The 288,358-nt window shown below is 45.8% G+C and overlaps 1 protein-coding gene across 1 annotated transcript; it reads left to right on the top strand.

Moving 5' to 3' along the window:
• The first annotated feature begins 164,754 nt into the window (after positions 1-164,754).
• IBTK (inhibitor of Bruton tyrosine kinase) lies at positions 164,755-282,978 on the top strand. The gene is made up of 29 exons (XM_044289176.1): positions 164,755-164,910; positions 167,195-167,821; positions 174,619-174,715; positions 175,968-176,092; positions 177,366-177,476; positions 179,901-180,071; positions 197,045-197,162; positions 197,248-197,428; positions 197,524-197,647; positions 198,681-198,858; positions 201,205-201,358; positions 204,124-204,732; positions 207,001-207,087; positions 216,790-216,872; positions 216,961-216,998; positions 218,684-218,780; positions 219,354-219,455; positions 230,641-230,758; positions 238,749-238,809; positions 240,239-240,366; positions 248,842-248,954; positions 249,460-249,608; positions 250,864-251,027; positions 251,382-251,474; positions 254,872-254,997; positions 267,189-267,332; positions 273,663-273,725; positions 275,260-275,392; positions 282,543-282,978. Exons 2-29 carry the CDS (start codon positions 167,501-167,503, stop codon positions 282,666-282,668), a joined length of 4,014 nt encoding a protein of 1,337 aa, XP_044145111.1. The 5' UTR covers positions 164,755-164,910; positions 167,195-167,500; the 3' UTR covers positions 282,669-282,978.
• The last annotated feature ends 5,380 nt before the right edge of the window (positions 282,979-288,358 follow it).

Below are 288,358 nucleotides of genomic sequence, written 5' to 3'. Positions count from 1 at the left end.
TATTGGGAGCAGCCAAAGAGCAGGGTGGGTGGCTGTTCCCCACGGTTCCAGTCCGGGTTTTGGCTGGAATATAAAAAACCCAGCCAGCATGTTCAGGTGGTGAATTATCCTCCATGACAGAGGAGCTGAGGAGTCTGTGGTTTGAGACACTGAGGGATCTGTTTGTGTGAGCCATAGGCTGGGGAAACAGGCCACTAAAGACTGCTGCGGACTCTGGGTGAAAATCATCTGCTGACCAGGTGACGTCTTTTTGCACTGTGAACTTTGTGTGGTGTGAACAGGCACCAAAACTGAACACTTTCTTTTGGCTTGTTTTCTGGCTATGTGTGAATAAACACTGAACTTTGATTTAAACCTTGTTTTTTGCCTCTGTACTGCGTCCGCTTACCCTGCCTACCAAAGCGAATCCCCACAATCTGTCTTTGCCTTCCGATCGTAGCCCCCGCAGTGAAGTCACGGGGCTCCAATCGGTTACCATGACAGCCTGGGCCATGGTAAACTTTCTGCTAAGCTGTGCACTAGGCACAACTCAGCAGGGAGCGTGTCAGAATGCCATTCACCCTAAAAGATCTCTGTTAGAGTGAATGAGACAAGTGTGACCACGGCATCTGCGCAGACCGGAAACGTAAGTCACACGCTTCCGGTCCGTTAACAGCTTTCCCCGGCTGAGATCGGGGAACTTGCTACCTTGTGCTAATTGACCGAAGCCACAAGCAGGCTTCAGATTCAATTAGATTTATATATCAATACAGGCCACTAGGTGGCAGCCTTGTATTGATATAGTGCAAATAAAGTCTTCAATGATGGCTATTTAATCGAATGATTGCCAGTTATTGTCACCCAAGGTGACTTAAAAAAAAGTAAAGAAAAAAGTTAAAAAAGTTTACAGTGTAAAAAAAAAAAACCTTTATCAGATTTGCGTTTTTTCCCAATTCTACCCCATTTGGAATTTTTTTCCCGCTCCCTACTACCATAAATGGTGCCATTAGAAAGTACAACTTGTCCCACAAAAAATAAGCCCTAATAAGGCTATGTGAATGCAAAAATAAAAAAGTTAAGACTATGGAAAGGCTCAGAGTGAAAAACGCAAAAATGGAAAATCCCAGGGTCCTTAAGGGGTTAAGACCTAAGAAGAATATGTTGAAATTAGGTTCCATAGAGAGTGTTGTCACCAGTCCACTGCACCATGTGTTATGCCATAAAACACAAAACTACTTCTATAGGGCATCTCCACACGAAACATGAAAATGTCTATGTTTTAGTAAATCAGAAGTGAGAACGACAGCCAAAGTTCATTATATGTAGTTACTGACAGTAGCTTCTCAGCAGCTGACAAGTAAGTGTTCATTTCTCAGCTTGTGTTCTCAGCACCCTATTGCTTGCAGAAATCACACTGGTTTTCCAAGGCAGGAAGCAGTGTCATTTATTGTATAGGGAAAGCACTTCTGTGGGAGGGAGATGGAACCTCTACAGGGGACATGAAGCGGCCCAGAGGATGACAGTAACGACAGCAGATTATACAGGATGGTTTCTAATTTACAGCATTGTCATTTTCTATCCTTCTGCTTTTTTAAAGAATATCTCCACCCAAAACAGCTATACGTTTTTTGGACATAATAATATTTATTTTGCTCTTACAACAGGTAATGCATGCTGAAATAAAATGAGAGGTATCTGTAGAGTGGGTGATCATAATTTAATTTAATTTTACTCACTTACAGTTGCAAGAAAAAGTATGTGAACCCTTAGGAATGATATGGATTTCTGCACAAATTGGTCACAGAATGTGATCTGATCTTTATCTAAGTCACAACAATAGACAGTCACAGTCTGCTCACAAAGAATTAAATGTTACCATGTTTTTATTGAACACACCATGTAAACATTCACAATGCAGGTGGAAAAAGTATGTGAACCCCTAAACTAATGATATCTCCAAGAGCTAATTGGAGTGAGGTGTCAGCCAATCAATGAGATGAGATTGGAGGTGCTGGTTACAGCTGCCCTGCCCTATAAAAAACACACCAGTTCTGGGTTTGCTTTTCACAAGAAGCATTGCCTGATGTGAATGATGCCTTGCACAAAAGAGCTCTCAGAAGACCTACGATTAAGAACTGCATAATGCTGGAAAGGGTTATAAAAGTATCTCCATAAGCCTTGCTGTTCATCAGTCCACGGTAAGACAAATTGTCTATAAATGTAGAAAGTTTAGCACTGCTGCTACTCTCCCTAGGAGTGGCCGTCCTGTAAAGATGACTGCAAGAGCACAGCGCAGACTGCTCAATGAGGTGAAGAAAAATCCTAGAGTGTCAGCTAAAGACTTACAAAAGTCTCTGGCATATGCTAACATCCCTGTTAGTGAATCTACGATACGTAAAACACTAAACAAGAATGGATTTCATGGGAGGTTACAAAAGAGGAAGCCACTGCTGTCCAAAAAAACATTGCTACATGTTTACAACTTGCACAAGAGCACCTGGATGTTCCGCAGCAGTACTGGCAAAATATTCTGTGGACAGATGAAACCAAAGTTGAGTTGTTTGGAAGAAACACACAACACTATGTGTGGAGAAAAAGAGGCACAGCACACCAACATCAAAACCTCTTCCCAACTGTGAAGTATGGTGGTGGGGGCATCATGTTTTGGGGCTGCTTTGCTGCATCAGGGCCTGGACGGATTTCTATCATCGAAAGAAAAATGAATTCCCAAGTTTATCAAGACATTTTGCAGGAGAACCTAAGGCCATCTGTCCACCAACTGAAGTTCAACAGAAGATGGGTGTTGCAACAGGACAACAACCCAAAGCATAGAAGTAAATCAACAACAGAATGGCTTTAAACAGAAGAAAATACACCTTCTAGAGTGGCCCAGTCAGAGTCCTGACCTAAACCCGATTGAGATGCTGTGGCATGACCTCAAGAAAGTGATTCACACCAGACATCCCAAGAATATTGGTGAACTGAAACAGTTCTGTAAAGAGGAATGGTCAAGAATTACTCCTGACCGTTGTGCATGTCTGATCTGCAACTACAGGAAACGTTTGGTTGAAGTTATTGCTGCCAAAGGAGGTTTAACCAGTTATTAAATCCATGGGTTCACATACTTTTTCCACCTGCACTGTGAATGTTTACATGGTGTGTTCAATAAAAACATGGTAACATTTAATTATTTGCGTGTTATTAGTTTAAGCAGACTGTGATTGTCTATTGTTGTGACTTAGATGAAGATCAGATCACATTTTATGACCAATTTGTGCAGAAAGACATAGGGTTCACATACCATGGTGAAGCACTTCAAATACAGGTAAAAAAACTTGTGGTTTATTATACTCACAAAGGTTTCGCACTCAAGCTTCATCAGTGGGCTTATAGCACGGTGGAAAAAATTCTTTGTTTAGGCAGTGCGGTTCTTCACTTTAACGCATTGGAAACTCCATGCAGATGTTGTCCTTGATCAGATTCAAACCCGTGGTCCTAGTACCGCAAGGCAATAGTGCTAACCACTGAGCCACTGTACCGCCCATAATTATTGATGTATTGCTGTAGACCAAAACTTAACAAAATTGTCTCTGCACTATCTACCATGAAACTGCCACCAGCATCAGACTTCAAGCGCTACCACACCGCCCTATTATGGATCGCACTTATCACCATAATATGTCTCGATCAAGCCTACACAGGCTCTTAAGTCCGTTAGGTCCGTATTCCTATCTTTTCCCAAACTCTGAAGTCCAGGGGGACAGTTTCAAATGATGTCGGAAGCATGCCCCAGCTGGCAGCACTCCCTCTTTTCAAAGCTTGCGCTCCATTCAGAGCACCTGTGACGTCACCTACGCTACGGCTATGTGAGCTCACAGAGGTAAAAACCTAAACTTATTTGCTTGATGACAAATGATGGTCATTCTGGTCATAAGCTGCAGGCTGTAGCTGCATCATGCTGAGCATACTATTGTGCCTGTGCGATCAGTGGGGAAACTCTTAGTTGGCCTTACACGTAAGTTGGCCTTACACATTAGATTATGTCGAGTGAACCAGACGATTTTGGCAAAGCTTCTCAGTTCTCCACCCGACAGCAGAGCAGGTACGTTGCTAGGGTCTCGGGGCCCAATGCATAAGTGTCAAATTTTTGATCTAACACCCCCCCTAGCCCCAGTGCTAAAGGCATATTTGGATGGACATTACATCCAGTACTATCACACATACGGGAAAATACAACATAACATGCCTGATACATCCAGTGACATCTCCTCTAATGTAGACGTTCCCTTTCTTCATCTTCTCCATTTGGCCTAGACTGCCATAATGACTTCTTTCAACCATGTTTCATCTCTGCAGAGTTTGCCATACAGACATCTTAGGTTTCCTACTATTCTATCATCCTCCTCTTCCTAGTTCCCCAACAGCGTTATCCTGCTGCTGCAACCCCTAATAGTGTGCCCACTTAGTTCCAAAATGCCCTTGAATACTATAGTTATGAAATAGCAGTGCCATAAAGATAGTCTCCACGAAATGGATACACGGATGTGGACAGCACACAGTGGCTCTCTGCAACGTTTAGGGCCCTTTTGAAATGAATGGGTCCACATCCAATTTGCACAACTGCGGAACAGATTCGGACAGAAAAATTAGTCATTTAGGTGCTTTTTTGCAAATTCCAGACAGGCTTTTATGCGTCTTTTTCTGTGAGGAGAAGATTGTGGCCAATCTGCCATGAAGCTGAGATTGGTGAAGTACTGCAGCGCTGATTGCCATTTTGGAAGTTTCTCCCATCTGCACACAGGATCTTTGGGGTTCAACTACAGTGACCTTTGTGTTCTTGGTCACTTCTCTTACCAAGGCCCTTTCCCCCTGATTATTTCGTTTGGTGGGCCGGCCAGCTCTAGGAAGAGTCCTGGTTGTTCCAAATTTCTTCCATTAAGAATTATGGAGGCCACTATGCTATTGAGAACTTTCAGTGCAGCAGACATTTTTTGTATCCTTCACCATATCTGTCCTTCCACTCAATCCAGTTTCTGAGCCCTACATGCAGTTTTCCTCCTCATAGCCTGGTTTTTACTCTGATATGCATTGTCAGCTTAAGACTTTATTTAGGCAGGGCTGTGTCGTTCCAAATTATGTCGAATCAACTGAATTTACCACAAGTAGACTCCAAGAATCAAGGTATAGAAGATGATCAAGAAGATGATCAAGAGAAAAGGGAGTCCCCCAGAGCTAAATTTCTAGTGTCATAGCAAATGGTTTGAATGCCTATTACTTAATACCTAGTAGTAATAATAGTGCCCTTACAGTGTCCCCAATAGTAATAATGTCCCCATTGTGACCCAGAAGTAATAATGATCCCATAGTGGCCATAATAGTAATCATGTTCCCCATAGTCCCCCAGTAGTAATAAAGCTCACCATAATGCCCCCCAGTAGTAATAATTCTCCTTATAATGTGTGATAGTAGGAAAATGCTGCATTATTATGTGAGCCAGTACAAAAAATGCCCTCTTATAATGTGTGCCAGTGAAAGAAAAGCTCCCTTATAATGTGTGCCAGTACAAAAAATGCCCCTGTTGTGTGCCAGTAGAACAAAAACACACACTCTTAGTGCCCCCAGTAGAGCCAAAATCCCCATAGTGCTCCCATAATGTGTCATTTTAAAGTACCCCTATATAGTGCCCCCAGTAGATGCCCCCCCATAGTGCTCTTCTCCACTTTTTCCCCATAGTCCCCCCCATGATGTGTGCCATTTTAAAATGCCAATTTATAGTGCCCCCAGTAGAAGTCCCTATGGTGCTCCTCTCCTCTCTTCCCCATAGTGCCCTTATAATGTGTGTCGGTATATAATGCCTCCATAATATATGCTGTATATAATTCCCCTATATAGTGCCCACAGTAAAAGCCCCCATAGTGCTCCTTTCCCCCTTCCCCATATTGGCCAACAGCATGTAGTCAAATGGAAAAAAGAAACACATTCACTTACTTCCATGCAGCTGTCAGTGCTGCGGTCTCGCGCCCGTATGCAGCCAGTCTCAGGCGGAACAATGATGATGAAGCCTCAAACCTATCAGAGGCAACAGCAGGGCAGGGAGACGTCGCTCCTATGCCCTGCTGTAGCATCCAACTGTATCACCGTCCCAAGAATGGCAATACAGTTGAATATAGTGATATGAGCACTTCCACAATGGAAGCGCTCATTTCCCTCGACCCTGCCACTGCCCCCCACTGCCTGAAGCGATCACTTTGCCTACTTGGCAGTGAGGCGCTGAGCGGCTGGGAGTAACTAAGCTTACATTAGCTCTAGAGGGGCAAAGGCATCATACTGCCAACTAGGAATACATTTATGTGCGACAGCATAGGGTCTGTTCCAAAGCCTTGTGTGCATGAGCCCTAAAGAATAGAAAGGTTCGAACTGTTTATTGAGGTACCTGGAAGGATGAATCTATTTTGTCAGTTGAGGATGCAATTACATAGTGTTTCAGCCCTCCGCAGGACATTCTGTTATACATCTTGAATGCCTGAAAACAGTATGGATATATTCATACATATCCCACAACAGAGACATTGACTTGAATGAAACTTAGCTGAAATTAGCTAAGCCTCTAGGTGGCAACACCCCCTTTGCTCCTAGAGGCACATATGAACATGGGACCAACACAGATGCCTTCAGCTGCCAACTGCACATGTAACAGGCCTGCTAGTGTCATAGGTACAAATCTGCGGACAGATGCCCTTTAATCTATTCATCTTTTTACTCTGTTTGACCTGTTTTCTGCTCCTTTTTGGCATTTTCACCAGGAAGAATAGTCTACCACTCTATTGTGTAACGCAAAATGCCAGAAGAGAACAGAAAACAGTTCAGATAGAGTTTAAGGAGGAATCCTTTGAACTCCGCTTCTCCCATAAAAGTCAATGTACATGTCATGATATATGTATACCTCAGCAGAAAGGATGAATGCAGTATGAGAAAGTAAACTCAAAGGAGTTGTCCTACGAAAAATATTCTAAATTTTTCAAAGCAACATCAGGATCTGAATACTTTAGCAATTGCAGTTAATAAAAAATATAGCATAGCCACAGAGTTATTCAGCGGAATCAATAAGGTAAAAGAGGAGAGAATATTTAAAAGAAGAAAAACGGCTACAAGAGGACATAGTTTTAAATTAGAGGGGCAAAGGGTTAAAAGTAATATCAGGAAGTATTACTTTACTGAGAGAGTAGTGGATGCATGGAATAGCCTTCCTGCAGAAGTGGTAGCGGCAAATACAGTGAAGGAGTTTAGGCATGCATGGGATAGGCATAAGGCCATCCTTCATATAAGATAGGGCCAGGGGCTATCCATAGTGTTCAGTATATTGGGCAGACTAGATGGGCCAAATGGTTCTTATCTGCCGACGCAGTCTATGTTTCTATATCTATCTGTATAGCGTCACCTGCTGTTTGTTCTTTTTCTGTCCGTCTAACTGAAGTGGATGTACATGCGCAGTTCTATTTAACTACGAGCTGCAGCAAAAATGACATGCCCCTGAGCTTCCAGCTTGAAATAAATCTAGCAGAGCAATTGGAGCAAAGAATTGCAGGGGTAGGCAACCTCCGGCTCCCAGCTGTTGTGAAACTACAACTTGCTCTGCTCTTCTAAAAACTCTCATAGAAATTAATGGAGCATCCTGGGAATTGTAGTTTCACAACAGCTGGGAGCCGGAGGTTGCCTACCCCTGGGTTAGACCTCTGGATCCATGTGAGGAACAGAGCAGGTTCTAGCTTTGTCATGTACTATATGATATCTGATTAATTTTTTTTATCTTAGCTGGGTAACAGTTCAGGAATAGAGGGAAGAGTGCCAGAGAGGCTAGCCCTGATGGTGGCTAACCCCAACAAGTTTGCATGGTTGGCAGATTGGGGGATGTCAGTTCAGGGAGAGCACTGCTGAAGCCGTACCCTTCATTTGCCAGTCAGGGGAATGTCAGCTCCAGTAAGCAGGGGACCAGGAGAGCAGGGCAGGCCAGACAGGTGCTGGTAGTAGGAGACTCAATTATTAGGGGTACAGATAGGGCAATCTCACAAAGACCGGGATCATCGAACGGTGTGTTGTCTTCCTGGTGCTCAAGTTCGACACATCGCGGATCGGGCAATTGACAGATTGCTGGGAGGGGCTGGAGAAGATCCAGTGGTCATGGTCCATATCGGAACCAATGACAAAGTTAGAGGTAGGTGGAGCGTCCTTAAAAATGATTTTAGGGATTTAGGTCACAAGCTTAGGGCAAGGACCTCAAAGGTAGCATTTTCCAAAATACTACTGGTACCACGAGCCACACAAGAAAGGCAGCGGGAGATTGGGGAGGTTAACAAGTGGCTCAAGAACTGGTGTAGGAAGGAGGGGTTTGGGTTCCTGGAGAACTGGGCCGACTTCTCTGTTGGCTACATAGTAGGGATGGGCTGCACCTCAATGGGGAAGGGGAAGCTGTGTTAGGGGAGAAGATGGCTAGAAGGTTGGAGGAGTGTTTAAACTAGGGACTGGGGGGAGAGTAATTATGTTATAGATTGACAGAATGACAACTAATAGGTTCCGCAGTGTTCAACCTTCGAAAGAGGGTGCAGCATGTATTGCCATCTGTTTTTTGGCATGCGCGTTCTCCAGAGGGAGACCGTTAAGATGGTTCACCCTTCACAACGCGGTGAGTGGCTTTTTCCCCGCCATTCTGTTATATCGTTGTCTGTGTTGGTGCCCCCTCGTCCCTCTCTATGTTCCTATCTCTGGTCGTCTGCTGGCAGCATTCCATTGGTGTTTTGGCGGTGTGCTGGTTGGGGAGTGGCTGCTGGCAGCGCCCTGGAGCGGGAGCGTTTTCTGAATCGGATGCGGTTTTCAGTATGTTCTTCAAACTGCTTAGGTGGCTGGCTGCCAGGGACCTAAGTGATGGTCCTAACTGCAAAGAAAAAGGGGGTCAGTCAGCACATCCCAAAGCGCAGGGGCACGTTGCTATGGCTGAGAACAACACTGTAAAACAAAGCATGCAATGCAACAGCTCTCTGCAAACCAAATAAAGTACAAAAATGCATAATAATTGATAGTGCTATACTTATAAATTAGAGATGCTTGGCAAATCATTTTGTACAAAATTATTTGAGCCCGTCTGCCGCACGTCAAGGCGTTCTCTGTAAGACGGGTTCCTAACACTAAATTCTACCTGTTATGTGCCATGACAGCTACCATACAATTCAGGGAGTGTAGGTTCCACATGCATGCTGGGCATGCTTTAATTTCTGTCATCTTTGGTGCCAAAATGGCCTCCATTATATCCAAGGAATGCAGGTACCAACATGCATGCCGGGCCCACTCCACACCTCTCCTGGTGCCAAATGGCCACCAAAGAATGCAATGAGAGTCCACAACTATATCTCTCCAGGTGCCAAATGGCTTCCAGTGAGTGAGAGAGAGCAGGCCAAGCTATATACTCACACTAATTAAAATCAGCCTATGGGGCAGACGAGCTGGTCAGGAGTGCACGACTGAGGTGTCAGCCACACCTCCAGTACAAACTGCAAAGAAAAAGGGGGGGTCAAGGTAGAGACCAGGGGCAAGGTAATGGGACTGGGGGACAAATGGAAAGAGGGAATAGAACAGCTCAGAAGGAAAAGTGTAGGGTACTAAATATACATAAACCTCTTAAATGTATGTATACTAATGCCAGAAGCCTGACTAATAAAACTGGTGAACTGGAATTAGTGATGTGTGAGGAGAACTATGACATAGTGGGAATAACTGAGACATGGCTGGATGATAGCTAGGACTGGGCAGTTAATGTACAGGGTTAGTCTGTTTAGAAAGAATCGCCAAAACCAGACAGGGGGAGGGATCTGCCTTTATGTAAAGTCCTGTCTAAAGCCCACACTCCAGGAAGATATAAGTGAGGGACATAAACATATGGAGCCACTGTGGGTAGAAATACATGGAGGCAAAAACAATAATAAATGACTAATAGGAGTTTATTATAAACCACCTAATATACCAGAGTCCACAGAAAATCTGCTACTAAACGAGATAGACGAGGCGGCAAATCATAATGAGGTGGTTATTATGCAGGACTTCAACTACCCAGATATAGACTGGGAAACTAAAACTTGTATATCTCATAAAGGAAACAGGTTCCTGGCAATAACCAAAGACAATTACCTTTCCCAACTGGTTCAGGACCCGACTAGAGGGACGTCCATACTAGACTCAGTATTAACCAATAGACCTGACAGAACAACAGATGTGCAGGTCGGGGGACACATGGGAAATAGTGACCATAAAGTAATAACCTTCCAATTATCATTCAAAAGAGTGTTTCTTACAGGGAGGAAACAAAAATACCAAACTTCAAAAAAGCTAAATTTAGAAAACTAAGAGAGGCCATAGGCATAACTAACTGGGACAAAGTCCTCAAAAATAAAAATACAGCCACAAAATTGGATATTTTTTAAAAGCATCCTAAAATCTAATTGTGAGAGGTATATACCTTATGCGAAAAAAAGGTTAAGGAACAAGAAACAAACTATGTAGATAAGTGCAAAGAAAGCAATAAATGACAAAAAGAAAGCATTTAAATCACTAAAACAGGAGGGTAGCAAGGAAGCACTGAAAAACTATAAGGAAAAAAAATAGAATATGTAAAAAACTAATAAAAGAAGCCAAACTAGAGATCGAGAGATTAATTGCCAAAGAGAGCCAAACTAACCCTAAATTATATAAATGGTAAAAAGTATAAATCTGAAGGTGTCAGCCCTCTACAGAGTAATGAGGGGGGAGTTGCAGAGAGTGATGAGGAGAAAATAAACTGTCAGATAAAATGCAGAATGTAAAAGTCAATTCCCCATTAAAAGTGCCCTGTTTCAGCCAGGATGAAGTACAGCGGCGTCTTAAAAAGATTAAAATAGACAAATCACCAGGACCAGATGGCATACTTCCCCGTATCCTAAGAGAATTAAGTAATATCATAGCCAGACCCTTATTTCTGATATTTAAGGACTCTATACTGACAGGGAGTGTTCCATGGGATTGGCGCATAGCAAATGTAGTGACAATATTCAAAAAGGGTCCAAAAACAGAGCCCGGAAACTATAGGCCATTAAGTATAAAACATCTGTCGTGGGTAAACCGTTTGAAGGTTTTCTAAGAGATGCTATCTTGGAGTACCTCAATGAAAATAAGCAAATAATGCCATATCAGTATGGCTTTATAAGGGATCGGTCATGTCAAACTAATTTTATCAGTTTCTATGAGGAGGTAAGTTCTAGACTTGACAGCGGTGAATCAATGGATGTTGTATATCTGGACTTCTCCAAAGCATTTGACACTGTACCATATGAAAGGTTAGTATATAGAATGAGAATGCTTGGACTGGGAGAAAATGTCTGTATGTAGGTAAGTAACTGGCTCAGTAATAGAAAACAGAGGGTGGTTAATAACGGTACACACTCAGATTGGGTGACTGTCACTAGTGGAGTACCTCAGGGGTCAGTATTGGGCCCTATTCCCTTCAATATATGTATTAATGATCTTGTAGAAGGCTTGCACAGTAAAATATAATTTTTTGCAGATGACACTAAACTGTGAAAAGTAATTGACACGGAAGAGGACAGTATACTACTGAAGTGGGATCTGGATAGATTGGAGGCTTGGGCAGAGAAGTAGTAGATGAGGTTTAACACTGACAAATGTAAGGTTATGCACATGGGAAGGAATAATGCAAGTCACCCATACATACTAAATGGTAAAACACTGGGTAACACTGACAAGGAAAAGGAATTTTAGTGAACAGCAAACTAAGCTGCTGCCAAGGCCAATAAGATAATGGGTTGCATCAAAAGGGGCATAGATGCCCGTGATGAGAACATAGTCCTGCCACTTTACAAATCACTAGTTAGACCAGCAAATGGGGTACTGTGTACAGTTCTGGGCTCCTGTGAACAAAGCAGGCATAGCAGAGCTGGAAAGGGTACAGAGAAGGGCAACTAAAGTAATAACTGGAATGGGGGGACTACAGTACCCTGAAAGATTATCAACATTAGGGTTATTCACTTTAGAATAAAGGGAAGATCTAATTACTATGTATAAATATATCAGGGGTCAGTACAGAGATCTCTCCCATCATCTATTTATCCCCAGGACTGTGACTGTGACAAGGGGACATCCTCTGCGTCTGGAGGAAAGAAGGTTTGTACACAAACATAGAAAAGGATTCTCTACGGTAAGAGCAGTGAGACTATGGAACTCTCTGCCTGAGGAGGTGGTGATGGTGAGTTCACTAAAAGAGTTCAAGAGGGGCCTGGATGTATTTCTGGAATGTAATAATATTACAGGCTATAGCTACTAGAGATGGGCCATTGATCCAGGGGGTTATTCTGATTGGAGTTGGGAAAATTGGCTTCTACCTCACATTTTTTTTTTTGCCTTCCTCTGGATCAACTTGCAGGATAACAGGCCGAACTGGATGGACAAATGTCTTTTTTTGGCCTTATATATGATGTTACTATGTTACCTGCCTGCAGTTCCATTGCTGGTCCGATCCTAGCTGCTTCTGTTCCTCACGGGACTAGGAAGTGGCTGGATTCCATGTCTGCTACAGCCAGTCACTTTCCTCAGCAGTGACATCAGATTGAACATTATGTCACAGCTATGGTTTACCATTAAAGCCAATATGGTCTCTAAGGCCTTTCTTAGGCCACAGTAGTCCCCAGCTGCTTCCTGGTTCCATGGGGACTGGAAGCCGCCGGGAATGGAGTAGCAGCAGGACCATGGGCAGTTGAGTCTGCATTTTCATGTTCAGGGGCACAGGTCCAGACAATAAAGGTTGTCATCTCCAAGGGGAGAAAACTTCATATATTGATTGTAGTTCTTTCAGTTGCTTGTGTAAGTTTTTTCTTGCTGGGGAAAAGTAATACTGTACATGCTATAGTTCATCTTTGCCTTGAAATATTTTATTTCTCATTGCTTGTATTTTGTATAGCACCAAAATATTCCACACTTCAGTACACAGATTGCCACCTTTTACATCACATTAGTAATGTACTGTAGCTCTCTGTATACACTGCAAGTAATTGAGTGGAGACTAAAGAAGTGCATATATTTTTTTCAAATACCATAAAAAGGAAAAATAAAAACTATATAAAAAGCTGAGACAAATAGCAGAACATTAATAGACTGAAGAGTCATAAGTAACACTTGCAGCTCCTGAGACCCAATTACTAAACCTCTGAAGAGCTGGATGTGGAATCTGCAGAACTACAGTATTGATACCCAATGTGGTCAGATATAAACTCTGTCAAGACCATTTACAGGTTATGGTGTATATCACCAGGTTGCTTCTAGGTACTGCATTTTTGTTATCAATGTACTGTGAAAACAGGAATTTTCCTCTCAGCATGTGCTGCTGGGCTTATTTACAGCCAGGTAAGGTCAAATACCAGACAGGATTTTAAATGCCGTTACGGGTTTTGGCAGCACCTGGCTGTCATTAAATAGGCAGCTGGGCTCAGAAGCCTGGTCTCTGTGTTGGGATTTGTGAGCCTTGTGTCTGGATGAAGGCTTTCTACCTGTTTGGCGTGAAAACAGGTTGGTGCTGCTATGAGCAAGGACTCTTTGAGGCAGAATTGCTGCATGGTGTGAATTACCACCACCAGCACCGCAAGGTGACTTTTTGTTTGAATATGACTGCTTGTTTTGTCACTTGCCTAAAGTATGAATAAAATACTGAACTGTTTGAGCCAAAGAACTTGTTGTTGCCTCTATACTGCGGCCGCTAATCCTGTCTACCAGAGCGAAACCCCACAGTACACGGATATGTAACATATATGTACAGTCGTGGCCAAAAGTTTTGAGAATGACACAAATATTAGTTTTCACTAAGTTTGATGCTAAACTGCTTTTAGATCTTTGTTTCAGTTGTTTCTGTGATGTAGTGAAATATAATTACACGCACTTCATACGTTTCAAAGGCTTTTATCGACAATTACATGACATTTATGCAAAGAGTCAGTATTTGCCGTGTTGGCCCTTCTTTTTCAGGACCTCTGCAATTCGACTAAGAATGTTCTCAATCAACTTCTGGGCCAATTCCTGACTGATAGCAACCCATTCTTTCATAATCACTTCTTGGAGTTTGTCAGAATTAGTGGGTTTTTGTTTGTCCACCCGCCTCTTGAGGATTGACCACAAGTTTTCAATGGGATTAAGATCTGGGGAGTTTCCAGGCCTTGGACCCAAAATGTCAACGTTTTGATCCCCGAGCCACTTAGTTATCACTTTTGCCTTATGGCACAGTGCTCCATCATGCTGGAAAATGCATTGTTCTTCACGAAACTGTTGTAGGAATGTTAGAAAAAGTTGCTGTTGGAGGGTGTTTTGGTACCATTCTTTATTCATGGCTGTGTTTTTGGGCAAAATTGTGAGTGAGCCCACTCCCTTGGATGAGAAGCAACCCCACACATGAATGGTCTCAGGATGATTTACTGTTGGCATGACACAGGACTGATGGTAGCGCTCAGCTTTTCTTCTCCGGACAAGCCTTTTTCCTGATGCTCCAAACAATCGGAAAGAGGCTTCATCGGAGAATATGCCCCAGTCCTCAGCAGTCCATTCACCATATTTTCTGCAGATGATCAATCTGTCCCTGATGTTTTTTTTGGAGAGAAGTGGCTTCTTTGCTGCCCTTCTTGACACCAGGCCATCTTCCAAAAGTCTTCGCCTCACTGTGCGTGCAGTTGCGCTCACACCTGCCTGCTGCCATTCCTGAGCAAGCTCTGCACTGGTGGCACTCCGATCCCGCAGCTGAATCCTCTTTAGGAGATGATCCTGGCGTTTCTTGGACTTTCTTGGGCACCCTGAAGCCTTCTTAACAAGAATTGAACCTCTTTCCTTGAAGTTCTTGATGATCCTATACATTTTTGATTGAGTTGCAATCTTAGTAGCCACAATATCCTTGCCTGTGAAGCCATTTTTATGCAACGCAATGATGGCTGCATGCGTTTCTTTGCAGGTCAATGGAAGAACAATGATTTCAAGCATCACCCTCCTTTTAACAGGTCAAGTCTGCCATTTTAACCCAATCAGCCTGACATAGTGATCTCCAGCCTTGTGCTCGTCAACATTCTCACCAGAGTTAACAAGACGATTACTGAAATGATCTCAGCAGGTCCTTTAATGAAAGCAATGAAATGCAGTGGAACGTTTTTGGGGGGGGATTAAGTACATTTTCATGGCAAAGAAGGACTATGCAATTCATCTGATCACTCTTCATAACATTCTGGAGGATATGCAAATTGCTATTATAAAAACGTAAGCAGCAACTTTTCCCATTTCCAATATTTATGTAATTCTCAAAACTTTTGGCCACAACTGTAGATTATAAGGACTAAGGTAACCTCTGACATGGGGAATAAGGGTGACGATCACACAGTGCAGTCATGTCACGTGGCTGAAAGGGCTGCAATGGGCACTAATTACACTAATGAAGACTGCATTGTCCGTGCAGCCATTAACACTGTTCTCCATTTCCTCAGGTTTCCGTATCTTTTTAAGTGCAGGGGAGTTTAAATTGCTATTTTTGCTGTAAAAAATGTAAACCTGACAGAAAGCTAATGTAGTCATGAAATGTTGATGGGGCCCATTAGGATTAGCTTGACTGCAGTATAAAATGGATCCACCAAAGCTGTCATGGTTTAGTTAAGCATGGAAGCCATTAGGGTGTTGTGAACAGAGCCGTAATTGCAAAGCCATTACCTTTAACCTGTCATAAGGAGCTGATCACGAGGAGCTGCACAGGTCAGTTCCCTGTCACAAAGTACAGATGTTAATATTTTTGTTGTCCTAGCGGTATTGCATTTTTTATATACGGCTCACAGTGAGTAAAAAAAAAAAAAAAGAAGCCATACTCAGCTTCACCATTCCTGATCCAAGCTCAACATGCTAAAAATGCCAGGAAAGGCCAGATCATCGGGTCTGGTGTTGGCTTATTTCAATCTCCTCAGTAAGAACACAGGCATACTTGACTGAGCTAAGCATGTATGTGCATGTGGGTCAGGAGGAATGGCTGACAGACAAACCAGAGTTTGGCCAACTACTACAGTATTTCATGTGTATGGTCTCTTTAACTCCTCTAGCTATTAATGGCAAAAAGCCTTTGCATACATTGAGGCAGATTGATGAAAACTCTCTAAAAGAAAACTCTTGTATTTTTCTATAGCAGAATACAAAATAAAAGCTGCATGGCACTGGCTGCTATGGGCAAGAAACAGGTTTTGGTTTTAGACAGGTCCATGAATCTGCCGCAATTGTGTCATGCCTAGTAGTGATGAACGAACATCGGCGCGCGTTCGCGGTGGGCCCCATTCACTTTAATGGCAGGCGAACCTGAAAAACCTTCAGGTCATATTTGCAGCCAGCAAACACTTACTAGAAGTATACAAATAGTCCCACAATATGTACAGTGATATACAAAATGGGGATCATTGGCAAAAATTCCCACAAAAATATGTATTTTAATCAGGGGCCATTTGTATGCGTCTTAAAGGGAAACTCTTAAAAATGTGCCCTACTGGAGCCTAGAAATGTTTTATTTCCTATCAGTTTGATGTCTACAAATGTGCAGCACTCCACGTTTTGTCCATTAAAAAAATGCATACGTTAACGTAATTTTTTTCTTCTACCATGGAACTGTATGGTGAATGGACGCCTCTGTACCGCATCAGTCTGAGGCATCTATTAACGCATACATTTTTGGTATACATTAAATCGATGGCAAAAATAGGATGTGAACCCAGCCCTAGTGTCAGAATAAGCACCAGTAAGCCAACCCAAAAACAGAACCAATAACCCCAAAGAAAAGTGGGAGACACACATATAAAATATAGGTAATTTATTAAGACATGATCACATAACAAACAATATATGAGACATAAGGCACAAGTGTACAGGAGGGGGGGAGATCTTATGTAAGGAGGTCAGATACAACCTCTCTCCCAAACACCCAACTGGTAGGGAAAAAATGTCATAGCCCTAGGTATACATCAGCATGAAAATTGTGAGAACTGTAGGTTCACTCAAAGTAACATGTACTGGAATGTATGTTGCATGCACAGAAAGATAAATGAAAAAATGTACAAATAGCACAAGGCAAACTAGCCCACCCAAAAACCTGGGATGGCCGCATAAGGTATGCACATAGCCATTGAACTGTACAATACAGACAGAGGCAAGTGTGCCAAGTGCAGGTGGTAATAGAGATATAAAAAGAAATGTAACAAGTTACAACTAACTGAGCAAAACAACAAAACATGTATTACCCATGATATGCTGGACCCAGAGCGTGTGACCAAAAGCTGCACCTCAGCGTACGTTTCACCTGAATAAGCACCAGTACACAGCAGAGCAGCGTGGCGGAGAGGGGAGGCCGCCATGTACTGACAGAGCGCTACTTGGTCCTGGTGGTCAGGGATGAGGACTGTGCTTCCCAAGGATCATTTTCTACTGGAAAATACAGGGAAGAGTATAATACACTAGAATCTATATACTATAAAGATATTAGACCTACCCCCGAATAATAATACAATTAGATGGTCATTTATTATATAGAAATACGTCTATGTTAGGTGTATTTCTGACACAGATTGGGGCGCAAAGGTCCTTAGCAACGCAATCTGCATATTTTTCCCGCTCATGCCAGGTCTAAAAAAGGATGGCGTGGGCAGGGAAAGGGATACAGTTATGGCCATCCGGTTATTGGATACCACAGCCATACATTGACCAGAAAAAACCTCTGTACAGTGACTGGATAACACCGCTATACCGTGACCGGATAAAAGGATACAAGAGGGCACAGTACAGGGTGGGGGGCACAGTCACAGTCTCCATTTGAATCCGAGACCATTCCTTTTTCAAATTCCACACAGTCACATGACTCTGTGACATTAGAAGGTCCCTATGGTGAATGCAGAGGCAGAGAAGTGAGACAGGGGTGTGAATTTGTGGCTAGAGATAGAAAAAATTAAATGTCGGCAAGTACAGGCCCCAAAAATTAGGCAATAGGCAGTCACTTGACAGCAAAGAACTTTGGATTCTGTGGCTGGAGGTACAGTAGGCAGTCACAGGATAAAAATGTAACTGTCGGCCAGTACAGGCTCCAAAAATAGCCAATAGGCATTCACCTGACAGCAAAGAACTTTGGATTCTGTGGCTGGAGGTACATTAGGCAGTCACAGGATAAAAATGTAACGGTCGGCCAGTACAGCCCCAAAAATGAGCCAATAGACATTCACCTGACAGCAAAGAACTTTGGATTCTGTGGCTGGAGGTACATTAGGTGGTCACAGGATAAAAATGTAACTGTCGGCCAGTACAGGCCTAAAAAGTTAGCCAATACGCATTCACCTGACAGAAAAGAACTTTGGATTCTGTGGCTGGAGGTACATTAGGTGGTCACAGGATAAATATATAACTGTCGGCCAGTACAGGCCCCAAAAATGAGCCAATAGGCATTCACCTGACAGCAAAGAACTTTGGATTCTGTGGCTGGAGGTACATTAGGCGGTCACAGGATAAATATATAACTGTCAGCCAGTACAGGCCCTACAAATGAGCCAATTGGCATTCATCTGACAGCAAAGAATCTTGGATTCTGTGGCTGGAGGTACATTAGGCGGTCACAGGATAAAAATGTAACTGTCGGCCAGTACAGGCCCCAAAAATTAGGCAATAGGCATTCACCTGACAGAAAAGAACTTTGGATTCTGTGGCTGGAGGTACATTAGGTGGTCACAGGATAAAAATGTAACTGTCGGCCAGTACAGGCCTAAAAAGTTAGCCAATACGCATTCACCTGACAGAAAAGAACTTTGGATTCTGTGGCTGGAGGTACATTAGGTGGTCACAGGATAAATATATAACTGTCGGCCAGTACAGGCCCCAAAAATGAGCCAATAGGCATTCACCTGACAGCAAAGAACTTTGGATTCTGTGGCTGGAAGTACATTAGGCGGTCCCAAAAATTAGGCAATAGGCATTCACCTGACCGCAAAGAACTTTGGATTTTGTGGCTGGAGGTAAATTAGGTGGTCACAGGATTAATATATAACTGTCGGCCAGTAAAGGACCCAAAAATTAGCCAATAGGTATTCACCTGACAGCAAAGAACTTTGGATTCTGTGGCTGGAGGTACATTAGGCGGTCACAGAATAAATATGTAACTGTCGGCCAGTATAGGCCCCAAAAATTAGGCATTCATCTGACATAAAAGGCCTTTTATACCGCTGTATATACATAAGTCAAGGACCATTCTTTGTTCTTTGTGGTGGCGGATATGTGTGGGCTGGCATGCAGAAATTCAATTACACGTGGTCATCACAGGTGTTGAATTCCTCTGAGATCCGTGCCTCATTCATAAAAAAAAAATGTGAGGTAGTCCACACTGTAGTGAGCTAGGTGAGTGCGCTTATCGGTCATGATCCCCCCTGCTGCACTTAACATCCTTTCGGACAGGACACTCGATGAGTAGCAAGCCAAGAGTTCCATGGCAAATTGTGCCAGCTCTGGCCACAGGTCAAGCCTGCACACCCAGTAGTAAAGTGGTTCCTCGCTTCTCAGAGCATCCACATTGGCCGTTAACCCAATGTAGTCAGACACCTATCACTCTGAGCATTCACTGAGGTTGGACCCAGAGGGCGGCTGTCGATGGATTGGCTGCAAGAATGATCTCATATCTGAAGTGACCAACACATCTTCAAACCGCCCTCTTTTTGCAGGTGCGGTAGGATTGGTACCTGTTTCGTTGTGGGTGTAAATTCCTCTGCCAGTCCCCGCAACAGCAGAATGCAGCATCTCTCGCAGCAAGGTCTGGAAATGCTGCATTCTGACAGCCCTCTGTGATGCTGGTAAAATGTCCGTGTTTGTACTGGGGCTCTAAGTATGTTGCCACCCAGTACAAGTCCTTGACTTTTATGTTTTTTATAAGGGGGTCCCTCTTCAAACACTGGAGCACGAAGGCCCCCATTTGCACTAAATTGGACATGGTGGAGCGCCCTGGCTCCTGCTCATCGCCCAGGAGAATGTCGTCCTCGGTCTCATCCCCCCAGCCACAGACAACACCAGGGATCCACGAAAAGTTTAAAGCCTGCTCTTCTTGCTCCTCCCCCTCCCCCCAGCCACCATCCTCCTCTGACTCCTCTTCAGAATCCTGCTGACTTGTCTCAGATGCAGTAGCTCCCCTGGGAATTAATCTAGCATTGCGACTTCCTCATCTTCCAGCTCCTGCTCCTTGACGGCTTGATCAATGACACGACACAATGCATGCTCCAGAAAGAAGGCATAAGGTTCGATATCACTGATGGCACCCTGGCTGTGACTGACCAGTTTGGTGATCTCATCACCTGAGCAGCCACTGGTGCGATCAAAAAAAAAAAAAGCTCCCCAGAACCTGTCCTGCCGCAGAGTTCGTACAGGTAGTCAGATTTCTGCTGAAGCAGCCTATCAAACATATACAAGGCGGAGTTTCAGCGCATCGGGCAGTCACAAATCAGACGTCTTACGGGCAAGTGGTGTCGCTTCTGAACATCAGAAAGGCGAGCCATGGCTGTGTAAGATCTTCTAAAATGGCTAGGCTTTTCCTGGCCTGCCGTAAGACGCTCTGGACCCGGGGAATTTGGCAACGAATCGCTGCACGAAGTTCAGCGCGCTCAGCAGATTGGCACCGTTGTCGCACACCACTTTACCAACTGTCAAATTGAACAGGGTTAGCCACTGATCGACATGTGACCGCAGAGCTGAAAGTAATGCAGGACCGGTGTGGCTCTTGGATTCCAGGCACAACAGCCGCAGCACAGCATGGCAACGTCTCACCTGGCACGTCGAATAGGTTCTGGGGAGCTTCAGGGGTGCAGCGGAAGAGGTGGTAGCAGTGGAAAAGGAGGAGTTAGCCGAGGAGGAGACAGAGGATGGAGTAGGAGGAGGAGAAGAAGAAGCCGGCCTACATGCAATGCGTGGCGGTAACACCAAATCCACACGGGTGCCACAAGTTACATGCTTGATGGCCGTCAGAAGATTCACCCAGTGGGCAGTAAAAGTTATTTACCTTCCCTGTCCGTGTTTGCTAGACCACGTATCTGTGGTCAGATGTATCTTGTCACCGACACTGTGTGCCAGAGATATATTAACTTGCCGCTGAACATGGCCATATAGTTCAGGGATGCTCTTCTTGGAGAAATATTTCCTTCCAGGGACCTCCCATTGCGATGTGTCAATGGCCACAAATTTTCTAAAGGCCTCAGAGTCCACCAAATTATATGGCAGTAGTTGGCGGGCTAGCAGTTCCGACAAGCCAGCAGTCAGCCGTTGGGCAAGAGGATTATCCAGCGTCATCATTTTTTTTACGCTCGAACATTTGGGCCACGGAAGCCTGCCTTGTGCCAGATGAACACGACGATGGCACAGTGAAAGGTGGAGTGGAGGACAAATTGGAGGAGAGAGGAGAAGGAGAAGAGGCAGGACGTGGAGTGCCGGTAGTGTGGCTTTGTTGGTTCTGATGGCGTTGCTCCGACTGGGCTTGGTGATGGGAGGCCATGTGCCTTCTTAAGGCAGTCGTCCCTAGGTGAGTGTTGGGCTTACCGCGACTTATGTGTTGACAGCACAGGCTGCAGATGGCAACACTATTATCAGCAGCTGACACGTTAAAAAAAAGCCCATACTGTGGAGAAAGGGGCCGGCGTCCTAGGAGCACAAGATGTGACCGTGCATGGTGGATGACTCGTTCCAAATACATTTGCAGTCTGCTTTTTTCCTCCTCTGCACTGCGAGTTCTGCCTTCTTCTCCTCCCTATCTGCTGCTTCCGTCTCTCCTTCTGAACTCCCCTCCTTTTCCAATCTTGTGGGCACCCACATGACGTCCATTGACACGTCAACTCATCATCGTCACCTTCACCACCACTGACACTAGAGATCTTGGGGTGATCTGGGTACTGTTGCGGCCGTTGCTACCTCCTCTTTCTCATCCAATGCCAAGAATGGCTGCGCATCGGTAAGGTCCGGGAATGGATGGGAAAATAATTCCTCTGACTCGAGTGGAGGGGCTATGGTGGTGGTGGTGGTGTCTTTGGGGGTGCTCACAACAGAGAGTGAGGAGGGTGCAGATACAGTGGATGAAGAGGGTGCAGAAGCGGAAGGCTGAGTGAGCCACTCAACCAACTCTGGTACGCCCTTTGAAGTTATCGCACAAGCCGTCTCCAACTTCCCACTTAGGCTCCAGCCTGGCCACCCCTCAATCTGTATTTGGCGAAAACAGGTATATAGCACCCCTCAATCAGTATTTGGTGGAAACAGGTATATAACACCCCTCAATCAGGATTTTGTGGAAGAAGGTATATCGCAGTGCTCAAGCTGTTTTTTGGGGGGCAACAGGTATATCACACCCGTTGCAATTAGTTGCTCTAATAGCGTTTGTCCCTCTATCTAGCTGCAGTATCGCAGCAGAACCGCACACAACTGCTGCACAATACAAATACACTACAGGGAGTGCAGAATTATTAGGCAAGTTGTATTTTTGAGGATTAATTTTATTATTGAACAACAACCATGTTCTCAATGAACCCAAAAAACTCATTAATATCAAAGCTGAATATTTTTGGAAGTAGTTTTTAGTTTGTTTTTTAGTTTTAGCTATTTTAGGGGGATATCTGTGTGTGCAGGTGACTATTACTGTGCATAATTATTAGGCAACTTAACAAAAAACTAATATATACCCATTTCAATTATTTATTTTTACCAGTGAAACCAATATAACATCTCAACATTCACAAATATACATTTCTGACATTCAAAAACAAAACAAAAACAAATCAGTGACCAATATAGCCACCTTTCTTTGCAAGGACACTCAAAAGCCTGCCATCCATGGATTCTGTCAGTGTTTTGATCTGTTCACCATCAACATTGCGTGCAGCAGCAACCACAGCCTCCCAGACACTGTTCAGAGAGGTGTACTGTTTTCCCTCCTTGTAAATCTCACATTTGATGATGGACCACAGGTTCTCAATGGGGTTCAGATCAGGTGAACAAGGAGGCCATGTCATTAGATTTTCTTCTTTTATACCCTTTCTTGCCAGCCACGCTGTGGAGTACTTGGACGCATGTGATGGAGCATTGTCCTGCATGAAAATCATGTTTTTCTTGAAGGATGCAGACTTCTTCCTGTACCACTGCTTGAAGAAGGTGTCTTCCAGAAACTGGCAGTAGGACTGGGAGTTGAGCTTGACTCCATCCTCAACCCGAAAAGGCCCCACAAGCTCATCTTTGATGATACCAGCCCAAACCAGTACTCCACCTCCACCTTGCTGGTGTCTGAGTCGGACTGGAGCTCTCTGCCCTTTACCAATCCAGCCATGGGCCCATCCATCTGGACCATCAAGACTCACTCTCATTTCATCAGTCCATAAAACCTTAGAAAAATCAGTCTTGAGATATTTCTTGGCCCAGTCTTGACGTTTCAGCTTGTGTGTCTTGTTCAGTGGTGGTCGTCTTTCAGCCTTTCTTACCTTGGCCATGTCTCTGAGTATTGCACACCTTGTGCTTTTGGGCACTCCAGTGATGTTGCAGCTCTAAAATATGGCCAAACTGGTGGCAAGTGGCATCTTGGCAGCTGCACTCTTGACTTTTCTCAGTTCATGGGCAGTTATTTTGCGCCTTGGTTTTTCCACACGCTTCTTGCGACCCTGTTGACTATTTTGAATGAAACGCTTGATTGTTCGATGATCACGCTTCAGAAGCTTTGCAATTTTAAGAGTGCTGCATCCCTCTGCAAGATATCTCACTATTTTTGACTTTTCTGAGCCTGTCAAGTCCTTCTTTTGACCCATTTTGCCAAAGGAAAGGAAGTTGCCTAATAATTATGCACACCTGATATAGGGTGTTGATGTCATTAGACCACACCCCTTCTCATTACAGAGATGCACATCACCTAATATGCTTAATTGATAGTAGGCTTTCGAGCCTATACAGCTTGGAGTAAGACAACATGCATAAAGAGGATGATGTGGTCAAAATACTCATTTGCCTAATAATTCTGCACTCCCTGTATAATATAACTTCTATGTTAGAAAGTATATTATAAGTATATCACACCCATCTATATCACACCTATCGATAGCACACCTATACCAGTCCTTAAAAGGACTTTTGTGGCCCTAATAGCTAGCATTTGGTATCCCTAACTGTCCCTGCTCTAAAATGCAACCTCTCTCTACACTGGCAAAACACATAATCGGGTTCTGTTATAGGGTTGGGGGTGTGTCCATGTGCTGAAACGTCTTAATTGGCTGTCCTGTCCCACCGGATGGATGTGTCATGGGTCAAAGTTCGGCTCTATGCAAAAAAATAGGCGCGTGCGAATATCGCCATATGTTTGCATGTTCGGCGAATGAGCAAAGTGTGCCGCAAAACGACCGCCAGGTGAACCGCAAAGCCATCTCTAATGCCTAGTCATGGGTGTAGCTATAGGACTACAGTACCAGTCGGTACGTTGCACTGCAGCCTCAAGTAGGCCAAAGGGCCACTCTACCACATAAGCTTAAGACAGACATGTTAGACTTAAAAGGGTTGTGTCACTTCAGCAAATGGCATTTATCATGTACAGAAAGTTAATACAAGGTACTTTCTAATGTACTGTGATTGTCCATATTGCCTCCTTTGTTGGCTGGATTAATTTTTCCATCACATTATACACTGCTAGTTTCCAGGGATTACAGCCACCGCTGCAAGCCTATGTGCACTCCTGCAGTCCGAGCCACCATAGAGGGCGGCGCCTTTTCCTAGTGTGCAAGCACGTGCACTGCTGCTGGATTGCAGGCCGGTCATAACCATTGGAAACAAGCTCTGTATAATGTGATGAAAAAAATGAATCCAGCCAGCAAAGGAGACAATATGGATAATCACATTACATTAGTAAGTGGAGGGTGTGTATATCCCACCCAGATACCTCAGCTGGGTGAGAAAAGTAAAGTCCAGAAAAGCTGCACTCGCTTCAGCAAACATAGTTGGGCTGGATTTTATTTGGACTGTGAGGTAGGTTTGGCAGTGGGACCTCACAGTCCATACACTCTTCCACTGCACATATTCCCTTTAACCTGAGTTGATCGCAGGTGAGGCGGGTTGTGATATCAATGAGGTATAAAACAACCCTCTGTGTATGAGTCTGGGGGAGAGGAAGTGACCCTAGAGAGGGAAGCCTGAGATGCTTGTGTGGTCACAGCCAGGAGAACTGTTAGACTGTAGGCTTAGTGAAGCCAGATCTCTCCCCTGGTGTGAGACATATGCCTTGTGAAGCTGACCTGCTGAGTGTCAAAATCAGATACCCCGTGTGTGAACGGCGCTTTAGAGGTAAGATAGAAAGACCTTCGTATTAGGTAGAGCTCAGACGGGGCAGGTGTTTATTTTGCTGTGTTTGTGTTTTGGGGTGCAGGAACCTCACCTCAACCAGTGAGGATATAACTGGGTGATCATCTGTATTACTGAAGTGCCAAAATAAAGCACCATTTCAACCTTAACCCTGTTGTCTGAGGAGGAATCTGTCATTGCCTCCCTGCTTGAGAGAGCGATCCCTTACAGTTGTATTAACTTTCTCTACATGATAAATGCAATTTGCAAAAGTGAGATCATCCCTTTAATGAAGCCCTAAATTTAAATGAATTCCTCTTGATTCAGTTTTATGAAATTTTCAATTAGGCGAGGATTGGTCTGAAAGAATGTAGACCTTGGTAGACTTCTTCAGTGATGGCTTTAAATATTCACAATACCTGTTGCCAGGGCCGGCCTTTGGGGTGTGCGGGCTGTGCGGCCGCACAGGGCGCCATAGCAACAGGGGCGCCGGGCGGCCGACAGCCCGCAATGTAATATGGGCAGGCGAGGCGGCACTTATGTTTTCTCCCCCCCCCCCTCCTCCTATATTCAGCAGGGGGCGCCCGGCGCCCGTTGCGGTTTAAAAAAAAAAAAGTTGCTTATATAAGTTGGGGGCGGCTGGCGGCGCCCCTCATTCTGCGCCGCCTGAGTGGCTGAGGCTGAGCGCTTGCCGCTCTAGTCTAAAGAATCCTGCGCCTGTTAATGTAGCGTGGCCGAGCTCTGTTAGGTCCGCGGTACAGGAGCTTTTGTTTCCTGTACCCGGCCGGACTGACAGGAAGTGCTCACCTAGTGTGCACTTCCTGTCAGTCCGGCCGGGTACAGGAAACAAATGCTCCTGTACCGCGGACCTAACAGAGCTCGGCCACGCTACACTAGAGGTGGAGGTGGGAGTAGAAAGAGAGTGACAAGGGGGGAGGGGGGAGGAAAGAAAGAGAGTGACAAGGGGGAGGAAAGAAAGAGAGTGGGGAGGGGGGAGGAAAGAAAGAGAGTGGGGAGGGGGGAGGAAAGAAAGAGAGTGACATGGGGGGGGGGGAAAAATAATGAGAGTGATGGGGGGGGGGGGAATAATGAGAGTGATGGGGGGGGGGGAAATAATGAGAGTGATGGGGGGGGGGAAATAATGAGAGTGATGGGGGGGGGGAATAATGAGAGTGATGGGGGGGGAATAATGAGAGTGATGGGGGGGGGGAAATAATGAGAGTGATGGGGGGGGAAATAATGAGAGTGATGGGGGGGGGGAATAATGAGAGTGATGGGGGGGGGGAAATAATGAGCGTGACAAGGGAGGGCGGGGATAATGAGAGTGACAAGGGAAGGGGGGGGGGAAGAGAGTGACAATGGAGTCCCCAGAGCCAGACTGCAGCCAGAGTCCAGATCATCTAATTGTCCTGGCGGTAAGTAGACAATGCAATATGTTTATTATTTAATTGTTTAGTTATTAATACTACATTGGAAACGAATTTTCTCAGCTGGACACCGGCCGACACTGCGCATGCGCTGGGAGCCTCACCAGCGGTTAGGGTAGGGAAAAAGCACTGGCCCGTACGTAATTTTTCCCTTCCCTAACCGCTGGTGAGGCTCCCGATGCATGCGCAGTGTCGGCCGGTGTTCAGCTGAGAACATCCATCCGATCACTGCGCCTGCGCATTGGCCCATAGTTTTTCCCTACCCTAACCGCCGGCGAGGCTCCTGGCGCATGCGCACTCTGCTGTGAAATTTCCCTAACCTGTCGTTGTGCGCCTGCGCGGCACACCTCCTCACGTCATGTCCGGTGCGACCGGAAGTGACGAGGGTAGGGAAATCTCACGAACTAGGGAAGTATAACATTACACCGGCCTTTGGGGTGTGAGGGCTGGTAACTACTTGGTTGGATAGTCAGCCAGCCTATGCCATGATGCCAGCAACAAGCAGTGTTTTTTTTTTTTTGGGGGGGGGGGGGGGGCGCCACAAGGTTATCTCGCACAGGGCGCCTGAACACCTAAGGCCGGCCCTGCCTGTTGCTCAGCAGTGAATATGAGGCTATTCTGACAGCTCAGAAAAATGAATGCATATTTTGTAAAATACTTGGTCCAGAAACATAAAGATATGTTACTTCGATGACAGATTATCTTAAAGTGGTTGTCCGCCCTCTACTATTGATGTCTATTGAGGTCATCAATATCAGATCGGTGAGGGTCTGACTCCTAGCACCCCTGCCAATCAGCTGTTTGTCATACGAGCGCTGCCTTCTCTGCTCTGCCTACCTGCTCACAATTGCAGTGGTGAGTAGATGTAATTACAAGTAGGTCATCAATAGTAAACTCTGTAATTAACAAAACATTGGAAAATGAGAGCCTTGACTTTTTTAGTTACTGCCAGTACACCTTTTTACGGCAGCCTAGTCTAAGCTGCACGCACAACAATTGATTAAGGAGGGCACTTAACTAGCTGTTGTTACATGAAAATTTATTGTGATAAACAATGCCTAATAACCAAATAATTTTTTTTTTATATAAAAATAAAAATATAAAAATACAATGTATAAAAAGGACCTTATACTTGATGCACCAAAAATATAATAAATCCCACAGATATCATGATTATAACAATAAAGTGCATGTACAAATTCTTCTCATATAAAGATTAGAGATGAGCGAGTTTCTTAAGTTCGATTCGACTGATTAGCCCCAAAAAAAAAAAAATTTGCTTTGTGACGAAGCGCTTTTTTTGTAAGTAGCAGGTGCAATGACAAGGAGCTGCGATAGTGCCGCCCTCGTCATTGTACCCCTCAGATGCCGCGTTCATACATGATCGCTGCATCGGAGTATAAAATTAACAATAAAAAAAATTTAAATCAAACATACCGCCTCCATTTGCTCGCAACGGGCCAGCCGTCGCCATTTTGCTTGAAGATCTCGGCCGAAATCCTTTGCAGCGCGAGATTATGTCATCACGCCGGCTGACGTCATCATTCCGGCTGGCATGATGATGTAATGTCGCGCTGCACGGGATTTCGGCCGAGTTCTTCAAGCAAGATGGAGGCTGGCGGCCCGTCGCAAGCAAATGTTTGCATTTTTTAGTTTTTTATACTATTTCAGTTTAAATCGATTCGCTGACATGAAGCACGAGGAAATTCGGCTTCTAGGCGAATCAAATTTATCCTGAAATTCAGATCGAATTTCACTTTGTGGGATTCAATTCGCTCATCTTTAATAAAGATCATGATTGTGACAGTATAATTCATAAATAAAAATCTATAAACCATGATCACCTCATTGATAATTACCATAAAACACTTTTCATGATTATCAATAGTAAAAAGATGGTATTGTTATATGATAACTAGAAACCGTAATTCATCAATTGTATCACAAATTTAGAAAATGTGGATAATTGTTAAAAAAGGCTGATATTTCCATATATATCCTCACATCTTAGTTAGTACGATATTGTCCTTAAATCCATGTTTGGACCTGTTGGAATTAGAATATCAATAGTCCTTCAAAACCATAATGACCTGATGTCAAGTTTAAATGATATTATAGAGATGTTATCCTTAGAGATATCAATCCTCCAGATGTAGGTTAAAAATTATACGTATTTTGTCTTAAAGAGGCCTTATTGTATAAGAGAAACTGACGTCAGTATAATAATTTTTATATAATAGCGACAGTCTTAATTGCTATGTCTGAATCACCTTATGGGGTCAGTTACTGAGAATTCATATAGTATTCAAAGCGACATGATTACATTACCACTTCCAGATATCTCTGTTGCAGCTTGGCTGTACAATGTGGTTACACTTGCTAAGCGCCGCTGATTCCTTCGCTGCGACGTCCCATGTATCTGAGAAAGGCCAGTGTTTATTAGCTCTCTTTCTCCGAAAAAGGATAAAGGCCCCCAGGCCTGTTTGCAGTTGCCTATTAGCCCAGCCTGATACTGCCTGTCAGTATAGTACTGACAGTATAATAAACTGTATTGCATAAGCAGCATTGTGTATTATAGAAGCAATCAGAAGATCGCCTGTCAGAGTCCCCTTGTGGGAGTAGTATTTGGTTAAAAGAAAAGTCAAAGTTTATTAAAGGGGTTCTCCAGGTTTAACATATTTATGACCTATTCTCAGCCCATTCACTTGTAAGATGTACATGTAGGTCTTCAGTGTTCCTCAGTTAGATAGACACTGACTAATCAGGAGGTGGACCTAGGTCCATTTCCTGGCAACCTGACATGATCAGCCAAGACGTTATCCATAAATTGTCCATAACACCTAGTACCTCAAACCCGTATCTGCTGCAGACTTCACTCTTTGCAATGCAGATAGTGAAATCTGCAGCAAATCCGCAGTATTTCAGCACTGAAATCCACAACAGAATCTGTACAATATTTGAAAATCCACAGCACAGCCACTACTTGTGGTCTAAAGTACTTAGAAAATGTTGTGTACACAGAGGGAAAACCCTAGCTGGCCATAACTTGAACACAGGGCAGTAAGACTACACGAGGGCTGAGAGAAGCCAGGGTCTAACATATTTTCGAGTTCTCAGAGACTGAGAACTCTTTTTCATATGGGCTGGCTGGGGAGTTTAGGGTTATAAAGAAAAAAAATGATTCACCTGTCACCAGCACTCTGCTGCTAATGCCAAGCTCCCTTCTCCTTCACTTCTGGTCCAGTGTTTGCATGCATGTCACTGCTACTGGCCAGTCAGTGGCATCAGCAGTGGCAGCAGTTATATGCTATGCAATGGAGAAAAAGGGAGCTTGGCGTTGGAACTGGAGTACTGGTGACTAGTGATGAGCGGGAGGTGCCATATTCGATTTCGCAATATTTCGCGAATATTCAATTGAATATTCGTATTATGTTCGCTGAAATCGAATATTCGTAATTATTTCATTTATCGCGAATAAATATTATATTCAATTAATCGTGCGATTTTTTTTTTTCCTGTATAAGGCAACGTTCCTATGACTATGGCTAGGCTAATATGTGTAATTTACGAATATTCTTAATTTTGCTCTAACTTTGTCTTTTAGAATATTCGTAATATTCTAAAAGACGAAGTTAGAGCAATATTAAGAATATTTGTAAAATACACATATAGACTGCAATTTAGCTAATATAGTGCTATAATCTTTTTTTTTTTTAGTCGAATTTTTTTTGCCTCTTCTGAACTTCAGTTTTGGAAAATATATACACTATTAAAAAAATTACTATAGCACTATATTAGCTAAATTGCAGTCTATATGTGTATTTTACGAATTTTCGCAATATTGCTCTAACTTCGTCTTTTAGAATATTACGAATATTCTAAAAGACGAAGTTAGAGCAATATTACGAATATTCGTAAAATACACATATAGACTGTAATTTATGTGTACTGTTATTCCACTCTGGCATACTGCTCCCCGACAAGCGTCCCCGTAACCATAGGAACGCATGTGCGTTAGAATATACCATCAGATCTGAGCTTTCACGATCGCAGGGAAAACTCAGATCTGATGGTATTTTCTAACCCACAAGCGTTCCCATGGTGACGGGGACGCTTGTCGGGGAGGAGTATGCGAACAACTGTACAGATAGGAAAAAAATAATGCCAAAATTCTAAATAACGAATATATTCACTATATTGCTATGTATTCGTTTTTTAGAATATTGGGCATTTTATTTTCCATATGAAAACATGATTCCTTCCTGCTTAAGTTGCTTGTGGGTCAATGGCTTATTGACCCACAAGCAAGAAGCAGGGAGAAATCATATTTTCAGATGGAAAAAAAAAAGAATATTCGATTTCGCGAATATATAGAACTATATTCGAAATATTTGCAAAATCTCGAGAAAAAAATTCGCAATTCGAATATTCGCGCTCAACACTACTAGGAACAGGTGAGTCATTTTTTTTAAACTGCCTGTCGAAATGAATTTCGGAGAACCCCTTTAAAAGTCTAATTGAAACTTATAACTGGCCCATTATCAATAGCTCAAGATCCTTGGGCCCATCCTACATTTCTCCTGACTCACAGATCTCAAACTAAAGGAACATTGTAATGCTAAGCAATGATTACCCAGAAGCTGATTTGATTCTCTATAGTCAATGTGTGGTAGAATTGTCTATGGAGTCATGAAGTCTCCTCCTAAGTACTTTGGTTCATTCCATTTACTGCTACCATTTTATTTATTGTGTGTTCTTTAGTCTTTAGTTTCTCGTTTCTTCACCTATAACTATAGGTAGGTACATAACCCCATGTGGTATACATTATGGGAAGAAAGAATGCATACCGTTCAACTATGTGCTCTTTGAAGTTTAAGTTGTTTCAGTTTTGCTAGGGACAGCAATATACAATTCTCATATTTCACTTCACCGATGCCTTCCATTCTTTATCACGTGTCTGTATATTGCTAATATGTTCTTCCACTACATGAAAGCATTTACAGAAATTAAGCTGTTCACGTGTCTCACGTTCATTTGTTAAAGTCCCCATGGCTTACCTTGTATCATGTGCTCGTAAATGCATTTCTGTTTGTTTTTTAAGGTCTAATTATTTCTTTTCAAGCAGTTCTATCTTAAGCTGCCAGCTATATTATTTACTTTCTATTCCAAACCCCACAGAAGTGAAGCTATTTACTCCATCCTTCACTGATATTCACCATATTTTATAATCATGCAGTGGGAGAAAATAAATCATGCAGAATAATATATGCACTTTACATTTTAAAAAGCCTAGATTGTTTATTGTGGGGCTTAAGTGCTGGGGGCCCTGCTGATCACTAGAATAGGGGTCGGTGTTTCCCGTTTAAGTGGAGAGGCAGACAGTCACTCTATTCAACTCTAAGGTACTGCTGGAGGTAGCTGGATACAAGTTCTCGCCTATCTCTGGAAGCTCTATAGAGTGGAATGCATGCGTGTCTGCTGCTTAATTTCAATGGGAAACATATGCCCCTGTTCTAGTAAACAGCGGATGCCCCAGCAGTCAGACCCCCGCCAATCAGATACATCCGGATAGGGGATAAGTTGTTGTTATAGGACAAACCCTTTAAATGATAATCCTTGTGCGAATCCACTGGCACAGCCCTGTATTTTCTGCACTAGATTCTTTGAAAAAGTCAGATTTGCCTCATGCATGAATTTAGCTTTAGAGCTTCCTTTTATAAGCAGAAAATCACAGAAATAAGATAATAATGCACTTAGTAAAGTAGATGCAAGCATTATATATGGACAAATTCCTCACTCTGATATGATAATATATTTTGATTAAAACACATCTGAGCCCGCCTACCAAGCGCCAAGGTGGTCTCAGGTCAGGCGGGTCCTACGCTAAACCTACCTAAGTCATTGGGCTTCTATATTCAGGAGCGCAGACACCGCACATCCTTTTATAACCACACTAACTTTTACCTAGTGAAAAAGCAATAGATATGTTCCGCGATCCACTGGTGCCCCCATGGGTCCTCGTGGGGCTCGACCTGCGAGGGACCCCATTGGAATAGCAGGACAGGTCACGCATGTGCCTGGCGAATCTTCGGTTCTGACTCCTTTGCGGGCAGATGAAGTAGTGCGTCTGCATGGTCGCCGGAGGGGAAGACCACTGGGGTCTCGGAGGCAGATTGACCGGACTGGTGGCGGCACGCAGCGGCCGGTGCTGTCTCCGGTATCACCAGCAGGTTCCGTTCCGGCGTCCGTGCTGAAGCGATCGTGTATTCATGCTGGGCCGCTCGAGCGTATCTTATTTACTACGCCGGCCACTGATGGGGAAAATACCTGTACAGATTAGAGGGCAGGCATGGGTTAAGTGACTAAGGACCAGCCTAGGCTGCACAAGTGTCAGGGATTAGGATCATTATATGACCTATGAGGAATAGACACATGGCACTTTGTGATTGGCTAGTAGGTACTTAATCGGTGATCTCCCTGGCTGGTCAGTGCCCACTGTTGTTTTGACAACCCGGGTGTATTTAGCGGTTCATATTCTCCCAGACTTACCTGTGCATGACCTCTGCCTTCCTCGATTTATCTCTAGAGACTGCCTCTGGATACCTCATCTGTGCTGAACAGTTTGTCAGGTGTATGACCTTGGATCAGACCCTGGAAATCCTGACGTCTCATCCCTAGGTACCACGTTACACGGACTAATACTGCGCATAGGAATGTTGGCCTGGTCACTGGCTGTCCCCTTGCTGTTTCCCCGCACAGGTTATTATTTGAGTCGGTTACCTGTTTATGCTTACTGGTTTAGACTGTACTGACGTTTATTTAATAAATCCACTATTATTTAAACCTCTGTCTGGTTGCTTTGGGTTCTGCACCATTACAGATAAACAGTAAACATGCGCCAATGAGCAAAAGTCAGATATACTTAGAAAAAAATGCATAAAAGATGGGCTAAAATATATTAGTTTAATACACAGATATCTTACGCTTGAAGCTCCACACTACGAAATTACCTAGGTAAACAATGAATATGTTGTCTTCCCCCTTTAATCCCTTGGATGTCTTTTATCCAGACTCAAAAATGTTTAATAAAGCAGACCTAAATTCTCCCTTTATAGGAGCAGTATCAAAGAAGAAAGGCTTCAGGATTAAATGAAAGTGTTGTAAAAAATAAAAAGTCAGCAAAATAAAAAATACCAAAGCTTGGTAAACTGTGAATTTCTTAAAAAGTACATGGAAATTTCTGAGAGCAAAGTTAAAAAGAAGGCATCCACAGAAAAATGACCTATTTTTTAAATGAGGTGTTGTCATTAACATTTTGAAACATTTTTGGTGTTTTTTATATAAAATAAATTGTATAAAACAAAATGTTGTAATGTATCAGTTTTCTCAATGTCCACTAGAGCAGACACAGCTGATTTTTTTCAAGTTTTCTGCAGCTCATTTTCAGCTGTACAGTGTAGACTGGAACAAGTCAGCGGGGGGCAGACAGTTTGTTGACAGCACTGTTTTACTGCTGGACATCTCCCCTGTCACTCTGTGGTCTCTGTGCTCTGCCATTTCCTGGAGACTGCAATCATTTGTGACATTTCTTTGTCATTTAATTCCAATTAAAGTGTTGTCTCACTTCAGCAAATGGCCTTTATCATGTGGCCAATGTTAACACAAGCCACTTACTAATGTATTGTGATTGTCCATATTGCTTCCTTTGCTGGCTTGAGTCATTTTTCCATCACATTATACACTGCTCGTTTCCATTGGTTACGACCACCCTGCAATCCAGCAGCAGGGGTCATTGTTGCACACTACAGGAAAAGGTCCATCCGCTCTGATTGCCTGGACAGGTGGAGAGCGCATAGGCACACATGCCCAACAGATCCCATCCCAGCCACCTCATATCTACACTGCAGCATTGGCATTAACCCCCGAATACGAGCTGTGTATACTGTGATGGGAAAATTAATGTAGCCAGCAAAGGAGGCAAAATGGACAATCGCATTACATGAGTAAGTGCCTTGTATTACCTTTCTCTGCATGATAAATGCTGAAGTGAGACAACCTCTTTGGTTGCAGGTTACATAGTTACAAAGTTACATAGTTGTTAAGGTTGGTCCATCAAGTCCAACCTGTAATCCTGCTATATTGATCCACGGAACAAATCCCTGGATCAATGTCCATCTTCCTTTTAAAAAATGGTTGGGCAGGGTGGGTAGAACATGATTTCTATACATTGTCATAAGCCTCAATGTTATTTTGAACTAAAAAGTCATCTAAACCTTTGATAAAGTACCTAAACCCTGATGCACTGTCTATACAGTTAACACAGAAAGAAGGTGTGCGCCTCCAATTCGGCCGCCCCAAGGAAACTTTTTCAAGATTTCAGAGCTGCGATTTGTGATGATTTGTGAAAAAAAAAAAATCACAGAGTCACAAATAGTGCATAGTGCTACCTATTGGAAAGGAGCAGGGGGACATTGCTGGCAAGGCGGGCACCCAGGTAAGCGCTCCCTCTGAGAGGGAAATGGCACTGAGTGATAGGGTCAGAAAGCCAGCTTGTAGATGGTCAAGAAATGAGTGGGATGAAAGGTGGTAGGATAAATTCAAGGTGGACATGTTTTGGTGATAATCTTTTTATTAAATTTTTCTAAATAAAGAATGACATATATAGTTATCCTATACAGTAGGTACACTCCATTTCAATAGTATGACATATAATACAGTTGCATCACTGTGTACATATGGTTCTTGGTTAATATGGATTATCTTGTACATGATCACATAAAATTATGAATATAGAAAAGGTATAAGGAAGGTGAAAAAGGCATTAGATAGTAGTATTCTACAGTTATTTCTGTGTTCTTATTTATTACATATGTTTTTGGGCAACGATACAGAATGATTCCGTCGAAATCTTTGCGTGTTTTTACATTGTATCAGTAGTTAATTATCCCATATAATGAATATAGATTATTTCAATTCACAAGAATCGATTTTTTATTAAATGTATATAAAGTGGACATGTTTTGATGCAAGCAGGAGTAGTAAGAAGGATAATAGTAGATAAAGAGGATGGGTCAAAGGAAGGCTTCTTGAGGATGGTTTTGATGGCTGTATGTTAAAAAGAAGTGAAGACACTAGTAAGTAGGTAGAACAGATTGGTTAGGACTTGGGATAAGAATAGTAATAAGGTGAGGGATGACGTGGGCTGGGATTGGGCCGAGAACAAAAGTTTTGAGGTTTCATTTTGAGACTAGAGCAGGGTGAAAAGCTTTTCCTTAGAGATAGTGGAGGCAGGTTATGGCAGAATATCACTGAGTGGTTGTGTGGAGGGGTTGTGGGACTGTTGGTTGAAACTTCCTCTGATGTTGTTAATGTTTCAAACATGAGGCAAAGTCCTTAAATAAGATAAGCAGTGTAGGAAATGGCGCCTGAGAACAGGGCAAGAGCAGAGAAAGTATTTAAAAATGTTCGGGTTTGTTAGAGAGAAAACATATGAGTACTAAAGTTGTCCTGTTTTGAAAACGCGATTGCAGACTTAAAACCAAGAACTGGTTGTTTGTATGTACAGTCATATAAAAACAACACCCTATGTCAATTATTTGAATGAAATTGTGAATGATATTATGCAATGTCACCTGTTCAAGCTGTGGAACCATAAACATTGCAAAAAAGCAGGAACTCATGGTTTTCAGCTGCCTGCCACACTACTACTAAGTGTATTGTAACCGTTAAAGCTCAGCCACTAAGGAAAAACTGCATATAGATGTTTTTGCTAGATTTTCCAAACAGTAAAAACTGGAAAATCTCACTACATAAGCTTTGCAATGCTAACCATTGTTTGGTTTCTGATGAATTCTGTGATGACTTCAGGATGGAGGTTGGGTATGGGTCTGGAAATTGATTTTAAAAAGATCACCATATGCCCTCTATAGACTGCATTCAAAGAACAATCCTGTATATCGGTAGGTTTCTGGACAGGATCGCAGAGTTGAATAGTGAGACAAGTCAGTAAGTCAGATCTGTGTGTAATGGTAGAAATGTAATAGCTAATGCAGCAAACAATTCCTAGAGATGTTATTGGGTTGGCACTGGCTAACCTGATTTAAAGACTTTAAAGTGTCCTCCCTGTTTTCCTCCCTTTTTTCACACACGTGGGTGTGGACTCTACCAGTCAAACATCTAGAATAGATCTCAATAGAGAACCAGTTTGGGTCAGATTTTGCTACAAAGAAACATAAGACAGTCAAGAGGTCAGACTAGGGTCTGTAGACACCTCAGCCGTGTTAGCCCCCCCATATCAAAATTTTTGAACAAAATATGTGCAGTTGGTTAGATCTTTGTTAGATCAGGTTAGATCAATTGTTCTTTGCGTTAGATCTCATACAGAAGAAGAGATATTAACAGTTATTTGCAGGGGGGGCTAACCCGTCATCAGCCCCCCCTTATCAAAAAATTGACCAAACAATTAGCTATTTTGGAAGATATTTGTTAGATCAGGTATGATCAACTAGTTGTTTTGTTAGATCTCACATAATTGCAGACTTATTAAGTGATTAATGAGGGGGGGCTAGCCCCCCCACATGCAATTTTCAGGTAAAATTTGATGCATACTAATAGGCCTTCGTTAGATCCGGTAAGATCAAGTGGTTTCAACGTTAGATCTCATTTAATTACAGAGATATTTCACATAAAAATACAGATATTAGGTAGTATTAAATAGGGGGGCTAGCCCCCCCACATGCAATTTTCTGGTAAAATTTGATGCATACTAATAGGTCTTCGTTAGATCCGGTAAGATCAAGTGGTTTCAACGTTAGATCTCATATAATTTCAGAGATATTATGGATATTTGGTATTACGTCAGGGGGGGCTAGCCCCCCCACATGCAATTTTCTGGTAAAATTTGATGCAGACTAATAGGCCTTCGTTAGATCCGGTAAGATCAAGTGGTTTCAACGTTAGATCTCATTTAATTACAGAGATATTTCACATAAAAACACAGATATTAGGTAGTATTAAATAGGGGGGCCAACCCCCCCCCCCCCCCCTCCCCACATGCAATTTAATGGTAAAATTTGATTTAGGCTAATAGGCCTTTGTTAGATCCGGTAAGATCAAGTGGTTTTAATGTTAGATCTCATATGATTACAGAAATATTATGGATATTAGGAATTACATAAGGGGGAGCTAGCCCACCTATTTAATACTTCCTAATATCTGTGTTTTCATTTGAAAAATCTCTGTAATTATTAATTATCTCTGTAAAGATCTAACGTTGAAACCACTTGATCTAACCGGATCTAACGAAGGCCTATTAGCGTGAATGAAATTTTACCAGAAAATTGTATGTGGGGGGCCAGCCCCCCTTATGTAATACCAAATATTTATAATATCTCTGTAATTATATGAGATCTAACGTTGAAACTACTTGATCTTACCGGATCTAACAAAGGCCTATAAGCCTGAATCAAATTTTACCAGAAAAATGCATGTGGGGGGCTAGCCCCCCTATTTAATACTACCTCATATCTGTTTTTTTATGTGAAATATCTCTGTAATTAAATGAGATCTAACGTTGAAAACACTTGATCTTACCGGATCTAACGAAGGCCTATTACTCTGCATCAAATTTTACCAGAAAATTGCATTATGGGGGGCTAGCCCCCCTAACGTAATACCAAATATCCATTATATCTCTGTAATTATATGAGATCTAACGTTGAAACCACTTGATCTTAGCGGATCTAATGCAGATCTATTAGTCTGAATCAAATTTTACCAGAAAATTGCATGTGGGGAGGGGTTAGCCCCCTATTTAATACTGCCTAATATCTGTGTTTTCATGTAAAATATATCTGTAATTATATGAGATCTAACATTGAAACTACTTGATCTTATCGGATCTAACGAAGGCCTATTAGCCTGAATGAAATCTTACCAGAAAATTGCATGTGGGGGGGGGGGGGGCACGCCCCCCTTATGTAATAACAAAATCCATTATATCTCTATAATTATATGAGATCTAACGTTGAAACCACTTGATCTTACCGGATCTAACGAAGGCCTATTAGTATGCATCAAATTTTACCAGAAAATTGCATGTGGGGGGCTAGCCCCCCTATTTAATACTACCTAATATCTGTGTTTTTATGTGAAATATCTCTATAATTATATGAGATCTAACGTTAAAACCACTTAATCTTACCGGATCTAACGAAGGCCTATTAGTCTGCATCAAATTTTACCTGAAAATCGCATATGGGGGGGCTAGCCCCCCCTGACGTAAAATACCAAATATTCATAATATCTCTGTAATTAAATGAGATCTAACGTTGAAACCACTTGATCTTACCGGATCTAACGAAGGCCTATTAGTCTGCATCAAATTTTACCAGAAAATTGCATGTGGGGGGGCTAGCCCCCCTGACGTAATACCAAATATCCATGATATCTCTGTAATTATATGAGATCTAACGTTGAAACCACTTGATCTTACCGGATCTAACGAAGGCCTATTAGTCTGCATCAAATTCTACCAGAAAATTACATGTGGGGGGGCTAGCCCCCCCTGATATAATACCAAATATCCATAATATCTCTGAAATTATATGAGATCTAACGTTGAAACCACTTGATCTTACCGGATCTAATGAAGGCCTATTAGTCTGCATCAAATTTTACCTGAAAATTGCATGTGGGGGGGCTAGCCCCCCCTGACATAATACCAAATATCCATAATATCTCTGAAATTATATGAGATCTAACGTTGAAACCACTTGATCTTACCGGATCTAATGAAGGCCTATTAGTCTGCATCAAATTTTACCAGAAAATTGCATGTGGGGGGGCTAGCCCCCCTATTTAATACTACCTAATATCTGTATTTTTATGTGAAATATCTCTGTAATTATATGAGATCTAACGTTGAAACCACTTGATCTTACCGGATCTAACGAAGGCCTATTAGTCTGCATCAAATTTTACCTGAAAATTGCATGTGGGGGGGCTAGCCCCCCCTGACGTAATACCAAATATCCATGATATCTCTGTAATTATATGAGATCTAACGTTGAAACCACTTGATCTTACCGGATCTAACGAAGGCCTATTAGTATGCATCAAATTTTACCAGAAAATTACATGTGGGGGGGCTAGCCCCCCTATTTAATACTACCTAATATCTGTATTTTTATGTGAAATATCTCTGTAATTAAATGAGATCTAACGTTGAAACCACTTGATCTTACCGGATCTAACGAAGGCCTATTAGTATGCATCAAATTTTACCTGAAATTTGCATGTGGGGGGGCTAGCCCCCCCTGACGTAATTCCAAATATCCATAATATCTCTGAAATTATATGAGATCTAACGTTGAAACCACTTGATCTTACCGGATCTAACGAAGGCCTATTAGTATGCATCAAATTTTACCAGAAAATTGCATGTGGGGGGGGGGCTAGCCCCCCCTGACGTAATACCAAATATCCATGATATCTCTGTAATTATATGAGATCTAACGTTGAAACCACTTGATCTTACCGGATCTAACGAAGGCCTATTAGTATGCATCAAATTTTACCAGAAAATTACATGTGGGGGGGCTAGCCCCCCTATTTAATACTACCTAATATCTGTATTTTTATGTGAAATATCTCTGTAATTAAATGAGATCTAACGTTGAAACCACTTGATCTTACCGGATCTAACGAAGGCCTATTAGTCTGCATCAAATTTTACCAGAAAATTGCATGTGGGGGGGCTAGCCCCCCCTCATTAATCACTTAATAAGTCTGCAATTATGTGAGATCTAACAAAACAACTAGTTGATCATACCTGATCTAACAAATATCTTCCAAAATAGCTAATTGTTTGGTCAATTTTTTGATAAGGGGGGGCTGATGACGGGTTAGCCCCCCCTGCAAATAACTGTTAATATCTCTACTTCTGTATGAGATCTAACGCAAAGAACAATTGATCTAACCTGATCTAACAAAGATCTAACCAACTGCACATATTTTGTTCAAAAATTTTGATATGGGGGGGCTAACACGGCTGAGGTTCTGTAGACAGTTACTCAAAATCAGTCACAGTCAGGCAAATCAGATCAAAGACAGAAAATCCACAGAAGGCAAACAGCAAGAGTTACAGGACTGGTTCTACTTCAAGGTCCTGGAAGCTGATGCCACACATAAAACTGGTTCTTGCTCCACTGTGCAACTCATGAAGCCATGGTGTTGCCCTGTCAAGGGGACAGCACAGCTTGCATTGTTTATTGCTGATTAAACATCACAGCAGCATGTGTGGGCACAAGCGCCTAACATGGGCATCAATGATTTCACTGCCCACAAGAGTGGAAAAGATTTTAAACAATTGCTATTTTACCAAAACAAGGAAATTTCAGCCTGAGAGCACACATGATGTTGAAAGAATAAGAATTTCATTATTGGATCTACTGATTGTGTCACGGTGGGGAGTGGGGGAAACCCCCCACCGTACAATGTCAGGTATAAAGGGGAAGCAGCTAGGCCAGGATGCTGGGATGAGGGAGCAGGTCACCCTCTAAAGCATGCCTAATTCTCGCCCTAACTCCTCATCATATGAGTGGATCTGGATGGTAGGACAGCTCATACCCAGGATACCTTTAACCCTGAGTCGCCCTGATAATCCCTTTCATAGGAGCAGGGGAGAGACGACCTGTTCTTCCAAGACACAGAAGAACAGGAGTTTCAAATGGCCTAGTTGCAAGGAAAAATAGGCAACTGTATACAGTAACAAAATCGTCAGGTTAGTAAACAGAAACACACTTACCTGCCAAAGCCACCATAACTGGAACCCGTGTATAAGTACAGGAGCCCACACAACAAACAGGACACCGTGCCAACAGCACCCACACACAGGTATTCAGCACACCAGATACTGCCTGGACCCAATGCCGCAAGGTGCACGGCAGCCCCAGGTAGCGCTGCATACAGGTTTATGGTTCACCCCTCCGGGAAACCAGCCCCCTTCCGGAGGATCACAACACAGGAACAAGTCTAACAAACATGCTGGACTAGAAACACCAAGGGACCAGACATGTAACAACCACACATACATAAACATCACCACACGTATGCAAGGGTAGTGTAGGGAGGACAGAGGGATGACAATGGAGAGACATAAGGAAGGCATCACTGGAGACATAGATGTCTCATTAGGTGGCCCTCAAGGACTGGGCAGACGGAACACCCTGGACTGGAGCAGAGCTCCAGCACCAACGACGGCTGGAGTACAATTGACTCCAGCCAGGGAGCCACAGTCAATAAAACCAAAGTGACCATACCCAGCCAGGGAGTTAAGACAGAGGAGGAACCAGGAGAAGGGGAGCAAAGAACACACATGCAGACAGCAATGTGTTGCCCTTGGCAACTGGCATGTACGGCAAAGGTGTCACAGCGTACAACACCGAGACTGACAGATTGCTCTTGCTGGCAAATTCATGAGTCTATCATTAGAAAAAGACTGCACAAATTACATCTACTTGGGAGGTATTTTCCTGTAGGAAATCTTTGCTATTCAATTTTTGCTAATTTGGAGAGATGATGTAGCTGCCATACCCCTTTTGTAAATTATCTGAATGATAATCATTATAATTTGCGTTTTGTCCATTCTTATAATACAGCCACAATTAATTTTCTGGACCTGAACCTTACAGGTGTCAGGAACCAAAATATATGAATACAGACTTATCACAAATCTACTGCAGGTAACACCATTCTAAGAGCTTATAGCCACTATCCCTTGCACACTTTGAAGGCAATCCCTGTAGGAGAATTCTCTGCAGCACTTACGTATGTGCATATGCTATAGAACGAGTTTACACTCCATCTCGAGGAGGTTATATTAAAAGGTTAATTGTACAAAGAGAAGCCTTTTGGATATTTAGATTGAAGACCAGATACCCAACTGCTTTGAATTTAAGAAAATAACTGATGCACATTTATTGAATGTATTATAACTGACCGTTCCATTTTTCTTTATTTCTGTAAATTTTTTCCATACTTCCTGCATATACCTTCATCGCCATGTGTACCTTTACTGCACTGCACGCTGTGATTATCAAATCAGTGCTGCTCTATATATTATAATTCATTATTCAGCACTGCTTTTCACATGCCTTTTCAGACGGTTGGCTTGCGGTTTGTGCAATAAGACTCAAGTTTGGAGTCTATAAACCGCAAAGGAGGTACATGGAGGTACATGAACCATTTTTGCTACTTATTTTTATCATTGAGCACACACAATGTGATATTTTTTCAATATGTGTTTTATGCACCATATATGTGTTTAGGATAGTCACAATAGTAACGCCCTAATTAATGAAGTTGGAGCTATGAACCTGTTTCTCCCTTTCTCCTCCCTACTTTTGGATTAAGGTAGAATCAGAAATAGTTCCCTATAAATTATAGGTATTTGGGCATTTCTGTAGTCGTGAGTAAGAACTTTTTTGTGCGAAACGCGTAGACTATTCCTGGAGTAAAAGGATTGATGCTGACGTTGTTACCATATATTTTATACGCCTTAATAAAGAAACAAGTAACTTAAGAAACTTCCGGTGCTGGATTCATTTTTGTTTCATTCTTGGAAATTTTTGCTATGGAAATCTTTGCTATTCTTTGGTATTCAGGTCTCACTGAAAAAGTTTGACCACGAACACCTATTCAAGCATCAGGACTGGAAAACTGAGGCAAAGATAAGAGTTATCTGGCCACAGTTCCAGAATATGTTTGATGACAACTAAAGACAACAATGCCAAAGCATGGTGGTGAAAATGTTATGGTTTGGGGATGATTTGCTGCAAGACCACAACATACTAGAATTCACCAGTATTTTTAATTGTTTACCAAAAGATGCCATTGAGATGCTGTGTCATATTCCATTCCATCTGTCATCCTATAATACATTAGGTAGATTAGTGGTATATAGGGGACAGATGGAACAGAATATGACTGCAGGATCAAACTATGCATGGTTTGTCATCTGTTACCATAGGCCTGCATGGAAACTGTAGGCAGAAATTTGTAGAATATCTTTAAGGGTCCATTCACATGTCTGTAGTTCCGGGTCCGCATCTGTTCCGCAATTTTGCGGAATGGGTGCGGACTAATTCATTTCAATGAGGCCGCAAAAGATGAGGACAGCACACGTAGTTCTGTTCTGCAAAAAAAAAGATCATCTCCTATTCTTGTCCGCAATCAAGAATAGGCATTTCTATCATAGGGCCGGCTATGTGCAGTCCGCAAAATGCAGATCGCACACGGCCGGTATCCGTGTTTTGCGGATCACAGATCGCAAAACACTTACAGATATGTGAATGGACCCTGATAGAGGAGTGCTGGAGGTGATCTGATTATCAGGAACGGGACAAGGAAAGTAGTTACTGTTTTATATTTTTTTATTTTATTAACACTGAGGGGCACAGAAAGGGCATTACTATTGTTATGGGGCACAGTAAGGGCATAATTACTGTGGGGGCACAATGGGGGCATAGCTGCTGTGAAGCAGCACAATGAGGGCATAACTACTGTGAAGGGGCATAACTGTTATGGGGGCACATTGAGGGCATAACTACTCTGAAGGGGACACAGACTGGGAATAATTACTGAGAGGGATCACTGCTATGAGGGGCCACAATGGGGGCATAACAACTGTGAGGGGGCACAATGTTTAAAATTTTGGGGGGTGCCATTGAAAGAACCTGCCCCGGGAGCCAAACACCTTAGGCACGCCACTGGTTCTGAGAACAGGTGACCAAATATGCATGCTGGGAGTTGTAGTTTTACAACAGCTGGAGTGTCCAGCTAAACTGAACATTTTCGACTTTTGTACTCCAGTGTACTCCTCCTGGGCAGACCTGCAAAGGTAAGCATACTTGTATCATGTCAATTGGTCACGTGACTCAAGGGGAGCATGTCACCACAGTAGCCAGCGATTGGCTGCAGTGGTTTCAAAGCAGATGTTGACAGTGGAGAGTCCAAGCAAGGCCGTAGAGCAAAGGAGCCAAGACCCAGCAGCGGGCAATAGGCAAGTATGCTTCCCTTTGCAGGTCTGTTCCGGAGGGGGGTTTGCCAAACCCCCTTCCCCCCACAAAAAAGAAACCAACCCTTTTAAGCCATGACAGCAAATACCTATACAAGAGCGCTCACTGCCCTGTACCAAAACTCTAGCTTTTCCTTGTACCCCTTCTAAGAAATCACATAGTGACAGTGCACATATAACAGCAAAGTTCACAGTGATAAGGACATTCGCAGTGATCTTAAACATATAAAGAAATGTATTTAAGTCATAACCTCAATTCCTGATGTAACTCTGTCATGTTTGGTCAGGGATATATTAGGCTACTTTCACACTAGCGTTTTTGCCTGATCCGGCAGGGTTCAGCAAAAACGCTTCCGTTACGGATAATACAACAGTCTGCATCTGTTATGAACGGATCCGATTGTATTATCTTTAACATGGCCAAGACGGATCTGTCATGTACTCCATTGAAAGTCAATGGGGGACTTATCCGTTTTCTATTGTGTCAGAAAAAAGGGATCCGTCCCCATTGACTTGCATTGTGGCTCATGACGGATCCATCTTGCTCCGCGTCTCAGGATGGAAAGCAGGCGGTATGAGAACGGAACAGAATGCATTTTGGAGTATTCCGTTCTGTTCAGTTACATTTTGTTCCCATTGACAATGAATGGGGAAAAACGGAAATGTTTTTTTCCATTATTGAGACCCTATGATGGATCTCATTACCGGAAAACATTAACGCTAGTGTAAAAGTAGCCTTAGGGTACTTTCACACTAGCGTTATTTTTTTCCGGCATTGAAATCCGGTAAAGGGTCTAAAAACCGGGGAAAAAAAACATCAGTTTTGTCCTAATGCATTCTGAATGGAAAGCAATCCGTTCAGTATGCATCAGGATGTCTTCCGTTTCTTCCCTTGTATGGTATTTGACCGGACAAAATACCGCTTGTTTTTTCCTGGCCAAAATCCCGGAACACTACCACACTTGCAGGTTGAAACTTGCAGCGTTTCCGGTTTTCCGGTCTGTGCCTGTGGCGGGACATAGGAGGACAATAATAATGAAGAAAACTCCAGCAGTTAAGATGCAAAAGGGTGAATTTTTATTGAAGTGCAGCCTTTACATACAGTGACGTTTCGGCCTGATATGGCCTTTATCAAACTGTTGCCGCTTAGAGAAGATAAGGCGGTATAGAAGATAGCTGTGCTCAAAAGACAGGGGTAGCGTGCAGTTGCATGGGTTAGTAGATGTGGGACATAGGAGGAGCTATTTTTGCTTTTGATCTTTGAAAAAAATAAAATACCGGATGCGATTTTCCAGATTATACCGGATGAGACGGATCCGATATATAACTATCGGAAAAAACGAAACTAACGGATCCGGAAAAAATTATTCCCGTTTGCATACAGTTTGCATGAACTGCCTGCCTTAGGCCTCTTTCACACGGGCAAGATTTCCGCGCGGGTGCAATGAGTGAGGTGAACGCATTGCACCCGCACTGAATTCGGACCCATTCATTTCTATGGGGCTGTGCACGAGCAGTGATTTTTCACGCATCCCTTGTGCGTTGCGTGAAAATCGCAAGCAAGTGCGGATGCGGTGCGATTTTTTACGCACGGTTGCTAGGAGACGATCGGGATGGGGACCCGATCATTATTATTTCCCCTTATAACATGGTTATAAGGGAAAATAATAGCATTCTGAATACAGAATGCAAAGTACAATAGGGCTGGAGGGGTTACAAAAATAAATAATAATTTAACTCACCTTAATCCACTTGTTCGCACAGCCCGGCTTCTCTTCTGTCTTCATCTTTGCTGTGCAGTAGGAAAAGGACCTGTGGTGACGTCACTGCGCTCACCACATGGTCCATCACCATGGTGACGGATCATGTGATGGACCATGTGATGAGCGCAGTGATATCATCAAAGGTACTTTACCCACGTCCTGAAGAAAAAAGAAGTGGATTAAGGTGAGTTATATTATTTATTTTTTAACCCCTCCAGCCCCATTGTACTATGCATTCTGTATTAAGAATGCTATTATTTTCCCTTATAACCTTGTTATAAGAGAAAATAATACAATCTACACAACACCTAACCCAAACCCGAACTTCTGTGAGGGAGTTCGGGTTTGGGTACCAAAGATGCCGATTTTTCTCATGTGCGTGCAAAACGCATTAAAATGTTTTGCAATCGCGCGGAAAAAATCGCGCATTTTCCTGAGATGCACCCGCATCTTATCCGGCCCAAGAACTTGACGCCCGTGTGAAAGAGGCCTTAGACTGTTCTCTTCCTTTCCATTAACTGCCCTTTTCATAAACCTTAACCAGTCTCCAGGTCATTTTATCCAAGTGTTTGATCCCTTTCCAAGGAGTACATGAATTCTGTCATGCGGCTCAGACCAGAGTGGGAGTAAAACACTATTCCTTGTCCATGTAAGAAAAGCCCACCTCTATGATTTGTGCAGCAGACACCAGCGTCCTTTGTCCTCCTTGCATTTTATACAATGACATTTTCCTGTACTTCACTCCCCTCTAGTGGAACAAATATGTGACAGAAATGTATTCAGAATGTACTTCTGCAGAATTCCTGCACTGATTAATAAGCCAGGCAGTCATATGGGTAAATCATGTGACCGTCGTTATCTTGGCCGCTATGGATGTGGCAGATGCCATCTCTAGTGTTTACACTTGGCACCTATAGGCAGCGCTGTCGAGACTTTACATACAGCTTTCTAAAATAAAAAATTACCAAATTTCCCTAATAAAATATATTACAAAAACACCCTCACTGTCCCTAATAAAATATATTACAAAAACACCCTTACTGTCCCTACATATTAAAATAAATGTTTCACTTTAATAATATTATTTAGTTCTATAACCTCAAATCTATGTTATTTTATTTCACCACAGTCCCTTGGTTTAAATTGCCAATTCAAATTTACATACAGTAAGAAAAAACTGGCCATAAGTATCATATGTATCATATGGACCCAAGATGTAGTTTTAACCTGCAACAGTATCTAAAGTTCTTGCTAGCTGCGGTTTCATGTCAAGTATTGTATGACTTTGCTTTCCATAACACAGTCTCTTCAAGAAACCTTGATCGGGGATCACCAGTGGTTCAGATACTGAATTTGATCAGGACTATTTGAGTGTTTATCTAAGGTTACCATAAATGAATAACGTGCAAATTATGTTTTACGTGTAGAAGAGTTTTGAGTAAAGTTGTATTTAGTTGCAGTGCCAAGTTCAAGCTCCTATCCTCAGAAGGAGACGTGGATGACAGCCTGGGCATCCATCCAAACAATACAACTGTCATGGTTTAGTCTTATTCGACAAGTCATGGATAGTGTCAAGACCAAATAACAAAGTGAAGGAGAGTTACTGCTTATCTTATGAGGAGTGGATGGTACTGTACTCAAAGGGCTCTCTCCATGTTCCACAGAGTGTGATATCTGTTAGATTGCTTAGAGACCCAACTCCTCACCAACAATTTGAGGAATAGCTGCGTAGAGTGGCGTGTGAACTTCTACACTGCCACTTCATATAACTCTACGTGACATACAGAAACAGGAAAGTGAGTTCCTCCAGCTGAGAATGTCTAACCTTTATTCTCTAAAGATTCCCAACATGGAACTGCAAAAATAAAATTCTCAGGATGCTACGATAGTTATAGGCTTGGAGTTGTAGTTTTGTACCAGTCAGAGAGTTACAAGTTGGAGACCACTGCTTTAAAGCAGTTCTTCTCACACTCTGTGGCAAGTCTCATTGGAGTATTGGCCACCAAATGATGTTAGGGCTCGACTGTGGAGCTACAGTTTTGACATGTGACCATAAGCTGCACAGGCCCTCTGGCTTCATCAATCTCTCATTGACTTATTGGATAATTGTTACACTGGATTCAGGAGGAAAAAAAAAAGATAAACTGAGGAACATTTTAATTATGTAAAGACTACAAACAGTGGTAAATCCTAGACTTCATCATATTATGGCATATTCCTGCTCTAACTGGAGGAATTCATAACTGCTCTCTTTGGCAGGATGTACTGTATATATTTACCCTAACATAGATCCTAATTTTCTCCACATTTGGTATGGTAATTTATGAATCCCTCATCATTACATTAACAAATACAAATACTAAATATACATATGACGTGCCATCAAGACAAAATTTACCTCTAACCAAAAGATTAATAGACTTTTCTTTCATTATTCAGATTGAGTGGTATGTTTATTTCTCTGCTTATATCCATTGTATTACTGTATTACAGTCCTCTACTTGTTCAATATTCAGCTTTTATAATCATATTTTTCATTTTCTTCTAATTTATTGGGTCACCTCATAATAGGCCAAAGATATAATAGCTTCAGTCTGGTCATTTGTGCTTGAAGTAAGAGGTCATGTCTGAAATGAAACATGTTTCTTTATCACATAACTGTAATTTCAACAATTACATGAGAAAAATTCAGACCCTGGAAAACTCTTATTCTTGTTCCTATAGAATGATTAGGACCTTTCACCGCTTCTGACATGCCAGTTTAGCTTCATGCATTCCCCATGTAATAACAATTCCAGAGCATATATTCTTATGGCTCTATGTTGTGCCATTCCTTTGTTATTTCTAAAAGAAGTTATAAATGCATTTCTAGCAGTCTGCAGTAAGGGTAAAGAGGGGTGGTAACCTGTTGGGGGCGTGTACCTGCACAGTCTGCCAATGGCAGCACTGATTGGATAGCGTGAGACTATGCATGTATACCCCCCCCCCCCCCAACAAGTTACCACCCCTCTGTACCCTTACTGCAGACTGCTAGCAATTCATTTATAACTTCTAGTAGAAATAGTAAAGGAATGGCACAACATAGAGTCATAAGAATAAATGCTCCGGAATTGTTATTACCAGGAGAATGCATGAAGCTATTAAAAAAAAGCATGAAGATTCCATTCTAGGTGTGTCCGCTTTCCACTTGCTGTCTGTATGGTATTTCTTGACTGCTAAATCCTTCATTCTTAAAAAATGTGCCAAGAAAGTTGTCTACTGCTTCACCATCAGGTCTAAAGTTAGATGTTTGATGTTGCCAAAAGCTTCTTTTAAGGCCGCAAACAGCGGGTCAACAATATACTGGCAGTGGCTGTTTGTGCATGTAGTGCGGAATGGAGGCACGGAATCCCACGGAAGGACTACGGAGTGCTTCTGTGGGTTTTCTGTCCGTGCCTCCGCACTGCAAAATGGTAGTGAATGCACTACTTTCTTGCGGTAAGGACATTCGGATGCAGATCACGGTAACCATTTAAGTGAATGGGTTCGCATACGGCGGGCACTTGGTCGGGAACGTGCCCAGCCAACAATAGCTGTGTCCATGAGGCCTTACTCTTTGGCCTCTTTCACACAAGTGTATTGAAATCTGTCTATATTCTGGCTCCAGAATATGCACAGATTCCAGATGTTATACCATCAAGATGGTCATCAGTATTGCTTCAGTAATTCATGTGGATTTACATGCGTATTCCTCCTTTCCTTTATTTTTGATGCACCCCGATAGACTATAATGGGCAAATTTGGAAGCAAAGACACAAAAAACAAGGGCATGCTGGACAATTCAAATATTAACGGAAATTATACACCCATGTGAACAGTCCTATTTATTAACATTAGCAGTGGAAATACGTACCATACAGTATATGGTTTGCAAATACACTTAGGTGAGAGACCTTTCTTCTAGTTTTCGTTATAAATTTTTCAACATTGGCATGACAAGGACTTATGTATTAGGCCTATAAAATTTGTATTAAAGGAATTGTTCAGCAGTATTACAGTACTTTATATGTCTCACAGTGAGTTAAAAATAAAAAAAGGAAGCCATCCTCACCGGAAGATGGCTGAACAGAACCAGGGAGCTAGAACAGAGTGGTTGGCAGCAGGATAATATGACTTTTTTAATAGGTACAACATGCTACTAGGGACAGTTCATAAAATCCCTAAACTCAGGATGCAGCAAATTTGGGACATTTCATGTTCATTTTTTCCTCCTCAAATTCTAAGGGCCCTACATTTTTTTTTTCTTTCCATTCACATACCCATATGAGGGCTTGTTTTTTGAGTAATGAGTTGTACTTTTTAATGACACCGTTCAATATTCCTTATAAATAATGTATTTTGAAACTGTAAAAAAATATTGGTGGGGTACAACATAAAAACATGCAGTGCTGCCATAGCTGTTTGGATTTATGGGGTCATTTATCAAACTGGTGTAAAGTAGAACTGGCTTAGTTGCCCATAGCAACCAATCAGCTTCCATCTTTCATTTTGGACAGCTCCTTTGGAAAATGAAAGGTGGAATCTGATTGGCGACTAAACCAGTTCTACTTTACACCAGTTTGATAAATGACCCCATTAGTTTTTACTGATCCCAGCCACTGAGGGCAGGTGTAAGCTATATAATACAGCTGATGCCTGCTGGGTTTGGAGCATACACAGCCCATGAGCCCACCTTGGGCATACAGTTTTGCCCAGGTACACAAGGGAGTTAAGCACCAAGCTAGGTGCCGTCTTTAAGTGTTTAAAGAACACCAGTCAGCTCTCCTGACGTCTGTTTTAGTAAACCCTTGTACTCTCCTAAATTTATAATTCTGGATCATGTTTTATGTTAAACTCTTTATTCTAGTATTCTGCTGTTATTCCTGATAGGAATTTATGAATAAATTAACATCTGGGTGATGTCAATTGTCAAATATCCGCATTCCTAGGAACCTATCTTCTTGGTAATTGCCCTGTCTACAGATGCCACCAGTCACCCAATGAACGAGCAAATACTCGGCCCTAGCTTTTTCATCATATTTATGCCAGAAACTAGTGTAAATAATGGCTGAACTCTACAGCCGCTCAGAGTTTGGCGCATGAAGAGCTGGAGGAGACATTGTGCTCCTCCGGCAGCACAGGCGTTATCAAACAGGGCCTTAGGGCCCTATTAGAATGATTTTCGAGCCAATTATCTGGAACAAGTGTTCATAGGAATGCTCATTCATGATAATTGCCCTGTATAATTGAGCTAGTGATCAGCTGATAAACCAGCAAAAACTTCTTTGTCGGCTGATTTGCATCTTTCATCAGAATAAAAGTTGTACGATTAACGGCAGAACATCTTCCTGTGTGATCAGAGATGTGCTCCTGATAGTCAATAGAACTGAATGAGGGAGGAACAACAGCAGTAGCAATAATTCCTCCCACATTCACTTTGCATCGACCTGTCTAATAGGTTAATTGCCCGCAAGCATCCTATCCTAAGGCCACATTCACACGACCGTATTTTTACTCTGCATCCGATCTACATTTTTGGTGGATAGGATGCAGACCCATTCATTTCAATGGGTCTGCAAAAAATGCGCACAGCACACCAACATGTTTATCATCCACTGGCTCTTGTCCTGCCCAAATATTGGGCAGTATAATAGGGCCCTTAGGGTGCATTCACACGACCACAAGTGTTTTGCGGTCCGCAAATTGCAAATCTGCAAAACACAGATACCAGCCGTGTGCGTTCCGCATTTTGCGGACCGCACAAGGCCAGCGCTATTCAGAGAATGCCTATTCTTGTCCGCAACTGCGGACAAGAATAAGACATGCTCTATATTTTTTGCGGCCGTGGAACAGAACAACGGATGCGGACAGCAGACGGTGTGCTGTCCACATCTTTTGCGCCCCATTGAAATGAATGGGTCTGCACCCATTCCGCAAAATTCTGGAACGGATGCAGATCCATTTATATGGTCGTGTGAATGCACCCTAAGACTGTGTTTGGACAACCCTCCAACTTTCAATTTATTGATGACCAGATAAATCGAAGTTCACAAAGTGGACTTTGATCCGAATTTCAGTGAAAATTCGATTTGCCACGAACCTGAATTTGCCCATGCTTCTTGGCAATGAATGCATTTTTCCTGAAATGGTGGTAAAAAAAAAAAAAAACATACTTACCTCGCGCAAACAGTCCGCTGCCACCATCTTGATTGAAGGCACTCACTGAGGCATGTAAAATGGCCAAGGGGAAGAAGGTGAACATCTACACACTCAAGGTATGCTTTTGGTATTGCACATGACTATGGACCTATTTGGAGGGCCAGGGACTTCCTAACATCTGCAGGCCAGCCTATAAAGAATAAAGAATCTGTACTAGAACGTATGAACTCTCTGTTGTTACCAGAGGAAGTTGCCATCATCAAGGTCAGGGCACACACCAGGCACAGCACGGTGGAGGCAAAAAGTAATGATCGAGCTGGCAAAGCGGCCAAACCAGCCGCACTACAGCCCGTGAAGACTGTCCCCACCCCAGTAAAAATCCTGAAGCCTGAAGACGTGTCTGCAAGTATGCTCCAGAAAATGACTGGTCAAGCCCCTCCTGAGAAAAAATAACTTTGGGCAAAGCACGGGGTCAAGGTTGATGAACAAGGAATCTGGAGAAACAAAGAAAGGACTTGTTTACCTCGTCCAATGTATCCTGCTATGGCACAATAGGCCCAAAGGGTGCTATGATAAGTGTTGTAAATGCTGGTTGGATTGCACCAAGGATTGCGCCGACTCCTTAATCACCTGCTCACATCCATTGGGCCTGATGAAGGGCTACATATAGCCTTCCCAGTAGCAAAAGCAAATGCAAAGATTACCGCCAAGAAATTGGTCAGTGAACTGATATGCAGGTACGGTGTTCCTGAAGTCATTGAGTCAGATAGGGGGTCCCATTTCACAAGAGAAGTAATAAGGTAGGTCATGCAGGCGCTAGTAGTCAGTCAAGCGTTTCACACGGCCTACCATCCCCAAAGCAGTGGCAGAGTTAAACGCCTCAACGGCACATTGAAGTTAAAGATACAGAAAGCCATGCAGGAAACCCAAAGACCTTGGCCAGAATGCCTGCCCCTTGCGCTATATTCTGTTAGGACCACTCCCAACCGAAAAACAGGACTGTCTCCTTTTGAGATTTTGTTTGGGTGCGCTCCCAGGCTTGGGTTGTACTCCCCCCAGCAGTTACAGATGAACAATGACAATCTCGCTGGGTATGTCCAGGCCCTCACAAAACGGCTTGAACATACTCATAAACAAGTGTTTGCTTCACTTCCAGATCCTGACTCAGTAGTAGGAACTCACAGCTTGCAGCCCGGAGACTGGGTGGTGATAAAGAGGCATGTGAGAAAAGGACTAGATCCAAGATTCGATGGTCCCTTTCAAGTACTGTTGACCACCCACACTGCTGTAAAGGTTGAAGAAAAACCAAACTGGATACACGCTTCTCACTGGAAGAAAGTCTTGGAACCACAGGATGGAGATCCTCCTGCTGACAGTGGCTCTGACCCTGAGCGTGTCAGCAGTGTTTCGGCCACTGAATGATGAATGGGACAGTGCTTTGATACAGCACCATCAGGTGCTGTTTGAAGGACTGAATGACATTGAAAAATTGAGGGACTGTTGAATCTGTACTCACAGTCCTGTGAGTTCAGCCAGTATGCCCTATTGCACCGTGCCCCTCAATTTTTCTGAATTGACTGAACTGGTCAACTCTACTATCTTTTTCTCAGGCATGAAGCAGGTTAAGTCTAAACCTAGAGACAGGGAAGCACCCTCACCCGTTGCAGGATGGGCTGAGCCCCCCTGGCTCATGGTAAACAGATCAGGGCCACCAGTTGATTATCGCTCTACCCCATGGAACAAGAACATATGGTGCAATGTATCATGCTTTCCAAGTAGGACACTCGCGCCTGCCGGCTCCGGCATCTTTCCGGAGCCCTGGCTAAGCACGCTTTACCCCTAGCTCACCCTACAGGTCTTGCTCCGCCCATTAAGCCTATTTAAGATGGCATCCTGCATCCCTTCAGGGGGATCTGTGGATGACACATACCGTATATAGCATTTTATGCCATGTGTCATCCACAGATGCCCCTCCATAACAGTGCCATCCACAGATCCCCTCCATAACAGTGCCATCCACAGATCCCCTCCATAACAGTGCCATCCACAGATCCCCCATAACAGTGTCATCCACAGATCCCCCCATAATAGTGTCATCCACAGATCCCCCCATAACAGTGTCATCCACAGATCCCCGCATAATAGTGTCATCCACAGAACACTGTTATGGAGGGGGATCTGTGTATGACATTGTCATGGGGTGGATCTGTGGATGACACATATAGCATAAGATGCTATATACGGTATGTATCATCCACAGATCCCCCTCCATAACGGTGCCATCCACAGATCCCCCTCCCTAACGGTGCCATCCACAGATCCCCCTCCATAACGGTGCCATCCACAGATCCCCCTCTATAACGGTGCCATCCACAGATCCCCCTCAATAACGGTGCCATCCACAGATCCCCCCCATAAGTGTCATCCACAGATCCCCCCATAATAGTGTCATCCACAGAACACTGTTATGGAGGGGGATCTGTGGATGACATTGTCATGGGGTGGATCTGTGGATGACACATATAGCATAAGATGCTATATACGGTATGTACCATCCACAGATCCCCCATAACAGTGGCATCCACAGACCCCCCTCCATAACAGTGGCATCCACAGATCCCCCTCCATAACAGTGGCATCCACAGATCCCCCTCCATAACAGTGCCATCCACAGATCCCCCTCCATAACAGTGCCATCCACAGATCCCCCCTAAAAGTGTCATCCACAGCCCCCCCATAACAGTGTCATCCACGGATCCCCCTCCCTATAACAGTGCCGTCATCCATAGATCCCCCTCCCCGCCACTCACAGTAGTATACATTTATAAATCGGTATCCTGCGGCTGCAGACAGTAACTTTAATTTTAAATCAGTGCTCATCTCTTTACTACCTTACATTCAGCTCCCTCCAGTAACAGCCAATGGGGGCGGCAGCGAGTGGGAGGAGCAGACGCGTGACGTCAGTGAGTGAGTGCTGCCCGCACTGCCTGCTGTTACCGGAGCTGAGTCAATGTAAGATAGTAAAGAGATGAGCGCTGATTTTAAAGTTAACACACTGACACAAAAAAATAATAATGGCTCGGGACAAGCCGGGCCCCCCCCGGAGTCTGGGCCCCTTACTGGGGTATCGGCTTTACCCCCCTGATGGCGGCCCTGCCTGTACCACCCAAGCCTCTGGTCTTGATTATGTCACTTCTATTCACTAATTTCTATTTATCTATTCAGCCTGTGTTTTAGCCACTCTTGCGGTTCTAGTATTTAGGGTGGTGGTAACCCCTAATTGCATATTACATACTTCTGCACCTACGGCATGCTTCATTGCCCGATTATGTATCTGTTATCATGTACTTTGATTTTCTGTATGAATATGAATTATTTACAATCATGTATTCTTGCAACTAATTGTAAATTATTATATTACAATAATGTATTTTTGCATTTGATTCAATCATGTACCACATTTAATTAATTGTAAATTATTATATTTTCTCATAGCCTGATGAAGGGGATATAGCCCGAAACGTTACCTGAATTTGTTATAACCATGTCCGGCTGAATAAAAATCACAGATTATTTCACCTGCAAGTCTGGAGTGCTGTCGATTTGTATATTTGCATTCCAAGTTGGACACACTATTATTGTTTGCAAATACAGTCGAAGGGTATGTCTTTTAGTCCTCATAACAAATTTGGCTGCAATGACTCTAACCCAAACAGCCTGGTGCAGTGTGTTGTTATAGATCCTGTAAAGGGTAAGAATCTGGCCTGCAACAACCGTACCTTAGTTGATTTAATTGCTGGATTCACCTCTTATTCCTCAGAGGGTCAGGAAAAGGAACCAAAACTTCAAAACTGGCAGAAGGTGTCCGACTGGCCAAATTGATGTCAGTTGTTTAATAGTACAGTAGTTGCAGTCCCAGAAGATATATTCCTGGTCTGTGGGCATAAGGCATACAAGTGGTTGCCCAGAAATGTCACTGATCTATGTACAATTGTCCTGCTTACTTCTGCAACTTTTATAATACCCCATTCCAACATAGATATAAACGCTGTACCTAAACATACTCTGTATCGAAGGGCCAAGGACAATACAACCAGACCAAATTGTAAACCTCATGTAGTAGAGATGAGCATCTCCAATAAGATTTTCAGTACCTTGCTCTTGTACCCCATGGTAATGCAGATGTGGGACAAGCTAGTGGTGGCAACTGATTATTTGGATGATCAGATATGGGAAGTGTTAAGACTCATGAACAGAACACCTCTAACATTGTCCAGAACCAGATAATCATTGTCACCAATCAACACAACCTTGGTTTTAGACTACCTGACAGCAAAGGAAGGCGGTATGTGTCAGGTTGTAGGACCTGCTTTTTGCCATTATATAGATCCCCAAGGTAACCTACAGGTAAACATAGAAACATAGAATGTGTCAGCAGATAAGAACCATTTGGCCCATCTAGTCTGCCCAATATACTGAATACTATGGATAGCCCCTGGCCCTATCTTATATGAAGGATGGCCTTATGCCTATCCCATGCATGCTTAAACTCCTTCACTGTATTTGCAGCTACCACTTCTGCAGGAAGGCTATTCCATGCATCCACTACTCTCTCAGTAAAGTAATACTTCACGATATTACTTTTAAACCTTTGCCCCTCTAATTTAAAACTATGTCCTCTTGTAGCTGGAATAGAAAAGGTGAAAGCCATGAGAGACAAATGGTTACAGGAAAATAGTGCAGACAAAGACTCATGGTGGGGAGGCACCTTTTCCTTCCTCAACCCTGCCAACTGGCTAAAAACTTTGGGAAGGTGGTTCATAGGAATTCTTCAAACAATTGTCCAAGTCGCCATAGTTATCCTCATAGCATATGTATTGCTTAGGCTACTGTTTATGTGCACAAACAAAGTATGTACCAAAAGAAGACATTATAGAGACTATTGAGAAAATCTTCTGTCCTGCGCCAGCTGCAGAACTGAAGATATCTCAAAATGGAGGATTTGTGTGAGATGGAGGTCAGTGAAAAGGTCAGCTCATGTGTGCACCCCCCCCCCCCCCCAGTTTCCTCCTTAGCAGAGGTATATGTCTGTGTCTCAGGAAGTGCGGGGGAGAGGGGGAGGAATGGAAACCTACATATGGTCTTATATGGTCTTGTATAGTCTTATGATCTATATCTTATAACCGCAAATGTCATGTTTGTCATGTGATAGGTTTTCTTTTTAGAACCTATATATTGTGAGTAGAGATGGCCAGTTCGCAGTGTTTGCCAGCGAACACATGCGATCTGCCATCTTAACTGACAAGTCCAGCGAGGCACAGGTAAGTCCTTACCTGTGCCTGTGCGCGAGTCAGTCTGAAATTAAATGCGGTCTTTAGGAGCAGGCAGTTCCGAGAACAGCCTCCGGGGGTCTTTCTCGGAACAGCCTGCTCCCGGAGACCGCATTTCATTTCAGACCGGCTCGCGCACAGGCACAGGTAAGGACTTACCTATGCCTCGTTGGACTTGTCAGTTAAGATGTCAGATCGCATGTATGTGTCAGTTTCCCCGAACCCTAGTATTTCTTTTAATTTGGATTCCAACAATTATAGGTGAAGGAGGGATATTTCCCTAACAACAGAGGAATTCGGTCAGGGACACATAGGATTATAAATCATTGACATGCCGTAAGGTCCAGTTATAAGAGCAGAGTTCAGGACGGGAGATGACACAGTCAACTCGATCATCTGAAACTTACCTAAGGCTCCATTCTGAACAGACCATAGTCCAGTGATGGCTAACCTCTGGCACTCCAGCTGTGGTGAAACTACGACTCCCAGCATGCTCCATTAATTTCTGTGTTCTGAGAATAGCCAAGCAAGTGGGAGTCATAGTTTTACCACAGCTAGAGTGCCGGAGGTTAGCCATCACAGCCATAGTCCAACAAAATAAGCAGCTATTAGGCCCCATTCAGACAACCATAGGCTGCAGTGCCTGTGCAGACCGCAAACCACAGGTTCGCAATACACGGGCACCGGCTGTGTGAACTCCATGCTCCAGTGCGGACCCATTGACTTGAATGTGTGCACGATCCACAACATATGACAAAGGATAGCACATATCCTATGTGGAGAGGCACATTATCCGAAGCCCACGGAAACACTCGGAAGCCTTTCTGTGAGATTCTGGGTCTGTGCCAAAAAGATAGGACATGCCTAGAACCTGTCCTATCTTTTGCTGTATGTTGTGGATTGCAGACCCATTCAAGTCAATGGGTCCGCAGTGCAGCGCAGAGTTCACATGGCCATCTGCGGTCCGCAATAAGGACATGGCGGACATACTGTTGTCTGAATGAGGCTGCCTTAATTAGTTATATCTGTGTGTGGTATCTGGGGCAGGGGTTGTATTCACAGTACAACTATGAATCCTCTATAAACTGGGCTGCCTATAATAAATATAATATTATAACCTACGTATATTAACTAGCTTTATAAAAACCTCACTTTAATTTCTGACCCTTACATAGCTGACTTTTCATACTATTTATCCCGCCATCACCTGTCTATACTGTTCACACAAATCATTTCTATAAATGCTCAGTCAGTAGTGTGCAGGAAATATCATGTAACTCACTTCAAAACAAACAAAGTTGAAAGGTCTTTTGTAAGCACAACCCTTGAATAAGAAAACTATCTGGAGGGTTGAATTACACTACTCAGGTACTGTGACGGCAATCGTATACTGCGCTTTTCACTTTCAAGCTTAACAAAGACTTGTGCTCCTCTGTTTTAATTAATAATTGCTCTATAGGTGTTGTCTGACGTAAACTTCACAACGATGTCAAAGTGATTCTGGTAATCTCATCAAAGTAGCAACCAAACCACATGGTGACAAACAATAAACATGACCGTATTCATGATGTTTCCCTGTGATACAATGACCTGCATAGGTGTAGTAAACCTAATAAAACAAATCATTTTACGGTGTTACAGACTGTTCAGAGCAGTGGAGGTCAACCTGTAATATTATTGGAGCCTCAAATATGGCCATTGACTCCATCAAAGAACAAAACCTCCTAACGCCCTCAAGACCAAGCCAGTTTTCACCATAACGAAGCCACACTTTGCAAATCTGACATGTTTCACTTTATGTAGTAATAACTCTGGAATGCTTTTACTTATCGAAGAGATTGTTTTCTTGTGACATATTCTATTTCATGTTAGTGGTAAATTTCAGTCAATATGTTTTACCTTAATTTGTTTAAAAAATCCCAAATTTATGGAAAATTTGGAAAAATTCACTATTTTCTAAATTTGAATTTCTCTGCTTTTAAGATGGATAGTGATACCTCATAATATAGTTATTATGTCAAAGTGTGGTTCTCTGTGACACGAGTTGCCTTCTTGCTCACTATTGTGCTCTGGCATACTGGCTACGGTGGATTCCGTGTAGGTTGGTTGCCAGGGCCAACGTGTAGTGGTGGCAACCTGTGTGTGTTCTGTCTCTTCTTTGCTTTCCCCTCCCTTTCTCCTGGTTTGTGTGGGGTTAATGTCTTGGTCTGAGTGTGGTCACTAGGTGCTTTATTTTCCTGTTTACTGTAGACCTGGGGGTCAGTCTGTCTACAGTTTTGTTGGGTGCTGGAGCTATACACCTGACCTGGGTTATTCCATCTGCCCTGTCTTTGTGGCCACCTAGTAAGACATCAAGGTCATCTTGTCTAGTTCCATGTCTGGTCTGTGACCGCCATATGTCGCTCCGCATGGGGTCCAGACTGCCTTTCTGTGCAGCTCTGCTTTTGACCTCCATGTGTCATTTCCGCATGGAGTCCAGGCATCTGCTTGTTGCTTCCGTGTCTTGTCTATGACCACCATGTGTCATTCTGCATGGGGTCCAGACTTCTGCCTGTCTGTGCCTTGTGTGACGCTCTGTCTGTTCGCCCATGGACTAACTCTGCATGGGGAACAGACATCTGCTAGTCTGTGTTTACGCCTTCGGTGAGAGGGCTCCTGGGTTCTCCTGAGGGAGGACATCTCTGTCTAATCTGCATTTGTTTAGTGTCTAGGTCTATGTTAGCCTGGCAGTGCTTAACTGCTTCTGATCTTGTCTTGTATGTTCGTCCTTTGAGTAGATGACTCCTGGGTTCTCCGAAGGGAGGACAACTAGTCTGTGGGCGGCTCTGCCTGTGACCGCCATGTGTCATTCCGCATGAGGCCCAGGCATCTGCTTGTCTGCCTGTTTGGGCAGCTCTGCGTGTGACCACCATGCATCCGTTGTACATGGGGTCCAGGCAGCTGCTTGTGTGCTGGTTCTCGTTTATCTTGTCTGTACTGTGTCCTGTGTGGTTTGTTGGGGTTCCAGTACGTGTGCCTGGGTTCCAGTCCTTGTTTGTGTGGACTGCTGCTACTTTCACCATCAGTCTCTGCAGGTAAGTGGCCGAGTGCATCGGGACCATCCTGAAGGTGCGACCAGTGATCTCTAGGCTAAGTTCCTCCCACCATCTGGGCTCTGTGAAGAACAGGGCTCACTGAGTCTCTGCCTTCTGGGTTTGGCCCTAAGTTAAACTGGTGCACTTGGTCCAGTGGTATTTCCTGCCACTGGTCCCTTACCTGCTGATCCAAATTTCTCCCATGTCTGTATCTTGTTAAAGGGAATCTGTCACCTGGTTTGAGCATATTCAGCTGTCACCATTGGCATGTGCAATAAACTACCTTATTTTCTGCAGTGGTCGTCTTTCTTCTTTTCATGGTTTCATTTTGATAAAAAAGCGCTTTTTGTGTTATGCAAATGAACCTCCAAGGTGTCCAGAGGGGCGTTATTCTTCATCTCTTGAGCCCAGTAACGCTCCCCTGTAGTGCCCATCCTGCCTTCATTTCGAGCCCAAGCACGACTACTCATTATAAAATATCGTCACACAGCCGAGGTGAACGGCACCGCCCCCTCTGCTATGTCAACTAATACATTCAAGCTACACCCCTGGCTTCTTTCGGCTGCCCGAAAAATCCTGCGCAGGTGCAGTACCGCCGACTGCCTGCGCCTGTGCGATCAAATAGCTCCTGACTCCTGAGGGCAACAGCTTCAAAAGTGTCACTAGGCTGCATGATTTTTTATCAAAATGAAACCATGAAAAGAAGAAAGAAGACTATTGTAGGAAATAAGGTAGTTTATTGTACATGCCAATGGTGACAGCTAAATATGCTCAAACCAGGTGACAGATTCCCTTTAATGAAGAATTAATTTTGGTCACTGTCAAGTCTTTGTCTCTGCTTGTTTTGGTGTGCTTGCCTGAGATGTTCTAGCGGTCGGTAGGCCCCTAGGTAGAGCATGACATTTAACTTTACAATCCCCATAAGTCTACTTTATGTTGGCATCATTTTGTAAATGTAATTTTATTTTTTGGGATGTTAGAAGACTTTGAATTTTAGAAGCAATTCAGTTATTAAGTCATTTTGAACTTAATGACTCATTTTTAACTTAAAGAGGACCTTTCACTGGTATACAAACTAAAAACTAACTCTATCTGTGGGCAGAGCGGCGCCCAGGGGTCCCCCTGCACTTACTAGTATGCCTGGGCGCCGCTCCGTTCGCCCGGTATAGGCTCCGGTGTCTCAGCTCAGTCTGTTGTACTGGACTGATTTTTTTGTAGGAGGCGTGTCCCTTGCTGCAGCACTGGCCAATCGCAGCGCACAGCTCATAGCCAGGCTATGAGATGTGCGCTGCGATTGGCCAGCACTGCAGCAAGGGACACACCTCCTACAAAAAAATCAGTCCAGTACAACAGACGGAACTGAGACACCGGAGCCTATACCGGGTGAACGGAGCGGCGCCCAGGCATACTAGTAAGTGCACAGATAGAGTTAGTTTTTAGTTTGCATACTAGTGAAAGGTCCTCTTTAATGACTCAATTTTAGAACTTAGTCCCCTCAAAGTATTCAAAACTGATTTTACAAAGTTTGTTAACCCTTTAGGTGTTCCACAAGAAAAAGCGAGGTGAAATTTCAAAATTTTTGAAAGATTTTTACCTGTAAAACCGCAAGGGTTAACAGCCAAACAAAACTCAATATTTATTACCCTGATTCTACAGTTTACAGGAACACCCCACATGTGGTTGTAAACTGCTGTATGGGCACACTGCAGTGCGCCGAAGGAAAGGAGCGCCTTATGGATTTTGGATGGCAGATTTCACTGGTATAATTTGAAGTTGCTATATCGTATTTGAAGACCCCTTGATGCCCCCTACAGTAGAAAGTTCCAAAAAGTAATCCCATTTTGCAAACTAAAGGATAAGGTGACATTTTTTATTGGTGCTATTTTGGGGTACATATGATTTTTGATCGCTCGATTGTGAGGCAAGTGAACCACAAAATGTAGCACTGTTTTTATATTTTAGTTTTTTATGGAGTTCTCCTGACAGGATAGATCATGTGTTGCTTTTATAGAGCGGGTTGCTACGGATGCGACAATACCAAATATGTGTTTTTGTCTTTTTTTCAGTTTTACATAATAAAGCATGTTTTTTGTCCCTCCATTTTCTGAAAGCTATATTTCTTTTATTTATTTTAATTTTTTGGGGGGCAAGATGACCAAAAAATGACTATTTTGACACAGGTTTTTTTTTTAACAGCATTCACTTAACGGGGTAGATCATGTGACATTTTTATAGAGACAGTTGTTATGGACACCATTTTCTGAAAGCCATATTTCTTATATTGTTATAGCGATTGTCTTATCTGGGGGCTTGTTTTTTGCAGGATGTGGTGATGGTTTCATTGTTACCATTTTGGGGTGCATATGTCTTTTTGATCGCTTGCTATTACTCTTTTTGTGAGTCAAGGTTACAAAAAATGGCACCGTTTTTTATTTTTATTGCGTTCATCTATCTGTGTAGATCATGTACATTTTTATTTATTTTTTAAACTTTGTTTTTTTTATTATTAAAAAACACTTTTTTTTACTTTTTATTTTTGTCCCACTGTGGGACTTGAACTTTTCAGGGTTTGATCCCTGTTTCAATGCAGTACAATACATGCCGGATCTCCTAGGCTTCTGTGGCTGGCAGACTCCGATGCCTGTATATGGCATCGGGGCTGCCATAGCAACCATTGTTCCCTGTCACCGCAGCGTGTGGGGGGGCGCGATAGAGTTAAAGGGAGCCGCCTCCCTCTGTAAACCCCGTTGACCATGGCATGTGAAGGGTTAATCTGCCGGTATCTGCGTTTTCAGCTCCTGCACCCGCCCGATCACATTGCGTACATGCACATGGGGATGCGGTCAGAGACATGTATGTGAAAATGTGCAAAGGGTTTAAGGAAGTTTTCAGAGTATTTTATACTATCCTCAGGATAGGTCATCAGTATCTGATTGGTGGAGTTCTGACTCCCAGCACTCCCAACGATCAACTGTTTGAAGAGATGAGCACTGCAGCCTCTTTCTACGACAGAGACATCATGTTCATTGGTCACATGGCCTAGGCGCAGCTCAGCCCCATAGAAGTGAATGGGCCTGGGCTGTGATACCAAGCACAGCCTCTATATAATCATCACAGCACCACAGCCTCTTCAAACAGCGGATTGGTTGGGGTGCCAGAAGCCTGACCGCTAATGATCACATACTAATGACTAATCTTGAGGATAGGTCATCAGTATAGAACACTTGAAAAACCCCTTTAATCCAGGTCTAAGACAAAAGCTTAGTCTGCATATGTACCTATGACTCATTTAAACAACCGGACTAGTAGTAGCTAGGGTCAAGAAAGCGTGCCTTGGTGGTTTACCCCTGGCACCTAGCACTAGAGACACGTTCTCCAACAGCCCCCTCCCCCAGCTACGACCCTAGCCATAATCATTGACTATATGTTCTCTTTATATTTTAATATTGTCAAAAGAAGTTTATTTTTCCCAGCAGAGAATAATATTTCTAAAACCAATCATTCAAGAACTATTTTTGTGTTTAGCAACATATACATGGTGGGAACCATGTGACCATAAAACAAGACCATATGAAAATACATGGGACTGAATTGATGCCACATTTCTTCTATAACGGGGAGTTGGCAGCTTCTCTGTCCTCTATGAGCAGAGCACTCTTCGAGTACAGGGGCTCTCCTGTTCAATAACTTTGGAAAAGTAACACACCCCATGATGACACAACCTTCGCATATGAGGGTTGCTAGCTGGGCAACGCTGGTTTGAAGGAAAGAGGGTTCAGAAATCACTGCCTAAGGAAACGCTTAAAGAACGATAACAAATAACTTTATTTCTACAAAGATATATATATAAAGGAGGGAGCCCCAACCACTGGGTAGACCGGATATGGATAGACAGATATTGGGTAGGACAGTGGACCAAAATGTATGTATGGATTATACTACACCCTTATGCTGATTATATGGGCGCGATACGGGGTGGGTGGAGAGGATGGTAACTGTTACTCCGATGATGGTACACTGTCACTCCCAATAAAGGATAAATACACACCACCAGTAGGGCACCACACTGTGTTGTGTGATGTAGTGACCCTTAGTAAGGTGGTATACCAGTGATCTAAGCTAAGGACACATGACATAGGCTGGGATGATTAATAAATCTCACCAGCTGACTGTCCCACTGATGGAGGGGAGAGGGAAATGGAGTAAGTAAACATGAAAAATATTCTACAGTTTTCAAATCAGCACCTGGATCTGAATACAGTGGTCCCCCAAGATACAATATTAGTTGGTTCCAGGATGACATTGTATGTTGAAACCATTGTAACTTGAGTAATTGGTTCCAAAGCCTTAAAATGCCATTCAAGATGAGAGAAAATTAAGATTTAAGAAAAATAAGCAGATAACTAAGACACATAAGACAAGTCCTTACATGTAAGGGCTCATTCAGACAGCCGTATGCTGTCCTAAAAAATGTGGACTTGTTTTTTGCAGATTAGATGCTGACCCATTCACATCTATGGGGCCCCTTTTCTTCCATTTCACGGCTTTGCAAAACAAATGAAACATGTCATATACTTGTCAGTGAAAATCAGGACATGGCCCAATTGAAGTCTATGGGTCTGCAAAATTGGAATGCACTGTCCGCAAAAAAACGGATCCGCATTTTTGCGGACAGCATACGGCCGTCTGAATGAGCCATAACAGTCGAGAGTAGTTGCTTACTAGCATCTAATACAGCTGTTTCACTGAGTCTGAGACATTGTATGTTGAGTCTAGTTTCAACTTATGATGGGTCAGAAAAGACCATTGTATGTTGAAAATATTGTATCCTAAGGCCATTGGATCTTGAGGGATCACTGTACTTTTCTAATTGCATGTAATTAAAAATGTAGCATTAAATTTTGTGCAACAGATCACTTCCAAGCTATCACATCAGGTGGCTTACTTGAAATTTGGCATTTTTCAAAATATCCTTTCTGGTCAAAGGTAGGAGTTTATTAACCACTACAATTTTACCCATACTAATTAGTTTTATCCTATCAAGTCCCAAAACAAATAACCAAGGACATAAGTTGAAGGGGTATTCTCATCTCAGACATTGAGTAGTATATGCCCTCAATGTCACATAGGAGCGGGTCCCTGAGATGGGAATACCCCTTTAAGATTAATATTTTGGATCTTATTAATTATATATATTACATTGTGCCAATAAATGTGTAGCTGATCAAATGTGTTCTGTGTTTGCAATAGTTTAACCCCTTCACGACTGCCATACGTGCTACACATTTCCCGTCAGCTATCACGTATATAAACGTTATGGCACCTGTCATGGTTTGAATCTCTGTGACAATGGCCACACCCATCTGCCTCCCAGCCAAGCTCTTGAACTAATCCCTGCTTACCTCATTTGCATAGCCAGTCAGAGGGGGTTTTACAATTTACTAATTGAAAGAGGTGTTCCAACTGTCAATATAAATATATGTGATGCATTCAATAAAGAAATTTGTCAGTTTGAACTCACATACAGCCTGACTGGTGTTAGTTCTGTGTGAATTGAAACGACACGAGCGGTCGTTTGAGGCCGGATCATCAACGGCGGAACTAGCAGATATTGTGGTCACATCAGGGAGTGCCATGAGAGCAGAATAGAGCGAGCAGGGGCTCGTTACATTGGTGGCAGCGGTGGGATTGGCTCTCCAGTTACTGGGACACTCCAAATCACAACTAGGAATGACCAGCTACGCAGCCTGCAGGAGAGACACGCTGAAAGATTTAGAGAGCCGAGGAGGGATCGCTGGGACAAAGAACAAAGCCACCTTGATCAGTGAGTTAGCTGAGATGGATCAGAGGGATGGTGATGCTGGACCTCGGTCCGTGGAAGACTTGTTTCAGCAACGAGTTAGAGAGCGGTTTGCATTATATGGTGCCAACCCATCCGAGACCGCCATACAGAATGCCATCAGAGACATCCAGCTGCAGGATGAGCGGCAAGAGAGAGAATTAGAGCGACAAGAGAGAGAATTGGAGCGACAACATGAGTGGAGAATGGCGGAAATACGGCGATCAGAGACAGCACCTACAGATACAGCACCTGTCCGTAAGTTGCCCTTTCGCGCATTCAAATTATTTAAGGAAGTAGAGGAGGAAATAGAAGAGTTCCTCCAGGACTTTGAGAGACTGTGCCAGATACATAAAGTGCCGTCCCAAGATCGGGTCGCCTTACTGGCGAGTAACCTAACTGGCAAAGCTGCGGATGCGTATCGGGCCATGGAGGATGAGGACGCCATGGATTATAACCAGGTAAAAGAAGCCCTGCTAGCCCGATTTGCCATTACCCCTGAAGCCAGCCGGATTAAGTTTCGAGAATCCCGGAAACAAGGCAACCTAACCTATGTGGAGTGGGCACATCGTCTGCAGCGGAACCTCAAGGGCTAGTTCCAGGGAAGCCATGATCATACCATAGAGGACATCACCCAGCTAGTTCTCTTAGAGCAGTTCTTTGACCACAACCCTCCGATAGTACGGGATTGGGTGCTAGATAAGCGGCCACAGACGGTACAGCAAGCAGCGACTTTGGCAGATGAATATCTGAACTCTTGGAGATCCATTGGAGGCCAGCGCTATCCACTACCATGGCCCAGTGTATCAACCTTGAGCCCAACTCCAGTATCTCAGTGGGCTGCCTCTATACCCTTAGCCCGATCAAAACCTTCTACCGGGCCTAAGTGCTATACATGTAATCAGACGGGTCATCTGCAGCGTTATTGCCCTAATCGATCCCCGAGTTACCAAGAGACTGCCCAGTTATCCAGGTCGGCGACTTATTGCCTCCAGAATGAGGCCAACCCTCTAGATGGTTTAGGAAGAGTTTGGTGAGCTGTTCGAGACTGATCCCGTCCAGGCTGCAGCTGAAGATAATCGGCAACACCATCGTCAGGCGGTATAGGTGAATGGACAGCCGGCCCAGGGACTTCGTGATTCCGGGGCTACGATTACCCTTATTCAGCCTCACATGGTTCCTTAGTCGGCCTGAACTGGCCAGACTGTGGCAGCCAGGGTAGCAGGGGGCAAGGTGCTGCGTTTAGCCACTGCCAGAGTTCACCTGGATTGGGGCTCAGGGAAGCGACAAGTGTGAGTAGGGATACTCCGTGAGTTACCCGTGGAAGTACTTTTGGGTAACGACTTGGGGCATTTGACTTCTTCATTTGCACCAGAGACCGCCATGGCGTGACCACCCGACAACAAAGCCACCTACAAGGCAACTCCACTCCTATGGGGACCCAGGTAAGACCAAATCCTCCCACGTTACTCCGACTTGACAACCCCTTCAGACGTTAGGCAAGAAACCCGGGGAGACCCTACTTTAGCGTGCTATCGGGACAGGGTGGGCAAGGATCCAGGGGGATTATGGGAAGACAGAATAGAGTGGGAGGGAGGGCTTCTTTATCGTTACACTGAAGGGGTAGGCAACGGGAAGCGTGAGGGCCCCCACAAACAGCTAGTTGTACCCCAGAAGTACAGACAGGAGCTATTGAGGCTGGCTCACGATATCCCCTTGGCCGGACATTTAGGTATCGCTAAGACCCGGAGTCGGTTGTCTCATGCTTTCTTCTGACCTAGGTTACATGCAGAGGTACGAGAATATGCCGGACCTGTGAGACTTGCCAGAGGGTAGGAAAGGCGGGGGATCATCCAAAAGCCTCTCTGCACCCCATGCCGATAATTAGGGAACCCTTTAGCCGGATAGCAGTAGACATTATTGGCCCACTGGCCTGCCCCAGTGCCACTGGGAAGAAGTATATTTTTACAGTGGTGGATTACGCCACCCGCTACCCGGAAGCTATTCCCCTATCCAATATCCAGGCTGACACAGTAGCTGATGCCTTACTGCGGGTGTTTACTAGGGTAGGATTTCCCCAGGAGATATTGTCTGATCAAGGAAATCAGTTCACCGCCGAGCTGACCCAGCAGCTCTGGTGCCTCTGTGGAATTAAAACCCTCCAGAGCGCACCCTACCACCCCCAAACGAACGGGCTGTGCGAGAGATTTAGCGGGACCCTAAAACAGCTACTTCGGGCCTTCGTGGAGAGTAGGAAGGATTGGGAGAAATATCTATCGAAAGGTTAGGGGACCCTTAGACATAGTGAGGGCCCAGTGGGAAGGGGGAGAGGATCCGGAAGGCCTCTCCATCCTTAGTTACGTCTTGGAACTCAGGGATTGACTGCGAGAACTTACCGAGCTAGTCCATGAGAATATGCAATCAGCCCAGAGTCAGCAGAAAGTTTGGTATGATCGATCCGCTCGGAATCGCACTTTTTGTGTCGGACAGAAGGTCCTAGTACTAAAACCCTTGAAGCAAAATAAATTACAGGCCTCCTGGCAGGGCACCTATCAGGTGGTAAAACAGCTGTGCGACACCACCTACGTGGTCGCCAGCTGTGCAGACACAAGAATTAAGAGGACATTCCACATCAATATGATGAAGGCCTATGACGAGAGGGCTGAGGCAGTAGCCGCCATATGCGCTCCTGCCACTGGGGACTCTGAATACCTGCCAATGCTGGCGCTTCCTGCAGTCAGTAACCGTTCTGGGGGGGTGGAAGATGTTCAGTTAGGAGATGGGTTAGGACCCCAGGAACAAGAACAGGTCAGGGAATTACTCCAGGACCGGAAAGAGATGTTCTCAACAATCCCTGTATGCACTCACTTGGCAGTGCACAAGGTGGAGACCCTCGGGCAGAAGCCCCTGAGACAATCAGCCTTTAGGATTCCCTGAGCTGTGCAAGAAGGGATGAGAGCAGAGATTAGGGAGATGCTTGAGTTAGGGGTGATCGAGCCATCAGCAATCCCCTGGGCTTCCCCTGTAGTATTAGTCCCAAAATGGGATGACATTATCTGACGACTATTGACCTGTGTAAGGGCTACTGGCAGATTCCCCTGGAGGTGGACGCCATTCCAAAGTCGGCCTTCATTACCCCGTTTGGCCTTTACCAGTTCTGGGTAATGCCATTCGGGATGAAAAATGTTCCGGCTACCTTCCAACGAATGATACATCAACTCCTCGGTGGTCTGCAGGATTTTGCATGCGCATATCTTGATGACATTGCAATCTATAGCCAGACATGGGAGGAGCATCTCAGACACCTGGGCATAGTGCTAGACAGAATCAGAGTTGCAGGCCTGACCCTGAAGCCAGACAAGTGTAATATCGGGATGTCTGAGGTACAATATTTGGGACATAGAGTGGGATGTGGGAAGCAGAGGCCGGAGCCTGCAAAAATCGAGGCCATCCTAAACTGGCCGGTTCCCAGAACCAAGGCCCAGGTACTTGCATTTTTAGGGAAAGCCGGGTACTACAGAAAGTTTGTACCCCACTATAGTGACATAGCCAAACCACTGACGGACCTGACCAAAAAGAATCTCCCTAGACAGGTCCTGTGGTACCCGGAGTGCGAAACAGCATTTCAACAGTTGAAAACCACCCTAACACAAGCTCCCATACTGGCGGCACCCGATCCTAACAAACGCTTTGTCGTACATACAGACGCCTCCATGTTCGGACTGGGAGCCGTACTAAGTCAAGTTGGCGACGACGGAAGGAGCACCCGGTGGTGTATCTCAGCCGCAAGTTGTTACCCTGTGAAGTTGGATATGCTGCCGTGGAAAAAGAATGTTTGGCTTTAGTCTGGGCTTTAAAAAAATTGCAGCCCTACGTCTATGGACGCTCTTTTACCGTCATGACGGACCACAATCCCTTAATATGGCTAAACCGGGTGGCAGGAGAGAATGGCTGATTACTAAGGTGGAGCCTGGCTTTGCAGGCCGTACAATATCGACCAGGGCCTCAAAATGGGAATGCGGATGGATTATCCCGGCAAACGGACCTAGAATCTAAAGACTACTTTTCCAACATCCTCAAGTTGACCCGGTGAGGGTCCCACTGTGGCTGTTGGACTGTTTCCTGGGAGAGGGGGTAATGTCATGGTTTGAATCTCTGTGACAATGGCCACACCCATCTGCCTCCCAGCCAAGCTCTTGAACGAATCCCTGCTTACCTCATTTGCATAGCCAATCAGAGGGGGTTTTACAATTTACTAATTGAAAGAGGTGTTCCAACTGTCAATATAAATATATGTGATGCATTCAATAAAGAATTTTGTCAGTTTGAACTCACATACAGCCTGACTGGTGTTAAGTTCTGTGCGAATTAAAACGACATGAGCGGTCGTTTGAGGCCGGATCATCAACAGCGGAACTAGCAGATATTGTGGTCACATCAGGGAGTGCCGTGAGAGCAGAATAGAGCGAGCAGGGGCTCGTTACAGCACCTCTTTAATCCAAGCGCTGCAAAGCGCTTGAATTAAAGCTTCTGCCCCTGCACTGCTGCTGTCCAGTAATGCCGGCAAGGGACCATTCAGAGTGGTCCCTTGACGACAATTGCTCGATTGGGTAGTCTGTGCAGGCTAACCAATCGGATCGCGGCAGTGTTAAAATGCCGGTTTCAGGCTCTGATCTGCACTCTGCAGATCAGAGCCTGAAATTAGGTACCATATCCTTCTTGCCCCCAATCTGTGCCCCCAATATGTGAGCCCCCTGCCCCGATCTGTGCCCCCTTCTGTGCACCCTGCCTCCAGCTTTGCCGACCGTGCACTGTGTATGTGCCGGCCTGACCCCATCCATGTCCACTGCGACTGCCCCATCCATGTCCCCTGTTCATCTGTTTTCCCTCCCCAGCCCTCGTCTGTGCCCCCTTATGCGGTCCCCCTTCTGTATCTGATGGCGGCGGCTCTGTTCCTGAGCCACCACCATGAGCAGCGAGAGTCAGCTGTATGCTGACACTGCTGTAACCCCTTAGATGCTGTCAGCAGCATCCAAAGGGTTAGCAGAGGGAGGGGGCTCCCTCTCTCAACCATCTGTGTTGCCATCTATCAGTGTAAGGCCTCATGCACACGACCGTTGTTTGGGTCCGCATCCGAGCCGCCGTTGCTGTTCTGCGGCCCCTTTAAAAAAAAATAACATGTCCTATTCTTGTCCGTGCTTTGCGGACAAGAATAGGCATTTATATTGCCAGCGCCCGTTCCGTTCCGCAAATTGCGGAAGGCAACACGGGCGGCTTCCGTTTTTCGCGGATCCGCGGTTTGCGGACCGCAAAAAACGGCACGGCCGTGTGCATGAGGCCTAAAACTGATAGTATTATACTTTGCAATGCAAGAGCATTGCAAAGTATAGTACAGCCATTAAGCCCCACCGGATCTTCAAGATCCAAGTGGGACTTGATCAAAAAAAGTGTAAAAATTAAAAAAGTTAAATAAATAAAAATGTAAGTGAAAAATGAAATAAATTTCCTTTTCCTATATCCTCTCATTTATAAGAGATTAAAAAATGAAAAAATAAAATAAAAAATACACATATTAGGTATCACCAGGTCCATAATGATCGGCTCTATAAATATATCACATGATCCACCCTGTCCGATAAATACATTTACAAAAAGAAAGCTGTTTTTGTCACCTTATATCACAAAAAGTGCAATACCAAGCGATTAAAAAGGCTTATGCACCCAAAAATCATACCAATAAAACTGTCACCTCATCCTGCAAAAAATGAGCCCCAATATAAGAAAATCTTACAATGTGGAGACACTAAAAACATCATTTTTTTTGTTGTTTAAAATATGCTATTATTGTGTTAAAGTGAAATAAATTTTAAAAAGTATACATTAGGTATCACCGTATCTGTAACAACCAGCTCTATAAAAATAGCACATGACCTAACCCCATAGCTAAAAAAAATAAAAACAGTGCCAAAAAAGCCATTTTTTGTCACCTTACTTCAAAAAAATTGCAACATTAAGCGATCAAAAAGGCATATGTAACTATGTACCACAAAATGGTACCAATAAAACCGTCACCTCATCCTTCAAAAAATTAGACCATAACTAAGACGATTGGTCAAAAAATAAAAAAGCTATGACTCTCAGACTATGGAGACACTAAAAGACTATGGAGACACTATTTTTTTGGTTTCAAAAATGCTATTATTGTGTAAAACTTAAATAAGTAAGAAAAAGTATACATATTAGGTATTGCCATTTCCGTAACGATCTGCTCTATAAAAATATCACATGACCTAACCCCTCAGGTGAACGCTATAAAATTAAATAAATAAAAACTGTTCCAAAACAACCAATTTTTTTGTCACCTTGCCCCACAACGTGTAATAATTAACGATCAAAAAATCATATGTAACCAAAAATGGTACCAATAAAAACATCAACTTTTTCTGCAAAAAGACGATCAGCAGAAAAATAAAAAAAAGGCGTTCAGAAAATGGAGACACAAAAGCATATTTTTTTTTTCAAAAATGCTTTATGTAAAACTGAAACAAACAAAGAAAGTAGACATATTAGATATCATTGCGTCAGTAACAATCTGCTCTATAAAAATAGCACATGATCTACCCTGTCAGATGAATATTGTAAAAAATAAAAACAGTGTCAAACCATTTTTTGGTTACCTTGCCTCACAAAAAACGTAATATAGAGCAATTAAAAATCATATGTACCCCAAAATAGTACCAATAAAACTGGCACCTTATCCCCTAGTTTCCAAAATGGGGTCACTTTTTGGGAGTTCCTACTGTAAGGGTGCATAAGGGGGGCTGCAAATGGGACATGGCATCTAAAAACCAGTCCAGCAAAATCTGCCTTCCAAAAACCATATGGCGCTCCTTTTCCTCTGTGCCCTGCCATGTGCCCTTACATCAGTTTACAACCACAAGTGGGGTGTTTCTGTAAAACACAGAATCAGGGTAATAAATATAGAGTTTTGTTTGGCTGTTAACCCTCGATGTGTTAAAGAAAAAAATGTATTAAAATGGAAAATCTGCCAAAAAATGAAATTTCGTCTCCATTTTCCTTTTATTCTTGTGGAACACCTAAAGGGTAATGTTGATCGAGCATGCTCGGCCGAAACACCTGTTCAGCTTGATCATCTCGATGCTCGGCACTTGGCGGTACTCGGCTGAGTACCGCATGTGCTCGAGGGCCATGCTCGAGTCTCCTCCCCGCACGTTTCTTGGCTGCTACACAGCCAATAAACATGCAGATAAGTACTGCCCTCACTGTAATGCCAGTAGCCATGTTGGCTACTGGTATTACAGGGATTTGCTGGCCCGAACGCGTTATCGGGTGCTATATAGCACCCAATGACGCATGTTTGGCTCATTTGTAGTCAGGGAGAGCTGAGCATAGGAAGGGAGAGAGAGTGTAGAGAGTGTAAGTGAATATTTGTCACCACCAGACATCTGAGAAGCTCTGACAGATGCCTTTCAGAACCTTCTCCTTGAGCTTCCTTTTGTTTTGCTTTCATTTTCTCATCTCGTTAGCCTCTCTCTCAGCTGTCATGTAGTTGCACTGATTGCATCCCTTTAAATCCCTTCCCAGACTGCTTCACTTTGCGGTTTATATTCCTTCCTGGAGTGTGTGCATGCTGATCCTACTTCTGAGTCTTCTACAGATAAGTTTTGTTCATTCATTTGTGTTTTTCTGTTTGCTGGATCCCAGGTGACCTTGACTCCCTCCATATCAAGTGTAGGGAGTCGGTGGCCATGTCCCCTCACTATTATAGGGTGTTCAGGTGTTATACAGTCGAGGTACGAGGATATGCGATCATCTACCATTGGGATTTTCGCATAGGCTGAGCAGTCAGGGAGAGAGCCAGGTCTGATGCAGGGCTCTCCCTTTTGTTCCTTAGTTTTGGATCCAGTGAGTCGGCTATTCATTTTGTGTCTTCTAGTTTCCTGTACACCTTCCGTGACAATATTCTTTTGTACAAAAACGTTTCAGAGACCCAAAAGTTCTTGTAAGGACTATTGTGTGTAACAGCAGCAATACATGTTTGTAGCGCAACCTGCGCTATATTGCTGTTAGGGTGAGCTGTGCATAGGAAGGAACAGACAGTGTAGGGAGTGTAATAGGAAGATTTTTATACAAAATCTTTTCAGAGACCCAAAAGTCCTTTTAAGGACTACTGTGTGTGACAGCAGCAATATATATTTTTAGCGCATCCTGCGCTAAATACTGTGATATAGGCACTGCGGACAGTTAAATTATTTGCTCCACATTTCCTGTGTAAAGTGTGCGCATCCCTAAAATATCAGTGACATCCAGTGTACTTTTTCCGTAGACGGTGTCCACTGCGGACAGTTAAATTATCCACGCCACATTTCCTGTTTAAAGTGTGTGTATCCCTAAAATATCAGTGACATCCAGTGTACTTTTTCCGTAGACGTTGTCTGCTGCGGACAGTTAAATTATCCGTGCCACATCTCCTGTTTAAAGTGTGCGTATCCCTAAAATATCAGTGACATCCAGTGTACTTTTTCCGTAGACGGTGTCCACTGCGGACAGTTAAATTATCCATGCCACATCTCCTGTTTAAAGAGTGCGCATCCCTAAAATTTTCCGTAGACACTGAACAGTGTCATTACCTGTGGTACCTGTCCTGTCCTCATCACAAATACCTTTGCAAATTTTTTTGTGCATACACTTCCAAATCCTACACTACTGTACGTGTGACATACTTTCAAGCATATATCACATTTAAAATGAAGAAGCCGAGCAGTAAGGGACGGGGAAGTGGCCGTGATGCTGATGGTGCACACAGAGGCCGTGGCTCTGGGCGCGGAGAAACTGTGCCTGCTGCCAGAGCACAAGAAAAACAATCATCCACGATACCTAGCTTCATGTCCCAGTTTGCAGGGCGACACAGGACAACGCTCACAAAGTCAGTCCAGTGCGAGCAAATGGTCGGTTAGATTGCAGCAGATAATGCTTCCAATCGGTTAAGCACCACCCTGTCTTCCACCAAGTCCAGTCTCAGTAGCCAGGAGTCTGGTCAACACAATCCTCACCCTGATCCTCCTTCCTCCCACCATGTACAGTCTGGCCAAACAAGTGATCCCACAATCGGATATTCCGAGGACCTCTTTTCATCGCCATTACTTGATTTGGCCCTCTCGCCAAGCACACTTGAAGAGGCACATAAGATCTTTTGCCCCGATTCCCGATTCCCAACCTCTCGGCATTCACAGTCACAAGAACATGGCGGTGGGGAACAGCAATTAGTGTTTAATGAGGTGGATGATGATAAGACACAGTTGCCAATGAGTCAACCGCATATACTCTCTCAAGAGGTTGATGAAGAGGATGAGACACAGTTGTCAATCACTGGGGTTGTGGTTAGGTCAACAAATCAGGAGGATGATCAGAGTGAGGAAGTGGAAGAGGCTGGAAGAGGCAGTGGGGTGCCAAAAGGGAGAAGGTGGGCCAAACAGCCCCACAACTGTTCCACTGAGCACCCCCTTGCTGAAATCTCACTTGCCAAGGGTTAGATGTTCTGCAGTATGGCACTTTTTTGAGGAAAGTGGTGACGACAAAAGAATAGTAGTTTTCAACCTGTGCCATACGAAAATTAGCCAGGGCGTGAACACTAGCAACCTTACCACCACCACCAGCATGATCCGCCACATGGCTTCCAAGCACCATAATAAGTGAGATGAACGCCTGGGTCCACAATCTGTGTGTGCAGGTCACACCACTGCCTCCTCTTCCCCTGTGCTTACGTGCTGGCCAATACCCTGTTGAAGGCGCAGGCCGGATGCCTCCCACCCTTCACCTTCGCCAGCACCATCAGCGACCACATCCACTTCCATATCCCAGCGAAGCATCCAAATGTCATTACCCCAGGCCTTGGAACGCGAGCAAAAATACCCAGCTACTCACCCACAGGCCATAGCACAAAATGCGCATCTTTCCAACTTACAGTTTTTTTCAAGGTGTACTGTGCCCGCTTTACACCAACATGTGTCCCGTAACATTACACGTGCCCTGACCAACGCAGTTACTGGGAAGGTCCACTTAACCAGAGACACATAGAAAAGTGCATTCGGCCAGGGACGCTACATTTCCCTGACGGCACACTGGGTGAATGTTGTGGAGGCCGGGAACGAGTCATATCCTAGGATGGCATAGGTGCTACTGACGCAAAGGATTGCGTGCCCTACATCGATCAGGGTTTCTGCCAGCACCTATATTAGTGGCTCCAAACCCCACTTCTTTTCCTCCACTTCCACCTCCGAATTATCCGCGTGCAGCACCAGTCAGTCATCAGTCGGTAGCTGGCAGCAGTGTAGCACTGCAGTGGGGAAGTGTCAACAGGCCGTGCTGAAGCTGATATGCTTAGGGGACAAACAGTACACCGCCGCAGAGCTGTGGCGGGGGATAAGAGACCAGACTGAGCTGTGGCTCTCGCCACTCAACCTACAACCAGGAATGGTTGTGTCTGATAATGGATGTAACTTGGTGGCGGCTTTGGAGCTCGGCAAGATAAGACACATCCCATGCCTAGCCCACATGTTCAGCCTTGTGGTTCAGCGGTTTAGTCTGTCAACGCTGCAGCAGTGCTTGAAATTGCCAGCTCTCCGGCTGTTGTGTGACGTGAGCACACACTGGAACTCCACATTCCACATGTTGGCCAGGCTTTGTGAGCAGCAGAGGGCAGTAGTGGAATACCAGTTTCAACTAGGTGATCGCCTTTCCAGTCATCTTCCGCTATTCACAAGCTAGGAGTGGGTATGAATGTTTGACCTCTGTGAGGTTTTAAGAAACTTTGAGGAATCAACACAGATGGTGAGTGGCGATAACGCTATTATCAGCGTAACCATCCCACTTCTGTGTCTACTCAATCACTCGCTGCTCACAATTAAGGACGACGCTTTGCATGTGGAAAAAGGTGAAAATGACGGAAGACATTACACAGGGTGATAGCCAGACCACCCTTAGTTTGTCTTCTCAGCTCAATTGAACGATGAAGAGGAGGAGCAGGAGACGGTTGCCTCCGCTACAGAGTGTAGTACCCTTGGAAGTTTAATTCCATCTGTTCAGTGATGGGTGGGCAGAAGAGGAGGAACAGGGTGAGGAGATTGAGAGTGATCCTCCTGATGATGACAGTGAAGTCTTGCCTGTTGGTACTCTGGCACACATGGCTGATTTAATGTTAGGCTGCCTTTCCCTTTCCATCTGACAACGCTGGCGCCAGAGTCCGTAGTTCCTTTTCCAACCGTAGAGGGGAGACAAGGGGAACACACAGCAGTTCCAACAGAGGGAGGGCAACACTCTCCAAATCCTAGGACAGTTTCATGACACCCCGCCAGCACCCTCACCCTGATGTGCGGCCTAGTGTCACAAGGAGCGAAAAATTTTGGAAGATGGTGAAGGAGTACATAGCAGACTGTGTCAGCGTCCTCAATGATCCCTCAGTGCCTTACAACTACTGGGTGTCCAAGCTGGACACGTGTCATGAACTGGCGCTCTACGCCTTGGAGGTGCTGCCCTGCCGCCAGCGTTTTGTCTGAGCGGGTATTTAGTGCTGCTGGTGGCATTATAACAGATAAGCGCATCCACCTGTCAACTGAAAAAGCTGACAGGTTGAGGCCTCATGCACACGGCCTCATGACGCCGTGCGCTCATGCTGTCATCAGGAATCCCGGCCGGGTTTCCACGGTCCGCTCTCGGCCGCGGAACACGGCCGTGTGCATGAGGCCTTACTCTTATAAAAATGAGCAAGGCCTGGATTGACCGGGACTTCTCAACTCCACCAGAGGAAAGCTGATGAACATAAAGGCACTTTAAATGTGTTGTTTATAATGTACTGAATACACTGTATTCCCATGCACCCCTTCCACCACAAACAAGGGTATATGGTTGAATCTTCCTTTTCTCATCCTCCTTCTACTCTTCCATCATTAGAGATGGCCTTGTGGTTCGCCCGGCAGTCGTTTCACAGCAAACTTCACAATTCGCTGAACATGTGAAAATATGGCGATATTCTTGCCCGCCATATTTTTTTACATTGTGAAGAACTTTGACCCATGACACATCCATCAGGTGGTAGAGGACAGCCAATTGAGACGTTTTCAGCACATGGACACACCCCCACCCTCTAAAAAATACCTGAGCTGGCAGACATTTTGCATTCAGTCTTTTGCCAGTGTAGGGAGAGGTTGCTGTGTGCAGCAGGGACAGGCTGTTAGGGACACAAAACGCTAGCTAATAGGGCCACAAAAGTCCTTTTAAGGACTAGTATAGGTGTGCTATCGATAGGTGTGACTTACTGAGGTGTGTAATATGCTTATAATATACTTTCTAACATAGAAAGTATATTATAGTGCAATTGTATTGTGCAGCAGTTGTTTGCGGTTTTGCTGCGATACTGCAGCCACACAGAGTGCCAAACGCTATTGGAACAAATCATTTCTACTGGTGTGATTTACCAGTTGCCCCCCCCCCCCCCAAAAAAAAATTGATTGAGGCAGGGGTGTTATATACCAATAATATACATTCTATATTGTGCATTTAGGTAGTGCAGCATTTGTTTGCGGTTTTGCTGCTACACAGAGTGCCAAACGCTATTGGAACCAATCATTTCTACTGGTGTGATATACCAGTTGCCCCCCAAAAAACAGATTGAAGCAGGGGTGTGATATACCTTCTTCCACAAATACTGCTTTTCTATAGGGACTTTTGTCACAGGGTCATTTTTAAAATGACAGGCAGAGGAAGAGGCAGGCCATTCTGCAGGGGTGGTAGGGGTCGGGCAGGTGCACCAGGCCGGAGCCTAAGTCGGAAGTTGCAGAAGGTGCGTGCAATTACATCAAAGGACGCACCAAACTTGGTTGAGAGGCTCACTCAGCCTTTCGCTTCTGCACCCTCCTCATCCTCTCTATCTGCACCCTCTTCACTCTCTGCTGTGTGCACCCCCAAAGACACCACCACCACCACCACCATAGCCCCTCCATTCCCAGACCTTACCGATGCGCAGCCATTCTTGGCATCGGCAGAGGAAGAAGAGGTAGCAACGGCCGCCACCCAGCGGTCTGACGACAGTACCCAGATCAGCCCAAGGAGGGTGGTCCCGACTGTTGCTGCCTACTAATGTATCTGGAACGAGCCATCCACCATGCACGGTCACCTCACATCTGGCGCTCCCAGGAAGCCGGCACATGGCTCCGCAGTGTGGGCTATTTTTAATGTGTCCGCTGCTGACAATAGTGTTGCCATATGCAGCCTGTGCTGTCAACGCATAACTCGCTGTAAGCCCAACACTCACCTAGGGACGACCGCCTTAAGAAGGGACCTGGCCTCCCATCACTGAGCAACACTGGGAGCAACACTGTCAGAACCCACAAAGACACACTCCTGGTGCTCTACGTCCTGCCTTTTCTTCTTCTCCTCTCTCCTCCCATTTGTCCTCCACTCCACCGTGCCACCGTCGCATTCATCTGGCAAAAGGCAGGTTTCCGTGGCCCAAATTCTCGAGCAACAAAAGATGATGACGCCGGATAACCCTCTTGCCCAACTGCTGACCGATGGCTTGTCGGAACTGCTAGTCCGCCAACTACTGTCATATAAACTGGTGGACTCTGAGGCCTTTAGAAAATTTGTGGCCATTGGCAAACCGCAAAGGAAGGTCTCCTTAAGGAAATATTTCTCCCAGAAGGGATCCCGCAGCTGTATGGCCACGTTCAGCGGCAAGTGAATGCATCTCGAACACACAGCGTCGGTGCCAAGATACATCTGACCACAAACATTTGGTCTAGCAAACACAGGCAGGGAAGGTACATAACTTTTACTGCCCACTGGGGGAACTTTCTGACGGCCGTCAAGCATGCAACCCGTGGCACCCGTGTGGATTTGGTGTTACCGCCATGGATTGCATGCAGGCCTGCCTCTTCTTCTCCTCCTCCTACTCCATCCTCCGTCTCCTCCTCGGCTGACTCCTCCTTTTCCACTGCTACCGCCTCTTCCGCTGCGCCCCCCAAGCTCCCCAGAATCTATTCGACGTGCCAGGTGAGACGTTGCCATGCTGTGCTGCAGCTGTTGTGCCTGGAAGCCAAGAGCCACACCGGTACTGCACTCCTTTCAGCTTTGCGGTCACAGACCGATCAGTGGCTAACCCTGCTCAATTTGACAGTTGGTAAAGTGGTGTGCGACAGCACGCTGCAACAGGGAAAAATGACACGTCCTAAACTTAGTCGTGCATCGATTTGTTTCCAAATACCCCGGGTCCAGGACGTCTTGCGGCAGGCCAGGAAAATCTCTGGCCATTTTGGAAAATCTTACACGGCCATGTCTTGCCTTGCTGACGTTCAGCGGTGACACCACCTGCCCGTCAGACATCTGATTTGTGACTGCCCGACGCGCTAGAACTCCACCTTGTAATGCTTGATAGGCTGCTCCAGCAGAAACGTTTAGTTAACGACTACCTGTACGAACTCTGCGGCAGGACAGGTTCTGGGGAGCTTGTTTTTTTTTCACTGCGCCAGTGGTTGCTCATATGCGACACATACAGACTTCTGCAGCTATTTGATGAGATCACCAAACTGGTCAGTTGCAGCCAGGGCGCCATCAGTGACATCGTACCTTACGCCTTCTTTCTGGAGCATGCATTGCGTCGTGTCATTTATCAAGCCGTCCAGGAGCAGGTGCAGGAAGATAAGGAAGTCGCAATGGTGGATGAATTCCCAGGGGTGGCTACTCCATCTGAGACAAGTCAACAGGAGTCTGAAGAGGAGTCAGAAAAGGATGGTGCCAGGGTGGAGGAGGAGCAAGAAGAGCATGCTTTAAACGTTTTTGGGATCCCCGGTGTTGTCCGTAGCTGGGGGAGGAGACCAAGGACGACATTATCCTGGACGATGAGCAGAAGGCAGGCCAGTCCACCGCTTCCAGTTTAGTGCAAATGGAGGCCTTCATGCTCCAGTGTATGAAGATGGACCCCCGTATAAAAAGCATAAAGGGCAAAGACCAGTACTGGGTGGCAACGTACTTAGACCCCCGGTACAAACACAAAAAGGCGGACATGTTATCAGCATCACAGAGGGCTGTCAGAATGCAGCACTTCTAGGCCTTGCTTCGAGAAATGCTGCATTCTGCTTTTGCAGGCAGTGGCAGAGGAATTTCCACTCACAGAGAAACAGTGGCGGGTACCAATCCAACACTGCATGCAAGAAGAGGGAGGTTTGAAGATGTGTTGGTCACTTCGGATATGAGACCATTCTTGCAGCCAACCCATCGAGAGCCGCTCTCCGGATCCAGCCTCAGGGAACGTCTAGACCGACAGGTGTTCGACTACATCGGGTCAACGGCCGGTGTGTACACTCTGAGATTCGAGGAACCCCTGGACTACTGGATGTGCAGGCTTTACCTGTGGCCAGAGCTGGTACAATTTGCCATGGAAATGTTGGCTTGCCCCTCGTCCAGTGTTCTGTCCTAAAGGACGTTCAGCGCTATCGTGACCGATAAGCGCACTCGCCTAGCTCACGACTACCTCACATTTCTAAAAATGAATGAGGCATGGATCTCGGAGGAATTCAACACCTGTGATAACCACGTTTAATTGAATTTCCTTATGCCAGCCCACAGATATCCACCAACACACAGAACAAATATTGGTCCCTGTCTTAGGTAAATACAGCGGCATAAAAGGCCTTTTTTGTCCATTGAATGCCTAATGTTTTGAGCCTCTGAGTAATATAACACCTGTGACTACCACGTGTTTCAACTATTATCATTTGGTTTTTTTTTTAAAGGGGGGATTTCGTTAGCCATGTTTTTAATCCAATTTTATATTTTTTGTTATTTTAAACATATGTATTTCACCTGTATTTATACTGGCCTTTAGTAAAATTGATATCCATTGACCGTCTAATAGACCTCTAGCCACATACTTACTTTTACATACGCTGAATGCACAATTTTTGGGACCTGTAGTACACTGGCCTGCTGGAAAATTGATATCCAATGACCGTGTAATCTACCTTCAGCCACTTACTTATTTGTTCTTTTATGTACACTGAATGCATAATTTTTGGGACCTGTAGTACACTGGCCTGCTGGAAAACTGATATCAAATGACCGTGTAATCTACCTCTAGCCATATACTTACCGTATTTTTCGCCCTATAAGACGCACCGGCCCATAAGACGCACCTAGGTTTTTGGGGAGGAAAATAAGAAAAAAAATATTTTTAACCAAAAGGTGTGCTTTTGGTAGGTTTGGAACTAATGGTGGTCTGTGGGTGGCACTATTACTGGGGATCTGTGAAGGACACTGTTATGGGGGATCTGTGGATGACGGACACTGTTATGGGGGATCTGTGGATGACGGACACTGTTATGGGGGGATCTGTGGATGACGGACACTGTTATGGGGGGATCTGTGGATGACGGACACTGTTATGGGGGGATCTGTGGATGACGGACACTGTTATGGGGGATCTGTGGATGACGGACACTGTTATGGGGGGATCTGTGGATGACGGACACTGTTATGGGGGGATCAGTGGATGACGGACACTGTTATGGGGGGATCAGTGTGGATGACTGGACACTATTATGGGGGGATCTGTGGATGACGGACACTGTTATGGGGGGGATCTGTGGATGACGGACACTGTTATGGGGGATCTGTGGATGACGGACACTTTTATGGGGGGGATCTGTGGATGACGGACACTGTTATGGGGGGGATCTGTGGATGACGGACACTGTTATGGGGGGATCTGTGGATGACGGACACTGTTATGGGGGATCTGTGGATGACGGACGCTGTTACAGGGGGGATCTGTGGATGACGGACGCTGTTACAGGGGGGATCTGTGGCTGGCACTGTTACAGGGGGATCTGTGGCTGGCATTGTTTTATATGTGCCATCCACAGACCCCCCACCCCATAACAGTGCCATCCACAGACCCCCCAGCCCATAACTGTGCCATCCACGGATCAGCCCCGCCCCCCCCTGCCGTCGCTGCCGCCCCCCCAGTATACAAATGTCTTATTCAATTAAAATGTATTACATATGCCCCCTCACTACTAAATTCCTAATAGTACCTTACATCCTATTCCTAATAGGTTCCGCACAATTGCGGCAGGCGGCACTCGCTGACGTCACTTGCCTGCGCCGCCTGCTTCATTCATAAAGTAGGCGGCGCAGGCACGTGACATCAGGGAGTTACGCTGCCACCCACCCGGCCTGCCGGCATTATACAGAACTTTTTAGGAATAGGATGTAAGGTACTATTAGGAATTTAGGAGTGAGGGGGCATTTGTAATACATTTTAATTGAATACAACATTTAATATTCCTATACCGGAGCGGCGGGGCGGGGCTATAGTACACTGACTGCACCGCCCCGCCGCTATTCCTGGCCCCCAGCTCCTCCTCCCAGTCCCTCCCCCGGCCCCCGCTCACTCTACATCGCATCCAGCGATGTTAAACTGTCAGCATTCGCCCCATAAGACGCAGGTGCATTTCCCCCCCATTTTTTTGTGCGTCTTATGGGGCGAAAAATACGGTACTTATTCTTTTATGTATGATGAATGCATAATTTTTGGGACCTGTAGTACACTGGCCTGCTGGAAAATTGATATCCAATGACCATGTAATCTACCTCAAGCCACATACTTACTTGTTCTTTTATGTACGCTGAATGCATAATTTTTGGGACCTGTAGTACACTGGCCTGCTGGAAAATTGATGTCCAATGATCGTGTAATCTACCTCCAGCCATATACTTACTTGTTCTTTTATGTACGCTAAATGAATAATTGTGTCGGCCTCAGAGGAATTCGACACCAGTGAAGACCACATGTTATCGAATTTCAACTATTATCATTAGGGGGATTTCATTAGCCATGTTTTTAATCCAATTTCTATTTTTAGTTCTTTTAAACATATGTATGTGACCTGTATTTGCACTGGCCTGCAGTAAAATTGATATCCAGTCGGACATGCAGGACTTTTAGTCCGGTGGCCTTTCGCCGTGCACTGCCGTTCTGCACCGGAGCTCCGCCCCCGTCCCCATTATAGTCAAAGGGGACGGAGCGGCGGTACGGCGGCATGGCGAAATAGCGGAAGGACAGATCCGACAGGGTGAACAGCCTGTCAGATCCGTCCTGCCGCAAGTTTGAAAAGAGCTTAATATACTTCCGGCCACATAATCATTTGATCTTTTCTGTCCGGTGAATGCCTAATGTTTGGGGCCTGTACAGTGCAGTGCCCTACAGTAAAATTGTTATCCATTTACCACATAATGTACCTCGAGGCACATAATCAGAATTTCTTTTATGTCAGGTGAATGCCTAATTTTTAAGGCCTGTACTCCAATGGCCTAAAATAAAAAATGTCTAGGCTCCAACAGTGCACATTTCAGAGAATTTCCCTTAAAGACGCATAAAAATGTCCTCTGATTAAGATACATATTTTTTTGTTGGAATTTCTGTCGCTGATCTCCCTCTAGTATGTCATTGTCCATGTTGTGGGACTATTTGTGCACTTCTTCTAAATATTTGGTGGCTACAAATATGAACTGAAGGTTTTTCAGGTTCGCCTTCCATTAAAGTGAATGGGGCCCGCCGTGAACTTGCGGTTCGCAAACATTTTATCGCGTTCGCGAACCTGTCCCATGTTCGTCCATCACTATCCATCAAATGAACACATGCTTATTTGTCACATATAATGCCCTCACATATATGCCCTTCGCATATAATATTTCACAGGGTCAGCTTACCAGCAGGCCCTCGCATATAATGTTTTACAGGGTCAGCTCACCAGCAGGCCTTCACCTACAATCTTTTACAGGGTCAGCTCACCTGAAAGGACTCGCATATAATGTTTTAGAGGGTCAGCTTCTTTGAGGAGGTAAGTTCTAGACTTGACAGCGGCGAATCAATGGATGTCGTGTATCTTGACTTATCCAAAGCATTTGACACTGTACCACATAAAAGGTTAGTATATAAAATGAGAATGCTCTGACTGGGAGAAAACGTCTGTATGTGGGTAAGTAACTGGCTCAGTGATAGAAAACAGAGGGTAGTTATTAATGGTAAATACTCAGATTGGGTCACTGTCACTAGTGGAGTACCTCAGGGGTCAGTATTGGGCCCTATTCTCTTCAATATATTTATTAATGATCTTGTAGAAGGCTTGCATAGTAAAATATCAATTTTTGCAGATGACACTAAACTGTGTAAAGTAATTAACACTGAAGAGGACAGTATACTACTACAGAGTGATCTGGATAGATTGGAGGCTTGGGCAGATAAGTGGCAGATGAGGTTTAACACTGACAAATGTAAAGTTATGCACATGGGAAGGAATAATGCAAGTCACCCGTACTTATTAAATGGTAAAACACTTGGTAACACTGACATGGAAAAAGATCTAGGAATTTTAATAAACAGCAAACTAAGCTGCAAAAAACAGTGTCAGGCAGCTGCTGCCAAGGCAAATAAGATAATGGGTTGCATCAAAAGGGGCATAGATGCCCGTGATGAGAACATAGTCCTACCACTTTACAAATCATTAGTCAGACCACACATGGAGTACTGTGTACAGTTCTGGGCTCCAGTGAACAAAGCAGACATAGCAGAGCTGGAGAGGGTCCAGAGGAGGGCAACTAAAGTAATAACTGGAATGGGGCAACTACAGTACCCTGAAAGATTATCAAAATTAGGGTTATTCACTTTAGAAAAAAGACGACTGAGAGGAGATCTAATTAATATGTATAAATATATCAGGGGTCAGTACAGAGATCTATCCCGTCATCTATTTATTCCCAGGACGGTGACTGTGACGAGGGGACATCCTATGCGTCTGGAGGAAAGAAGGTTTGTACACAAACATAGAAGAGGATTCTTTACGGTAAGAGCAGTGAGACTATGGAACTCTCTGCCTGAGGAGGTGGTGATGGTGAGTACAATAAAGGAATTCAAGAGGGGCCTGGATGTATTTCTGGAGCGTAATAATATCACAGGCTATAGCTACTAGAGAGATATCGTTGATCCAGGGATTTATTCTGATTGCCTGATTGGAGTCGGGAAGGAATTTTTATTCCCCTAAAGTGAGGAAAATTGGCTTCTACCTCACAGGGTTTTTTTTGCCTTCCTCTGGATCAACTTGCAGGATGACAGGTCGAACTGGATGGACAAATGTCTTTTTTCGGCCTTATGTACTATGTTACTATGTTACTATGTTACTATGTAGCTCACATGCAGGCCCTCACCTACAAGCTTTTAGAGGGTCAGCTCACTTGAAGGCCCTCACATATAATGTTATAGAGGGTCAGCTCACCAGCAGGCTAGCACCTAAAATCCTTTACAAGTTCAGCTCACCAGCAGGCCCACACCTAAAATCTTTTACAGGGTCAGCTCACCTGCAGGCCCTCGCATATAATGTTTTACAGGGTCAGCTCACCAGCAGGCCCTCGCATATAATTTTTTTACAGTGTCAGCTCACCAGCAGGCCCTCGCATATAATTTTCTACAGGGTCAGCTCACCAGCAGGCCTTCACCTACAATCTTTTACAGGGTCAGCTCACCAGCAGGCCCGCACCAAAAATCTTTTACAGGGTCAGCTCACCTGCAGGCCCACACCTAAAATCTTTTACAGGGTCAGCTCACCTGCAGACCTTCACTTAATTATACCTAATAGGTAATTTGTGCGCATGCTGCTTTGCTTGGATGTGGTAGCCGTAGCTGTTTCTCAGTCTCCCTCTCTGGAATCGAACCATAATTCTCTCATTACCTGTGGTCACCATGGTTTGCGCTGAAAATAACATTGAAAGTTGATAGGGCAAACATCCGAATAGATCATCGCCGTCATGGGGATGTGCGATCGGCCCCAGGTTATCTAGAGTCACCAAAGCAGAATCTCAGAATGGTTTGGATAAGTAAAAGATTCCAAAGTTATTACCACATAAAGTGACACATGTCAGATTAGCAAAATTAGACGTGGTCACAGGGGTATCAATGACCCTTGGTCATGAAAGGGTTAAAAAAGTTTACTGATTTTTCCACATTCACGTCTGCCTGTGCCTGGAAGTATACTGCATATGAGAAGTCAGGTAAGCAGTCTTATCAGTGTAGAGGATATATTCTAGTACTACACATTAGACATCCAAACAGCACAAAAACGATAAAGCATAGAATATTTTCATATTCAAGGCTATCAAATAATATATGAAGTACATTGCAGAATTGTTGCTGATACTTGATACACAGATTGATTCTGTTCAAACAAGGTTCTACATGACATAGGCACAAGGATAGAGATGCAGATATAAGGAAATCAGGGGAAGCAATGTGACATGCAAAGCCTAACAACCACACGGAAGTAGCCTTAAATAGCAAACAAATCACATACAAATGAAGACTTCTACTAAGACTCTGGTGTGTCCATGATAATAGAATTTAAAGGGGTTGTGCAGTGGGTAAATATTGATGATCTATTATCAGGATCTGTCATCAGTATCAAATCAGTGGGGGTCCAGCTACTGGCACCCTCTACTGATCAGGTGTTTGAAGTGGTAGTGGCACTCGTGCCGCCATCTCGCTTGCCGAGGCAGCGCAGTGTAAGTTACAATGGCTCCATCCCAGATATGACATTGATGACCTATCCTGGGGCTAGATCATCAATATTTACTCACTGCACAACCCCTTTAGCATTGTAGTATCACATATCTTTAACTGAATGTGCATATGAAAGGTAATGTACTAATCTACAGAAATGTATCTCCTGATGAACAGTCATGATGCCATGGATGTTGATAAACACTTAAGAGTGACTCCACTCTAGAAATGGCCTCTTTAAGGAAATGGCCGGCTTGGTAAACTGAATGATACATGGAGATTGGTTGATTACATACGCTGATGACAATTCACAGACTTGTAAAGATAGCTTTTCTCATGAGAAAGAACAATGGCTAGTCAAGGGAATGTCCCATGCATATAGTTTTGAGTTTAATGAGGCAGATTTACTGATAGTAGTACAGATTACACTATCTACATGGGTCGAGAATCCGCCAGATAAACGCTAATGAGCATTCTTAGGAACGCTCGTTAGCAATTACAGTTGTGTTAAAAATAATATCAGTCAGACATCACTAACCCGATCAATCACTGTTTTTGGTAGAAATAATATTTCTACATGGCAAATAATTTATTAGCAGGTGTAGTAGAGTAAGGGTTGTTTCACACGAGCGGATGCCGTGCGTGACATCCGCTGCGTGAATGACAGCCAATACCCGATGCGGACAGCAGAAGCATGGAGCATTAACATGGTTGATTAAGCTCCGTGCCTTTCTGTGATCTCTTTATTACGAAATCACAGTGAGATAAAGTTGTCACTGTGATTTCGTAGTAAGGAGATCACAGAGAGGCATGGAGCATTATCAGTCATGTTAATGCTCCGTGCTTCTGCTGTCCGCATCGGGTCTTGGCTGTCATTCACGCAGCGGATGTCACGCACGGCATCCGCTCGTGTGAAACAGCCCTAATAGAAATCCAACAGACCCAACAGTCATGACATGCATGCTGCTGATTCTGTGTAATTGAATCACTAATTGAAAGGGGAATGTTCAAAATAATAGCAGTGTGGAGTTCAATGAGTGAGGTCATTCATTCTTTTAAAAACAGGTGGCAATTATTGCCCTTATTTAAGGAAGGAAGGCAGCAAATGTTGTACATGCTGGTTACAGTGCATTTCTCTCTGAAATTCTGAGGAAAATGGGTCGTTCCAGACATTGTTCAGAAGAACAGCGTACCTTGATTAAAAAGTTGATTGGAGAGGGGAAAACATATAAAGAAGTGCAGAAAATGATAGGCTGCTCAGCTAAAATGATCGCAAATGCTTTAAAATGGCAACCAAGACCTGAAAGACGTGGAAGAAAGCGAAAAACTACCATTCGAATGGATAGAAGAATAGCCAAAATGGCAAGGACTCAGACAACAATCAGCACCAGAAAGATCAAAGAAAGTCTAAAGCTACCTGTGAGTACTGTTACTGTTACAATTAGAAGACGCCTATGTGAAGCCAAGCTATCTGCAAAAAGCCCCCGCAAAGTCCTACTGTTGAAAAAAAGACATGTGCTGAAGAGGTTACAATTTGCCAAAGAGCACATTGACTGGCCTAAAGAGACATTTTGTGTACTGATAAAAGTAAGATTGTTCCTTTTGGGTCTAGTGGCCGGAGACAGTTTGTCAGACGACCCCCAAACACTGAATTCAAGCCAAAGTATACTGTGAAGACAGTGAAGCATGGTGGCGCAAGCATCATGATATGGGGATGTTTCTCATACTATGGTGTTGGGCCTATTTATCGTATACCAGGGATCATGGATCAGTTTGAATACATCAGAATACTTGAAGAGGTCATGCTGCCTTATGCTGAAGAGGAAATGCCCTTGAAATGGGTGTTCCAACAAGACAATGACCCCAAACACACCAGTAAACGTGCAACATCTTGGTTCCAGACCAACAAGATTGACGTTATGGAGTGGCCAGCCCAATCCCCGGATCCTTATCCAATAGAACATGTGTGGGGTGAGATCAAAAATGCAGTTTCTGAGGCAAAACCAAGAAATAGAGAAGAACTGTGGAATGTAGTCAAATCATCCTGGGCTGGGATACCTGTTCACAGGTGTCAGAAGAAGGTTGACTCCATGCAACACAGATGTACAGCAGTTCTCAGAAGCACTGGTTATACAACTAAATATTAGTTAGGTGATTCAAAGGAGAACAAAATCTTCAAACATTTTTCCGTTTATATAGTGAATGTTTGAGTTTGTAAAGAAGAATATAAACACTGCTAGTTTTTTTAATGGTCTAATATTCACTTTTCTTCAATTTTTTTTAGAGGAACAACACAAATTTGATATATTTTTCTTCGTGTTTTGAATTGGAATAGAATGTGCAGTGTTCCCAATGCATTTGTGTGGATGGAAATAAAAGCTATTAGAAGGATTTTGAGCTTTATTCACTTTTTTAAACACACTGCTATTATTTTGAACACAACTGTATGTGGAGGTGTAAAGGTGCCGCCAATTACCTGAAAAACAAGTGAAACGCTCGTTCATCGGGTAATAAGTCATTTGTGCGAAGACAAAAATCGTTGTTCGCCAGCAGCAGATCATGCTGTGTAAACACGCTCAGCTGCCAGCAAACAATAAGTCTGTATGTCTCCTCCGCTGACAAGCAGGCAATTGCTGGGAAGGAACGATTCCTTCCCGACAATCACCTGCTGTATCGTCCTGTATAAAAGGACCTTAAGAATACAAATCAGTTTTAAAGGAAATCTGTCACCAGGATAATCGCTATTAATGTAAAGCCATAGCCTAATAGCACTTAGTACCTTATTTCCAGATGAGCCTTTGTTCCAGCAATAGATGTTTTTATCCTCTGAAAATCCAGTTAATTTGGCATGCAAATGAGCCAGCCAGGTGCTCAGAGGGGCATCGCTCTTGCAGGAAGGCGCCCAGGCACACCTCCTGCCACAATGTGTCCACCCACCCCTCCTACACATTTAAGCCATAACTCTGCCCCCCTTTTCCCTGCTCCCAGCATGAGGGCAGGCTTGGGCACTAGCAGGAGGTGTGCCTGGGCGCCTTCCTGCATCAGTGACGCCCCTCTGGGCACCTAAATGGCTCATTTGCATACCAAATAAACTGGATTTTCAGAGGATAAAAAGCATCTATTGCTGGAACATCTGGAAATAAGGTACTAAGTGCTATTAGGCCATGGGTTTACTTCAATAGCGATTATCCTGGTGACAGATTTCCTTTAATATTAGACAAATTTACTAATATGGAGCATGGACTTTTTTATACATTTGAAGTATCATAAATCCTGCACCAGATTTATGCTACAATTCTGTCCATGGAGCAAAGATTTGTCTATGCACTAAAAAATATATATAAATATGCAACACCTACAAGTTGACATAGTTTTACTCCAAAAATTCACCAAAATGTTGGCATAATTTTTGGTGCACAAAGGTGCGTCTAGGCCACACCCTTCCACTGAAGCACCACATCTTTCACCCAAAGGCACGTGCCCTTGTCAGAAGAGGCATAAAAGGCCTAGAAAAGTGTGTATAACAGTTGGTAGATGTGGTGCATAGCATACACAGCATTTTTTTTTGCACAAAATGCACCAAAAAAGTGACACATTTTCAATGGTAAATCTGTCCCAATATTCCTAAAGTGTACCTATACTTCTCATATAGTGACAGATTAAAGGTTTTGATCGGCAGGGGTCCGAGTGCTGAGCCACCCACTGATCGCTAACACAAAGGAGAAAGAAGTGATCACACAGATCCCTCTCTTCCTTGCTAAAAGAGATGAATTGGAGACAGGTTCATAAACTTTCTACTCAACCTGTCTTCAGCAGTGAGGAGAGACAGGAATCTTTGTGAGCGTCTCTTTCTCCTCATTTTAGCAATGTGCAAGGCTCTCAGTGCTCAGACCCCCAACAATTAAAACTTTTGATATGTAGACTAGAAATAAAAGTGGTATAGCTAGCTTTTATCTTTAAAAATATTCCTTGGGACGGCCATATTGGAGACACACTTTTGTCTTATATTTTGTGGTCAGCAAGTTATATGTATAGCATCTGAAATGGGTGAATCAATCAACAGATACATTTCTTATACTCTGATAGTCTCCAGGGAGTGACAGGATGCACACAGATCCTTATCCTGTGTATAGTGGTGTTATCCTGTCTTATCCAGACCTCCAGCAGTACCGGCAGTCATTAACTCATGTGCACAGCAATGAGAATGAGACTCTGCTCATTCTCTCCCACTCTACACGGCAAAGCTGACCAGTGAGTTACAAGAAACAGGAAGGATTAGCCTATTATGTCTTGTCTGCTCTAGTGGTCAGACTGGAATATTAAAAAATATTTTATGTGGTTAGTAACAAAGATAGAAATAAAAAAAATGAAAAAAATACCAACACATTTAAAGGGCATCTGTCAGCAGATTTGTACCTATGAAACTAGCAGGCCTGTTACATGTGCACTTGGCAGCTGAAGGCATCTGTCTTGGTCCATGGTCATATATGCCTGCATTGCTGAGAAAAATGAAGTTTTGATATATGCAAATGAGCTTCTAGGAGCAATGTGGGTGTTGCCCTTATACCTAGAGGCTCAGCTATCTCTGCAACTGCTGTGTCCTCTGCACTTTGATCGATAGGGCCAGGCAGTGGAAATGTCATCACATCTGCCTGGCCTGCCTGTCAATCAAAGTGCAGAGAGAGCTGATCCTCTAGGGGTAACGATAACGCCCCCGTTGCTCTTAGAGGCTAATTTGCATATTTCTCAGCAATGCGAGTATATATGAACATGGGACCAACACAGATGTCTTCAGCTGCCAAGCGCACACGTAACAGGTCAGCCAGTTTCATAGGTACAAATCTGCGGACAGATGACCTTTAAGATATATGTTCATAATAAAAGCTGATGTAAATATTCCAGTTTCTGGTGATACGTCCCTTGCACATGTTCTGAGACAGTGTACTGTAGCCATCTGTTGAAGCTAGCAGTGAGGTATTCGTCAAGGTATTCTAACAATATTAAAACATTAAATCAAAAATAAAAACTTACTTTAGTCCTATAGTTGCATGTAGGTCTCTGTGTTTTGTAAGCCAGAGGTTTTGGTCACAATTAGTTATTCAGTGAGAATTAATATAGGGAATTAGATGTATTCTCGACTCCACTTTGTCCATTTTCATTTGGAAATTGCTGGATACATAGCTAAAGTTTGTTGAAGGAGCTTTTCATGGCTTTTTTTAGTCTGTATTTATGGTCTATGGTATTTTGTGGTACACAAACCACGGATCCTCAAAATATGTATACTGACCGGGTGCATGCCGCATTTACATAAAAGAACTGCCTATTCTTGTCCACAAAACAGATAAGAATAGGACATTTTCTATAATTTGCAGAACGGCAGCCCCAATGCATCCGTGTGCTGTCCACATTATTTACTGCTCCTCGAAATAAATGAGTCAACGTACGATCCACAAACAATGCAGATCACACATGGACCGAAAATATGGTTGTGTGAATGAGGCATTAAAGAGCTTAAAAATCTAAACACAACTTGTTATTGTTATGTCTATTTTATCCATACAAGTGGCAGGTCAATAGGAGAATATACATCTAAAAAAACCACTGACATAGAAAAAAAACAGACATAATGCTGGCGTGAACTTTAAACAATCCAGTCTCTGTGTTTTAATGTTTAATCTCTGTATTTAATTTTTACAACATTATTTTTATTGGTTTAAAAGGCAAATAACAGAGTGAAAAGATTACATACCATTATATGTATGCCTTTCTGCCCTTTCGTTAAAGTGGTTGTTTGGGATTTTTATATTGGTCCAGGATTAGATGTTACCACTTGAATGGGACTAAGCTGCACATAAGACATGTGACCGGTGGACATGTCATCACAGGCTGAAGAAGAGTGCTGTCACCTCCATGTTTTGACGTTGCTAATTTATCGAAAAGGAAAAACTAAAATTTTTCATTGACATAAGTATACAGAGATCACATTCTTTACTCAGTACATTGAAGCACCTTCGGCAGTAATTACAGTCTCCAGTCTTCTTAGGTATGATGCCTCAAGGTTTGCACACCTGGATTTAGGGATTTTCTGCCATTCTTCTCTGCAGGTCCTCTCACTCTCTGTCAGGTTCGGTGGGGACGTTGGTGGACAGCCACTTTCAAGTCTCTTCAGAGATGTTTGATTGGGTTCAAGTCAGGGCTCTGGCTCGGCCACTCAAGGACATTCACAGAGTTGTCCCTAAGGCACTCCTGTGTTGTCTTGGCTGCGTGCTTAGTGCCATTGTCTTGTTGGAAGGTGAACCTTCGGCCCAGTCTGAAGTCCAGAGAACTCTGGATCAGGTTTTCATTAAGATTATCTCTGTAGTTTACTCCATTCAGCTTTCTCTCAACGTTGACTAGTCTCCCTGTCCCCACACACACACACACACACGGTGTGCTGTCTGCATCCTTTACGTCCTCATTTAAATGAACAGGTACGCAACCATTCAGCAAAATTGCAGAATGGGTGCTGACCCATTCATACGGCTGTCTGACTGGGCCCTTAAAGTGATTTTCCAGGCTTTTAATATTGATGACCTATCCTCAGGATAGGTCATTAATATCAGATCTGCAGGGGTCCGATACCCAGCACCCCTGCCGATCAGCTGTATGAAGAGAAGACTTGTGCCGTGCACACGTGCCGTCTTCAGGAGACAGCACACGTGCACGGCACGTGTCTTCTCTTCATATTCTCTTCATACAGCTGATCGGCAGTTGTCTCTAGATAGGTCAGTACCTTCACAGTAGGGGTCCGACACCCAGGACCCCTGCCGATCAGCTGTTTGAGAAGGCACCATCACTCGCAGTAGCGCCTTTGCCCTCTCGCAGCTTTGCCAGGCTATATGACGTCACGTTTATCAGTCACAAGGCCTAGGTGCCACTCAGTCCGATTCAAGTGAACGGGGCTGAGCTGTAATACCACGCATAACCGCTGTATTGCACGGTTCTTAGTGAGCTGAAAGAAGGCAGCGGCACTACCGCGGGCGCCGCTGCCTTTTCAAACAGCTGATTGTCAGGGGTCCCAGGTGTCAGACCTCCACCAATCAGATACTGATCACCTATCCAGAGGATAAGTCATTACTAGTTAAAATATCTCAGAAAACCCCTTTAATATGCCAGATTCATTCAATACATACCAGTTTTATTCAACACACTGTATTGTCTATATACCATGCAGCTTTAGTTAATGCATTGCATTGTGTTAGTACATTATGAAATTTTAGATAAAAAGGTTTTCAGAGACCTTTTAACTGATGATCTTTTCTCTGGATAGATCATCAGTATCTGATCGGTGGGGGCCTAACACCTGGGACCCCCGCTGATCAGCTGTTTGACAAGGCCCTGGCACTCCTGTGAGAGCCATGGCCTTGTCGCAGTGTAGCCTAGGCCAGTGTCATCACGTTCATCAGTTTCAAAGAGATGATCGTCGGGAGTGTCAGACGCCCCCCTATTAGATTCTGATGAACTTTTCAGAGGATGGGTCATCAGTTAAAAAGTCTCAGAAAACCCTTTTAATGCATTGTACTGCATATGCTAGTTTTATTCAACACATTGTATTGCATTTATATACCATTGTAAATTGTCAATACCAGAGTATATTGTGTTTGAAGGGGAGGGATGTTTAGTTGCGACTTTTTCTGTAAATTACAGGAAAAAAATACTTGCAATTTTGCTATCAATTAATAATCTAAATACTAAATCTGACTTTTCATTTATTGGCTTCATGACAAAATGTGTTAAACAAAAGTGTGGAAACGGAAAACCTATGACTCTTCATCTGAGAATGTGAGTGGCTGTAGTAGGGCAGCAGTAGCAGCACCTGCTGTCCGGCTAGTAGTAGAAGTAACAGCGGACCACAGTTTTCCCTCACTTCTGATAGGCTCCACATTATTATTGAGGACCACGAGGATAAGATTGTCGATGTCCTCACTGAGTCTGACACCATGCCTTGGAGCCAGGGGTCACAGCATTCCTTCTGCTCCTCTTCTTTACGGCCTCAGAGAAGCATTTCAGTTGCGTCATTTCTGTCTTCATTGCTCCCTCCTAATGGGACACCTTCTTTTTTTCTTAAGAAAAGAGAGAAAAAACATATATGCTATGAAGAATACGCAAGATAGCCTCTCTATTAATGAATTGTGTGAGAACAGTAAGCATTTGGACTATCATGAGGAGGGGTTGCAGCTTCCCACTACAGAGTAGCGGTACACTGCAAAGTGCAAAAGCATGTATTTCTGTGCAATTATACCTTTACTGTATATGTATGCACAAGGTGTCAATAGGCTATATTCACAGCCACCACTAGATGGGGCTGGTGTCATCCTCTATGTATAGAGAGGAGGAATATTATAGAGATGGGTCAGTCTAGTCTGAGACAGAAGTGAGAACAGATACAAAATGTGAGAGCTGACAGCTTAGTCTGCCCGGAACCTAGGTACCAGCCAGGACAAGGCCAACAAACACCTTTATCTACTGAAGAAGCTGGCCAGATGAGAAGAGGAAGTGTAGAGTAAAAGTCATTAGAGGATTGCTGTCGTAAGAGGACCACTATGTTTTCTTTGCTCTTTGTTCGGGAGTATTCTTCCAGTGCCTGGACACACACCGCAAAATGTTCATCTGTGCGAATACTTTGCCAACATTCCACAGTGGAAGTGTTGACTTGCAACCTGTTGAAAAAAGGTGCAGAACTTCTCCTGCCATTTAGTGTCTGCCCTGTTAGTTGCATTGCTTTACAAGAAATATTACACCCTATGCATGGATGCTAACCTACAAGTCAGCTAAAGTGCAGTGTGAGAAAGGAGGAAGACCACTTTAAAGGGGTTATCCAAGACCTATAATGCCCCACCATATGCCTGGGCTCCTCACACAGGTTGGATCCACAGCACCCGCGTAGTTTCTGACACCAACATGGCTGCCGCTGCATCTCCCTGTTGCTCGGATTAAATCATCCGGCATCAAAGGGGTTGCAGCCAATAGAAGGCCGCAACGGGAACAAGCCTCCCTAGCGCCACTCGCGAAGCGGGCGTCAAAAGCAGGTGCCGGGGAGCCAAGCAAGTACAACCTGTGTGGGGCCCGGGCACACGGGGAGGCCTTTTAAAGAAAGATTTTGGTTTATCAACTACCTGTGCAGCCGTAAAGCCTCTAATACCTGTAGTAAGTACATTTTGTGTACCATTTGCCAGTCCACTGCATGCTAAGAACTGTCCTGATGTGTTTGGATTTTAATTCTTCTGTAAAGAACTCTTCTTCTGCACAACTGCCTCATCATTGCTTCCTGCACCGATACACTGCAAACTTTTGTTGTTACAAACCGCGACAGTGCTTTAAGGGGTTGTCTCATCTCAGACAATAGGGGCATATCACTAGGATATGCCCTCATTGTCTGATAGGTGTGGGTCCCACACCTATGTGAGCCCTAAAGTGTTGGATGGTTTACTGCACATGAGCAGCCACCCTCCATTCATTTCTATGGGTCCGCCCTGGCTTGGCTATTTGTGTCAGGCCCATACAAGTGAATGGGAGCGGTGACTGGTCATGCACAGTGTGCTCCCATTCACTTCTATGGGGAGAGCACTTGGTGGTTGGTGTACTGGAGTTCTCCAGCCACCATTTTGCTGGGCTCCGTTTAGGAGATTGGTGTGGGTCCCAGCAGTGGGACCCACACCTATAAGACAGTGCGATATGCCCCCATTGTCTGAGATGAGACAACCCCTTTAAAGAGGACCTTTCACCAGAATAAAACGTCTAAAGTAACTATACAGGCATGTAGAGCGGCGCCCAGGGACCCCCCTGCACTTACTGTTATACCTGGGCACTGCTCCGTTCTCCCATTATTGCCTCCGGTATCTTCACAGTTAGGCTCCACCCAGGGGAACCTGCCGTCGGCTCATTCTCCCATGCTGCAGCGCTGGCCAATCACAGTGCTCAGCTCATAGCCCGAGAGGCTTTTTTCTCTCTCAGGCTATGAGCTGGGTGGAGCCTAACTGTGAAGATACTGGAGGCAATTACGGGAGAACGGAGCGGCGCCCAGGTATAACAGTAAGTGCAGGGGGGTCCCTGGGCGTCGCTCTACATGTCTGTATAGTTACTTTAGAAGTTTTATTCTGGTGAAAGGTCCTCTTTAAGGGCACCTCAATTGTCACCAGGCGGGAGAAACCCAGAACTTGAGTATGGCCCGAAGGAAAGAAAGGTGCATCCTTTCCATCAATACACAGCCAAGAGGAACAACAGAGTGAGTGTGTAGTAGTATCCACCATTCCTACTAGCATTACTCTTATCCTCTGCTCTGCGGCGTGCCGTAGAGTTTCAGACAGAGGTGGGGGACCCCATGCATAGCTGTGTTGTTGTTAGTAGTACTATTAGTAGTGGCATTTGTAGCCACGGTGGTGGCGGAAGGGGCAGTGGCAGGTGTGTGACAGAGGCACTTGGGACAAATACAGAGGAGGGATTTGGGAGGTTGACCAAGGAGCCCACGATGACATATCACAGTATGATAAAAATGGCAGAGAGGGTGTGGACTATGACTATGATTGTGTGTTGGACAGGACCAAAATTATGGTCGTGTTCATGAGTCCTAAACCACAGAAATAATGTATCAAATCCTAGGAAAAACAGGGGACACTTTTTTCAGTTCAGATCACTTTGTGCCACTTTTTAATCAGGTTTTGCATTGTGTAGTTGCACCAAATTTATGAAATGGTGCACAGTTTTCATGTATTTGGCTCAATTGCATTATGTTGTATGACTTAGTCTTGAAAAATACACCAGGGGGCTGCCTGAAGTAGGTTGCAACTGTTTTGTGACATTTGAAAAATGTTGCAAATGATAAATGTAGTCTTAGGCTACTTTCACACTTGCGGCAGGACAGATCTGACAGGCTGTTCACCCTGTCGGATCCGTCCTTCCTCTGTTTCGCTGTGCCGCCGCTCCGTCCCCATTGACTATAATGGGGACAGGGGCGGCGCTCCGGCGCAGTACAGCAATTTGCGGTCAGAGGCCGCCGGACTAAAAAGTCAGACATGCAGGACTTCTAGTCCAGCGGCCTTTCGCCGTGCACTGCAGTAGTCAATGGGGACGGAGCGGCGCTCCGGCGGCACGGCGAAACAGCGGAAGGACGGATCCGACAGGGTGAACAGCCTGCCGGATCCATCCTGCCGCAAGTGTGAAAGTAGCCTAAGGGTACTTTCACACTTGCGTTTTTCTTTTCCGGTATAGAGTTCCGTCATAAGGGCTCTATACCGGAAAAGAACTGATCAGGCACATCCCCATGCATTCTGAATTGAGAGCAATCCGTTCAGGATGCATCAGGATGTCTTCAGTTCAGTCTTTTTGACTGATCAGGACAGAGATAAGGGCTCTTTCACACTTGCGTTGTTCTTTTCCGGCATAGAGTTCCGTCGTCGGGGCTCTATGCCGGAAGAATCCTGATCCTGATAATCCTGATCAGGATTCTTCCTGATCAGGAAGAATCCTGATCAGGATTATCCTAATGCATTCTGAATGGAGAGAAATCCGTTCAGGATGCATCAGGATGTTTTCAGTTCCGGACCGGAAAGTTTTTTGGCCGGAGAAAATACCGCAGCATGCTGCGCTTTTTGCTCCGGTCAAAAATCCTGAACACTTGCCGCAAGGCCGGATCCGGAATTAATGCCCATTGAAAGGCATTAATCCGGATCCGGCCTTAAGCTAAACGTTGTTTCGGCGCATTACCGGACCCGACGTTTAGCTTTTTCTGAATGGTTACCATGGCTGCCGGGACGCTAAAGTCCTGGCAGCCATGGTAAAGTGTAGTGGAGAGCGGAGGAGCAGCATACTTACCGTCCGTGCGGCTCCCGGGGCGCTCCAGAGTGACGTCAGGGCTCCCCACGCGCATGGATGACGTGATTGCATGGCACGTCATCCATGCGCATGGGGCGCTCTGACATCATTCTAGAGCGCCCCGGGAGCCGCACGGACGGTAAGTATACCGCTCCCCCGCTCCCCACTACTACTATGGCAACCAGGACTTTAAAGCGTCCTGGCTGCCATAGTAACACTGAACGCATTTTGAAGACGGATCCATCTTTAAATGCTTTCAGTTCACTTGCGTTTTTCCGGATCCTGCGTGTAATTCCGGCAAATGGAGCACACAACGGATCCAGACAACGCAAGTGTGAGAGAGCCCTAAAACAGCAGCATGCTACGGTTTTATCTCTGGCCAAAAAAACTGAAGACTTGCCTGAACGCCGGATCTGGCATTTTTTTTCCATAGGAATGTATTAGTGCCGGATCTGGCATTCAAAATACTGGAATGCGCAGACTGAAAAAAAGGTGAACAATAAAAGAAATGCCGGATCCATTTTTCCGGATGACACCGGAAAGACAGATCTGGCATTTCAATGCATTTTTCTGACTGATCAGGCATTTTTCAGACTGATTAGAATCTTGATCAGTCTTACAAATGCCATCAGTTGGCATATGTTTTGCCGGATCCGGCAGGCAGTTCCGGTGACGGTTAGCAATGGTTAGGCTAATATTGCAGGAATTGTCCATATGTGCAAATAACCGCCGTGCAAAGTCCCACTTAAAAATGATCAATGATGTCATGAATGATAAGGTATGCCCATAATTAAGACGTTCATAATGTTCATCCGATCAGGATCGATTAATGTTGGTAAGATAATTGTGGAATATCCCACTGTACTCGCCCCGTTCCATCTTTTCACTTTCCACATACTCAGTTCTGGTATCAACATGAAAAGGTCTCTATACATTATATGCAGCAGTGAAATGATCTCTAAAGTACATATGCTGATAGGGGCCACTTTTCTTTAGATTTGGACAAAAAAACACATGAGTCCGCCAAAAACCGCATGGAAACCGCAAGCAAAACGCACATGCAGTTTTTTGCTTTTCTTGATTATGTATGGATATATGTATTATTGAGGATATTCAGTATATGATGTATATCGATTTTCATTCAAATCAAATTAAATTAAAGTGATCTTATAGTTCCAGTTGTGAAAATCCAATCCAGAGATTATTTTAAACCTTAAAGGCAGAGTTATGGTATATATATAAGGGGTACTCTTGGCAGCAACATTATACCACTGAAGAAGGAGCAGACACAATACAGATCCGAAACACCTCTGGTTGGTATTAGGTATCCCAATATTCAGCAGAGGATCAATTATATTATGCCGGCATAGACAATCATTTCGAAAATTACCAAAGCCACCACAACACAAAAGGAAATTCCTACGTCCTTCACTTCTCAGCCAGTAGCGGAGAAGCACAGCAACAACAAATCCCACGAGATGACAACGGGATCTTAAAGTTTGTAGCAGAGCTGCACGGCAGCGGTAATCTCACAAGACATCAATGGGATCTCGGAGGTAAGCGCAGACTAGCTGTTCAACACGTGGAGAGCCACACAGCATGTGCTGACACCCAGAAAAACCCTACTATAAGTGAGTACCGCACAAGTTTGTGAAGGTTAAAGAACGAAATTGTGTTGTGTATATATTCCAAAAACAAGAACAGTGGGATATTCCACAATTATCTTACCAACATTAATTGATCCTGATCGGATGAACATTATGAACATCATAATTATGGGCATACCTTATCATTCATGACATCATCGATCATTTTTATGTGGGACTTTGCACGGCGTTTTTTTGCACATATGGACAATTCCTGCAATATTAGCCTAACCATTGCTTTGTTTAGGTATATATTGGTTTTAGTCTAACATCCGGATTTTATTGATAAGCGTGTGATTTTTACAAGTGTGTTAATTTTATCGAATCTTACCACCATTGTTTTATCGATTATTAAAAGTGCATTCAGCGTGAAAGAAAGCTAGCGAGTGGCGATCGTCTATTTTTACTGCATTTATTTACGCGATTGGAGGTGTCATATCGATCTGAGCACCTACCATTTCCTCTGGGTCAGTTGTGCCATTCTAATATATACAATCTAATTTATAACAGTATTCCATTACAGCCTATCCTTTCCTAGACTGCCATCTAGTGCCCTCATAAAATTACTACATTCTCCTTAACTTACCATTAGTGTTAGTTTTAATATAATGGTTTATTGTAACTCTTATTAGAATAGGTCCTTCTTTAGTTATATATATTTAATTTCAATAATATTCATAGATAATACTCATTAATATTTATAATATATTCTTTTTAATATAGATATAAATTATCTCTTCAAAACATGTCTGATGAGGGCATGGAAATGGGGATAGAGCAGGAAATTCCTACACCTGCATTTCATGAGGGGATTTTAGCTAATACTATTAAAGATTTAGTTGATAAATCTATACAACAAGCTCCTGGATCTGCTATAGCATCGCTTAACGACAATATTAATAAATCCATGGCCATGGAGATGTCAAAAGCTAAACAGATCTCTGAACCCAATATCCATCCTTCGACGCCTTCCGACCAATTTTGGTTGGCAGATGATTCGGCCACACACAGACCCGGAAAGTCCACCCGGAAGCATCATAATGTGGACAATGATGACTCTCCTGCTAAATATATGGCAGGAGAAAGTGTAAATATTTCTAAGACCCCGTCTCACCACGGTGGTCCAACCAAACAATCTTTCCCCTCACGTTCACCCTCAGCCCCAGAGGAAGAATGTCTTAAATGGACACATACACCCTCTAGATGCAATAAGCCAGATTCATATGTAGACTACTCTAGCCAAGAGTCATCTGAGGCGTCTAATTCCACAGATCCTGAATATGCATATGATAGTGAGGAGGCTGAATATGATTGTTTGGATGAAGAATCCCCTATACCAGATAATTCTGGATCAATTATATTGGATACTCAGGGTTTACCTTTCTTTACACCAAGCCAAATAAAACACCCCTGATCAGGGGATTGGGCTCCGTTACCCCAAGTAGCAAAGTATGTGGCATCCCTAGTAAATAACCTTTAGATAAGGTTGATCGCAATAAACTTAGAGGGACACTCACAGCCCCAATTAGCATATTTAGGTATATATACGTGAGTACAGGTCTTATAAAGTCTATTAAAATGATCTAAGTATCCCCCCTGTCCACCTTATAAGTACCAAAATATAAAGTTATATAACCTGCTTGTCCGGTCACCAATCTGCCCAAGGGGCGGCGTTTCATCACAAAATGCGCCCAGCCAGCCGCTCCTAACTGCCGTTCTGAAGACCCGCCCAGCTCATCAATATTCACTTAGCTGGGCGGCGGCTACAACTCGCCCGACTCAAGTGCCCGGCGCATGCGCATAAAGCAGAGGCTGCAGCACTTGAGTCCGGAGAGTTGTAGCCGCCGCCCAGCTAAGTGAATATTGATGAGCTGGGCGGGTCTTCAGAACGGCAGTTAGGAGCGGCTGGCTGGGCGCATTTTGTGATGAAACGCCGCCCCTTGGGCAGATTGGTGACCGAACAAGCAGGTTATATAACTTTATATTTTGGTACTTATAAGGTGGACAGGGGGGATACTTAGATCATTTTAATATACTTTATAAGACCTGTACTCACGTATATATACCTAAATATGCTAATTAGGGCTGTCAGTGTCCCTTTAGGGCGGAATGCCCTCGCCCATCTTTGCCTTCTAAAGCATCTGTTACTCCAGATATTGATCCGGCCCTCTCTAAGTATTTATTAAAAACAGGGAAGCACCCAAAAAGGGGATAGATAGATAGATAGATCTATCCAAAATAAATTATTAGATTTATTGGGTCCATTGACCAAAATAATAAACATGTCAGAACAATCCACATCTACTGGTGAACCAGTTAACATAGTGGTGTTATATGGTTGGGCACAGAGAGCTATGTGTGTTCTAGGGAATACCAATGCAACAATCTGCTCTGAAAGGCGTAAGTCTGTGTTAATGCGCCTAGACTCACAGCTCGTCCACCTGGCACATAATGACCCAGACCCTACAACTGAAGGTGTTTTATTTGGAGATTCTTTTCTAAAAGATCTCAATAAATATGTAGGACTTTTTAATTCCCTTGATAAGGCCCAGACATCTCTAAAAAGGATTTTTAGAAAGGCCGGGAGAGGAAATGGCCGCTTTCCCGGCCGGACCCAAGTTCCCCGTTCCTACAACAAAGGCCCTAACGTATCTCAAGAGAGGGTTCAATACCAACTAGCACCCTACTAACCTCCCCCATTCTTCCCAACTAGAGGAAGACCCTGGCAAGCACGTGGTAATAGAGGATTTTCCAGATCTCACTCTCCCACAGGTAAGCCTCAATGTTTCTCATCTATCTATGATACTGCTAGGGGGCAGGATTCGGTATTTTTCTTATGTCTGGTCCACGATAACATCCGACCAATGGGTTCTCAATACTGTATCGGGGTATCAACTAGATTTCATTACAAGTCCAATACAGATACTGTACATCTACCTCACCAGATAAGTTTTTTTCCAAAATAGACGAACATCTGGTTCAAACAGAAATAGAGGAATTATTTAAAGAGGACCTTTCACCGATTATGACACTGTGAACTAAGAATACAGACTCGTAGAGCGGCGCCCGGGGATCTCACTGCACTTACTATTATCCCCGGGGCGCCGCTCCGTTCTCCCGCTATACCCTCCGGTATCTCCGCTCACTAAGTTATAGTAGGCGGAGATTTCAGTCACTAAGTTTTGATAGGCAGAGTCTGCCCTTGTTCTGCTCTAGCGCTTGCCAATCGCAGCGCACAGCTCACAGCCTGGGAGTGTTTGGCGGTGCTAGCTCACCTGCGTGGGAGGGCACCAGGCAGTGTACCAGGTGGAGTCCAGTAGTGGGAGACCGCAAGGAGAGAGGCGGGGTGGAGGCGTCCGGGTCAACAGCAGAGAGGTAGACAGTAGTAGAGGATCAGGCAAGAGAGTAGTCAGGGACGATTCCGAGGTTGGCAGTAGTCGAGTTGGTAGTAATAGCAACAGATGAACAGAGGTAGATACAGCAGGATCAAGTTCAGAAGAACAATAACCAGCAGGGGTCAGGTGCAAGAGGCTGGGCTTATAAAGAGGAAGTAGCAGGAATCACAGAGATTAACAAGGCAAGGCTGGAACAAGGTAGAACAAAGAGTTATAAGGAAAAGTCCAGAAGGGTTGGTAGCCTAGTGGCTAGAGCTACCACCTGGGACATGGCCGGTCACGGGTTCGAATCCCAGAGAACAGGGAGGTAATTTTCTCCCAGGCTGTGAGCTCTGCAATGCGATTGGCCAGCGCTACAGAAGAACAATGGCAGACTCCGCCTACTATAACTTAGTGAGCGGAGATACCGGAGGGCATAGCAGGATAACGAAGCGGCACCCAGGGATAATAGTAAGTGCAGTGAGATCCCCGGGCGCCGCTCTACATGTCTGTATACTTAGTTCACAGTGTCATAATCGGTGAAAGGTCCTCTTTACAAAATGAGCGATAATTCCTGTCCCATACCTGACACCCAGATTCTCATCAAGTTCTGTAATTGTTTAATAATATTAAGTAAATAGACCCGTGCAGCCTCTTATCAAGTCACAACATTCCACTGACAATGATGGGAGATGTAGTCTATAGCAGCACTGGATAGGATGTCCTTTTCTTCCACTCTAGAATTATTCGTTTTAAGCTCTATATGCATATTGATATAGTGTACATTATCCAATGAAGTCTTTGCAATATCTTATCTTCGTTTAAATGGGTTTGCCATTCTGAGGCCCAGTGTTTTATAGATTCCCCCCTGCAGTGCAGATACATTTTCTCTAACCACTGTAATTAAATGCTAGTCAACATCAATCATCAGACAGGGGAAAAACTATGAACCCAAGAAACAGACTCCACTCCGAATCCCTAACTGTGTACAGAGGATGCGACTGCACCGCGAGTGATAGTTTGATATTTTATATTCACCACTATTTGATAACATTGTCTAATACAAACAGTTCTGTGTTGTAAATGTACAATGTAGACACTGTGCTGTGTATTAAATTTTTCGGTACACAAAATATTGTTTTTTCCTTAGAAACAATGCAGTGTACAATATACTGAGTGTTAAAGGGATCTCAGTTGCATAGCAATCTTGTATTTGTAGAGACTCCATGAAGGTGAATAATACTCCTCTCGAGATGAGAAAATGTTTTACTTAATTTATCCTTGTGTCCTTATTGTCCACTCACAGGCTTTGCGTTTGATTCAGTCACTTGCCAGAGCAGTGTCCTGTCTTTTCTGACGCCCTGGTGGTGAGTTGTACCAATATCGGTGTGGGAATTGAATTATACGTCATAATATCCCATCATCTGTTTATCCCCAGGACTGTGACTGTGACGAGGGGACATTCCCTGCGTCTGGAGGAAAGAAGGTTTGTACACAAACATAGAAGAGGATTCTTTACTGTAAGAGCAGTGAGACTATGGAACTCTCTGCCTGAGGAGGTGGTGATGGTGAGTACAATAAAGGAATTGAAGAGGGGCCTGGATGTATTTCTGGAGCGTAATAATATTACAGGCTATAGCTACTAGAGAGGGGTCGTTGATCCAGGGAGTTAGTCTGATTGCCTGATTGGAGTCGGGAAGGAATTTTTTATTCCCCTAAAGTGAGGAAAATTGGCTTCTACCTCACAGTTTTTTTTTGCCTTCCTCTGGATCAACTTGCAGGATAACAGGCTGAACTGGATGGACAGATGTCTTTTTTCAGCCTTATGTACTATGTTATAATATTGTTCTTGTATTGTCTTTACACAATTATAATTTTTTCTAATTTGCTACTTAGTGTCCTCGTACAGGATTCACATTTGATTCACTTGTCTACGAGTGTCCGGTCTGATCAGACTACCTGCCTGTGAGTAAAAGCCATATCCTTGTCTGTCATTTTTAACACTTTATAATTTAGTAGATTTTCAACTGTACACTTTAGTGTCCAGTGTTAATGGACTTGTACATAGTTTTGCGGTTCATGTTACAGATCGCCTGATTATCATTCTGGGCAATATTTATTATTGGAAACATCGGTGTGGGCCAATAAATATACCGATATTGCTGATCATGACCGCCTTGCCCATGACAAGCCCTGCTGTCCTGGTGGGCCCACCAAGCTCTTTCTTACCTTCCCTTCATCTCCCCTGTCAAAATCTCCTGAGTCCTGCGGCCATCAGAGCATTGCCACGGATTAACATGCCAACGCTCCATATGGCAGGCAGGCCATGAGAATTATACAGCAGCTGGAGTTAGTTGCTGGGTTCCCCCTGCACAGTCCATGCCCCCAGACCACCAGGGAATCAAAATATTCCCCCTACCCGGGCATGTAAAAAGCAGGGAGTGTTTTAAAAAAACAAAATAATATTTGGTTCTAAAAAATACTAAATGTTTCAAGTTCTAAAAAATTAAAATGATCGCCACCCCATGTAACACACAATACTCCAACACACACACTGCATTCATTATATACACACACTACACAAACACACATACCCTACATTTACTAATGAGATACTCTCACTGCATCCATTCCACACAGATATTTTGTAAATCCGAAAATGTGAATGGCATATATATTGTGTGCTTTTACCTTAATTTCTAAAAATTGTTATCCAAATATTGCAATAATCAATATAGGTAAAACCATAGATTATTTACACTGCACGGTGTTGGATTTGACATTTTTCAGTGTGAAATGGATAGTTAGACTAAGTAGTTACATATGTTAACTAGTTGTTAATTAAGGCAGTTAGGGTCAGAGGCAGACACTCAGTCGGTCCGCTGATAAATTCACTTTAAAGGGTGAGTATTATAAATACAGTCATTCTTATTAATTTGTACATATAGGTTAGCAAAGAATGTAGCTCTTAATTTTCCATGTACATCAAAGATGGAGAGCTCTTCTTTGGAAATAGAAGATTTATTAAAAACGAGGAAGAAGCCTGGAGGATCTTAGTCCAATTTCATGCATCGCCCATCGGAGGACATTCAGGAATCAATAGAACACAATCGGACATCTCCTCGGGATTCTTCTAGCATGGAATGGCCATTGATATTGCTAAATGGGTACACAATAATTATCTGTCTCTTTTGCGATAACAATGAAAGTTCTTATAGATCCAGGAATGTGATCAATGCCAGAAGTCTGGATAACCGATATCTGCTCCACAGCCGTTACAGTGTATTAAGGTAAATATCTACTATAGTATAACATACCCAAGGTATTAAAAGATTGTTAAATTGCAAATTAAATATATTTGTTTCTTCAAATTAGGCATCCACTGTCTGGGAGCTTGTTGGGATTGACTTAACCGTTCCTTTCCCCAAGACAGTGGATGGTTTTCAATACATTTTGACGGCTACCGATTATTTTTCCAAGTGGGTGGAGGCTTTTCCACTGCGAACAAAATGTGCTGCTGAGGTGGACGCCATACTTGCTCCATGGTGTATTGACATGGTTGTCCCAAGCGAATTCTTTCAGACCAGGGTAGAAAATTTGGAAATCAAGTATGTGTAATTCCCCTTAACTATTGTTTGCAACATTTATTTGGTAATTTGTTAGTTGATTGCAATTATTTTGTGCAATTTTTTGGTTTTTTATTTTATTTTAGCTCAACGACCACTTGTGTACTATTCTTGGAATCGAAAGAAGCGTGACAGCGGCTTATTATCCACAGACCAACGGCCTGGATGAAAAGACTAATCATAACATCAATAGGCAAGTTTAATTCAATGGTTTTTTTTTTCATTTCTGCTTTTATTAGCACTTTGATCCATTTGGTCAGTTAAAGAAACAGTAAATAGTTCTGAATACAAACCTTTTCCTGACACTATAGGGTTAAGGAAACATTTTTGGTTCCAGGGCCCTTCTGCTTACTTTTAAATAGTTATTTTTAGGCCCCATGCACACGGCCGTGTTTCACAGCCGTGTGCGGGCCATGGAACCGCGGCCTGGATCCCTCCTGAGAGCAGGAGCGCACGGAGTCACTGGTTGCTATGACGCCGTGCGCTCCCTGCTGCCGCCGCAATACAGCAATACACTGGTATGATCTATACCAGTGTATTACTGTACTGTGCCGGCAGCAGGGAGCGCACGGCGTCATAGCAACCAGTGACACCGTGCGCTCCTGCTCTCAGGAGGGATCCAGGCCGCGGTTCCACGGCCCGCACACGGCTGTGAAACACGGCCGTGTGCATGGGGCCTTACTCACATTTTCCCAAGTAATGTCGTCTTTTTGCGGGTGGACCTGTTCATGCACTGTATCCTTGACTGAAATAATCAAATCTGAACATCTCTTAAAAATCTATTTTTTTTCATATGAAAGCATTGGGAGGCTATAGGACATGTGTTGGAAAACGCAGCACGGCCTAAATCGACATCTCCTCCGGTGGATTTCGCAGTGCACATGTTTCTATCGTTTTCTGCTGCAACCAGTCAATTCTGCATTACTTATAATAGCCTTTTTAATGAGTGTATCTTGTATATTTTCTTCATTGTAGAGCTGTAACAAAATTGGTGAATGAGAAGCAAAAGAATTGGGACCTCTATTTGGACGCTACACTATTTTCCAAAAGATCCAAGGTCCAATCCACCACCAAATATTCACAATTTCTTTTGATGTATGGGAGAGAGGCAGTATTCCCCGCCGAGGTTCCCGTTGAACTGCCGGTGAGTTTTTTTATGTGTCACCTACAGTTAAATATTATGATATAGCATATGTAAAAAATATTTATTATGCACATATTTATAATCGTTCTGGGGATGGGCCAGACGAAGCACTGAGGTGCAAAACGGCCGTCGCCTAACTCAGTTGGAGCACGCATGTATGTTGTCCGCTCTCTACCAGGAATAAAGAAATTGTTTCAGCGTATATCGGTGAGTGCCGTCCTTTTGTCTCTCATTCTTGCTTTATAATCGTTCTGCTTGCTTTATTCTACATAAGTGCCACATAACATTGTTATAACCTTAGACAGAAATTTGTTCGTTAACTATTATCTGATCAACTTTTCTGCCAAAACCGTATGTAATGATTGTGTTGACATTTAACTAATCAAAATATATGGTTATTCATAAAAATGGTAATCTTAAAGGTAACCTGTCACCGGGATTTTGTGTATAGAACTGAGGACATGGGTTGCTAGATGGCCGCTAGCACATTGTCACAACCAAACAGCTGAGAAGCTCTGACAGAGGCCTTTCAGAACCTCCTCCTTGAGTTTTCTTTGTTGTGGTATTCAGTTCCTCATCTCGTTAGCCTCTCTCAGCTGTCATGTAGTTGGACTGATTGCTTCCCTTTAAATTCCTCCCCAGAATGCTTTACTGGGCGGCTTATACTTCTTCCTGGAGTGTGTGTGCATGCTGATCCTGTTCCCCAGTCTGCTACAAAGTTAAGTGCTGTACATCTATCTGTTATTTCCTGTTTGCTGGATCCCAGGTGACCCTGACTCCCTCCGTTTCTGGTGTAGGGAGCCGGTGGTCATGTCCCCTCACTATTGTAGGGTGTTCAGGGGTTATATAGTCGAGGTACGTGGATATGCAACCATCCAACTTTGGGATCTTTGCATAGGCTGAGCAGCCAGGGAAAGTGCTAGGTCTTGTGCAGAGGTCTCCCTTTTGGTTCCTTAGCTTTGGATCCAGTGAGTCATATATGCATGTTGCTTAGTCTTGTTTCCTGTACACCGTCCGTGACACACATCCACAATACACAGTCCCCATAGCTCTGTGTGCTTTTATTGTGCAAAAAAACCCGATTTGATACATATGCAAATTAACATGCGATAAGTCCTGTCCCTGACTCATCTCATGTACAGGACTCATCTCAGGTTAATTTGCATATGTATCAAATCGTAGTTTTTTTTACACAATAAAAGCACACAGAGCTATGGGGACTGGGTATTAAGGATGTGCTAGCAGCCATCTAGCAACCCATGTCCTCAGCTCCATACACAAAATCCCGGTGACAGGTTCCCTTTAAACATTAGCTGTCCTGTTTTCCATTAATAGCTGTCTGCAAATACATCAAAAGTCACTATCATTTATCTGTATAACATTTAAATCATATTCTTTATATTTTTTTGGGTTAAACAGAATTTTTTTTAAATGTTTATTTCTTTTCCCATAGCTTTCAAACATCATTCTTCCAGAGGAGAATACTTATGCTTCCTTTGTAGACAAAACGAAAACATCAATGGAGAAGATTAAGAAAACAACCAAGGAAAACATCGAAAAATCACAGGAAAAACAGAAGATAAAGCATGCGAAGAAAGTGCTGAAGAAGAACAAGGATGTGGTGTACAGTGTCGGCAATGAGGTCCTTCTTTACAATATGAGAAAGAGTAATAGGAAAGGGGGACGGATAGAGTGTGACTTCTCTGGTCCTTACTTTATCAAGGCTGTGCGGCAAGGTGGTGAAACTGGCAAAGTCGGACGGTGTAACCCTTAAGAATAAGATAAACGTCGACCACATCAAGCCTTACAAAAGAAGTGAGAGAAGCACACTTGACATGCAGAAAGGTGAAGTCGACAGGCCTGAGGAAAACAACACCTGCGTGTCCTCCTTAACACAAAGGGCCTCTGTCATCTGTTGGGCAGGACCAAAAAAGGAAAGCACTTGAGGTATGACAACATTGAATACCCGTCTGTACAGATATGTGTGAAGGCTTTGGCCTGGATTTGTGGGAGGGGCTGAGGTCCGCCTCCAGCCTATTTAGGGCACCCCTCTACCTGGCTCCTGCACCGTCCGAGGTCTGAACTTGAGAGAGAGAGAGTCGCTTGTGGAGTTAACTGGAGAAGTTACTTACGAGTTGCTGTATTTTTCTGAAGTTCGTTGCTTTCGGGTCCAGGATTTGGAGCATTCCGGTTCCATCCGTCCGGCTTCACCTGGTTCCTTGCGGGTCACGTTTGCCCGTTAAACTGTGAGTCTTTCATACGGTACAGCACAGGGCCTCACGGCTGCCCCTGTACCAGCTCGTTTCATTTCACCATTTCCATTTCAACCATGTCACAGTTTCACCCCAAGTCACGGTTTTCATGTTTGCCACCATTTTCCGGTCATGCATGCACGCGTACCACACCGCATCCCCACTCCTAGCGCTGCCAACACGTGTACCAGGTTCCCATGGCAGCCACCAACGCCGTTCCCCTCCTCACCAATCATCCCACACACATTCCTTCCCCTCACACCCCTCGCCCAGCTCAGCGGCACGCCGCCCCCTCACTTTCACCAGATGCTCGCCGCATCCCGGCCGCTCCACACGCTCCCCCTCCACAAGCCAACACCAGTGCCGCGGTCCCCCTCTTCCCCACCGCCGTGCCGGCCCGCGCCTCCGTCCTCCTGCCGCGCTGCCGATGGCGGCCGCCGCGTCCCGGCGCCTGGTTTGCGCATGCGCGGAGGGGGCGCTGCGCGTGCGCGGCCGCGGCGGCGCATGCGCGGTAGCCTGGCGGCCGGCCGCGGGTGCCGCGCGCGTGCGCTGTGTGTGGGGGTGGGGGGCCGAGGGGTGCCGCATGCACACCCCTGCACCAGCACCACAGATCCAGCTACCGCTCCCCTCCATCAGGCAGCGCATTCAGGGGGGGCGCAAGTCAATCATCACAAGAGCTGGCATCAGGGGACACACCCGCCATGCCAACATCAATGTATAAATAAAATCCACCAATATCACACCATTCAAAACGCATCATACAATCACCAAAGAAACCCGCCACATGAAAAAAAAAAAAAAAAAACGCCATATGGATATATAAAAAAAAAAAAAAAAAAAACGTTTTTCAATTGCTACGTTAATATCTCAGTGAAACCCGCCATGTAGTAAAAAAAAAAAAAAAAAACCCCCCTTTTTTCAATTGCTACATTAATATCTCAGTGAAACCCGCCATGTAGTAAAAAATAAAAAATAAAAAAAAATAAAAGGGGGGTCCGCGTTCACACCTTCCGCCACGGCACGGGGCCTCATTTCACATACCATCCACCATACCGGGTCACCGTTGCAACTCACGGCGCAATCCTCTCAGGTCATGCTAACGTTCAGACCACAGTCAACTCTCGTCATAACACTTTCTGTCTACCCCTCTTTTAGGCGGTCAAGCTTAGACTTATTTACGCTGCACGTATCCAGTGACTTTTTCTTGCTACCAGGTACGTACACCTGCTCAATCGTTTATTTTTCCTACATTTCAGTCCATCCCGTTAGGGTCAGCGTGCTGGCATTAGGGGCTTCGGAATCCCACTAGATTAACCCCCTCTTGGCTTCGCCATCAGTCAGTGGTCCGCGAGGCCAACACCCCGCCTCACACGCTCGGAGGCAGCCGCCCATCGCGCCACTCGTTAGTAAGCCGCCTCGCTGTTGCATAGAGAGGGCCTCACCTGTCACTCCCTTTCCCTAGTCCTGTCTTACAAGTCACCGAGAGGCCTCACACTCCTGCCACCACGTCAGTGGCCTCATCAACCCCTCGCGCCAACTCATAGATAGAGCCTCTCAAGCCGCTCGGCAATTAGCAGGGCCTCATCTGTCACCATCCTAGGCTTAATTATTTCGCCATCCGGCATAGCTAGCTTGCCAGCACGATCCTGTGTTTCCCCACACTAACAAACTATTCTGTTTTAGCATGTCTCTGGAAGGAATTGAGAACTTTTCCCTTCCTGGCACTCCGGCTAGATCCATCACCTTAGCCCAGGGAGACGATCTTGCCAGCCCAGCGTCCATCAGATCCTGGACAATTCCGCGTATCACGACGGAATTGAGGAGACGGCAGATTCCCTTCCCCGCCACGGCAAGGAAAGCGGAGCTTTTCCGACTACTGCGCACGTCAACCAGTAACGCGGAGGCAGGGGAAGGACCCAGCCAGTCCAGCACGGGGGATATACACGCCATGCTGGCCTCTTTGATGACGTCCATGTCCAGGGTCAACGACAGGTTAGAGAGGCTGGAGTCGGTCACCACATCCCTCTCCTTGGCAGGGCCACCACCGGCAGCATCACCGGCACCATCCAGTTTGCCAGTGGGCGTGCCATCCATCAACCCAGATGACCAAGAAGTCAGCCTGGCGCACATGATACCGGAGCACTTGAAAAGGGACATTCTGGAAGGTAAGGATGTGAACCTGGCCTCCCTCCTGATTGCCTCTCAAGATATTGTCGAGAACAAAACTTATGCCTACGACGATGTCTCAGTCGTGGTCAAATCTAGGGATGCCCGCCTCAATAGAAAACTGTCTATTCCAGAATTTGTGTTGGCTTTCGGCATCTACAGGGAGGTCATCTGCACGGTCTACCCTAACAGAAGGGAGGAGTTCGACCTCTACATGCACAAACTAGTGGACCTGGGCAACAAATATGGGGGGTCGGCATTCTATGACTACCATAGATCTTTTTCGGCAAAGGTGGCAGGGGCTTTCTCCCAGTACGGAGTCCGCTCCAACTGGGCAAGAATCGACACTGTCATTTTTTGCCGACACTTCGCAGGCCTGAGGACGCCAGCCTGTGTGCACTGCTCCTCCACGGCCCACACCACCAATTTCTGCCCGAACGCGGCGGACAGACAAGCCCCCTCTCAAGCGGCCGGCCCCTCCGGGTCACGGAGAAATCAAGCCGGGACAAGCTGGGGCGGCCAATCAAGTTTCTGGGCAAGTCCCAGATTTGCAACAATTTTAATGTGGGATCCTGCAATTATAGCGGGTGTAGGTTGTTGCACATTTGTACCAATTGTTTCCGGGCACATGCCAAATCAATGTGTCCAAATAAAATGTTTTCTAAACCGTATCTATCGACCATAAATATGCCGGTTTTTACAGCATTTATGTCTCAGCACCCATCCAGACATCTCACGGATTTCCTCGTGGCGGGGCTGACAGAAGGCTTCCACACGGGCATCCTGCACATGCCAACAGGCACCCTGGAATGTCCAAATCTCCTATCCGCCCAAGGCAACCCCACCGCAATTGACGCCCTCATAGCCCAGGAAGTCGCAGAGGGCTTCGTGCTAGGACCATTCAAGACACCCCCATTCACCACATGGCGCACCAATCCCATTGGCATCGTCACCGGGAAATCTTCCCAGAAACAGAGGCTAATCATCGATTTATCGGCACCACACGGTTCAGCCGACCCCAGTCTCAACTCCCTCATTCCGTCGGAAGAATTCTCACTCCAATACACCACCATAGATCACGCCATCACCGCCATCAGGCAAGCAGGGGTCGGAGCATGGCTCAGCAAAACCGACATCGCCAATGCGTTCAAATTGCTACCAATTCACCCGTCGCTGTGGCACCTTCATGGCATCAAGTGGTCCGGAAACTATTATTTTTTCTCCCGGTTGACCTTCGGATCCAAGAGTAGCCCGGCCATTTTTGACACATTCGCGGAGGCACTATGCTGGTTGCTCTTGAACGTAGCAAGATGCCCGATGGTCTTGCATTACCTTGATGACTTTCTACTCGTGGAGGAAAACATCTCCCCTCCCGCCAGCCTCAGGGCCACCATCAAGCTGTTCGGGGAACTTGGGGTACCCATCTCCACTAAGAAAACAGAGGGGCCGGACACAGTCATCACCTTCTTGAGCATTCAGTTGGATTCTGCCTCTATGCAAGCCAGTTTGCCACTCGGGAAGATCCAGGTTATTCTCAACCACATAGACAATTACCTTCAACTCGGCAACTGCAATCGCAAGGAGTTACAGTCCCTATTGGGTTCCCTGAACTTTGCCATGCGCATCATCCCCCAGGGTCGCTCGTTCATTTCACGGCTTCTGCGCCTTTTCCCCCTTTTTCTTCACGACTCTCACAGGCTGCCCCTGGATGCCCACGCCACTGCAGATCTGGGTATGTGGAGAAGATTTCTGTCCGCCTGGAACGGCAGGAGCATGTTCCTCCCTCAGCTATCGGACTCTTCCCCATCTATCTGGTCAGATGCGGCATCCACCACAGGTTTCGCGGCCATTTTTGGGAACGATTGGCTGTGGGGTAGCTGGCCTCCTGCGGTCCAGGGTTTGGAAGGATTCTCCACTACCTCGGCTCTGTTCGAGATCTACCCCATCGTGGCGGCCGCCGTGGCATGGGGTCATTCATGGGCAAACAGGTCGGTCCGATGCTACTCAGACAACCAGGCAACCTGCCAGATCATTAACAAGGGTCGGTCCAAATCCCTCACAATCATGAGGTTCCTGCGCAGGCTTACTTGGTTGGCAGCTTGCAACAATTTCTTCATACACTGCTTCCACGTTCCGGGAAGGTGCAATACGGCAGCTGACAATCTGTCTCGTTTCCAATTTCAGGCGTTTCATCAGGCTCTCCCGTCAGCGTCACCCACGGCCTCCATCACCCCGTCATTTCACCAGCTCATTCTGGATTAGATGTCATCATGCGCCATAGCCAGTCATTATCCCATTCTGCACTATCAGACAACACACGCAGGTCATACAACAGAGCATTCGCACTGTTTAACAAGTTCCTGTTGGAACACAACATCACGCACCCATTTGTCATGACTTCCCTGCTGGGGTTTGCTTCCTTTTGCCACCTCAAGCTCAAACTGTCATACAACACCATCAAACTCTATCTTACCGGCATTCAACATCACATGCTGATCATACACCCTAACAACATCAGTTTCATGGCCTCGCACCAGATCAAAACCATACTCAAAGGCATTCAGAAGACAGAACCCGCACGGCCGACACAGAGACTGCCCATTAACAGTCACATTTTCAAGGCATTATCCGACTTATTAGACACCAGACCTTTTGAAGCTGATACCAACTCCATCATCAAAACAGCGATGTACCTGGCCTTCTACAGATTCCTGAGGCCCGGGGAATTCACCACGACCTCGGCGACCCAAACCACACATTGTCTGCTAGCCTCCCACTTGACGAAACACGGGGATCATTATATCCTAACCTTACCTCACTCCAAAAGCAGTCAGCTCTCACCCGTGAACATTCCATACTACCCTACGCAGAACAGATGGTGCCCAGTCGGGGTTCTGGACGCATACAAACAGCATGAAAAAGTTCCTACCCTTTCAGCCACTACTTCAACTGCGTGGGTCTGTACTCACCACCACCACCTTTATGACCTATGTCAGGTCATCCCTCACTCAACTAGGCCTCAACGCATCCAACTACTCTGGGCACTCCTTTCGGATCGGGGCCGCGTCCACGGCCTCCAGTGCCAACATCCCGGCTCATGTCATTAAGAAATTGGGGCGCTGGAAGTCATCCGATTTCGCACGTTACATCCCCAATCCAACACGGGAGTTAAGGAACGCTTTCCAAAACATGTCGGGTTGAGCTTTCATGTATATCGAATACAATAAACTGTTTATTTCATTTTTGCCCTCTTCTTTCTCAGGCCTACCTCATCCTCGGTTTCGGCACACCACAACCGACTACGCTTATTCCCTGATTTCCTAGGTTTCTTCACTGTACTACCGTAAGTGCCTCACACAAGTGTGAAGGCTTTGGCCTGGATTTGTGGGAGGGGCTGAGGTCCGCCTCCAGCCTATTTAGGGCACCCCTCTACCTGGCTCCTGCACCGTCCGAGGTCTGAACTTGACCCTCCCACCACTCCACTCATTTATAACTCATTTCTTCCACATCTCTTTCCTTGGGTGGGCCCTCTTCTTTCTCAGGCCTACCTCATCCTCGGTTTCGGCACACCACAACCGACTACGCTTATTCCCTGATTTCCTAGGTTCTTCACTGTACTACCGTAAGTGCCTCACACAAATATATATATGAGAAAGTAGTTATTTATAGAGAGCATATAGCTTTTTTTGCATGACACAGAGTGTTTATTAATGTCACGATCAGTGTGGGGGGGGGGAAACTCCAAACTGAACACAGGAGGGAAGGGGAACAGTAACTGGGCCTGGGAACTAGGGATACAACAGGTCACCTCCGAAACATCCATAATCCGGCCCCTAACTACCTATCAATATGAATAGACCTAGAAGGTATTTATTAATATGCAGGATACCAATAACCTGATTTCCCTATATACCCCTGGAATACGGTTCTAACCAGAGACAACCCATTCCGCCCCACATGGACGAATGGACAACAGGGAACATAACAAACACAATACACTGAGAACATGCTTACCTTGAAGTAGAGAACTGGCAACTCGAGCAGTATAACTCACCAGCAATTTGAAGTCAGGAAGAAAACCTATCAACCGCACCGCCATAAGTGAGAAGCGGGCAAGTTATGTGAAAGGTAAATTACCATCAAGCAACACCAGTAGCAAGGGGTGTGACCTTCACCAAATGAAAGACACAATAAGATCCACAAGGAACTTGTCAATTTGCCAGTGTCTCAGATGTCCTGGTACCTTCCACTGGAATGTCCGTGGCACTTGTTCTATTTCTTCTTCCAATATGTACTATTGCAGTGTAAAGTAATGTTACCTGTAAGTGAATAATATTAATCTTGATTATTTTTTTTTAAAGCCATCAGTATCTCTGAATGTCAGGCAGAGCATAGAAGACAGAGGTAGCAGTTACTGGTTTTTAAAAATTTAGTTTGACCCTGTTGGTCATTTCTTCAGCCTTGCCTTGTCGGTGTAGCCTTTCACTCTGTTGCCGTTTTTGGCATTATATTTTTTGGTATGTATGAATTTGCCACTGTTTGGCAACATGTTTTATCCATTTCCTGTTAACATGTTTGAGATTATAACAAAGAACCTATACAGGTTGAGTTGTTCCCCTTTTCATAAATGACGCATAACATAAGTGAATTGCATTTAGGGAGATTAGCATATGTAATGCTTTTTATTTCTGTTTGGGGGTTATATTTTGATAAATTATTTGCTCAAATTGTGTATTATTACAATACTTAATTTTTATGAGTAGGCATACTCAACCTGTATTAGGTATGGCTCCTAAATGTATATTACCAACATTGATTTAATATTAATTTTTTTTTTTCTTAGTTTGAATGCTGTGGGAAGCTGAGGATGACTGCTCTTTGGAAGCAGTTGTGGGACCCTACAAGCTATACTGTATGTTTCACCGTTTCATACACTGCATGGGAATAATTGGCTGGTTGATGAGGCAAGAATGTACTTTGGTAATAACGGAAAGTTATAAGATTATATATGTAAGATTTTTTTCTTTTTCATGCAGGTGATTGATGCATACATTCATCATCTGATTGCGAAGCATCAGGCAAGTGTTAATGACATTCATTCTTGTGTTATGTTCCTTGTGTTGTTATTTTGCGTGATAACTTTTAACAGGAACCTGTTTGACAGTTTGATGAAGTCCTATCATCAGTGTTATTTTACGGTAAAATAGAAAAGCTTGGCAAGGTTAGTGACTTGTTAGAAATCTATTTATACATAACACATATATGTATTATTTATCTTTTTTTTTTTCTTTTGGTTACATAAATTAATTTAGCTATTTGGGTTTCTAACTTTCCTTCAGATAAAGTTTCCTGTAGAAATTTTATGCAGACATGGTAGGGCAAAAGTAGGTATACCGTTGAATCTATTAAACTGATGCATAATCCACTGTTTGCATCCACACTACACTATTCTTTACAAATGGCCCACTCATTTTTAAATACATGAAATATGACACTTTATTGTGTTGTGAAGTTGATTGATTCCACTGTATGTCTACTTTTGGTTCAACTGGTTCTTAAACAAATTTCAATGTCAATGTCATCCACCAAACTTGTGTTATTTCTATACATATTTATTAGGTTGTCATCATGTCCAAGAAGGTCCTTGCATTGATGGATCCCCTGGGAAATGAAAACAGCTATATTTCTTGCACAGTTGCTCAAGCTACTATTGAGAAGTTAATTAATTTTTAGTTTTTTATTATCAATATTTATGTTGAAGTACCGTATTTTTCGCCCCATAAGACGCAGGGGCATTCCCCCCCCCCCCACACTTTTTGGGTGGAAAAGTGCGTCTTATGGGGCGAAAAATACGGTACTTCAACATAAATATTGATAATAAAAAACTAAAAATTAATTAACTTCTCAATAGTAGCTTGAGCAACTGAATGCTGCCATTTTACATTGAAGTCTGCGATGTATCAGCTGGAGGGGGGAGGGAGAAGGAGCCGGTGTCATGCAAATGCGGCGGGGCCGGTGCGGTCACTGTACTTCGGCCCCACCGCTCACTCACTTCCTTATTGCCTAAACATTTTATAATAATAGCTTTCATTGAAGTTCCGATCCCCAGCACCCTCTGTACTACTTACTAAATGTCCTGTAGCAGGCAGAGCAGGGCGGGTGGCCGGCCGTAACTCACTGATGTCACGGGACGTGCCTGCGCCGCCTACTTTATTCATAAAGTAGGCAGCACAGGCACGTGACATCAATGAGTTACGGCCGGCCACCCGCCCTGCTCTGCCTGCTACAGGACATTTAGTAAGTAGTACAGAGGGTGCTGGGGATCGGAACTTCAATGAAAGCTATTATTATAAAATGTTTAGGCAATAAAGCTGTGAGTGAGTGAGCGGTGGGGCCGGAGTACAGTGACCGCACCGGCCCTGCCGCATTTGCATGACACCGGCCCCTCCCACAGGTTTACCGTTGCTTCTGTATATTAGGGCATCTGTGAATGCCACTATTATGGGGTGGGGGATATGTGGATGGCACTGTTATGGGGGGGAATCTGTGGATGGCACTGTTATGGGGGGGTGATCTGTGGATGGCACTGTTATGGGAGGGGGATCTGTGGGTGACACATATATAGCAGTGCCATCCACAGATCTAACCCCCTTAACAGTGCCATCCACAGATCCCCCTCCATAACAGTGCCATCCACAGATCCCCCTCCATAACAGTGCTATCCACAGATCCCCCCATAACAGTGCCATCCACAGATCCCCCCCATAACAGTGCCATCCACAGATCCCCCCATAACAGTGCCATCCACAGATCACCCCCCATAACAGTGCCATCCACAGATCACCCCCCATAACAGTGCCATCCACAGATCTCCCCCCATAACAGTGCCATCCACAGATCCCCCCCATAACAGTGCCATCCACAGACCCCCCATAACAGTTCCCCCCTCAGACCCCCCCATAACAGTGCCATCTACAGATCCCCCCATAACAGTGCCACCCACATATCCCCCATAAGAGTGCCATCCACAGATCCCCCATAACAGTGCCATCCACAGATCCCTCCATAATAGTGCCACCCAAAGATCTCCCCATAACAGTGCCACCCACGGATCCCTCCATAACAGTGCAATCCACAGATCCCCCATAGTAGTGTCATGCACAGACCACCATTAGTTCAAAACCCACCAAAAGCACACCTTTTGGTTACAATTTTTTTTTTCTTATTTTCCTCCTCAAAAACCTAGGTGCATCTTATGGGCCGGTGCGTCTTATAGGGCGAAAAATACGGTATCTTCTTGAGGATGTACAAGCCAGAAGAACAAGCAGCACAATGGAGCACATGGATCATGTTTCACAGCAACCAGCAGGATTCCAGTAGCTGTGGTGTTTTAATTTTGATGGTAATTTTTTTTCCAACATACTAAAAGCCAGTGCTAACAAATGTAAACTGCGCTTAATTTTTTTATTTATTATTTTACAGTTTGCCAAATAGTTCCTATGCACACGGACTATCTCGGAAGTCAAGACATCTGAGGAATATATAAGGGATGCATGACTGGAAATAGCTTGTGCCCTACTCCAGTACAAAGGTCTGGTATATCACACAATGGCTCAAAGCTTTGCCTTCAAACATTTTATTCATACTCAATGTGCACAGATAACATTACACTGTAAACCTGTCTATTAGTATTAATTCACTGCAAAAACACTACATGTGAAAAAAACCATCACATGCCAATTTAACATGCTGCACCACAACATCAAATGTCTTGTTTAGTTTTTGTAGGTGACGTATGAGTCAGATCCGGATGGCCCTTCTTTTTGACACCATAATCAAAAGAGGTGAAATCAAGCAATAAGGTGAGTATATTATAAGTACATTTTGGAATAGAACGTTTCGAAAATTATTACACCACTCCATTTACACTTACATTGTATTGAGCGGTTCGTGTGTGCAGAATATTTTAAAGACAGTCCAGCAAGACAGACAAACTTAGAGGACCTTTCACTAGAATAAAACTTCTAAACTAACTATACAGAAATGTAGAGCTGATGTCCCATGCTGTAGCGCTGGCCAATTGCAGCGCTCAGCTCATAGCCCGAGAGGCTTTTTTTCTCTCAGGCTATGAGCTGAGCGCTGCGATTGGCCAGCGCTACAGCATGGGAGAATTAGACGCCGGCAGGTTCCCCTGGGTGGAGCCTAACTATGAAGATACCGGAGGCAATACCGGGAGAACAGAGCGGCGCCCAGGTATAACAGTAAGTGCAGGGGGGTCCCTGGGCGCCACTCTACATGTCTGTATAGTTAGTTTAGAAGTTTTATTCTAGTGAAAGGTCCTCTTTAAACACATCCATTCGACTTTTCATGACCTGCTAGTTTTCTTATAAAAATGGCCACCTTTCCTTTTATGCTGTATTTAGTCTTAAAGTTACTATAATTTTTTGCTTGTCATTGACTCCTGTATGTACATGTATTCACACTAACCTTGTAAATTTTTCTTTTTGTGTCAACTGTGAGGAGCACTGTGGCCTGCGACAGAAGAGGGAGATTAAGGGGTACATGTAAAATATTCACGGAGATGGTATAGTATTGATTTTCTGTTTAATTGTCACATCTTCTAGTATCCCTTTCCAACCTTTTTGAATGTATTTTTTCTGATGTTGGAATACTTTGGTACTTGTCATGGGTGACTATAACGGTATTCTCTCTGCCTTTTTTTTTTCTTCTTCCCATCGGCCAGTTGTTTGTACACTTGGCTGAAAGCCGAAATTAGTACTTAACGGTAATTCATTTTCAATGAGATCACCACGACGGCCATACAAGGAGATTGACCCCTGACCTCTGTAGCGGCAGGAAGCAGAGAAAGGTTTAAATACCCCCCTCCCACCACCAAACACTGGTGCTTCTAAAATAACAGAGTAAAAGGTGGCGGATACACACGTAAAAAAATAAAACAGGAGAAGATATTACTTCATATCAACCCCAAAGTAACGAAAAGGGAGGGAAATATGGGCAGTCGTGGTGATATCATGGAAAATGAATTACAGGTAAGTACTAATTCCGGCTTTCCATAGCATCACCACAACGGCCATACAAGGAGATATACCAAATATGATCCGTCCTTCCGGCCTGCGCATACTGAAAAATAGGTGAAAAAAATAAATGCCGGATCCGTTTTGCCAGATGACACCGGAAAGACGGATCCGGCATTTCAATGCATTTTTTCGACTGATCAGGCATTTTTAAAACTGCTCAGGATCCTGATCAGTCTTACTAATGCCATCAGTTGGCATACATTTTGCCTGATCCGGCAGGCAGTTCCGGATCTCTCTGCCGCAAGTGTGAAAGTACCCTTAGCCTCTTCCTGATCAAAAAGAAGCCGATTTTGGAAGGATTTGGCAACTCCTAGCCGTTTCTCCGGATCCGCCCATTCATCCAAAATCATCCCCTTGATGTTTTCATTAATAGGGAAGACTTTGGATTTCTTCACCCTGAGACCTCCGAACATCTCGTCTTGTACTGACAGAGTAGGATGCATCTCCTCCACCTCCCATAGTAGCCCTAAAAGCCTTTAAAAGCTCAGGCATATCTTCTGAAGAGAAATACAATTTTCTTCTGCTCTCTGAAAATTCCCGCTCAGAGAGTTTATCTTCATCCTCAACATATTTAGAAGAGGAAGCCGAATCACCATAATCTTCAGAATCAGATAAAACATAATCGCCTGATTTGTGACGTTTGGAGGGGGGCTCCGTAAAAGCGGGTTTCTCTCTTTGTAGTGCAGAAATGGCTGCAAAGGAGGACTTAATCTGTTCCTGCATCATAGATCTAATTTTATCCATGAGGGACGGCTGTTCCTCACGGACAATTTTAGCAATGCAGTCCCCGCACAATTTCTTAGGATGGTCATCAGGTAAATGCTTAAAGCATGAAATACACTTTGAGGATCTCTTGGGCTTTCTCAGCGGATCTTTAGCAGTCTGGAACAGCCAGAAAAGCCCATTAGAACCAGGGAAAAGATCCACAATAGTGTGCCCAGGTGAGAGAAGAAACAAAACTCTCCCCTATGGGGAACTTACAGACGGCAGGGTAGAGGCCTCAGTGTGCTCAGACGCAGACATCCTGGAGGGGTAGCAGAGAGAGTGATTACTCATCACAGGACGCTGCAGCGGGGGATCCATTAATTTTTTTTTGACCGGATCCCGCCATCAGAAGGCCATCCGCGTGACTTCCGGTGATGTCACTGCTGGCCGGAAGTGACGAATTTGTATAGTGCGCAACCCGGCTGTGATTTCAGGGAAATCGATGGGCGTCTGCGCTCCGGGAGCAAGCCCCAGATCAACTGGAGGCGAGTCTCTCCCCCGCCCCCCTGCCCAGCGTTAGTAGAAGACCGCGGGGGTCCCGCCGAAGCAGGTACGCTACTCCACATCATGCAGGACCTTCATCTCCACGCAGAGGCGTACATAGGAATCACTGGGCCCCATAGCAAAAATCTGAATTGGGCCCCTTAACCCCGCCCACTACCCACCATGGCCCCTCCCACTTCCTGACTTTGCTCCTCCCATGCCACACCCCCATTAAATAAATTTATACATGACCTACAGAAACTGTTAGGGGTTTCCTGGGGGTGACCTGTCACATGGGATATCTGCTGCAGCCTGCAGGTCTCCTTATTTGGGGTGCCATGTTAGGCTACTTTCACACTTGCGTTCGGGTCTCCGCTTGTGAGTTCTGTTTGAAGGCTCTCACAAGCGGCACCGAACGGATCCGTCCAGCCCTAATGCATTCTGAGTGGATGCGGATCCGCTCAGAATGCATCAGTCTGGCAGCGTTTGTCCTCCGCTCAGCAGGCGGACACTTGAACGCTGCTTGCAGCGTTCGGGTGTCCGCCTGGCCGTGCGGAGGCAAACGGATCCGTCCAGACTTACAATGTAAGTCAATGGGGACGGATCCGTTTGAAGTTGACACAATATGGCTCAATTTTCAAACTGATCCGTCCCCCATTGACTTTCAATGTAAAGTCAAAACGGATCCGTTTGCACTATCACGAACAAAAAAAAAAATGTTGTTTTTTTTTTTTGTTCATGTTAATGCAAATGGATCCGTTCTGAACGGATCTAAGCGTTTGCATTATAGGTGCGGATCCGTCTGTGCAGACACCAGACGGATCCGCTCTGAACGCAAGCGTGAAAGTAGCCTTAAAGGGAATCTGTCACTAGCAATTTACCCCCAATTTTTTTTTCATGAATCCATGTTTAACAGAGTACCTGTTTTCCATCTGTCTTGTTCTTTTGATTGTGAGTCTTGTCATGTCTTCAAAAAATCGATTCTTATGATATGTAAATGAAGCTGTAAGGAGCCCAGAGGGGCGTTATTCTTTCTCCACGGTGCCCAGGAACGCCCCTCTGAAGTGCCGTGCCCGGCTAAGTTTGAAAACTAATAACGCCTCCAAGTTCATCTAAATCGCCTCCCAGAGGCACGGCTAAGTGCTCAACACCCCCCTCCTCAGTGCCGCGCTCTGCGGCAAACACCCCGATCCTCCTCTCGCCGGCATCCCAAATCCCGCGCAGGCGCAGTGCCGTCAGTCATCTTATCATAGCGCAGGCAATCGCCGGCACTGCGCCTGCGCGGGATTTGGGATGCCAGCGAGAGGAGGATCGGATTTGGGAGGCGATTTAGATGAACTTGGAGGCGTTATTAGTTTTCAAATTTAGCCGGGCACGGCACTTCAGAGGGGCGTTCCTGGGCACCGTGGAGAAAGAATAACGCCCCTCTGGCTCCTTACAGCGTCATTTACATATCATAAGAATCGATTTTTTGAAGAAATGACAAGACTCACAATCCAAAGAACAAGACAGATGGAAAAAAGGTACTCATGGATCCATGTTTAATAAAGTACCTTTTTTCCATCTGTGTTCTTCTTTTCCATGTCAGTCTTGTCCTTTCTTCTAAAAATCGATTCTTGCTGTAAGCCGGACTGGAGCCCAGAGGGGCGTTTTTCTTTCTCCACGGTGCCCCTCTGATTAGTGCCGTGCCCGCCTAAATATGAAAACTCTAACGCCTCCATCATTTAGCTGAATCGCCTCCCAGAGGCGCGGCTAAGTCCTAGACACCCGCCCCCCTCCTCAGCGCTGCGCTCTGAAACACCTGATCCTCCTCTCGTCGGCGTCCCAAATCCCGCGCAGGCGCAGTGCCGGCGATTGCCTGCGCCTGCGCTCTGATAATACGGCTGAGGGCAACAGCTTCAACATCGTCACTGGGCTCGGCGCATGCCCAGTGACGATGTTGAAGCTGTTGCCCTCAGCCGTATTATCAGAGCGCAGGCGCAGGCAATCGCCGGCACTGCGCCTGCGCGGGATTTGGGACGCCGACGAGAGGAGGATCGGGTGTTTCAGAGCGCAGCGCTGAGGAGGGGGGCGGGTGTCTAGGACTTAGCCGCGCCTCTGGGAGGCGATTCAGCTAAACATGGGGGGGGCCCTGGGGAGAAAAGCAGCCGCATAGCCGGCTGCTGGTCATCAGTGGGCGGGGCCTTATCTGCGCTACGGGCCCCCCAGTGCCGCGGGCCCCATAGCAGTGGCGTGGTCTGCCTCTATGGGCGGTACGCCACTGTCTCCACGGCAGCTGCACATGGAGACCTTTCTCCGCCCCTGTCCTCTGTAGGGACAGGAAACACTGGTGTTTGGTGGTGGGAGGGGGGTATTTAAACCTTTCTCTGCTTCCTGCCCCTACAGAGGTCAGGGGTCAATCTCCTTGTATGGCCGCCGTGGTGATGCTATGGAAAATTTGGATGCTTCAGACAGGTAATTAGGGTTGTTAGCAGGCTTTGTTCCCAGTGTGGTTATTCTGCCACAGATGTACGTTAGAGATTATCCCCTGATTGGTTGTGAGTGATAGCCCCTGTACAAGCAATGGTAGATAGCTGAACTCACTAATATCTCCAGATATAGACACCAGTTGCATGTGATGATCTAGTGAGGAGAATACAATGGTGAAGCTTTGATCATTTATTGATTTGTCTTGAAAACAAATGCAGGGAAATGAGTTTATGCTAGAGGATATTAGAGGTCAAAAATAATAGCTCTCACCATCATGAAGGTCTGCGACAAAGAGGAAGTACGAAGCACCTTTCAGAGGATGTGATGTCACAAAAGAGGGAGGAGAGCAATGCAATGGGAATTTACATAACACACATAAATGAATTATAAGAATAACCACAGGGTGGCAGCGTTACACAACATGGTAAATGATAATATAATGCAAACACAAATTGTAGAATACAAGAATAAAGGCTGGAACAGCACACTCCCCGTCTGAAATCCTTGGATTTCACTATATATGCAACTACAGAAATGTCCATGAAATGTTGGAACCTGAAAGACAAAAAACAAACAAAAAGAACATACTGGAAATGGTGAACTGGAACAGTCCAACGCCTTGAGTCTTCCGGTTGCCAGGAATAAAGTTCCTCAAGTAAAGAATCATTCCTCCACGGGTAAGAGGAGAACAATCTCAGATGCAGGCCTGATAAAGGATTTGGGATGGCCTTGTTTAGCGATGGTCACTTCTACCTTGCGAACTTTGCCATCTTCACTGATGAAGACCTTTGAGATGAGTCCCATGGGCCAGGAGTTTCTTTTCACCTTTTGGTCTTTCATGAGTACAAGATCTCCTATCTGTAAGTTTGGCTTGACCTGTTGCCACTTTCTACGTGCTTGCAGAAGCGTTAAATACTCCCTTTTCCACCTGCTCCAGAAACAGTCGGCCAGATGTTGAACGTGCTTCCACTGTTTCAGATATATGTTACTAGAAGAAGACTCTTCAGGTGGATTAGGAACAGATCCAAACTTCTGAGTGAGAAGAGTTGCTGGAGTAAGAATGGCAGGGGATTCTGGATCCATAGATACAGGTACAAGAGGTCTTGAGTTGACAATAGCAGATACCTCAGCCAGGAAGGTAGTCAAAGTCTCATGGGTGAGCCTTGAGAAGTTTGAGTTCATAAGCATACAGTCCAATATTTTGCGGGTGATGCCTATCATTCTTTCCCATGAACCGCCCATATGAGAGGCATGCGGGGGGTTAAAGATCCATGTACAACCATTATTGGCTAAGTAGTCTTGAACTGGTTTAGAGTCAATTTGCAACTCTCGACAGGCTCCTATGAAGTTGGTTCCACAGTCAGATCTTATTTGCTTTACTGGTCCTCTGATGGCGAGGAATCGTCTTAAAGCATTGATGAAGCTAGAAGCGTCCATGGATTCTATTGCTTCAATGTGTATAGCACGTACACTTAAGCATGTAAACAACACTGCCCATCGTTTGCTTTCTGCATGACCACCTCTGGTCTTACGTGCAGTGACTGTCCATGGCTCAAAGACGTCCAGACCAATATAAGTGAACGGTGGTTCGGTGCTTGTCCTATCAACTGGCAAATCAGACATTTGTTGATGTTGTAATTTTCCTCTCGCCTTGCGACAGTTAATGCAATGGTGAATAATATGAGCAACCTGTCTTTTTGCTCCCACTATCCAAAGACCTGCGGCTCTTAAAGCGCCCTCAGTGAAATGTCGGCCTTGATGCTGGACTCTTTCATGATAATGCCGTATCAACAGTGTAGTAACGTGGTGTTTGGCAGGAATAATAAGGGGATTCATTTCTGCAATCTCTAGCTTAGCCTTGTTTAGGCGACCACCAACTTTAAGCATGCCACGATCATCAATTACTGGTTTCAAGTTGACAATGGGGCTGCCTTTTGGTATATCTTGCTTGTCATGTATACATTTCAGTTCCATTTTAAAGGCACTCTGCTGTATGTTACGTATCACAAGCAATTCACTTAGAATAATGTCTTCTGCCGTTAGAGGTTTATGGCACAGGTGCCAACTTCGACAGTCAGTGTTATGCTTCTCGGCATGAAAACAATGAACAATGTGGACTAACCTTGCAATGATGTGAATGAGTCTTGACCATCTAGAGAAGCGTTCAAAGCGATGACAGCCCAAGCCAGCGCTCCTTTCAGACTTGGTGACGAAGGTACTAACTTCAGGCCGAATCTCTGGATCTTCATGAGGGTCCTGGAGACTGAAGACGTCTTGGATAGAAGTTTCTTCATTCTGGTTCAGCAGAAACTCTGGACCTGTCAACCAAGAAGAAGTTGCAGAGACTCTTCCAGATGCCGGTCTGGTGGCGCAATCTGCAGGATTGAGATGAGATGGAACATAGTGCCACTGTTCAGGTTTAGAGGATCTTCTAACCCTTTCGATGCGGTTACTGACATAAACGTAGAAGCGTTTTGACTGGTTGTAGATGTAACCCAGGACAACCTTACTGTCTGTGTAAAATTGAATGTCATCCACCTGAATATCCAGCTCACGTTGTATAAAGTCCGCAATCTCTACGGCTAGCACAGTCCCACAAAGTTCGAGTCTAGGAATGGTGTGCTCAGGTTTTGGAGCTAATTTTGTCTTTCCAAACAGAAATCCAACATGTGCTTGATTGGAATAGTCTATTACCTTTAAATAAGCAACAGCTGCGTTGGCTTCAGTAGACGCATCTGAGAAGATGTGGATTTCTCTCCTCCGAGTGGCTGTAAGGGATGTTGGAGTGCAACACCTTGGTATGTGAATACTGTCTAATGCATGCAAGCATTCCTTCCACAACTCCCACTTTTGTTGTTTGTCAGAGGGCAGTGGAGCATCCCAGTCAGATACAGACTCTGAGAACTGTCTTAACAGGAATTTGCCTTGTACAGTCAAAGGTGCCACAAATCCCAGGGGATCATATAGGCTGTTTGCCACTGAGAGAACTCCCCGTTTAGTAAATGGTTTATCTGCACAGTTAACTTGAAATCCAAGGGAGTCATTTGCTAAGTCCCACCTCAGGCCCAGACTTCTCTGTACTGGTGGATTGTCTATCCCTAGATTCAAATCTCTGAATTCTGTGGCATGATCGCTGGGCTGGAAGGCTTTCATTACGGCAGCGCAGTTAGAGGCTATCTTATGTAACCTTAGACGAGACTTTGAAAGCATACCTTGTGTCCTTTTGAGCAGATCTATGGCCTCCTCGGCTGTAGGGAAGGATTTGAGTGCGTCGTCCACATAGAAGTCTCTCACGACGAAGTTTCTGGCATGTTCCCCAAATTCTGACTCACCATCTAAGGCAGCCCTCCGTAGGCCATATGTAGCAACCGCAGGTGAAGGACTGTTACCAAACACGTGCACCTTCATGCGGCATTCAACCATTTCTTTGCTGGTGTCATTGTCTCTATGCCAAAGAAACCTGAGGTAGTTTCTATGATCTTGCCGCACGATAAAGCAATGGAACATTTGTTCAATGTCAGCAGTAATGGCTACTGGCTCCTTTCTGAATCTCATGAGCACTCCCACCAGATTATTGGTCAGGTTCGGACCGGTGAGAAGGACGTCGTTCAGAGATACGCCATTATGTTTGGCACTTGAATCGAATACCACTCTTATTTGGTTTGGCTTCCGTGGGTGATATACCCCAAAGGATGGAAGGTACCAGCATTCTTCATGCTCTTGTAAGGGTGGAGCCAGCTCTGCATGATCATTGCGAAATATTTTTTCCATGAAGGCCACAAAATGACTTTTCATTTCTGGTTTGCTTTTTAACGTACGTTGCAAGGAGATGAATCTGGAGAGTGCTTGTTCCCGGTTGTCAGGAAGTCTGGCTCTTACAGCACGGAAAGGTAAAGGTGCAACCCGGTGGTTAGATGCATCTTTGAAGAATTCATCGTCCATTATTTTAATAAACTCTTTGTCATCCATGGACAAGGCCAGTTTGTCGTCGTCTGGTGTTGTACAAAACACAGTTTTTCCTAAGTTGTCATAACTGGTAGGAATGATGTCTGGTGTCTTTAAGAGGTTAGAAAGTCTTTCCTTCACCTCATAATGATGAACACATGGCTTAAAATGAGATGTGCGACCATTGTTAAGCACAAAGGTTTTGAAGGAGTTCACTTGAGATGGTTTGTGGCTCTTATTTATACATACATCGCCCACGATTACCCAGCCTAAATCGAGTCTCTGTGCATATGGAGCATTATCAGGACCGTTGCATTGTTGACGCACCTTGTGGACCCTCAGAATGTCTCTCCCAAGCAGAAGTAGGATGTCAGCATTCATGTCCATAGGGAGGATCTCACTAGCTAGATGTTTCAAGTGGGAATGATGATATGCAGCTTCTGGAGTAGGAATTTCATCTTTCATCTGGTATTTGGTCGCATTCAATTAACGTTGGCAAGGGTATATGAACGTTCCCTTTTATGGAGGAGATAAGGTATCCAGTGGCTCTTCTGCCATAAGTCTCTACACGACCAGAACAAGTGTTGAGGGTATATGGTGTTGCTTCTCCTGCTATGCCGAAAATCTCAAAGAATTTAGGTTTTGCCAGAGACCTATTGCTTTGTTCATCAATAATTGCGTACATTCTGATGGCTCTTTCAGATTGCCCTTCTGGGTAGACATTGACCAAACACACCTTTGCACAGCACTTAGAATCAGCCTCCTTGCCACATATCGCCATACAGGAAGAGGAAATGGTAGTAGTAGCTAATTCTTGAGCCGGTGGCTCCCCGCCATGAAGTGCGACGGCATTGGTCGCAGCTTGAGATGGTGCGTTGTCTGAAGGCAAGGTAGGATGCATTGCTGTAACGTGCTTGTCACTGCTGCATTCTGCACACTTGATAATAACCTTACAGTCTTTCGCCATATGATTAGATAAGGCACAACACTTGTAACACACTCCAAGCTCTTTGAGTATCTCTCTGCGTTCTTGCAAGGTCTTTGCCCTGAGCCCACGACACTCCTTTAAAGGATGAGGTCTTTTATGGATGGGGCACATGCGGTTAGGGTCCTTTTCTTTGAGGACAGGGTATTCCTTCCTAGTAGTGCAGGTTGAAATGAGTGGAACATTGGTTTTCCTAACGGATACTGTCCCCCTTAAGTCTCTACGTTTATTTGTGGTGTTGTCATACCTTGAACATGAGGATGAAGCAAGTAGAGTGGATTCAGTGAAGTAAAAGCTGGGGTCATTCTTCTTTCGAGCTTGGTCACTGATGAATCTGGTAAAATAAGAGAGAGAGGGAAAAGACATATTGTGTTCTCTCTTGTATCTGGAGCCCTGGTCTGCCCATTTCTCTTGCATGCCATGTGGTAGTTTCGACACTATTGGATTGACGCCATGGGCGGATCAAGGTAACTCAGTCCTGGCAGACGTGGGTCCATTTTTGCCAATTCAAGTTCTTTTAGTAGGTCGCTTAGATCCTGGAGTTTGCGATTGTCTTTGCCAGTTAACCTTGGGAAGGCTTGAAGTCTCCTTAATAGGGCACTTTTTATAGCTTCTGGACTGCCATAGGTCTGTTCAAGTCTCTCCCATGCTGCAGCGAGACCTTCCTCTGAGTGGCCTGCATGAACCACTCTTAATGTCTTTATGCGTTCTGCAGATTCTGGGCCTAACCATTTGATGAGCAAGTCAAGTTCCTCCATGGCAGTGAGGTTTATGTCACCGATTACTGCTTTAAAGGTCGATTTCCAGGCCCTGTAGTTTTCTGCACGGTCATCAAACCTTGAGAGACTAACGTTAATCAGCTCCCTGCGCATCATGTATCTGGCAAAGTCTGACATGTCTGATCTCCCACTCCATATTGCTGTATTGCGTTGTGGTGTCTCTAGAGCATGTGGGGGCTCTGGCAGATAAGGTTGAGATTGATCAGGATGGAATGATGTGGCATAAGGATTAAGCTGCAGTTTAGTCTCTGGATGATCAGCCTGCTTGGTGCTAGATATTACCTTATTACTGGGCTGTGATGATTTCTGGTACTCTGGGGTTTTGCCCAGTTGGTGAGTTAGAAGTGGCGTTGGTGCATGCGATTTTACAGGAGGAGTAGGCGATGGTTGCCTTAGCACATACCTGGCAGTGCGGTCGGCTGGGTCTTCCTCTTCTCCTGGGACGAAACAGTCTGGGTCGGTACCTTGGCCTAATGCTTGCTCGAGGACCTTTAGTTTAGCTAAGGTAGCTGCTTCTTCCCTTTCTGTCTGGAGGATCTTTAGCTGGGCTTCTGTCTCAGCCTCCATTTCTGCCATCTTAGCCTCCATTTCTGCTTTCTTCTTCGTAATCTCCGCCTCCTTCTTAGCAAAGGAACTTCTTACGCTAGCTTCCTCTGCTTCTGCCCGGACTTCTATAAGCTTGTCATGCAAGGCTGACCTTCCGGAACTAGAGGTTTTGGAAGATAAAAGGGTGTATTTTGTATGTTTACTTGAAGTTGACCGATGGGATCTCGCCTCCTGTAAGTGTGTGATGCGGAGTTCTGCCTTGCTCTTAGCATCTTGTACTAGGGCATCCTTCTCTTCAAGGAGATTCTTTCTCTCACTCAGCTCATCAGAGACTTCGTCAAAATCAGAGTCGCTCAGGAAAGTGATGTACTTAGCAGAGAGTCGCTGATAGCGGACGTAGGAGTTAGTTAAGCGATTCAACGTTGTGGTTAACTTTGTTGGGTCGTTGTTATATCGTAAAAGAGCTGCTATATAGTGTTCAGTTCTCTTCCATAAATCGTTTAAATTGTCACTGAACTCTTCTTTGGTCGCCTCAAAGTTCTCTCTGATCTTTTGTGTTGGTTTGATAACACGTTTAGATCGTGCTGCTTGTTCTTCAGTTAACATGGACTCTGCTTCCTGCATATCTAAGTTTTTGGGAGCAGGGTGACTTTCTGTATGTTCAGTTACCGAGAGATCCACTAAGCTTCTTGTGGACATGTTATTCCTATTTAAGCGGTACTGTCTCTTTAAGAGGGTATTCCAGCTTGTGCACTGTGCTTATGAAGCCACGTGCGTATAAGATGGCGGACAGCTCTAAGCTCGCAGGCAGACTGTGTGCAGACATGCAAGACTGTAGATTTAAGCTTCTTTTTGACTATTCTGCCACAGATGTACGTTAGAGATTATCCCCTGATTGGTTGCTTGTACAGGGGCTATCACTCACAACCAATCAGGGGATAATCTCTAACGTACATCTGTGGCAGAAAAGTGGTTATTAAATCTTTATTTTTCTACTTATCTATAAAAGCCTTTTCTCGTAGGACGCATTGGGGGACACAGCAGCATGGGTATATGCCCAGTTACCACTAGGAGGCCACACTAGGAAAAAAACGAGATTTTGTAAAACTTATCAGTAAAATCTCTTTGGAGGCGAGGACCCTCCTGAGAGAAAAAAGGGATCCGTACGCCAAGAGGGACTGGAGGCTGCTAATAATGAGTAGAGCACTGACAACGTCCATAATGTAACTCCGTTCATTTGGGAGAAAAGGGAATGTTGAGAAAACCATATTCAGATCCCAAGGCTGTAAGGACAATACAGAGGAACCATATGTGCCACTCCTTGAAAGAAGATTCCCACGGGCACCAGGGAAACTGGAAGGCTGCCCTGGATGGAAGCGCCAACACCTGAACCATCAAGGAAACAAGCGCTAAACAAAATCCAACCCTTAAAGTAGAAAGGAAAGAAAAAAAAAAAAGTGAGGGGGACGTCTTGGTCCCGTCATTGAAAAGGTCATGTAAGACTGAACCCCTGGAAAGAAGGACGTCTCTGAGTTGCAGTGACCAAGGGACATCTCCAGGAGAACGAGGTCGGTGTACCACGCACGACGAGTCAGTTTCGGAGCGACTAGGATATGTCTGAATGTCCACCATCCGGACCTTCCGTAGAACCCTGAGAAGGAGGGGAAGAAACTCCCGCCAAGGAAAATCAGGACCTCCATGGCGGATGCTTCCGGAACTCTGGCTCTGGAGAGAAGGCCGAAGCCTTTGTGCAGATACTGTTAGCACACCCGGACCAATGGAAGAGTCCCTGTAGGAGGAAGAATGTGGAGGGCGTCACAGCCCACCAGTTGGGACCAGATCGTGTCTGGAATGTAAAGGCACCAAACAAATACCCCATGCAACGCAGGTGAGGAACGGTAGCAACGTAGGAACTACCAAGGCATACGGGGTGACAATGAACCATGAGCCAGAGGGGGAAAGACAGGAGAAGCAATAGGCTAGGTCTAAGCCCATACCCTGTAAGAGACCGACGCTATACAGAAGTAGCCAAAGATCAAGCGGCCGTGCCAAAAAAACTCTGCCCGAGAAGGAAGAGCAGAGGAAGGAACACCCGTAGAAGCCACCGATCCGGTGCTAAAGAGTCCACCGCCTAGCGAAGGGCTGTGCAGTAAGAACCCAAGCATGTAGGGAAAATAATACCGCTACTACAGTGGTAGCCAGCGCTTGCCCCGGCAACGCAAAGACTGAGGGAGAGGCCCGATACTATCCGTAGAAACCACGTGCCACACTGCCCCAGTTACGTGGAGCAAACCCTAAAAATTATACCTGGAAGGGCGCTGAACAGGCGCAACTGACAAGCTAGCTCCAGGGTAGGACCCCTACCAGAGGGGGATGTCCCACTGCAGCGACCATAAACTCGAACATTAGCGACAAGCTGCACCTGTGGAGGAAAACAAGCTGTAGGAGCTAAATCAGAGTCGCCAGCATAACCACTTCCCCAGAGAATGGGGAGTGGTGGATAGAGAATACAAAGTCAGTGAAAAGAGTCGACCCGCTGGAACGTACTCACTAGGTAAGTGCAACGGAGTATGTATTACGCATTGATGCGGACAATATCAGGACCGACCGGAGCAAAAGAGGCCCATGGATATGGGGGGGGGGGCCGTCTGTAAGACCCACAAGTGATGCTAGGAACCCCCTGGAAGACAGAAGATGTTATAATCAGGTGCGAAACCAGCACCAAAAGAAGGATGCAACGATGAATAGCCACCGTATCCACTGGTGGCACCCATATAACACTAGGGTAAGGCCCCTTTCACACGGGTGAGTATTCCGTGCGGATGCGATGCGTGAGTTGAACGCATTGATTGCACCCGCACTGAATCCCGACCTATTCATTTCTATGGAGCTGTTCACATGAGCGGTGATTTTCACGCATCACTTGTGCGTTGCGTGAAAATCGCAGCATGCTTTATATTCTGCGTTTTTCACGTAACGCAGGCCCCATGAGTGAATGGGGTTGCGTTAAAATCGCAAGCATCCACAAGCAAGTATGGATGCGGTGCAATTTTCACGCACGGTTGCTAGAAAACGATCGGGATGGAGACCCGATCATTATTATTTTCCCTTATAACATGGTTATAAGGGAAAATAATAGCACTCTGAATACAGAATGCATAGTAAAATAGCGCTGGAGGGGTTAAAATTTTTTTAAATTTTTTTAACTCACCTTAATCCACTTGATCGCGCAGCCGGCATCTCCTTCTGTCTTCATCTTAGCTGTGTGCAGTAACAGGACCTGTGGTGATGTCACTCTGGTCATCACATGGTCCATCACATGATCCATCACCGTGGTAAAAGATCATGTGATGGATCATGTGATGACCGGAGTGACGTCACCACAGGTCCTGTTACTGCACACAGCTAAGATGAAGACAGAAGGAGATGCCGGCTTCGCGATTAAGTGGATTAAGGTGAGTTAAATTATTTATTTTTATTTATTTTTTAACCCCTCCAGCACTATTATACTATGCATTCTGTATTCAGAATGCTATTATTTTCCCTTATAACACCTGCGAGAACCAACTGTAGCCACGCCCTCTTGGAAATAAGCGAAGGCACCTAGAGCCGTAGTGCCGCAGAAGATGTTTAGTTACTCCCCGCTAGTGGATCACTAGCGGAAAAGGGAAATGCGACAGAAGCACGGTGATGTGCAACACTCCACCTATGGAAGGATAGCAGACAGTCTGAACCGTATTCAATGGTAGAGTAATTAGCTACCTAAGGAAGGTGTGAGCATACGGCAAGTACTGGTCAGTGGTAGGGAGAATACACCACCTAAGAAGGGGGGCGAATGCCCACAGCGAGAACTAGCGCATATGGCGAGTCCTGTACCCCGTGGAGTGCAATAGTGCACCTAAGGGGGTAATGGATACAGCACATAATGTAACCAGTGACAATGTCCTCGCGCCACCGATGGATCTGCATATGGCAGGTCCCGAACTCCAAGTCATTGTACTTAGTCCATCTACTGCAGGGGACAATGTATAAGGCAGGCACTGTATCCTGAAGTAGTGCAGTTACACCACCAAGGGAAGTGGGTAATGCATACAACAGTACTGCTGGCCACCTAGACGCAATCTCTGGAAGATTGCTTCAGACTCATGTCAGGGTCCGAATCAGAGATTCTCCCCTCTTCCTGGACGGACCCGCCCCAGTGAGGGAGGGTGTGTCTGAGCATGATTTAGGGAGGAAGAGTAGGGGAGCAGAAATATTCAAGGAGAAAATTGTCCTGCTGCGGTTCGCTTGCACGTAGAGCTACCCTTCAGAATCTCGTTCCTGGCAGTTGTGGACTGTGCAGGCGGGGACTTATCAACCAAGCCACCCGAGGGTGGAACGGAAACTCCCAGAGGTCTCTCCACCAGATTGCGAAGGCGGTGAATTATCAACCAAAGAACCCCGGAGGGTGGATGGGAGATTCCAGCGGACCCCACTGGATTGCGCAGGTGGAGAATTATTAACCAACAACCAGGAAGGTGGATTGGGAATCCCAGAGGTCCTCCACTGTATGGTGCAGGTGGAGAATTTATCAACCAAACGGCCCCGTAGGACAGGTTGGGATCCTGCAGAGATCCTTTACTGAGTTGCGCAGGTGGAGAATGATCAACCAAACGGCCCAAAGGACGGATTGGGATCCTGCAGAGAACCTTCACTGAGTTGCGCAGGTGGAGAATAATCAACCAAACGGCCCCGGAGGACGGATTGGGATCCTGCAGTGGTCCCTCATTGGATAGTGCAGGTGAAGAATCATCAACCAAAACGGCCCCGGAGGACGGAATTGGGATCCTGCAGTGGTCCTTCACTGGATTGCGCAGATGGAGAATAATCAATCAAACGGCCCAGGAGGGCGGATTGGGATCCTGCATCGGTCCGTCACTGGATTGCCCAGGTGGAGAATCATCACCCAAACGGCCCCGTAGGACAGGTTGGGATCCTGCAGAGATCCTTCACTGAGTTGCGCAGGTGGAGAATAATCAACCAAACGGCCCTGGAGGACGGATCGGGATCCTGCAGTTGTCCTTCACTGAGTTGCACAGGTGGAGAATCATCAACCAAACGGCCCTGGAGGACGGATTGGGATCCTGCAGTGGTCCCTCATTGGATAGTGCAGGTGGAGAATCATCAACCAAAATGTCCCCGGAGGACGGAATTGGGATCCTGCAGTGGTCCTTCACTGGATTGTGCAGGTGGAGAATCATCAACCAAAATGTCCCCGGAGGACGGAATTGGGATCCTGCAGTGGTCCTTCACTGGATTGCGCAGGTGGAGAATCATCAACCAAACGGCCCCGGAGGGCGGATTGGAATTCTGCATCGGTCCCTCACTGGATTGCCCAGGTGGAGAATCATCAACCAAACAGCCCAGGAGGACGGATTGGGATCCTGCAGCGGTCCGTCACTGGATTGTGCAGGTGGAGAATCATCAACCGAACGGCCCAGGAGGACGGATTGGGATCCTGCAGCGGTCCGTCACTGGATTGCGCATGTTGAGAATCATCAACCAAACGGCCCGGAGGCGGTATTGGGAACTATGCGAGTGTGGCTGAGGAGGGGGACCCGTATGGACGGACGTGTCCTTTATTTTTATTTATTTGTGGTCGGGGCTACACCTGAACCCTAACTAGTAGTTAGCTAAACGGTTTGATTTGTGCCGTAACCGCAACGTCGTAGGGATGACTGAAGGAGGCCATTCCCTGGTGTGATTGTAGTGTCCCACTAGGTAGGGGTGGGCACTACACAAGGGTCAATTGGTGTGCGCGTTACTCCTACTCACAAGGGACAGAAATGTTATATTTAATTGTATTTTCTAATGTGTTTTTATATGCAATGTAACCCGTATGATGCAATAGCAGGCCTAGTTGGGTGTAGTTAGACATCCCAGACACTAGAGGGAGATAGGGAGCCCCTAGTATAAATGTCCAGGCCCAGACAGGGAGTGGTTAGGTCATAGTCAGGAGCCTGTGGAGACAGAAGTGAGAAGGCACCAGCCCAGGATATGCTGAGGGCCTCCTCCTGACATGCAGCTGAGCAGTCCTGGTTTCTAGCTGCACCAAGGGGCTAGATGAAGTACAGCCTGCTTGGAGACCGTAGTTCATTCCAGGGGACTAGAGGAGTTACTTCGTCCACCTGAAGCTCCTGAGGCTAGGATTAGCTCAGTAGAGACACCCCAGTTGCAGGACAGAACCTCCTGGGAGAAACCCACAGTCCTTCACCAGACAAGTAAGGATATCACAGGCAAAGATAAGTAACCCTGATGGGCAGATGCATTAGAAAGTAAACCAAGGATTTAAGCCACCATTTAGGCATCCGGGCCTTGGGATAGAAAGCCAGACAGGAGTTCTAGAAAGAACAGTGTACGCTATTTCTGAGGAAAGGTACAACCTGATTCTGAGTGCATTGTGGATTTACCCTCTGAGTATCTTGCATAATCAATACCTGCCATCTTGTGAAATGAGCCTGCTTGTAAATCTGTGAACTAAGAGACTGTGTCAACATCTGCATGTACAAAGTTGGACTGTTAAGTAAAGCAACGTTTGGTTCACTATACCACCTGTGTACCTCACTTATTCCAACTATCAACCGGTGTGCCACCGTCAAAGGCACTGGCGTCACGAATCTTAAAGGGACCTTGCCCCAGGCACTCAAAAGACCCGTAACATCCAGGGCACCTCATCCACCATCAGGCCTTGTCCCTACATACAGAGTGTGCCCCAGAGGAACCGTGTCTACCTCTCCTTCACTGCCACATGCCTGCCCAGGGTTCTCCAATACAGTGCGCAACCCTTGATTGCCCATAACCGTGACCTCACTTCGCTATACCCTGCAGGTCTGGCGTGTTGCATAAATTGGCGTCACGAACAGGATACGAACATTCCTGCGCCATTGCGGATACAAAAACTGTGTGCTGTAAATTGCCTTAAAGTGACAAGCCCTAATTGCTTTATTGAAAATTGCTGGGCCAAAGTGAACTGTAATAATTGCGGTGTGAAGATGGCATTGTATGGACTATTTTCTGCTTATTTAAGCCACCGCTTGCTGTCAGTGAATAGACAGCGATTTTGCACAAAGATGGCCGCTTAGCTTGATTGGATTTGTTTGCTGCGTCATCTTCATACTGAATTGGCGGTAAAAATTGGCGCCTTCTGCTGAAAAGTGCGGGAAGGCTATATGTCGGCTCCACCACCCTGTCTGGACATTTGCATGTCTGCTGAAATGGACTCCGCCTCCCCCATACTGGAGTACCTGGGGGGCGGCCTCCCAGTGCAATGGGAGGATCTGTCTGCAATTGTTGGCGCCACCCGGTCGCTCTCCAGAGAAGGATCGAGCATGTTGGAGAGTGAGGACTGCTCTTCTGGGATGTCTGCGCCTGATCTGTTAAAAATGAACATTGTTGGTGTAGAGCAAGAGGACGCTCCACCGGCCTACTCTCCGGGACCGGAGAGACCCACCTGCCCGCCACCGAGGACGCAACCGGAGACCTACTATGGCTCCTGGAGAGACTTTTTCCAGCCCTCGTTTAAGTGGTCAGCTTTAATGGCAGAGATCCGGGAGGCCGCAATAAAGAAGACAACCAAGACTAAAATATACTATGAAGAACTGGCAAAGACCATTCACAAGTGCCACACTGACACCCAACCCCGCCTGGAAAGGAGAATGGGGTTGGTTGTGGCCTTTGACAAGGACCGAGGCTTCGGTTTTATAAAGGACTATATTACCGGCAGAGACTTATATGTTAATCGGAGATCCGTCAAGCGGAGCTACCTCCCAGAGCATCTGCATAACCTCCGCGAGGGAGAGGAAGTCGAGTTCACCCCTGCTGAGGGCCTGCGAGGCCCCTACGCCACTGCCGTGTCCCGTCCTAAAAAGAAAACGGAGGACTGGGACCTTGATGAGGACCACCCTGGCTGCGAGCGCGAACCTGTGTGCTCTCCAGAACCGGCCCATCATGCCTTTCAAGAACGGGGCTCCTTCATTGGCCCGAACGTTTTTTAGCAACCTACAGTGGTGGAGAAGAGGGTAAGCCCATGGCCCTCACCTGAGCTGCCTCGCAGGGAGAAAATTGTCCGTGAACTGCAAGATGCCGAGAGATTCCGTGCTGCCCTGGAGAACATCTGAAGAGGAAGAAAAGCGGACGCCTCACCTGAGCCTGCAGCGGCTGCGCAGGATGCGCCAACTCCGGTACAAGTACCAGCGGCGACAGCGATCCCGACTATGAAAGCCTGGACGACCAGATCGTGCAGCTGGAGAAGAAACTGCGGGAGCTGCGCCAGATTGCCTCCGCCAGGATCCAGACTCCACCTGACCTGAAAGAAAAAGGACATAAGGACTCGGACGTCTCCGGGTCTGAGGTGAGAGTACCTGTCCCTTCCAGCCGGCCCTCTTTAGTGTCGGCACCTGCGGTGAGGTCTTCCTACGCTGTGCACCGGCGCACAGAGCCAGTCGTCCAGGAACCCACCGGACCGCTTGCAGCAGTGGTACCCGGGCCAGTGCAGCAGCCCACTATTGTCATGCCTGCTCCGGTGCGGTCAGCAACCTTGATTGCCCCATAGGCCTAGGAGCCAGGGAGCACCACTGAGATGCCAAGTGGATTTGACATGCCCCTGTGAATTGGCCTGCTAGGCCTTTGACTTGATTTACTTTTGCTAAGGGACCCTATCAAAGAGGATTTAACCCTTTCAGGACAGGAGTCCTTCGTTGTTTTGGCCCTCTGTTGCTGCTGCCAGTTACCCACGGCTCAGTGGAGGCGGCAAACCACTGAAATACCACGTGCAGCAAGGCCATATTGGTTACAGGACCTCCTGCCTGCTTCTGCAATATTTGAATCCAGTTGTGCCTATTTATACAGGGAGTGCAGAATTATTAGGCAAGTTGTATTTTTGAGGATTAATTTTATTATTGAACAACAACCATGTTCTCAATGAACCCAAAAAACTCATTAATATCAAAGCTGAATATTTTTGGAAGTAGTTTTTAGTTTGTTTTTAGTTTTAGCTATTTTAGGGGGATATCTGTGTGTGCAGGTGACTATTACTGTACATAATTATTAGGCAACTTAACAAAAAACAAATATATACCCATTTCAATTATTTATTTTTACCAGTGAAACCAATATAACATCTCAACATTCACAAATATACATTTCTGACATTCAAAAACAAAACAAAAACAAATCAGTGACCAATATAGCCACCTTTCTTTGCAAGGACACTCAAAAGCCTGCCATCCATGGATTCTGTCAGTGTTTTGATCTGTTCACCATCAACATTGCGTGCAGCAGCAACCACAGCCTCCCAGACACTGTTCAGAGAGGTGTACTGTTTTCCCTCCTTGTAAATCTCACATTTGATGATGGACCACAGGTTCTCAATGGGGTTCAGATCAGGTGAACAAGGAGGCCATGTCATTAGATTTTCTTCTTTTATACCCTTTCTTGCCAGCCACGTTGTGGAGTACTTGGACGCGTGTGATGGAGCATTGTCCTGCATGAAAATCATGTTTTTCTTACCTTGCAGACTTCTTCCTGTACCACTGCTTGAAGAAGGTGTCTTCCAGAAACTGGCAGTAGGACTGGGAGTTGAGCTTGACTCCATCCTCATCCCAAAAAGGCCCCACAAGCTCATCTTTGATGATACCAGCCCAAACCAGTACTCCACCTCCACCTTGCTGGCGTCTGAGTCGGACTGGAGCTCTCTGCCCTTTACCAATCCAGCCATCTAGCCTATCAAGACTCACTCTCATTTCATCAGTCCATAAAACCTTAGAAAAATCAGTCTTGAGATATTTCTTGGCCCAGTCTTGACGTTTCAGCTTGTGTGTCTTGTTCAGTGGTGGTCGTCTTTCAGCCTTTCTTACCTTGGCCATGTCTCTGAGTATTGCACACCTTGTGCTTTTGGGCACTCCAGTGATGTTGCAGCTCTGAAATATGGCCAAACTGGTGGCAAGTGGCATCTTGGCAGCTGCACGCTTGACTTTTCTCAGTTCATGGGCAGTTATTTTGCGCCTTGGTTTTTCCACACTCTTCTTGCGACCCTGTTGACTATTTTGAATGAAACGCTTGATTGTTCGATGATCACGCTTCAGAAGCTTTGCAATTTTAAGAGTGCTGCATCCCTCTGCAAGATATCTCACTATTTTTGACTTTTCTGAGCCTGTCAAGTCCTTCTTTTGACCCATTTTGCCAAAGGAAAGGAAGTTGCCTAATAATTATGCATACCTGATATAGGGTGTTGATGTCATTAGACCACACCCCTTCTCATTACAGAGATGCACATCACCTAATATGCTTAATTGGTAGTAGGCTTTCGAGCCTATACAGCTTGGAGTAAGACAACATGCATAAAGAGGATGATGTGGTCAAAATACTCATTTGCCTAATAATTCTGCACGTAGTGTATGTTGCACCTTTAACCCTTTCACCCCCTTTTCAGGTTGATTAAGGGTATTGCAGCACTTGTTTTATACATACTATTTGAATAATGTGGACTATTTTATGTGCTGTCACTTTTATTATGCAACTCAAATTGAAAAGAATGCGCCCAGGGATAGACTCAAATGCACATGAGCCTCTGAGATTTTGCTACTATTTTAAGGAAATGTGCCCAGAGATGGACTCCACTATATGCGAGCCTCTGTGATCCTAGACTCCAACCTTGCTGTCTTTAACCACCTCCTGACCGCCTAATGCGCCGATGCGTCCGGGAGGTGGTTGATTTACTCCTCCTGGACGCATCGGCGCGTCATCTCGAGAGACGCGAGATTTCGTCACAGCCGGCCCGCGCATGCGCATCGCGGGCCGGCATTTCGTCGCGAAGTATTTCGTCAGCAACCTGCCGGCCAATGATCGCGGCTGGCAGGTTGCTGATTTTTAAAAAAAACAATCAGAAGCCAGATAACCCATCATATTAGTAAATATGATGTGGTTATATGGCTGCTGTGCTCCTCTGCTCCTTCTTTTGGTCGGTTGGTTCCAGCAGAGGAGCACACATCACTGTGAGTACCCACCAACACCACACTTAGCCCCCAGATCACCCCCCTGAACCCCTATTAACCCTTTGATCGCCCCTGTCAATCACTAGTGAAAGGAAAAAAGTGATCAGTGCAAACTGTCACTTTTTTTTTTCACTGGTATTGACCGTTAGGTTTTAGGTATAGTTTAGGCCCCTTGGTTAGGTAGTTTAGGGATCAGTTAGCGCCCAGCCCACCGCACCGCAGTCCGTTACTCGCTGATTAGCGTATCGCTAATCAGCATTTGTACTTTTATAGTATCTGGAAGTGATCAAAACTGATCACGGTCAGATCTATAATTGTATTAGTGTCACTTTAGTTCTCCCTCCACCCAAAACGCAGTGTTTGCCCGATCAGACCTGATCGTTCGCCCACACCCCCCCACCCCCTCCCCACCGCAGTGACAAAAAATTATTATTTTTTGATTGCTGCACATTCACTTTACACGCACTGCGGCGATAAAAAAATCAGTTTTGAGATTTTTTATCAACCGCAGCGGCCTCCGGTACTTCGCTAGCCTCCCATTTGTAAGACAGGCTTGCTTTTTTTTTCTTGGGCAGTCTCAGGGAATACCCCTAAATTTAGTTGCCCACATGTCAAACAGGGGGTATTCTTCTGAAGAGGCCTACAGGCTTCTGACCCAGTCGGATGAGGAATGGGAACCCTCATCTGATGAATCTAGCGGGTCAGAATACGAACCTGTAGAAAGCAGTGGCTCTCTGACCCAAAGTTCGGATGAGGAGGCTGAGGTCCCTGATAGCACCAGGCGTACCCGGCCCCGTGTCGCTAGACCGCAGGTTGCGCAGGATCCGCTTCAAGAGCAGCAGAGTGGGGCTGATGCTGTCGGATTACGTGGTGAGGCATACACCAGCAGCCCAGCCCTTCCTGGACCTAGTACCAGCACTGCCGTAGAACATGGTGAAGTAGCGAGCACCAGAAGGGCAGTTGAAGCTGGTACGGTGGCACGTGCAGTAGTGACCCCGTTGCAGCCACCGCAAAGACGTGCCCGTAGAGCCCCTAGAATCCCTGAGGTGCTGGCAAACCCTGATTGGCAGTCCCCAACTTCAGCCGCACCTGTAGTTCCCCCTTTCACCGCCCAGTCTGGAGTTCGGGTTGAGACAGCTCAGATCGGTTCGGCCCTGGGATTTTTTGAGCTGTTCTTGACTGCGGAGCTCTTAGACTTAGTTGTGGCAGAGACAAACCGGTATGCCACTCAATTTATAACCGCTAACCCGGGAAGCTTTTATGCCCAGCCTTTCCGGTGGAAACCAGTCCAAGTTTCCGAAATTAAAACTTTTTTGGACCTCCTCCTCAACATGGGTCTAACTAAAAAGCATGAATTGCGGTCATATTGGTCCACGAACCCAATTCATCACATGCCCATGTTCTCTGCTGCTATGTCCAGGACACGATTTGAGACCATCCTGCGTTTCCTGCACTTTAGTGATAACAGCACCTCCCGTCCCAGAGGCCACCCTGCTTTTGACCGGCTCCACAAAATTCGGCCCCTCATAGACCATTTTAACCTGAAATTTGCAGATATGTATACCCCAGAGCAAAACATCTGCGTAGACGAGTCCCTTATACATTTTACCGGGCGCCTTGGCTTCAAACAATACATCCCAAGCGCGCCTGGTATGGGGTCAAATTGTATAAGCTCTGTGAAAGGGCCACAGGCTATACACACAAATTTCGTGTCTATGAGGGAAAAGATCAGACCCTGGAGCCGGTCGGTTGCCCTGACTACCTGGGGAGCAGTGGGAAGATAGTCTGGGACTTGGTGTCACCCTTATTCGGCAAGGGGTACCATCTTTATGTGGACAATTTTTACACAAGTGTGGCCCTCTTTAGGCATTTGTTTCTAGAACAGATTGGCACCTGTGGTACCGCGCGAACTAGTCGCGCGGGCTTCCCCCAACGGCTCGTTAGCACCCGTCTTGCAAGGGGGCAGAGGGCCGCACTGTGTAACGAAGAACTGCTCGCGGTAAAATGGAGAGACAAGCGTGACATTTACATGCTCTCCTCCATTCACGCAGACACGACAATACAAATTGAGCGAGCAACCCGTGTCATTGAAAAGCCCCTCTCAGTCCACGACTATAACCTTCACATGGGAGGGGTGGACTTCGATGACCAGATGTTGTCTCCGTATTTAGTTTCCCGCAGAACCAGACGCTGGTATAAGAAGGTGTCTGTATATTTAATTCAATTGGCTCTGTACAATAGTTTTGTTCTCTACAGTAAGGCTGGGAGAACTGGATCCTTCCTCAAATTTCAGGAAGAGATCATCGAGAACCTCCTGTACCCAGGAGGTTCCGTGGCCCCATCCACCAGTGTAGTTAGCCGTCTACACGAGCGACATTTCCCCAATGTCGTTGCTAGTACCTCAACCCACCCGTCACCCCGAAAAAGATGTCGTGTCTGTAGCAGGAGTGGAATAAGGCGTGACACCCGCTATTTCTGTCCTGACTGTCCTGACCACCCTGCCCTATGCTTTGGAGAGTGTTTCCGGAAGTACCACTCACAGGTACACTATTAGCATAGGGATCATCTCACCAGGACAGGCACACAGGGCTATTAGGGCCCATTCACTCACTGCTTCTGCAAACGTCTCCTTTCACCTGGGACAAAGTGCATAACGCACTTCGCCACATCTTTGGGCGATTTGCGCTTTGCACATTGACCCATGGGGAAGGAGAGGTTTGTTCTATAAAGGTAAAAAAAAAAAAAAACACCAGTAAGCAAACACGTTAATGTTTAGTTCTAAAAGTTAAAGTTTATATATTCTGTTCCAAAGTTAATAAAATTATTGCATTGCGGCCTGGTTTTTTCTTTTTTTTTTTTTCTTTTTTTACCTTCCAGGTGGACCAACTGATCGACTAGCTGCAGCACTGATGTGCATTCTGACAGAAGCATTGCGCTGCTGTCAGATTACACGCAAGTCGGTGTATGCGGCGCCGCAAGACAAGATTTTCTCCTCTGCAGTAACAGATACATTTGCCGAGGCATACGAGCTGAGGAGGAGGCGGTGTTCCTATGCTTTGGCAAACACTTTGTATGAAAAAAATAAAAATAAAAAAAAATCCCGGCAATGATTTATTCATCCACATCGATTGATGTGAATGGAGAAATCTGGTTTGCCAGGGCATACGAGCTAAGTGGGTATGGATGTTGGGCGGAGCTCCTATGTCCTGGCAGACGCCTTTCCCCTCCTTTTTTTTTGGCAGAGATTTTTTCATCCACATTGATCGATGCGAATGAAGAAATCTGTGCCGTTCTTTTTTTCTTTCAGCCCAGAGGCTGAACGGAAAAAAAAAATCTCATTACCTGTATGCTCAATATAAGGAGAATAGCAGAAACTCCTAATGCTGGCCATACATGTAATGATTGCGGAGACCCTCAAATGCCAGGGCAGTACAAACACCCCACAACTGACCCCATTTTGGAAAGAAGACACCCCAAGGTATTCGCTGAGGGGCATATTGAGTCCATGAAAGATTTAAATTTTTGTCCTAAGTTAGCAGAAAGTGAGACTTTGTGCGAAAAAACAAAAAAAAAATCTATTTCCGCTAACTTATGCCAAAAAAATACATTTCTATGAACTCGCCATGCCCCTCATTGAATACCTTGGGGTGTCTTCTTTCCAAAGTGGGGTCACATGTGGGGTATTTATACTGCCCTGGCTTTTTAGGGGCCCTAAAGCGTGAGAAGAAGTCTGGGATCCAAATGTCTAAAAATGCCCTCCTAAAAGGAATTTGGGCACTTTTGAAGCCCAGATGCGCAAAAGTGTCACACATCTGGTATCGCCGTACTCAGGAGAAGCTGGGGAATGTGTTTTGGGGTGTCATTTTACATATACCCATGCTGGGTGAGAGAAATATCTTGGTCAAATGCCAACTTTGTATTAAAAAAATGGGAAAAGTTGTCTTTTGCCAAGATATTTCTCTCACCCAGCATGGGTATATGTAAAATGACACCCCAAAACACATTCCCCAACTTCTCCTGAGTACGGCGATACCAGATGTGTGACACTTTTTTGCAGCCTAGGTGGGCAAAGGGACCCACATTCCAAAGTGCACCTTTCGGATTTCACCGGTCATTTTTTACAGATTTTGATTGCAAAGTACTTCTCACACATATGGGCCCCTAAATTGCCAGGGCAGTATAACTACGCCACAAGTGACCCCATTTTGGAAAGAAGACACCCCAAGGTATTCTGTGAGGGGCATGGCGAGTTCCTAGAATTTTCTTAATTTTTGTCGCAAGTTAGTGGAATATGAGACTTTGTAAGAAAAAAATAAAAATAAAAAAATCATCATCATTTTCCGCTAACTTGTGACAAAAAATAAAAAGTTCTATGAACTCACTATGCCCATCAGCGAATACCTTAGGGTGTCTACTTTCCGAAATGGGGTCATTTGTGGGGTTTTTCTACTGTTTGGGCATTGTAGAACTTCAGGAATCATGACAGGTGCTCAGAAAGTCAGCTGCTTCAAAAAGCGGAAATTCACATTTTTGTACCATAGTTTGTAAACGCTATAACTTTTACCCAAACCATTTTTTTTTGCCCAAAGATTTTTTTTTCATCAAAGACATGTAGAACTATAAATTTAGTGAAAAATTTATATATGGATGTCGTTTTTTTTTGCTAAATTTTACAGCTGAAAGTGAAAAATGTCATTTTTTTTGCTAAAAAATCGTTAAATTTCGATTAATAACAAAAAAAGTAAAAATGTCAGCAGCAATGAAATACCACCAAATGAAAGCTCTATTAGTGAGAAGAAAAGGAGGTAAAATTCATTTGGGTGGTAAGTTGCATGACCGAGCGATAAACGGTGAAAGTAGTGTAGTGCAGAAGTGTAAAAAGTGGCCTGGTCATGAAGGGGGTTTTAGCTAGCGGGGCTGAAGTGGTTAATACTTGCTTCTGCTAAGAAAGGAACCTGGGTACGGACTCATGTTTGTTCTTTGAGCCTCCAAGAACTTTTAATTGTTTTACATTTCTTCTACTGTTCTATTATGGACAATTTGATTAATATGGACTATCCTGGTATTTATTGATACGCTGTGCCAGGTCAGCGCCCCTGTTCCCTTATGTTATCCTGAGAGAAGAGAACGACGCCCCTTTTCACCGTAACTTGCTCCTTAGCCAGTGGAACTGCCTGATATATACATATAATGTATTTTTCGCAAATGTAGATGTATTTTCCTGCTTTGCATTATTTTTCTATTACAGGTGCAGTATCCAGCTGGGCAGGACCTCTTCCATGTTGCGCCGAGGACGGGCAACGTCATAGCGTGGGGGTATGTAGTGTCCCACTAGGTAGGGGTGGGCACTACACAAGGGTCAATTGGTGTGCGCGTTACTCCTACTCACAAGGGACAGAAATGTTATATTTAATTGTGCATTTAATGTATTTTCTAATGTGTTTTTATATGCAATGTTACCCTGTATGATGCAATAGCAGCCCTAGTTGGGTGTAGTTAGACATCCCAGACACTAGAGGGAGATAGGGAGCCCCTAGTATAAATGTCCAGGCCCAGACAGGGAGTGGTTAGGTCATAGTCAGGAGCCTGTGGAGACAGAAGTGAGAAGGCACCAGCCCAGGATATGCTGAGGGCCTCCTCCTGACATGCAGCTGAGCAGTCCTGGTTTCTAGCTGCACCAAGGGGCTAGATGAAGTACAGCCTGCTTGGAGACCGTAGTTCATTCCAGGGGACTAAAGGAGTTACTTAGTCCACCTGAAGCTCCTGAGGCTAGGATTAGCTCAGTAGAGACACACCAGTTGCAGGACAGAACCTCCTGGGAGAAACCCACAGTCCTTCACCAGACAAGTAAGGATATCACAGGCAAAGATAAGTAACCCTGATGGGCAGATGCATTAGAAAGTAAACCAAGGATTTAAGCCACCATTTAGGCATCCGGGCCTTGGGATAGAAAGCCAGACAGGAGTTCTAGAAAGAACAGTGTACGCTATTTCTGAGGAAAGGTACAACCTGATTCTGAGTGCATTGTGGATTTACCCTCTGAGTATCTTGCATAATCAATACCTGCCATCTTGTGAAATGAGCCTGCTTGTAAATCTGTGAACTAAGAGACTGTGTCAACATCTGCATGTACAAAGTTGGACTGTTAAGTAAAGCAACGTTTGGTTCACTATACCACCTGTGTACCTCACTTATTCCAACTATCAACCGGTGTGCCACCGTCAAAGGCACTGGCGTCACGAATCTTAAAGGGACCTTGCCCCAGGCACTCAAAAGACCCATAACATCCAGGGCACCTCATCCACCATCAGGCCTGGTCCCTACATACAGAGTGTGCCCCAGAGGAACCGTGTCTACCTCTCCTTCACTGCCACATGCCTGCCCAGGGTTCTCCAATACAGTGAGCAACCCTCGATTCCCATAACCGTGACCTCACTTCGCTATACCCTGCAGGTCTGGCGTGTTGCATTGCATAAAGATGAAATGGAGGGTGGGTGTGTTGAGCAGACGTAGGATGGAGGGGAGGGGAAAATGAGCCTAAATAGCGGGGCAGAGCCCCTCCCACAAATACAGGCCAATAAATCGGCCTTAAAATTTGTGGTCGGGGCAACACCTGAACTGGGACCCTAACTAGTAGTTAGCTAGCAACCGCAACGTCATAGGGATGACTGAAGGAGGCCAAAAAGAGACCATATGCAATCAGAAAACTTTATTTACAAATCGCACTTACAGTACAAGGTTCTGACAGGCGAGAGACATCTCAATGTTCGGGTGAGGTATGTATCTGTAATAACAGATACCACCCTAATTTCCTGATGAGCAGGAACTTGGTTATTGGATGCTGCGGAAGCGGCGCCAATGCGAAAGGAGTGGCCAGAGACAGATGCCGGGTCTAAACCTAGGTTGGCCACCAGGCAGCGAATATGCGAAACAAACTGGAAGCTTGTGAGATGTGCTGCATTAAAAGGCAACAGTGGCCTGTGGGGTGTTGTACTGTCAATACTAACAATTGGTGTAGCACTTGAATAGGGCACCAGCGCTGGGTGGTTGGGTAGTACGTGATCTGGGTAGGAGGGCCTGACTGTGATGTTTTGGTGGACGTAAGCGAGAGAATGAAATTATCTGTGCCAGTCTTCAGTTGCCCGACAGTCAGATACCTGCGACTACTACAGGCTGAGGTAAACTCTCCTGGTCTCAGGAAGCCATAGAAAGCCAGGTATATGGCTGCTTTTATCACTAGACTCTGTTGGGTGCCAAAAGGGCTATGGTCTAACATGTCAGACAACTGACAAAATAGTTGCCTGGTGATGGCCTGGTGGCCCGGTCGTGTATTTGGATTGCATTTTACAAGCCCCCTGAGTGTAGCCTTGACTATTGTGAATGGAGAATAGTGAGGGAGCTTGTGGTTGACTGGAGGCATGGAAATGCTGTACATCGGCTAAGTAAGACTTAACTGTGGAGTATGACAGATTCAACTCAGAATGACAATAGCCTATGAAAGCCAGGATTTGTCTTGGAATTTAAGAAATGCCCTCCAACCTGTATGGTAAGCCCTGGCCGTGTTGGGTGACAGGGACTTGGCCAGTAGAGAACGAGCTGTAGCTAAGTGAGAGTTTACATCCAGACCAGTGAAGGGCAACGGAGGGACTGTGGCACCGTTGGCGTCTGTGTCGGGAAATACCTGTGAGAAAAGGCCAAAATTAGCTCTAGACAGAGCATCAGCTGCGACATTCTTCTTCCCAGATATATCGAAACTGGTGTTGCAATGAAAAAAGCACTAGATGTCTTAGGAATGATAACACCTGAGGGGATTTAGATAACCCGTTATTTAGGATATCCATTACCGCTGCGTCCACTCGTGACCCCACACATGAGCTGCTGCAACTAAGGGGTAAATCTCAAAGGAAGCTGAAGACTGAAGAAACCCTGGCAGAGTCTTAACCTCGTCGGGCCACAATTTTGCTAGCCAATGTGTGCCAAAAATAGCTGCGAATCCAGAACTGAGAGCGGCATCGGGGAAGACTATAGGGGAACTGTTGGACACCACCGGGATGAGGAGAGAAATACCATTCCAGTTACTAAGAAAATAGTCCCACATGGCTAAATCGGCTACTATTTGGTCGTCAAGGCATATGAGGCTGTCTTGGGAAGGAGCTGAAGGAAGGAGAGCTAGTAGTCATGACACAAATGGCCTACCTTGGGGCATGACTCGTATAGCAAAATTTAACATGCCTAAAAGAAACTGTAATTAAACTTTTTTAATGGTTCTGGTCTGCGTGAAAATGTGGAGGAAGACCCTAATCCTGTCCAATTTGTTTTCCGGTAATTTTGCGACCATGTTTATCGTGTCCAGAATGATACCTAGGAAAGTGATAACTGGGGACGGACCTTCAACCTTTTTCGGGGATACGGAGATATCAAGTTGGTGGAAACAGCTTAGCAGCGACTGTAGTGCTTTTGGATTGGACCCATGGTGTTCCAATAACAGAAAGTCATCCAAGTAATGGATAACAAAACTACAATGGAACTCGTTGACTAGTATCCAGTGGAGAGCCTGGGCGAGTATGTCAAACAACCATGGACTGCTTTTTGACCTGAAGGTAAGTTTAGAGGCAAAGTAATAAAGATCTCTTCACTTCACTGCCACAAAGTCGGACTGACTGCAGTATAATGGCGATAGCCTGATCTATTGAGGAATATTTCATACTGACTTCTTCGGAGGGTATGAGAGAGTTGATACTGGGAGTGGAGTGACCGTGTGGGGCTGATAAATCGATGATAAATCTTTATTACTAAATTTGCCTGTGACTACACCTATAGGGCTGACTCTCCAACGTCCAAAAGGAGGAAAAGAAAAGGGGCCTATTAGGAATCCCTTAGCCAACTCTATGGAAATCAGTTCATCCGTTGCCTGAGGGTGAAGCTCTGCTGACAATAAATTCCTGCACTCATAAGATGATTCAGGCAGGGCAATTAGGCCGGTGTGAAAACCTGATCTAAACCCTGACATGAGGAACTGCTAGGGTCGTGATGGTTGCATAGGAAATGCAGCAGGCAATCAACGTTAAGGACACTCAAATATGACTTATCTGCCTTTAATGTACAGACCGACTTGGGATGGGCTCTGAAACAATTCACACAAACATGTAACAGCCTATACTGACTATAATTGCAGGAGGAAAAATTGAAATTATTGCAGATCTGCGACTGGCCGAGGTATTGAATGGGCCTTCCCATTTGTCGACTAAACCTGAGGCATACTGGGGTTCAAGGTGCCTAGACGGCTGTGCGGGAGGGCTACTATCGGCACTTGAGGCAGCTTTGTGACACCATTCTGCTGTGTGGTAGATGGACTGACACAGAGAACAAGCAGGAGCCCTAAGGCCAGCAAAGTGCCTGCAAAATATCTCAGTGTCGATATTAGCCCAGTTTGTGAGAAACTGAAATTGACTGAGGGCCACCGCGGCCTTAGCAGAAAATGAGCAATGATAATCGTAGAACGAACTACCACCATATTTGTACCCCAATTCGTTTACCCTGAACAAATAAAGATCTAATTCCTCCCTGCGGTCGGGCCGTAAGGAGCAAATCACATCTCTATACAGGTCAAAAGCTAGAAGGAACTCAGGGATGGTAAGCTTTCTGTTTAGCCTAAGATCACGGCCCCTGAGTACTACTGAGACATCACTGCACGCAATGACTTTGCTGTCTGAGAAATCCCGAGTAGCAATCAACAGGGAAGCCAAGTTGATGTCCCTGCCTTCCAGAATATCTTTCTTGGTGTTGGCCGGTATAAAGTGGGCCGAGACAGTCGTACCAGTACACCCCGCAGCGGATATGGATGGGATGGCCAACTCTGGACCCGGAGGAGTAGGAACGACACCCCGGGACTCGACCGTGTCCAGTCTGGATTGAATGTCCGTGACTGATGACGTAAGATTGTTGAGCATGAGGTGAATCTGAGTGAGCGAGGTCTGGACTGTGGCCATCAAGACTTCCTCCTGACGCTGAGGACTCGCAGTGGACATGAGTAGGCGGTATAACTCTGCCTTTCTGGCCGAGGCTGTAAACGGGATACCCTTCCTGGACAGCTCCGCCATCAACCTGGGTACGGTCCAATTCCGTAGTGACGGGATGCTACCCACTTCGGATAGCCTGGCGGCATTTTCGTTGACCAAGGCCTCCATGATATCAGAGGCATGAGACATGGCCCTGTAGATACAGTACGTGAGATTGAGGCTCTATCATGCAACCCGAAACCAGACACCAGTGACAACCCTACCACCGAACGATATGGTGTGCGTACGCATGCCATCGTGAATGATGTCACCTCGTGATCAATGATTACTGCCACCGACAGACTGTGCTGACTTATCCACAGCACGGGAAGAGCGAATGGCGGGATGAGGAGAATACCTAAGTTAACCGTGAGATTTTTAGAATACAGAATGAGAAAGCGAATCTACCACTGAAAACTTCCCTATACTACCTGTTGGAAACGAAACTGGGCCACCCAGAATCGACGGTTGACCCTGAAAAGAAGTAACGTCCCTGGAGAGAGAACGGAGAAAACATACTTAGACAAGGAAACAGCTATACGTGACTGGAGACGTGAGCGAGATCGATGAATGTACATGCGTATAATGCGAAAACGACAAAGGTCTGAACCGAATTAGCGTAGTAATTCCGCACCTGAGATGACTGAACACGACCCAATAAAATGTGCAAGGAGAGTTTGCTTAAACCGTACGTGCAAGTGTACCACTGTATTTGTTTCACCCTCTTCCTTTTTTTTTTTTCTATGTTTAAAAATGAGTAATCGTGTTTATCATTCCCCCCTTTTTTTTTCATTTAGGGAGTGTGTGCATAAAGAAAATATTGCCATACGTGACATTAGTATGTATGTTTTATTTTTCACTTCCATCTGCAGTAGCAGGAGTGACCACCAGAGGGCGGTGATCTCAAAGCCTGCCACACACTGTCCTGTGAGCTCCCCATCCTGCATTCTCAACTGTGGCCACCGGGGGCGCAAGGAGCCGGACAGGAACCAGCCTGGGACGCTGAGACCTGTAGCAAGCGGGCCGGCGGCAACAGGAGAGTGCACCGGAAGGGAGAGGACACCGGAAAGTAAGTTAATCAAAACCCTGCCTCACTAATGGCACAGCAGCCTGTGCCAGACATTTGCGAACAAATTCGGGACCACCCTGACCCCTGCACCCTGCCTACACTGCCGCGTGGGAGTCGATGCCTCCAGGCAGATCGCTCTGGTGCAGCGTGACTCCCCCTTACCTGGAGAGCAGGCACTGCCGACCGGACTTTAAGCAACGGGGGATGCTGACTGAGGCGGCATCTTACCTGAGAGGTGGGCGTAGACTTAGCGCACGGTGTACACTTCGAAGCAGTAAGGCAACTAGTTCAGACGCACACGGATATAGCTACGATCTGTGTTGAGCAGATGTAGGGGAGGGGGAAATGAGCCTAAATAGCGGGGCAGAGCCCCTCCCACAAATACAGGCCAATAAATCGGCCTTAAAACTTATTTTATTTTTATTTATAAAACTAGGAAGCCGGCCTCATTGACAAGAGGCAGTAAGGGGTTAAATCCTCCACTCATGTACAGTGTACTTAGGGGAAGGGCCACAGATAATCAGGAGCCGGCCTAAGAATGGTGGGTGGCCATGAAGGGTTAAGGCAGTGGCTCAGCAGGCGACTGGGGGAGGGGGAGAAGGGCGGGAAGAATTCCCGCCAGAGTGCGTCCCCCGGGACAAAGGCCGCGGCCCAGCAAGCCGCAGCGTGGCTTTTCAGAGATTGCCTTCTCCCCCCACCTAGTGCTGCACCGGCCGTGTCACAGACCGGCCAGACTGAATGGGGGGGTCACCCCATCGGCCGGGCCATTGATAGCAGGGGTCGGGCAGAGAAGGCGCGGGCCAATCGTGCTGCAGTTAACCCCTTCCGGAGCGGCACGATGGCCTCCACTCCAAGGGGTGTAAATGTGGGAGGTGTCGGGGAGCGGAGCTCCTCTGCATGTGTGAACGTCTGCCCTGCTGGCCGCCATATTCTTTGCCGGCCAAACGCAGGGTGGTTAACCCCCTCAGGACCGACGCGCCCGCCATCCGCTCCCGAAGGGGTGGAGAAGGGTAAATGCCGCCTTGTCGGTGAGCAGGAGCTGCGCTCCGCTCCCTGCATGTTAATAAGGAATTAGCACTAGGAAGTTACAAAGTCCACCAATTGGCGCCAGTAATGCATACCGCACCTATTAACCCCCTATGTCCTCCACTCAATCAACCAAACGGCCTGTGCCGGAGGGGAATGCTTCAGGGGTGCTGGGCTATGCTGAAGCCCTGTCTGGTCGCAGACTATTGCCACCAAGAGGGAGGGGAGACCAACCCAGAGGGTTAAATACTCACCTAGTCCCGTGTACTCACCTGTCTTCTCTCTCCTGCCGCCATCTTCACCCCTCCTCTGGTCCAGCAGGGTCACCCCTTCAGCTACTGGCACCGTAGTGGCAGGACGCTGGAAAGGGGGGCTTGGACGGGTGACCCCTTGGCTGGCGGGATGCAGGGAGCGAGGCTGCCCTGGTCCACCTTGTCTTCTGTGGGGGAGGCAGCAGTGCGGGTGACCGGCACTGGCGCAATTCGACCCCGGGAGAACAGGGAGGCGAGGCGACCACCGTTTTCCCATCTGAAAAAGAAGGGGGAAAAAAACTTAAATAAAAAATCTTCAGGAGATCCCTATAGAGCAGGGAGGTTATGCCTCCTATTGACACTAGAAAAAACCGAAGCTCTCTCTCCAGGCTGGAGGGGGTATAGCTGCCAGGGGACGAGCTAACAGCTTTTACTAGTGTCAAGGCCTCCTAGAGGACATAGCTATACCCATGGTCTCTGTGTCCCCCAATGAATATGGGCGAGAAAATAAAGTTGGTAGAACTGAGTCCCACATGGCTAACGTGTGAACTTAACTACATGAACCATTTTTTTGGTTTACCTTTACCAAGTTTAGATATGGAAACATCGATTTTCGGACAAGTTGTCAAACATTACTCATCCTCTCTGATAAATAGGAGACAACGCCACATTGTTTTTGTAATAAAGATTCTTCTGTCTGGAGTATTCCGTAGTCTTTTTACCAAATGTAACATGTTTTTTGGACTGGGAATACTCTTTATTTTATTTTTTTACATCTGTTCCAAGCCAATGAACATCTTGTCATGGACTGACCTACAAACCCTTTATCCTAAAGATCCATAGTCGCCGAGACAGCTTTAACTTGTTCTTTTGTGCCCTCAGAAGACAATTGACGACAGAACTGCCCACCGGATCACACTGCCGCAAGTGTGAAAGTAGCCGAAGGGAGTACTAGACATTAACAATGCACACAGAGACGGAGATTACACAATTCACTGACCGAATTGGGATGTGGGACAGGCTGGGGTTTCTCATCCTTCTCTCAGTCACTAGATGGCTGCAGTTTCGTAGCAAAAAGCCTGTAATGGCGGATGAGGTCTAGGAAATGAATATTTGTTAGTGAAACTACAATTGGTCGCATCTAACACAGAGGCCACACGTACTGCACAGCTCCCCATCTAACGCACAGCCCCCCATGTAATAACACTGCCCCCATCTACCCTCCAACATATAATGCACAGGCCATCCCTATATACTTCAGAGACCACCAGATTATACTTCACAGACCCCCAATACACTGCACAGACCATCCGATATATATATACTGCGCAGACAAGGCTGTTACTGTTGGTACAGAAGCTGTCACTGACGGTATAGAGGATGTCACTGACGGTATCGAGGCTGTCCATGATGGTATAAAGGCTGTAACTGATGGTATAGAGGCTGTCACTGACGGTATAGAGGCTGTTACTGACGGTATAGAGGCTGTTACTGATGCTATAGAGTCTGTCACTGATGGTATAGAGGCTGTCACTGACGGTATAGAGCCTGTCACTGATGCTATAGAGTCTGTCACTGACGGTATAGAGGCTGTTACTGATGCTATAGAGGCTGTTACTGATGCTATAGAGTCTGTCACTGATGGTATAGAGGCTGTCACTGATGCTATAGAGTCTGTCACTGACGGTATAGAGGCTGTTACTGATGCTATAGAGGCTGTCACTGATGGTATAAAGGCTGTCACTGACGGTATAGAGGCTGTTACTGATGCTATAGAGTCTGTCACTAATGGTATAGAGGCTGTCACTGACGGTATAGAGGCTGTCACTGATGCTATAGAGTCTGTCACTGACGGTATAGAGGCTGTTACTGATGCTATAGAGGCTGTCACTGATGGTATAAAGGCTGTCACTGACAGTATAGAGGCGGTCACTGACGGTATAGAGTCTGTCACTAATGGTATAGAGGCTGTCACTGACGGTATAGAGGCTGTTACTGATGCTATAGAGTCTGTCACTGATGCTATAGAGGCTGTCAATGACGGTATAAAGGCTGTAACTGATGGTATAGAGGCTGTCACTGACGGTATAGAGGCTGTTACTGATGCTATAGAGGCTGTCACTGATGGTATAGAGGCTGTCACTGATGGTATAGAGGCTGTCACTGACAGTATAGAGGCTGTCACTGAAGACATAGAGGCTGTCACTGACAGTATAGAGATTGTCACTGACAGTATAGAGACTGTCACTGACGGTATAGAGGCTGTTACTGATGCTATAGAGTCTGTCACTGATGCTATAGAGGCTGTCAATGACGGTATAAAGGCTGTAACTGATGGTATAGAGGCTGTCACTGACGGTATAGAGGCTGTTACTGATGCTATAGAGGCTGTCACTGATGGTATAGAGGCTGTCACTGATGGTATAGAGGCTGTCACTGACAGTATAGAGGCTGTCACTGAAGACATAGAGGCTGTCACTGACAGTATAGAGATTGTCACTGACAGTATAGAGACTGTCACTGACGGTATAGAGACTGTCACTGATGCTATAGAGGCTGTCACTGATGCTATAAAGGCTGTCACTGACGGTATAGAGGCTGTCACAAATAGTATAGATGCTGTCACTGACGACATAGAGGCTGTCACTGACGGTATAGAGGCTGTCACTGACGGTATAGAGACTGTCACTGATAGTATAGATGCTGTCACTGACGGTATAGAGGCTATTACTGATGCTATAAAGCAGTGGTGGCGAACCTATGGCACGGGTGCCAGAGGCGGCACTCAGAGCCCTCTCTGTGGGCACCCGTTCCTTGGAAAAAGTCTAAGGCATACCAATGTGCCCTAGACATTTCCCGCCAATTATCAGCGCAGGGCGCACTATGAACGGCACGGGCAGCGCACTGAATGTAGGCAGGCTATTATAGCTAAATGATAAAGTACATGGAAGATACTATACTGGACTGTAGTATTCAGGTAAAATTGCCGTGTTGGCATTTTGCGATAAATAAGTGGGTTTTGGGTTGCAGTTTGGGCACTTGATTTCTAAAAGGTTCGCTATCACTGCTATAGAGGCTATCACTGATGGTATAGAGGCTGTCACTGATGGTATAGAGGCTGTCACTGATGCTATAGAGGCTGTCACTGACTGTATAGAGGCTGTTACTGATGACATAGAGGCTGTCACTGACGGTATAGAGGCTGTCACTGACGGTATAGAGGCTGTTACTGATGCTATAGAGTCTGTCACTGATGCTATAGAGGCTGTCACTGACGGTATAGAGGCTGTCACTGATGGTATAAAGGCTGTAACTGATGGTATAGAGGCTGTCACTGACGGTATAGAGGCTGTCACTGACGGTATAGAGGCTGTTACTGATGCTATAGAGTCTGTCACTGATGCTATAGAGGCTGTCACTGACGGTATAGAGGCTGTCACTGATGGTATAAAGGCTGTAACTGATGGTATAGAGGCTGTCACTGACGGTATAGAGGCTGTCACTGACGGTATAGAGGCTGTTACTGATGCTATAGAGGCTGTCACTGATGGTATAGAGGCTGTCACTGAAGACATAGAGGCTATCACTGAAGACATAGATACTGTCACTGACAGTATAGAGATTGTCACTGACAGTACAGATGCTGTCACTGATGCTATAGATGCTGTCACTGACGCTATAGAGGCTGTCACTGATGGTATAGAGGCTGTCACTGATGCTATAGAGGCTGTCACTGATGCTATAGAGGCTGTCACTGACGGTATAGAGGCTGTTACTGATGCTATAGAGGCTGTTACTGATGCTATAGAGGCTGTCACTGATGCTATAGAGGCTGTCACTGATGCTATATAGAGGCTGTCACTGATGGTATAGAGGCTGTTACTGATGGTATAGAAGCTGTCACTGATGGTATAGAGGCTGTCACTGACGGTATAGAGGCTGTCACTGACGACATAGAGACTGTCACTGACGGTATAGAGGCTGTCACTGACGGTATAGAGGCTGTCACTGACGGTATAGAGGCTGTCACTGATGCTACAGAGGCTGTCACTGACGGTATAGAGGCTGTCACTGACGCTATAGAGGCTGTTACTGATGCTATAGAGGCTGCCACTGACGGTATAGAGGCTGTCACTGACGGTATAGAGGCTGTCACTGATGCTATAGAGGCTGTCACTAACGCTATAGAGGCTGTCACTGACGGTATAGAGGCTGTCACTGACGCTATAGAGGCTGTCACTGACGCTATAGAGGCTGTCACTGATGCTATAGAGCAGGGGTGGCCAACCTGTGGCTTTGAGCCACATGCGGCTCTTTGCTTCGTCCGGTGCGGCTCTAGCTGTGGAGCCGGGAAGCAGTCAGGCGGCTTACTCTCCACCCCATGCTCAGATCTCTTTTCCTGATCGGGCACTGTTACTACTTTGCAGCTCCAGCTCACTCTCCACTACCTCCTGATGCTATAGAGGCTCTCACTGACGATAGAGGCTGTCACTAATGCTATAGAGGCTGTCACTGATGGTATAGAGGCTGTCACTGACAATAGAGGCTGTCACTAATGCTATAGAGGCTGTCACTGACGGTATAGAGGCTGTCACTGATGCTATAGAGGCTGTCACTGACGGTATAGAGGCTGTCACTGACGGTATAGAGGCGGTCACTGACGGTATAGAGGCTGTCATTGACAGTATAGAGGCGGTCACTGACAGTATAGAGGCGGTCACTGATGGTATAGAGGCTGTCACTGATGGTATAAAGGCTGTCACTGACGGTATAGAGGCTGTCACTGACGTTATAGAGGCTGTCACTGATGCTACAGAGGCCGACACTGACGGTATAGAGGCTGTCACTGATGCTACAGAGGCCGACACTGACGGTATAGAGGACTGATGGGGCAGAGATTGTAAAGTTGGTAAAATAAGATATCCTTACTTTGTGTCCTGGTAAGCCTTGTAACGTACTGCACTAAGCACTCTCAGAGATCAATCAGCGCAGCTCAGACTAGCTCCACCAAAGTATGACCGTTAGTTTAGTCACGCGATTACAACAGCTCCAGAAATGGGTGACCATTAGTCACGCATGCGCAGTGGCCCATAATTTTTGGCTACCCTCGGCGTGCATGCACATTGGCCCGTAAATCTCACCTACCCCTCGGCGCGTTCACATACAGTACAGAGAACCGTGAAATGTCCCTACGTGCCCAGTCAATGAGGTTGCGGGCCGCGCAGTGGCCTGTAATCTCACCTACCGCCACCCCCCCCGGCACGTTCAGATGCTGCTGTGCGAGTTAACTGTTACATGTCCCTACCTCCCCAGCCAATAGGGTTGCGGGCAGCGCGCATGCGTGGTGGGCCGTAAATCTAACCTACCGCCCCCCCCGGTTCGCTCACATGCTGCTGTTCAAGTTACCTGTTACATGTCCCTACCTCCCCAGCCAATAGGGTTGTGGGCAGCGCGCAGTGCCCCATAAATCTAACCTACCGCCCCCCAGGTGCGCTCACATGCTGCTGTGCGAGTTACCTGTTACATGTCCCTACCTCCCCAGCCAATAGGGTTGTGGGCACCGCGCAGTGCCCCATAAATCTAACCTACTGCCCCCCCCCCCCCGCGCGCGCGTTCAGATGCTGCTGTGCGAGTTACCTGTTACATGTCCCTACCTCCCCAGCCAATAGGGTTGTGGGCAGCGCACCTACCCTCCCTCGGCACGTTCACATGCACTCCCCGTGAAATTTCGCTACCCTAGTGGGTTCTGCGCAGGCGCCAAAACACCTTCTTTTCAGCTACTGAGGTGGCGATCTCGGAGACACACCTCCTTCTCAGCCTTCCGATGCTGCTACGTCACTACCGGAAGTGACGAGGGTAGCAGATTTTCATGGAACACCGGTGTTCCGTTAGATTTCCCTACCCCATGAGATTTCCCTAACTTCCGGCCGCACTGGCGCACAACGACCTGGTAGGGAAATTTCACAGCAGAGTTAGGGTAGGAAAAAAATTACGGGCCAGTGCTTTTTCCCTACCCTAACTGCTGGTGAGGCTCCCAGTGAATGCGCAGTGTCGGCCGGTGTCCAGCTGAGAACATCCACCCGATCACCGTGCCTGCGCCCTGGCCCGTAATTTTTCCCCACCCTAACCGCTGGTGAGGCTCCTGGCGCATGCGCAGTGTCGGCCGGTGTCCAGCTGAGAACATCCATCCGATCACCGTGCCTGCGCCCTGGCCCGTAATTTTTCCCCACCCTAACCGCTGGTGAGGCTCCTGGCGCATGCGCAGTGTCGGCCGGTGTTCTGACAGATTTCTATACTTTGCCAGAATGCTATACCGGAAGCGACACGGGAATCAGCTAGAGGAGGGTGTGTGCGGTGCTGCGCAAGTGCACATCCACTGGATTAGCAAAAAATCATTGCAGCGCCGCGGGAGGACTTCATGCGCATGCACAAAACCGTACGCCGCGCGTGAGCACTTAGGGTTAGGTAGATTTTCCAGCGCAAAATTTTCCATTAGATCTCCTTACCCCTGAGTGCGCACACGCACACAAATCATAAGGAGCAGTTCATCCTTACAGCAGAGCTGAGTGCAGAATATCGAGGTCACCACATAGCAGAGCTGAGTGCGTGATATTACCCCAATATCCAGCACTCAGCTCTGCGGTGTCCCCCAATATCCCGCACTCAGCTCTACTATGTGGTGACCTCGATATTCTGCACTCAGCTCTGCTGTAAGGATGAACTGCTCCTTATGATTTGTGCGCACTTAGGAGTAGGGAGATCTGATGGAAAATTCTGCGCTGGAAAATCTACCTATCCCTAAGTGCGCACGCGCGGTGTATGGTTTCGCGCATGCTGATTCCTGTGCGGCCGCGTCACTTTTGGTATAGCGTTCTGGCAAGGTATAGAAATCTGGCAAAACACCGGCCGACACTGCGCATGCGCCGGGAGCCTCACTAGCGGTTAGGGTAGGGATATATTACGGGCCAGGGCGCAGGCACGGTGATCGGATGGATGTTCTCAGCTGGACACCGGCCGACACTGCGGATGCGCTGTGAGCCTCACCAGCGGTTAGGGTTAGGAAAAAGCATTGGCCCATAATTTTTCCCCTTCCCTAACCGCTGGTGAGGCTGCCAGCGCATGCGCAGTGTCGGCTGGTGGCCAGCTGAGAACGTCCATCCGATCACCGCGCCTGCGCACTGGCCCACCTTTTTTTTTCCTACCCTAACCGCTGGTGGTGAGGCTCCCGGCGCATGCGCAGTGTCGGCCGGTGTTCAGCTTACTGCTGTGAAATAGCCCTACCGCGTCGTTGTGCGCTTGCGCGGCACACCGCCTCACGTCATGTCCGGTGCGGCCGGAAGTGACGAAGGTAGGGAAATCTAACGGAACACCGGTGTCCAGCTAACGGCTGTGAAATTTCCCTACCCGGTCGTTGTGCGCTTGCGCGGCACGGCACGGCACGGCACGGCACGGCTCCTCACGTCATGTACGGTGCGGCCGGAAGTGACGAGGGTAGGGAAATCTCACAGGGTAGGGAAATCTCACGGAACACCGGTGATTTCCTAGTCCTGAGCCTGCCGGCTGCCGTCCTGTGTGTCTGCTCCGTGGCCACGTCATGAAGAACATATTGTGTGTCATGTCCCCGTGTGCCCCCAGCTCTTCAGTCTTCAACTAGCGACCGGTGAGAGGCTGTAGAGCAGGCTGTAGTCCTGCAGAGGGGAGACTGTGCAGGGGCTCGCTCAGCTGCCTGCTGTGGAGAGGTGCTCAGCCCTGGAATCGGCATAGCACATAAGGTCCATCTGACCTGTCACCCGTCAGGGGCTGTGGTGTCGGTAGAGATATGATCTATACTATTAGTGTAGTAAAGGCACAGCTTGTATAATGGGGACATACTTCAATCTACTGCTGTATCAGTCTGAGCCCCCTGTGGGGCTGGATCTGGCAGGTCGGAGCGTTGTCACTTGAGCGGCGGTCAGGCTGGTACTAGGCTGCAGTGAGATGGCCTCCATCAGCTGCTGTCAGTCCTGCACACCGCCATGTGACATGTCAGTCCCTGTTATGTCTGTGTTGTCCATGAAAAACTTGTACTATCCGTATGACCTGCAATCTGTAAGAAAGGACACAGATCCCAGAGCTTATGGATTCTATAGGGTATTGTAGGCCGTAGCAGTCCCTGAGGAGACCTATGCCCCTGGCAAAGTTCATCTCTACTGGTCGTGGAACATCACGTTGACACTGAATATTTATAGTAGACGCTATAGGGCGGATTTAAAGGGAACCTGTCACCGGGATTCTGTGTATAGAGCTGAGGACATGGGTTGCTAGATGGCCACTAGCACATCCGCAATACCCAGTCCCCATAGCTTTGTGTGCTTTTATTGTGTCAAAAAACCGATTTGATACATATGCAAATTAACCTGAGATGAGTCCTGTACGTGAGATGAGTCAGGGACAGGACTCCTCTCAGGTTAATTTGCATATGTATCAAATCGTTTTTTTTTTGACACAATAAAAGCACACAGAGCTATGGGGACTGGGTATTGCGGATGTGCTAGCAGTCATCTAGCAACCCATGTCCTCAGCTCTATACACAAAATCCCGGTGACAGGTTCCCTTTAATAAGGTCTTGTTAGTGTAATGGGAAGATTTGCTCTTGTTCCGTGTACTTGACTTGCACCTCGTTTTGGCTCACAATCACTGACCAAATACTGATATTACGTGAATTCTAAGTGACAATGGGTCCCAGAACTTCGGCATCCCTTACTCCCCTCTCCCTATTGAGTATATATGCGAACTTGACCACGCTAAGTGTGCATATGTTCTCCACAGGGAGAGGGGAGTAAGCGCCAGCCAAACTTTTCTGGCAGCAGCTTATCTCCGTTGAGAACTTAAAGGGGTATTCCCATTATTCGCTAGGATATGTCACCATTGTCTGATAGGTGCGGGTCCCACCTCTGGGACCCGCACCTACGCTGAAAACAGAGCGGGGAGAGTGGTGGCTGGACACCTGGGGTCCAGCCACCACAAACGCTTTCCTCATACATGTGAACCGGAGTGCACTGCGCTTGCGCGGCTACCGCTCCCATTCATTTCTTATGTAGTCCGACGGAAAGAGCAGAGCCAGCGCTGTTTTCGGCAGCCCCATAAAAACAAATGGAGAGCATGCATGGTGTGCTCTCCGGGACTTTGCCAGCTGCCTTTACGAGATAGGTGCGGGTCCCACCTAGGGGTGGGCGATATAAACAATATACGATAATATCGTAATCAATTCAGCCGACGATATAGATTTTAGTTATATCGCCATATCGCGATAGATGACCACGGAGCGGTAGTGAATTGAAGAAGCTTCTCACTAACCGCTCTGTGGCCTCCCGACTCTGCACCGTGCTGCAGGGCCTTGCGTTCAGACATCGTCAGCGCGCTGGCTGACGCTCTGTTTGACGTCAGGTGCCTCCCAGTGCATGCTGGGAAGAAGACGCGGCCCGTCTCCTGCAGACTCCATCAGTCAGCCATGCAGGAAAGGTAAGTAGCAGGGGCCCGAATCTACCGGGGGGTTGGTGGCTATGGCATGGGGCTGATGGCGTTTTGTAATTTGTATACATACAGAAGAAAATAATATATTGTGATATATCGTTATATCGCACGTGCTTCAAATTATATCGTGATATAGATTTTAGGTCATATCGCCCAGCCCTAGTCCCACCTCTGAGACCCACACCTATCAGACAATGGGGACATATCCTAGTGATATGCCCCCATTGTCTCAGATGGGAATACCCCTTTAAGGACATGTTGCAGTGATAATCACGTACTCTCCATTAGATTAGGAAATTTGTTGTTGGCATAAAGTATACCGCTCATGTGCAGAGCCATAATACGGTATAAGTGCAGGTTTGTTAGCAAGTAGTGCTGCATCCGTCTTTTTGCACATACTAACGGTTCACTTTTTGTTTTGTCATGCACAGGGGGACTGCGCAATCATGGAAATTTAAAGGAAGGTGACGTCCTAAAAGAGGGGGGGTGGACCCCTCCCTCTGCCCTATCTGCCTTCTCTCTTGGTGCTGGACTTATGGCAGGAACGTAATAAAAGACTATATCTCAGAGGTCTATTTTTGTACACTCGGGGTTGGGGACAGTATTTGTACGGATATTTATACTTAATGTTACAGTGCCCAAGGGTTTTGGAAACCTTTTGCTGTCCGTCTGAGCCTCACTTTTTGGATTTCATTGGTACATTGTGAAGGATTTCTCGGCATTGACGAGCGCCAAGTATGGATGTGGTATGGCCAGAATGTACGGTACGCTGCCGCTCCCTTCAGCACGCGCTGGATGTCATCTCCGCGGTGACTAGAGGAAGTGAGCAGCAAATCAAGGCCTTCCTCTCTTCTTATTGCTGCAATGCCACCACCTTAAAGGATGATTTTGGGCGCAATGCCGTTCATATTTCGGCGTCCTGTGGTAAGAAAGGTGTCTTGGATTGGCTGGTAGCCAAAGGTGTAGACCTGTCTGCCAAAGACACAGAATCTGGATGGACAGCGTTACACAGAAGCATCTTCTATGGCCATATAGATTGTGCTCTGACACTATTAAAGGTAAGCCTGTTGAAGCAGATGTTTGACCATGTGGTGTGGTAATGTCACGGTTGCAACGTGGCCATGCAGCGGTCATGCACTCCTCAGTGGGCTCTAATTAATTAAAGACTGCAATGTTTAGTTGGTCTGCATTGTTAATGGACGTGCAGCATTGAATGTGCTGTGCTTCCGTTAACAATGCAGACTGACTAAACAGTGCAGTGTTTAATTGGAGACCACTGTCACCTGTTCGGCTGCGGCACAACAGTACCATGGGATCATACCCTTGAAGGGGTATTCCAGGCAAAAACATTTCTGGCCTATTTCTTTAATGGATCTGCTTACTGTAACACCCAGTGGTTGCCAGAATGCCTGTTTGTTTTCCTCAACTCCGTAGACCAGGTATGGCCAACCTGTGGCTCTCCAGCTGTTGTAAAACTACAACTCCCACCATGCCCTTCTGAAGGCTGATAGCTGTAGGAAGACTGGACATACTGGGAGTTGTAGTTCTGCAACAGCTGGAGAACCGCAGGTTGGCCATCCCTGCCGTAGACCGTCGGGTAACAACCTTTAACACTCCAGCTGCTGTGAGGGAGTGCTGAAGGTTGTTGATCTCTGCCAGTGACTAAATTGGAGTGGCAGTACATGTTGGACCACTGCTTCATTCAAGCAGGGGCAGGGACTGATGGCCCCTGTTCTTAGTAATCCCTGGCTGTCCCAGCAACCCCCTCCACTGATCTTATATTTCTAGGTGATGAATGTTGGCCTGTCCAGCTTTGGGTATATTTTTTTTTTTTATCACCTATTGAAAAACTCATTCTTGCCTGCTTCCTGCTGCTGTCTTCAGTGATCCTTCCAGTCCCCATCCTGTAAACGTCAAGACCACGTGGTCATGTGCACTGCTGCAGCCCATTACTGGCTTCAGCAGTCAAGTCTCCCTAAGCATGTCACTGCTGGGACGTATGCCGCTTGGGATCACGTCACCACTGCAGCTGCGCCCTTGACCCTGTTTGTCCTGAAGTTTACAGAATGAGGACCGGAAGACCAGTGAAGAGGCAGGGAGCCGGAATGGAGTGGTAGGGAGAAGGCAGGTATAAGTTTTTCAACGGGCGCAACGCTGTGCAGGAGTTTGTTAAAAAGTCTCTAAATCTGGACAACCCCTTTAAGGCCTCCTGCACACGAACACCGTCCGTGGGGCAGCCGCAGCGGATCGCCGATGCATTCACTTTAATGGGTCTGCGATCCGGCCGTTCCTCAAAAAGATAGGACATGTTTATCTTTTTGCAGAACGGAAGTACGGGACAAAACCCCACGGAAGCACTCCGTAGTGCTCCCATAGGGTTCCGTTTCGTGCTTCCCTCCCGCAACATTCCACATCTCCAGATTTGCGGACCCATTGAAGTTAATGGGTCCGCATCCGTGATGCAGAATGCCCACGGAACAGTACCCGTGTATTGCGAATCCGCAAATGCGGTCCGCAATACGGCAACGGGGCGCACACGTTCATGTGCAGGAGGCCTAAGAGGGATGTATGTATTTACTGCAATAAGCAATAGCTATTCATTTTCATTTGTTCACATGCACCAGATTAGCTTGCAACTGAAAATCGCTTTCATTCATCTGAATGTCTGCAAACCCCGTTCAGATGAATGGGACTACGCAGAAATGTCTGCCCTGTGTGGCTGCACCCTTCTGTAAAATCCATGTGTGCCTCAGTGTAAATCCATGTGCCATACCTTTGTAAACAGTTTATCCACCTCTGAATTTAATTCCGTGACGTTTTATTCTCCTGTTGGATTCCTGCTACCAGAGAGCAGTGCATTGTGGGCCATCACCGTGATGTCTGCTGGATGCTGGTAAACTGCATACAGATTGCAAGAACCAGCAGAATTTCTGCTTCCTATTTATTTATTTTTTCTATAAAATAGTTGTAAAGGGGTTGTCCGTATGAGGTACTGAACCTATTAAAATAAGAAAAATAGCTTGCCGTAAGCTCACTATTTCCAAACTCCTCCATCCCAGCGCCATCTCAGATCCTCCCCATGGCTGCAGAAATGATGACATGTTTTTGGCAGCAGCTATGACGTGCCAATGTACTGCATGCGACTGCTGCAGCAAGTCACTTGCCTCAGCTGTATATAGCTCAAGACTGCTCAGGCCAGTGATTGGCTGCAGCGGTCATGCGCAGTATATAGGCACGTCACCACTGTAGTCATGAATGCAAATCCTGGCGGAGAGGATTGAAATGGCAGTGCTGGAACAGAGAGGAGGGTCCAGAACCGTGAGTGTAAATCTTCTTGGTTTTGGTAAGTTTGCATTGGTGCCTTTAAAACTAAAATTAACACTGACAACCCCTTTACCCCTTCACTACGTTTGACATACTATTACTTCATAACGGGAAATGACTTCCCGCAAATTGTCTTACTGATCAGACGGGCACATGAGCCACGCGCACCCGATCAGTGCAGGGGCCCGGCTGGGACAGTTGGGCACCTGCTGTATCCGCCGGCATTGCTAGCAGTTTCAATGCAGTACAATACAGTATGTATTGTTACTGTATTGGAATAGGGATCAGACACCCAAAAGTCGAAGTTTCATAGTGGGAGAAAAATAAGAGGTGGAAAAAAGTAAAAAAAAAAAAATAAGTTTACATAAAAAAGTGCTCCTTTCCCCTTATCAAGCCATTTTTAATTATAAGAAAAACAACAACAAAAAACATTAGGTATCGCTGCGTCCGTAACAACCGGCTCTATAAAATTATCATATGATCTATCCAGTCAGGGGAATCCTGTATAAAAAAAACAACAAATAATAAAAATTTACAACTGTACAAAACAGCCATTTTTTGGGGGTCACCTTGCCTCACATAAAGTGTAATATCGAGCGATCAGAAAAATCATTTATACAGAAAATGGTACCAATAATAACATCAACTCTACCCGCCAGACTCTTCACACAATACCATCGTCAGAAAAATTTAAAATACAGCTTTCTGAAAATGGCAACGAAAAAACATGATTGGTAAAATGTAAAAAAAACTTTATAAAATTGGTATCTGTGTAACTGTACTGACCAGCAGAATAAAGATAACGTGTCATTCTTCCCACACGATGTTTGCCGCAATAACAAAAAACTAAAAGCAACAGCTTTCTCTTTATCCTGCTTCCCAAAAAGCTAAATAAAAAGCAATCAAAAAGTCGTATGTACCCCAAAATAGAACCAATGGTGATGGCAACTCATCCCGCAAATAAGCCTTCAGACAGCTCCATTGAGAGAAAAATAAACGTATGGCTCTCGGAGAATGGCTGTACCCCAAAGGATGTTGAAAAGCAACATGGTGCCCATAAATCTTCACTGCAAAAGCCAAAGTGGTCTTTCCCTTTTAAACCCTCTAGTGTACCAAAACAGCAGGGTCCTTCCACATGTATGGCATTTCCGTACCCAATTGAACCCGCCTAACCATTTGCAGGGCCTGGTGTGTCTTAATCTGTTGGATACACATAACGTACCGGTACGTCATGTGTATTTCCGATCACCGGCGGGTGGTGATCGGAACGGGGTGCCTGCTGAAATCAATCAGCAGGCACCCTGGGTCAATGCCGAGGGGGGCGATCTCTGTGGATTAACCCCTTCTATGCTGCTGACCGCGGCATAGAAGGGGTTTGTGTTTACGTGAGCCCATCAAGTCCTTGAGCTGCTGTGGTGGGGACTCGATGTCTCAGAAGGCAGCCTGATGCCTTGCAGGGCAACGGGACCTGCCTTCTACGGGAGCTGAGGAGATCCAGCCTCAGGTTGGGTCTCCTAGGCAACCTGTTAGTGTATTAGAAATACAAAAGAAAAACCTAGGGTGTCCCAGGGGAGAGTGAGCAGGACAGTGTCCACACAATGCACTCCAAAGGACACACCTAAAATGTGACTCTGCAAAAGCTCCCGAGTTAGACAATAGAAATAAAGAAAATAGGAGCTCATAATGCCAAAAATATAATACATTTTATTAAAGCATGATTAAAATGACATACTGTAAATAGATAAATCAAAGGGTATGATGCCATAAACATGATAAATCAGGAGCGGGGGACAAAAAAAGCAAAAAAGCGCCACCCTGGGAAGACAACACACGGGTATAAATGGTGTGTACATACAGCATGGGAAAAAAAAAGTACTGAATGGAAAATCTGAACCCATGCAAAAATGGAGTGGATGGGGTCACCTGGTGAGATTCCCGTCAGCACATATACCTCCAATGGGCAATAAACGGTATGCAGAGAATATTAGTAGTAATAACAGTAATGCAGACCAGTCAGTAAAGACCAAGTAAATAAGTGACAAGGCCAAATAGCTCACGGAGGATAGTGGAGAGCAGGAACTCACCGAAGACGGACCGTGTGTAAAGAGACTCAGGGTGGCACTACCCCAACGCGCGTTTCGGCACAAGATGCGTAAATCATCACAATGTACCTCAAATGTACCTGGTGCTGTTATACATTGTTGTATGTCCAGCCAGAACAATAGGGCCACATGTAGGGTGTTTATAAAACCAGGAAGCCCGGCATAATAATAAGACAAATTACATTTGTCTTACAAAGTGATGCCAACATAAAGTAGACATATGGGGAATATAAAGTAACTATTTTGTAAGGTATCGCTATCAATCTTAAAAGCAGAAAAATTCTAATTGTGAAAATTGCTTTATATATTTTTTTTTTATAAATAAAGGTGAAACACTTTGTACTTCATGACAGTGGTACATTTTAGTCAGTGTGTCACAAGAAAACCATCTAAGGGTCCATTCGCACGTCCGCTAGATGGGTCTGCATCCGTTCTGCAATTTTGTGGAACGGGTACAGACCCATTAATTTTCAATGGGGCTGGAATGTGCTGTCTGCATTTGCGGATCCGCACCTCGGCATCCGTGCTTCCGTTTCCGCCCAAAAATAGAACATGTCCTATTCTGCCGGCGATCTGCGGTCCGCAAATTGCGGAATGCACATTGCCAGTGTCCGTGTTTTGCGGATCCGCAGAGCACTTACAGACGTGTGAATGGACCCTTTAGAATGGCTTTTAAATGTATTACCATTACCACATAAAGTGACATATGTCACTGGTCTAGTCAGGAAGGTGAAAACTGGCCCGGGGCAGTAGGGTTAATATGAAATTAGTACTCTCTTATGTAGATTTTAGCACCAACATGTTGTTCACCTTTATAAGAAATTATTTGCTATATCAACTCACCTTGTGGCTCTGTTCAGACCTTTTACCTTGCTTTTGGCATATACGTATGAAAATGCTTCTGATGTACACTCATCTTGGGCCTAGAGATGAGCAAATTTCTTGAAATGTGTTTCTTAGGCGTTTAGGATGAATCTGTCACAAAATGCGATTTAAGTCCGACTCTGTGCTGTCAGATTTGTTATGCTTTTTAAAATTGAATACTGCTGTTGACGCACTAAAATGCATTTCCAAGTAGAAGAAAAATTGCAGCAGGTTTTTGGGAAACGGAAAAGGTACAGGACGTCTGCTGGTGCGACAAAAATGTACACTGCTATTGATGCACTAAAATACGTTTATTTGTGCACTTATAAATGCTAGACAAATTGCAGCAGGTCTTGCGAAACAGCAAAAGGCAATTTGATGCTCCTGGGTGCGACACAAATATACACTACTATGCTGTGGGTGACGCACTAACATACACTTGTTGCACATTTATAAACGTAGATTCTTTGCAGCAGGTTTTTGGAAAGAAAAAGGTGCAGTTGCGTGGCTGTGTAGTGAAACATATTCTGCTGGTCATGCTGGGAAATATGCCTTATGAACTGTAAAAACTTTGCAACAGGTTTTTGGATTAAAAAAGACTGGCTCATAAATGTAAAGAGAGTACCGCCTAGTTAAAAGCTCATGTCTTGTGCAGTGAACACATGACGTCAGCAGCTTCTGCCCTGGCTACAGACAGCTAGGCCCTGATTTATCAAGGCTGGCGCGTGCTAACCTGGCTTTGATGGGGCCTGCGCTGGCGGACAAGGTGCAGGCTTCATCATATATTAAATGGCTCCTTTTGCTCTCTGTGTGCCAGCGTGAAATCTACTGCAGCTCTGAGCAGCCGTAGATTTCATTCATTATTTGTGGCAGTTTCTGGTGTAAATAATGATGACTGAGCTGCCCTGCCCTCGTCTAGTTGTGGCGAGGGTGGTGTGACATGTATATTGCGACTAGAAAATTGAAAAGTCAGGAATCCTGTGGACTTGCAACTTTTCTACAACAAAAGATAGTGTAGGGCCAATAATAAATCAGGGCCTTATCCTGTCCCTAGTGGTAAAACCTGGCTTTCTACTTAGATTTAATTAGGTAGATTGATTTACTGTCCTTTTTACAATCCCTAAACTACAGAGAGATAACAAAAGCAGATCCTGAATTGTTATTTCATAGGGAATAGTATTCACTACAACACACTTGTCTGGAGAGGTGATAGGCCACATCTGTAATCAAAGTACATAGTCATTTCCCTATTTCACAGCTGTTGTATGCTGTCATCTTTCTCTTCTAAAAGATTACATACATGCTGTTTTATTTCATACTTCCTGTGGTCAGCTAGTTATATATTGGGCAGACCATGGCCCATGCCGATCAGCTGAACGTCTTTACCACGTGTGCAGTAGTTCATGCCCATTGATTACATAGTTCCCAGTGCCCGCTGACCTAGAGAAGAATGGCTGAGGAGATATTTACACCTTTTCATGTTCCTTGGGTAACCTCTTCAGCCTGTATTGCTGTATGCCCCAGTGAGAATCGCTAATTCATATTCTGTGTATTTTGTCTTCAAGCATGGCAGTAATCTCCACACCCAAGATAAAGATGGATTCACTGCCCTGGACCTTGTCATGAAGGACCGTCCTTCTCATATCGTTTTCCAAGCTAGTGGTAAGAACATAGATCTTTCTCTCTTCAGAACTTTGACAGCTTTGGTAGCACTGACATGTCTCCGTGACCTATGTTACCAAATTGTGATGTGCTGGTTGTGTTAATTGTATATAATCAGTCCTGACTTGCTGCTGTTGTGACGGTGAGCAGGTAAACCATGACGAGAAGGCAGCGCTGGCACGGCGCGCGCCTTCTCTACAACCAGCTTGATTGGTGGGGGTGTCGGATCACCGCCGATCTGATATTGATGACCTATCCTGAGGACAATGGGGACAAAACGTAACTGAACAGAACGGAATGCTCCAAAAAGTATTCTGTTCTGTTTGTTTGCATTCCCATACCAGAGAGCATACCGCAGCAGGCTGCGGTTTTCTTTTCGTCCAGGGATGCGGAGTAAGGCTAGTTTCACCCTAGCGTTCGGCTGTCCGCTCGTGAGCTCCGTTTGAAGGGGCTCACGAGCGGACCCGAACGCTTCCGTCCAGCCCTGATGCAGTCTGAATGGATGCGGATCCGCTCAGAATGCATCAGTCTGGCGGCGTTCAGCCTCCGCTCCGCAGGCGGACACCTGAACGCTGCTTGCAGTGTTCGGGTGTCCGCCTGGCCGTGCGGAGGCGTGCGGATCCGTCCAGACTTACAATGTAAGTCAATGTGGACGGATCCGTTTGAAGATGCCACAATATGGCTCAATCTTCAAACTGATCCGTCCCCCATTGACTTTCAATGTAAAAGTCTGGACGGATCCGCTCAGGCTATTTTTACACTTAGCTTTTTTTTGCCAATATAATGCAGACGGATCCGTACTGAACAGAGCCTCCGTCTGCATTATTATGATCGGATCCGTTCAGAACGGATCCGATCAAACGCTAGTGTGAAAGTAGCCTAAAACGTTTAACTCTGACACAATAGAAACAAGAAAACAAAAAAAACTATTCACCTCATCCACTTGAATGTGAGGGAGCATGTCCTGGCACTCCCATTGTTGTCACGTCACATGGCTGCGTCAGGTCGTGCTCCCTCCATTGCAAAGCGAGTATTCCGTCTTTTTCAAGTGGATAAGGTATTTTTTATTTTAACCCCTCAAAGGCATTGCCGGAGATGTGCCTACAGTAGGATGAAGCCTGCGTAAAACACCAGTCTTTGATAAATCTCCCCCATGAGGCCAGAAGGCATAGCCCGGATTCATACCTTGCCTAAAACAAGTTCTGCAGTCTATAGAATATCTGTATTATATACTTTGTTTCCATTTTTTCAGATCTGACAGAATTATACACCTGGGGAAATAATGTTAATTTTACCTTAGGGCACGGCAACCAACAAAGCAAACATCACCCTGAACTGGTTGATATGTTTCCTCGCTGTGGCATATATATCAAACAGGTAAAATTGGTGCTCAAAATAGTGTTTGAAGGGTTTCTCCCATGATTGATGTAAAGAACGAAAATCTGACATACAGTCTTTCTAACAATGCCCTGTCCCTCACATGGATCCAGAGGCCTGATCATTCATTGCTCCAATTGCTCTGGCAGCTCTGGGTGCGTGTCATTTATTGGGGTGGGGTTCTTTTCTCTACCTGCAAGGCTGCATTCACAGCTACAGTATGTACGATCCACAAAATGCGGTCTGTGTGGCGGACACATTTCCTGGACCGATGCTGAACTCGGTGCATCTATGATACTGTGAGTTTCAGCCCCACGCAGGTCTACTGCCACAGACAATAGGGCCACAGTAGGGCGGTCACTCTAATGCAATGAGTTTGGCTCACATGAGCCGTGGTCAGTCCAGGAAATGTGGCCATCACATGGACTGCATTTCACGGCCATGTGAATGCAGCCTGTCACAGCTTCTAACAGTAGCTAAGGATGGAGCGGAGCATGTGTGACCTTACTCATCCAGCTCAGTAATGGATGCGCGCATTACTATACGGATGAATCACTAGGGGCGGCATTACAATAAATGTCAAGAGAATATCTCACAACTGGAGCATTTTTCTAAGGGAAAGTAAATGATTAAACTAGTTTTTCATGCACAATTATAGTATATTAAAATAACGGTTGGTAGAGGCGCAACCTCTTTAGGGCTCTGTTCACATCTGTGCAGATTCTGTTATGTTTGATGGGAAAAATAGCCCTAAATTCAGCGCTAGTGTTCCCCTCAGAAGGAGGGATAGCTCAGTGGCACCCCATCATATGCCAGGGTCTGCTGGATGCCATCACTTCTTGTTCCTTTTTGTAATACATTTGGATGTGACCCTTCTTTTCTCCAAGTCTACTGGTGAAAGTACAAATGGTAAAAAAAACATAGCGGGTCACTGTGGTACGCCAGTTTTGGGGCGTAAATTTTTTTTAGAAGTGGAGACAAAAGTAAGTCAGGATTTCTGATTAGAACACCTTTATGTCTCATATATGACGTGCAACGATTTAAAAAGTTGCACAGAAGTTTCATCTTCATGCCAGACAATCGCTGGTGTACTTTTACAGACCTAATACTTTGCACTTGCGCCAAATATATTATTACTGCGCGCCAGTTTATAAAGTTGACGCAGCCACACAAAGCGAAGACGGACTTAAAACTGACACCAAAAGCACTGCAAATAATACATCCCCCCCCCCCCCCCATGATGTTTCATTTTATTTAATTTCTTTTAATATAGATGGTACTGTGTAAATTTCACTCGGTCTTCCTGTCTCAGAAAGGGCAGGTTTACACCTGTGGTCATGGTCAAGGGGGTCGGCTTGGTCATGGAGATGAACTTACATGTCTGGTAAGTTCTAAGCATTAACATTCTACATAACATTTTGTTCTGTATAACTGTCAATTATGATGACATATTTGATGCACTTTAAGTGACTGGGTTCACCCTGTGTTTAGCCCTCCATTGGACTTTGTCAGGAATATACCCAAAATGGAATTTGGGTGTATACTACAGTGGGTTCATTCACTTCAACATGGCAAAGAACAGCATACTCTACCACTCCAGCAAACTGCAAGCGGGTCAAGTGGACACCAGAGAGCCGTTGACTCTATTTGCCTCATTGAAATGAATAGATCAGTTGTGGTAAATGTTTGAATATAGTTTTCAGGTAGTCAAGCATTTACCCCTGATAGACACCCCTGTGGGGCAGTAAGTGGGCTGTTAACCCCTTAGTGACCACCCATATGCCTTTTTAAGGGGCCTTAGGCTGGGCCGCCGTCTAAGCCGTGCAGCGGGGAGCTGGAACCCAGCTCTCACATGAGCCGCGGCCCTGCTCTAACAGCCCAGACCGGCAGGAGTGCCGATCCGGGCTGTTTAACACTTTACATGGCGCAGGCAACGGCACCGGCCGCATGTAAAGTGCTGACAGAGGGAGCGGACCCTCTCTGTCTCGCATCGCCACCCTGCAAATGTGAACGCGGGGTGCCGATATGTGTAAAGGCTGCCTGGGGTATGATGTAGGCCCCAGACCAGCCTTGAGTAATTTCCAGCAGGCTGCGTCGAATAACATTGCCATTAAAATGCAATGCACTATAGAGATATTGCATTTTAAAGGCAATCAAAAAGCTGTCTAAGTGGTAAAAAAAAAAGTAAAAAAATATATAAAAATGTATTCAATTTAAAAAATTATGCTTTTTTTTTTTCCATTGAAAATACGCTTTTCAATGAAAAAAAGAGCAAAAATAATCCTTCCCCATATGTTTGGTATTGCCGCGTCCGTAATGACTCAGACTACACCGAATTATTCCCTTCGGTGAACGGCGTAAAAAAAAAAAAAAAAAAAAAAAATTGAAAAAAAAAAGGCTGAATTGCTAATTTATTCTTAGTTGCCACCGAAAAGACGTAATAACAACCGATCAAAAAGCGCCATTTACTCGAAAATTACACCAATGAAAAATACAAGTCGTCCCCCAAAAATCAAGCCCTCACACAACTCCATATAAAGACAAATAAAAAAGTTGTGTCTTGTGAAGTGTCAATGCAAAAATATTTTTTTCTTGAAACAAATAAAATAAAAAAGGGGCGGTTTTATTGCAAAAAAGTGGTAAAACGTCAAAAAAACTATATGTATTTGGTATCACTGTAATCATACTGACCCAGATAAGGCTACTTTCACACTAGCGTTCATGGGTCCGTTCGTGAGCTCCGTTTGAAGGAGCTCACGAGCGGACCCAAACGCCTCCGTCCAGCCCTGATGCAGTCTAAATGGAGCGGATCCGCTCAGACTGCATCAGTCTGGCGGCGTTCAGCCTCCGCTCCGCTCGCCTCCGCACGGACAGGCGGACGCAGCGTTCAGCTGTCCGCCTGGCCGTGCGGAGGCGAGCGGATCCGTTCAGACTTACAATGTAAGTCAATGGGAACGGATTCGCTTGAAGATGTCACCCTATGGCTCAATCTTCAAGCGGATCCGTCCCCCATTGACTTTACATTGAAAGTCTGAACGGATCCGCTCAGGCTGCTTTCACACTTAGAATTTTTTCTAAGTTATTAATGCAGACGGATCCGTACTGAACGGAGCCTCCGTTCAGAACGGATCCGATCAAGCGCAAGTGTGAAAGTAGCCTAATAAAGATAGTTATTTATACCGAAAAATGAACGCTGTAAAATTTATAACGTAAAAATTCAGTGTTGCTGGTTTTTCCCATCCCCCTCCCAGAAAGTTAATAAAAGTTAATCAGAAAGTTATGTGCACCCCAAAATGGCACCATTTAAAAACTACAACTTGTCCCGCAAAAAGCAATCCCTCAAAGCTATATAGATTGAAAAATAAAAAGTTATAGTTCTTGGAACGCGACAATGAAAAAAGGAAGAAAAACGCTTGGTCAGTAAGGCCTAAAACAGGCTGGTCACTAAGGGGTTAAACCATTTTAGGCCTTATTCACCCAACCACTGTTTTGTCAGTGGTTTTGAGCCAAAACCAGAGTCTAAACCACAGAACAGGAGCAAATCTTTCCATTGTACCTCTGTCTGTCTGTAGGCTGACAATTACTGATGGAAACCTCAGACCATTCATTGACGCTGTGAGTGAGGCCTCGCTCGTGGTTGAGTTTACCTGTGGGTTTGTATATAGCTTGCCTAGTCACTGTTACAGAAAGGGCATATTGGTGTAGGAGTAGCGTTCTCCTCCAGGAAACTTCCATCCAGACATGGGTCATCATAAAGAGAGCAGTGCTAAGTTACACTTCATTATATATAATTTTGTTTATTTTATAGGTTCCAAGATTGGTGGAAGGTTTGGCCACCCATTCATGCAGTCAAGTGGCTGCGGCCAAAGACCATACGGTGGTACTAACAGAAGATGGAAATGTCTACACTTTTGGCTTAAACACATTTCATCAGCTAGGCATCCTCCTTCCTCTTTCAAACTGTAATGTTCCAAGACAGGTATTCCTACAGCGTTGTATATAATTACTACTTTTAACCCCTTTCAGCACTGTCCTGTAACAGTATATAATGGTGGGAAGGTAGTTCCCGCAAGCTACCGTACGCTTACAGTACATTGATGGCGCAGCCTTGGCAGTTGTAACCATGCTGTCATGTTAAATAGCAGGGACCTTGCATTAAAGAGGACCTTTCACCACTCCTGACATGCATTTTGATAGCTTCATGCATTCCCCATGTAATAACAATTTCTCGCCCATTTTCCTTGGGGGACACAGACCTTGGGTATAGCTCAGCTCCCTAGGAGGCGTGACACTAAGTAAAACTGTTAAGCCCCTCCTCCATCAGCTATACCCTCAGCCTGGAGATAGAGGCTACCAGTTTTAGCTTGGTGTCCAAGGAGGCAAGACACTCCCTGCTACTGCAGGGCTGTTTTCTCCTTGATATTTTATTTTTCTACTTTTGATATTTACTTTTTCCTAGGGATACCAGAGACGCATGGACCTCTCTGCTCTCCCGGGGTTGAGCTGCGCCAGTGCCAACTTATCTGCACTGCTGCCTCCCCCACAGAAGCAATAGGAGGATCTGGGCAGCAATGGCTCCCCTACATCCCGCCAGCTAGGGGGTCGCCCGCACGCAAAGCCCCTCTCCCAGCTTCCTGCCACTGCGGTGCCAGTGGCTGAAGGGGCGACCCTGCTGGAAGGAACTGAGGGTGAAGACGTCGTTCGGTGAGATGGCTATTCCAGCCCATACCCCGTCCCTATTTGCAGCGCCAGCTCCCCTCAGGTTATCCTCAGCAGGGGGGCCGCCTTCCTCCACGCAGTTCCCCCCACGCTGCTTTCTTCAGCCCGGCATTCTCTCTCCCTCTCTCCCTTCCCGCCGCCGCCCGCTCCGTTCCGATCGGGGGGGCGGGGCTTATGCCCGACATGGGCAGATCGCGGCGGAGCTCGTTTCTCGGCGGAGCAGGGGACTTGGTGGCAGAAGGTCACCCACCTGGGCAAATCGCCGCACTCTAGGGGCCTGCGGCCCTTTTATTTTCTGGCATCTGGCTTCTTCTTAGCCCTGAGAGCATTTTCGGCAGCAGGGGGCGTGGCTTACACGCGCGCGTCATGTTGGGGGCGGAGCAAGCGCTGGAGGGGGCGGAGCTTGTTTTCCCGCGATTCTGCTGAGATTTCCCGCGCTTCCTCACTCCTGACAGGAAGCTGAGACACGGTGGGGGACTCTAAACTCCTGTGTACATCGCTCGGCTTCTGTGGGCGCTATCTGCTGGCTCACTGCTGTTGCTGCTCTCTGCTGCTGCTGATCTGCTCCATCTCTACTCCTGACGTTCTTCTGTGGCACTGGTAGGACAGTTAACCCTCTCCTAACCCTCCTGGTCATAGCTGCTATAACCCTTTGTGGTCTCTATATTAGAGTACAACCACCTTTCAGCATGTCAGATCCCACGGGTGCCCCCAAACCCTGGTACCATGCCTGTACCGCCTGTAAGGAACTTTTTCCGCGTGGGCAATCTGAGCCGCATTGCCTTGCATGGCAGGGCCCGCTTCCCGCTGCGACCCCCGGTGCCTCTGAACCCCCTGACTGGGCTAGGTCTCTGTCTCAGGCAGTGGAAAGCCTTACACACGTAGTGGGCCATCTCGTGGATAGACCGCCTCTCCCGCAGGCTGCCACAATCCCTGTCGCACCCGCTGGGACTACCGTTTCTGCCGCCCCCACTGGTTCCCTGCCTCCCAGCGAATCTTCCAGGGCCCGGCATACTCAGAAACGTTCAAGGGTTGAGCGCACATCTTCTCCAGATGCTTCGCTCTCTCCGCCATGCGTACGAGCTCAGTCAAGTCTAGAGTTGTTGCGATACCAAATTTTTTATTCGGTTTCGATACCATGAAAAAGTATTGCGATACTCGATACCATTCGATACCACGTGAAAAAAATAAACAAAAAAAGCCACGTGCATTCCTCATTTTTTAAAATGGCGAATCGCGCAGTTTTTATTTAATTTTTTCTGTTCCGGCATTCACCACCTAGATTTTTTTTTTATATTTTAATAGTTGGGACTTTTCTGACGTGGCGATGTAATATGTTTATTATTTATATATTTTATATGTGAAATTGGGAAAAGGGGGTGATTTATACTTCATATTTTAGTGGTTTTTTTTTACACTTTTTATTTAATAACTATTTCCCCCCTTAGGGGCTAGAACCTGGGATCTTTCATCCCTTTTCCTATTCAGCCTGATAGATCTCTATCAGGGTGAATAGGACTTCACACTGTCCCTGCTGCTCTGTGCTTTGTGCACACAGCATCAGGGATGTTACCATGGCAACCAGGGCTTCTGTAGCGTCCTGGCTGCCATGGTAACAAATCGGAGCCCCAGGCTTACACAGCTGGGGCTCCGATCAGAAGCTGCCACTGCACCACCAATGAGGGGGAGGGGAGAGGTCCCTGTGGCCACTGCCACCAATGATTTTAATACTGGGGGGTTGAGAGGGGCCGGCGCACTGTGCCACCAATGATTTTAATGGGATGGGGGGGTTGAGGGGGGGGGGCACACTGCACCACCAATGATAATTACCCCTTTATACAGGAGGCTGGTACTGGCAGATCAGCAGTTAACCCCTCAGGTGCGGCACCTAAGGGGTTAACTGCCTCTGATCGCAGCTCCCTGTCAGCGGCAGGGTGCCGGCAATGCGATTCTGCTGCCGGCACCCGCCTCCTGTATGTGTTAAAGACTGACTACTGTATATGAGTCCAGACTTTCACTATTAGGCCACACAGAGCGGCGCCCAGCGATGTCTCAGCACTCACCATTAGTCCTGGGCGCCACTCCGTTCGCCCGCAGTGCTCCATTACTGTCTTCTCTCCTGCTCCACATGCTGCTGATTACTATCGGAGCGATGGGAGGAGACATCAGCTTCACTAGTGGGCGTTCCTTCTCCCTGCGCTGCGATTGGACAAAGCTACAGCCAGGAAGAAGGAACGCCCACTAGTGAAGCTGATGTCTCCTCCCATCGCTCCGATAGTAATCAGCAGCATGTGGAGCAGGAGAGGAGACAGTAATGGGGCACTGCGGGCGAACGGAGCGGCGCCCAGGACTAATGGTGAGTGCTGAGACATCGCTGGGCGCCGCTCTGTGTGGGAATAGTCCTATCATTGGTGGCGCAGTGCGCCCGCCCCTCCTCCGCCCCTCTCTTCTCATTGCCGCCCCTCCTCCCCCTCTCTTCTCATTGCCGCCCCCCCTCCCCCTCTCTTCTCATTGCCGCCCCTCTCTTCTCATTGCCGCCCCTCCTCCGCCCCTCTCTTCTCATTGCCGCCCCTCCCTTCTCATTGCCGCCCCTCCTCCGCCCCTCTCTTCTCATTGCCGCCCCTCTCTTCTCATTGGTGGCAGCGGCAGCAGCACAGGGGGAGGGAGGACAGCTTCCTTCTCCCCGTGCTGCTGAGAGAACATGAGCGCGCCGATAGCAGCGCGCTCATGTTCAGAGATACTAGACTGCGCAGAAGCGCAGCCCAGTATCGAAAAAACGGAAATCCCGGTATCCTATCGATACCGGGACAAAAGTATTGATTGGGTATCGAAATTTCGATACCCGCAACAACCCTAGTCAAGTCTATCCTCTCAAAGGGATACGCTTTCTGAGGGTGAACTGGCGGATTCGGAAGTGGACATGGATTCAGAGCTTCCGTCCAAATTGGCGTCCGCGGTGGGGCATCTTATCGCTAGCATCCGTGATACCTTTCAGATACACGATGACCCCCCCAGCTCCGAACAGGCCGGCGTGTCCTTTCTCCGCCCCAGACAGGCCACCAAGGTTTTTCCCATACACGCTGATTTTTCTTCTGTGGTATCCAAGGCTTGGACCCGGCCTAACGTCCGCTTTATTACACCCAAAAAGCTGGACATTTGCTAGCCCTTTCCAGCGGATTCTGTGACCACGTGGACATCCCCGCCTAAGGTTGATCCTCCCGTGGCTCGCCTGTCCAAAAGCACTACTATTCCGGTACAGGACGGATCTTCCCTCCAGTCTGAGGACCGTCGTACGGAATCCCTCTCCAAGGCCATATTTACTGCCTCTGGTTCGGCCCTTAGACCGGTCTTTGCCTCCGCCTGGGTTGGTAAAGCGGTCTCTGAATGGGGTTTGCAACTGGAACGGGAGTTAGGGTCGGACGTCCCTGTTCAGGACCTCCGTTCCTTAGCCCAACTAATTGTTCAGGCCGGAAAATTCGTCTGTGAGGCCTCCCTTGATGCGGGTGCCCTCATTGCCTGTTCCTCTGCCCTGGCAGTTTCTGTCAGGAGGGAACTCTGGCTGAAGGTTTGGGCGGCGGACGCCGCTTCCAAACGCTCTTTGGCCGGCCTACCATTTACGGGTTCCCGCCTGTTCGGGACCCGTCTGGACGAACTTATATCAGAGGCCACGGGTGGGAAGAGTACTCACCTCCCCCAGTCCAGGCCAAAGGGCGCCCCCCGTGGTCGCGCTGGTTCGTCCCGGTTTCGGTCCTTTCGCAAGACCCGCGGCCAGTTCTTCTTCCTCTGGCCCAGCCCAGGATAGACGCAAGAAGGCGTTTTTTCGGACGCAACCTACCTGGCGCAAGTCCCAGCCTGCACGGGCTCCCACAGGCCAGCAGCCCTCTGCCTGAAGGTGCGCCCCCACCCACCCGGGTGGGGGGCCGCCTTCTCCTGTTCAGGAACGTATGGCGGGCCCACATCTCAGACGCATGGGCGCTCGAGATTGTATCTTGCGGATACAAGATCGAGTTTGCGTCCATTCCGCCAGACCGTTTCTTCCGATCCCGTCCTCCGCGGGATCCCGTACGAGCGGCCGCCTTCTTCGCGGCCATTCGCTCTCTAATGGACAAGGGTGTCGTCGCCCCCGTGCCTCCGGAAAGGTTCAGGGGGTTCTACTCGAACCTCTTTGTGGTTCCCAAGAAGGAAGGCTCAGTGCGACCGATCTTGGACCTAAAATGCCTGAACCGTTTTCTCCGACTGCAGAGATTCCGGATGGAGTCTCTCAGGTCCGCAGTGGCCTCCCTGGAAAGAGGGGATTTCATGGTTTCGATCGACATTCAGGATGCATACCTCCACGTTCCGGTTGCTCCGTGTCATCACCGCTTCCTGCGCTTCGCGGTGGGGGACGATCACTTCCAATTCGTCGCCCTTCCCTTTGGTCTGGCGACGGCTCCTCGGGTGTTCACCAAGGTCCTGGCCCCTGTCTTGGCCCTTCTACGTTCAAGAAGTGTTTTTCTTCTCCCGTACTTGGACGACATCCTGGTCAAGGCACCCTCCTTTTCTCAGGCATCTGGCAGTGTGGAACTCACCCTGGAGACCCTGATGCGGTTCGGTTGGGTTATCAACCACCCCAAGTCTTCCCTTATCCCCTCCAGACGGCTGATCTTCCTGGGGATGCTCCTGGATACAGAGTTGGCGGAGGTCCGCCTCCCGTCGGACAAGCGTCTGGCTCTTCGCGGGTCGGTTCACAGTCTCCTCCGTCATCACCGCCCTTCCCTCAGAGCCAGCATGCGGTTGTTGGGAAAGATGGTTGCCTGTTTCGAAGCGGTGCCGTTCGCACAATTCCGATCCCGCACCTTTCAGAGGGCAATTCTGTCGGCCTGGGACAAATCACCGGGGAGTCTGGACAGGACCTTTCTTCTGCCTCCCCTGGCTCGGGCTTCCCTCAGCTGGTGGTTGCATATCCCTCTAAGGGGGAAGTCCTTCCTCCCACTGAACTGGCTGGTGATTACCACCGATGCCAGCTTACGGGGGTGGGGGGGGGTTTTCCCTCCCCGGTCCGTCCAGGGCGTTTGGTCTCTATCGGAGTCCAGACTTCCAATCAATATTCTGGAACTGAGGGCGATTCTTCTGTCCCTCAGACACTGGACCCATCTACTGAAGGGCCACCCTGTTCGGATCCAATCGGACAATGCCACGGCTGTGGCATACATAAACCATCAGGGAGGCACTCACAGCGCTGCAGCGATGCAAGAGGTGACCCTCATTCTCCTCTGGGCGGAGACGCACGTGCCGGCCTTATCCGCGATTTACATCCCGGGGGTGGACAACTGGGCGGCGGATTTCCTCAGCCGGTCCACCATCGACCCGGGAGAATGGTCCCTGCACCCAGAGGTGTTCGAAGCCCTTTGTCTTCGCTGGGGTCGCCCCGACGTGGACCTCATGGCTTCCAAATTCAACCACAAGGTCCCCCTATACCTGGCCAGGGCACGGGACCCGAAGGCTTACGGCGCCGACGCGCTCGTCCTTCCGTGGCGCGAATTCTCCCTTCTGTACGTCTTTCCTCCTTTTCCCCTCCTGCCACGGGTTCTTCGGAGGATCGCGTCAGAAGGCGTTCCCGCGATTTTAATTGCCCCGGATTGGCCCCGCCGGTCTTGGTACGCCGACCTAATGTTGCTGTTGGCAGACGCACCGTGGCCACTGCCCTCCAGGGAAGACCTTCTCTCTCAGGGACCGATCTTCCACGAGCATTTAGGCTCGCTGCGTTTGACGACGTGGCTATTGAGACCGCCGTCTTAACGCGACGGGGTTTCTCCGCGGACGTAATCCGCACCATGATCCGTGCTCGTAAGCCCGTATCCTCTAGGATCTACTATCGGGTTTGGAGGTCCTATCTGGGGTTCTGTGAGTCCCGGAGCATCCCTCCTCTCCGATTCTCCCTTCCCACACTCCTGTCCTTCCTCCAGTCGGGTCTGGACCTGGGGCTGGGCCTCAGTTCTCTGAAGGGACAGATTTCGGCGCTGTCTATTCTTCTCCAGCGTCCCCTGGCCCCTCTAGGGCCCATTAAGACCTTCTTACAAGGGGTGGCTCACTCTGTTCCGCCGTACCGCCCTCCAGTTCCTTCCTGGGACCTGAATGTGGTGCTCTCAGCGCTCCAATCCGCCCCCTTCGAGCCTTTACGGGAAGTCTCCCTTCGTCTTCTGTCCTGCAAGGTCATCTTTCTTGTGGCCATCACGTCTCTCCGACGGGTGTCGGAGTTAGCGGCTCTTTCTTGCTCCGACCCTTTCCTGGTCTTCCACCAGGATAAGGTTGTGCTTCGGCCTGTCCCGACCTTCCTGCCAAAGGTGGTTTCCGCCTTTCACATCAATGAGGACATCGTCCTTCCGTCGCTCTGTCCCTCTCCTTCCCACCCCAGAGAACGGGAACTGCACCGTCTGGATGTGGTCAGGGCGTTGAGGATTTACTTGGAGGTCACCGGATCCTTTCGGCGCACGGACTCCCTGTTTTTGGTTCCGGAGGGTTCGCGCAAGGGTTTAGCGGTCTCCAAGGTGGCTATTGCCCGTTTCATTAAACTGGCGGTGTCTGAGGCTTATCGAGCCAAGGGCAGAGCTCCGCCTTTCGGCATCACTGCTCATTCCACCAGAGCAGTCGGTGCTTCCTGGGCGCAGAGGCATCGGGCCTCGGCTGAACAGTTGTGCAAGGCAGCCACTTGGTCCTCTCTGCACACTTTCACAAAGTTCTTTAGAGTGCATACGCATGCATCAGCGGATTCTGCTTTGGGCCGCCTGGTTTTGCAGGCAGCGGTTTCCTGATGCTCTGGTGGTGTTCCGCCTTGGGTTTGTGGTCCCTCCCTTCTTGGACTGCTCTTGAACGTCCCAAGGTCTGTGTCCCCCAAGGAAAATGGGCGAGAAAAGGAGATTTTTGTATAACTTACCAGTTAAATCTCTTTCTCGCTCTTCCTTGGGGGACACAGCACCCACCCTTCTGTGTTTTGGTTACAGGGTTATGGTTTGGCGCCCCGTTGGGTTGCTGGCTGGTTGTTCCTGTTATTGGTTGTTTTCCTTTCACTACTTGGACACGCAACTGGTAGCCTCTATCTCCAGGCTGAGGGTATAGCTGATGGAGGAGGGGCTTAACAGTTTTACTTAGTGTCACGCCTCCTAGGGAGCTGAGCTATACCCAAGGTCTGTGTCCCCCAAGGAAGAGCGAGAAAGAGATTTAACTGGTAAGTTATACAAAAATCTCCTTTTTGAAGCATCTACTCTTATGGCTCTATGTTGTGCCATTCCTTTATTATTTCTACTATAAGCTATGAATTAATTGCTAGCAGTCTGCAGTAAGAAGACAGAGGGGTGGTAACAAGTTGGGGTGTGTACCTGCACAGTCTGACTCTATACAATCAGTGCTGCCACTGTAGGTACCCCCCCCCCCCCAAACTGGTTACCACCCCTCTGTACCCTTACTAAAAGCTAATAGAAATTCATTTATAACTTCTAGTAGAAATAATAAAGGAATGGCACAACATAGAGCCATAAGAATAGATGCTCCAGAATTGTTAGTACATGGGGAATGCATGAAGCTATTAAAACAGACATGTCGGGAGCGGTGAATGGTCCTCTTTAACAGCCGGGATTGGAGATAACTTTCATCCTGGTTGTTTAAACCTATAGATTCTGTAGTTAATTCAGGACCTGGCAGCTAAGTTGGTAGAGAAAAGGAGAGGGGCTGTTTTTTTTTTCACCTCCTCACTCTCCCCGAGACGTGATTGTGAGGTGACGAGGGGTTTCCATGCCTAAACAAAAAGCCTCCAGGTTTCTTATATACACATATATCTGTAAAGAATAAATCGAGGCAACTGGACGTACTGTAGATTTCTTGAAAACGTTACACTCGTTCTTCCAACGAGCTTTCTCAATTCTGAGTGATTGTACAAAAATTCTGGGAATAAATATGTAACAGAATCCACATCTGGTAATTATACCCAGCATTGGGTCAAAGGTGTTGATTCCATTATCCTAATTGGAGTCAGTAGGTGATAAAGACTTCCCAGAAAAAGGTGTCAAGACAGCATTGTATGTGGCAGACAATAGATGTCTAATCCCCCCACCTCTATTCAAGCTTGGCTTCTCCATTTTTACGTAGATGGCCTCCTTCACGCCTCTTGTTTATGTCCGTCTCACGGGTTAATATAGTTTGCATAATTTTTCTTTTGACCCGATAATTATTTTTTTATATTTATATAAAGCATTTGCTTTATATACCCGACAGTTTGTACCAATTGGCCTCCTTATCCAAAACACGTACTTGACTGTCTTCAAAGGTGTGACCTGTTCCTTTTAGATGTAAGTACACGGCTGAATCTTGACCAGAGGTTTTAGCTCTTCTATGCTGAGCCATACGCTGATGTAGTTGTTGTTTTGTTTCGCCGATATACAGTTCTGAGCATTCCTCATTGCACTGGACTGCGTACACAATGTTGTCCATCTTGTGTTTAGGCGTTGGGTCTTTAGGCGTAGGATTTTTAATAAACATCACATTCGTTTGCTTTAAACCCAGCAACACACTGAGGCAACAACTGGTTCACCCCAAAGACCCAACGCCTAAGCACAAGATGGACAACATTGTGTACGCAGTCCAGTGCAATGAGGAATGCTCAGAACTGTATATCGGCAAAACAACAACTACATCAGCGTATGGCTCAGCATAGAAGAGCTAAAACCTCTGGTCAAGATTCAGCCGTGTACTTACATCTAAAAGGAACAGGTCACACCTTTGAAGACAGTCAAGTACGTGTTTTGGATAAGGAGGCCGATTGGTACAAACGAGGTGTGAAGGAGGCCATCTACGTAAAAATGGAGAAGCCAAGCTTGAATAGAGATGAGGGGGGGGGGGGGTTAGACATCTATTGTCTGCCACATACAATGCTGTCTTGACACCCTTTTCTGGGAAGTCTTTATCACCTACTGACTCCAATTAGGATAATGAAATCAACCCCTTTGACCCAATGCTGGGTCTAATTACCAGATGTTTATTCAGTTACATATTTATTCCCAGAGAATTCATGTACAGTCACTCAGAATTGAGAAAGCTCGTTGGAAGAACGAGTGAAACGTTTCAAGAAATCTACAGTACGTCCAGTTGCCTTGATTTATTCTTTACAGATATACCATGACCTGGATAAATAAGAACCTTCACAGACATAGGTTCTGCCTAATAAATATGTGTACATAATAGTCCTCCAGTCAGATTTACTGTCACTGACATAATACACTGCACTAGACTCATATGGGCAACTGGAGGATCATTGGTTCAAATATGGACCAAACATTTTTTGGGGGAAAAAAAGAAATTTTTTTTTTTTTGCCTGTGAAGGCCTTTTTTTTGTAATTTTTTTTAAAAATTATTTTTAGAAAAGTGTTCATGACCTGTACAATAAAATTAACACCTTATTTATCCGCACAAAGAACTGACATCGTGCATATTTTATTTCAAAATCCACACGGCAGGTCAATTTCCGCACAAAACGAAAAAGCAAGGTGTACCTGAGATTTGTGAAAACTTTTTTTTAAAGTGCTTGTGTCACTTCATCAAGTGGCATTTATCATGTAGAGAATGTTAACACAAGGCACTTACTAATGTATTGTGATTGTCCATATTGCTTCCTTATTGGCTGGATTAATTTTTCCATCACATTATACACTTCTCGTTTCCATGGTTACTAACACCATTCAAACTGTCGTAGTGGTCGTGCTTGCACACTATACGAAAAAGCGCCTTCCTCTCTAGTGTCAGCAACTGTGGGAGTGCACATAGGCTGTTGCTTTTTCCTATAGTGTGGATGCATGGCCACCACTGATGGATTACGGGGTGGTCGTAAGTCTAGGGGTGGGCGATATGGCCTAAAATCTATATTGCAATATAATTTTAAAGCATATATGATATATATTGCGATGTATGTATACAAAAAATACAAATTACAAACCTCCCCTAGACCCAGTGCCATCAGCCCCAAGCCCCATGGCATTTGCCATCATTTGCCACATGTCCCCCAGAGCCATAGCCATCAGCCCCATGGCCATCCTTTGCAAATAGAATCCCCCCATCCCCCGGGAGCCTCCAGACCCCCAGGAGAATCGCTATACTTACCTTTCCCCAGTCGTCTCCATGACACCACATGCTGAGATTGACTCCCTCCTGATTGGACAGGAAAAACACAGAGAGGTTAAAACCCCCACCCCCTCCTCACATCACCAGTGTTTTTCCTGTCCCATCAGGATAAGGAAGCAGGAGAGGTGCACGGAGCTCGTTGGGCTCACCTGGAGTATCGTCTCATCCACAGGCCGAGGTCGGATCTGCAGTGCAGCTCTCCCTCCTCTGTTCGGTCAGGCCTGGGCTCGGGCACACACGTAGTGCCCCTGCGAAGATTCCCTCTGCGGCGGTCCAGGAGGGCTTGATGCAGAGGGAAGGAGGACGCGGCGGATCGGCGCTGAGATGCGTCCCTTCCGGCTGGCAGGCAAGTGACGTCAGACGCTAGGGGGCGGAGCAAGAACGCGCTGACGTCATCCACATGCGCCACAGGTCCTGAAGCGAGGGAACACCATAAAAACGCACAGGACCTGGGTAATGGCGCCCTGCTTAAGCGTGGCTCATACTAGGAGCATCTTTGGCGGTCGGGAGTCAAGATGAGCACCCCCCTCGCGTCGGGCTCTGGAACCGAGCCTGCATCAAACCCTGGGACAGTGAGTAACATGCTCTCAGGCATATGATTTGTATGGTGGGTTCAGTTTGCTCATCCTTTCCTCCCTTAACATTTTCAGGGAGAAAAGGATTCCACTTCGGCAGCCAAAAAAACCAAAAAATGTGGTATTTGCGGCAAGAGATTACCTAACACAGGATCCAAAGCCCTGTGTAAAGAATGTACAGCCAGTGTCATCAAGGCTGAGTCTTCTGGTTTAATTAAAGACATTAGAAAAGTGGTAAAAGAGGAGGTCCAGCTAGCCTTAGCTGCCAGAGAACCCACTCCCCCCAAAGTTGCTCCCACTCAGGATTCCCGTAGTGTTAAATCACTCATCCTGGATTCCGACTCTGAGGGACTGGCGGTCTCAGACTCCGAATCGGTGCAAAAGCACCCAGGATCTTCAGACGAAGAGAGCGAATATAAGCGCTTCCTGTTCAATCCTGAAGATATTGAGGAACTTATCAGGGCCACCATTCAGATGGAGATGCCTAAAGCCCCTAAGTCTACCCAACAAGAAATATTTGGGGGTCTAGGGGAAAGAAAGAAGGCGGTTTTTCCGGTCCCTGATGGTGTACAAAAACTAATTCGATCAGAATGGGAAAAACCGGATAAAGGATCCTTTATCCCAAGGGGAATTAAGAGACGCTACCCCTTTAGCCAAGAGGATTGTACAGATTGGGAAACTATTCCAAAAGTGGACGCGCCTGTGGCCAAGGTAGCAAAACATACGGCCCTGCCGTTTGAGGACTCAGCACAGTTGAAAGATCCTCTAGACAGGAAAACGGAGAGTCTCTTGCGAAAGACCTGGGAGACTACGGCGGCCCTTCTCAAACCAGGCGTCGCCTCTACGTGTGTGGCCAGAACACTGAACCTCTGGCTAGACCAGCTAGAGATACATCTGGTTAACAAAACGCCACGAGATCAAATTCTAGAGAGCTTGCCTCTACTAAAGATGGCAACCTCGTTCCTAGCAGACGCAGCATCCGAATCAGTGAAACTATCTGCCCGTACAGCTGTTCTCTCAAATACTGCGAGAAGGGCATTATGGCTCAAAGCGTGGTCAGGAGACATCACATCTAAAAATAAATTAATCGCACTCCCCTTCCACGGTCAGTACGTCTTCGGTGAAGATTTGGACAAAATCCTAGACAACGCAACAAATAAAAAAAGGGGGTTTCCCGAGGAAAGATACAAACAAAAGAGACAGCCCTTTCGTGACCGATTTTTTCAACCCGAAAATAAAAAAGATAAAGGGAAGACTGGGAGGTGGAGTTATGCGAAGGGAGGCAGAGGGAGAAGTTTCCTCTTCAACCCAAACCGGGCAGAGGCCTCCTCATCCAATAGCAAACAATGATGCTATACCTGTGGGGGGAAGACTCAGCTCCTTTCTAAAATCTTGGGAGCACGTAACAAACAGCAGGTGGATCTTAAGTATTATACAGGAGGGTTATCAGATAGATCTTCTTTCTCTCCCCCCACAGAAATATGTAGTCACTACCCTTCCCCCATCTCAAACTGTGACCTTAAAAAAAGATATAAAAAACCTATTAACCTTGGACGCCATAGAGCCAGTTCCAAAAAATCAGACAGGGCTGGGATTTTATTCCCGCCTCTTCATTATAAAAAAAACCAAACGGGAAATCCAGGGTAATTATAAATCTGAAACATCTAAACAAATATGTAAGATATCAAAGATTCAAAATGGAGACCCTGAAGTCAGCAGTGAAGCTCTTGAAGAAGGACGCGGTGATGGCCACAATAGATTTAAGCGACGCTTATTATCATGTTCCAATTCACAGGTCATCAAGGGAGTTTCTAAGGTTCGCAGTAAAATTGGAGGGAAACATTCAACATTTCCAGTTCAGGTGTCTCCCCTTCGGGATCTCTTCTGCCCCGAGGGTTTTTACCAAAATAATGGCGGAAGCCTTGACAACCTTGAGAGAAAAGGCAGTTTGTGTGATCCCCTATCTGGACGACCTACTGGTAGTGGCAGACAACATAGAGACCATGAAAAACCATCTCGGGTTAGTCCTGGGGCATCTACAGAACCTAGGTTGGATCATCAATTGGGAAAAATCGGATTTAATCCCATCCAAACGGAAAGATTTTCTGGGCATAACCTTAGACACAGTCTCCCAAAGATCTTTTCTGCCACCTCAAAAGATAATAAAGCTTCAGTCAGCCTTGAGGAAGTTCAAGAAGGAGAAATTCTGTTCGATAAGACAGGCCATGAAGGTATTAGGGAGTCTGTCTGCTTGCATTCCGGCAGTAGCCTGGGCACAGTTCCATCTAAGACCACTCCAGAAATTCATCTTAGACAAATGGAACAGATCACAATTAACCCTAGAGAGGAGAATATTCTTAGATACAAAGACCAAAAAATCGCTAACTTGGTGGCTCAGCAGATCCAACCTAGAAAACTGGATTTTCTGGGCACAAGATCTCCCTCTAGTCATCACAACAGATGCCAGTCTCCACGGTTGGGGAGCGATCGTCCAGGGGAACTCCTACCAGGGAACATGGGGGAGTTACGTAAGTCAGCAATCCTCAAATTTCAAGGAGCTGAAGGCAGTGTGGGAAGCACTGAAACATACGAGTCAGCTGGCAGAAGGACGTCACGTCCTAGTCTACTCGGACAACGCTACAGCCGTGGCCTTCATCCAACACCAGGGAGGCACAAGGCATCACCTGTTACAGAACCTGGCGAACAAAATCTTTTCCTGGGCAGAAAGCAACATTCAATCTCTTTCAGCGGTTCATCTAAAGGGAGTATTAAACATTCAGGCCGATTACCTAAGCCGGCACAGACTAGACCCTGGGAATGGATGTTAGCCCCAGAAGTCTTTCACTTAATCACAAAGAAATGGGGCAGGCCGACGATAGACCTGTTTGCATCCAGGAGAAATCATCAGCTAAACCAGTTCTTCTCCCTCAACCCCAGGGATCATCCGGGGGCAGTAGACGCCTTCAATCAGAGCTGGACAACAAACCTAGTCTACGCATTCCCCCCATTTCCGCTTATTCCCAAAGTATTACAGAAGTTCCTGAAGGAGAGTTGTACACTAATACTGATAACCCCCTTCTGGCCCAAAAGAAGTTGGTTCTCCCTCTTGAAAGCCCTCAGCGTGGAAGCTCCTTTCCTTCTACCTCGGAGGCCGGACCTTCTAAGTCAGGGGCCCATCACTCACCCAGACCTGGAAATACTAAAATTATCAGCCTGGATTCTGAAGAATCCAACTTATTAAACTTTGGTTTATCAAAAAAAGTAGTGAACACCTTACTCCTTAGCAGGAAGCAGACTACCAACGATAAGTACCAAAAAATATGGAAGAAATTTGCGGATTGGTCTGGAACCTCCTTCAACCAGTTCAGAGCCAACATCTCACTAATCCTGGATTTTCTTCAAGAAGGGCTAGATTTAGGGCTATCCCCTAATACCCTTAGGGTCCAGGTATCGGCCTTAGGGGCACTATATAATACCAAGCTAACAGAACATCCCTGGATATCCAGATTCCTTAAAGCAGCAGATAGGATCAGACCTACGATTAAAAACATGGTGCCACCATGGAACCTTAATACGGTACTAGGGGGTCTAACCTCCAATCCATTTGAACCTCTGGACTCTATTCACATCAGATGGCTTACAATTAAAACTATATTTTTGGTGGCAATAACCTCAGCCAGAAGGGTCTGTGAGCTGCAGGCCTTGTCCATCCAAGAACCATTCCTTACAATATTTGAGGACAGATTAATTTTCAAATTAGATCCAACTTTCCTCCCCAAGGTAGTCTCGACCTTTCATAGGTCTCAGGACATTGTTCTCCCTTCATTCTGTAACGATCCGAAAAACGATCAGGAATCTACTTACCACACATTAGACGTCCGGAGAGCGGTATTAAAGTACCTGGAAGCTACCAGTCTTTGGAGAATAGACAAAAATCTGTTTGTCCAATTTTCAGGTCCCAACAAGGGGAGGAAAGCGGCGAAAAGTTCCATCTCTAGATGGATTAAGATGGCCATCTCGGAAGCATACAAAGCTCAGGGAAAAGATGTCCCCGCTTCACTAAAGGCACATTCTACGAGAGGCATGGCCGCCTCCTGGGCGGAAAAAGCTTCAGCCTCCTTACAACAGATTTGCAGGGCAGCAACCTGGAAGAGAGCTCATACTTTCACTAAGCACTACAGGCTAGACTTAGCCGCTAATGATGACCTAAGATTCGGACGTAAGGTCCTGTCGGCAGTCGTCCCCCCCTAATGATATCTTTGATATTATCTCAGCATGTGGTGTCATGGAGACGACTGGGGAAATGAGTATTACACTCACCGGTAATCCGGTTTCCTGGAAGTCTCCATGACACCACATACATCCCACCCTTTGTTCTGCTATTAGCTATTATCCTTTCATCCTGGGGTTCTTCGTTAAAATACACTGGTGATGTGAGGAGGGGGTGGGGGTTTTAACCTCTGTGTTTTTCCTGTCCAATCAGGAGGGAGTCAATCTCAGCATGTGGTGTCATGGAGACTTCCAGGAAACCGGATTACCGGTGAGTGTAATACTCATTTCCTGCAGGTAGTCTGCAGGTATCACGTCTTCTTCCCAGCATGCATTGGGCGGGACCTGATGTCAGCGGGCTGACACTGTGTGCACTCCAGGCCCTGGCCACTCCAGTACAGCGCGCTGCGGAGTCGGGAGCCGGAGCCACGGAGCGGTGAGAAGCTTCTTCAATTTACTATCGCTCAGTGATCATATCGCATATATCGCCCACCCCTAGTCGTAACCATGGAAACGAGCAGTGTATAATGTGATGGAAAAATGAATCCAGCCAGCAAAGGAAGCAATATGGACAATCACAATACATTAGTAAGTGGCTTGTGTCAACTTCCCTCTACCTAATGCTATTTGCTGAAGTGAGACAACCCATTTAAGGCTGCCTGCACACAAGTTTGGGTAAACCCGTATAAGATCTGCACAGATTTCCGTGCTGTTTTATGTGCATATTTGCACTGTTGGCACAAAAATCCTCGATTTTAACAGAGGTTTTCGGTGCGCAGTTGATGCAGTTTTCACTTCATTGGAAAAGGGTGAAATCTGCAGCTAAAACCGCTAATGCAATTGACATGCTGAGCATTTGGAAAACCACAATGCAGGTCAATTTTTGCGCAGAAAAAAAAATCTGCAATGTGTACAAGATTTTGTATAATCTCATACACTCTGCTGGAACTGTACTATGCTGTGGGTTTTCCACATGGGAATCTGTGTGGGGAAAAAACGCATGTATACAGGTCACCCCACAACACCTTTTCTTGGCTATGTCAATGGAAAAATAAAGCAAGATTTTTGAAATGCAAATATGGAAAAAAAAAACTAAAAGTGAAGTGAGAAATGGGCCTTATTCACTCTTTGAGTTGTGCATTGTAAAACCAACATCATAAAGCATTATCTGGCTGATGTTGAATATGATAATTTAGTCACTTCTAGGTCAATGGATCATTTACCATTTTTCTCTCTTGAACAGGTTCAGGCCAAAACTTTGAAAGGCAAGTCTGTGATAGGGGTTGCTGCTGGAAGGTTTCACACAGTACTGTGGACTAAAGATGGTGTTTATACCATGGGACTTAATGGTGGTCAATTAGGTACGTATTGTAGTGGGTGCATTTCTCTATAGCCACTTTCATGAAATCCTTAAGACATTGTGATTGTTGTTTCTCCTTCAATTAGGGTATTTGCTAGATCCTAATGGAGAAAAGTATGTCACTTGTCCTCGCCAAGTGTCTGCTCTGCATCATAAAGACATCAGTATATCTCTTGTGTCTGCCAGTGATGGAGCGACTGTTTGTGCCACTGAACGTGGCGATATTTACCTCCTGACTGAGTACCAGTGCAAGAAACTTGCATCAAAGTAAGATGAATATATTCTTACGTTCTCAGAACATTACCATTGTTTCCATGTTGTGAAGAAATTAATAAAAAAAAAAATTTTTTTTTCTAACTCAGGCAACTGAACTTAAGGAAGATCCTTGTGTCTGGTGGATTTCTAGATTGCAAGGCAGATCTACAAAATCTTAAAGAAAATGGAGGCCAGCCTGTTCGATTCCTTTCGTTGGATCAAGCTGGAAGGGTATGTTTGCCTTGATACATGTCATAGATATTTATAATAATACATTTTAATGGGTTTGTACAGGTAAAGTCTCCCGTCCAATCTGACACTGGGAGTAAAGAGAAACCACTGCACTCAGGGTGGGACAGGTACTCCTGCTCTGGTTCTGTTAATGTCAATAGGACCTGTGCATAATATTTGCTGGCAGTAGAACAGACCTGTTTCAGAAAGTTGCAGAAATTATTTTGCTAGCCCAGTAAATATAAACGTTAGGGCTTTAAACCACCGTGTGGACTAAATCGCAGAAATGTGTATGATCATTAACTTTTTCATGCATTATCACATACGTGTATATAATGTGTGAGAGCTTGTATGGAGCAAGCTGCTGCGGAATAATACAGCAGGCAGTAACAGGGAATGGCGATCGCACCAAACCACATCATTTAACCTCTCAGATGGCGCTTTAAAAAAAATAAAAAAAATCACACTGTCTGTGAGGTAAGACAGAGGGATGCGGCTTCATACGATCATAGCCCCCACAGTGAAATCGGAGGGCTCTGATTGGTTACCATGACAGCCTAGGCCCTGCTGGAGGTTCCCAGGGCAGTCATAGTAATCTGCCTGCTGAGCTATGCACGCGGCACAGCTCAGCAGGGAGTGCATCAGAATGCTGTTCACTACAGGCAATGCAGGGAGGCAGGGGAACTTCTCTACTGTATATACCAGGGATGCTCAACCTGCGGCCCTCCAGCTGGTATAAAACTACAACTCCCACAATGCCCTCCTGTAGGATGATAGCTGTAGGCTGCCAGAGAGTGATGGGAGTTTTGCAACTACTGGAGGGCTGCAGGTTGAGCATGCCTGCTATATACCATGTGGAGTACCCCTGAAATGGACGGAGTGACTGGTCGGAAAATCGCACTGCTGCTCCATTCATTTCTGTGACATCGCCAGAGATAGCCAAGCGCTGTACTGAATTTACTTTCGTAGGTCTTTGTGGTTATACGTAAACTTAATGCCGCACTAACTATATTACAAATTGGTGTATTCAAAGGTTTTTTGCTGGAAATCGACCAACAGTTCTATGAAACCATGCCGCTGGGTGTATGGACGCCAAGTGTTTGTGTCGGATTTTGCCTTAAATAAGAATGAAATGCTTTTTATTACTCCTGATGGTGAAGGATTTAGTGGAAGGTGGATGCCTGAAAAGAAAATCTCTGCAGATAAAAAGGGTATTCTCTTTCATATCAATGTGATTTTTTTCACTATTTGATCTATATACCAGTTTTTTTCACTATCTAATCTATATACCAGTTGGATATTCTGATCATGATAAGCAGAATGGCAATTAATGTGAAATTTTCAGTTTTCCTGCAGGTCTGTCACCCTACTACTGATTACTGAGAGCATGTTGATATTTCCAATAGGAATCCCTTATGCTTATACCCTTGGGTCTTGTAAAATCCTCCCTCCCTTCCTCGGCTGCTTCATCAGTATATTTCTTGTCAAGAATTGGAAGGGACCCATTAGGCTAAAGTATTTAGAGAGTTCTTTTGACCTTAAATATAGATAGGTCATCAATATCAGACTCTGTGGAAAAAAATGGCCTTTCAGGGGTTAAAAAAAAAAATACCTTGTCCACTTGTACTTGCCAGGGCACTCACTTCTCACAGGTTGCAGAAGGACCTGACACTCCCAGTGTGGTGACATCATCATGCTGGGAGCACCAGGTCCTTCAGTCTTCAGTGAAGAGTGAGTTTTTCCGCGTGTGCAAGTGAATGAGATGAGAATTTTTATTTTATTTTTTTTTAAGCCCAAAAAGATGCTACACCTTTCTACTACTGGGGGCAACTCTGGCAACATTACTGATGGTGTCTTTTTATTCATGTTGTGTTTTTTTTTTTTTTTTTCTTTTTTTTACTTTCATGTGAATGTAGCCTAAGGGTTTGACATATGAATTACTAATCTGGAGTCCGTGGCAGGTGTTCTCTACCTGTATTATTGTACTTGATGGGGCTTGATGACCGCTTTCCTTTAAAGAGGTTATCCCCAGTATAGATTGTCATTATCATATCAGTGGGGGTCCAAGTCCTGGCATGCTCACTTATCAGCTGTTTCAGGGAGCTGTTGTGCTCACCGGGTCTTTGGTGAGTGACGTAGGCTCCCGGCAGCTTTCTGTTAGTGTTAGGTACCCATCTGCAGAAGCCACCTTGATGTCGGTAGATGGGGCCCGACACACGTTTGATCAAAAATGTGTGCAAAGAGCTTCCATTTTTTTTTATGTATAGTAGGTATAATACCACTTTAATCCAGAATAATCCTTAGTTCGCTGCCATACGTTTTTGTTTGCTGTTTGCGTGCTAGTTTTATGGATGTGCACCTGTTACTATGGATGTGCTAATCTAAATTTTCTTGCGGCAGCTTTCCAAGGACAGCGCCATACATCATATATCCGCTGTGCTTAGTATTGCAGCGCAGCCCCATTGACTTGAATGGGACTGAGCTGCAACTAGGCCATGTGACCGATGTACAGTGGTGTCATTGGCCTAGGAAGGGGCTGCAGCGCTCAATGCCTCTTCTAGCAGCTGATCGGCGGGGGTCTCAGGTGTCACACCCCCTCAAATGTGATACTGATGATTTGAATAAGTCATAAATATATTTTCCCGGATAACCCCTTTAAAGGGAACCTGTCACCAGGATTTTGCGCATAGAGCTGGGGACATGGGCTGCTAGATGGCCACTAGCACATCTGCAATACCCAGTCCCCATAGCTCTCTGCGCTTGTATTGTGTTAAAAAAACTGTTTTGATCCATATGCAAATTACCTGATATGAGTCCTGTATCCGGAGATGAGTCAAGCGGAAAGGAGCCCAGAACCGCCCCGCGTCCTCCGAATCTCCTCCTTGCTGGCTGACGTCACAGAGCAGGAGCGCCGAAATCTCGCGATGCACGAGCTAGCACATGCGTAGTTCGTTCCCTGTGCTGATGCTAGTACAGGGAATGAACATGATGCCGACACTGCGCATGCGCTAGCTTGCGCATCGCGAGATTTGCGGCGATCCAGCTCTGTGACGTCAGCCAGCAAGGAGGAGATTCGGAGGACGCGGGGCGGTGCTGGGCTCCTTTCCATTTGACTCATCTCCGGATACAGGACTCATATCCGGTCATTTGCATATGGATCAAAACTGTTTTTTAACACAATAAAAGCGCAGAGAGCTATGGGGACTGGGTATTGCAGATGTGCTAGTGGCGAACTAGCAGCCCATGTCCCCAGCTCTATGCGCAAAATCCTGGTGACAGGTTCCCTTTAAGTCTTGGAAAGCCTCGTAAAGGGTATCCACTGCATGCCTCTCTTGACCTCTGCTCCATGCAAACACTTTCTCACCATGAAGGAGAAATAGGGCACTTTAGTGCTTGTGGTGGGGGTCTTGGTCCTCTTACACCAGTCATCCTGTGTATAGGGGATCCATTTTCTGATGCCCACTTGAGCTGTGATGGTGGCTACTGGTTGTGTATGTTTCCCCTTCTAATGCACTTCCAATGATTTGATGGTGAATACTTTCTTGCTCTCTCCTCAGAACACTCAGTGCCTGATTCTTTGCACTCTGATACCCATGGTATGTATGAAAGGATTTGTCTGCAGAAGCTATCTTTCGTCCACAGGGCAGTCAGTGTCGCAACAGATTCCAACGGATGTAACTTTGCAGTATTGCAGTCAGACCCCAAAACCAGGTAACTTTTTGTCAAAGGCTTGATGTGAATTTTGTCTGATTTGAATGAAATCCAACTCCCATCCAAAATATGTCAACTTGCTACCATTGTAACTTCAAGGAAAGTGTGTAGGTAAACTGACAAAGTCCCTTCTCCACAGGAATCCTGTTGGAATTATTTTGCTGCCAGAATCTAACTACTCTGTGCAGATTTTGTTTGTGTTTTTTTTTGTTTTTTTTCCTCTCGGCTTTTTATATATTTTTTCATTAGACATCTCATGAAACTATAATTTTTTACACTGTGCCGTATTCTAGAATGTAATAGTATCTTTCTGTTATATAGATGCGGAGTTCAGTCTTTTTGTTGTAAATCCCTTTTGTGTAGAGTGAATACCAATATGTCAATAAGGCCACATGGCAGATTCATGGTTAGTATATTGCGGCAGTATTTATAAGCCAAAACCAGAAGTGGTACCTACAGAGAAAGTGTAATGGGAAGATTTGTGCCTCTTCTGTGTTTTTGGACCTGCATCTGATCGTGGCTTACAAATACTGGTGCAAAATATTGAGCTTAAAGGGGTATTCCCATCTTCAGTTTTAATACTTACCTTCGTCCAAACTACACCAAATGAACAAAGGGACACGCATATAAAATAATCACAAATTTTATTACATAATAGACATTACAAAAGACATAAAGAAAAGAATGATAGCAGCAAGGCAGGCTAGCGCTGCGACAAGCGGCTCATTTGCCGGATAGGCAGTACGCCCGATCCCAATAAAGGGGAAACTCCCCAAAAAAATAAGTGCCGCACAAAGCAGGCAATATTTGGACAACCCCCAATAAGATGTAAATAAATCCTACTCGGGTATACAAGGACTACACTAATATGAGTAAATATGAGGGCCAGATTCAAAGCACCTCAGAAGAGAAGTCCTTAAACAGTGTTAAAGACAACAATGATAGTACAAACTAAAACATATTACCTAAAGTTTAGTAGGACCACAAAAAAGGATCGGACCCTGGACCGGCAAAGAGCGCACCCGGACGTGCGTTTCGCTCCGCTTTTTTTTATATTTGGATCGGGCGTACTGCCTATCCGGCATATGAGCTGCTTGTCGCAGCGCTAGCCTGCCTTGCTACTGCTATCATTATTTTCTTTGTCTTTTGTAATGTCAATTATGTAATAAAATTTTTGATTATTTTATATGTCGTCCCTTTGTTTATTTGGTGTTATAACTTTTTGTCACACATCTGATTCATCTTGTTGATGATTAAGTAGGTTGTGTTACCTTCGTCCAGCGTGACGTCCACTTCTTGAATTCGGCTGGGCTTGAGTGACGTCTTTGCCAGGCCGCCCTTGCGCAGAAGACTGAAGTTTTTCTCATGGCCGGGCCGCGCAATGTCCTGAACGCGCACGCCGCGCATGCGCCATGGTGACTTATTCCTGGCCTGTATAGTACAGAGCCGGCGTGCACGTTTCGCGGCTCTGTACTATACTGGCCAGGAAGAAGTCGTCATGGCGCATGCGCGGCGACGTGCACGTTTAGGACATTGCCCGGGCGGGAGAGAATCTTCAGTCTTCTGCGCAAGCGCGGCCCGGCGGGATTCGACAGGAGAGGTGGCCGTAACCAGGGGAGACGAAAGACAATGTCAGGTAAGAGGGAACTTTTCTCAAAAAGGGTGGGAATTGGGTAATAAAATGTATTTAGAAAAATGATCACTGCCAAATCAGATTTAACAGTGATCATTAAGATGGGAATACCCCTTTAATGCTGCCATAAGAAAGTGGCCTAAAAGGTGTAAGACTCTTTCACACCTTGCATGTGAAAAAACTATTTTTTTCGGCACATTTTAGGGTACTTTCACACTTGCGGCAGAGTGATCCGGCTCTGTTTCTATTTTATTTTATTTTTTTGCATTTTTAAAGGTCTGCGCATGCGCAGACCGGAAGGACGAATCCGGCATTGGGGTATTTTTAATGCCGAATCCGGCACTAATACATTTCAATGTAATACAATGTTCCGGTATTTTGACGGAGATAAAAAGGCAGCATGCTGCGGTATTATCTCCGTCCTGACGTCCTGAAAAGTAAAAAAAAGACTGAACTGAAGACATCCTGATGCATCCTGAATGGATTTCTCTCCATTCAGAATGCATGGGGATAAAAACTGATCAGTTGTTTTCCTGTATTGAGCCCCTAGGACGGAACTCTGTGCCGGAAAAGAAAAACGCAAGTGTGAAAGTACCCTAAGACTTAGCCTCATTGTGATTCTTATTTAGCTGTCTGATGTGTGGACGCTATGACTGCGTGTGATTTCATGCATGTGCTCTCGTATGTAACAGCACACGTGTCCAGTGCAAGTCGAAATAAATATTTACCACTGTTCAACAGTTGGACCCAGCTCTGTGTGTGGGTTGAAATGTTGTTGTGTGATGAATACATATTTATTTTGCTTTGCTCTGGACATGTATGGTGTCTACAAGATTGAAAGTATGCATAAGGACCAGAGAGGGTCTTATCTGGTTACGCATGACTTCAAAACCAGTCCAAAGCCCATGCGTTTGTCCTGCTCCACCTCTTATACTACCCAGATTTCATCCACGTGGTTAGAATTGCTTCATACAATACACGGGTGCATGGGAACTAAGAATGGTGGGATTTGTCCTCTGCATGGTCGGGATGAATAACCCATCATGGCAGCGTCACAATGGGGATAAATACTGGAAAGTTCCTTTAATCATAACTCTGTGTCATATATTTATTTTTATTTTTTGCCTGATAGCCTTTTTGAAATCCCAGTTGTGTCTGCATCCATTTTTGACGAAGATTTTGGGAAAATACTGAAGGAAGTAGATGAGATGGACTCCATCCATGATGTGACGTTTTTACTAGGTTCCCAGGCGTTCCCAGCACATAGGTGCATTCTGGCCATGAACTGTGACTTCTTCAGAAAGCTGTTTTTATCTGCCGGCAGCAACCAAGCTGTCCTCCCAGATATTTACCAAAATGGGGAAGATTCGTCAGGATGTGACCTGTTTGTCATTGAAAAAGTATCTCCTGTTCTGTTCGCCTACATCTTGCAATTTGTCTACACCGACACGTGTGATATGTTAGTCCATGGTCATAAGCCAAGATGCATTCAAAAAGAAAAATTTGATGAAAATCAAGACGCCATCATTTCACATTTTCAGAAGATAAGTTTTCATGAAGATGTTAAAGGTAAATCTGCCTATGAGGTCTATAGGAACAACCAGATCTGTGCAGACAATGAAAAGAAAAAGGGCAAGATAAAGCCGTCCAAGAAAAGTAAATGTGTGAGCGAAGAAAATAGCCCTGTAAAAATGCTTCAAAATCTGGCCAAGAAATTTGGTCTGAGTTGTCTGAGTTCAAGGTATGTTAAGTTCTATTTTGCCATTTCTAAATACAAGCAGCAATTTATCAAAATGGGTGTAAAGGAAAACTAACTTGGTTGGTGCAATCAGATTCCACCTTTCATTTTCCAAAGGAGCTTTGAAAAACAAAAGGTGGAATCTGGTTGCTATGGGCAACTAACCCAGTTTTTCTTTGCATCAGTTTTGATAAATGTCTTTCACAGTGTACAAAATTTGTGTGACTACCATTATCATTAGAACCTTGGGCCTCATTCAGATGACAATCAGTGGCCTAAGGCAGGTTTCACACTTGTGTTTACGTCTCCGGCAGGCTGTTCCAGCAGAGGAGTAGCCTGCCAAAGACATCTGCATCCTGCACTGCCGGATGCTACCTGACGCCCGCTGGCCCTATTCACTACTATGGAGACCGGCGGAGATCCTGCCGCAACCTGGCAAACATGCTGAGAAGCGGACAGATGACAAATGCTGCACACAGCGGTATTTGTCCAGCCCCTTCTAAGCGTATTTGCTGGGTTGTTGTCCCCGTTTTAGTGAATGGGGACAAATAGCCATGCGGTTTCTTTCGGCAATGCCGGAATGCAAACAGATCAGGCAGGCTGTTGCCTGCCGGATCTCTTTTAGCGCAAGTGTATTCCTAACACTACTAATCCCAACACAAGAGTTGCTTAAATTTAGTGTCTGCCTAAAAGCCATAAGGTTTCCCCCCATGATTTAAATATTCCATTAAAGGGGTTCTCCAGGAATTAAGAAAATAAAAATACTTAAATATTACTTTATTATAAATATATTTCCAAATACCTTTCATTAGTTATATTGGCTTATTTTATCATTAGGAAAAATAATGTCCACCATCCTATTAGTACACAAAACCTGTCCTAATCACACAGGAGGACAAGTTACTTCACAACACTGAGCTAAAGAGCTGCCTCATCCTCCTCTCTGCTCTACTTGTCGGGGATTATGATCCTGAATACAGATACGATTTTCAGCTGAATCTCTGTAGGAAAGGAGTTCATGAGGAGATATGAAGAACAGAGAGGAGGTGAGGATGTGGTAATGAGCTTCCCTATTACAGTCTCCATTACTAGAGCCCCACATTACCACCGTCTGACCTGTCCATACTCTCTGCACTTCATGTCTCCTCATGAACTGCATTCCTACAGAAATTCAGCTGAACATCTTATTAAACTGTATTCAGACCCATAATCCCTGACAAGCAGAGCAGAGAGTAGGATGAGGCAGCTCTTTAGCTGTGTCCTGAAGTAACTTGTCCTACTGTGTGATTAGGACAGGTTTTGTGTGTACTAATAGGACGGCGGACATTTTATTTCTGCTGATGATTGCTCCCTAGACAAAGCAAGCCATTATAACTAGTGTTGAGCAAACTTGTTTTTTTAACTTCTGTGTGCAAAGTTTGGGTTATCGAAGAATCCCGTTATGGATTTCAAATTCCGTTATGGCCTGTGGTAGCGGAATCCATAACGGGATTCTACAATAACCCGAACTTTGGACACAGTTTGCTGAACACCAATTATAACTAATGAAAGGTATTTGGGAATATATTTATTGTAAAGTAATATTTCAGTATTTTCATTTTCTTAATTCCTGGAGAACCCCTTTAGGCTGGTTTACGTGAACAGAGGTCTAGATCTTGTTGACTTAATATGGATTCTTAGAGAGACTCATGTCAGCTTAATTTCATGATCGGTCCATTGAATTTAATTTTCCAATGAAATCATTCCATGGTAACACAGAGCAAGATCAATGTGAGCTGAAGGAGCATCACAACTTTTAAATTGATATTCCCACCAACTGTGCAGGTGAAATTGAGCTTAGGGGCCCATTGTTTGCAGCATTGTTTAGGTCAGATTTAATTCTGTCCAGTCATTGGACAACCCTTTTAGTACCTGATGTTGATTTCATATACTGTATTTATAAATTACAATATGTAATGTGAATATACTGTGTGTGTGTTAACATTGTCCAATTTGATGAAGCAGAACCTTTCTTCTTTAATTTAATCTTTTAATGATGCCAATTTAAGATTTAATACTTTGGTGGCTGCTGCTGGGCAAGACCAGGTTTATTTATGTAGTTATTTATTTTTTTCCCCTTTGAGATCATTTCATGTGAAGACCACCTGCCAGTCCTTTAACATATTGAGTCAGAGGTCTGAGTTTTCTATGACCATCAGAGATGGTAGCTTATATGGTTTTCATTCTGGCTTTCCCCTTTTAACTGTATTTTTATGTTCCTTTATGTTGAAGACTGGATGGAGTCAGATATGAAAATGGAACAATTAATGTTGTTCACAAGAAGACTGGAAACGGGACAAGGCTCAACCTGAACAAATGGTATGTACCACGATATCATATGGTGTTTGTTCTACCATAACATGTATAACAGATGTGGCCTTTCATGATGCAAAGTAGTGAATAAAAAATCTTGATACATGCAATTATTATTTTTTCAACGGCTTTCACAATGGCGTGGACAATATTATTGGTTCTCTTTACAGGGAAAAAAAAATGTTTTGTAGGGATACTCCAATTAGCCAGTCTCCCCTTAAAGGCTATGTACACCTTCGGAGGCAAACATTTTTGATGCATTTTACTCATTTTGGGCTAAAAAAAACAACAACATTTTTTCAATTGGTCTTTATAAAAAAATAAATATTGAGCCATTCCATCACAAAGGGTTAACAGTTTTTTAAGCTGTATAATGCATACTTTTTGCTTTCACTTTGTTCATAAACATTTAAAGGGAACCTGTCCCCTGGGTTTTGGGTATAGAGCTGAGGACATGGGTTGCTAGATCACTGCTAGCACATCCGCAATACCCAGTCCCCATAGCTCTCTGTTCTTTTATTGTGTACATTTTTTTAAAAATATGTATAGTAAATTAGGCAAGTAAGAAGCCCAAGGAGCTGTTACTACCGTTTCTGGAGCCCAGCCACGCCCACTGTAAAGAAGCCCAGCACCTCCCCGCATACTCCGAATCTCCTCCTTGCTCCCCGACGTCACAAAGCTAGAGCACCGTAATCTCGCGATGCTCGACCTAGCACATGCGCAGTGTCGGCATAGTGTTTCTTCCCTGTACTGGCATCAGCCTTAGGGTACGAACTGCGCATGCGCTAGCTCGCACATCGCAAGATAACTGCGCTCTAGCTTTGTGACGTCGGGGAGCAATGAGGAGATTCGGAGGATGCGGGCGGTGCTGGGCTCCTTCACAGTGGGGGGTGCTGGGCTCAGAGTTGGAGAACGCTGGACTTATCTCTGAAGCACGGAGGAGACAGGACTCCTCTAAGGTGCATAATATATATATATATATATATATATATATATATATATATATATATATATATATATATATATATATATATATATATATATATAATTTCGTATTTTTTATTTATTTTTTAACACCATAAAAGCACACAGAGCTATGGGGACTGGATATTGCGGATGTGCTAGCGGCCATCTAGCAACCAATGTCCTCAGCTCTATACCCCAAATCCAGGTGACGGGTTCCTTTTAAGCACTGCTACATTCAGTGTAGTGGCACTATAGCAAGGGAATGCATCTTTAAACAAACACAATATTGCAAAACACTTCTGACAAACCCTGTTGTTTTTGAATACATCCTAATAGAATATTTTATGAACAGTACAGCTAGTGTCTGTCTACATTATATTGTGATATGTATAGAAATATACCCTGGAGGAGACAGGACTCCTCTAAGGTTCATTTACATATATATAAAATTGTTTTTTTGACACAATAAAAGCACAGAGAGCTATGGGGACTGGATATTGAGGATGTGCTAGCGGCGATCTAGCAGCCCATGGCCTCAGCTCTATACTTAAAATCCAGGTGACAGGTTCCCTTTTAGCCACATTCTCCTCATTAAATTAACCACTTCACATCCACCTATAGCAGTGATGGCGAACCTATGGCACGGGGGCCAGAGGCGGCACTCAGAGCCCTATCTGTGGGCACCCGCACTGTGAAAAAAGTCTATGGTGTACCAATATGCCTTAGACTTTTCCTGCCATTCATCAGCGCAGGGTGTACTATGAACAGCACAGGCAGGGCACTGAATGTAGGCAGGCTTTAATAGCTAAATTATAAAGTACATGGAGGATATACTATATTGAACTATAGTATTCAGGTTGAATTGCCGTGTTGGCACTTTACAATAAATAAGTGGGTTTTGGGTTGCAGTTTGGGCACTCGGCCTCTAAAAGGTTCGACATCACTGACCTACAGGATATAAACATCCTATGGGTGGATGTTTATCCCTGAATAGACGTTCTGGAACATCCATTCAGAGATGGCAGCTGCACGCTAATTGTGCAGCTGCTTGAGCGGGGGGGCCAGCTGTCAGTGACAGCAGGGCAACCCAGAGAGAAGGCAGCAGGGACAGTTCCCAGGTGTCTCTGCCTTCTAGATCGCAGCACTCAACGAGCGCTGTGTATACAGATCAGAAAATGCTATGCGCCTCCTGTGCCGGCCCAGTGGTCATGTGACCACCAGGGCCAGGAGAGTGCAGGAGCTGTCGGGTCTTTCACAGACCTCGATCAGCCCTGCACTGTACAGCCTCAGTGCAGTATACCGCTGTACAGCCTCTCTAGGGGCTGTATTTCCCCTGTAACTGGGGTTACTGTCAGCCCCAGTTACAGGAGAAATCAATAGTGGGGGGGGGGGGGGGGGAATTTAAGTTAAATGTCCCCCAAATAAATAGTGTTTTTAAAAAAAAAAAAAAAAAGTTTCACATGTAAAAAAAAAAATTACCCAATTAAGTAATAAAAAAAAAATAGAAAAAATAAAATACATATTTGGTATTGCCACATCTGTAACGGCTCTGTAAATATATCACATGATCCACCCTGTCCGATAAATACCATAAAAAAATGGTGTCAAAAAAAGTTATTTTTGTCACCTTCCATCACAAAAAGTGCAACTCCAAGCGATCAAAAAGGCGTGTGCCCCCCAAAATAGTATGAAACTGTCACCTGATCCCGCAAAAAATGAGACCCTAAGAAAATCGTTTAAAAAAAAAAACCTATAACTCAGACAATGGAGACACTAAAATATGTTGTGTTAAAGTGAAATAAATAAAAAATATACGGTATCGCCGGATCCATAACAACCAGCTCTATATAAAAATATCACATGACCTAACCCCTCAGGTGAGCACCTTAAAAAAAATTAAATAAACAGTGCCAAAAAAGCCATTTTTACATAGTGTTCAAAGCGATCAAAAAGCCGTATGTCCCCCAAAATAGTACCAATCAAACAGTCACCTCATCCTGCAAAAAATGAGACCCTAACTAAAAATCAAAAATAAAATAAAAAAGCTATGGCTCTCAGACTATGGAGACACTAAAACACATAATTTTTGGGTTTCACAAATGCTATTATTGTGTAAAACTTAAATAAATTAGAAAAAGTATACATATTAGGTATTGCCACATCCGTAACGATCTGCTCTATAAAAATGTCACATGACCTAACCCCTCAGATGAATGCTGTAAAAATAAATAAATAAAAACAGCCAATTTTATGTCAACTTGCCCCATGAAGTGTAATAATGAATGATCAAAAAATCATGTACCCAATATATCCAAAAATGGTACCAATAAAAGCGTAAACTCTTCCTGCAAAAAACGAGCCCCTGCACAAGACTATCGGCAGAAAAATAAAAAAAATATGGCGTTCAGAAAATGGAGACACAAAAACATAATTTCTTTTCAAAAAATGCTTTATTATGTAAAACTGAAACAAAGTAGAAATATTTGCTATCATTGCATCCGTAACAACCTGCTTTACAAAAATAGCACATGATATTCCCTGTCAGATGAATGTTGTAAAAAATAAACTGTGCAAAAACATCCATTTGTTTGTTACCTTGCTTCACAAAAACGTAATATAGAGCAAATAAAAATCATATCTACCCCAAAATAGTACCAACAAAACTAGCACCTTATCCTCTAGTTTCCAAAATGGGGTCACTTTTTCGGAGTTTCTACTGTAAGGGTGCATCAGGGAGGCTTCAAATGGGACATGGCAAAACCATGGAAAAACCATTTGGCGCTCCTTTTCTTCTGCACCCTGCCGTGTGCCTTTACATCAGTTTATGACCACATGTGGGGTGTTTCTGTAAGGCCGAATGCACACGGCCGTTGTTCACGGCCGTGAGCGGTCCGTGGAACCGCGGCCTGGATTCCTGCTGAGAGCAGGAGCGCACGGCGTCATGGGTTGCTATGATGCCGTGCGCTCCCTGCTGCCGCCACAGTACAGTAATACACTGGTATGATCTATACCAGTGTACCAGTGTATCACTGTACTTCGGCGGCAGCAGGGAGCGCACGGCGTCATGGCAACCCATGACGCCGTGCGCTCCTGCACTCAGCAGGAATCCAGGGCGCGGTCCCACGGACCGCTCACGGCCGTGAACAACGGCCGCGTGCATTCGGCCTAAACCGAAGAATCGGAGTAATAAATATTGAGTTTTGTTTGGCTGTTAACACTCTATGTTTAAAATAAAAAATTTATTAAAATGGAAAATGCCCAAAAAGTGAAATTTAGAGATGTCATCTCCATTTTCCTTTAATTCTTGTGGAACACCTAAAGGGTTAACATTTTTTTTTGTTTTTTTTTTTAAATCAGTTTTGAGTAATTTGGGGGTGTAGTTTCTACAATGGGGTTATTTCTCGCCCATTTTCCTTGGGGGACACAGGAGACCTTGGGTATAGCTCAGCTCCCTAGGAGGCGTGACACTAAGTGAAAACTGTTAAGCCCCTCCTCCACAGCTATACTCTCAGCCTGGAGAGAGACTGCCAGTTGTTGCTTAGTGTCCAAGGAGGCAAGACACTCCCTGCTCTGCAGGGCTGTTTTCTCCTTGTTTTAGTTTTTGATTTTTAGTTTTTCCTTTTCTTCCAGACCATCAGGGACAACAGAGACGCACTAGACCTTCTGTTTCTCCCGGGGTTTAGCTGCGCCAGTGTCGGTCACCCGCACTGCTGCCTCCCCCACAGAAGGCAAGGTGGACCAGGGCAGCCCAGCTCCCCTGCATCCCGCTAGCGCAAGGGTCGCCCGCACGCCAAGTCCCTCTTCCAGCGTCCTGCCACTACGGTGTCAGATGGTGAGAGAGTGGCTTCTCCAGCCCTACGTCGCTGTCGTTGCGGCCGGCATTGGACTTCACGCTGTGCTCCAACAGGCCCCGGCCAACCATCGGTGCATTCCGGCTGGCCGGGCGCTCCATAGTTTGTTCTAGGCTTCCGGCGCTCTGTCCGGGTCCACGGCTCTTCCGGCCCACGGGGTGTACATGCGCTGCTCCGGCTTAGGCCCGGCCGAACTTTAAATACTGTGCGGCCCCGGTCAGCCAGGTAAAATTTAGGCCCCGGCTTCACGGCCTACTAGGCCGCAAAATTCCGGCCTCTGTTGGAGGGGGCGGGAACTTCTCCAGGTGCGAATTATTCCTGCCTGGAGGTTCCCACGCCCCCAGGGGATCGCAGCGCCGCACCCCCCAGGCCGGATGCCTGTTAACCCTTTGGGTACTGGCCGGGTTCTAATGGGCCTGTACGGCTGGGGCCCCTTTTTTCTTGCCTCTCAGGGAGCCTGTGCCCCTGTATGGTGGCCCCCCTTTCTGCCACATGGAGGCTGTAATATTAATAAATTTTTTTTTTTTTAATTTGTTTTAAATAAATGGACTTGTGTGCTGCGCAGGGCGCGGCAGCCTCGTCATTCAGTACTGCTGTCGGTATGCATGACCCCCTTCCATAGGCGGCATGTCGCGCTCCCCAGCTGCGGCGCTGGCCAGGGCATGTTCCCCCTCCTAGGCGTTTTCTTGCCCTCTCCAGGGATACGGCGCTGGCCAAGTGCATGCAGCTTTTTCTGGCCAGAATTCGTCACCCACTCCAGTTCTGGTGGCTGCAGGTGCATGACCCTCCTTCCCAGGCGGAATACTGCACTCTCCCTGGCTGCGGCCTGGCCTTGTGCATGACCCCCTTCTCTAAGCGGACTGCTGCACTCTCACCGGATGCGGTGCTGGCCATGTGCACGACCCCCTTCCACAGGCGGAACGTTTGCACTCACTGGAATTCGCTGCCGGCCTGGTGCATGAAACCCTTCCATAGGCGAATACTGCACTCTCACCGGATACGGTGTCGGCCATGTGCATGATCCCCTTCCATAGGCGTATACTGCACTCCTAACTAGATGCGATGCTGGCCATGTGCATGGACCTCCATTTCTGGTGGAATACTGCACTCACTGGTTACGTTGCCGGCCATGAGCATGGCCCTCAACATAGGTGGAAGGCTTGCATGGTATGTCCTACTTTCCGAAGTAGGTACTGGCCTTGGCATCCCCCCTTTTTTGGGGCGGGCCTTTGCACTCTTGCTGACTGCAGTGTTTGCCAGGTACATTTCCCCCCTTTTCTGGGCGGTCTTCTTGCGTTCCATCGCATGCCGTACTAGTCTTGTGCATAACTCCCTTTCAGGTTGCACTTTGCACTTCATTTGATACTGTTGGACTCTGGCTGATCCCCTTCGCTGAGGACTATTTTTGCAGTGAGCAGACTTTCTTGTGCGCTCTGTCCGTTGTTTGGGCCGTGTATGCCTTCTCCTCCCATAGGTGGGTTGGCCTTCTCACTGCTTACGGGGCTGCTCGTACGTATGCCTCACTTCCTCCTGCGACATACTTTTTTCTCTTGGGATACGATGCTTGTCACAGGCCTTGCACTCTTTAAAGAGATCATTCTGTCCACCTGTATAAACCTAAGGTGTTGTCATACAAGCAATAAATGAATGCCCATTGTATTCAAAGGTATATACTTTATATATAAGTAGATGGGCTCTACTTGCTCTCTACTGCACTGAGCTGGGAGGTACTCATTCTCTGGTTTGGACTGTATAATTGTGGTCCCATTGTGATGGCATCCACCATGTCCGTTGGCCTTTCCACCTGGGGAGTGTTCGTGGTTCCTAGATGCGTACCCATTCGTCCTCCCGCGCACTTGCTTTCCAGGGCCCAAGCGGTCACTGGGTTGAGAGTGCCGTTTGCAGTGCCACTCGACTTCTACGTTGGCTCTGGCGGGACTACTGTTCCCTCGCCTACTACCATTTCCTCCTCTTCTAATGTAGTATGGTATGAGTCCTTTCTATTGGCGCCCTCTGCGCTTCAGGCTGATCCGCTACCGTGATTGGGCCGCTCTTCTTGGGTAGGTCACCCAACTTCTCTTGGGTGCTCGATTATCCAGGTCCGGGGCACCTCCACTTTGGGTTCTTCAGGATATTCACCTTCTACGAGGCGGTGAGCGGGGCGTCTCAGAGTAGCGGGGATTCTGCTTTTCGGCTGCCATATGGCTTTCCTGTTACTAACTCCTCTTTTTTCGGTTCGAGGGTGTTATGCCGGCCTCTGTTTTGACTCCCGCTTGGGGCATATCACTCCGATTATGGCTTCTGCCCGTTCAGGCTTCAGAGGCTGTTCCTTTGCTCCCCCCCCCCTCCCCCGAGCATCACTTGGATGGTTCAGTTGTTCCTTGTGGTCTCGTACCATCTCCCTCGTTCTCACTGGCAGGTCTAGCTGTGCGCCTATTTACTGGGGTCTACCGCGTTCTGTCCTTCCGCTGGGTATGGATTGCGTTTTTCCATTCTGGGCAATGGTTTTGCTGTGGACTTACCTTCTCGGTAACTTGAGAGGACTACCCTTAGGTCCAGTTTGACCTTAGATCTCCCACACTGGGACTGTGGAACACCTTCCGGTGGTGGCTACGTCGCCATGGACTTTAGCCTGTCTTGTCCTGGCATCTGTTGATGCTGGGCGGACCTTTTTTTCGGTTCCTTCCATCTGTCCTTCTGCTCCCCCACTCCGGGTGGATACAGGACGACGTTGCTCAGGGGCTGACGGGACCTGTTTTGCTGACCCCTTCTGCCTGTGTTACTGGTCTGCGCTTGATCACGGTGGGTTTTCTCTGCTTGCCAGGCGATTCCAGCGAGCACGCTAGTGTTCGCTCTCGGCCGTGCTTCGTCCAGGATCTTTTCTCGGACTTAGGGTTCTTACCTGGGGGTTCGGTGGGGCATTCCCCCCCCACTCTGCCTTTTTCTCCCCACCGTTCTGTCTTTCTCCAGTCCGGCCTGGACCTGGGACTGGGACTCTGTTACTTGAAGTGTCATGTGTCAGCGCTGTCCTTCCTCTTCCAGCGTCCCTTGGTCCTCCTGGGCCTATCAGACCTGCCTCCACAGAGTGGATCCTTGGTTCCTCTGTACCGTTCCGGTACCGTCCTGGGAACTACATACTGAGCTCTCAGCGCTCCAATCTTTCCCTTGGAGCCGTTACAGAAGTTCTCCCTGCTCCTTCTGTTCTGTTCCCATAGCGGTGCCATCCACGGCTCCCCCTTCCCCATAGCGGTGCCACCCACGGCTCCCCCTTCCCAATAGCAGTGCCACCCACGGCTCCCCCTTCCCCATAGCGGTGCCACCCACGGCTCCCCCTTCCCCATAGCGGTGCCACCCACGGCTCCCCCTTCCCCATAGCGGTGCCACCCACGGCTCCCCCTTCCCCATAGCGGTGCCACCCACGGCTCCCCCGCCCCCATAGCGGTGCCACCCACGGCTCCCCCGCCCCCATAGCGGTGCCACCCACGGCTCCCCCGCCCCCATAGCGGTGCCACCCACGGCTCCCCCGCCCCCATAGCGGTGCCATCCACGGCTCCCCCGCCCCCATAGCGGTGCCATCCACGGCTCCCCCGCCCCCATAGCGGTGCCATCCATGGCTCCCCCGCCCCCATAGCGGTGCCATCCACGGCTCCCCCGCCCCCATAGCGGTGCCATCCACGGCTCCCCCGCCCCCATAGCGGTGCCATCCACGGCTCCCCCGCCCCCATAGCGGTGCCATCCACGGCTCCCCCGCCCCCATAGCGGTGCCATCCACGGCTCCCCCGCCCCCATAGCGGTGCCATCCACGGCTCCCCGCCCCCATAGCGGTGCCATCCACGGCTCCCCCGCCCCCATAGCGGTGCCATCCACGGCTCCCCCGCCCCCATAGCGGTGCCATCCACGGCTCCCCCGCCCCCATAGCGGTGCCATCCACGGCTCCCCCGCCCCCATAGCGGTGCCATCCACGGCTCCCCCGCCCCCCACAGCGGTGCCATCCACGGCTCCCCCGCCCCCCACATCGGTGCCATCCACGGCTCCCCCGCCCCCCACAGCGGTGCCATCCACGGCTCCCCCGCCCCCCACAGCGGTGCCATCCACGGCTCCCCCGCCCCCCACAGCAGTATTCCTTAACCAGCAGTAACTTTTTTACTTTACATCACTGGATCTTTATTACCTTACAATGAAGCTCCAGTAACAGGCAGAGCGGGCGGCGGCGTAACGTCACTCACGTGACGCGCCCGCTCCGCCCACTTTATGAATGAAGCAGGCGGAGCTTGCGCGTCACGTGAGTAAGTGACGTCACGCTGCCGCCCGCTCTGCCTTTTACTGGAGCTCATTGTAAGGTAATAAAGATGCTGTGATTTAAAGTTCAAGGACCCGCAGGCAATAGCGCCTGACTACCCGCATAGCAACGAATCGGATGATTATTCGATAACGGGATTCGTTGACAACGAATCCAGTTATCGAATATTAACAACGTCTATTAATCGTTGCAGCGCTAATGACATAACTTTTGCGGGGCCACGGAACAGTGCAACGGACGCGGACAGCACACAGAGTGCTGTCCGCATCTTTTGCGGCCCCGTAGAAGTGAATGGGTCCGCACCCAGGCCGCGTTTTTTGTCAAAACCACAGTCGTGTGAACGAGCCCTAATTCAGCAAAATACAGAACAGGTTTGGATAAAAAAACTGCTGCAGTCTACAAGAAAACCGCAGCATGAGATGCATTCTTCAGAAGGACAATTTCTTTTTTACTGAATTACTTTATTAATATGTATAAATGAGATGCGCCAAATCATGCCAATGTTTGGAACAATTATGCCAAAATTCTGCTGCAGCCAGAATGGAAAACGTCGGCCAGTATGTCACACTGTTTCATTTCTTTTCTTTTAAGCACTTCTCTTTGTGATGTAACTATCAGATCTGAAGATGGGAAAGAATTCCCCTGCCATAAATGTGTCTTATGTGCGAGACTTGGTATGTGTTTTTTCTATTCAGATAAAAAAAAAAAGTAAGCTTAGTTTTTCTTCAAATTCACAATTTAGTTTTTTTCTTTATATTGTAGAATATTTTCACAGCATGCTTAGCAGCTCTTGGATTGAGGTAAGACAAATATGGAAGATGTGTGTCGTAGCCCTGTCTTAAAGGTTATTTGCTTGAGCTCTTCATGCATGCATTGGACAGCAGTGTAGGATCTCTATCATCATGTGGGATCTGACATTGGCCCTCCAGGCTGTTTCTTGCGCTCTGTAGATAATATGGGTACAGCTTTAAACTCTCCATCCCTAGAGCTCCTAAACACATGAATTTAGTTTGGCATTTTTCTTTTTCGTTGCCAAAAAAAACCCCATGTGTTTTTTTTTGTTTTGTTTTTTAGTAGTGGCGTTTTTCTCTTCAGAAATGTTGGAATTGCATTGACAAAAAAGGCATTCCTTCAACATGCTGTTTTACAACAAATGCATGACTGTCCTGCAATTCACATAGACTTTCAGATAAAGTCTGGAGCTCAGGCAGATGTGGGGGGCTGCTTAGCTGCTGATATCTCCTGAATGGTACCAGCTACAATCATGGAACTAGTCTTGTTTGAAAACATTTGGCATTCCAGGCTTTCATACAAGATCAAAATAACAGCTAAAGTCCAAGCTACACAGGAGATGTCACTGTTAGAAATTGAGTCGGGAATAATCGCAGGTAAAACCTTTTACTTTTACTTTCACTTTCAGCTGTATTGACTGCTTCCCGATTTCTAACAGCGATCTTCCCATGTATTGAAAATATTGCTGCTTGGTGGTGGTTGAAAGCTTGGAATGCCAGCTTTCAAACAATGCAAAGCCCATATTTCTAGCTGTTGCCATACCAGAGATATGAGCAGCTAAAGCAGCAGCCCCCTCTCTGTCAGTCTGGAGGCGAATGAGGGAGCAGCTGCAGAGCTGACAGGAGGAGCGAAAAATTATCAAACATATTTATAGAAATGTGACATTATCATCATTGTAGTGACCCACATAATAACATTGTTATTTTTACCATACAGTGAATGCCACAAATAAATTGCACAAAATAATGTAAAACATGCTTTTTTTTTTTTATCCCCTCCAAAAAATGAAACAAATGTTATTTATTACATTATATGTACCCCAAAATGGTTCCTAAAAACCTACAACTAATCCTGCAAAATAAAATGAAAAAAAATCTAGAAGAAAAAATTATAAAGTTATGACGGCTGGAACACAAAGGGGGAAAATGTTATTGGTCCTGAAGGCTAAAATGAATAATGTCACCAAGGGGTTAAAAATTCAATAGTGTCCCTTGAGTTGTGCGCCAACAAGATTTACTGCAGACACACATTAAAAATATACAATAAAAAAGTGACATTTTTTGGTAGGGTATTTCCAATTTTAACGTGACTGTTAAGAGGTTAAATAAGCTCCATATAAACTGCAATAAAATACCATACAGTAAAATGACCAGCATTGCTTACCCATTACATCCTGGTCACCGCTGGTTATTGCTTATTATCCTGAAGTGATGACTTAACATAGAGCAACGTGACCGCTAGCACATGTTTGGCTAGTATTTGGATCGTGCAGTATATTAGTCAGTACAAATGTATGCCACATGGCACATCTTTTTTATAGCAATAGCAGATTTATGCAACTGTACATGTGTCACCTGAGGTACTATATGGGGTTACCGTGTGGGTCTTGGAACATACGTAGTAGATGCGATGCAGGGAGAAAGAGGAAAAGAAAATCAACACCTGGATGATTGCTATTCTCTCTTTCCTGCAGGCAAGCTGTTGTTCCGCTTTACAAATGCCTGTTCATTCTGAAGTTTTAAAAGTTATTCTTGATTATATCTACACAGATGAGGCCCCAGCTGTAAAAGGTAGGTGGTTTAGATCTGCCCGGATATTTCAGATGAAGGGCCAAACAAGGCTATGTGTCTAAGAGGGCACAAAGTGCCTGGAGACTTCTGCTGATCATTGGACCTCCGATGTACTTGGTCAACAACCCATAAGCTTAAGAACATTGTCCTTCCTTTGTCTATGAGAAAGATTTGGACTCCTATGTTATTGTGCAATAATAATTGCTTTGAATGGTTGGAAAAACACTTCATTTAAACCCAACCAAGTGTGAGTTCCGTTTATGTATTGATGAAGACCATGTTATTTGTTCTGTCTGTGATAATGGCACGGGGTCAAATTTCCAGATCTTCTCATATTTCTTTATTTGTAATATTTAGTAATGTTGGCTTTGCCAGAGCTAAACGTGGCCTTGCTGTAAGTCGTGTTGGCTGTGATCATGACTTATTTCTCCTGAATATTGACTCAAAATGTTTGTGTTTTCCATGTACATAGAACATCAATCACAAAATAAACCATGATCTCACTTCCAAAGTGTTGCTCTCTTCAGAGCTATTTATTTCCATGATTAAAACCTTTCTTTTTTTCCCCCTCAGAGTCTGCAAATGTGGAATTCGTTTGTAACGTCCTGGTGATGGCAGATCAGCTGCTCATTGTTCGATTGAAGGAGATGTGTGAGGTCACACTTACCGAAAGACGTGAGTACGAGAGCAAGTATTTCTGAGAACGTGTTATGTGCACATTTGTGATTAAATTTTTTATTTTTAAATCAAAATACGGTTTATGAAGAAGGAAAGTTGTATATACAAACAAGATTCCACAAAGTCTCGCTGACATCTGTGATCTATTACCACATAAGTCACAAGAAGTCATATGAAAAAACAGATTTCTGTATTGTAGAAGTGTGTGCGAACGTCAGAAAAATCCAACATTTATTTGCTGCGAAATCCGCAGCAGAAATATGATGTTTAGGCCTCCTGCACACAACCGTATGACTTTTTCAGTTTTGCAGTTCGTTTTTCACGGATCCGTTGTTCAGTTTTTTGTTTTTTTTTTCCATTGTGTTTCCGTTTCGTTTTTCTGTTCAGTTTTTCCGTATGGCATATATAGTATACAGTAATTACATAGAAAAAATTGGGTTGGGCATAACATTTTCAATAGATAGTTCTGCAAAAACTGAACGGATACGGAAGACATACAGAGTAAGTTTTTTTTGTTTTTTGCGGACCCATTGACTTGAATGAAGCCACGGAACTTGATTTGCGGGCAATATTAGGACATGTTCTATCTTTCAACGGAACGGAAAAATGGAAATGCGGAAACAGAATGCATACGGAGTACATTCCGTTTTATTTTTTTGCAGGACCATTGAAAATGAATGGTTCCGTTTGCATTTATACATTATAGAGATTTAGCCCCATTCAAAAGGGGTATACCGCATTTGGCCGCTGGCATGTTATTTTCTTTTACGCAACACAGATTTTAATATTTTCAGGGTTTTTTTTACATGAATTTTGGCATGAAAGATGCCAAGTAAACATACCATAAAAAGGCAACAACTTCTACAGAGGAATTGCATTGAATGTAATTTTATAATCAAAACTTTATAAAGGGGCTGTCTGAGATTTTGATATTGATGGTTTATTCACAGACCCGCGCCGATCTGATATTGATGAAAACTCTAGCAGAGGGTAGGTCATCAGTATTAAACGCCTGGAAACCCCCTTTAAATATTTTGCTGCTGAGACAATTTCCATGCCATTTTGTATCAAATCACAATGTTCTGTAAGGACTGTACAAAAAAGAAATCATGCTTGTGATTAAACGTCTGACCCAAGCAGGGCCTGAGAACCACAAAACCTACCAAAAATAAAACTTGAGTGTGGATTTTGCATAATGGATGTGCTTCTTTGTACTAACCGTAAAGGAATAGTTCTTTTTTGGGCTTACTTATTGTGCCTTTCAGCCTAATTTGGACACACAAGACCATGGGTATAGCTGCTGCCACTAGGAAGCAACAATAAGCAAAATAAAAATGTTAGGTCCTCCTCTCGGCTATATCCCTCCTGCAGACACTGAGCTAATCAGTTTTGCTTGGTGTCCGTAGGAGGCAGACCTCCCTGCTGTGCAGGTCTGCAGATCTTTTTTTATTTTTTTTTATTTTTTTCTGTGGGACTTTCTGGCGTTCAGGGTCCACACTCCCTGGTGCAATATTTGTCCTATCTCTGGTTCCTGTCCGCAGCTTCCGATTTAGGTCTGCCAGTTCAGGCAGCCTTCCGTGGAATATCAGATGGCTTCTCTCCTCTCCTTGTTATGGAATTTTTTCTTGTGGGCCATTCTCATGCCTGACTTCCAGGTTCTCTAGCCCTGACTTCTTCGTCATGGTCCCGCTGGAGTGTTTTTCTCTTCTGGCAGTCCGGTATGGTGTGTGGGGCCTTTGCCTTCGGGCATGCCTACTTCTTCCCCAATGGGGGACAAGTTTTGTCACATCTGCAGTTCTTTGGGCCTTGATATCCAACACGCCATTTTTAGTTTGTCTCCTCCCTCTGGATCCAGGCTACGTATTTCTCTCCTGTATCTTCCGCAATCGCTCAGTTTCTTTTGGTGACTGTCTTGTCTTCATTCTTGACCACCTTGTGGATATTCTGTGTGCTCTCAACTTCTTCTGAAGTCTCCTAAGCCGTGACTTATATTCCCTGGGCTGTTCTTTCTTCTGCCCAGCCGGAGCCTCTGCATATTCAGCCGCTCTCTGGCTGGCCTTCTGGAGAAGGGGTCTTCCTGTCCCTTTTCAGGGTTCCTGGTGTGTCTTTCTCCCGCATTTCTGTATAGGGCCTTATGACTGGCCTTGGATTTGTTCTGTTCTTGTTCCCTCCCAATGGTACTGCTCTTTATCGTTCCATGGTCTTCTGTGTCCCCCAATGATATGAGCAGGAAAATAGGATTTTTTGTGCTTACCTGTAAAATCCTTTTCTCAAGTTTATTGGGGGACACAGCTCTCACCCTGTATGTACATTGCTGGTTCTCCTAGATGGGTCCTTCTGCTTCTTGATGATGACCCATCTCCGGTTTTCTTCCTTTTAATTGTGTTCTGTTGGCTTCTTCTGGCTGCTCCTACTGCTTTTGTACAAACTGATTTAGCTCAGTGTCTGCAGGAGGGATATAGCTTTAGAGGAGGAGTTAACACTTTTTTTGCTTAGTGTTGCCTCCTAGTGGCAGCAGCTATACCCATGGTCTTCTGTGTCCCCCAATGAACTCAGCAAGAAGGATTTTACAGGTAAGCACAAAAAAACAAACAATTTTTTTCCCCTCTTTAGCAACATAGCTAGATGCTCTTCTCTCAGAAGCAGGGGGGTTTCTCTTCTATGGCATCTGCCTCACTGTACTGCTGTGACGGCATCCTTTCCCTTACTACCCATGGTTTGTTTTTAGCTCTGCAGCTCACAGAACAGATAAGGAGGGGGAAATCACACTTACAGAAAAGCAGGAGGCTCCTGTGAATTCAGAAGCTGTGTAGTAGCAGTTCTTTTATCAGGTTCACAGTCTCAGCTAGCTCTGACACGCCTCTGCTTCCTCTCTGTCCTCTCCTGTCTGTGTTACTAGGGATCTTGCTGACAACAGGCAGTGGACTGCAACTTAGGTGGAAATGAGACCCATAGGGGCCATGATTTTTAAAGCTTTTTTTAAATGAAGTGATTTAGAAATGTACTATTCTGCATTTAAATTAAATTGTGTGAAAGTACAATGACTCTTTAACCCCTTAAGGACACAGGGCGTACAGGTACACCCTGACGTCCCGGTACTTAAGGACACAGGGCGTACCTGTACGTCCTGTGTAGTTCTGATCATTGCCGCACGGCCGGCAGTGATCAGAACGGGGTGCCTGCTAAAATCGTTCAGCAGGCTCTCTGTGTCAATTCAGACCTGCGGTTTGTAGCGCTTATGCAAGTTTCTGATCCCTGCGGTGCGGGAGTGTGGGGGACGGGCGCGCGATCTTTGATCGCTCTGATTCAAACACCTGACATCTGTGCAGATGTCAGCCGTTTTAACCCTTTCAATGCAGTGTATGGAAGTGGTGAACAGGCAGGGAGCTCCTCTTCCATCGGGGGGCTGCTGTGCCTTTGCAGCCCCCAGATAGGATGGCGTCACAGAGGGAGGGAGCCCCCTCCTTCTCCGTCGGCTCAGTTGTGGCAGAGATCTGTTCAGACAAAGTGTAAGTGAACTACATTACAGTACACTATATAGTGTACTGTACTGTATTATACAGACATCAGACCCACTGGATCTTCACGAACCAAGTGGGTCTGGGTAAAAAAAAATGTTAAAGTGAAAAAAAAAAGTAAAAATAAAAAAACAAATCCCTGATTTAAAAATTTAAAAAAATAAAATTCCCTACACGTTATATATCACCGCGTCCGTAACGACCTGATCTATAAAACGGTCATGTTACATTCCCCTCACGGTGAATGCCAAAAAATAAATAAATAACCATGATGAAATATAAATTTTGCCCACCTTACTTCCCAAAAAAGGTAATAAAAGTGATAAAAAAAAAATTGTATGTACGCCAAAATAGTACCATTCAAACTGTCGCCTCATCCTGCAAAAAATGAGCCCCTACATGATACGATGGCCCCAAAAAATATGGCTCTCAGACTAAAACATGATTTTTATTTTTTTGTTTCAAAAATGCTTTATGTTAGACATTAGGTATTGTCGCATCCGGAAGACCCTGCTCTATAAAAATACCACATGACCTACACCCTGAGAGTGTCAAAAAAGCTATTTTTGGTCACCTTACATCACAAAAAGTGTAATAGCAAGCGATCAAAAAGGTATACACACCCCAAAATCATACCATTAAAACAGTCATCTCATCCTGCAAAAAATTAGCCCCTAACTAAGACAATCACCCCAAAAAATTTAAAATAAACTATGGCTCTCAGACTATGGAGACACTAAAATGATATTTTTTTTTTGGTTTCAAAAATATTATTGTGTAAAATACATTTAAAAAAGTAAACATATTAGGTATCCCTGCGTCCGTAACAACCTGCTCTATAAAAATAGCATATGATCTAATCTGTCAGATGAACGTTGTAAATAATAAAAAAATAAATTAAAGAAAACTGTGCCAAAACAGGTATATTTTTTAATCCATTTTTTCCTGTAACAAAGCAAGGGTTTATTACCCTGATCCTTTAGTTTACAGAAACGCCCCATTTGTGGTCGTAAACTTCTGTACAGGCACACGGCAGGGTGCAGAAGGAAAAGAATGCCATATGGATTTTGGAAGGCAGTTTTTGCTGGACTTGTTTTTTGACACCATGCCCCATTTGAAGCCCCCCTGATGCACCCCTAGAGTAGAAACTCCAAAAAGTGACCCCATTTAAGAAACTACACCCCTCAAGGTATTCAAAACTGATTTTACAAACTTTGTTAACCCTTAAGTGTTCCACAAGAACACTTATGGTGCGTCTTATAGTGTGGGAAATACAAGAAGTCCTTTTTCTAACCTTACAAACTGTTAGCACAGTATGTCTGCAGTACAGCGTACCTCTTAATGCTGCATTTACAGTCATTTACAAAATAGAATTAAAAAAATCTATAATTGGAAAGAAAAAAAAGTTCGGCATATAATTTTATTTTCTAACAACAAAAAGCGGGGGATACATAATTTGGACAAGCCAAATTGTATTGACCGCTGCCTATAATTGGGATCTGATTAAAGATAAAAAAGGAGTTATCCTTATCAGTCATGATACCTATGGCTACTTTCACTTCTGCGTTGTTGCTGGATCCAGCAGGGATCAGCAAAAACGCTTCTGTCATGATAATACAACTGTCAATTCTGAACGGATCCGGTTGTATTATCTCTAAAATAGCCCTGTCGGATCCAGCACTAAAACCATTAAGTCAATGGGCACCAGGTCTTTTTTTTTCTTTTCTTTTTTTTTTCTCTCTTGTGAATGGCATTGGGGGACACAGCACCACGGGTATATGCCTATAGAAAACGGATCCGGCACCATTGACTTGCATTGTGTTTCATGCCCGATCCTTCTTGCTCCGCATCATGGGAGCGCAACCAAATGCAATGGATGCAATAGAATGCATTCTGGTGCTTTCAGTTCAGTGTTGTCCCCATTGACGATGAATGGGGACAAAACAGAGGCATTTTCCTCCAGTATTGAGATCCTATGACTGATCTGAAAATCAGAAAGGAAAACGCTGATGTGAAAGAAGCTTATCTTATCACAAATTGGACTTCCCCAACGTCTGTAGTGACCTGTATGAGAACGCCTTCTCACTGCCGTGCACGGCTCAGCTGGAAGGAATCGTGATCAGAGATGACTTTTGTGCTGTTTGTTTGCTCTGTAATGCTGGACAAATAGAAATACTCCAAGATCCACAGAGATAATCTATATGTAAACGGGACTCTGTTTGCCGTCTTCATGACATTTACAGTAGGGGAGAAGAAAACATGTTATGTGATTAGAGGCCCACAATGCACTGCTGCAGTGTGAAGGTGTATATAGGAGACAATGCTGTCTGAGCTGCTTAATTGTTGTGAATATATAATATAACTTTTCTGACCAGTCGGGCACTTGTCAGCAGGGCCGGTGCAAGGATTCTTGCCAACACAAGCGAAGCTACATTTTGGCGCCCCCCACGCTTCTCCTCTCTGTGGTCCTGGTATCTTCTCTCTGCTTCAGGCAATGGCTGGTTTAAAGGACCATATTTTTCGCCCTCTAAGACACACCTAGGTTTTAGAGGAGGATAATAAAAGAAAAATATTTTCCATTACACCTCAGGTCAGACCAGCAATCAGACCCCTAATGTTAATCAGACCTCAGATCAGAACGCCATGTCAGACATCATCCCACAGCCATTAGCCCCCCGTGTCACATTTCTCCCCCTCCATGTCACATTTTTCCGCCCTCCCCCAGGGTGCGCCCTAAGGCGACCGCTTGGTCTGCCTTATGGTAGCACCGGCCCTGCTTGTCAGCACCTGATGCATCGATGTAATTGGTCAGTTCACACTGTGTAGCTGGCTATACACAAGACCGCTGTTAGCAGAACGCTCTAAGGCCTCATGCACGTGGCCTTGTCCGTGTATCTGTCCCCAAGCCATGGATCCACAAAATACGGACACCTTCTATGTGCACTCTGCGTTTTTCTCACTCCCATCGCTACAAATGACTATTCTCGTCAGCAGTACAGGAAAGAATAGGTCATGTACTGTAATTTGCAGAACAGACCTACGTATGCGGACGGCACATGGATGACCTGAATGGGTCTGTGTGCCGTCTTAAAAAAATAAATAAATGCGGATTGGATCCAGATTCAAGATACAGTTGTTTGCATGAGCCCTTAACCCTTTGAATACCGGAGTTTTTATTTTTTTCATTTTTGAGTTTTCTTTCCTATTTTCCCTAACATTTTTATTGTTCCGGTCACATAGCTGTATGAGGGCTTATTTTTTGCGGGTCAAGTTTTACTTTCTAATTCCTCCATTAATTATGGCATAAAATGTGGGAAGCGGTAAAAAAATTCCAAATGGCCTTCATTCTCTGGGTAAGTAAGATTACAATGATACCCCATATGTATAGGTTCTTTATGTCTAAATAGTGTAAAAAATTTAAACTTTGAGAATTTTATTTTAATTTTATATCACCATATTCTGACCCCCATAGCATTTTTATACTTGTGTCTACTGAGCTGTTAGGGGGCTCATTTTTTGGGGAACAATCTGTACTTTTAATTGATACCATTTTGGAGTATACGTGATTTTTTTTTTTACCCCATTTTATTTTTTGGGGTAAGAGAAGCAATAAAAATAATGGCAAATCGGCCATTTTGCCCCTTTTTTCCGTTACGCCATTCGCCGTATTGGAATTTTTATTTTACATTTTTATAGTATGGGCATTTTTGGTCGCGGTGATACCCATGATGTTTATAGTTATTGTTATTTAGGCATTTATTTTTGAATTATACAGAAAGGGGGGTGATTTAAAGTTTTATATATTGTTTAACATTTTTTATATATATTTTTTGATCATTATGTGCCTCATATGAGCTTATTGACGCCCTAGCACGTACGAGCGGGCGTCATGGTTACATATCGCACCAGCGCCGTACATGTTCGTTGCTGGTAGCCTAAGGGTTAAACCATCCTTGGCCTTATTTGAGTGTGCATGGTTATTTAATGAGGAGAGGGCAGTAAGCCTCTGTAACACACGCCTGTGGTCATGTTATAGACCTGGGCAAGAAAGGGTAGTATATTAAAACCCAGCATTCTAAATCCCTCTGTCCTCCAGCATCTCCTCTTGTGAGGCCCCCATACATGTAAGGCTGGGTTCAAATTGTGTCTTTGTCCAGCGTTTTACATCGATACCAGAAAACTACCTGACATACATGCTTTACGACACATAGGCTTCCATTTCCAGACTGGCCAGTATGTCAGTAAAAAAGGTATGAAATAGCATAGTAAACCAGTAACAGATGCAACTGTATAGGTATCTGGCACCGGCATCCATTAAACATGCATCTGGAAGCTCCTGTGATGTCATAGTCCATATATGACCAGTTATCACTGGAGCTTCCATGTGCGAATAGATGTTTGTATGCAGCACAGCTCCCGCTATGTCAAGAGTCCTCCTTCACCCCACACCTCTGCATCTAGCTTCCTCTCCTGTACTCCTGCTTCTACTGAGCCAGCTGTACCTGCCGAATTACCGGCACAGCTGCTGTGGCTCCCCTTTTCTCCGGTCACCTCTCTTCTACTCTAAATTTTCATACTCTGTCTCTGGACTACAGCCCAGATATGGATAGTCACATCATTGGAGGCAGGGAAGCCCTGTCCATATACGGTTACTCTCCATATATGGAAAGTCACATCATTGGAGCCAGGGAAGCCCTGTCCATATACGGTTACTCTCCATATATGGAAAGTCACATCATTGGAGCCAGGGAAGCCCTGTCCATATACGGTTACTCTCCATATATGGAAAGTCACATCATTGGAGCCAGGGAAGCCCTGTCCATATATGGTAATTCTCCATATATGGAAAGTCACATCATTGGAGCCAGGGAAGCCCTGTCCATATATGGAAAGTCACATCATTGGAGGCAGGGAAGCCTGTCCATATACGGTTACTCTCCATCTATGGAAAGTCACATCATTGGAGCCAGGGAAACCCTGTCCATATACGGTTACTCTCCATATATGGAAAGTCACATTATTGGAGGCAGGGAAGCCCTGTCCATATACGGTTACTCTCCATATATGGAAAGTCACATTATTGGAGCCAGGGAAGCCCTGTCCATATACGGTTACTCTCCATATATGGAAAGTCACATTATTGGAGGCAGGGAAGCCCTGTCCATATACGGTTACTCTCCATATATAGAAAGTCAGGTCATATATGCATAGTTACGTCATTGGCCATCCCTGATATATGGTAACTCTCCATATATGGAAAGTCAGGTCATTGGAGCTAGGGAAGCCCTGTCCATAAATGTTAACTATCCATATATGGATAGTCACATCATTGATGCCTGGGAAGCACTGTCAGTATATGGTAACTATCCATATGTGGATAGTCACGTCATTGGAACCAGGGAAGCCCTGTCCATAAATGGTGACTATCCTTATATGGATAGTCACATCATTGGAGCCAGGGAAGCCCTGTCCATACAGTGGCGGAAATAATTATTTGACCCCTCACTGATTTTGTAAGTTTGTCCAATGACAAAGAAATGAAAAGTCTCAGAACAGTATCATTTCAATGGTAGGTTTATTGTAACAGTGGCAGATAGCACATCAAAAGGAAAATCGAAAAAATAACTTTAAATAAAAGATAGCAACTGATTTGCATTTCATTGAGTGAAATAAGTATTTGAACCCCTACCAACCATTAAGAGTTCTGGCTCCCACAGAGTGGTTAGACACTTCTACTCAATTAGTCACCCTCATTAAGGACACCTGTCTTAACTAGTCACCTGTATAAAAGACACCTGTCCACAGAATCAATCAATCAAGCAGACTCCAAACTCTCCAACATGGGAAAGACCAAAGAGCTGTCCAAGGATGTCAGAGACAAAATTGTAGACCTGCACAAGGCTGGAATGGGCTACAAAACCATTAGCAAGAAGCTGGGAGAGAAGGTGACAACTGTTGGTGCGATTGTTCGAAAATGGAAGGAGCACAAAATGACCATCAATCGACCTCGCTCTGGGGCTCCACGCAAGATCTCACCTCGTGGGGTGTCAATGGTTCTGAGAAAGGTGAAAAAGCATCCTAGAACTACACGGGAGGAGTTAGTTAATGACCTCAAATTAGCAGGGACCACAGTCACCAAGAAAACCATTGGAAACACATTACACCGCAATGGATTAAAATCCTGCAGGGCTCGCAAGGTCCCCCTGCTCAGGAAGGCACATGTGCAGGCCCGTCTGAAGTTTGCCAATGAACACCTGAATGATTCAGAGAGTGACTGGGAGAAGGTGCTGTGGTCTGATGAGACCAAAATAGAGCTCTTTGGCATTAACTCAACTCGCTGTGTTTGGAGGAAGAAAAATGCTGCCTATGACCCCCAAAACACCGTCCCCACCGTCAAGCATGGGGGTGGAAACATTTTGCTTTGGGGGTGTTTTTCTGCTAAGGGCACAGGACAACTTATTCGCATAAACGGGAAAATGGACGGAGCCATGTATCGTGAAATCCTGAGCGACAACCTCCTTCCCTCTGCCAGGAAACTGAAAATGGGTCGTGGATGGGTGTTCCAGCACGACAATGACCCAAAACATACAGCAAAGGCAACAAAGGAGTGGCTCAAGAAGAAGCACATTAAGGTCATGGAGTGGCCTAGTCAGTCTCCGGACCTTAATCCAATCGAAAACCTATGGAGGGAGCTCAAGCTCAGAGTTGCACAGAGACAGCCTCGAAACCTTAGGGATTTAGAGATGATCTGCAAAGAGGAGTGGACCAACATTCCTCCTAAAATGTGCGCAAACTTGGTCATCAATTACAAGAAACGTTTGACCTCTGTGCTTGCAAACAAGGGTTTTTCCACCAAGTATTAAGTCTTTTTTTGTTAGAGGGTTCAAATACTTATTTCACTCAATGAAATGCAAATCAGTTGCTATCTTTTATTTAAAGTTATTTTTTCGATTTTCCTTTTGATGTGCTATCTGCCACTGTTACAATAAACCTACCATTGAAATGATACTGTTCTGAGACTTTTCATTTCTTTGTCATTGGACAAACTTACAAAATCAGTGAGGGGTCAAATAATTATTTCCTCCACTGTATATGGTAATTCTCCATATATGGATAGTCATGTCATTGGAGCCAGGGAAGCACTGGTCATATATGGTAATTATCTATATATCGATAGTCACATCATTGGAGCCAGGGAAGCACTGGCCATATATGGTAATATGGCCCCAAGTGTTCGGGAAAAACTGCGCATGAGCAGACCTTTAAAAATGTGAAAGATTAATACTGGATCCGTTTTTCCGGATGACAACCGGAGAGACGGATCTGGTATTGCAATGCATTTGTGAGACAGATCCGCATCCGGATCAGTCTAAAAATGGTATCCGTTTTCATACAGATTGCCAGAATCCAACAACGCAAGAGTAAAAGTACCCTAACTTCACTGTTAATATTTAAGGGTAGAAATGTCATTTTATAGTCATATCGACAGAGCAACTGCTTAGAGCCGGCAACAAGGTGACTTTCCATATCCATGCGGTTGTCCCAGGCTTTTTATGGAGACTTTACAGCTGTTTCGGTGATTGGTGAACAAATCTTTTCTACAAAATGCCAATTTCTTAGTTTCCTCCAAGACATACTTATCTTCATTCTCACTTTCATTCCAGTTACTTTGAAAAATGCTGCTGAATTATTGGAATTTGCTGCCTTATATAATGCTGACCAGCTAAAAGTTTCCTGCTTCCAGTTCATAGGGCTAAATATGGCAGCTTTATTGGAAGCAAGGTATTGTATGTAGATGGCATTGTGTATATTATGTCTTCATCTACACATTTCTGTGTTCAGATTTACTGCTTGTATACAGATGTGGTGGACTTTTAAGGCCTAGTTCACACTTCAGTGTTTGGTCAGTGATTTTCATCAGTGATTGTGAGCCAAAACCATGTGCGGCTCAAAAACATAGCACATGTGCAGATCTTTCTTCCATTATACCTTATGTATAGCGTAGGCTCCACTCCTGGTTTTGGGGCTCACAATCACTGACCAAATCACTGAAGTGTGAACTAGACCTAAAGGAATATGCATTTGGCTATGCTGTTAAAAAAAAAAAAATAATAATAATCTATCTATCTATATAAAATATAATATGACCTATCCCCAGGATAGATCCTCAATTCAATATCAGATTAGTGGGAGGTGACTCCTGGCACCCCCGCCGATAAACAGTTTGAAGAGAAAGCAGCATTCGTACGAGTGCTCCCTTCTCCTCATTGTTTACCTGCGCACCGTCGCAACTGCTGCGGTGAGTAGGTGTAATCACAACTACGCCTTAGGCTACTTTCACACTCGCATTTGGTGCGGATCTGTCATGGATCTGCCCAGACGGCTCCGTTCAGATAATACAAACGTCTGCATCCGTTCAGAATGGATCAGTTTGTATTATCTTTAACATAGCCAAACGTATCCGTCATGAACACAATTGAAAGTCAATGGAGGGCGGATCCATTTTCTATTGTGCCAGATTGTGTCATAGAAAACGGATACGTCCCCAATTACTTACATTGTGTGTCAGAACGGATCCACTTGGCTCAGTTTCGTCAGACGGACACCAAAACGCTGCTTGCAGCGTTTTAGTGTCCGCCTCCAAAGCGGAATGGAGACGGAACAGAGGCAAACTGATCCTTATCCTTATATTCAGAGGGCATTAGGGCAAAACTGATCCGTTTTGGACCGCTTGTGAGAGCCCTGAACGGATCTCACAAACGGAAAGCCAAAACGCCAGTGTGAAAGTAGCCCTGTACCATTCACTTCAATGGGACGGCTGCTTTCTATTTACCTGAGGATACAGTAGGTCATCAATATAAATTTTAAAAAATTGGAGCGGTCAAGATGCACAAATGCCGTATGAGTTTTTGATTGGCATGTGCTACAACTTTAGTGTTGTGTGATGGACACCTTTGGGGCAATTTTTTTTTAAATATTGCATTCAACTCATTTTGGGCTAAAAATCTTTTTCTCGCCCATTTTCCTTGGGGGACACAGACCTTGGGTATAGCTCAGCTCCCTAGGAGGCGTGACACTAAGTAAAACTGTTAAGCCCCTCCTCCATCAGCTATACCCTCAGCCTGGAGATAGAGGCTACCAGTTTTAGCTTAGTGTCCAAGGAGGCAAGACACCCCATGCTACTGCAGGGCTGTTTTCTCCTTGTTTTAATTTTTTCTCTAATTTTGTTATTTTATTTTTGTTTTTTCCTAGGGATACCAGAGACGCATTGGACCTCTCTGTTCTCCCGGGGTTGAGCTGCACCAGTGCCAACGTATTTGCGCTGCTGCCTCCCCCACTGAAGCAATAGGAGGATCTGGGCAGCACCGGCTCCCCTACATCCCGCCAGCTAGGGGGTCGCCCGCACGCCAAGCCCCTCTTCCAGCTTCCTGCCACTGCGGTGCCAGGGGCTGAAGGGGCGACCCTGCTGGAAGGAAATGAGGGTGAAGACAGGTAAGATGGCTTTTCCAGCCCATTCCCTGTCCCTGTTGCACTGGCGGGGGGGGCACCCGTGGTCGGCCGTTTCCTGCGCTTCTCAGAGCGCTCTGTGGGATCTCCCCATCTGCCTGCTTTTCATGTACCTCCCGATCTTACACATCCCGCCGCCGCCCGCTGCTTAAAAGATAGCCCCTGCTTCTTACTACCTCCCCGCCGCCGCCCGCTCCGTACCGTGATCGAGGGGGCGGGGCTTAGGCCCGGCATCGGCGGTTCGGCGGGACGGGGGTCAGGTGACCACCTTACCTTCCGACGTCCGGTTATACCGCCGCGCTTTTGGGGCCTGCGGGCCCTTCTTTGACAACATATGCCTGGGAATCTCGGGCAGCACGGGGTGCGGGTGTTTTTTCGCGCGCGCGCGTCATGGGGGCGGAGTTTCGTTATGAAACATTCAAGCGTGGAGGGGGCGGAGCTTGTTCCCGCGTCTCTGCTCAAGCTTGCCGCGCTTCCTCACTCCGGACTGAAGTGGAGACACGTGGGAGACACCGGTGCATCGCTGGGGACGCACGCTGGTTTTCTGGCTGCCTCGCGGCTGCTGATCTGGACCTTCGCTCCTAGGGATCTGACCTGACGTTCTTCTGAGGCACTGGTAGGGCTGTTAACCCTCTCCTAACCCCACTGGTCATAGCCGCTGCAATCCCTTGTCCCTGTATCAAGGTACGACCACTTGTCAGCATGCTGATCCCACGGGTGCCCCCAAACCCTGGTACCACGCCTGTACCGCCTGCAAGGCACTTTTTCCAAGTGGGCAATCTGAGCCGCATTGCCTTGCATGTCAGGCCCCGGTGCAGGGCCCGCTTTCTGCTGTGCCCCCTGTTGTTTCTGAACCCCCTGACTGGGCTAGGTCTCTGTCTCTGGCGGTGGAGAGCCTTACACACGTGGTGGGCCGTCTCGTGGATAGACCGCCTCTCCCGCAGACTGCCGAAATCCCTGTCGCACCTGCTGGGAATGCCGTTTCTGCCGCCCCCACTGATTCCCTGCCTCCCAGTGAATCTTCCAGGGCCCGGCGTACTCAGAAACGTTCAAGGGTTGAGCGCACATCTTCTCCTGATGTTTCGCTCTCTCCGCCATGCGTGCGAGCTCAGTCAAGCCTATCCTCTCAAAGGGATACGCCTTCTGAGGGAGAACTGGCGGATTCGGATGTGGACTCAGAGCTTCCGTCAAAATTGTCATCCGCGGTGGGACATCTTATCACTAGTATCCGCGATACCTTTCAGATACACGATGACCCCCCCAGCTCTGAACAGGCCGGCGTGTCCTTTCTCCGACCCAGACAGGCCTCCAAGGTCTTTCCCATACATGCAGATTTTTCTTCTGTGGTATCCAAGGCTTGGACTCGGCCAAACGTCCGCTTTGTTACACCAAAAAAGCTGGACATTTGTTATCCCTTTCCGGCGGAGTCTGTGACCACCTGGACATCTCCGCCCAAGGTGGATCCTCCTGTGGCTCGCCTGTCCAAAAGCACTGCTATTCCTGTACAGGACGGATCTTCCCTCCAGTCCGCTGAGGACCGTCGGACGGAATCCCTTTCCAAGGCAATATTTTCTGCCTCTGGTTCAGCCCTTAGACCGGTTTTTGCCTCCGCCTGGGTTGGCAAAGCGGTCTCTGAATGGGGTTTGCAGCTGGAGCAGGAGTTGGGGTCGGACGTTCCTGTTCAGGACCTCCGTTCCTTAGCCCAGCTAATTATCCAGGCTGGAAAATTTATTTGTGAGGCCTCCCTGGATGCGGGGGCCCTCATTGCCCGTTCCTCTGCCCTGGCGGTTTCTGTCAGGAGGGAACTCTGGCTGAAGGTTTGGGCGGCGGACGCCGCTTCCAAACGCTCCTTGGCCGGTCTACCGTTCACGGGTTCCCGCTTGTTCGGGACCCGCCTGGACGAGCTTATATCAGAGGCCACGGGTGGGAAAAGTACTCTCCTTCCCCAGTCCAGGCCAAAGGGCGCCCCACGGGGTCGCGCGGGTTCGTCCCGTTTTCGGTCCTTTCGTAAGCCCTCCGGATCTAGACCCGGGGCCGGTTCTTCTTCCTCTGGCCCAACCCAGGATAGACGCAAGAAGCCGTTTTTTCGGGCGCAACCTACCTGGCGCAAGACCCAGCCTGCACGGGCTACCACAGGCCAGCAGCCCTCTGCCTGAAGGTGCGCCCCCACCCACCCGGGTGGGGGGCCGCCTTCTCCTTTTCAGGAACGTTTGGCGGAACCACATCTCAGATGCATGGGCGCTCGAGATTGTATCTTGCGGGTACAAGATCGAATTTGCGGCCATTCCGCCAGACCGTTTCTTCCGGTCCCGTCCTCCGCGGGACCCCGTACGAGCGGCCTCTTTCTTCGCGGCCGTTCGCTCACTCATGGACAAGGGTGTCATCGCCCCGGTGCCTCCGACGGAAAGGTTCAGGGGGTTCTACTCGAACCTCTTCGTGATCCCCAAAAAGGAAGGCTCGGTGCGACCGATCTTGGACCTGAAGCGCCTGAACCGCTTCCTCCGCCTGCAGAGATTCCGGATGGAGTCTCTCCGGTCCGCAGTGGCATCCCTGGAAAAGGGGGATTTCATGGCCTCCATCGACGTTCAGGATGCATACCTCCACGTTCCGGTTGCTCCATGTCATCACCGCTTCCTACGCTTCGCGGTGGGGGACGATCACTTCCAGTTCGTTGCCCTTCCCTTTGGTCTAGCAACGGCTCCTCGGGTGTTCACCAAGGTCCTGGCCCCTGTCTTGGCCCTTCTACGTTCAAGAAGTGTTTTTCTTCTTCCGTACTTGGACGACATCTTGGTCAAGGCACCCTCCCTTTCACAGGCATCCGGCAGTGTGGATCTCACTCTGGAGACCCTGACGCGGTTTGGTTGGATTATCAACCACCCCAAGTCTTCCCTTACCCCCTCCAGACGGCTGATCTTCCTGGGGATGCTCCTGGATACGGAACTGGCAGAGGTCCGTCTTCCGTCGGACAAGCGTCTGGCCCTTCGCGGGTCGGTTCGCAGCCTTCTCCGTCATCACCGGCCTTCCCTCAGATCCGGCATGCGGTTGCTGGGGAAGATGGTTGCCTGTTTCGAGGCAGTGCCGTTCGCACAATTCCATTCCCGCACCTTTCAGAGGGCGATTCTGTCGGCCTGGGACAAATCACCGAGGAGTCTGGACAGGACCTTCCTTCTGCCTCCCCTGGCTCGGGCTTCCCTCAACTGGTGGTTGCATCTCCCTCTGAGGGGGAGGTCCTTCCTTCCACTGAACTGGCTGGTGATTACCACCGACGCCAGCTTACGGGGGTGGGGGGGGGGTTTCCCTCCCCGATCCGTCCAGGGCGTTTGGTCTCTATCGGAGTCCAGACTTCCGATCAACATTCTGGAGCTGAGGGCAGTTCTTTTGTCCCTCAGACACTGGACCCATCTACTGAGGGGCCGCCCTGTTCGGATCCAATCGGACAATGCCACGGCGGTGGCGTACATAAACCATCAGGGAGGCACCCGCAGCGCTGCGGCGATGCAAGAGGTGTCCCTCATTCTCCTCTGGGCGGAGACGCACGTGCCAGCCTTGTCTGCGATTTACATCCCGGGGGTAGACAACTGGGCGGCAGATTTCCTCAGCCGGTCCACCATCGATCCGGGAGAATGGTCCCTGCACCCAGAGGTGTTCGAGGCCCTTTGTCTTCGCTGGGGTCGCCCCGACGTGGACCTCATGGCCTCCAAATTCAACCGCAAGGTTCCCCTATACGTATCCAGGGCACGGGACCCGGAGGCTTACGGCGCCGACGCGCTTGTCCTTCCGTGGTGCCAATTCTCCCTTCTGTACATCTTTCCTCCTCTTCCCCTCCTGCCACGGGTTCTTCGGAGGATCGCGGCAGAGGGCGTTCCCGCGATTCTGATCGCCCCGGATTGGCCCCGTCGGTCCTGGTACGCCGACCTAATGTTGCTGTTGGCAGACGTTCCGTGGCCACTGCCCTCCAGGGAGGACCTTCTCTCTCTCAAGGTCCGATCTTCCACGAGCATTTAGGCTCGCTACGTTTGACGGCGTGGCTGTTGAGACCGCCGTCTTAACGCGACGGGGTTTCTCCGCGGACGTTGTCCGCACCATGATCCGTGCTCGTAAACCCGTATCTTCGAGGATCTACTATCGGGTTTGGAGGTCCTATCTGGGGTTCTGTGAGTCCCGGAGCGTCCCACCTCTCCGGTTTTCTCTTCCCACGATCCTGTCCTTCCTCCAGTCGGGCCTGGACCTGGGGCTGGGCCTCAGTTCTCTGAAGGGACAGATTTCGGCGCTGTCTATTCTTCTCCAGCGTCCCCTGGCCCCTCTGGGGCCGATTAAGACCTTTTTGCAAGGGGTGGCTCACTCTGTTCCACCGTATCGCCCTCCGGTTCCTTCCTGGGACCTGAATGTGGTGCTCTCGGCGCTTCAATCTGCCCCCTTCGAGCCCTTGCGGGAGGTCTCCCTTCGCCTTCTGTCCTGCAAGGTCATCTTTCTTGTGGCCATCACGTCTCTCCGGCGGGTGTCTGAGTTGGCGGCTCTTTCTTGTTCCGAACCTTTCCTGATCTTCCACCAGGATAAGGTTGTGCTCCGACCAGTCCCGGCTTTCCTGCCAAAGGTGGTCTCCGCCTTTCACATCAATGAGGACATCGTCCTTCCGTCGCTCTGTCCCTCTCCTTCCCACTCCAGAGAACGGGAACTGCACCGTCTGGATGTGGTCAGGGCATTGAGGATTTACTTGGAGGTCACCGGATCCTTCCGGCGCACGGATTCCCTGTTTGTGGTCCCGGAGGGTTCGCGCAAGGGTTTGGCGGTCTCCAAGGTGGCCATTGCCCGGTTCATTAAACTGGCGGTGTCTGAGGCTTATCGAGCCAAGGGTAGGGCTCCGCCTTTCGGCGTCACTGCTCATTCCACCAGAGCAGTCGGGGCTTCCTGGGCGCAGAGGCATCGAGCCTCGGCTGAGCAGTTGTGCAAAGCGGCCACTTGGTCCTCTTTGCACACTTTCACCAGGTTCTATAGGGTGCATACGCACGCGTCGGCGGATGCTGCTTTGGGCCGCCTGGTCTTGCAGGCTGCGGTTTCCTGATGCTCCGGTGGTCCGCCTTGGGTTATGGTCCCTCCCTTCTTGGACTGCTCTTGAACGTCCCAAGGTCTGTGTCCCCCAAGGAAAATGGGCGAGAAAAGGAGATTTTTGTATAACTTACCAGTTAAATCTCTTTCTCGCTCTTCCTTGGGGGACACAGCACCCACCCTTCTGTGTTTGGTTCTAGGGTTTTGGCTGGCGCCCCGTTGGGTTGTTGGCTGTTGTTTGCATTGTTGGTTGTTTCCTTTCACTACTTGGACACGCAACTGGTAGCCTCTATCTCCAGGCTGAGGGTATAGCTGATGGAGGAGGGGCTTAACAGTTTTACTTAGTGTCACGCCTCCTAGGGAGCTGAGCTATACCCAAGGTCTGTGTCCCCCAAGGAAGAGCGAGAAAGAGATTTAACTGGTAAGTTATACAAAAATCTCCTTTTTTCAATTGGTCTTTCTTAAAAAAAATTCAGCTGTTTTCCTTGTATTTCTGAACTCCTGACAGCTCATAGACACTTATTTAAGCCATATTCCTATTACACGGTTAATAACGGAGCTACAAGGATTGTTTGAGGTGTCAGGAGTTCAGAGATTAGGGCTTCACATAAGCCGTCAGAGGTGCTGTTTGACGGGGCTGAAAATTGGACCAATTGAAAAAAATAATTTTAGCTTGAAATTAGTAGAATGCAATAATAGAAAAAAAATTGCCCCGAAAGTGTCCATGGCCTTTTAAGTGATTTTCTCACCTATATCCATGTCATAGATGGGGGGGTTATCCAATCCAGACTCCCTTCTCTCTTACCCAGATCAGATGGTTGCTGTGTAAGTGTGGCTCATGCAGACCCTGAATATCCTTACAAGGAAAATGTTACACCTCCCTTGCCGCTCCTGTGTGAGTTCTGGAGACGGCCTAGAACAGTGCTCTGCTCTTTCTGGAACTCCACAGATGAATGGAGGTTCAGTGTGCATGCCCATCCTGCCACTCCAATCATTCCGGGGGTGGAGTAAGATGTCCCCAGTCTTGTGAATGGTGGGGGTCTCAGTAGTAGGACTCCCACCCATCTAATAGTTATCCCTTATCCTGTGAGGTAGGATATCACTTGCCACAGCTGAAATACCAGTTTAAATCTTGTTCATTGTTTCCAAATTCTGTGAAAGTTTGCAATAAATGCATTCTGTAAAAATATATTATAACATTATTATTATTATGATGTAGGACTTTGGATGTTTTGAGTGACGATGTGGCGAAGGAACTGGCTTCTTATTATAGAAAAATGGTAAGGATTAGTTTATATGGGAAAATGCACTTTTTGAGTGTTAGCGCCTGAAATGGCAGTATGAATAAATCTTGTGTGCTCTCAGGCTTACTGCTTGTTACTGTACTCCATTTAGTTTTTGACTGCTAATCTGTGTCACTGTTAATAGCTATGAAATAATACTCGTTCTTAGGCCTCATGCACATGACCGTAGTTTTACGGATCGCACGCGGACCAGTTCATTTATATAGATCCACAAGAAAATGCAGACAGCACACAGATCACATCCTATTCTTGTCCATGTTGCAAAAATGTACGCAGACCGTATCCGTTTTTTTGCAGATGTGCTGTTTGCGGACTGAAAAATGGATACAGCCATGTGCATTAGGCCTAACAGGCACGCTTAAAGGGCATCTGTCAGCAGATTTTCACCTATGAATCTGGCTGACCTGTTACATGTGTGCTTGGCAGGTGAAGGCATCTGTGTTGGTCCTATGTTCATATGTGAGAAAAATGATGCTTTAATATATGCAAATGAGCCTCTAGGAGCAATGGGGGTGTTGCCCTTACTCCTAAAGGCTCTGCTCTCTGCAACCACTGCACCCTCTCCACTTTGATTAACAAAGCCAAGCAGTGAAATCCTCATCATACCTGGCCCTGTCAATCACAGTGGAGAGGGCGCAGCGGTTGCAGAGAGCAGAGCCTCTAGGAGTAATGGGAACTCCCCCGTTGCTCATAAGGGCTCATTCGCATATATTAAAACATAATTTTTCTCAGCAATGTTGGCACATATGAACATGGGACCAACACAGATGCCTTTAACTGCCAAGTGCACATATAACAGGTCAGCCAACTTCATAGGTACAAACCTGCTGACAGATGCCCTTTCAGGTATTGTAAACAATATGGGTGACCAAAACAAGGACCTCTGTGAACAAGGGCACATAACAGAAGACACAGGGGACTGATGTTTTCTAAAAGTAAGACTGTCTAAAATGGCACCAGATTTATCATAGTGTCTGATGCCTGTTACAAACATGTTGCATTTCTAGACTGTGTAGTCTGACTTTTACACCATTTATAAGTTGGTTTAGTTTTACTAAAAAAAAAAAAAGCCTGAATTTCGGCCCATTTTTTGGTCCACAGAGATCCAGTTAAGCAACACTGCCTTTACATAAGTCCATGTGCCCTTGATAGGCAAGGTGTAGAAAGTCGGCACAAACTTCACCAACTAAATGGTGCATTTTCAATAGTAAATCTGCCCCAATATTTCTGGGGTAGTCTTTCAGTGTTTGTTAGCCAAATGGCACAAGGCATTTTGTGCAGTTTTAGCTACTGAGAGTACCAACCTGTGGCTGTAATACGTGGCCTTACAATAGAGCGGCATGTTAATACCTGTTCATGACTTTACATGGCTGTAATGGTTTTTACTTTCTAACTTTAATGACAGATTCCTGCGATGGACAAGAGACTGATCACGCCATACTTTCATGGACCAGACATTAGCACTTTAGAGTATGACGATAGTGAAAGTTTCATGTCTACTAAAGGTGACAGTTTTTCTGAACAATCAACTCCGTAAGTAATGCATAAAATAAGTTGCCTGGCTTTCTCCATGTTCACGTCCATTTTATTGTGTTGCCAGCAGCTATATATGTTATATCTAGGGATGGGCAATTCATTGAATTCGATTAATTCGCATTTTTCAGTAAACACTTTAATCTGATTTTGATCAGGATACGTCATCAATACCAGATCAGCAGGGGCCCGACAGCCTGCACCCCCATCGATCCGCTGTATGAAGAGAACGCAGCGCTCGTACGAGCTCTGTATCCTTTTCACTGGTTACCATCAGTGAGCAGTGTAATTACAGCTTCTCCATTCCATTTATTTCAATGGGACCGCTTCCTCCTAGTCAACTGTTTTGGGGACTGTACTGTGATCTGATATTGATAACCTATCCTCAGGATAGGCCAAGTGGAGAACCACTTTAAGCTTCCCTTTATAGGACCCTCTCCCTGTCCGTTGAGTGCATAAATTAACGTCATCCATGTATACAGTAGTACTTTCCAAATTGCCCCTTCTGTATGTGTTTGGCATCCATGGAAAAGCTCCACATTCTTCAATGCAACATATTACAGTTCTAGCAACGTTTCTGACCTACAGTGTCACTATAACAGCAAAGTTAAAGGAAATGTCACCAATTTTTTTCCTGCCAGTTAAAATCAGCCATCTCCTTTTTATCTAATCTCCTTTTCTCGCCCAGTTTCCTTGGGGGACACAGAAGACCTTGGGTATAGCTCATCTCCATAGGAGGCGTGACACTAAGTGAAAACTGTTAAGCCCCTCCTCCACAGCTATACCCTCAGCCTGGAGAGAGAGACTGCCAGTTTTTAGCTTAGTGTCCAAGGAGGCAAGACACTCCCTGCTCTGCAGGGCTGTTTTCTCCTTGTTTAAATTTTAGATTTTTACTTTTTTCTTTCTTTTTTGTTCCAGATCATCAGGGACAACAGAGACGCACTAGACCTCTCTGTTTCTCCCGGGGTTGAGCTGCGCCAGTGCCGGTCACCGCACTGCTGCCTCCCCCACAGAAGGCAAGGTGGATCAGGGCAGCCTAGCTCCCTTACATCCCGCCAGCGCAAGGGTCGCCCGCACGCCAAGCCCCTCTTCCAGCGTCCTGCCACTACGGTGCCAGTAGCTGAAGGGGCGACCCTGCTGGAATGGACCGAGGGTGAAGACGGCTGTGGTAAGAGAGTGGCTTCTCCAGCCCTACGTCCCCCACCCAATGGTCTCCTGCGTGCCTGACCCCCATACTGGGCCTCTGGACCCGTCCCCTGCTGGACATAGGCATGGGGTGCTGCTGTGCGGCAATCTGCCCCCCTTTTCTCCTGGCCTCATAGGACATGCTGCTAGTGAGGGGACTATATCCTGACCTCTCCGTGTCTGGGTCCCCCCCTGGCATCTGCGCTTCCCCCCATCTCGCCTAATCACATAGGGCTTACCGGAGGGGCAGGACGCTGCAGTGGAGTAAGGAGGACCCCTTACTCTTCCGGCCGGCGGGGTGGGCTCCCGCGGCCAGCGAGCCGCTATTCCGGCCCTCCTGTCTTTTCTGGCGGCGGGGTGGGCTCCCGCGGCCGGCAAAACCGCATTCCGGCCCCTGTTTTTTCCGGCCGGCCGGGTGGGCTCCCGCGGCCGGCAGAACCGCCACTCCGGGCCCCTGTATCTTCCGGCCGGCGGGGTGGGCTCCCGCGGCCAGCGAGCCGCCATTCCGGCCCTCCTGTCTCTTCTGGTGGCGGGGTGGGCTCCCGCGACCGGCAATGCCACGTTCCGGCCCCTGTCTTCTCCGGCCGGCCGGGTGGGCTCCGCGGCCGGCAGAACCGCCACTCCGGGCCCCTGTCTCTTTCGGCCGGCGGGGTGGGCTCCCGCGGCCGGCATTGGGCTTGACTATGCCCCAGCAGGTGCCGGTCGGCGGGGCTCCGCTAATTGGTCCCAGGCTTCGCGGCCTGCTGGGCCGCAATCCCGACCGGCCCGCGGGGTGGGCTCCCGCGGCCGGTTTGAACCGCCATTCCGCCTCAGGTCCCGGCGGTATGGCGGGCCGGACTCCGCAAATTTAGCCCCCGGCTTCGCGGCCTACTAGGCCGCACTTTTCCGGTCTCTGGTGGAGGGGGCGGGAACTTCTCCAGGCGCGATTTTTTCCCGCCTGGAGGTTCCTCCGCCCTCAGGGGATCGCACGCCGCCCTCCAGGCCGGATCCCTGTTAACCCTTTGGGTGCAGGCCGGCTCCCACAAATGGGTCTGTATAGTTGGCCCCCCTTTTTTTCTTTTTTTCTCCTCTCTCAGGGCCCCTATATAGTGGCTCCCCTTTAGCCTCAGAAGCTGGGTTTAAATGAAATGTAAAAAAAAAAAATAAAAAAAAAATTTTTTTTATAATGATGCAATAATTAATAATAGATCATGATTTCTATTGGGCTGCACAGGACGCTGCAGCCTCATCAGTAATGCTGCATGTCTGCATGACCTCTTTCCTCAGGCGGCATGGTGTTGCGCTCCCAGCCTGCGTCGCTGCTAGGGCATTTCCCCTTTTAGGCGGTTTTTTCTTGCCTCTTCCAGGATACGGCGCTGGCCAAGTGCATTCGGACCTTCTGTAGGCAGCATTCATCGTCTCTCCAGTTATGGTGCCTGCCATGTGCATTCCCCCCCCTCCTAGGCGGGCTACTGCACTCTCCCTGGCTGGCCATGTGCATGACCCCCTTCTTAGGCGGAATACTGCACCTTCACCGGATACGGTGCTGGCCATGTGCACGACCCCCTTCCATAAGCGGAACGCTGCACTCTCTGGATTTGCTGCCGGCCATGTGCGGGACCCCCTTCCTGGGCGGAACGCAGCACTCACTGGATTCGCTGCCGGCCATGTGCGTGACCCCCTTCCTGGGCGGAACGCAGCACTCTCACTGGATCTGTTGCCGATCATGTGCATGACCCCCTTTTTTAGGCGGAATACTGCACTCTCACCGGATACGGTACTGGCTATGTGCACGTCCCCCTTCCATTGGCGGAATGCTGCACTCTCGCTGATGTGCTATGATGTACTTATGTACTATGTTATTGTGCTGCACTCTCACTGGTTTCGCTGCCGGCCATTTCTTGGGCGGTATGCTGCACCCTTGTTGGATTCCCTGCCGGCCTTAGGTATGCCTCCTTCCCTCAGGCAGCATACATACATCCCTCTGTCGTTGGTTGTTTCCTCGCAGGTACGTTGCTGGCCACGTGCATGTACCCCATACATGGCAGGGTGCTTGCACTCTCGCTGGATCCGCTGTCGGCCATATGCATGGCCCTCTTCCGTGGGCGGTGTACGCACTCTTGCTGGATTCTCTGCCAGCCCGGGGCATGCCTTCCTTCCTCAGGCGACATGCACACATCCTTAGTGACTGTGTTTGTCTCTTGCCGGTACATTGCTGGCCATGTGTATGACTCCCATGCATGGCGGTGTGCTCGCACTCTCCCTGGAGGAGATGCTGGCCATGTGCTTTACCCTCCCTTTTTCTGGGCGTTGTGCTACACTCTCACCGGATACATTGCTGGCCATGAGAATGGCCCTCTAACATGGGTGGAACGCTTGCACTTCCATTGGTTACGGTGCTGGCCTTGTGCGTGACCACCTCTCACTTCAAGGGCAGAATTTGGCACGCTCATGAGATTCACGGCTGTCCTTATATGGCTGTGCTGGACTTGTACATGTCCCCCTTCGTTGGCAGAGTAGTTGCACTCTCGCTGAGTTCAGTGTTGGGTGTATTATTGCACACTCATTTAATGCTAGGATATCCCTGTGCATGTTCCCCTTTCGCTAGGTGGACCTCCTGCGTTCCTGCTGGTTTATAGGGTAATGTCCTGCTTCTCTGAAGTAGGTACGGCCTTAGGCATCACTCCCTTTTGGGACGGGTCTTTGCACTCTTGCCGACTGCTGTTGGCCAGGTACAATTTCCCCCCTTTCAGGGTGGACTGATTGCGTTCCTTCGCATGCTATGCTAGGTTTGTGCATAACTCCCTTTCAGGTTGCACTTTGCAATTCCGTACATGCTGTGGCACTCTGGGACGAGCCCCCCCTTTTTTCTAGGTGGGTTGGCCCTCTCGCTGCTTACGGGGCTGCTCGTACGTATGCCTCACCTGCTTCCTGCGGCATACCTTTGTTTCTTGGGAGACGATGCTTGCCGCCAGCCTTGCACTCGTCCCTAGGGAGTTCATTCTGTCCTCCTGACCGGACAGGCTCTTTTGCTCTCTGCTGCACCGAGCTGCCAGGGAGTGTTCGTGGGTCCTAGATGCATGCCCATGCGTCCTTCTGCGGCATTACTTCCCTGCGCTAGTGGTCACATGGTCGAGAGTGCTGTTGTCTGCAGCGCCTCTCGAATTCTTCGTTGGCTCTGGCAGGACTGCGGTTCCCTTGCCTGCTGCAATTTCCTCCTCTTCGGATGCAGTGTGGTATGAGTCCGTCCTCTTGGCGCCTCTACGCTTCTGTCTGATCTGCTACCGGGTTCGGGCTGCTCTTCTCGGGAAGGTCACCCGACTTCTCTTGGGTGCTGGATTGCCCAGGTCCGGGGACCTCCGCCTTGGGTTCTTCAAGGTATTCGCCTTCTGCGAGACGGTGGACCGGGCGTCTCACAGTGTAGCGGGTTCTGCTTTTGAGTCCTATGGCTTCCCTGTTGCCCACTCCTCCTCCTTTCGGTTGGAGGGTGTTTTGTCGGCCTCTGTCTCGACGGCCTTATCTCGCCGGCTTTGTTCGGCTCCCGCTCTATACGAATCACTCCGATGTGGCTTCTCGCCAGCCTTCGGGGGCTGTATTTTCACTGTCCTCCCCTCTGGGGAGAGCATGATTTTTCATGTGGATGGTTCCGGTGTTCCTTTTGGCCTCGTACCGTCTCCCTTGTTCACGCTGGCTGTATTAGCTGTGTGCCTATTTACCGAGTCTACCGCGTTCTGTCCCCCCACTGAGTGCAGATTGCGTGGCCCGTTCTAAGACGATGGTCCTGATGTAGACTTGCTTTTCTCGGTAACTTGGGGGGACTACCTCGGTCCAGATTGTCCTTTGATCTCCCTCACCGGGACTGTACAACGTGGTTGCATCAGCATGGACTTTAGCCTGCCTTCCCCTCGCGTCTGGCGGATCCTTTGGGTTCTTTCCCTCTGTCCTCTGCTCCTCCACTCGGGTGGATACGGGACAACGTTGTTCGAGGGCCGACGGGGCTAGTTTTGTCGACCCTTGTGCCCGTGTTACTGGTCTGCGCCTGATCACATTGGGTTTTCGCCTGCTTGCCAGGCGACTGTCCACTCCTGGCTGGGTTTCGTCCAGGATCTGTCGTACGACTTAGGTTTTTTTTGTCTGGGGTTCTGTGGGAAGCTGTGCATTCCCCACTCTGAAGTTCTTTCCCCAAGGTTCTGTCTTTTCCTTGAGGTGTCAAGTGTCGGCGCTGTTCTTCCTCTTCCAGCGTTCCCGGCCCTCTGGCCTGCCAAGACCTTCTTCCTCGGAGTGGCTCTTGGTTCCTCTGTACTGTCCTTCGGTACCGCCCTGGGGACTGTATTCTGAGCTCTCGGCGCTCCAATCTTGTCCTTGGAGCCGTTACAGGAGTTCTCTCTATCCCTTCTGTCCTGTACGGTTGTGTTCCGTATCAGTCGTGTCTCTGACGGGTGCCGGAATGGCCCCTTTTTTTGTTACGAGCTTTCTGTCTTTTCCAGGACAGGGCTGTTCTGCATCCCGTTTCTTCCTTCCTTCCTTCTGAAGGTGGCGTTTGCCTTTCGCTTCAACACCTCACCTATTTGGACGTTGTTTGGGCCTTGCTGTTTTTACTTGGAGATCTCCGACTCTTGCAGACGTTCGGCCTCTTGGGTTTCCAGGAGGTCTGTGCATAAGGTTGACAGACTCCAGGGTGTTTTTCCTCCGCTTGATCAGATTGGCTGTTGCTGGGGTTACCGCACCTAGGGCAGGATTCTGTCTTTGGTGTCACCGTTCCTTTCACCAGAGCGGTCGGTGCCTCCTGGGCGGAGGCATTGGGCTTCGGCTGGGCATTTGGGCACGGCGGCCACAGGTCTGCCTTGCACGCCTTACTGAGTTTTACAGGGTGCATACTCTGGCGGATGCTGCCTTACCCCGCCTGGGTTTACAGGCGGCGGTTCATTGATGCCTTTCGGGTGCTTCACCTTGGTGCTGTGGTCCCTCCCCCTTTTGGACTGCTTTTGAACGTCCCAAGGTCTTCTGTGTCCCCCAAGGAAACTGGGCGAGAAAACGAGATTTTTGTATAACTTACCAGTAAAATCTCTTTCTCGCTCTTTCCTTGGGGGACACAGCACCCACCCATTCATTGTTTTTTCTCTGTGCGTTTTCCGAGTTTTTGTTACCCGTTGGGTAGTTGGCTTTTTGGTTCCTTGTTGGTCTTTGCCTTTTCTCACTGCTTGGACACGCAACTGGCAGTCTCTCTCTCCAGGCTGAGGGTATAGCTGTGGAGGAGGGGCTTAACAGTTTTCACTTAGTGTCACGCCTCCTATGGAGATGAGCTATACCCAAGGTCTTCTGTGTCCCCCAAGGAAAGAGCGAGAAAGAGATTTTACTGGTAAGTTATACAAAAATCTCGTTTTTCTGATTACAGATTTATTTATTCTGTTTCCTGAACGTAATTATAGAGGCAGCCGTCTTGCCCGAGTTGTTCTTAAAGGGGTTGTGCAGGCAATGTATATAGAATGACCTATCCTGGTGTCAGACCACCACTAATTAGCAGTTTAAAGAGGAGGCGGCGCTCCATGCCATCGCTGGTTACTCTTCATTACACTGCGGTCATCTCCCTTTCAGCAGGGGATTTCCAGTGAATGAAGCGAGAAGTTGTACTTACACTGCATTTCTGAGACGGCGGGCAGCGTAAAGTGGAAGTAGCTCTCACATGGAGCGCTGCATCCTCTTCAATCAGCTGATCAGCAGGGGTGCCGGGTGTCAAACCCCCACCATTCAGGTATTGATGAACTATCCTGAGAATAGGTCATCAATATATACTGCCTGGATTAACAGCATTTAGAAAACATTTAAAGAAATGCTTGATAGCAGCCCCATGACAATGGTCAGGAGGGGACCTCATTCACTTCTATAGGAGAGTTTTCTAGGTATGCTCTGTGACAGAGGTCATTGTACAAGGAAAGAATATAGAAGCTTTGACAATAACATATTGTTAATGGTGCATTATGTCTTATCTATACACAGGTGATATCATTATAGGCAGGATTAGAATGACAGGTAACTGCAGTAAAGTGATCTGTACAGACCAGAGTGATGCCTATTATTAAACTTAGTGGCCAGTGTGAAAACTGCAGGATTTTATGGTTTTTGTTTAAATATTCTTTAAAAATGGGGTAAAAAAAAACGTGATTTAATCAATAGGCCATTTACTGATGACACATTCCCTTTAAAGTTTTTTTTATTTTATTGTTACTTTATAGCATCCAAATGTGTGTTTTTTTAAACATATTTCCAATAGTAGTCTTCACTTCTGTGTGCTTTCCCTGCATTTTGTTTTCTTGTAGACCTCTACAATTGTAATATGCTACTGTAGAACCAATGAACACATTTTGCATTACATATTTTTTTTGGGCCAAAAAAGGTTTGCCCAGGACTTGTCTGTTGATGCTCTGTTCTCAGGATAGGCCATCAGTATCTGATCAGCAGGTGTCTGACACCTGATCAGCTGTCACTTTGTAGCTCCAGCACAACTCCATGTACTATGTAGTTTGGGCACTGGATGCAGTGCTGCAGTTAGCAGCTCTGCCCACTACACAATCGGGGTCCTGAAGATATGCACTGAGTGTGTATGTTCTTCCCATCTTTGTGTAGATTTCCTTCCTTCAAGTTTCCTTCTACAGATTTTCTTAGGTTAAAGGGGTTGTCCACAGTTGTTTGCAGTTTCAAGTAAAGGCTTATTCTGATTTTGATGAGGATAGGTCATCAATATCCCACTAGCGGGGACCCGACTCCCAGCACCACCGCTGATCAGCTGTTTGAAGAAAGCACAGCTCTCGTACGAGTGCTACCTTCTCTTCACTGTTTACCTGCTCACCATTGCAATGGCAGCAGTGAGCACATATAATCACTTGAATAGGATGAAGCCGTCCCATTGAAGTGAATTTGGACGCCATAGTTGTAATTATATGTGCTCGCCACTGCAGTTGCAATGGTGAGCAGATAAACAGTGAAAAGAAGGCAGCACTCGTACGAGAGCTGTGCTTTCTTCAAACAGCAGTCGGGTCCCCTGCCGATCTAATATTGATGACCTATCCTGAGGATAGGTCATCACTTTTAAAAAGTGGAGAACCCCTTAATTGGCTTCCTGTATAATTGTCTTTAGTGATGGGGAAACTAGATTTAGTGAGTTCAGGGGCTAATGTGAGGGACGACAATCTCTGTACAACACCGGTACATATATAAGCAGTGGAAATATAACTGGCGATATTTAATACTTAAGTTTGCATAGCTCTAATTCTTTGACGTGTAGAACATATTAGTTCATTTTTTTTTTTCTAGAGAAGCTCTTTCCAAGAAAGCCAAAAATAAAGCAAAAAGGAAGCCTAGAAGGCGATCGGACAGCTCTGGAGGATACAACCTTTCTGACCTCATTCAGAGCCCACCATCATCTGGTATGTAATGCGTTCATCTTGTGTTTCAATGCTCTTATCTTAAAGGGGTATTCTGGTTATAACAAGTACACACGATAGGGGATAGCTATCAGATTGGTGGGGGGTCCTACCACTGGGGCCCCCACCGATCACAAGAACCAGGGCCCGTAGTGAATACAGCGCTCGGCTATCTCCAGCACTCCCATACAAATGAATGGAGCAGCGGAGTCCATTTCAGGGGGGGCGCCACAGAGTATGGGGCCCCCGTTCTCCTGATTGCGGGTCCTAGCGCTGGAACCCCCACCATAAATCTGATGCTCATCTCCTATCCTCATTATAACAGGAATACCCTTTAAGTTACTGATTCATATTGAAATTACTACTAGTGCCTTTTGCACACGGCAGATTGCAAATGGTTTAGAAGGATTTTGATGGCGAGATTTTTGCCTACATTTTTATTTTATTTTTTATTATTTCTCATTATTCTTCTATTTGAGCTTAAGTATTTGCAACCTTTAATTTGTAGGATTTTTCAAATCTGAAAAAAACAATTCTGTTGAGTCACTCCAGGACTTGTTAACATCCGACTCAGAAGGAAGCTTCGTTGGTGCAAGCAGCCCAAGAGATTTACAGTCACCTGACTTCACTGCCACCTTCAGTCCACCGAAAAATGAGGTTTGTTACTGACAAAAACGCAAAGGTCTTCTTCCATTTCCTTGTCTCTCTTTGCCACATATCTACAGATATGGCTTTATACATGCCACTGTATCACCACTGGTGCAGGGGCTGTATACTTGGAGACAAGGATGCGATTGCTTCCTCCGTCCCTCCATGCTGGGGCTGTGTGTATGTCTTGTACTTCTGCTCTGGATGACAGCAGCTATTCAGCAATTCACATGGTTATGTATGTATAGATTAGTAGAGTGCCATCAACATGGACCAGAAATCCTGATAATTCAGCATGCAACAGACTCGATCCCATGCCAAATTAGTGTGATGGTCTGCTCCAGTAGGTCCTTATCCTCTGTGGAGGGCAGTGGTAACTGTTTAGGTCCAAGCTTGGACTTCATTCAGTAACCTCAGAGCTCGACATAAGCATGTGGAGGCTCCATTCTGCTCTAGGTATCAGGATGTCGACCCATTCTGTGTTTGAGGCTTAGGAATTGCTTTGAAGGAGCTCCAGCAGAATATTGGACATATTGATGTAATTATATGAAACAATTGGCAGAATTAGTATCAAACACATTACCTTGTACTGTAGCCTCAATAAATGTGGTTACAGCTTTGATCATTTGGTCCTTTCTTGATTGAGTCATTGTTCTCCCATGTGATATATAAAATGTCTCATCGATGAAAACCCATGCAAGATACCAGTTCAGTCTTCTATAGTGTCAAATGTATTATCCACTGGACCTTGCTGGAAATAGCACATATGTTCATCTATTAATAGGTGCCAATATACCATGGGTTAATACACCTAATTAATGTTTATTAGCAAGTCCTCTTACCTGCTTGCTGGCGATATGGTCCCGGAATAACCACCGATGGAGAATCGTGTGACCAGTCCCATCCCTCAGCAGCCTTCATTCACTCACACTAAGGACTGACTGTGCACTAGCTAGTTCCCCTGTCAATCAACAGAAATATGGCTGCAGATGGATAGGACTGGTCACAAGGCCATTTTAGGATTGCAGCACCAGCACACTTGCTACTAAACATGAATTAGACGTATTAAACCATTGTATGTTGGCGCTGATGGTTTACTAATGCCTATTACTAGCTGCATATAAAGTGCTATTCCCACAACATGTGCAGCTAGTAATATGTAGTGGGCAAGGATAAGAGATGTCTATAAACTTCAGGTTTGATGACAATTTTTTTTTACAGTGTCAGGAAAAGAATTGTTCAACATGTACTTTTTCTGCAATAGGAAAAAAGTAGGATTTGTGATGCAAGCTCTATCGCCTCACCTCCAGCAGTGACCAGATCTACCAGTATAAAGATGCCACAGCACGTGGCTTCGTCTCCCAAAGCCATTCCAAGCACAAGGGCTTCTCCTGCTACTTCTCCAAACTGGGTTGCTGTAGCATTCAGGTAAGGACGCACTATTAATATAGTAAAGTATTGGCATTAGCAAAGTGTGTAATAGTTTTTACATATGTAGATTCCCTGTACAGAACGCTTGTGGAATGAGTCTCATCTACTCTTAAAGCTATATTATGTGACTCATAGTTGGAGATGAGCGAACCTGTGTTTTCAAGTTCGGCGTACAAGGTTTTGCTTATCTAAGAATTCCGTTATGGATTCCGCTACCACGGACCATAAGTTATGAACCTTGTACGCCGAACTAGAAAACATAAGTTCGCTCATCACTGCTCATAGTGCTTTCAGAGGTTCCAGTCTTTTTTCTGTAAACTGAAGTTTTTTTGTCGTCCTATTCTTATGCAGCCCTGTTAGTCCTCCTGCTATGGACCTAAGAACCATTATGGAAATCGAAGAAAATATACAAAAATGTGGAGCTACACCAAAACTTGTGACTGGGTAAGTTACCATTATTGTTCTGAATCCTATTGAGTGTTTATCAATCCTCTTACAGTAGCTCATAGCTGCTCTGCCATAAGACAGGGGCATAATACCCTAAGGCACCTTGAAGAGGCTAAGCTAGTGGGTGCTGAGCTCTCACTCTGTGGCTCCAAGAACCAGAATTTGAGGGGGCTTTACACTGTGAAAGACATGTGGGAGGAGAGTACAAAGTGCTGTATTACACCAAAAGATTGTCTGACAGATTTTCTGACTAAATCATTGGTCAGATGGCCAACTTGGTCCAATTGGACAGAAATTGTCTTTGACGCCTTTGTTCATTCAGTGAATAGAGAGGAGAAAGCTGCTGGCAGCTTATCTCCTGGGAGAACAAATGGGTGAAAATATTCACTTCTCTTCTCTCCCATCTCTCCCCTAATATCATCTATCAGGGGAGAATCTGAATAGAGATCCCAGCAAACATAAGATTGTCATCTCAACTCTCAGTTCCTGGCAGGTTCAAACCGACAATACAGTAATGTGTGTGAGGGCCTTAAAGGGGTTGTCTCATCTCAGACAATGGGGGCATATCGCTAGGATATGCCCCCATTGTCTTATAGGTATGGGTCCCACCACTGGGACCCACACTTAAATCAAGAACAGAGCCCTGAAAGTGGTGGATGGCGCACTGCACATGCGCAGTCGCCCTCCGTTAATTTTCTATGAGGCCGCCGAAAAATAGCCAGGTGCTGGCTCGGCTATTTCCGTCAGGCCTGTAGAAGATAATGGGAGCGGTGGCCAGTCATGCACGGTGCGCTCCGATTCACTCCTATGGGGAGGGCGCTCGGTGGTGGCCGGACGGGAGTCCTCCAGCCATTACTCTGTGGGGCTCTGTTCCCGACAAGTGATATGCCCCCATTGTCTGAGATGAGACAACCCCTTTTGGCTGCTGACACTCTCCTTGTTCCCAGCACAGCTTGAAGACTCCTCACAATGCTCCTTCCAGATATCCTTTTACTCTGGGTAAACGAATCTTGGATTTATTCAGACTTTTTTTTTATTTATTTTTTATTATTATGGCAAAAACTGTGACAAGATTGCAACTTGTGAATAAACCCTTATATAGATGTTTGTTAAAGAGGACCTTTCACTAGAATAAAACTTCCAAATTAACTATACAGACATGTAGAGCAGCGCCCAGGGACCCCCCTGCACTTACTGTTTTATACCTGGGCGCCGCTCCGTTCTCCCGTTATTGCTTCCGGTATCTTCATAGTTAGGCTCCACCTAGGGGAACCTGCCGGCGTCTCATTCTCCCATGCTGTAGCGCTGGCCAATCGCAGCGCTCAGCTCATAGCCTGAGAGAAAAAAAAGCCTCTCGGGCTATGAGCTGAGCACTGTGATTGGCCAGCGCTGCAGCATGGGAGAATGAGACGCCAGCAGGTTCCCCTGGGTGGAGCCTAACTATGAAGATACTGGAGGCTATACCAGGAGAACGGAGCGGCGCCCAGGTATAACAGTAGGTGCAGGGGGGTCCCTGGTCGCCGCTCTACATGTCTGTATAGTTAGTTTAGATGTTTTATTCTGGTGAAAGGTCCTCTTTAAAGAGGACCTTTCATGGTTGTTTATTAATTTAGATAAATACCGTTACTTGCTGATGCTGCCACCGTGCCTGATTTTTTTTATTTATTTTTTAAATATCGCTCCTGCTCCCCTCTGTGTTCCCCCATAGTTTTCCCGCTCAGTATGCTAATACTGAGCATCGGTAAAGGAAGGAAGGAGACGCCAGGGTTTCTCAATAGCCATCTCCTTCTCCCTGGCTGTGCCGTAATTCAATCACAGCCAAGGAGAATTTTTTATTTATTTATTTATTTTTTCTCCCTGGCTGTGACGCTCTCCGCTGTGATTGGATCGCAGGGTCGCAGTACCCCCCGTACCCCGCAAGGAAAGGTATTTATCGCAATTAATAAAAAACCATGAAAGGTCCTCTTTAATGACAGAGCTGCTTTATTTCATAGTACGTCATCTAACTACCTTTCATTGCAGTTGGAGAAAAATGTATGTGGTGCTAGCCCTCAGAACCCAACATCTAATATATAAAGCTGAGTGTGTGTATCTATGTATGTCCGCTAAAGGAATCCGCACCATCACGTTTTTACAATAACGAAATTTGGCACACAGGTACATCAGGTGTCTGGGAAGGTTTCAGACCAGGTCTCAGCTCTCTAGCACCTACTGTTCCTGAGAGATTCCCCAAAAATGTATTAGCCAATAGAAACTTGGTCACATGACCCTTATCAGCAAATAGAAGCCCGCAGGTCCTCTAGCCTCCACATACAGTTTTACTCCAGGTTTCCATAACAACCCAGACATTTTTCTTCACTGCTGTAGGAAAGCTTTAAAGGAAATCTGTCATCAGGATAATCGCAATTAAAGTAAAGCCATAGCCTAATAGCACTTAGTACCTTATTTCAGGATGTGCCTTTGTTCCAGCAATAGATGTTTTTTATCCTCTGAAAATCCAGTTTATTTAGTATGCAAATGAGCCAGTAAGGTGCCCAGAGGGGCATCGCTCTTGCAGGGAGGAGCCCAGACACGCCCCCTGCTACAATGTGTCCACCCTCAAAAGACTAACTTAAAACCCCGCCCCCAGGCCCCACTAAGCCACGCCCCTAATCCGGTTAGGCCATGCCCACTCCTCCGCCAACGGGGGATTGAAAAAATGAAGTTAAAAATCAACTTCTGTCAGCTGCAGGGGTGGAAGGGACGGTGACTTTCTCCCTGCAGCTCACATTCGGACAGCACAGTGCTGCTATCTGAGAGTGAGCTGTTCAAAAGGACATCCTTGTGTCCGTCCAGGCCCTGCGCCAGACAGAGGACAGGAGTCTGAAAGGCGGACTGTCCGGCCTAAAGCTGGACCGCTGGCCACCCTAGGGGCAGGCTGCTGTGGAGGTCACAGTTAAGGGGATGGTCTGCTATGGTCAGTGTTAAGGTGGAGATTGCTGTAAAGGCCACTGTTAAGGGAATGGGCCCCTGTAGAGGTCACTTTCAAGGGGGTGGTGTGCTGTGGAGGTCCCATTTTAAGGGATGGGGGGGTGTCAGTGTTAAGGGGTGGCTGTGGAGGTCACTGTTTTGGGGGCGGGGTGCTGTAGATGTCACTGATATAGTGGATAATGTTGATATCTTTTAACGACACACACAAACATTAAATGAAATAGACTAAATATACCCAAGCGAAGCCGGGTCCTTCAGCTAGTAAATTATATATTTATGTCATTGTGTTTGAAAATGAAGTATTTCTGCGATGAAGGTGGCTTTTTGTTTGTCAGTGATTGTTGGTGTACAGCGTGGGTAGTTTTGAGCTGTATAATGTATAGTATCTGTGGAAGAATTTAATGATGTGTTGATTGTTTTACAGAACGCAAAAGTCTGCTGCTCATGGGATGAAGCTCTCTCAGAAGCAGAGGAAAATGATGGCCTTATCTAAAGAGAGTAGTAGCAATGCCGAAAGTGCTACTAATATCAAGAGCCCACCAAAAACATGGTAAGGAAGCCCCCATAAGATGCGAATGTAGAATAGGCAGTTGTTTTCCATTTGTTCTGTCAGTTTAGTGAGAGAATTGCTAGTTGCATGGTATGTACACATGCATCAGTGTTCCTACATACAGTATGTATATGTGTTTGCCACTATATAAGCCAGTTAGCATTTAGATCAGGGGTGCACAACCCACGGGCCGCATACAGCCCCCAGAGCCAGCGTTTTCTGCCCCATCCTGCTGGTCAGAAACACAGCTGATCGTGCGATCAGCTGTGTTTCTGCCTGGAGCGCTGTACAAATGCAGAATTACAGCTCCTGCTCCCGCAGTATAGCAGGAGCAAGACTATCCCCAGCTGTCAGAGACAGCGAGGGAGATGAGAAGGCAGAAGAGGCTTATCAGCACATCTGCCTTCTCCTGAGATAGGTAAGGCTACTTTCACACTCGCGTTTCGTGCAGATCCGTCATGGATCTGCACAGACGGATCCGTTCAGGTAATACAACCGCATGCATCCGTTTTCTATTGTGCCAGAGAAAACTGATCCGTCCCCATTGACTTACATTGTGTGTCAGGACGGACCCGTTTGGCTCAGTTTCGTCAAGCGGACAGCAAAACGCTGCAGGCAGGTGTCCGCCTCGAGAGCAGAATGGAGACTGATCAGAGGCAAACTGATGCATTCTGAGCTGACCCTTTTCTATTCAGAAAGCATTAGGGCAAAACTGATCCGTTTTGGACCGCTTGTGAGGAGCTCACAAACGGAAAGCTAAGTAAGTGAAAGTAGCCTAAGCGGCTTTTTGAGCAGTTTAGATCAGTCTATCACTTGATCGCCGGGTGTCCGGGACAGAGGAGTGCAGAGCCTGATCAGCCCCCCTCAGCAGGCTGGTTTTCCCTGTAACTGGGGCTCCTTTGGATGCTTGAGTTACAGTGGAAATGGTGTTAAAAAAGTGCCCAAAGTTCTTTTATGGACCTTTTGGGGACCAATTATGTGGCAAATATGTATAAAATTATTATTATTATATATATATATTTTAACATACAAATAAAAGGGAAAAAAAAGTGCAAAATAATAAAAAATAAAATAAAAAAGGGCAGTTTTCCCCCAGAGGTCTTTTAAAGACCTCTTGGGGGACATGCAGTGCTGCAAAAATACATTAAAAGAAAAGCAAAATTTTAGCAAAAAATAAATAAAAATAATAAAATATTTTCACTGCCACCCAACGGTCTTTTTATGGCCTCTTGGGGGACATAGAAACATAGAATGTGTCGGCAGATAAGAACCATTTGGCCCATCTAGTCTGCCCAATATACTGAATACTATGAATAGCCCTTGGCCCTATTTTATATGAAGGATGGCCTTATGCCTATCCCATGCATGCTTAAACTCCTTCACTGTATTTGTAGCTACCACTTCTGCAGGAAGGCTATTCCATGCATCCACTACTCTCTCAGTAAAGTAATACTTCCTGATATTACTTTTAAACCTTTGCCCCTCTAATTTAAAACTATGTCCTCTTGTAGCAGTTTTTCTTCTTTTAAATATTCTTTCCTCTTTTACCTTGTTGATTCCCTTTATGTATTTAAAACTTTCTATCATATCCCCTCTGTCTCGTCTTTCTTCCAAGCTATACATATTAAGGTCCCTTAATCTTTCCTGGTAAGTTTTATCCTGCAATCCATGTACCAGTTTAATAGCTCTTCTCTGAACTCTCTCCAAAGTATCAATATCCTTGTGGAGTTATGGTCTCCAGTACTGCGCACAATACTCCAAATGAGGTCTCACTAGTGCTCTGTAGAGCGGCATGAGCACCTCCCTCTTTCTACTGGTAATGTCTCGCCCTATACACCCAAGCATTCTGCTAGCATTTCCTGCTGCTCTGTGACATTGTCTGCCTACCTTTAAGTCTTCTGAAATAATGATCCCCAAATCCCTTTCCTCAGATACTGAGGTTAGGACTGTATCACTGATTTTATATTCTGCTCTTGGGTTTTTACGCCCCAGGTGCATTATCTTGCACTTATCAACATTAAATTTTAGTTGCCAGATTTTTAACTATTTCTCTAGTTTTCCTACATCCTTTTCCATTCGGTGTATCCCTCCAGGAACATCAACCCTGTTACAAATCTTTGTGTCATCAGCAAAAAGACACACCTTACCATCGAGGCCTTCTGCAATTTCGCTGATAAAGATATTAAACAATATGTGTCCCAGAACAGATCCCTGAGGTACCCCACTGGTAACAAGACCTTGGTCTGAATATACTCCATTGACTACAACCCTTAGCAAAAATATATTTTAAAAATAAATAATAAAGTGATGATAAAAAATTATAATTAAATAATAAATAAATAAGTCGGTATCCCCCAAAGGTCTATTTTTGTAGCAGAAATATATTTATAAAAGAAAAAATTCTAACATATATAAAAGAAAAAAGCCCACACCAACCCAAACCATTACAATTATCACCCCATTCATGTGAAACTATACATATTATATAATAAAACGATCCAACACATATAGGGAACAAATTGTAATAATTTGCATAATAATGAGCTATAGTTTGAATAAAATGACTTAAAAAAAAAAAATATTTGTACGGTTTCCCCCTAATAAAACAAAAAAATATAAATAATTAAAAATCCCTATGTCTGTAATAAAAAGCTGCAGAATTTATTATGGTAGTTAAACAAATTAAAAAGTTAGAAGTGTTTCAACAACGTGCTATATCACAAAAGTGGCCATTAAGGCCTTTTCAGGCCTGGTCATTAAAGGGTTAACCAATAAGTGTGTTTCCCCACTAGTAAGGCCCCATACACACTACCGTGCTGTGTTTTGTGGTCCGCAAAACACGGATACCAGTCACGTGTGTTCTGCATTTTGCAGACCGAAGTAACGGACAGAACACGGAGTGCTGTCTGCAGCTTTTGCGGCCCCATTAAAGTGAATAGGTCCGCATCCGACCTGCAAAAAAAAATACGGATCAGATGCTGACACAAACATTGGCCGTGTGCTTGAAGCCCTCAGGGAAAGTGATTACTGGTTATTGTAGGCCACCTACAGTATATCTGGGGGTGCAGGGGCAGTAAGAACCAGTGAGCACCGTCTTCCGCAGTGAAGGAATGCGCTTATTTGTGAATAGGAGGCAGGAGGGAAATGTCGCCACTTAAAATGATTTTGCAGCATGGTCCCTGACACAGAAGATTCCTACTTTCCTGCTCTGTGCTGCTCTCGCGGACTCCATCTTCCCGACCCAGAGCACCTCTTCAGCAAATGACTGGCTTCTGCGGTGAAACGCTGCTTGTGTCCACATCACCACTGAAGCCAGTCATTGGCTGGAGAGGTACAAGTGACTATGCCCATATCCAACCGCATGTAAACGGCGCCAGAACCAGAAGATGGAGATAGCGGGAGCAGGAAAGTATGAATCTTCTGTTTCAGGGCCATGCGGCAGGCACGTGTTAAAAATATTTTTTTATCGTGAAATCTAAGTTCCTATGCACTGCACGATATTTGGGACAATTACTGGAAACAAGTACTGCTCATTCCTGATATCTGGCCTGTATATTCGTGCCGCGGATCAGCCGATAAACAAGGAATCACTCGTTTGTCGGCTGATTTGTATATTTTATCAGGATGAAAGAGGTACGATTATCGGCAGCGCATCTCTCCGTGTAATCAGGAATGGGCTACCAATAATCAACAGAACTGAATGAGGAAGCAATGACTAGCATGATTAACCTTTTTTTATTTTTTTAAATCTGCGGCTCCTTGAAATAGAGTGGTGTGACAATGTGGCCCCCAGACCAAATAAGGTTGTGCACCCCTGATTTAGATAAGTGTAGATGGTGTTTACTGCTAAGATTGCTAGAGGTGTTGTAGTTACCCCCAAATCCAGCTGTATCCAATTGAAATGAAGGGGGGGGGGGGAACTTATTTCACTATCCTCAAAAGCGTTGATGACTATGCTATTCAATACTGCTTAAAACCTCATCTTTTTATATAGAAGCTATGGCAAAAGAACTCCTGGCCTGCATTTGGCTATGAAAGTCTATAGGATTGCAGTACATTGCTAAATAATATGAACGGAGCCTTATTTAAAGGGTACTGATCGTTTTGGAATACTTCTGATGTATCATAGTTGCATCAGAAATTTTTTATGATGGAGGTTTTGGGTGCTGAGACCCCCATTGATTGCTAAAACAAAGGGCAGAAGCACTGAGCTAAGCATTGTGCCTTTTCAGTTGTGATCGGCCTTGCTCAGCTCTCCTCAGTCTAGTTAGTGGTGTACAGCATTTCTATGAGCGTGATCTGAACAGCCCTTCTGTGCTCACAAGGTCCCTGTATGGAGCGATGGTGCACATTTGAGACCACCTCTCTGTTCATTGCTCATGGTACTGCCGAGTACAGCAATGGGCTATCTCAACGAGTCCCATAGAAGTGAGAGAAGTAGTGATCACGTGTGCACACCACTGCTCCATTCACAGGGGAGCTGGACCCCCAGCTGTCATACTCTTATCACCTAATCCTTGTCTGTAGCACCCTAAATGTGCTTCTCACAAAGTGAATTTCTACCTATGTTGAGGGTGAAAAAGTGTTAGGATTTGAAGAGTTACTCTACATTCTATCAAGGCGCAGGGGTAATAAGGCATCAGGCGACAGTAACGTCTACCTGGACTGCACCTACATAGTACATGGACCCATTGAGGTAAATCGTTCAGTTCAGTTTTTTTGGCATGGCCTATGCCAGAAAACTCAACATGCACCATCCTTGTCTGGTTTCTGTCCAAGATTCGTTCATTCAAATGAATAGGTTAGGTAAAAAAAAATAAAAAAAATGGACACACCTGGACTCCACACAGATGTCCACATACCGTACATTCATGTTTTGTGGACGTGGATCAAAGGGGCCTTCTGAATCCAGCCTTACTGTAGGGTTAAGCCAGATCTTGTTAGATTATGCTAACATTTCTAGAGCTGTAATAGATGACGTAATGAATGGACAACAAAGAGAAACAGCCGGCCCTCCACTATTCGTGCGCGGTGCACTTGTCAAAGTCGGCGTCCCGCAAATACACAAAGAGAGAGACCGGCGCTCGCTGAAATAGATGCAATGCTTCTTTCTTTTTTTATTGCCACATGGAGCAACCAAGTAAGTGATGCGTTTCAACTCTGTAGTCGAGTCTTTGTCAAACAAATAGGTGTACAACAAACAGGATTTAAATAGCCTGCCGGATCTGGTGTCATAGAATATCGGGTGGTAATAATTTAATTAAGAATTATTAATTATGGTCATAAAAATAAAATGTATAAAATTTGTCATACATTCTTGAAATCATGACCTGGTGAATTGTAGACAACTTAATCAATACAATTCACATCTGAGTCTGACTTTGTCCTCAGATAAGTTCTTTTGACGTGAGATGACGTTAATGATATAACATGTAGTTCTGCATTATACAATAATACAAAGGTATTATAAAAATATGCAGATTTATTGGTTACAAGGTTATAAACATAAATAAGTAAACACAATGATACATGCAAATGAATATATTCAGCGTTGATATAAAGCATTACACGCTTAATACATGCAAGTAGAAATAACTTGTCACATTATAACAAAGCTATTATTAGGTTAGGATATAAAAATAGGAACATAAGTTATCACTTCTGTCTAATCCTAGACATCAGTATGGAATGCTAAATACATTCCGCCCCCTTCTAACCAACTACACATCACATGGATCGATTTGCCCCTTCTGGAAGTCAAGGATATAACTTAGAAGAGATAACTGTATCCTTTCGCCCCATCCTGCACTATTTTCACACAAATAACTTTGGTAAGACCATTAAGACAAATAACAGGGATCTAGGATCTTTGCTAGACCATATCTTAACCTGTTTAGGACACAGGGCGTACCGGTACGTCCTGTGTATTTCTGATCACCGGCGGGCAGGGCAAAGCCATCTTGTGACGTACCGGCGCTCTCCATGGGGCTGCCAGGAATCCCGGTGACTTCACCGGCACTGATGGGCGAGATTTAGCGCTGCCCTAGCCAGTAAAACGGCTAGGGAAGTGTTAAAGCCCGTCCATCAGAGCCGGTGACGTCACCGAACCCACTGCTGGGCGGAAGTTTCCTCCCGGTAGTGTGTTAGGATAAACAAGAGCCCTTGCCCTGCGATGAGATGCTCCGATGCTAGCCTCAGGTGGGCTGCCTGGGTGAAACTATAGGTATGTCGGGTTGAACCACTGTAAGGAGAGCAGACTTGAGGACTTGACAAAAAAAATATTCCTAGCAAGGGGATACCCAGAATCCCTGCTAAAACATGAACGTGACAAATTGACCAATAGTGTCTGGATTAGTACAAATCAAACAAACAACACACGTATACCTTTTATAGTGAAGTACCACCCCTGGATTAACAAATTTAGGAGTATTATTAATAAGCATTGGGATATAATGAGGAAGGCATAGCCAACAAAACGGGGATTTCAGAATCTACCTATTGTATGTTATAGAAGGCCCAAATATATTAGAGACACCATAATTAGAGCTGATATAGGGAGTTATAAAAGCTTATCACGACAAATTACAATATCCACACCTAGGAAGGGCACATTTCCTTGTCTGCAATGCTTTCACTGTTCCAGTGTCATCAAGGGAGAATACCTCACTCATCCACATACAGAGGAAAAATGTCCCATCAAAGGTTTTTATATGTTTAACAGCAATTTTGTCATATGCATACTGAAATGCCTGTGTGGGCTGGTATATGTTGGTGAAACATCAACTCGCATGAAAGACAGGGTCTGTAAACACAAGTCAACTATACGGAAAAATAACCTATTACCAATTCCTTTTCATTTTGAGCAATGTCGACATAATGTTTCCTAACTATGTTTTCAAATTATAACAAGTATTGCCACCACGGAGGGGTGGCGATAGCATCCATATGTTAAAAAAAACCTTGAGGCCTTCTGGATCCATAGGTTGCAGACCTTGGATCCTGAATACAGTTGCAAGAAAAAGTATGTGAACTCTTTGGAATGATATGGATTTCTGCACAAATTGGTCATAAAATGTGATCTGATCTTCAAGTCACAACAATAGACAATCACAGTCTGCTTAAACTAATACCACACAAATAATTAAATGGTACTGTGGAAAAAGTATGTGAACCCTTGGATTTAATAACTAGTTGAACCTCCTTTGGCAGCAATAACTTAAACCAAACATTTCCTGTAGTTGCAGATCAGACGTGCACACCGGTCAGGAGTAATTCTTGACCATTACTCTTTACAGAACTGTGTCAGTTCAGCAATATTCTTGGGATGTTTGGTGTGAATCGCTTTCTTGAGGTCATGCCACAGCATCTCAATCGGGTTGAGGTAAGGACTCTGACTGGGCCACTCCAGAAGGCGTATTCTCTTCTGTTTAAGCCATTCTGTTGTTGATTTACTTCTATACTTTGGGTCGTTGTCCTGTTGCAACACCCATCTTCTATTGAGCTACAGATGGCCTTAAGTTCTCCTGTAAAAGGTCTTGATAAACTTGGGAATTTATTTTTCCTTCAGTGATAGCAATCTGTCCAGGCCCTGACGCCTCAAAGCAGCCCCAAACCATGTTGCCCCCACCACCATAGTTCACAGTTGGGATGAGGTTTTGATGTTTGTGTGCTGTGCCTCTTTTTCTCCACACATAGGGCCAGATTTATCATGACTCTGACAGCTCACTCCACTTTCACATATAGCTAAAGTCAGTTTTAGCCAAGTCAGATTTATGATCGGCCCTTTAAGACTGTAATAAATGTGGTTTGACGGTAGCAGTTTATCCCTCAGTAAGCAGCTTTACAAAAGTCTCACATCTTTACGAAAAAGTCGCACGTTTTTATGAAAAAGTCGCATGTTCAATAAAAAGTCTCATAAGATAAGCATGGTCCTCACTGGAGTGAAATTGCGACTTTTTAAATAGTCCCAATAGTAAATCTGTCTAGAGGTTACATAAGAAAACACGCCCACTTTCATAAAACTGGCGAGCATAGTGCAGAGCAGAAAAAAGTCGCAAATTTGTGTGCAGTTTTAGCATTTGGGACTTTTTGGGGGGATTTTTTGGGGACTTTTTCACTCCGTTATTCTGATCTGAGCTAATGATAAATCTGGCCCATAGTGTTATGTGTCTCTTCCAAACAACTCAACTTTGGTTTCATCTGTCCACAGAATATGTTGCCAGTACTGCTGTGGAACATCCAGGTGCTCTTGTGCAAGCTGTAAACATGCAGCAATGTTTTTTTGGACAGCAGTGGCTTCCTCTGTGGTATCCTCCCATGAAATCTATTCTTGTTTAGTGTTTTACGTATCGCAGATTCACTAACAAGGATGTTGGCATATGCCAGAGACTTTTGTAAGTCTTTAGCTGACACTCTAGGATTCTTCTTCACCTCATTGAGCAGTCTGCGCTGAGCTCTTGCAGTCATCTTTACAGGACGGCCACTCCTGGGGAGAGTAGCAGCAGTGCTGAACCTTCTCCATTTATAGACAATTTGTCTTTATCGTGGACTGATAAACAGCAAGGCTTTTGGAGATACTTTTATAACCCTTTCCAGCTTTATGCAAGTCAACAATTCTTAATCGTAGGTCTTCTGAGAGCTCTTTTGTGCGAGGCATCATTCACATCAGGCAATGCTTCTTGTGGAAAGCAAACCCAGAGCTGGTGTGTGTTTTTTATAGGGCAGGGCAGCTGTAACCAACACCTCCAATCTCATCTCATTGATTGGACTCCAGTTGGAGATGTCATTAGTCTAGGGGTTCACATACTTTCTCCACCGTCACTGTGAATGTTTACATGGTGTGTTCAATAAAAACATGGTAACATTTAATTATTTGTGTTTTATTAGTTTAAGCAGACTGTGATTGTCTATTGTTGTGACTTAGATGAAGATCAGATCACATTTTATGACCAATTTGTGCAGAAATCCATATCATTCCAAAGGGTTCACATACTTTTTCTTGCAACTGTATGAGCTCAATTGCTTTTTGTGAGGTAGTTTCCCCTTACTTAATGAACATTTCATGAACCCCTATATGGATTTATATCGCCATAAAATGCAGTGTTAGAGACGCCTCACCTGGTTTACACACACTGTCTGCCTTCCTGCTAACAATTCTCCCTCTTCCAATCCTGCAGCATAGTATCTGAAGGCCTGCGTGCCGAAACGTTATACGATATGAATATTGCCGCAAGTCAAATAAAAACCTGAATTAACATAACTGCAAACCAAATAAGTTGTAGTTGTATACTTCATTGGAAACTGGGTTGGAACCCTACTTACAGCTTCTCACAGAGTGCGACAAAGATTTATCTGAAGTCATATTCTATGACGCCAGATCCGGAGAGCTATTCAAATCCTGTTTGTTGTAAACCTATTTGTTTGACAAAGACTCGACTACACAGTCGAAATGCGTCACTTGGTTCCTCCATGTGGCAATAAAAAAGAAACCAGCATTACATCTATTTCAGCGAGTGCCGGTCTTCTCCTTTGTATAATGAATGGACATTGACAGAAACTTAGCAACAATTTGAAAATCAAATGGGGAATAAGACCATTTAATGCTTTTCAGTGAAATGGTAATTTCCACCTGTTTCAGATAAAATCTTGGCCCCAGTCAGGAACCACTCTCCAGAATTAGCCGTGCAGTCCGCTATAAAGAGCAGTAGAATGTACTATTGTGTCGGCTGACATTCTTTATAAATAACATTGGCCTTGTGCTTTTCATACCGATTACCCCGACTATATTTTATAGTGACATCCATCCTGTTTTTTTGCTTGAGTTTGTATGTGCATTAACAATCAATGGGTGATTTTGGCCAGGGCGTTTGGTTTCCATTCATAACTTAAGTGGTCTGCAACTTGTGAAATCCATTGCAATGAAATACTTGGTATGGAAATCCAGCAGTATTTCTGGCTCTGTTGTCTGCCAGAAGGGTGGGAACTTTTCTGGCCCCTTACTTCAAATGAGAACGGACTAAGAATACCTCAGACTTCCCATTCCAGCAGAAACCTCAGTTTTTCTTCCATCTTTTAAGCTATGTAATAAATTCTTGTGAAGCTAGTAGGTGAATCAAATTTCTGTTTCCGAGAGGGCTGCAGAATATAACTCAGAAGACTGAAATGTATTTATAGGGCTTAAAGTCTTGCTCTAGTCACTGTGATCCAGTGAAAAAATATGTATGCTACTTAAGAGCACCTGTCACCAGGATCAACCCGATTAAACTATGCATACTGCCTATGCTGTGACATACATGAGACAAAAAGATTTTTATTCTTGCAGAGGACAGTACACTGAGGGGTGTGACCTAGTACCTCTCTGCACCTCGGCCCGAAACCCAAGTATAGAATTAAAGCGCCACCACACACACACACACACACACACACACCAGGGTATCATTTTAATTAGTGGGATGAACCCTACCAAGCAGTGATTGTACAGACATGTGCTCTTTAAAGGTCTGGACACAGATGGGGTCATTTACTAAGACTGGCGTTTTAGACGCCGGTCTTAATAACCCCTGCACTGGTGGTCAATCTGCTGATGTTATGAAGAGGCGCCGGACTCTACATAACTTCAGGGCAACCAACATAGGTCCAAATGGAAACCAGCATCCTTGCGTGCCTAAATTTAGACCATTTTCTCATCTGTATCATTGGGGGACACAGGCTTGACCAAGGGTATAGCTGTTGCCCCTAGGAGGCGGACACTAAGCACAAATGTGTGAGCTCCTCCCTTCAGCTATACCCTTCCTACAGGGACCAAGCTTATCAGTTTTAGCTTAGTGTCTGTAGGACACTAGATCGAGAACTTTGTTGCGTGGTCCAGGGATCCCATGGCTCTGACGTGCAATGCTCTAGTGATTCCGTGGAGTCAGTTCACGTTTCTTTACGTGTTCCCGCCTCTTCCTCTCATTCCGCGTCTCCTCCGGAAGATCAGGTCCAAAGGTCTTCCCGTCATTCTTGTTGCCCCCGATTGGCCACGCCGAGTGTGGCACGCATCTCTAGTCACCCTCCTCGCTGAAGAACCCTGGCGTCTTCCTCTTCGGGAGGACCTCTTGTCACAGGGACTGATATTCCACCCGAATTTAGGGTTACTACATTTAACGACGTGGCTGTTGAAGCCGCCGTATTAAGGGCAGAAGAGAAGCAGATTTTACGGTAAGTACAAAAATCTTGTTTTCTACGCCTAAAGCATGCGTGGAAAATACTCCCCTTCTGTGCCCATGCCATGTCCCTATTTTATTTAGACCTTGCTTGATTGGGGAAATGTGACAGATTTCGGTGCACCGAAAAGGTTAGGTCAGAAAACTGGAATTTATCATTTAGTAAATGACCCCCAGAGTATCTGGTACAATATAATGGTCCTTCTTTACAGATCTCACTATATAAGTATAATGTTATTCATACGGCGGTATGCAGTGTAAGAAAACAGAAAAAGCCTTCATTTCTGAATTGCTGGTGAAAACTTGAATGCTGCATTGCATCATTGGTTACTGCGGGCAACAAGATCAGTTTGGTTGCTTTTTGTCAGACAGTACTAGAGTCCATGTTTATGTCCGACTATGCAGTCTCCATTTACCTGCTGGAGCTAAACTGGTGTTTTTGTATGGTGAACCTGATTTAGCTCAGCTAAATGGAAACCTCGCTAAAGACATGTACAGGTAGAAACAGATTTGGAGACATCTAACCAATTACAGTGATACATTTGTTGCAACAAAATGTTAAAACCACTGATTTCTGTTATACATGGTCACAGCCATATTCAGTGGTGAAAAAAGAGGAACATGCATGATGCACCTTGCATTGTATTGGAAGAACTGAAGAAAGGTAATTCATACGTGGGGAGGGTTCTTTACAGCTGGAGCAATGAAGTTGAGGAAAGCCTTACAAGAGGTAGTAATGGCAGATGCTCGGTGCTTAGCTTGCATATGTCTGTGAGGGATATATTTACTTCAGTAACAAATGATTCAAAAATTGATCTATGGCAATCGGCCAACTGTAAAATCAATTTGGGAGAAGTTGGCCAAGGTCTAAAGCCCTGGCTAGAAAGAGGTTGGTTCTTCAGACTAAGTAACTAAATAACCCAGGAGTGTAGGACATTTAGTCATTGTCCGTGACTGTAATTTGTGTTATATGCTCTTCTTCTGCAGGACAACCTCTTTACATTATGATGGAGAACCAAAGTCATTTCGTGACCTCATTCGTGAAGAGCAAAAAACTATTGTTTTAAATACACTAGATACTGGAAAAAAATTCACCCATGTAACAGAAGTGGGTCCTCAAAAGTCTGCAAGGTGAGCGTGCGGGACATATGGGTGAATGCCACTCTGTAATTTGTACATCTGCCAGAGTGCAAATCTATGGTATCCATTTTGTTGTTGGTACAGGTTTTGTTCAGGCTTTTAAAATTGATGGTCTACCCTCTTCTACTTTACCCTTTACTAATTTGGTAGGGGTCAGACTCTCAACTGTTTCAAATAATCTCCAATATTAGAAGCCTAAATAACTCATCAATAAAAGTGTGGCGTATTTAGGAAACCGTCTAGAAAAAAAAGTCTTGCCCATACCAACCAATGAGTTTTATCCATAGCCTTAGACATAATGCTGACTTAAGGTGCTTTAACCTATCCCTAGTTTTTATAGACCCTGCACCAGGTTCCTTGTCTTCCAGGAACCCGACTCCTTTATAGACAACCTGTCACCTTGTGTGGGGCTACTAAGCCACCAGAATCTTGTTATGCAGTTGGGGTTTAGGGTCCCAACTCCCAACCCTGTCCATGGCAAATCCCTTTTTCTAAGCATAGACTACTAAATGAAAATCAGACTTGGGGCTTGTTCACACAAACGTTTTTTTGTGTTCCGTATACGGGACGTTTTTTGCTTTCCGTATACGGTACCATTCATTTCAATGGTTCCACACAAAAAAAATGGAAACAAAAAACCGAACAGATCCATGAAAAACCAGCTCTTACCGGGACTCTTGTGCGTCGCACAAGCACACTGAACTGAGTAAGCTGAGGACAGTACACCTTGCCTGATAGTGTACAAAGTTAGAAAGCCCTAGTGAAAGTGGTGTAAATTTAGGTTTGGTAGCAAATAACGTTGCTGAGTTTCAACTGAAGCAGCTTATTAGTTTCCTATCGATGATAACCAACGGCTTTATTAGTTTATGGTAGTAATTTATGCGACCACCAGGGTGCACTGATGTACCAGATTGTGCCTTCATCCTGCAGTAGCATTGTAATTTTTCCATTCGTCACTGCCTCAGCTTCTGTGTATCTGCTATCAGTGTTGTTCTGACGGTATTCAGTGAATACAAAGAGGGATGACGACGATAATAGGAGTTGTAGAAATTAGGATGATTAACAGTAAATACTAAGACTCTTTGGACAATGCCGTTTTGTTAAAATCCTTTCCTGATAAGCTGAACACAGGGTCCGTAGAAGCTGAGTCTCTCAGCAATCAGCTGCAATCTCCTGAGACAGCCCTACGGCAAGTGTCACATTACACAGTTCATATTAACATCAATGGACTGTCTCTGTAATGCATGGACATGCCAAGCCTTCCAGGGCAAGGGGCATTCTTTCAGGCCTCTCTCCATCCCTGAACAGTTGACACTCATAAAATCTCTTAGAATTTCCTACTACCACATTTGACAATTGGATTCTAAACCAGTACACCGCATCAACGCTGTATAAATCAGTCTCCAAACTCAAACGTCCATACACAGATATGGATGGGGACTCCTCTCAAGCATAAGGTTAAATGCACACGTGCAGGATCCGCACTGAAATCTGCAGGTGTTCGCACCTGTGTGGACAATCCGCATCAATTGGTGCAGATTTGCTGCTGGTTTTTCGGATCCGGATTTGACTCTCCCCATTAAAATCTATGGAGAAAATCCGGTCAGTAAAATATAAAATACATTTCCGTGCTATGGATTTTAAAATCCGCACTGAAAAAAATCTGCATCGTGTACATGACCATTTAAAATTCTAATAGAATACAATGTGCATTACCTACGGTACTGATTTTCCGCACGCAATCCTGATCGTCTGCATTTAGCCTAAATGCAGTTTACTGCATCAATGTCCTGTAGTCATCAAACATGTCATCACCAGCTAGTTCCGGTCTCAAACCACGCATGCGAAAACAACTGCTCATGCAGCTTCTCTGATCATAAACTTTGCGAACGGAATAGGTATTTGTACTAAAGAAAACGAGAATTGTCAGGAATGCTAAATATTACTGCTGGCTATTTTAGTAACCAGTGCAGGTTTTCTTTTCTCCCATACTCCCAAACATCAACTTCAAAATCAAGCGCTTCACATTTAACAAGGCAGCCAATCGCCTGACCCTGGGTTTCACCATGTTGTCTTCTTGCAGGGCATGGAGACGTGCTCATAGATAATATCTATGCGTCCTGCCTTATTTAGATATTAAAAGGTAAATGTATATAGCCTTCTGTCGAAATTTTTGATGTCGCCCAAATTGACAGCAAGTGCTGATGGTTATTATAAAAATACACTGCTAACACTTCTGGTCCTGTGAAGGGGGGGCGCGCGAGAGCTTGGTGTATGTATATAATATATTAAATTACAATAATGGTGTATTTATATTATTATTATTTAAGATATATATTATAAAATATATCATAAAAAAAAAATATATATATATATATATATATATATATATATATATATATATATATATATATATAATATTACATTACACCTGAGGGGAAGGTACTATAATTTTACTATTAATCAGGTTCTGGTCCAGGCCCAACACATGGAAAAATGGCTGATTTGGAAGGCTCTTTCTGCATGTTATTCAGAACCTTATAAGAGGCACCAGCATTATGGTTGCTGTTCACTTGGGATGCCATTATTTTCACTGGAAATATATCAACTTTACAAGTGTCATGGAATGATGCCTTATGTTTCACTCCAGACCATAAGATGCATTTAGAGGAGAAAAAAATAAAAAATGAAAAACTTTATCAGATCCCTTAATCATTAGATTTCAGATCAGACCCCTAATACTCATCATCAGACCTCAGATCAGGCCCCCAAATCAGACCCCCATTCCACATCAGATCACACTGACGGGCTTCCTCAGAGCCCCAATCCTTATCAGACTTCATATCGCACCTCCAATCTGGATCAGATCCCCAGTCTTTATCAGTCCTCAGATCAGACATAAAACGAATTAATGAGGATGACGCCACTGCTCATGGTATCCAGCACTCACTGCTCCCTGGTCTTCTTCTGGAGCTGCGCTGCACCGTGACCTGACATTCCACAGCATGAGGTAATAGTGCACTGCATCCTGATGTTGTACGCAGTCAGGACACAGCACAGCGGGCACCCGGCAGAAGACCAGGGAGTAGTGAATACAGCCAACACTTGGGTGACAGTATTCACCGCTCCTATTGTAGTAATGGAAGCACTCATTACTATTCACTTCATAAGATGCCATTTTCCTCCCACTTTTGGAGGAATACGTGTGTCTTGCGGAGTAAAAAATATGGTATATAGTGTGGATTGAATCGTTCATCTGAACTAACTCTCCAACCATTTGGGACTGTCGCTCTACAGACGATTCCCCACTGTGCTGGCAGATTAATATGGCCGCACATCTGACACTGCCTTGATATTCATGCACATGCGCAGTATTGGTGCACGCACAGATGATATGCTTACAAAAGCAAATCGGTGATTATGCACATGTTGCTAAAATTCGTTTAGCGGCTCATGCTAATTTGTTGATGCAGATTGGTAGCTTATCATTTCTGCATGCTCCTCACAAGTGTAAATTCATTCAGATGAAGGAATCGATTTGTACTAATTGATTCGCTCCTCTCTAATATGTGGTAATGGGAGTAAGGCCCCATTTACATGGGCTGATACACAAGGCAGTAATCAGGAGCGAACTGTTCGTTCCTGATCCTTGCCCGCTTGTTAAATCTGCCTTTACATGCAGCAATCATCCGCTTTGTATAGAGTTGGACAAGGGCTACTGTGATCATTCATCCCCAAAGAATTTCACGGTTTGTCTCTAGCACATCCCTTTTTACATAGTGAGGTGCTAGCAACAAACAAGGATTTTAAGCTTTGCATAAATGATTGATCACGAGAAAAACAAGCGTTTTACTTGTTTGCTGGTTGGTCTCCGGCACCTTTACGTGTGGCAGTTATGGGCCCTAACAATGAATATATTGGTGGACTAAAAGAACATCTATACACATTCATTCCCTATGTTGGATATATTTGGATATCTGCAGTAATATTCTACATTTGCATCCTTATAAGGAAAAGTATTTGCCCCTCTTGGCCAAACCTGATTTCTTTCCATATCTTCTATTGGTGGTGTTGGATATATCAATGTGTGTCAGTATGTCTGCCCTGACCTGTCATTACACACAGGCTGCTCTCACTTCAAAAATCCTTTTGTTGGAAATGACTGGGTTTTTAATGGTTGATTTAGGAAGAAATTTACATTTTTGTTAAAATTATCTTAAGTGTAATCTTTCCAAACCACAGTCAGCCTGACCTCATCATATAACCTTTTCCGCATAGAGGAGGAAAGTGTGTGTCTGAGCAGTTAAAAGGAAATTACACACAAATTGGAGCAAAAATGAAACTTTGTGACATACTATATGAAAGTTCTTATAAAAATGGGGGGGGGGGGGTTTCTTTGTTTTCAGCAATGGGTTAATGGTTGACAGTGAAGGGATTTGTAGTGTTCTCATAAGACTATAGTATACTGCTTACACTATGTAAGGGTGCTTAAAGAGGACCTTTCACTCGTATACAAACTAAAAACTAACTATACCTGTGGGCAGAGCGGCGCCCAGGGGTGCCCCTGCACTTACTAGTATGCCTGGGCGCCGCTCCGTTCGCCCGGTATAGGCTCCGGTGTCTCAGCTCCGTCTGTTGTATTGGACTGATTTTTTTGTAGGAGGCGTGTCACTTGCTGCAGTGCTGGCCAATCGCAGCACACAGCTCATAGACTGGCTATGAGCTGTGCGCTGCGATTAGGCCAGTGCTGCAGCAAGGGACACGCCTCCTACAAAAAAATCAGTCCAATACAACAGACGGAGCTGAGACACCGGAGCCTATACCGGGCGAACGGAGCGGCGCCCAGGCATACTAGTAAGTGCAGGGGGACCCCTGGGCGCCGCTCTGCCCACAGGTATAGTTAGTTTTTAGTTTGTATACGAGTGAAAGGTCCTCTTTAACCTGTGATCAAAAGCTGAATCCACAGCAGACCGTGGAACCGCAGCTAGCTATAGGGATTTCTAGAACTGGAAGGCCTCTTTCACACGGCCGTAGTGCTCCCGTGGCCGTATGTCAGGCCGCATTCGGCGGTTCCGCAATACACGGGGCACCGGCCGTGTGCATTCCACATCACGGATGCAGACCCATTGATTTGAATGGGTCCGGAGATGTGGTGCAGAATGGAAGCACTACAGAGTGTATATAATATCTTTTTCTATCTTTTTGGAGAATGGACAGATCACGGACCCATTCAAGTTGAATGTGTCTGGATCACACGGAACCAATACGTTTGTGTGAAAGAGACCTGTTTTTAATTATGCTATTAAAGGGAACCTATCATTATGAAAATGCACTGCAATCTGCAGGCTACATGTTATAGAGCAGGAGGAGCTGAGCAGATTGACTCTTTGACTTCAAAGCCCTAAATGAGCAGTAAAATAAATGAATGAAATACAAGTTTTACTAAAACTATAAATCAATCTGATCAGCTCTATAACAGGCTGATTGTACTGTATTTTCATGGTTCCCTTTAATATTTGATTTGTGCCCAGTGATCAGCTTTCTCTGCCACACAGCCCCTTCCTGCAGCTAATTGACAGCGTTTCTGGGAGCACAGCGACATACATCTGGTTGTGGCTATGCCTGGTACTGCAGCTCACAACAGTTTAACCCTAAGTGCAGTACCAGACACCCCCACAACAAGATGTATTGTGCTGTGCTGACCTATCAGGGGTGACAAGGAGTTGGACTGCCACCAGTCAGGTCTTGATGGCCTATCCTATTGAAAAGCCATGAATATTTTACAGTCCCAGAAAACCCCATTAGCCAGTTCCTGACCGCCCATTTACTGCAAACGTCCAATCGTTCAGAGATTGCAGCTTCTGTCAGTGACATCAGGGCACCCCATAGAGAAGGCAGGGCTGGTTCCTCAGTATTCCTTCCTTCTATATCGCTGTATACACAGCGCTGAACAATCTGTTCCGGCCCCGTGATGTGGTTGCCTGGTCTTCCTAGACCTCAATCAGCTCTGCAATATGGCTTTACTGCGCTGTATAGTACTGTACGGCCTCTCCGGGGGCTGTATCACCCCTGTAACTGCTTGCAGCGTTTTTCTGTCCGCAAGGCAGACACAATGGAACAGAACGGAATGGTGCCTTTTTGAGCATTGCGTTTCCCTCAGTTCAGTTTTGTCCTCATTGACAATGAATGGGGACAAAACTGAAGTGTTTCCTTCCGCTATTGAGATCCTATGATGGATCTCGATAGCGGAATTGAAAATGCAGATGTGAAAGTAGCCGGACTTTCCACTGTTAATTTGATGTAACTTTTTTGTCTCCTCAGAAAACCATCTGAAACTACATCTCATGAATCCAAGTGGAAAAGTAATGTGCCAGAGTCTTCCAAGTAATGTATTTATTATGCTACATGTAATAGATGTATAGAAATGTAGCAGAGTTAAATTATTGAACTGCTTCTTGTGTGTACCATTGTGACTCGCTAAGGGCTCTTTCACACCTGCGTTCTTTTCTTCCGGCATAGAGTTCCGTCGTCGGGGCTCTATGCCGGAAGAATCCTGATCAGTTTTTTGTCCTAATGCATTCTGAATGGAGTGAAATCCGTTCAGGATGCATCAGGATGTCTTCAGTTCCCGACCGGAATGTTTTTTGGCCGCAGCAAATAGCGCAGCATGCTGCGCTTTTTGCTCCGGCCAAAAAAACTGAAGACTTGCCGCAAGGCCGGATCCGGAATCAATGCCCATTGAAAGGCATTGATCCGGATCCCTTAAGCTAAACGTTGTTTCGGCGCATTGCCGGATACGACGTTTAGCTTTTTTTACAGTGGTTACCATGGCTGCCGGGACGCTAAAGTCCTGGCAGCCATGGTAAAGTGTAGCGGGGAGTGGGGGAGCAGCATACTTACCATCCGTGCGGCTCCCGGGGCGCTCCAGAGTGACGTCAGGGCGCCCCAAGCGCATGGATGACGTGATCGCATGGCACATCATCCATGCGCCTGGGGCGCCCTGACGTCATTCTGGAGCGCCCCGGGAGCCGCACGGATGGTAAGTATGCTGCTCCCCCGCTCCCCGCTCCTACTATGGCAACCAGGACTTTAATAGCGTCCTGGCTGCCATAGTAACACTGAACGCATTTTGAAGACGGATCCGTCTTCAAATGCTTTTTAGTACACTTGCGTTTTTCCGGATCCGGCGTGTAATTCCGGCAAGTGGAGTACACGCCGGATCCGGACAACGCAAGTGTGAAAGAGGGCTAAGTTAACATAACCCCGTTGTTAGTTACCTGCACTTCTATGACCAACAAAAAATAATCCATTCTGAGAATACAGTTACAATGACCAACGCTGCCGTGTAGCACCGCTCTTACGGTACAGCCAAAGCATATCTGGCGGCATTCCACAGCAGAAATCTGCAGAACTTACAGACTATAGCTACTAGAGAGGGACCTAGATGTATTTTCTGGAGTGTGATAACATTACAGGCTATAGCTACTAGAGAGGGGCCTGGATGTATTTCTGGAGTGTGATAATATTACAGGCTATAGCTACTAGAGAGGGGCCTGGATGTATTTCTGGAGTGTGATAATATTACAGGCTATAGCTACTAGAGAGGGATCGTTGATCCAGGGAGTTAGTCCGATTACCTGATTGGAGTCGGGAAGGAACAGCCTGTCGGATCCAACCTGCCGCTAGTGTGAAAGTAGCCTTATATACGTTTTTGCGTATGTTAAACATATGACAAAAACGTGTTGTGAACCCAGCCTAATATACACAAACATGCACCGTAAATTGTGGCGCAAAGTTAGAAGTGTCTAAATATGCACCAAATCATTTTAACTTCTAACATTCTTTACACTGCAGCATTGATTTTGCTTTTGCTGTCTGCCTTTAAACATTTGTATTATATTGTTATATCCCTCTGCAGCCCCTGGCTTTTACCCTTAAATAAAAACAAGCCTTCAGTGGTGCCAGTAACTTTTACTAAGATCGTTGAAGAAGAGAAGAAGCAGGAGGCTGCCCTCATTAGGAGCCGGGAGAAACCACTGGCTCTCATCCAGGTAAGAGAGATATTTTCTCCATGAAGCTGAGGCTATTGCATGTTTAACCCTTTTAGGCCCGGAGGTTGTTTTTTTTTTTTTTTTTGTTTTGTTTTTTTAGCGTTTTCGGTTTGCGCTCCCTGCCTTCCCAGAGCCTTACATTTTTTGTCTGTTCACATAGCCATATGAGGGCTTGTTTTTTCCGGACAAGTTGTATTTTTCAATGCCACCATTTAATATTGCATATGATGTAGTGGGAAGCGGGAAAGAAATTCCAAATGGAGTGAAATAGCAAAAAAAAAAAAGCGGTTCCACCACAGTTTTATGTTTTTTTTTTTATTTACAACGTTCGATGTATGATAAAACTTATCGGTTACTTTTATTCTACATGTCAGTACTAATCCAGCAATACCTTATATGTATAGTTTTTCTAGCGTTTTAATAGTGATAAATTGTTTTCTCGCCCATTTTCCTTGGGGGACACAGACCTTGGGTATAGCTCAGCTCCCTAGGAGGCGTGACACTAAGTAAAACTGTTAAGCCCCTCCTCCATCAGCTATACCCTCAGCCTGGAGATAGAGGCTACCAGTTTTAGCTTAGTGTCCAAGGAGGCAAGACACTCCCTGCTACTGCAGGGCTGTTTTCTCCTTGTTATTTTTACTTTTTCTTCTAATTTTGTTATTTTATTTTTTCCTAGGGATACCAGAGACGCATGGACCTCTCTGCTCTCCCGGGGTTGAGCTGCGCCAGTGCCAACTTATCTGCACTGCTGCCTCCCCCACAGAAGCAATAGGAGGATCTGGGCAGCAATGGCTCCCCTACATCCCGCCAGCTAGGGGGTCGCCCGCACGCCAAGCCCCTCTTCCAGCTTCCTGCCACTGCGGTGCCAGTGGCTGAAGGGGCGACCCTGCTGGAAAGGACTGAGGGTGAAGACGTCGCACGGTGAGATGGCTATTCCAGCCCATACCCCGTCCCTATCTGCAGCATCTACCCCTCTGGGTAAGGGGGGCACCCGTGGTCGCTCATTCTGAGCGCTCATCTGCAGGACAATGCAGCACAGCAGCATCCTCAGCACCCCCACGCTTTTCCCCCCCACGCTGCTATCTTTCTCCCCCCCCCCCCCCCCCCCCCCCTCCCCCTCATTCGGGGCTGACTCCATTTTTCTCTTCTCTCTCTCCCCCTTCCCGCCGAGAACGGGGGGCGGGGCTTAGCGGTCCCGGCAGGGGGCGGGGCTTCCGCGCGTCATTTTGGGGGCGGAGCTACGTTCTCCTTCACAGGAGACATTTCAAGCGCTGGAGGGGGCGGAGCTTGTTCCCCGCGCTTTCTGCTGAGGTTTCCCGCGCTTCCTCACTCCTGACAGGAAGCTGGGACACGGTGGGGGACTCTAACCTCCTGTGTACATCGCTCGGCTTCTGTGGGCGCTCTCTGCTGCTCACTGCTGTTCACTGCTTCTCTGCTGCTGCTGATCTGGGCCATCTCCTGACGTTCTTCTGAGGCACTGGTAGGACAGTTAACCCTCTCCTAACCCTCCTGGTCATAGCTGCTATAACCCTTTGTGGTCTCTATATTAGAGTACAACCACACTTCAGCATGTCAGATCCCACAGGTGCCCCCAAACCCTGGTACCATGCCTGTACCGCCTGTAAGGAACTTTTTCCGCGTGGGCAATCTGAGCCGCATTGCCTTGCATGTCGGGCCCCGGTGCAGGGCCCGCTTCCCGCTGCGCCCCCCGGTGCCTCTGAACCCCCTGACTGGGCTAGGTCTCTGTCTCAGGCGGTGGAAAGCCTTACACACGTAGTGGGCCGTCTCGTGGATAGACCGCCTCTCCCGCAGGCTGCCACAATCCCTGTCGCACCCGCTGGGACTACCGTTTCTGCCGCCCCCACTGGTTCCCTGCCTCCCAGCGAATCTTCCAGGGCCCGGCATACTCAGAAACGTTCAAGGGTTGAGCGCACATCTTCTCCAGATGCTTCGCTCTCTCCGCCATGCGTGCGAGCTCAGTCAAGTCTATCCTCTCAAAGGGATACGCTTTCTGAGGGAGAACTGGCGGATTCGGACGTGGACATGGACTCAGAGCTTCCGTCCAAATTGGCGTCCGCGGTGGGGCATCTTGTCACTAGCATCCGTGATACCTTTCAGCTACACGATGACCCCCCCAGCTCTGAACAGGCCGGCGTGTCCTTTCTCCGCCCCAAACAGGCCTCCAAGGTTTTTCCCATACACGCTGATTTTTCTTCTGTGGTATCCAAGGCTTGGACTCGGCCTAACGTCCGCTTTATTACACCCAAAAAGCTGGACATTTGTTATCCCTTTCCAGCGGATTCTGTGACCACGTGGACATCCCCGCCTAAGGTTGATCCTCCCGTGGCTCGCCTGTCCAAAAGCACTACTATTCCTGTACAGGACGGATCTTCCCTCCAGTCTGTTGAGGACCGTCGTACGGAATCCCTCTCCAAGGCCATATTTACTGCCTCTGGTTCGGCCCTTAGACCGGTCTTTGCCTCCGCCTGGGTTGGCAAAGCGGTCTCTGAATGGGGTTTGCAACTGGAACGGGAGTTAGGGTCGGACGTCCCTGTTCAGGACCTCCGTTCCTTAGCCCAACTAATTGTTCAGGCCGGAAAATTCGTCTGTGAGGCCTCCCTTGATGCCGGTGCCCTCATTGCCCGTTCCTCTGCCCTGGCAGTTTCTGTCAGGAGGGAACTCTGGCTGAAGGTTTGGGCGGCGGACGCCGCTTCCAAACGCTCTTTGGCCGGCCTACCATTCACGGGTTCCCGCCTGTTCGGAACCCGTCTGGACGAACTTATATCAGAGGCCACGGGTGGGAAGAGTACTCACCTCCCCCAGTCCAGGCCAATGGGCGCCCCCCGTGGTCGCGCTGGTTCGTCCCGTTTTCGGTCCTTTCGCAAGCCCACCGGGTCTAGACCCGCGGCCAGTTCTTCTTCCTCTGGCCCAGCCCAGGATAGACGCAAGAAGGCGTTTTTTCGGACGCAACCTACCTGGCGCAAGTCCCAGCCTGCACGGGCTCCCACAGGCCAGCAGCCCTCTGCCTGAAGGTGCGCCCCCACCCACCCGGGTGGGGGGCCGCCTTCTCCTATTCAGGAACGTATGGCGGGCCACATCTCAGACGCATGGGCGCTCGAGATTGTATCTTGCGGATACAAAATCGAATTTGCGTCCATTCCGCCAGACCGTTTCTTCCGATCCCGTCCTCCGCGAGATCCCGTACGAGTGGCCGCCTTCTTCGCGGCCATTCACTCTCTAATGGACAAGGGTGTCGTCGCCCCCGTGCCTCCGACGGAAAGGTTCAGGGGGTTCTACTCGAACCTCTTTGTGGTTCCCAAGAAGGAAGGCTCAGTGCGTCCGATCTTGGACCTAAAACGCCTGAACCGTTTTCTCCGACTGCAGAGATTCCGGATGGAGTCTCTCAGGTCCGCAGTGGCCTCCCTGGAAAGAGGGGATTTCATGGCCTCAATCGACATTCAGGATGCATACCTCCACGTTCCGGTTGCTCCATGTCATCACCGCTTCCTGCGCTTTGCGGTGGGGGACGATCACTTCCAATTCGTCGCCCTTCCCTTTGGTCTGGCGACTGCTCCTCGAGTGTTCACCAAGGTCCTGGCCCCTGTCTTGGCCCTTCTACGTTCAAGAAGTGTTTTTCTTCTCCCATACTTGGACGACATCCTGGTCAAGGCACCCTCCTTCTCTCAGACATCCCGCAGTGTGGAACTCACTCTGGAGACCCTGACGCGGTTCGGTTGGATTATCAACCACCCCAAATCTTCCCTTACCCCCTCCAGACGGCTGATCTTCCTGGGGATGCTCCTGGATACAGAGTTGGCGGAGGTCCGCCTTCCGTCGGACAAGCGTCTGGCCCTTCGCGGGTCGGTTCGCAGTCTCCTCCGTCATCACCGCCCTTCCCTCAGATCCAGCATGCGGTTGTTGGGAAAGATGGTTGCCTGTTTCGAAGCGGTGCCGTTCGCACAATTCCGATCCCGCACCTTTCAGAGGGCAATTCTGTCGGCCTGGGACAAATCACTGAGGAGTCTGGACAGGACCTTTCTTCTGCCTCCCCTGGCTCGAGCTTCCCTCGGCTGGTGGTTGCATATCCCTCTAAGGGGGAAGTCCTTCCTTCCACTGAACTGGCTGGTGATTACCACAGATGCCAGCTTACGGGGGTGGGGGGGGGGTTTTCCCTCCCCGGTCCGTCCAGGGCGTTTGGTCTCTATCGGAGTCCAGACTTCCAATCAATATTCTGGAACTGAGGGCGATTCTTCTGTCCCTCAGACACTGGACCCATCTGCTGAGGGGCCACCCTGTTCGGATCCAATCGGACAATGCCACGGCTGTGGCATACATAAACCATCAGGGAGGCACTCGCAGCGCTGCAGCGATGCAAGAGGTGACCCTCATTCTCCTCTGGGCGGAGACGCACGTGCCGGCCTTATCTGCGATTTACATCCCGGGGGTGGACAACTGGGCGGCGGATTTCCTCAGCCGGTCCACCATCGACCCGGGAGAATGGTCCCTGCACCCAGAGGTGTTCGAAGCCCTTTGTCTTCGCTGGGGTCGCCCCGACGTGGACCTCATGGCCTCCAAATTCAACCACAAGGTCCCCCTATACCTGGCCAGGGCACGGGACCCGAAGGCATACGGCGCCGACGCGCTCGTCCTTCCGTGGCGCGAATTCTCCCTTCTGTACGTCTTTCCTCCTTTTCCCCTCCTGCCACGGGTTCTTCGGAGGATCGCGGCAGAGGGCGTCCCCGCGATTCTAATCGCCCCGGATTGGCCCCGCCGGTCTTGGTACGCCGACCTAATGTTGCTGTTGGCAGACGCACCGTGGCCACTGCCCTCCAGGGAAGACCTTCTCTCTCAGGGACCGATCTTCCACGAGCATTTAGGCTCGCTACGTTTGACGGCGTGGCTATTGAGACCGCCGTCTTAACGCGACGGGGTTTCTCCGCGGACGTAGTCCGCACCATGATCCGGGCTCGTAAGCCCGTATCCTCTAGGATCTACTATCGGGTTTGGAGGTCCTATCTGGGGTTCTGTGAGTCCCGGAGCATCCCACCTCTCCGGTTTTCTCTTCCCACAATCCTGTCCTTCCTCCAGTCGGGTCTGGACCTGGGGCTGTGCCTCAGTTCTCTGAAGGGTCAGATTTCGGCGCTGTCTATTCTTCTCCAGCGTCCCCTGGCCCCTCTAGGGCCAATTAAGACCTTTTTACAAGGGGTGGCTCACTCTGTTCCGCCGTACCGCCCTCCAGTTCCTTCCTGGGACCTGAATGTGGTGCTCTCGGCGCTCCAATCAGCCCCCTTCGAGCCTTTACGGGAGGTCTCCCTTCGCCTTCTGTCCTGCAAGGTCATCTTTCTTGTGGCCGTCACGTCTCTCCGACGGGTGTCGGAGTTAGCGGCTCTTTCTTGCTCCGAACCTTTCCTGATCTTCCACCAGGATAAGGTTGTGCTTCGGCCTGTCCCGACTTTCCTGCCAAAGGTGGTCTCCGCCTTTCACATCAATGAGGACATCGTCCTTCCGTCGCTCTGTCCCTCTCCTTCCCACCCCAGAGAACGGGAACTGCACCGTCTGGATGTGGTCAGGGCGTTGAGGATTTACTTGGAGGTCACCGGGTCCTTTCGGCGCACGGACTCCCTGTTTGTGGTTCCGGAGGGTTCGCGCAAAGGGTTGGCGGTCTCCAAGGTGGCTATTGCCCGTTTCATTAAACTGGCGGTGTCTGAGGCTTATCGAGCCAAGGGCAGACCTCCGCCTTTTGGCGTCACTGCTCATTCCACCAGAGCAGTCGGAGCTTCCTGGGCGCAGAGGCATCGGGCCTCGGCTGAACAGTTGTGCAAAGCAGCCACTTGGTCCTCTCTGCACACTTTCACAAAGTTCTATAGGGTGCATACGCATGCATCAGCGGATACTGCGTTGGGCCGCCTGGTTTTGCAGGCAGCGGTTTCCTGATGCTCTGGTGGTGTTCCGCCTTGGGTTTGTGGTCCCTCCCTTCTTGGACTGCTCTTGAACGTCCCAAGGTCTGTGTCCCCCAAGGAAAATGGGCGAGAAAAGGAGATTTTTGTATAACTTACCAGTTAAATCTCTTTCTCGCTCTTCCTTGGGGGACACAGCACCCACCCTTCTGTGTTTGGTTACAGGGTTATGGTCTGGCGCCCCGTTGGGTTGCTGGCTGGTTGTTTCCGTTATTGGTTGTTATCCTTTCACTACTTGGACACGCAACTGGTAGCCTCTATCTCCAGGCTGAGGGTATAGCTGATGGAGGAGGGGCTTAACAGTTTTACTTAGTGTCACGCCTCCTAGGGAGCTGAGCTATACCCAAGGTCTGTGTCCCCCAAGGAAGAGCGAGAAAGAGATTTAACTGGTAAGTTATACAAAAATCTCCTTTTTTAAAAGTGGTAAAAAAATCTGTTATTTTTTTGTCGCCATATTTTGATCCCTATAACTTTTTGGTAATTATGTGTATGGAGCTGTAAGGGCGCTCATTTTTTGCGGGGCGATCTGAACTGATTGATACCATTCTGGGGTGTGTATGACTTTTTGATCACTTTTTATCTAATTTTTTTTGTAGAAAATGAAGCAACCAAAAACAGCAAATCGGACATTTGGATGCTTTTTTTTTTTTTTTTCGTTTTGCTTTTGCCGTATGGGGAATATATTTTTATACTATAGGTGTTTTCGCACATCGCGACACCCATGATGTGTATTTTATATATTATTTTTTTTGTTCTTTTATTTTTATTTGGGGAAATTTTATAACTCCTCCTGTGTGCACACCGGAGTGCGCACTGTCTCCCCCTCCCTCCCCGTAATTTTTCCATCACATTATATGCTGGTCGTATCTAGGGGTTAGGACCACCCTGCAATCCAGCAGCAGTGGCCATCGTTGCACACTATAGGAAAAGGTGCTGATCTCTTCAGTGGCCGGAACCACGGGAGGGCACATAGGCTGTTGTGCAAGCACGACCACCGCTGCTGGATTGCTGGGTGGTTGTAACCCCTGGAAACAAGCCATGTATAATGCAATGGAAAAATGAATCCAGACAGCAAAGGAGGCAATATGGACAATCACATGGCATTAGTAAGTGCCTTGTATTATCTTTGTCTACATGATAAATGCAATTTGCTTAAGTGAGACAACCCTTTTTGAGAATTCTATGTTTCTTAGATTGAAGAACGTGCGATTCAGGATCTGCTGGTACATTACCAAGCAATAGACAACCCAGAAGAATATATAACAGTTGAGAGATCAGCACAAGAGCCCATGGCAACACCAATGTGGAACAAGCATTGACTATGACATGGTTATTTTCTGAATCATATAAACGTGCACACATTGATGTAATGTTTGGGCAGTGTGTTTGCAGTTAATAAAGGCCCACGCATGTCTTGTAGATTTTGGTCTGGATTTGCTAATCAGGGTTGAATGGACTAATTTCAACTTATATGCCATATACACATTGCTTATGGACTTTTCATGTTCTCAGTTTTGACAAATTTAATAATTATTGTCTAATATAGAATATTTAATATGGTAGTTGTGTATTCTGTTTACAGTGTAATGAGTTTCTGTTGCAAATAAAAGTGTGCAATTATGGCTTTCAGATTTTATTTGATTTTTTTTCCAGTTTACAGTGTATGATTGCAAGAACTCCGTATTTCTGGTTATCCCTTAAAGGGAACCTGTCACCGGGATTTTGTGCATAAAGCTGAGGACATCGGTTGTTAGATGGCTGCTAGCACATCCGCAACATCCAGTCCCCATAGCTCTGTGTGCTTTTATTTTAGACATATGCAAATTAACCTGAGATGAGTCCTGTCCCTGACTAATCTCAGGGACAGGACTCATCTCAGTTTAATTTGCATATGTATCAAATCTTTTTTTTTTTTTTTTTTTTTTTTTTTTTTTTTTTTTTTACACAATAAAAGCACCCAGAGCTATGGGGACTGGGTATTGCGGATGTGCTAGCAGCCATCTAGCAACCCATGTCCTCAGCTCTTTACACAAAACCCTGGTGACAGGTTCCTTTTAAAGGGTATTAATGTGGAAAAGTATGTTTTTTTTTTTTTTTTTTTTGCATATTTAATAAGTTTGAGACTGCAATCTCCATCAATTCTTTTCTAGACCCACTGATTATGTAGTTTACAGCCTTCTCCTAGTTTTAGACGTTTCCCGTGTGATTACTTGTCTCAAAGTAATACATGCTGTATATGAGATCTGTGTGTCCAGGATGCTGATGCCTTCACTAGCTCTCATGTACTAGCACAACTTAATTCCTGTAATGCTTTTCCTTTATAGAGACACTTAAAGGAGATCTGTCAGCAGATTTGTACCTATGAAGCGGACTGACCTGTTGCATGTGCACTTGGCAGCTGCAGGCATCTGTGTTGGTCCTATGTTCTTATGTGCCCGCACTGCTGAGAAAAATTAAGTTTTAATATATGCAGATGAGCCTCTATGAGCAACCGAGGCATCCTGTTACACCGCTAGAGGCTCTTCTTTCTCTGCAACTGTCGCTTCCTCTGCACTGACAGGCATTATGATATTTTCACTGCCTGGCCCTGTCAATTAAAGGGGAGAGGGTACGGCAGTTGCAAAGAGCTGAGCTTCTAGAAGTACAGTAACTGCAAAGCGCGATCAGCTGTGTTTCTGACTGTAGTGCCGCTTAGCACTGTAACAGTACAGTCGTGGCCAAAAGTTTTGAGAATGACACACATATTAGTTTTCACAAAGTTTGCTGCTTAAACTGCTTTTAGATCTTTGTATCAGTTGTTTCTGTGATGTAGTGAAATATAATTACACGCACTTCATACGTTTCAAAGGCTTTTATCAACAATTACATGACATTTATGCAAAGAGTCAGTATTTGCAGTGTTGGCCCTTCTTTTTCAGGACCTCTGCAATTCGACCTCTGCAATTCGAATTGAACCTCTTTCCTTGAAGTTCTTGATGATCCTATAAATTGTTGATTGAGGTGCAATCTTAGTAGCCACAATATCCTTGCCTGTGAAGCCATTTTTATGCAACACAATGATGGCTGCACGCGTTTCTTTGCAGGTCACCATGGTTAACAATGGAAGAACAATGATTTCAAGCATCACCCTCCTTTTAACAGGTCAAGTCTGCCATTTTAACCCAATCAGCCTTGTGCTCGTCAACATTCTCACCTGAGTTAACAAGACGATTACTGAAATGATTTCAGCAGGTCCTTTTTAATGACAGCAATGAAATGCAGTGGAAAGTTTTTTGGGGATTAAGTTAATTTTCATGGCAAAGAAGGACTATGCAATTCCTCTGATCACTCTTCATAACATTCTGCAGTATATGGAAATTGCTATTATAAAAACTTAAGCAGCAACTTTTCCAATTTCCAATATTTTTGTAATTCTCTAAACTTTTGGCCACGACTGTAGGTCTTGTCCTTCACTGACTTTTGGGGACCCCTGGAGAGCATAGAAGCAGGTTAATACCACCTCTGCCTTTTCCTCATATAGTTGCATAGCGCTCAAGAAGCGCTATACAGTGGATATAGGTAGTGGCGGGTGTCTCGAGGGCAGAGTGGAGCTGCAGGGTCTTAGCAGACCAGATCTGCTCTGCCTTGTAGAAAGCCCCCACAGGGAGCTGTTTTCTCCTTGTAACTGGGACTCCTTTGGATCTCCTACTTACTGTGAAAATAGAGTAAAATACAAAAAGCAGTGTCAGTGGCCCCCAGAGGTATTTTGATGACCTTTTGGGGGACATTATGTGGCAAGAATATATAAAAAGAAAAGTAAAAAAAATTATTCATAAAAATATCATGAAAAAAAAAATATATAAAAACGCCAACCAGAACTGTCACCCTTATCGCCCCGTTCACCTGCAACTATGCATATTATATATCAAAATGACTGACACAAAATAGATGACTCATTTTAATGTATTTGGTGTCTGTATATTTAACGAATATATTGTTTGGGGGTAAAAAAAAATTTTTTTTAAATGTTTTGCACAGTTTTCCTCAAGTGAAACAAAAAAAAACATGTTTGAAAATATATATTAAAAAGCTCTAGGTGTCACATCAAAAAAAGTTGCATAAATTATTTTGGCAGTCTAAAAGTAAAGTTACAAACATTAAATCACCATGTTCGCTAAATCACTAAGAAACGTCTGTTCATTAAGGCCGTTTCTGGCCTGGTCGTTAAAGAGTTAACCAATAAGCCCTTTCCCTGCTAGTAAGTGTTCATGCACATGGCCATAAGTGTTTTGTGGTTCATAAATCTTGTATCCACAAAACACGGATCCCTGCCGAGTGCATGCCACTATTTATTTTTTAACTTCTGTAGAAATGTCCTATCCTTGTCCGCAAAACGGACAAGAATAGGACATGTTCTATTTTTTTTGTGGGCCACGGAACGGACGTGTGGATGCAGGCTGCAGGGCTCCAGATGGCGACCAAAATGGTCGCCAATGCAACTAAGGCTACTTTCACACTTGCGGCAGTGTGATCCAGCGGGCAGTTCCGTCGTCAGAACTGGCCACCGGATCCGCCGATCTGCCGCTGACTGAAAGCATTTGTGAGACGGATCCGGATGCGGATCCGTCTCACAAATGCATTGCAAGGACTGATCCGTCTCTCTGCTTGTCATGCGGACCGACCGATCCGTCTTGTACATTTTTTCACATTTTTACCAATCTGCGCATGTGCATGCCGGAACGACTGATCCGGTATTCTGAATGCCGGATACGACGCTAATACATTCCTATAGGAAAAAATGCCGGATCCGGCGTTCAGGCAAGTCTTCCGTTTTTTTTGCCGGAGAGAAAACCGTAGCATGCTGCGGTTTTCTCTTTTGCCTGATCAGTCTAAACGACTGAACTGAAGACATCCTGATGCAAACTGAACGGATTACTCTCCATTCAGAATGCATGGGGATATGCCTGATCGGTTCTTTTCCGGTATAGAGCCCCTGTGACGGAACTCTATGCCGGAAAAGAAAAATGCAAGTGTGAAAGTACACTTAGAATTTACAAATGGAGACAAGGCTTTTTAGTCTTGTCACCATTTGTGACTAGACCCGCCGCACCTTTGCAGTTGAATACAGCGGTGGGGCACAGAAGATGAATAGTTATCTGTCCCGCCGCCAATGTTCTTCTCAGCAGCGCCTTGGAGAAGGAGACTCTCCCTCCCCCCTGTGCTGCTGCTGCCGCCGCCGCCAATGAGGAGAGAGTCAAGAGGGGAGGGGCTGTGGCCACTGCGCCACCAATGAAGATAACTGACCTGTTATCTTCATCTCACAAATGCATTGCAAGAACGTATCTGTCTCTCCGCTTGTCATGCGGACAGAGGAATCTGTCTTGTATCTTTTTACACATTTTTACCGGAAGTGCCGGATCCGGCACTAATACATTCCTATGGGGAAAAATGCTGGCTCCGGCATTCAGGCAAGTCTTCAGTTTTTTTCGCCGGAAATAAAACAGTAACATGCTGCGGTATTATCTTTTGCTTTATGCATCCTGAACGGATTACTCTCCGTTCAGAATGCATGGGGATTTGCCTGATCAGTTCTTTTCTGGTATAGAGCCCCTGTGACGGAACTCTGTGCCGGAAAAGAAAAACGCTAGCTTGAAAGTACCCTAAAATATTAAGTTTAAATCCCCCCTTTCCCAATTTTACATATAAACAATAAATAAACATATTACATAGCGCTGCGTCCGAAAAGTCCAAACTATTAAATTATTAAAAAATATCTCCTATGCGGTGAGCGCCGTAACAGAAACAAATAAATAAAAACTATGCGATTCGCCATTTTTCACCTTGTCACCCCAAAAATTAGGTTAGGACTGTTCTATTATGGGCCGAACGTTTCATAAAATGCGAAATGCACACAGCTTTTTGGGGTGTTTTTTTTTTTTTTTTTTTTTTTTTTACGTGGTATTGAGTATCGCAATACTTTTTTATGGTGACAAAAGCGAATCCAAATTTTGGTATCGAAACAACCTTACGCCGATCTGATCGGCGTAGCATTGTCACAATACCAAAATTTTGATTCGGTTTCGATTTGGTGACTAAAAATTTCATTTGGCTCCTGAATTTTTCAGTTCAGGAGCCAATGGCTACTAGGTATTTTTTTTTTTGTCTGGAACACTGAGGCTGTGTGCTCTCCTCATCTTTTGCGGCCTCGTTTAAATGAATGGATCCGCATCCTATACTCAAAAAAATGTGTGTCAGATGCAGACAGAAATTACAGCCATGTGCATGAGCCCTAATGGAAAGCGCTTACTGGTTATCGCAGGAGCTAGAACTGGAGGCGGGGGGGGGCAGGAGGCAGTAATAACCAATGAGTGCTGTCCTCTGTAGTGAGGGAAAGTGCTCATTTGTCAATAGGAGGCAGGATGGCAGGAAATTTTCCCCCAATAATAATGCACAATTTTCGGGGCCAAATACTGGAAAAAGGGGTTCATTCCTGACAACTGGCCCATATAATTGCACCACCGTTCAACCATTAAAGAAGCACTTGTTTGTCAGGTGATTTGCATCTTTCATCAGAATAAAAAATGTACAAATATTGGCAGCACATTTGTAATCAAGGATGTGCTGCTGATAACGAAAAGAACTGAATAAGGAGGTAGCGATCATTGCTCCCCATGAGCATTTTTTATTTTTTTTTGGCAGACCCTTAAAATAGCAGTGTGACAATAATGCAGCTCCCAGACCAAGAAAGGTTGTGCACCCCTGCTTTAAACAGTCCCTGTGTATCTCCTCTCATTTCTCATAGACACTGATGTTGCCTGTGTGACTCCTCCCTTCCTGAACAACAAATAAAATCATACATTTATTGGTAGTTAACTAAAAAGAACTCCAAGGCATGAAGAAGTGGATATTTTCTCAGTTTCCCACTTTCCAAACAGCCACATATTCCTTCACAAACAGTCACACCTGCACCAGTTTGTCTGGCCATTTGGTAAGTGTCCTCCGCTGTTAGCCTTGGATCACAGGTTAAGGC

Source organism: Bufo gargarizans, chromosome 4 (genome assembly GCF_014858855.1).
Source record: "Bufo gargarizans isolate SCDJY-AF-19 chromosome 4, ASM1485885v1, whole genome shotgun sequence".
NCBI classification, from domain to species: domain Eukaryota; kingdom Metazoa; phylum Chordata; class Amphibia; order Anura; family Bufonidae; genus Bufo; species Bufo gargarizans.
The sequence above is the reverse complement of the archived record's forward strand: the minus strand, read 5'-3'. Positions and strand labels throughout refer to the sequence as shown.

Bases quoted from the DNA above. Each gene is read 5' to 3' on its own strand.
- IBTK (XM_044289176.1), top strand. From the start codon at position 167,501: ATGGATGTGGTATGGCCAGAATGTACGGTACGCTGCCGCTCCCTTCAG. The intron at 180,072-197,044 runs GTATTCCTACAG...TCTCTTGAACAG, and splicing joins ACTGTAATGTTCCAAGACAG to GTTCAGGCCAAAACTTTGAA. The intron at 251,028-251,381 runs GTAAGGACGCAC...ATTCTTATGCAG, and splicing joins TGGGTTGCTGTAGCATTCAG to CCCTGTTAGTCCTCCTGCTA.